Source organism: Myotis daubentonii, chromosome 3 (genome assembly GCF_963259705.1).
Source record: "Myotis daubentonii chromosome 3, mMyoDau2.1, whole genome shotgun sequence".
NCBI classification, from domain to species: domain Eukaryota; kingdom Metazoa; phylum Chordata; class Mammalia; order Chiroptera; family Vespertilionidae; genus Myotis; species Myotis daubentonii.
The window spans coordinates 29,002,072-29,228,503 of record NC_081842.1 but is presented as its reverse complement, the minus strand read 5'-3'; the positions used below and the strand labels follow the sequence as shown (position 1 = coordinate 29,228,503).

The following is a 226,432-nucleotide window of genomic DNA, read 5'->3' as shown; positions in this document are numbered from 1 at the left end:
ACTTCTTTTCCCAGTTCTGGGACCCTGGGCTGGGGGTCTGGTGTGGGGCTGGGACCCCTTGCTCCTCCCAGGCCACCTTCATACAAATGATCTCCCTCCCAATTAAAAAAGTGGCACACGTGGGTGCCAGACCAGCCTGTTCTGCGCCTCCACACCTCCCACTAGTCTCAGTGTGCTTTCTTCTTTACTGCTTTAGTTGTAGGACTTCCATTCAGCCTGTTCTGGATGATGGTTGTTCTGTATTTTAGTTGTAATTATGATGTGGTTGTGGGAGGTGGCGAGTACAGGCATTTACCTATGCTGCCATCTTGGTTCTCCTGTCCCTGTTTTTTGTTTTTGTTCCCCCCCCCACCCCCCAGATAATTTACCACTAAAAAGAAGGAGGAAAAGAAAGGAGGTGAATAGTGTAATTATGCATTGCTGTTCTTTCTGCTGCCTGCACAATTATCAACTACAGTATTCCCCTGGCTAATCAGAATTTCCTTATAATTTAGAAAAGGATGATGCCTACAATTCTATCACTAACTAATAAAAGGCAGCTAGATTTTTTTTAAAATTTTATTTTTACTTTGCTGCTTAAGAGAGAAAACCATACATAACAGATACTTCCCAGGTAACAGGAAAGCACAAAGGAACAACAATCCTTACCTGTTTGTTCCTTTACCTCCTATTTTTGTTCAAAAATACAAAGAGCACAGACATAGGAAAATGACTTCAGGTGTAGCTTTTCCATGATTCGTGGTCAGAATCCTGATCTGTGCTGATCCCCGCCCCCCCCCCATCTCGATCTCCTTTCTTCCATCATAAGCACAAAACATAGAAAACACCCCGACATGCAAAGTCCATTCTTGATTGGACACCCCACTTAGCTGGCTCTCAGGAACCTGGGTCTCAGAAGTCTAAAACTTCATTAATTGCTTAAACCTGGCATATTCTCTAGTATTTTCTAACAAGACAAATGTTATCATCTTCCTAATTGTATCTGTTAGGAAGTATTAGGTAGTATTAGGAAGTATTATTTCTTCAACATAAGAAATCTAGGAAAAGGCAGTTGCTGATGTTGGTTAAACAGCTCAGGCATTGACTTTTCTGAGATTTTTTTGCAGTCTTTCATTTACCAGGCATGATGTCCACATTCAGGGCAGAATGAAGAAAAAGGGAGCTCCTTTCCTATTTTACCGTATAAAACAAAAGCCTTCCCAGGACCCACGGCAGTCTTGTACCTAGGGTTTCATTAGCCAGAATTGTGTCATTGTGTCATGTGGCCATTTCTGTCTGTAAGGGAGTCTGAGGGAAAAAAAGCAGGCTGTCTTGCCTGGGGTTGGACAAGGTGTTCTTCATGAAATGAGTGTTTCATTAGCAAGGAAGAGGCAGAGAAGAGATGAGGGTAGGAAACTCAAACTGTTAGCAAGTTGGCTAGAAGAAAAAGATTAACAGTTGATCCAGACACCTTTGCAAGCCTCAGAAATACGTGGCATTTGACCTTTTATAGAATCACTCTTGAAACATTAACTCCAAGAATTATAAGGAAGTTGTGTATATGGACCTAAGGAAAATGAGAGGACTCTAATGGTTCAAGCTCCTGTACTTTCCTGTCACAAATGATTATGGAGAAATGGATAACTAATATTATGAGATGCAGGCTGCCCTGGAGAGTAGGCATGGTCATGGGCATCTGGGTGGGAGGAGGGGTGCTGTGTCTCCAGGTGTAAAAGCTGAAATGATGCCAGAGCCAATGGTTTCCCTGAGGGAGGTTGTCCTGCCCAGATGACAACCACTGGGCATCAATGATCTTCCATAAATGCATATCTCATCCTGTTACATCCTCTGCTTAAACATTTCCATGCTTCCTGTGCTCTCAGCAGGCACGCCTGGCTCCTCCACATGACTGTCATGGTCTACCAGTGGTCAGCAAACTGCGACTCACAAGCCACATGCGGCTCTTTGGCCACTGGAGTGTGGCTCTTCCACCAAATACCGACTTCTGCGCATGGGCCACGAAGTTTCAATCGCACTGTACGTGCGCGCCCACATGTGGTATTTTGTGGAGGAGCCACACTCAAGGGGCCAAAGAGCCGCATGTGGCTCGCGAGCCGCAGTTTGCTGACCACTGGTCTAGACTAGCTTACTTCTGCAGCTGGACTCCTGCCCCATCTCCCCACCCTCCTTCGCTATGCTACATGAGCCCTCCAGACTAAACTACTATCCCCAGAAATCCCCCATGAACTCGGTCCCCTGCAGACCTTTGACATACTGTGTCCTCTGTTTAAACCCTCTTGTTCCTGTTCTATCTGGCAAGTACCTAATCATCACTTGGGTGCCATCAGAGCTTTGGTTTCTTTCAATCTTCTTTCCTCATTTCCAGCTTTGGGTTAGGAGGTCCTGTATGTGCTTCCTTGAATCCATCTCATCACTGCTCTTACAGCACTGAATGGCAATCCTCTCTTATTTATCTCACCCAACTAGATCGTAAGCTCCATGAGAGTAGGGACCAGTCTGCCTTTGCCACTTTATATCACTGGTGCATAACACTATGCTTGGCCTGTAGTATCTATCAATCAATGTATGGGGAAATGAATGAACAGGTGAATAAACAAATATATATTTACACTATATTCCTTTGAGATAATTCACTTGCTATAAAACAAGTACCAAAATCCCCATGCAGGTAGAGTAGGTAGCATAGAGCTCAGCATGTGGCAGGCGTACAGATGCTTGACTGATAGATCCATTAGTTGATCATATGATGATTTCATTCATCATCATTAATAAGTATTGACCATGTCCACATTCATGTTCTGGGTACTACACGTGGATGACCACAATAGCAGTATCTGGGACATCGCATCATTTCTTTTGCTGTGGAGCTCACAGCATTCTTATACTTTCCCCTCCCCTCTTTTTAAAATGAAGTACTGGAAGGGACTTGAAAGATCATGTGATTTAAATTTTTTAGATGAGGATTCTGAAATCAGAGAAGTTGAATAACTTCCTCCAAGGTCAAGCAGCTGGTGGCGGTTGTAGATTTGTGTCATTATCCCCTTTGTTGGAGACCTGACTCACTTCCCTAAATTTAGCATCCCACTTGGTAAATTTGTGAGCCAGACCATCACCACCACTCTATTTTCCCAGCAGGTGGAGGGGCTCTTTTCCCTGAGCTGACTGCCCCCTCTCCACACACGCACATCTGTAGTGGACATGAACACAGTAATCAGCATCCTGCCATCTGTGTACTCCCCACCTCATTTCAGACTGCATTTTAAAAGCTTGCCTTGAAAGGACCTCGTGGGGTTTTTTGTTGTTGTTTTTTTACTTTTTCAGACATTGGCACGAATTAATCTTGAGAATTACAGAACCAAAATATGTTGAGTAAATTAAGACCCATTTTCTCTGACAGCATTTGGTCTAGGCAATGATTGCAGCAGCTCCATCTGCATTTGCAAGATGCCTTCTCTATGAGTGCACTTAACAAGTTGATTTAGGAGCGTACTTCTGATATTAACGTCACTATTGCGGCTCCTGCCACGGAGAAATGGAGGCCCTTGGTCTCGAGGCCTTTCATCAGAGCGCCAGTTCAGGAGCCCTGTGTTCTGTGAGAGATGTTTATTGTGGCATTGCCTCTCTCGGGATCACAGCTTTCAGTCTTTTGGAGTACATTTGTCTCACAACTTTGATTTTTACAAGTTTTTGAATTTCTTTTTATTGCCTTTTATTTTTAAAAATGTCTTCACTTTCCTAGATAGATTTCCTTAGAGTAAAGAAAGGTGACATGGAAGCATTTTTCACAGGAGTGCAAATTTTTCTAATTGTGTGTGTGTGTGTGTGTAAGTACAGGATTGGCCCAAGGGAAGACGTATGAAACACATAAAAATATATATATTTGAGCCCTAACCGGTTTGGCTCAGTGGATAGAGCGTCGGCCTGCGGACTGAAGGGTCCCAGGTTCTATTCCAGTCAAGGGCATGTACCTTGGTTGCAGGCACATCCCCAGTGGGGGGTGTGCAGGAGGCGGATGTTTCTCTCTCATTAATGTTTTTAACTCTCTATCCCTCTCCCTTCCTCTCTGTAAAAAAAAAAAATCCATAAAATATATTAAATATATATATATATATATATATTTATATATATATATATATATATATATATATTTTTTTTTTTTTGACTGGCTGGCATGGATCAGTGGTTGGGCGTTGACCTATGAATGAGGAGGTCATGGTTCGATTCCCGGTCAGAGGCACATGCTTGAGTTGTGGGCTTGATCCCCAGAATGGGGTGTGTGGGAGGAAGCCAATTAATGATTCCCTCTCATCATTAATGTTTCTCTCTCTCTCTCCCTCTCCCTTCCTCTCTGAAATCAATAAAAGTATATTTTAAAAAATTTGATACCAATCTATTTCTTGTTCTGTGATCTCTTTTTTATTTATTAAAACATTTATTCAATAAATATTTATTTGTTGCCTATGATATGCCAAGCACTGAGCTAGGTGTTTGATAATAATAAACATATTAATAACGAACATTTCTATACATGAATTGTCTTTCCTGTATATCTATATAACCAACAATATTAGTTTCCAAGGGCTACCATAACAAAGTACCACAAAGTGAGTGGCTTAAACAAAAATGTATTACCTCAAGTTCTGGAGGCTGGAGATCCTAGGGAAGGATTTGTTTCAGGTCTCACTCATAGCTGTTGGTAGTTCCTTGGTTTGTGGCTGCATAACTCCCATCTTCACATGGTGTTTTGTCTGTGTGTATGCATTTATCTACAAATTTCCCCTTTTCATAAGGACATAGTCATACTGATAAGGGACCCACCTTGCTCCAGTATAACCTTATTTAATTTAACTAATTAATACCTCTAGAATGACCCTGTTCCAAATAAGGCCATATTCTGTGGTACCAGAGGTTAGGACTTCAACATAGAACTGTTGGGGACAATTCAAGCTGGAATACCAAGTCCAATGTCACCTCTTCCAAAGCCATCTCTGCTCCATCCACCACACACCCGAGCTCTAGTTAAGCAATCTCTTCTTTAACTAAACCCACATAGTATTTTATCTATAACATATTTTACCTATATAATTCATTTTTTCAAGTTTTATCCCTTTTTTGTTAAGACCCATGACTGATAATCATTGGTATCAACAGGGTGATGACTACACATGATAAGTCACAGAAAATTTTTATAATATGAATGAATAAACCAATCATCAGATATTTACATAGCCCTTTCTAGTTAGGAAATGTTTTCATATACATGATCTCATTTGAGCCTCAAAGCAAGTATTTGACGTGGGCATGTAGGAATTATCTCCATGTATGATTGGTGAAGCCCAAAGCAGGTATATGTCCAGAGCTATGTAGACATGGTGGAGATTGCATCTAAATCCATGTCTCCTAATTCTGACCTTTTGAGCTCTTGTCTCATTGAATTTTTTCTCTTTCGGAAATATTTTCATCTCCAAATTACCTCTGCCTTCCAATTAGTGATCAGTACTCATCCAGAACACTGTGACTACCCACTCTCCTCCCCGGCTCATTAGGCAACTTATCTGAAAAGCTACACTCTTACACATCTCTTCTCTCCCTCTCTCTGTCTTTCTATATGTATATGTATCTGTATCTGTATATGTATATGTATATATATATAATCTTTCCTTGAGGCTACCCATTCAGAGAGTCCATATTGAATTAAAATTTCATACTTCCCTTCTAGAATAGAATTTTTAATGCTGTATGAACAAAACAACTGATGCTGAGGATTTTGGCACTCAGACTAAGAGATTCATTTTATAATTGATAGTAATGACACTGTTTTGGATGTGGGAAAGAGCTGTTTCTGATGCCATTAAAACTAGATTCAGACTGACCAGTTCCTCTTAGGGAAGACTTCTGCGGTCTACCATTAGCTTGGACTCATTCTAAGGCAGGAAATATTTTTTCAAAGTATTAAAAACCACACATACACACATATTGTATTCATAACTAACCTTGAGAATATTAATGTGGAGTGGATTTTGATATTAACATGCCATAGAAGCAATGAAAATTAGTATACAATCCTGGCTTCAATATGAAGTGTCATGATGTGGCTAATGTTGCCTCATTCTGTTTCACAGTTACAGTATTGCAATCCCTGTGTGAGCTCCTACCTTACCGCCTGCCTGAGTTGCAGGGATTTGCTTTTCTCCGACTGTGTACTAATATTAATGCTGACTCGTGTGCATAATGTTCTTATGATTTACAGACAGCTTTCACTATGTTATCTCGTTTTACCTTTAGAACCATTCTATGAGATCAACACTATTACTATCTTCATTTTGAGAAATGAGTCAGTTTGCCCAGGATGATAGGTTGAAAGTGAGACATCCAAGATTTGAGCCTGGTATTCTGACTCCAAATTCTGAACTCCTTTGACTTTATTACCTGAGCAATGCTTTATTTTTTCTTTACTTTTGTCACATCTCACCTCCCAAACTGGGTTAGAATTTACTAACCCAGATTATTCTGTACAGGGTTTTATACTATGGAATATATAGAAGAACCTGAGTTTTTTTTTTATGTGTGTGTGTGCGTGTATTTTTTGTTGTTGTTAATCCTCGCCTGAGGATATTTTTCCATTGATTTTTAGGGAGAGTGAAAGAGAGAGGGAAAGACAGAGAGAAACATCGATGTGAGAGAAACACATCGATTGGTTGCCTCCTGCATGAGCCCTGACCAGGGTCTGGATTGGGGAGGAGCCTGCAATAGAGGTACCTGCCCTTGATGGGAATCGAACCCGGGACCCTTTGTTCCACAGGCTGATGCTCTATCCACTGAGCCAAATCGGTTAGGGCAAGAATCTAAATTTTGAATTCCAGCTTTGCTACTTCTTTGCTGGGTGATATTGGACAAATTATGTAGTCTGTTTAAGCCTCAGTTTCTTTATTTATAAAATGGTGGTCCTGATAGTGCCCAGATTATAAGATTTCAAAGATAATTAAAATGACAAAAAATTGGTGTAAAGTCTTAGCAGAAACCATAGCATGACATTACAATTTATGAGTTGTGTGAAGTTGGGTGAGATACTTAATCTTGTTTAGTTCCATCCTCACTATTAAAAAAGGGGGACAATATTAAGTATCTTGCAGGTATATCATGAGGTTTAATAAAATAACATTTATGGGAGTGCCTAATACAGTGTTTGGCATATACTCGGAACTCAATAATTGTTAATTTCCAACCTACCTGCTTTCTTTCTCTCTTCAAAGAGGAAATCAATAAATGTTTACTGGATTTTCAGTGACTCCTTTCATGCAATGATTTTATGACTATTTTTTTTAGTGGTTCTGTACATGGATGCAAGTATTCAATATCAAGGTGACTTTGACAAACTGTTTTAAAGCTCCAAGTAGAATAAAACGCAGTGTTCTCTCAGAGAGGCAACATAAAGGAATCTGATAACCAGTTCACAGTAATTGCCCAGAAAGTGGCTCCCTAGTGAAAGCCTGGCTGAGAACAAGCAAGTCCAAGTGTGACCTTGAACATGGACATTGGATTCAAAGAGAAGGATTTGTTAAAGCAAAGAGGGGCTCAAAAGTTTTTAACTATTGGAAAGACCCACCAGAATTTGCATTAAAAGATTGAACTTGAGATATTTTTCAAGCACCAATTCTCAATATTCATTTCAGAGGATCCTATGTGTCTATTGATAAATCCACAGCGGTCTTTTCCAAATGGGTTAGAAATACTTAAGTCAATAATTGGGATTTTCTCAATTTTATATTCCACTTCCATATATTTGTAAACTTGGCCATCATTCCTTGCTTAGACTAAAACTTAAAGTAAATAATAAGTCATGCATTGCAGAATTACACATTTAGTTATTGTAGGATATCATTTTATGAATTTTCAGTGTTCAAATACTTGAATAATCTGAGAAATACTGTTATAATTATAGTTTTTTACTTTGGACATTGTTCAGAAGATAGAAAAATGCAAATATTGTGTAGTCTAAGATTTAACAGGGGACCTGCTTTCTCAAATGATAGGATTAATTTAAAACCAACGTTTACTGTTTTATGGGACAGAGAGCTGTGTTTCATTCATCTTTGTTTTTCTGGTGCTAGAGTAGTGCCTGGCACAGAGTAGGTCCTCAACACATTTTCATCTTACATAGAAATTATATGTATAAAAGCAAGAAATGCTTGGTTTCAAGAGTGCTTGAATCGTGTACTAAGAGTGTCTTGAAGATGCACTCTCAAATTTTGTTTTCCTCATTTTTTTTTTTTAATCATGGAATTCTGACTCTGTTTCTGACTCAATGTCACCTATTCCCAGGACCCTGCCCTGCAAACTCAAAGCTATAGGTGAATTTCACTTTCCACCCGTCTTATTTTACAAATGAGTTCACGTTGCTATACATTCTGTAGTTTTATGCAAAGCTCTGTGTTGGGCAATGTAAGGCTATCAGCGTCAGTGAGGTATTGTCCTTGTTCTTAGGGAGTTAATGTAGTCAGAGAGAGCGATACCCAGGGAACTAATTATATTTCAAGGCAGAAAGAAAAAGTGCTGTGGTTAAAGTACAAACAAAATGCTGTGGTTGCAGAGGGGAAGGAGTAATTAATTCAAACTGGGAGGAGATCAGGAACAAGGAAGGAAAGAAACTAATATTTATTGAGGGCTTAGAAGCTGCCAAAGGCAGGGCTGCTGCTTTCTTTCCCTCAGGCTCTGGGAGGAGGTTGTGTTGCGGCCCTGGTCAGTGTGGTTCAGTGGTAGAACATCCATTGGTCCATGCACCGAAGGGTCTCAGGTTCGATTCCCTGTTAAGGACATGTACCTGGGTTGCAGGTTTGATCCCTAGCTCCAGTTGGGATGCATGCAGGAGGCAACCAATTGATGTTTCTCTCTCACATCAATGTTGGTCTCTCTCCCCTCCCCCCATCCCTCTCTTCTCCTCTCTCTAAAAATCAAGTGAGGATTAACAACAACAATAAGGGCCTGGGGAGGGGAGGTTTGGCCACTGACCCATGTTGGGAAGGTTAATGTTCCAGAAAAAAGGAGACCATGGGAAGTGACCCTTCTACTGGTCTGCAGGGACATGGACTGGGACAAGAAGCAGCCTCAACTTGAGATGGTTCGGTGGGAAATGGGGTTGATACGAGGAAGCTGGTTTCAGTTAAAGTGAGGAGGTGTTTGGGAGAATTCTAGGCACAGATGAAGAATGTTAGTAAGAATAAGCTAAAGCAGTGGTTCTCAACCTTGGCTGCACATTAGAATCACCTGGGAATCTTTTTAAAATCCTGATTTCTGGGCCTCATCCTCCGGAAATTCTGTTTCTTTGTCATGGGGTGGGGCCACAACATTAGTAACAAAGAAACGGAATTTCCAGAGGATGAGGCCCAGAAATCAGGATTTAAAAATGATTCCCAGGTGATTCTAATGTCCAGCCAAGGTTGAGAACCACTGTAATAAAGGAAAGACGAGGCCCACATTTATGTCGATGAGTATAAATTACTGAGGAAAAACAGAGCAGGGCTTTGGGGGCGGAGGGGGGAGTTGTGATGAGGACAAATGTGGGAGTGTCTATTCAATGGGGAGAGTGCGTCAGTCCTAAGGTTCCAAAGGAAGCAAAGGAGAGTGGATGGGTCAGTTTGCTTTGTTTTCTTGGGTGCTTAGCTCTCCAGTGTGCTAGCGAGTGTTGGCCTGTCCCTAAAAGAGATGGGAGCAAGTGTTGGTTTGTTTGTTAGTGTTCTTTCCAACTGAGAGTATAGATTGTCTCCATCACTACACCATTCCCCAAAGAGCCCAGCATTGGAGTGGGCACGTGCAGATATTCACAAAATCATACTTGCTTTATGACAAGCAGGAAGATACATTTCAGCAGAGCCAAGAGGCTAGTTATGGATTTTACAGGGTTGTGGGCATTTAACCTGAAAATGAACCACACAGTTACAAAGTAGTTTAAAGTTATTTATGGCTTTACAATCAAGAACTATTTTCTGATGCCATGATTTTACAGAAAGAAAATGGTGTCAATTGATTAACTTCTACAGTAATTTGTTAGCTGCTCATTCTATTTTCCTGTTTTGACTAATGACAACATTTAGAGTTGCATCTTTATGAAGGCGAAGTAGCTCAGGCAGTTTGACTGTCTTAGAATAATAGTTCAGTTGGTTGGGTGTTGTCCCATGCATTGAAAGGTTGCTAGATAGATTCCCAGTCAAGGCACATACCCAGGTTGCGGGCTACTGAGGACATGTAGGAACTAGTCAATCAATGTTTCACTCTCACATCAATGTTTCTCTCTCCTTCTACCTTATTCTCTCTCTAAAAATCAATAAAAAATATTTTTAAAAAAGAATAATTAGAGAATGTTGCACCATCAACCAGTGGGAAACCTACTTCTCCTGCAGCTTCCCATATTAGTGTCTCTTACTGAGCAAAGCCCACCTCTCCAGAATGCTATGATAAAACATTTTGCAGCCCTAACTGGTTTGGCTCAGTGGATAGAACATCGGCCTGTGGATTACAAGGTCCCAGGTTCGATTCTGGTCAAGGGCATGTACCTTGGTTGCGGGCACACCCCCAGTGGGAGGTGTGTAGGAGGCAGCTGATGGATGTTTCTCTCTCATTGATGTTTCTAACTCTCTATCCCTCTCCCTTCCTCTCTGTAAAAAATCAATAAAATATATTAAAAAAAACATTTTGCAAACAGTTATGGGACATAATAGGCTGATCTAAACTATTATTAATTTACAAGTTAGGATGGTATAAGACAAATTTCGTCCTTATGTGAGATGGCTTAGGGGAATTTATAATATTAGGGCTTAAAAGTGGTTTCCTAACTTACATGAAGGGCTAAACCAAAACAGGGAACTTTGTGGTAGATATGTCCCTTTTGCCTTTCTGTGCCCGTGATACACATTTATAATCTATAACGCTATTCTTCCCTGAGAGCCTAGATATGATTTCAAAATCCATCTCAATACAACACTTTAAATAACAAGTGGTTGGGATTAGCCTGAAAGATGAACTTCACAGTTAATCATCCCTAAAAAGCTATAAACCCCTCTGGGCAGGTCTCAGGTCCAATTTAGGACTTGACATAGAGTAGGTTTTTAATAAATGATTTTTGGAATAAATGATAGACAGAAAAACAGATGAATTAAAAATGCACAAATAAAATCTCATTTATTTTTCTAAAACTGGTATAGGAATGTATGTAGGATGCTTCCTTCTCTGCCTTGTAGGAAATGTATTGCATGTCACCATTAGCCTTGTGAACACCAGCTCATAGGATGACAGAGTGGAAAGGACCTGGAGAATGTTTAGTGACAACTTTTCAGAGATGAAAAGAAGGTGCAGAGAGGGCATCATCTATAGTTCAGGCTCTGGAAGAGGGAGCCACGCAGGCCGCTGTATTCCACACCTTACTAACCCTGTGGCCTTTGGCATTTGCTTTGTCCCTTCATCTACAAAGTGGGGATTGTGTCTTATCTGCCGGTAGGGTTGTTGTGAAGCTTAAGCAAGGTAAGGAATACAAAGTGCTTACTATAGTGCCTGGCACATGGTAAATACTTTTAAAAATGTCAACATGTCCCTCCCTCTCCCACTCTTTTTCATTAATAGAAGCTGAACCAGTGATGGTACTATAAGTCGTTTTATCATAAGGTTTATCATATTATGTTTTGCTATGTTTTTTTAATCATGTTTTCAGTGAATTGAAAATTATTTCAACCCACCCTCATTTTACATACGTAGAAACTAAAGCAAAGAGAATACAAGGAATAGGATTCTTATGAAATAAGAAAAAAAAATTTCCTAAGTGCAAAACATACAATTCCTGAATGTCACACTCTTTTCTTCATCTAATCATATCGTTTCATAATATATGACCTGCTTCATAGAAAATATATTTATAAAAGATGTCTTTAAATAAAACAGTGATAAAATTTAATGAAAAATGAGTGGACTGAATTTTCCTTTTAAAAAAACTCAGCATTTTCATTGTATATTTGAACTTTCAGGTCAGTTATTAGTTGGGGGTTGGGGGAAGCAGAAAAGGGAAAGTTGTAGTTGGCTCTCTGTTGGTTGCCAGGAAACATACAAAAGCAGCAGGGACAGAGGAAACAACTGGGCATTGCTGGGAAGGGTGGCCTGCAGAGGGGACCTGGCAGCTGCCCCATCTAATGTCTCCAGACAAGAAAAGGGAGTTTAAAACCACAACATGTTAATAGACGCAAGGTTAGCCAACAAGGCTTTGGGAAGTTGCCTTGCTAATGCATGTGAAATGAGGATTAGAAGCTGCGCTCTGGGTCCGTTGCTATAAACATTGGAGGAAGACGCTTTATCCATTTTTAACCAAGTCAGATCCAACCAAATATAAGGAGGGGGTGTTTTAAAACCACTGGACTGTGGACTTGGAAAATAAGCTGTGGAATTCAGGAAGAGTGGGGTTGAGGGTTTCATTCTCCACCTCTCAGCTTAAACATCCTGCCTCCTTATTATAAGCCTTGAAATGTATGTTTATTTGAAATCCTATTGCTAAGTTGGCTTTTTGTTTTGTTTTGTTTTGTTTTGTTTTGTTTTGTTTTCCGAAGACACCTTTGGAAGAAAAAATAATAAAGGTATAGAAATAGTTGGAAGCTGTTGAAAGAGGTGAAGCCATTATGAGCTCCCAGAGTGCTGCACTTGAGTTGAACAAGGGGTCAGAGCCTGGGCGAGGGAGGACAGAAGGTGAAGACCACAGCACAGCTTGGCTTGAAAACCAGCTCAGTGTGGGCGACTTTGTCAAAATCCAGAGGGCCTTTGAGGTAAGCGTTCATCTCATTTACTGGAGACTTGGACTTGCTCATGAAGGAGACGAGGATGAAAAGGGAGATTTTTTTTAGACTTAGTGGGGTGATCACATCATAAGGTATAAAATGTCGCATTGCTAATTGTATACCTGAAACTAATATAACCAATTTAAGATTATACACCAACAGTACTTAAATAAAATAATAAAAAAGAAAAACACATAAAAGCATTATTCTTAAAAGCAAAACAAACAACAAAACAGGGAATTTTTAAAGAATTGGTCAGGCTTGGATTTAACACCAGCGTAAGTTTATCCCTCCATTCTTCCAACCAAATTATATTATTTAGTATGAAATTGCTTCTGTTGAAAACCATTACAGTGAAGGAAGGAAAATTCATTCTTAGACAAAATTCTTCTTAGAGATCAATGAAAAGTATGGTTATGAGTGGGGAAAGCCAAGTCTCTAAGGTGACTCCCAGCAATAACTCTTCTTTCCAGGGAAGTAGGGCTCTGGAAATGCAAATATCTGCCTCTAGTTTGAAAAAATTCTCCCTGCCACCCCCCCTGAGTGGCACAGCTCCTTTTCAAAGCTGATTTTGCTACTTCATTGTCTGGAGATCCCAAGTGAGGGACCAGTCTCCCACTTTTTTTCTAAATATTGGAGCAGTGCCAAGAAAAACAAAATTGCAAGTTTTCTTTTTAATTGTACATCTCTATATATATAGCCTAAGTGACTATTCTGTTCGACTGTTTGACCCTTTGATCAGTAGCTATGATTTGCACAGACCACCGGGGGCAGACGCTCAACGCACAGGCATGGAAACATGGAACAGACTGATGAATCTCAGAGGGAAGTGGGGAGGGTGGAGGGCAGGAAGAGATTAACGAAAGATCTTATATGCATACTAGAGGCCCAGTGCATGGATTCGTGCACCGGTGGGGTCCCTTGGCCTGGCCTGCGGGGACCAGGCTGAAACTGGCAGTTCGACATCCCCTGAGCGGCCCAAGATTGCAAGAGGGCTCAGGACAGGCTGAGAGACCCCTCTGGGCCTCTAGTATAAAATAAACCTTAAGAATTTTAATTATAAACGCATAATTTATTTCTTAGTTAATTAGTTGGGAATTCTGTGGCTATGCACCATAAAGAGAATGCTCATCGTAATGATTTTTAGTTTCTCATCTGGGCAGGAAGAAGTGCTCTTCTGTGCTGTGGAACTTAGATAGGCATGAGCCCCCATCTATTCTACTTCATTATGTTTGCTAAAAGTATGATCTCAGGGATTCGGAAGGTCCTCCAGGGGTGCTTGGAAGTGTCCATATTAATTTGAAATAGATACACCATATTTTGGAATATTACCTTGAAATTAACAAAGTATGATGAAATCTAACAACTATATTATCCTGTAACTGGCACAAATTTTAATCTTTAGCTATCAAAAAAAAGTAGTAGCTAACCACTGAAAAACTACTATACTGTGTTTTGTATAACTAATTAGATTTTACCTGTGTTGATAAATTCCTGTCCCAATAGCATCTATCATTTTTTTACAATAGAATCTATCATATTTAGTAGCAAAGACCTGCTTTGCCCTACACTTTGCTCATTCTAATCTTTATGTATTTGTTGTTCATCCAACCCCATTTGTCTGAAAGATTTCAGGGCTGCTCATGTCCGATGCCCCAGATAAATTTTCCATATTTTGATAGATGTAGCAAACATTTTGACAGGGCATTCAGAAAAACATATCAGCAGATTATGATAGCTTTGACTTTGCAATGAATAGAAATGTGGCAGTTTTATTCTGGTGCTAAGAACACAAACAATTTGAATGCTTAGGTTTATTAGGAGAGTCAACATTATAATATTGATATGTTAGAGAGTGAAACTGCTTCAGAAGGTTGGGGGAAGGGGTAGGCCAGGGGTCCTCAAACTTTTTAAACAGGGGGCCAGTTCACTGTCCCTCAGACCATTGGAGGGCCGGACTATAGTTAAAAAAACAACAACTATGAACAAATTCCTATGCACACTGCACATATCTTATTTTGAAGTAAAAAAACAAAACGGGAACAAATTTGCATGTGGCCCGCGGGCTGTAGTTTGAGGACCCCTGGGGTAGGCATTCTTTTCAAATTACTGATTGATTATCTGGAATAAACCCATGTGAAACTGGTCAATTCAACCTCAAGATTTTTTCTTTTCTCTTCTTTTCTTTATAACTTTAAATGCTTTAAAGTCCAGACCACTAATTTTGAAATTACCAGTTGGGAAAGCACATATTACTGATGGGAGAAGAAATTGTAGTCCAGAGCTTGCATGAATATAGAGAATCTAATGACAGTTTTTAAAAAAGAAATTGAGCTTTGCAGGTGTATTATCAAGAAAAACAACTAGGCCTGTCCATTTTTTAACAGACCCAATGCACACAGAATGGAGGAATTCAGTGGCACATGTGCAAGTAGGACTACAAGTTAGGCCCTGGAGCCAACATGATTTTCAAACACAGCATGGACACCTAGGAAGAATGATACCCTAGGCTATTTCCAGGAAGCTCAGCCCATCGTTCATGAACATTGGGCCCACAGGTACGGACAGAGCTGCAAAAGGAAACATTGCCCTCGGCAGCTGTCCTGCAGCACAGAACTCTAAAGGCAGTGATCTGTAGCCCAATCACTAAAGATACAATCTGAGCCCCCAGGGATGTTCAGGGAGGGTGCTCAGAACAAACTTGTCTTGTGGGTGAGTGGAATCTAAACACAATACACTTGTGCTAACTTCACCTCAAAGGACCGGAGAAGTTCAGTAGGCAATTGTGCTTGTCTGAGAATTGTGCTTGAGGTGCAATCTATCTATATATATATATAAAGCCAACAACTGTAATGGCCATAATAACCATAAGGACCGATTGCTATGACGCCCACTGTGGCCAGCGAACCCCCCCAATCAGGGTGCGGGCCAGCCGGCCAATCTCGCAGCCCCTCCTCCCTGCCCGAATTCCCCTGATCGGACTTTACCACCCAGATCAAGAACGGGGCAACTGGCCAAAATCCCCACCCTAGCCCCCAACCCCTGCCAGCCCCACCCCTCATCAGCCAGCCTCCCCACAATAGGCCCACAGCCCCTCCCCCCACTGGCCCACCCCTGATCACATCCCTCACCCCAATAGTGGGCGGGAATGGACAGCCAACATCCTGCAGCCCCTCCCGCCCCCCCACCCCCCGTCGGCCACACCCCCGATGGGTCTCCACCACCCTGATCAGCCCACAGCACCTGCCTCTGGCCAGCCTCACCCCTGATTGCCACCCCACTTCAACAGGAAGTGGGACCCCCGCCAACTTCCTGCAGCCCCTCCCCCGGCTGTCCCCACCCCTTAGGGGCCCCCACCACCAAGATTGGCCCCAAGCCCCTCTCCCCAGCTGACCCCACCCCAGATTTCCCCCCATCCCGATCAAGGGCAGGGCTGACTGGCTAACCACCCAGGCTCCTCCCCATGACCAGCCCCTCCCCCAACCAGCCCCCCAACCCCAATTGGGGGTGGTGCCCTCCATCCAATTGCCCGCAGCCCATTCCCCCAGCCAGCCCCGCCCTGACCAGACCCCAATCAGGGCAGGCTGGCCGGCCAACCTCCCATCTTCCTCCTCCTGACAGGCCCAGCCCTGACCTGACCCAACTGGGGCCGGGTTGGCCGGACCCCACCCATGCACAAATTGGTGCATTGGGCCTCTAGTAAAAAAAATAAATCCACAGAATGTATGATATTCTCATGCTTGGTTGTCTTTTTTTTATTATTTATTTTTTGTCCAAAATTTTACATATGTCTGCTTTTTCCCTGCTTGACCTCTCCCCCCGCCATTCCCATCCCGGGCAAGCCCCCATCTCTCCAGTGTCTGTGCCCATTGGTTATGCTAATATGCATGCATACAAGTCCTTTGGCTGCTCTCTAACCCCTGCCCCCCCCACCCCCTGCCATTTGTCACTGCATCTATTCGTATTCATCAAATTATGTTGATTATTATATCCCACATATGAGTGAGATCATGTGATATTTATCTTTCTCCGACTGGCTTATTTCACTTAGCATATTGCTCTCCAGCTCCACCCATGCTGTTGCAAATGGTAAAAGTTCTTTCTTTTTTATTCCATTGCGGTGTAGTATTCCATTGTGTAGATGTACCGAAGTTTTTAATCTACTCATCTGCTGAAGGGCACTTAGGTTGTTTTCAAATTTAGCTATTGTAAATTGTGCTGCTATGAACATAGGAGTGCATATATCCTTTCTGATTGGTGTTTCTGGTTTTGGGGGATATAGTCCTAGAAGTGGCATTACTGGGTCAAACAGGAGTTCCATTTTTAACTTTTTGAGGAAACTCCATACTGTTTTCCAGAGTGGCTGCACCAGTCTGCATTCCCACCAGCAGTGCACAAGGGTTCCTTTTTCTCCATATCCTTGCCAGCACTTGTTTGTTGATTTGTTGATGATAGCCATTCTGACAGGTATGAGATGGTATCTCATGGTTGTTTTGATTTGCATCTCTTATATGATTAGTTACTTTGAGCATGTTTTCATATGTCTCTCAACCTTTTGTATGTCCTCTTTCAAAAAGTGTCTATTTAGGTCCTTAGCCCACTTTTTGGTTGGATCTTCCTTTTGTTAAGTTGTATGAGTTCCCTGTAAATTTTGGAGATTAAACCCTTATCTGAAATATCATTGGCAAATATGTTCTCCCATGCAGTGGCTTTCTTATTGTTTTGTTGATGGTTTCTTTTGCTGTGCAGAAGCTTTTCATTTTGATGTAATCCTATTTGTTTATTTTCTCCTTAGTCTCCATTGCCCTAGGAGCTGTGTCTATAAAGATATTGCTACAACATATGTCTTCTATTTTGCTGCCTATGGAGTCTTGTAGGATTTTTATGGTTTCCCGTCTTACATTTAAGTCCTTTAGCCATTTTGAGTTTGTTTTTGTGTATGGTGTAAGTTGGTGATCTACTTTTATTTTTTTGCATGTATCTGACCAAATTTCCCAACACCTTTTATTGAAGAGACTGTCTTGACTCCATTGTATGCTCTTGCCTCCTTTGTCAAATATTAATTGAGTATAATGGCTTGGGTCGATTTCTGGGTTCTCTGTTCTGTTCCATTGGTCTTATATGTCTGTTCTTGTGCCAGTACCAGGCAGTTTGGAGAACCGTGGCTTGGTAATATAGCTTGATATCTGGTATTGTGATCCCTCCAACTTTGTTCTTCTTTCTCAGGATTGCTGTGGCTATTCAGGGTCTTTTTTTATTCCAGATAAATTCTTGGAGAGTTTGTTCTAGATCTTTGAAGTATGCCGTTGGTATTTTAATGGGTTTGCATTGAATCTGTAGATTGCTTTGGGTAGTATGGACATTTTAGTGATGTTGATTCTACCAATCCATGAACATGGTATGTTCTTCCATTTGTTTATATCTTCCTCTATCTCTTTTTTCAATGTCCTGTAGTTTTCTGAGTACAGGTCTGTTACCTCCTTAGTTAGGTTTATTCCTAGGTATCTTATTTTTTTTTTGGTGCAATGGTAAATGGGATTGGTTTTTTTTTTTTTTTTCATTTCTCTTTCTGTGAATTCATTATTGGTGTATAAAAAAGCCATAGATTTTTGGGTGTTAATTTTGTATCCTGCTACATTGCTGAATTTATTTATTAGGTCTAGTAGTTTTTTTGATGGAGTCTTTGGGGTTTTGTATAAGAGTATCATGTCATCTGTGAATAAGGACAATTTTACTTCTTCTTTTCCAATTTGGCTGCCTTTTATTTCTTCTTCTTGTCTGGTCGCTGTGGCTAGCACTTCCAGTACTATATCAAACTGTAGTGGCAAATGTGGGCATCTCTGTCTTGTTCCCGTTCTCAGGGGAAATGAGTTTAGTTTTTGCTCATTGAGTATGACGTTGGCTGTGGGTTTGTCATATAAGGCTTTTATTATGTTGAGGTATGATCCCCCTATTCCCACTTTGCTGAGAGTTTTTATCAAGAAAGAGTGTTGGATTTTGTCAAACGCTTTTTCTGCATCAATTGATATGATTATGTGATTTTTGTCTCTCAATTTGTTTGCTTGGATGTCTTTATAAAATTCTAATGATGGCTATAGACAGATTCTACAGCCACAATTCTGACACTAGACTCCTTTATCCTTTTTTTTTCTGTTTGCTCATGTGGTCTGAAGAATTGTCAGACATTAGACAATGTCCATCTCCTTAACTGACAGTGGGGATGCTTAATTGAAAAATGGGAAATCGGGTCTTTCAATTGTGGAGCAAATATTTCACGCATATTTCCAAATGAAATATTACATGCCATATAAATCTTGGCAGTAACATTTAGAAATAAATTAAGTAATGCTTATTGCAAGATGGTACAAATGAGTTACAATCACTTATTGTTTGAATTCCAGTTTTGCCACTTATAATGTGACTCTGCAAATCACTTAACCTTTTTGAGCCCGTTTCCTTTATTTCTGACATGGGGATAATAGGATTGTTGTGAGGACTAAGTGAGATACTGTCTGGAGAGGAGTTGAAAGAATAAGTGCTCAATTAATAGCTACTACAAGTTCAGTGAGTAGAGGTTGAACCACATGGTTTCTAATGTCTTGGTTTTTTTTTTTTTTAAAAAAATATGTGTTTATTAATTTTAGAGAGAGGAAGGGAGATGGAGAGAAGGATAGAAACATCAATTATGAGAAAGAATCATTGATTGGCTGCCTCCTGCATGCTCCCTATTGGGGATTGAGCCTACAATCTGGGCATGTGCCCTGACCGGGAATCGAACCATGACCTCCTGGTTCATGGGTCGAAGCTCAACTAATGATCTGCAATGGCTGCGTTCTAATGTCTTGATTCATATATTTCCTAAAGGCAGTTACACTTCTAATAATGCTCACAATGATGTTTTTATATTCCTTTTAGTTGTGGTAGGAAGTGGGGGTAATAAACTTTGCAAAGACATAAGTTCACACGGAAGAGTACAAAAGCATCATTTTCCATCTCCTACTTTATATTTTATTAACATTCAAATTATATTAATTGTTGTCTTAATCCTCTTCTTTAGAACAAAAATGTTACCTGGGTAGAAGTACTAGAAAAATTACGTGTGAATTTCATTTTCTTTCAAGTGATGGTGTCCAAAAAGCCATATGTCAGCTTAAAGGGAGGGAATCTTGTAGTATTCACAGAATAATAAAATGGCTGTTACTCAAACTTTCCTATAGCACCTATAATGCTTAGAGAAATGGCGTGGTCTCTGGATATTCATATTATTTTGATGTGAACCATATTTTACATTTTCGTAGATACTTCAAAAGCCAGCTATTGTGTAAGGAAGAATGGCTGTGGCTTGCTGATTTTATAGGAATGCTGAGAAGCAGAAATTATGGGTCAAGGGAAATGGGGTGCTGGAAAAGTCTCATTGAGAACCTTACATATATTGAGTTTCTTCCCAGAGTATAGCTCTGAAGGTATTTGAGTAATTGTGTGTGTGTTGTTGTTGTTTTTTTGTAACTCCTCACTGTTGACCTCTACATGGTAGGGCATTCTGATCTTTGGTCCTAGATGTCCTGCTGCCTATTTGGCCTGGGACTGTAGTTTTCCCATTTTGCTAGACTCACTGGATTGGGTCCTGACCTGCCTCTGTCAACAACAACAACCCTGGACTGTATCATCTGCTGGAGCATCTGTTCTGGCTCAGGTGATGGGCCCAAAGCCAAGGGCTGGTCCTATGCTGTCTACTCCATGCTGCCATTTGACCAAGTCCTGCTAAATCTTTAGATTTAAATAGCTAGAAACAAAATCTCCTAAATGACCTATAAAAGGTGGTGGGCTGTTATACTCAAAGTAGAAAGGGCCAAAAAGCTGGTAATTCTGGGTGGAAAAGGCCTAGTAAAACCCTGATCAGGAAGTCCCCAGAGATGTTCAGGGAGGGTGCTCAGAACAAACTTGTCTTGGGGGTGAGTGGCATCTAAACACAATACACTTGTGCTAACTTCACCTCAAAGGACCCGAGAAGTTTAGTAGGCCATTGTGCTTGTCTGAGAATTGTGCTTGAGGTGTAATAAAATGAATAAATCCACAGACTGTATGATATCCTCATGCTTGGTTGTCTTTTTATAGAATTCTAAAGATGGCTGCAGACAGGTTCTACAGCAGGGCCTATCAGCAATGCTTCTTTGTTCCAACAGATCATTGCCGAGGTTCTGACACCCTGCCAGGCAGGCAAGGCTCTAAGGGGATCAAGAAAATCAGATTTGTCCTAGCTAGTTTGGCGCAGTGGATAGAGCATTGACTTGTGGACTGAAGGGTCCCAGGTTCGATTCCAGTCAAGGGGACATATCTTGGTTGCAGACTCCATCCCTAGCCCTGGTCTGGGCGCTTGCGGGAGCAACCAATTGATGTGTCTCTCTCATATCGATGTTTTTCTCTCTGTGTGTCTCCCCCTCCCTTCCTGCTCTCTAAAAAATCAATGAAAAATATCCTTGGGTGGGGATTAACAAGAAAAGAAAATGAAATTTAGTCCTTTTCTATCCCTCCATTATTTGTCCTTTTTTCTAAACTCTCAGAATTCCTCCCAATTCATTAAGTAACAGTTTTCTCTTATCTTCTCATTGTCCATTGTATCTTTGCTATCAAGTTACCCAAATGGACAGGGCTTCCTGGGTGTGTCTCATGTACTACAAGTATTCTCATCTCTTGCTTCTTTCCTTTCTACCCCAGGAATCAAACACATAAACAAAATCACCCATTCTTGTTTTATTCCCTTTGCTTAAAACCTTTAGATTTTGCTCCTCTCTGATAAAATATAAGACAGTCCAGAACAATTTCAAAAAATTAAATAAAACTTACAGGTAAAGACTGCTGCTTGCTTCGGCAGTGCGTTTACTAAAATTGGAACAATACAGGGAAGGTTAGCATGGCCCCTGCTCAAGGATGGCACACAAATTCGTAAGGCCTCCCCAACCCCGCCAAGAAAAACTCTGTGTATTATGTTATCCAACAAACTTCCAAATTAGGAAACCTTAATTTTTATAGAGTGTACAAACCAGATAAAACAGCTCAAACATGATAGAGGTTTCTTTCTCTATCATGTTTGAAAGTAGAAAGCGAGTATTTCTAATTGATGGGCAGCTCCAAGTAGACATTCAGGTACCCAGGCTCCTTTCAACCTCTACTTTCCACACTTGCCATGCATCAAGTTAGCATGGAGTAGGGGAACATGAAGCAGCACATGGGGGAGTTTTTATGGGCCAAACTCACACTCAATTGCAAGGGTGACTGGAAATTGTAGACAGGTGTTTGCCCAGAGAGCAGTTTCACCCACAACTCTTAGCATTTAATGATAGGAACATTTTCTTCTCCCCTAATAAACCAACATGCTTTATTTTGAAAATTAAGGAGAGTCATGTGCCTAATGGTGTTTTGTGTTCTGCCTTAGGTGCCAAGAAGTTAAAAGCTAAATTTAGTGTTCAACTGATAGAACTATTTTTAGCATAGATTTTTCTGGGACAATTATCTGTTATTTTCATTATATGACTCTTGTTCTTTTATCTTGGCTTTAATGGTCCTATTGCCTATGAGCCTTCTGTTATAACTGAACTAGAACTCTTTCTGGAAATCAGTGGAGGTAAAATGATGAATACAAATTTAATTTTTTTCAAGTATGGTAAGATTTTATAAAGCACTTCTGTAAGGATTTTGATGTTTGATCCTCTCACCAACCTGGAATGTAGTCAGAGCAGACATTTTTATTTCCCATTTACAATTAAGGAGAATGAAGCTCAAAACGTTTAATTGAATTACCCATGGGGCAGACAGAGCTAGGGCTCAGGGCGTAGATTGTCAGCTCTCCAGCCCATTGTACGGCATGGCTCCCACAAGACAACCTCTCTTTGGGATGTTGCTCTAAGAACTAGGATAAAGGCTTCTTAACAAAACAAGCATGCTACGTTACTAACTCACAGGCACCGTGTCTTGGTAACTTGGAATTAATGTGTATTCAGCAAATAATCAACAATTCCTACAATGAAATCAATGCAGAGAGAAAATGGAAGAATAGAAGGAAAAGATAAGAATAACCCATTGCTTTTTAAAAATTATATTTTCCTCTCTAAAGGCATTTCAATGAAGACTGTGAGAAGGCAAACAGGTAAAGCTTAATTTATAACTCTATTACATAGTGCACAGTGCATTCAGCAGCCTCGGTCAATTCATCACCTACTGAACACGGGCAGCGGGTCAGAGCATTTTTCGCCCCGATGCCCTTAGTGGAATCAAAAACCCTATTTTGATGGCAGCAGAAAATCAGTGAGGCTCGGCAGGTCCCTCTCCTCAGCATTAGGTAATAGCGTGAAGACAAATCCAATTCCACTGCAGCTGGCACGATTGGAAATGACAGAGGACTCTTTGGTGGTTTCACCTGACTTGTTAGAATTCATGGGTGAGGCTAGCCAACAATGTCATCACCAAAACACAGGAAGTGAAGTTGTGTGTCAACACGTGAAAATGTGGTTTTCTTGAACGCTGTGGTCTTTGTGCTGAATTTTGTGACAAGTTCTAACAGATTCATGCCTTTTCCAGTTTATCTGTATGCTTTTGGAACAGGTGCTTATAAAACTTAACGGGGATCAGAGAGGGTTATGAGGAGTGCTTTTTGTGAACAAATAATTTAACCTTGAGCTTTGGCCAGGACTGGAACAGGAAAGGAAACCACAAAACTTGTTATAAAGGTGAGAGAAGGAAAGCAAAGGTGCTTATGGCTATTCATTTGTGGTGCATCGATGTAGCCAGATCTATAGACCAAATACTACTTTTCCAAATTTACTGAGAATTAAAAGAAAAAAAGAAAGGAAATAATTGTCATTTGTACCATTTTGATGTCACATTTCTCACATATTGCCCAGTATAGCATACCCAATGATGACACAAGACCCCACCAACTCTGTTGCTAAAAATAGGAAGCCTCTTTATTTTCCTTTTAAATGAAGAGTTTGGTGTAGATTCTCTAAACGTTCCCCCAGCTCTAAAATGCATGAATTCAGGATACATTAAATTCTTTGACTCAATTTACGGTTTCTAACAAGAGGACAGCAGCCCAAGTGCCCATCAGTAGATGAGTGGACAAAAAGCTGTGGTACATTTATACAATGGAGTACTCTACAGCTGTTAAAAGAAGGGCATCATACCTATTGTGACAGCATGGATGGACCTGGAGATTATTGGGCTCAGTGAAATAAGCCAGTCAGAGAAATACAAGTACCATATGATCTCACTTATATGTAGAATCTGATGAACAAAATAAACTGATGAACAAAATAGAACCAGAGGCATGGATACATGGAACAGACTGAGCTGTCAGAGGGGAGGGAGGCAGGGGGGACTGGATGAAAGAAGGTGAAGGGATTAACTAAAGAACATAAAAGCATAACCCACAGACACAGAGAGCAGTGTGATAGAGGGAAAGGGAGGTGGAAGCTGGGTGGAGGTGGGCAAAGAGGGGGGCTGGGAATGAAAAGAGACTTTGCTTTGGACGATAGGTGCACAATGCACTATGCAGATAATGTTGTATTGAGTTGTACACTTGAAACCTGTATGGTGTTGTGAACCAATATCCCCCACAAAATTCAATTAAAATATTAAAAACAACAACAATTAAAATTGTTTTAAAAAACTGTGTATGTCTAACCTTCTGTAGTGATATTTCCAAATGAAGATCACTGAAGCTCAATTGTCTCTTGGCTGCACCATTCCTCTGGTCAGGCTCTTGCCCCCAAGTTCCTAGCTTCAACAAAACAGATGCTAGTAATAAACTCATTTAGGTCTAGAGCAGAGAACTGAAAATGTCCACAGGCAGAGAAAAATGATATGGACAATTACACATTTTGGTGATTAAGATTATCTTTATTTAAAGTGAAATATAGATTTATTGATTTTTGTTTTTCCTGCAGTTGCAACTCAATTCTAATTTACCAACTGATAGCAAATCTAGTTGTTGAAATTTTGGACTGGCAAAGTTTAGTTCCAAACTCCAAATTTAGTACAGAGATTTCAAGATCTATGCCTTTGTTAGCCACAAAATTTAAACTTCATTTATATTGGTGAGCTTTTGTATCACCAATATCATAATGTAAATGAAAATTAAAACCAACTAAAATCTATTCAAGCAAGCAAAAGGAGTAATATGAACTTGGCTGGTAAACTAATCTCTCCTGTTCTGTTGTTCAATCTCTCATGAATGTGCATTGGGAGGTGAAAATTGCAGGAGATGATATAAACTGCTGGCTCTGTTTTGGAATTACATATCTAATTTGCTCCAGAAGACATTCATGGGGTTTGACAGCAAACACTAATACATATTCATTATCAATATGCTTTGTAACCAAGGGAAGTTGAGGCAAGTGCGACAGAATGAAGCATGAGAAAGCAGCATGTTCATTTTAAATTTAATTACAGAGATGGAGGAAAGAATGCATGTTGATAACACATACTAATTCAGCTGTCACGAAACATTACCCCCAAACCACGCCAAATATTTGGCAGAAGAAATGTTATTTATGGTGAAGTGCTTGTTAAAACTAGCAGGTTCTGGGGAAAACAAGATTCTGAGATCCTATTAGAAACGATTTTTCATGTAGAGAAAAAGAAACATTGCCGAATTCTAATGATCTCAAGTAAATGCAGAAGAAAAAAGAAAAAAAAAAGAAGCTCTCTAACTAAGTAAAGATTTTTGAGCCACACAAGATTTCTATTTATGGAATATTTTTTGACATGGTTAAAGGTTAAATTCAGTTTGAAATGGGGAAAAACAATAACTAATGTGATTCTTGTGACCTTATTATAATCTTGGTGCTTTGACCCATGTGTCATTCATTATGACCAGCCCACCTGGCTTTCCCTCTTAAGTATAAGTATTTGAAGAGCATACACCTTGTCTGTCTTGTTCAAAGCTGGTGCTGTGAGCTCACAGTAGAGGTTGACATGAAGCGGGCACTTAATGTATATTTGTTTAATAAATAAATAAACCTACCCATGCTAGCCTGTGTGCTGTACATACTTAATACACATTTATTAATGAATGGAACAATAGATAGATATATAGATGGATAGATGGAAATATTTCTCTAAGTGTCTTACAACTCATTAGACATTACTTTTCAGGATCTGGAAGAAAATGCTAACCAATGGATAAGGGCAGTGATCCTTAGTCAGTGACATGCAAACACACTGTCAGGTTTGACAGAGGAGAAAATACCCAGATTTCTGATCAAATTGAATTATGCTCTCTCTGTAGTTTTTAACTGTGACCTATATTCTTGTCTTGGGCAAGTCCTTATTTGCCAAGTAGGAGAAAAGAAGAAAGTTTTCTTTCATCATTTCATTATAAAATATTACTATAGGAAAATGTTAAGGGGATAAAACATAAACAACATTTCTGAAAGTTGGCAGGTTTTTGAAAAAATTAAGTGTCTGCTTTGGGAATGTATTGCTCTGTTTTACTAGAAAGTATGTACATGTTTAGGCTCACTAGGCCTATTTTTTAGTAACCAATTGATGAGTTTTATGAAGAATGAGAAAACCACAACTTTGTTTGCACTCTCATATTTTTCTGAAGCAAGTGTAAATCTGTCCAACCATCTCCAGAGTGGGGCTTGGCAAGATACATAAAAAACTTTAAGAATGTAAATTCTATGACTCAGCAATTCTGTTTCTAGGAAATTTCTCTCAGGAAATAATTGGGCAACAGAGCAAAGATGTATGTGTAAGAATGTTTGTTGCTGGCTGCTTTACATAAAACAGCAAAGAATTGGGAACATTGAAAATAATAGGAGTTTGTAAATTGTAGGTCTTCTCTGTAGAATATTGTGCCACCATTAAAAATGATGATAAAGGCCCAGCCAGCCCTGACTCATTGGTTGAGCATTGACCTATGAACTAGGAGGTCGTGGTTTGATTCCCGCTGACGGCACATGCCTGGGCTGTAGGCTTGATTCCCATTGGGGGGCATACAGGAGGCAGCTAATCAATGATTTCTCTCTTATCATTGATGTTTCTATCGCTCTCCCCCTCTCCCTTTCTTGCTTATATCAATAAAGTATTTTTAAAAAATGATGATAAAGACCAGTATTTATTGTACAAGACATAGCTTCATGATGTGGCCTAAAGTGGAAAAGCAGCAAAGATATATATCATGATCTTATTTTGTAAATAACACACAGACATTTCTATTTTTTTTATATATATTTTATTGATTTTTTACAGAGAGGAAGGGAGAGGGATAGAGAGTTAGAAACATCGATGAGAGAGACACATCGATCAGCTGCCTCCTGCACACCTCCCACTGGGGATGTGCCTGCAACCAAGGTACATGCCCTTAACCGGAATCGAACCTGGGGCCTTTCAGTCTGCAGGCCGACGCTCTATCCACTGAGCCAAACCGGTTAGGGCAACATTTCTATTTTTATGGAGAAAAAAATTTGGAAGACTGATGGCATTATGGAGGATTTAGATTTGGGCTTATCTATTTCTTGGATTTTTCTATAGTAAAAACAGATTATTTCGTGCAAGATAAATAATTTAAGAAATGCACTGGCACATACACATTGCTAATTAAAAGCACATGATCTCTCCTTTAAGAAAAATAGGCTTGCCCTGACTGGTTTGGCTCAGTGGATAGAGCGTCAGCCTGGGGACTGAAAGGTCCCAGGTTCGATTCCAGTCAAGGGCATGTACCTTGGTTGCAGGCACATCCCCAGTGGGAGGTGTGCAGGAGGCAGCTGATTGATGTTTCTCTCTCATCGATGTTTCTAACTCTCTATCCCTCTCCCTTCCTCTCTGTAAAAAATCAATAAAATATATATTTAAAAAAAAAGAAAAATAAGCTGACAAGTTTCTTATAAAGGGTATATTCTTGAAGGTTTGCACTTAGGTTTCCTATAAGTTACAGTGAAATCCAAATTTTGCAAAGCTCAGAAGGGAATTTTACAGAGTTTTCTTCTTCTTTTTTTAAATAGATGGGCTGCTCACTAGAACTGACTATACTGAAGAAAAGCCTTTCTAGGCAGAAGGAAATGATTTTTTTGAGTATTCTTTGAAAGGGATACAGGGAGACAGGAAACTTTTCTAATGGTCTAAAGTTGTGCCTACTGAGAAAATCAACCAGACATTCTTGCAAGAAAAACTGGAGGGAATAACTGATTATTTTCTTACATAGCAAAATAAATTTACAAACATTATCTTAGGAAGGGCTGAATGAGAATATGCTTTCCAATGAATCTCACAGTTTTCACTTTTACCAGAAAATGAGTTCTAAGAGACAAAGCGTATTAAATTAGTACTTATTTAAGTAGATAACTTTATATGTATACAAAAATATATAACCAGTCCTGGCTGTAGTAGCTCAGTTGGATGGAGCATGGTCCTGGTTGCGGGCTCGATACTGAGTCAGGGGACATACCTTGGTGGGTATGATCTCTGGTTGGGTTATATACAGGAGGCAGCCGATGGATTCACCTCTCTCTCTCTCTCTCTCTCTCTCTCTCTCTCTCTCTCTCATTATATATTCAAAGATAGCTCAAAGATAAATTATTTTGCCACACACTATTGAATCTAATACAGGTTGAGAGTTTGTAGCAACTAAATCCTAGTATACACAAGCTCATTTTTAGATTGAAGGATTATTTTACCTTCCTTTCTATGGAGTAAGCTTTTGCCAAGAAGGTTAAGATAGAAATCTCCAACTCACCTAAAGTTCACAAACCAGCAGTACAAGTGGCTCAAGACAAAACAGAAACTACAATTTTTCCCAGTGATGAGATGTAGGTTTTATATGCATGAAATGGTCTACTGGTCTTGGTGTCTGGGAATAGGTAAACTTCACTTTCACTGGGCTCACTTAGGATAGTTTATACTTGTGCCTCGAGAAAGAGCAGTTGAAACAGAGTGCACACAGTTTCTGTTTCATGTTATGCTCAAATCTAGCATCTGCTATCAGGATGGCAATGGTTGTAGACATAGGGCTTCACAGAATCCTGTTGTAGAGTCTCCTACACATACTCTTCTGCCCCACTGAGAAGTCTCTTAGAACCAGCTAGTTAGCAGCTTGGCAACCCTGATAGATAGAATCAGTTTACTTTGTTTTTATTTTAAATTTTTATTTGTTAATTTTAGAGAGAGAAAGGAAGGAGAGAGAGAGAGAGAGAGAGAGAGAGAGAGAGAGAGAGAGAGAGAGCGATATTTATTGTTCTACTTATTTATGCATTCATTGGTTGGTTCTTGTATGTAACCTGACTGGGAATTGAGCCTACAGCCTTGGTGTATCAGGGCAATGCTCTAACCAACTAAGCTACCTGGCTAGGATGGATCAGTTTATTAAAATTAGTAATTCTGTACAACTCCAGAGGCCTTACACACACACACACACACACACAAATGAATGTAGCTTAAATCCTCAGAGAAGAGTCATTGCTCTCATGACTTTATAGTCTCAGTTTTTACTGTAAAACCTTTAACAGAGAATTAACCCTTCTTGAATATAAATGTGCTATACTCACAAAAAATTATCCCATATCATATACCGTACATACATTGAATTATCAACTAGCCCTCAGAGCTACTTATTATATCCCTATTTAGAGGTGCAATAACTGAGGCAGAGGCAACCATACAACCACACAATCTCATTACCACAGCTTGTGACATATATATATATATAAAATAGAACAGAATGAATGAAGTAATCCTAGTCCCAGAACATAAAAGGGAACCACTGACAAAATAACAACTTAATGCATTCGTGCTCTAAAGTTTGTATAAAAGATCGCATACTTTAATTGTATATTTAACTAATTTATTAAAGTGACATGGAATTGATAAACACAAACCACATACTTATTGATCAAGGCATAATGGTTCTTGTTTGTGTAGGCTTTTTTAGTAAAGGCAAATTCCTAAATTTTACTCAAAGCTATGCCAAAATCATGGTTTTATTTTCAAACTTCAAACAACAAAAGCTCATGAGTGAACAGTCAGTAACGGAATTGTCAGGTATATGCTAGAATTTACTTTTCTGTCAAATTTCTTCAAGTTGGGCATACTTATCAAATCTTCCCAGTGCATATTGGCATTATCAATGTGCAGAAAATTATTTTCATGATTTAACTCATTTTGGGGAAGAAAATTTGTTTTATTCTTTGTTTATGGTCTAGTTCCAATTTCATATTTCAGAATATAAAAAATATTGTTTTGATATTTGTCAGTCTGAACAGTTTCTTGTTCTTAGAAATAAAAATAAATTATTAGTTTATAGCAAGAAAATATTCTGAGTTTCAGCTTTAAAATGTTTTTTAATGGGATACTAACACAGACATGAAGTTGATTGATGTAATGTAATATAATTTAAAATAAAAGATCACCCTTGACTTAGTTTTCACAAACAGTTTACAGTTTTGTCTCGGAGTGTTTTTAGGGTCAGATTTCTTTCTCTACACTTAAAATCTGGGTCACTGAAAAATTTCCATGTATCTAAGCTTTTTAGACTAAAAATAATTTAAGAAAGATAAGATAATGGACTTCTGAGTAGTGCAAGGGGCTAGATACCAATTATTTCTCAGGAAGTTAATTTAATTAAAGGCCTAGATTAACTTCTGTTAAATACTTGATTGCATAGTCCTTGCTCACATATCTCAGTTAACCTTTTAGTATTATTATGTTATACTTCTTGAGGAATTTTAGGTTCACAACAAAATTAAGGGGAAAATATAGATGTTACCCCTATATCCCCAACCCAAAACATGCATAAACTCCCTCATTATCAGCATCTCCCTCCAGAGTAGTGCATTTGTTACAATTGATGAAGCTACCCAGACACATCGTATGTAATCACCCAAAGGCCAAAGTTTACATTCGGGTTCATTCTTGGTGTTGTATGTTCTATGAATTTGGACAAATGGATAAAGACAGGTACCATCATTATGATATTCAACGGAGTAGTTTCAATGCCTTGAAAATGCTCTGTGCTCTGCCAATTTTTTTTATTGTAGAAAGTTTTGCCTTTTCTAGAATGTCATGTAGTTGGAATCATACAGCATGTAACCTTTGCAGATTGGCTTCTTTCACTTAGCAATATGTATTTAAGTTCCCTCTGTATCTTTTCATGACTTGATAGTTCATTTCTTTTTAGCATGGAATAATACTCTATTTTATGGAAGTACCATCATTTATTTATCCACTCACCTTCTGAATGACATTTTGGTTGCTTCCAAGTATTGGCAGTTATAATTAAAGCTGTTGTAAACATCTATATGCTAATTTTTGTGTGGATGTAGGTTTTCAGCTCCCTTCGGTATACACTGAGTGGCCAGATTATTATGACCACCTGACGTTTGTAGGCAAATTAGCTATAATTTCGCGATGAAGTTGCTAGAGGGCCAGACCATTATAAATAGGGAAGCAGGTTGCTTACCACGACAGTAGTAAAAGTGATTTTTTTCTGAAGATATGGGTAAACAATGCGATTTAACAGCCTTTAACACCCATATATATATTGAGTGGCCAGATTATTATGACCACCCCATCAGTACTACGTTGGGCCACCTTTGGCCTTCAATACTGCGGTGATTCTTCTTGGCATTGACTCCATGAGATATTGAAAGGTGATACGAGGAACCTGACACCATGCCTGATGAATAGCACTGTCCAGCTCTGTGAGATTTGATGGTTGTGGAACCAGCTGCCTGATGGCTCTTTTAACTTCGTCCCACAAATGCTCAATTGGATTGAGATCTGGTGATTGTGGGGGCCACCTAAGCAAGGTAAAGTCTCTCTCATGTTCTTGAAACCACTCCTGCACAATACGAGCACCATGGCATGGCGCATTGTCTTGTTGGAAGAAGCCATCTCTATTGGGATATGCCATCAACATGATAGGATGAAATTGATCAGCAACGATACTTAGGTATGTTGTGCTATTCAGATGTTGTTCCACATGAATTAAAGGGCCCATATCATGCCAGGAAAACATGCCCCAAACGATAACACTGCCCCCACCAGCTTGAAGGGTTGTACTCAAGCATGTGGGGTGCATGCTTTCATGCTGTTTCCACCAAATTTTCACTCTGCCATCTGCATGATACAAATGGAAACGTGATTCATCGGACCACATGAATTTTTTCCAATGCTTGACTATCCAATCCTTGTGTTCCTGTGCGAATTGGAGACGTTTTATCTTGGTAACTGCAGGCCTTCAGCTTCCATATTCCATACGATGCAGTGTATGGCTAATTTGCCTACAAATGTCAGGTGGTCATAATAATCTGGCCTCTGCTGAGGAGATATATTAAGGTCTTTGGCCTGCTTTTTAATAGAGTTGTTTTTCTTATTGTTGAAATTTAAGAATTCTTCATATTTTGGATCAGTTCTTTATCAGATATATCTTTTGAAAATATTTTCTCTTAGTCTATGAGTGTCTTCTCATTCTCTTGACATTATATTTTATAGAGCAGAAGGTTTTTAATTTTAATGAAGTCCAGATTATAAATTATTTCTTTCATGATTCATGCTTCCTGTTATATTGCATCTAAAAAGTCATCACCACACTCACTGATCATCTAGGTTTGCTTCTATGTTCTCTTCCAGGAGTTTTATTGTTTTCTGTTTTATATTTAGGTTTGTGACTTATTTTGAATTAATTTTTGTAAAGGACATAAGGTCTTTGTCTAGATTCATTTTTTTTTATCATGTGGATGTTCAGTTATCCCAACAGCATTTGTTAAAAATATTATATTTTTGTCATTGTATTTTCTCCTTTGTCAAACATCAGTTTGTGACTGGATGGGGACTGGGCCAGAGCCAGTCTGGTTCAGGCTGGCCTATAGTGTGTGGGTTCTTGACTTCATGCAGGAAAGATTTCACCTCACAAGTCCAGGTGATTATGAGGATTTTTTAAAAATTCTTTATTGTTTAAAGTATTACATATGTCTTTTTCCCCCCATTGACCTCTCCCCAGCTGCTCCCACCCACCAGCACATACTCTCATCCCCTACTGTCTGTGTCCATTGGTTATGTTCATCATATGCATGCATACAAGTCCTTTGGTTGATCTCCTACCCACTCCCCCTCCCTGTCTTCCCTCTGAGGTTGGACGATCTGTTCGATGCTTGTATACTTTTAAAGCTAAGGACATGAAACAAAGGAAAGACTTAGGGTAGAAGAAGCAACAGGAGAGAACCTAGGTGGTGCTCTGCTTTGGCTCCCTGGAAACACTATAGGAAAGAAGTGATGCTGTTAGCTCACTGGGAAGTGGAGGTCACAGTGACAAAAGTGAGCCAAGGTGGGGCTGCTGTTAGCTGGAAAGTTAGAGCAAAAAGGGGCTTTGAAGACAGAGTCAGGGGGTAAGCCCAGGACAAGCTGTCATTGCCCATTGCTCTCCTAGTTCCAAGTCTCAGGAGACTCTTAGAATTAGGAGGAAGTAAAAAGTTCAGGCCAGGAAAGGCATATGGGCATGCTTTAAAGCAAGACCACACTGGGTCTTTGTCTTGAAAGTTTTTATCTTTTTTCTGTGGGTGAGAATCTTAGGGGAGGTTTTCAGTAGAATATTCATCAGCTTTCCAGGTATGTTTTTAACATGATAATAAAATAGGGGAGTTTGGGATTTTTCTTTGGTCCCCTTTACTGTTTTACTTTTATCTTTGATCTGTCTGGCTCTAAATAGGTTTTTTTATTTGTTACCCTTACTTTATCTGTCCTTGGTTTTAGCTAGCACAAGTGGCATTAATTGGGTCTCTGTTTTTTATCTCCCCAACCATGATGATTTAAGCTATGTATTCTCTGCTTAAGGAGAAGAGGTATAAACCATTTGTTCTCAAGTGTTCTTGGTTAGAGAAGATAAGGTCTTCTATTTGTCGATTCTTATGCCAATACCAGACTGTCTTGGTTACTATAACTTTATAGTAAGTCTAGAAGTTGAGCAGAGTCAGTCCTCCATCTTTGTTCTTGTCCTTCAATATTTTATTAGCTTGTCGGGGTCTTTTGCCTTTCCATATAAGCTTTAGAATCAGGTTTTTTATCCACAAAATAAGTTTCTGGGATTTTGATTGGGATTTCATGGAATCTTTGGATTATTTTGAATCTTCCTGTTCTTGAACAGGTATTCTCCATTTACTTAGTTCTTCTGGATTTCTTAATCAAAAGTTTGTAGTTTTTATCAGATATATCTTGTTCATATGTATTTTGTTAGATTTATACATGTTTTATTTTTGTGGATGGTAATGTAAATGGTATTATGGTTTTAATATCAAATTCCATTTGTTCATTGCTTGTTCATTCCATTTATTCAAAGCCATTGGCTTTTGTATATTAGTTTTATATCCTACAACCTTGCTGTAATCACTCAGTAGTTTCAGGAGTTTGTTGATTCTTTCAGAGATTCTACATAGATGACCATGGCATCCTCTTATTGTATTAAGTGAGCTTACAGTATGATGTTGAAGACCAATGATGAGAGTGGACATTCTTGCCTTGTACTCGATCTTAGTGAAAAAACTTAAAGTTTCTCACCATTATGCATATTGTATGCTTTTTGCAGATATTATTTATCAAGTTGAGGAATTTTTCTTTTATTCTTAGTTTACTGAGAATTTTTTATCATGAATGGGTATTGAATTTTGTCAAACACTTTTTATGCATCTATTGATATGTCTGTTAATCTTTATAACAATTTCTTGTGACTGATATTGCCATATTCATTTTATAGATGGGGAAATTAAGGTTCAGCAGTGATGTAGCCTCCCAATAGTTCCCCAATTTCTGATGGAGTCAGGATTAAATCTACAGTTGTTTGACCTGCTCTATAATAGGCTGCCTCCCAGAGCTAACTGTCAACCCTTACTTTTTGACTCTGAACTAATAGGAAAAGTAGATTCTCTCATCATGAGTCTCAATACACTAAACAACCTACCAATATTAAGCTATGCATTTTCTTGAAATATGGATGATTTTTATTATTCATGAATTCTGTATTTGTGAATTTGCCTACTTGCTAAAACTTATTTGTGATGTCAAAATCAATACTTAAGGCAATTTTATGAACATTCACAGACATATGAAGAATAGCAAAAAACTTCCAATGTACATACTCCAGGCTGAGGTCAAAGGAGACAATACCGTACTCTGCCTTCTTGTTTCGATTCTGTTACCATAAACAAGAATCCTATTTGTGGTGTATTTAGTGCCAAGTTTTTTGCATTTTGTGCTTTTTGTGGGTTATTTCACTCTTTATATAGCCCCTAAGAGCAGTGCTGAAGTGCTATCTAGTGTTTCTAAGTGCAAGAAGGCTGTGATGTGCCTTATGAAGAAAATACCTGTGCTAGATAAATTTCATTCAGTCATGAGTTATAGTGCTGTTGGCCATGAATTCAATGTTAGTGAATTAATAATATAGATTAAATAAGGTGTCTTTCAGCAGAAACACACATAAAACACAATTATGAATTGATCAGTTGATGAAAATACTGTGACCAGAGGCTCAAAGAAGCCTAACCATGTATTTCCCCTAGAATCAATGGTTGAATATCTGCTGATTTAGTGTTTGTAGAGACTTCATAAAACATAACTAACATGAATAACAAAAGTCAACTGTATATGTGTTTACTGTTTTTTGTGTGTATTTATAGAAGTGGACTACTTGCCTTGGATTAAAGTTCCACTGTTGTATCATTTTACTGGTTGTGCTAAGCTTTCTTCAGGGATTCACCCATTTTCTGTAAATTACTGAATTAATTTACTATGGATGTTATAACCAATTATCATGAGTTTAGTAGCTCAAAGTACACAACTCTATTCTCTCACAGTTCCAGAGGTCAGAAGTTTCAAAATGGGGCTAAAATCAAGGTGATGTCAGACTTGTCTTCCTTCTATAGGCTCTAGGGGAAAATCTGTTTCTTTGCCTTTTTCAACTTCTAGAAGCTTCCCACAGTCCCTAATACATAGCCCTGCATCACTCTGACCCCAGTTTCCATCATCATATCTAATCTCTGACTCTCCTGCCTCCCTCTTCCACTTACAGGGACACATGTTATTGAGGATGTCTGCTTATAGCACTATCAGTTATTTGCTCCTCTACCCCAAGTCACTTAAGTAGAAAGTACAAGACATTTTTCTTTGCATCTTGGAAGAATCACTGATTAGATCCACCTTGGGGGTGGGTGTAGCACAACACTCTGGTACTTAGGATGTTTTCACTGCTGTCTTCTTTTTACCCAATTTCTAGCCTCTAGAGCCAGGTCAAACCATCTGTATGTCTCGAGAAGAGTTTATGCAGAGGATGACAGAGATTGTTGGTTGGGGCACAAAGGAAGAATATGGGAAGCTCTTTGACAAAGTGGATGTGGCCCAAGATGGCTTCATTAACTGGGACAAGCTGACTTCATTTATGCTGTTAACACTTTATGAAAACGACGAACGAGCAAAGGCGACTGCGGTTCCCCAGTGGAAAGACCTTAAGTTCCTCCCAGTGAAACACAAGGACACCATTCAAAAAGTCATTTTCTTAAAGAATTCAAGTCGTTATCTGACCATCAGTGAGGAAGGTTTATTAGGAATCTGGGGAGAGAATTTAAAGCTGCAAGAAACATTCCCCATCACTTCAGTTGCCACCAAACTTAAACACCTGTGGGTGACAAGTCTGGTTTCTCTGGAAAATGTAAACAAGGTACAAAGTCTTTATACATGAATTTATTGCTTGTATAAGGGGACACATGATGGGACAGGGTTCCAGATCAATATCAAGTGTAACACCAGCAGCAACAGAGCATTACTCTTTTGTGCCTCTAACCTGACCTGGAGGGAATACAAGTAGAGCCAAGGGAGCTACTCTGTTTTCCAAGTTGTTCTCTTGTGTGCCTTTCAATGACACGGCTGATGATTCAGATGCTTGGCTTTGTCTCCACTGTGGTCATGCTGCATTATATGCAGAACTGAGAGGCTATACAATGCGTGGCACAGCTGAGTGCAATGACAGGAAACTGCTTGTCTCATTTTGATGATTTTGACCACTGTACTAATCAGTTTCTTAATTCTGATGTGTAGGGTTCACTCAGTCCAAATATCTTTCTATAACCATGCCTACGAGCAAGGTAACATACTGAAAGGAAAATCGGTTTGTGAGAGGATGCAGCTTAAAGAATTCATGTTCTTAGTATTTTATATTAAGTAGATGGTAAATTTCACTTTAAAAATTTTAAACTCACACACGAGCATGAATAATAGTATTAAGAACCAATATTCACCCTTAACCATTTTCCAATTCACATGCAATCTTGTTTCATCTATACCTCCCCTCTTTGAAATCCAAAACATTCAATCATTTAATTTGTGAATATTTGGTATTTTTAAAATGTGTCTCTTTTTAGTATAACCAAAACACCACTCTACATTTAATATAAATAGCAATAATTCATTAATATAATTACATATCCAGTCATGTACATATTTCCTTGTCTTATTGTTTTTAATAGTTTATTGTTTGACAGTTAGTTTGAACCAAGATCCAAATAAATTTCAAACATTGTGAATATTTGCTATGTCTCTTTTTTCTACACATTTTCTCCTCTGTGTGGTTTGGTATTACGATAATATTGGTTTTATAAAATGATTTCAGAAGTGTTTCCTCCACTTCTATTTTTTTGGGGGAAGAGATTTAGAAGGATTAGTGTTGATTCTTTAAATGTTTGTGGAATTTATTAGTGAAGCATCTGGGACTAGAATTTTTTTTGATTACTAATTTAGAATTTTATTGTGTGTCTGCTGAGTTTTTTATGCCTTTTGAGTTAGTTTAGGTAATTTTTGTATTTCTATGAATTTGTTCATTTAATTGAAGTTATTTGTTGCCATGTAATTGTTCATGGAATTTTCTTCTTCTTCTTTTTTTTTAACACTTACCCAAGGATATTTTTCCATTGATTTTTTTTCAGAGAGAGTGGTAGAGAGAAGGAAAGACAGAGAGAAATATTGATGTGGGAAAAACACATCGATTGGTTGCCTCCTTCATGCACCCTGACCAGGGCCTGGGCCAGGGAGGAGCTTGAAACCCAACCGAAGTATGTGCCCTTGACCAGAATCAAACCTGGGAACCTTCAGTCAGCAGGCTGACGCTCTATCCACTGAACCAAACTGGCTAGGGCCATGGTATCATCTTATAATCTTTTCTTATATTTCTATAAAGTTGATAGTAATATCCACTCTCTTATTTATGATTTTAACAATGTGTATCTTTTCTCTTTTATTTCTTTGATTAGTTTAGGTAAGCTTTGTCAATGTTATTGAAAAATTTGTTTGCTCTTTTAAAACTAGATTTTAAGATATTATCTGGCTTAAGAAGGCTTCTTACCAGGTTTTTATCAATTGAGTTTTGTGACAGTTTCTGCTTGCTTTGTAAAACATGGTTTGTAAAGTTTCTGTTATGACTGTGTGAATCTGTAGCTCTCTGTGTCTTTGTTTTTGTTTTGTAATTAGTCATCTTGTTCCCGTAGATAGAAGTTGGTGGGTATATGAAGTAAGAATAAAGAAAGAATGTTCAAATAACTTCAATGGCAAATATTTTTTCTTGGTTACTGTCCAAAGTTAGAATAAAACACATTTGTGCCACTGTGCCATACTTATGTAATGCTCTTAAGAATCCTTAGGGAATGATGTCTGATTTGGTGCTAAGATTTGCATGTCTGCTTTGCATATTGATTTCACTAAATCCATCAGACATGCTTTCTGACTTTCTACATTGTTTCTTTAGATAGCGGTGGCTTTTACAAGTAAAGAGATTTGTTTTTATGATCTGCTGTCCAAAGAACAATTTCCTTGTCAATACAAACTCCAAGGCCTGAAAGGAACACCAATTTGCATGGATTATTGGTATGACCCTCTTGATGCCAATAAATCAATTCTGTCTTTTGGGGACATAACTGGAAAGGTAAGTAAGGGAACAATAAGATTGAACACTATCTACTTAATTATCAAAAAGTAGCTACATATAGAAATAGAATGCAATGAGTGTGACCTTCTAATTGAACTGCATTATAGATTATAAGACCACACACGATGGACATGGAAAAAAATGGATTAGGTCATCACAATTTCTCTTCTTTTTTATTTTAAGTTTTTATTTATTGATTGGCGAGAGAGAGAGAGAGAGAGAGAGAGAGAGAGAGAGAGAGAGAGAGAGAGAGAAAGAGAGAGAGAAACATCTATCAGTTGCTTCCCGCCTATGCCCGGACCAGGGATTAAACCTGCAACCTGGGTCTGTATCCTGACTGAGAATGGAACCCGCCACCTTTTGATGTATCAGATGACACTCCAACCAACTGAGCCATACCAGCCAGGGCCTCTCTTCTTGCTTATAACAAACAATCTCCGTTGTGGGTTTTCTTGACTATTTCATATTTAGAAATTTTTTTCTTTTTTCATCATAGGATGCTTATAATCTTAAGAAACATATTTTTATTGATTTAAGAGAGGGAGAGAGAGATAGAAACATCAGTGATGAGAGAGAATCATTGATCGGCTGCCTCCTGCATGCCCCACACTGGGGATTGAGCTCACAACCTGGGCATGTGCCCCGACCAGGAATCAATGTCCAGCCATTGAGCAACACCAGCTGGTCTAGATGCTTATACTCTTTTTGATTCCAATATTAATAAACACTTAATATCAAATGACTAAAGTTATCTCTCATAACTCTTTCAAATTCTGTATTCTGATTTTTATTCATAAGGTTCCAGGCTTCTCAGTACCAGCCTCCTGGAAAGTGATCATTTCCTCTACATTTAACAAAGGATAGATGCATTAGAGAGGCAGCACAGACACCCAGACAGGGAAGCAATGATTTCTGACTTCCTATCAAATTCCACCCGATCTCTGTAAAATTAATTATCTACTGAACAACACTAGACTATGGCTGTGAACTCTTAAGTAGTCTAATTTGAACAATTTCCTTCTATAATTGTCAAAGATTTTTATTCTTACTGTTATTAATGATGAGTATATCATAAAAGTAAATGAACCGCCCTTGGTAATTGCCTTACTAACATTGTAGTTGTTCTGTCTTTTAATATAACTGCTTGCATCTTTTAAATAATATTGAAGAACTTCCTATTAACTCAATATCAATTTTTTAATGTTAAAGAATGTAGATTTTTCTTGCAACAATTTCTCTGCCCATGTTTGTTTCTCTTTCAATATTCTTCTCAAGGTTCAAGCCATTGTTTTCACGACAGCCTTGATTTCCCTGTTTGAGCGTCCCGCTAGTGCATGTGAAAATGAAGAAGCCACTGTGACCATTAACTGGGCAGAACTGCTTTCTGGATATCACAAATGTTGCTATACGTTAGAGCACAAACTTCATCGTGGAGAGTGGGTCAGGCAAGGTACTGCATTTCCGTAGTAATGAATGAAATGATCAGCTTCAACTTCTTCGTTTATATTCTTTGATGAAAATGTTTCACACAAAATGTTCAAGTTTAGACACCAGTAATTAGTTCTCTGGAGATTTTGTCCTGGACTCTTTGCTGTTCCTTGCCTACTAGCAGGACCCTTTCTTTCTTTTATTTCCTTCTAAATTATGCCTCATATAATTAATTCAGGTGAACTGTGCACTCAAAACATCTCAAGAGAAGGGAGAAAATTGCCACAGAATCCATTTAACTTCGACACCACTCTGATCCTAACTGGTCTCATCTAGTCGCTTCAAGATGCTTAATAAAAGGATTTAACAAATCCCCTCAAAACCACTCCTTTGTTTCCTTTATGCTCTCATGGGAAATATATTAGTTTGACTGCCTTCAAAATGGAAACTTCTTAATTACCTTTTCTACCTTTTTCTCTTTTTTGATATAGTGACTGAGTTTCTCTGATCTTAAGTGACATTTCTGTGTGTGATAGGATTAGGTATAAAACAGAAACTAGAGAAAGCCAGAACTTTCATAAACCTAGTCACCAATGAGTTTATTAGTTTCACAATATGCCTAATTTTTACGAAATTTGCATCTGATGGTCAAGATCCAGATGTGCGATGCCCACTCTAATATCTCCTTGGGTCCAGAAACTGAGGACTATGGTAATTTTCTCATTTCTAAATTTCTACACTAAATAATGCCCACGGAGAGGAATGGAAACTCACACTCTCATTGACTGCATTGTAGGTCTAGTTCTAATTTGCTTTGAAGAATAGAGTCAAAATGGACCCAGCCGATGGCTCTTATGGTAGTTTTACACTTTTTGGGTTTTAGGAGGTTAGTGATTCTTTAATGCATGACCCACAATAATAATATTTCATAAGAAAAAACTATTGATCATGCATTTTCCTTCAGTATAAATCATACCATGTCTTTGGTACCTTTTACCCATCCTTTAATTATGGCAGGATATTAATAGTGGAAAAAACAAAATATGTTATTTATTTATTTATTTTGGTCATCAACTATGTGTGACAGGCACACAATTGTGTGTTACATTTTCATAAAATGGAAACAAAAATCACAGTAGTAGAAACTGTAAGGGGCTATTGTAGCTGCTTCCAAACAGGCATGATATTTTAATACATAAACTAAAGACTAGATAGACTATGGTAATACAGTCATAGTTCTTAAAATCTCCTTGTGGTAGGTTTCTGGAAGTTTAGTGTATTATTTGAGCCCCAATGACCTTAAATTAATATGGATAATACAGAGAAGTAGCTAATAGAAATCTGTTTTTGAGAAGGTTGGGGATGTACCAAGCATGGTTTTAAAATTGAGATTTTTTTTTCTGAACATGAATAATTGTTTAAGTATCACTTTTATGCTCAGGGGAAGAATGTCAAGTTCTCACTCTAAACCCTGTCGCTCTTTCATTTAAACCTTTCAAAAAGCAACCCTGTTGGTGCAGTAAATTGCTCATGAGCATTTGTCTGTTAAGTTGAAGGACAGAGCTTTTCTCTTGGGCCATGTGAATTCATTGCTCATCTTGTTTACGATGTATGCTTTCTTATCTTTAGTTTTCTTATCTACTGACAAGAGAACATTGGAACTTAGTTTAGTATCAACAGTAGAGATTCCTGTTTAAAACATGAAGAATCCAACTTTAGAGTTTAGCCTCTAAATCACTGTAATTAGGAAATGGTTAAAGAAAAGTTTTATATGTGAAAAATAGTAGGGATCTTTGCTATCTAACCTGGATTATGTAATTTCATAGCTTTTGAATCAAAACTCATTGTAACTAAGTGGATATTCTTTAGAAGAATAACTGAGAAAACATATTTACTTTGGCCAGTTTATTTAAATTGTAGACTTCATGTGTCAATCAATCAACAATTATTTTTCTTTTATGTGCTTTAAAATTGCCTTAGGCATTGGAGACTGTAGAATTAAGAGTAATTATAGGCTTGACTCTCAAAAAACTTAATATATAAGGAGAAGGGAGGAAGCAGGAAGGAGTGAGAGGGGCTGGAGTCCAAAATAGGACAATGGGCTTCCTAGTGACTATGCTCCTTGGTCTGCAAGACTTACTCTCTCAGGAGCAAGTAAACATCGGCTGCTTTCATTTGATATTCTTTTTACCCCAGCAGCATGAATTGATATCCTCAGAACTCCTCAAGAACTATTTTTGCTGATTTTCTTCTCAGTGTGAGGACTAAATGTACAATTAAGAAAAGAAATACTTGAGCACGCAGGCTAATAATGTTTCACTGAAGCTAAGGATAGAATATCTATAAAACTGAAATGTCAAAGGAAAAACTCAGTTTCCGACATAAGAGTATTAGCTTAGTGCTTTACGATAAGGTTCCGACTTCTTATTTAACGCTTTGAGGTAGAAAATATTTTCATCTTGTTTGAGGGGTTCTGTGTCACATTTTAATGGAAAAATAATACATCCTGAAATGCTTGCAAAGTAGGTACAGATATTTCAGGCAATAGTGGCAAGATGTAAATGTCTTAAATCTCAGGGAATTTTCCTTTTTTTTTTTTTTTTTGGTCCCAAATAATTGCCTTCTCATGTAGACAGTATCATTGAAAACCACAGAATGGAGGTGCAGCTGTTGAAAGAGTGAGCATTCAACAGCCAACAATAAAAACTATGGATTCTTTATTACATTGAACTGTGTTTTGCCACCTTTGTCTGACCATGGCCAGGAGAAGATACAAAACAGTTTGAACTGATAGCGACATCACTAATTGCTGTGCTAATTAATGGCGCTGTGCCAGAGAATTTAGAATATGGATGCCAGGCTGTTTCCTCAGGGAGCCTTCATAATTGATAGGGACTAGGTTTGGAATCAGATTTAGTGTCTTGCTTGTGTGTTGTTCCACTTGGCTGTGTCTAAATCAGTCCTCTGGACAAAAAGATGGTGCACCACTGAGTTAGCTGGAACACCCACCTTTCCTGCCAGCCTCCTTGCTGCGTTCAAAGCAGTTGAAACCAGCTGCAAGCTGGTTGCCTAGGTTTGAATAAAAGAGGCTTCTCCCTGCAGCTTGTCCTGAGGCATGATGGAAGGGGAAGGTCCGTTTGTATCATGAACATGGATCTAATCAGCATTTTGTAAAATCATTAAATGAATTGCATTGTTTTAAAAATTGCTTACGAGTGATGAATTAGATGCACTTTGATTTTTAAAAGTGGAAGAGAGTTGTTTCTATCTTTCCTCTTTCAAATAGTAGTTGCTCAGAATATAGAGAGCCGCATGGTGGTCTCAAAGAATGGGACTCCAACTTCAAAATAAGAAATGCAACTGAAAACACACTCTCTCAAATAAGAAACATCAAAGGAAGTTCAAGGCAGGGTATTTTCCCAAGTCACATGACTCATAAAGTAAAAGTCCAGAGAATGATAAGAATTCCTAGTTAGACATGGCCCAGTTTTTACCCTGCTTCAGGTCTACCTGTTGGCAACTGACAGAGAGTGGTCTTGTTCTAGCTCACTCTAAGTGCACCTAATAGCATTACTTACTTAGTTTTTAGGTATAATTTTTCATTTTCAAATCACTTTCCTCACATTACCTAATTGCTATGATACAAGGGCATTTTGGCACATGTGAGGACTAGGATTAATGGTAGATTGCTTAATGTTTTCTAAATGGCAGAGAGCAGAAAAGTTGAAAGTTAGCATCTTAATGGACAGACATTATCAAGTTGTCTTTTTCTCCCTCAAAATATTATCTAACACAAATTTTTAGATAAAATGCATAACCTATTTTTCATGCATTTCTTTTATTTTGACCACATGCGCTTTTATCACTAAGTGCTATGTGGTATCATTTTGTGTGTTTTTAAGCCTTACATAACTATCACCCTGCTTGCATTCTCCTGCAATTTGTATTACTCCATGTTATGAGATAAATCTGTGTTGATTTAAATGGATTCCCCCCAGTATTTCTCAAGTTGTAGATTTTTCTACCCTTTATCTAGTCTCCTGTTGATGGACATGCAAGGAGCTTCCATTTTTTTTGCCACTACAAATCATGCTTCTAGAACATTCTTTACATGTTTCCTCATGCACATACATGGAGTCTTTTCAGCTCACATGCTTAGGGGTGGACTTGCTATGTTGTGGGTTTGAGTTCACGTACCTTTAATTGGCAGGGCTGCCACATATAGTTATGCACAACTTGGCCATCTGTTGCCAGATGGTTCTTCAAACTGGTGTATCAGTTTACACTCTCAACAGCAGGCATATGAGCTCCTGGTTGTCCACACCCTCACCAACCTTGGAATTGTTAGATGTTTACATTTTGCCCATCTGATGAGTGTGAAATACATTCATCAACTGTAGTTTTAATTTGCATTTTCCTGATTACTTGTGAGGATAAAACATCTGTCATAAGTTTATTGGCCATTTAGAATTTGTCTTCTGTGGATTACCTGGCATATTTTTCTATTGAATTGTTTTTCTTTTTCTTATTGATTTGTGCTTCTTTTTTGTCAGTTATGTGTGTTACAAATATCTTCTCTCAGTGTGAGGCATATTTTTCATTTTGTTTTATGGTGTTTTATTTATAAAAACGAGTTTTTAATTTTAGTGTCAAATTAATCAGTCTTTTTATAATTTGTGCTTCTTTTGGTGTATTGTCTTTTTTAAAAATCATTTTTTAATTTCTCAATTATAGTTAACATATAATATTATATTAGTTTCAGGTGCACACTCCAGTGATTAGACATTATATAACTTACTAAGTGATCATCCTGATAAATCTCGTACCCATCTGACACCATACATAGTTATTAGAATATCATTAACTACTAGAAGCCCAGCAGGAGAAATCATGTGGCTCCACCCACCCGCTTGCGCCCTGCTGTGCTTGCGCCCCGCCCACCTGTGCACAGTCCTGCCCACCCACACACGCCTTGCCACGCTTGTGGCCCCACCCACCTGTGTATGCCTCCTGTTGAGTTTGGTCATTGGTTGTTCTGCGTTACGGCGTGATGACCACAGGCCTTTTATGATATAGATACTGGTGACCTGGTGCACGGATTCGTGCACATTGAAAGGAAATTAATTAGAAGGTGGCCAGCAGGCGGGACTGGGTAAGACGAGCTGGACACACCCTGGAGCCAACCTTCCGTGGTCCCTCCCCAGTGTTTGCGGAGTGAGCAGGGGTCCCTCCAGCAGGTGGGGTCCCTCAGCCTGGCCTTAAGGGATCAGGCTGAAACTGGCTCTCCAACATCCCCCAAGAGGTCCTGGAGTGCGAGAGGGCATTTTGCAAAGTTGCTGTGGTACAGGGTGTGGAATGCAAATGCAAGTGTGCAGTAAACCAGATTCAGGGCCGACAGTACCCCAGCAACAACATAACCGACGGCCGAAAGTGGAATCGTGTAGCCCGCGAGGAATCAGGCTCCCTCCTCTCTTGTTTTGGGGTGTGTCACCTGAGAATCACTGCTGCCAAGTCACTGCAGCTTGGCAGCTCCTGCATTGAGCGTCTGTCCCCGGTGGTCACTGTGTGTCATAGTGACCGGTTGGACAGTAGGAGGAGCACTTAGCATATTAGCCTTTTATACACACACACACACACACTAATAGCCTGATGCATGAAATTCGTGCACTCAGGGTGAGGAGGGGTCCCCCAGCATGGCCTATGCCCTGTCACAATGTGGGAGCCCAGCAATCCACTGCCCCAAAAAGGTAGGCCCCGCCCACCCATGCAGGGCTTCTCGGTGGATTGCCTCAAAGAGGTAGCCAGGAGCCGGGGGAGGCCTGTGAACCCCTGAGCTGGGTCGCGGCAGAGGCCTGTGGATCTCTGTGTGCCTGAGGACCCCCGGCTGGGCCCGTGGTGGAGGGACCTCTCCGCACACCTGTGGACCCCCGGAATGCGAGCCTTATGCCTCCGGGCCAGTGCAGGGGGCGAGGACGCAGCCTGCTCAGTCCTTACATGACGGTATCCCGACCAATTTGCATATTATCTTATTGTTAGATAGATATATATTCCCTATGCTGTACTTCACATCCCTATGACTATTCTGTAACAACCAATTTGTACTTATTAAACCTTCACCTTTTCCACCCATCCTCTCACCCCCCCTTCCATCTTGCAACTATCAAAATGTTCTCTGTATCTATGAGTCTGTGTTATTTTTTTAGCAGAAATTAATTTTTCCCCTCTATCAATCCCCAAACTCACCAAGAATATTAAAAGCAAATAATTTATTTTTAATCAGCTCACCCCATTCCCTAGCCTGATATTTTAAAAAGATCATAACCTATCATTTCCTTTTCTATCTTAAGAAGGAGGAAAACATTTTTATCTATCAGATAATTTGATTTTAAGGAAATGGCTTTACTCTCACCTTTTACTCAGGCATTCTCAGGAGGTCTGGCATTCTACAATTTAATCAGAAACAAGTTCTCTCTTGCTTTAGAAATACAGTGTGAATTGTTGAGTCTCCAATATATAACACTACACACAGGCTCATAAATGTCACTTGGTTACCTGCAGATTCAAATCTTAAAGCTATACGTTGAATACCTGAGCAGAATGTACTTTTTTTTATATCCTCAAAGCTGAAGATGATACTTGGATATATTGTGGGAACATGTGACAAAGTAATTTTCTGGGTAGAAATAACTTATTTTGATTATACCATAGTGATATTAGGGAAGTTCAATGAATTTGAAGACATACTAGTGGTATTTGGTTTATACTTTAGATCTTATAATATTGCTTCACTGAGCCAAGTTACAATAACCCTAAGGATTTTTTCTAAACAAAGGGAATATTTTCAGTGAGGTTGCTTCCTAATGAGAACAATTGTCATCAGATTTTATACTGTTGGTACTTCTAGTAAAGTAGCAATAGTGGTGTTAGCAGGTGATCAGGGACCTCTATGCTCCTATAATTAATACTCCCCAGTGAGGCTCAAAGGTCGCATCTTCATAGGAACTGATCACTTCTGCATCCTCGTCTTCCTTCCTCCCTTCCTCCCTTCCTTCTTTGCTTCTTTTTTCTTTCTTTCTCCCGCTCTTTGTTCCCCTTCTTTTTCCTTTTTGTTTTTTAGAAGGAAAGACAGATCAGTGGTTCTCAACCTTCCTAATGCTGTGACCCTTTAATACCATTCCTCATGTTGTGGTGACCCCCAATTTCATTGTTACAAATTGAACATAATTAAAGCATAGTGATTAATCACAAAAACAATATGTAATTATATATGTGTTTTCCGATAGTCTTAGGCGACCCCTGTGAAAGGGCCATTCGACCCCCAAAGGGGTCGCGACCCACAGGTTGAGAACCGCTGCAATAGATGCAAGAAAAGGATAAAGAGAGAACAAAGAGGACATAAAAATACTGTTCCTAGGGGTAAATTACAAGATCAGGAAAGAGAAGACTCAATATAAAGTGGGGGCTTGGTCTGGGATTGAGGGTATGGGGGACATAAATGTAGTTGGTAATGAAAACCTCAGATCTTCATGCATGTGGCAGTGTGGCTTCGTGGGAAAGAATGATGCAGTAATGCAAAACAGAGGCCACAACCAAACAGGAGTGGGTTCAGTCTCATTTCTACCTCCAATTAGCTGCCTTCCCTTGGGCGAACTGGCTTTGGGCTGTCTATTTCCTCATCATAATCTATCTGCTGAAGATGATCGCAGGATGAAAGCACCTGGCATGATGCCTAGTACAGGGGAGACATACAATAAACGATCCTAATAATTATTACAAAGAATTTGTAGGCTGAGGGAGATTGCATAATGGGAGATGAGCAAGAAATAAACCATCCAGGCTCATTCCAGGCAGACTGGAGAAGTAGACCATTTTGGTCTTTAGTGGTGCTTCAGGCTTCATGACACACTTTTCGGTGAATTATTCTGTGTGCCTAGTGCTCAGTGAGGCAGCTCTGCTTTGGTTCCCCTTCCGAGAGTCTCCTTTGTACCACCCCAGTCCTTCTCTTTTCTTAGACATTGTGCTCAGGCATTGATTAGGAGAACCTAGCATCAAAGGCCAGTTAATCTCATTTAAGGGTGTAGAAGCTACAACATGAGGCTGAACATCAGTAATTGAAATTTTAAGAATCACTTGAGAAAGCCAGTGAAGTGTTTCAACAATCCACAATTACCTTGTAGCTGAAGGCTCATCACCTGAGGTCTTCAGATATACCATGGTAGGCTTTGTGAGTGAAGGTGGAGAGGTTCCTAAAATCCTGGTGTTTCATACGAAATGTTACGTGCATATCCATCTTTCTGGTGGAGAGGGTATATAACTTTCATCTGACTTCCAAAGGGACATTTGATCTAAATTTTAGGAGCTATGAAGTAATTCTCTGGAGTATAAAATAATGTCAATACTCTGTAGAATGTATTATGGTGTTTGCTACTTAACGTGTGGTGCTTAGCAAGCATTAGCAGTAACAACTGGGGGTTTGATAGAAATGCAGAATCTTAGGTTTACTGAATGACAAACTGCATTTTTATACCGATCTGATCCCCTGGTGACTCATATTGAAATTTCAGAAGCTCTGCTCCAGTGGTAGGAGATCATGCTCTGCATTCTGAATTTGTACGTTAGCTCTGCCAAACGTTATGTAACATTAAACGGCACCAAAGTCAGAGTCAGAATACTTGGGCTCCAGTGCAGAGTCTGACAACCATCCGTTGCTGACTGGCCAAATCATGGAACGCGCCTGGGTCGCTATTGCTTCATCTGTAAAATAAAGTAGATTAGTCCTGTTTCAGCTCTAAATTCTGGAGTTTACCTTGCTCCCCAACATGTGCTTTATCACCACTTCTCATCAATTGAAATGATATCTTCTTGTCAACACTCACCAAATGTCTTCTAAACCCCAAAGCCCACACTGCTTTGTTCTTTTTTGAACTTGTATTATACTTTCTGTACCACTCAATTGATCACTTTATTAGTTTTTTCTAGTTTTTGATTTACATCTTTTATCCCAAGCTTGGGGGCATCCAGACTGTGTACTTCTTCTCTTATTAACTTTGTCATAACACAGAACACATAGTGGATGCCAATAAACCTTTGAAGACTGGATGCCATATTTTGAGACACATTGAATACTCTCAATCTTATTAATTTATTTTTAAATTGGTCATGTTATGCCAGATATTTCATAGTGAGGCAAATATGAAGTATATTAAATTAAGCTATTCACATAATGTAATATAGGCTCTTAAATGAATAAATTCTAGTTTTATGAACTCAACAGAAGGTTAGAGGAAAAGAAATGTATTGAGTTATCCTGCCTCTCAAAATTTTCTTACCTTTAGTAATTAAATATATATGTATATATATATATGTATATATGTATATATATACATATATAATGTATATATGTGTATATATATATATAATGTATATATGTATATATATGCCATGTCTAGCATAACCAACAATACAAAACCAATACTGTGGTGCTCACTTGGAGAAATAAAAATTTAAAAATATCTTAAAATGACAGAGGGTATAAGACTCCTGTGTTAAAGACAAAAGGATATTATTGCTCACAGCATAGCAAGCAACATTGGCATCAGCATATTTGTGTCAGTTCCCCTTGCTAGCAAGTCCCACAGCAGCAAAGCATGGTCCCAGGTGAATACTTGCACATGCAGTGGGCTGTGTTACAGGAAAGACACCCCAAGCTTAGAGAAGCTGAATCATTTTTACTGAACTTGGTGCATGTCTGCCTTTTATTCCAGAGAAACACAATATTTTTCTTATTCTGGGTAGTAAGTTTGTGTACATTTTGCTGCAAAGAGAGACACCAAATCTACATTTCAAGGTTTTTTCCTAAGCAAATGTCTTTGAAAAGATGGTCTGGAACAAAGAGAGTCAGTGATTAGTTTCAAAAGAAGTGCAGTGCATTGAGAATTGTTTTCCAGCAGTCTCACTCTTGTATTTATATAATATAGAGATCAGGACTATTTCTAAGGGCCATTCTATTAAAACAACATTTTTCAAGCTGTGCAAAGTTACAACATCCTTCTTTGTCCTAAGGCAGGAATTTGATTTTGAGGTCAAATCAGAAATCCTTCAACTCTGGGCACAAATCATTGAGCAAAATGTATAAGCGAATGTCATGAGGGCAGCCATGGTTGGAAGTTGGGAAAAGATCTTTGCTTTTGGAGCCCGAGTCTGAAAGAATGGAAAGGTTCTCCTGAACAAAGAGTTCTCCCTTTCCTTGCTTGGGAAATAGGCTTTTGCTCCACATTTTCTGGCACTGGGTCACGAGGAAGGCAGGAATAGCCATTTTACCCAGGTCTCTAGCTGTGTTTGTGAGTCTTCGCAGGGAATTGAGCCCTGGCTGTCTCACTCTCAAACATTCTAGACCAGGCACAACTTAAATAAGCCATGGTTTGGGCATGAGCTGGAACTCTGAGAGAAGCAGATGGCTGTTAAGCTCCTGTTTGCCTGCCTCAGACCCAGGAGGAAGAACCCAGGGATTTGAGCAATTACTTACTCATCTTCGATCCCCAGAATTCCATATAATTAGAGTGATTAATATTTTTTCCTGGCATGTCTTCAAATTAAAATATTCAAGGTAGCCTTAGGTTGGGTAAAAAGTTTAAATGCAGACCATGTTGTAACTTTCCACTGTGAGTTCTTTAATGGGAGGTCGGTGGAGGGGTAATCTGAGTTTAATTTTTAACTATACATATTAAAATGGTTCTATTTTGTTCATGTCTTGTGAGAAATCAATTAAATATTATTTTCCTTTTTTTTTAATATCAGTTACTTACAATGCCTCTTTAGATGCCATCATTTCCAGCACAACCAACAGTACAAACACTGTGGTGCTGGCTTGGAGAGAAAAACCAAAAAAGCATCTTCAAATGACATCTTTCAACATTGCCCAGGGCATTCATGCTTTTGATTACCACTCTCGGCTCAATTTAATTGGTACGTAAAATAAATTATGATAACTACAGGGGCCTCATAGATAGTCTGGATGCCTATTTGTATGCGCGAAGCCTCTTCACCTAGTTGCTTTATTGCCAGAGAGACCAACTTGAGAAGCTTACATTTTATTGCCTGAGAATGTCTGATAATGATGCATTATAATGCACGGTGTACATGAGCTACACTGGGGTGAACATATGAGGAAGTGCCCAATTCTTTAATGAGTGTTTTTATTAGCACTGGTAGGGTAGTAAAGTGATACACAGAAAGAAGACAGTTTGTGCATTGTCTGCGATTCTACCATCATTCTAACACATCCAAAAGCTTAACCGCCCCCCCTGCCCCCAATACATGATTTTCCTTGCTACCCATTCCCCACCCACATACACATGAACTTCAAAATATAGAACATTTTCACCTTTCAGAATACAACCTCTAGTGGTTTTTGAAAATTTTCAGGTTATCCTAGCTGTAGTTTATTAAAGAAGAGTTTTTCTCTTGATATACAAGAACATAGTTTAGCTGTGGAAATAAGCTATAAAGCAGCGGTTCTCAACCTGTGGGTCGCGACCCCTTTGGGGGTCGAACGACCCTTTCACAGGGGTCGCCTAAGGCCATTGGAAAACACATATATAATTACATATTGTTTTGTTATTAATCACTATGCTTTAATTATGTTTAATTTGTAACAATGAAATTGGAGGTCACCACAACATGAGGAACTGTATTAAAGGGTCGTGGCATTAGGAAGGTTGAGAACCACTGCTATAATGGGTTTCAGGCATTAACTGTTTAAATATATAGACATTTGAAAGCTGATAATTTGGTATGTATGATATTAGATCAAACATTATTAAAAAAGTGAGGCACTATTGAAAAATTAATAGGGTAGTTATAGAGAATGACCATATGTGGTCTACAGAAGGGATCATTTTAACCCTCATTCAGTAACTAGCATTCATATGAAGAGTACTGATAAACTTCTGTTAATAGATACTAAGTATCAATTTAGGTACTGAGTCCCTACATTTCCAACAATAATAGCTGACAACTATAGTAAAAGATACTCAGAATATGAATTCAGGAATCTGCCAACATTAAACTTTCAAGGAGTATTGCTAATTTATTAGAGAATGCTGGGGAGGTTGGTGAATTGACTTTGGAATGACTCAAATATCAGGCATTTCATTGACTGATTGATTGCTTAGGTCAACCCCTTTCCACTGATCACTATTTTGTACCTGGCCAGTGCTGACAAAATGAGGGTGAATAAGCCAGCTCCAGCTGGCCCTCTCTGAGGGCACAACAAAGAATGATCTTCTGGTTTCTGCATAGACCCAAAGAAGCTCTGTGGTCCCTGCTCCTGACATGCTCCCTGAGTACAGCCAATTTATGTTTAAAAAAATACCGTATTCTCTCAATTAAACAAGTCAAAAATATATTTGTGCTTCTTGTTTGCTTGTAAATAATCATTTACACGGCAGTGAAAATAATTTATTTCTTTTTAGTTTTTTAAAAACCTTAAATTTAGATTCATTTAGAAGCTTTGAATATTGTTTAGTTCTTTCTTACTCCTGGGATAACTAATATCTATGTTCCTAAGCAGTGTTGGCTGGAGGGGGGAAATATAAGGACTAGAAAGCAGGATTTTGTCCCCACGTGGGTGGGTCACTGGCTGCTTCCTAGACGGTACTGTGTTGGCCTTTCACCTCATGAGTATCTCTCCCCCTGCTCCCTTGGTTTCAGCTATTTGTATGATAGAGCTCATGCCCCATGAGTCTGGGCTGTTGGGCAATGACAAGATTTTCCATCTTTTTGAGACTGGCACTTGTCTACAGATATAAGATACGTTCATTTCAAAAAGAAAATGTGGGCTATTAATGTTACTAAAAACATTTTTTCTTTCTGATTTTGATTAGCAACTGCTGGCATTGACAACAAAGTCTGCCTTTGGAACCCCTATGTGGCCTCTAAGCCAGTTGGTGTTCTCTGGGGTCACTCAGCCAGTGTAATAGCTGTCCAATTCTTTGCTGCAAGAAAACAACTTTTCAGCTTCTCCAAAGATAAAGTAAGTAACATTGTGCATTTATGTGATTCTGCTTCCCCAGTTCTACTCAAATCTATCATTGATACTCAATTACTTTAAGAGATGGTTTAGATTTTAAAATATACTGGCTAACTACTATGTCTTTGGAAATTTACATTTGCAAAATATACTGATGTTCACGTAACAATAGTCCTAGGTAGTGGGACAAAGTATTTCATAAAAATTTTAAAAAATTATATACTCATGAATTTAATTCATATTAGTGAGCTCTTAATAGGTCATATCTTGAGAGTTTCAAGAGTTTTCACTAATTCAATGGAAGAAAGACAGAAATGGGGACGAGGAAATGTTACTTTGGTGAGACACAGCTGATTAGCTGTTGTTGCTTCAGTATCGAAGACTCAATAAGTAAGAAATTAAAGTTAATCTGAAGAATGTCAAGTACATTAAGAACATTTAAATTAAGCATATCAGTTCATTTCTATTTGATATTGATGGGATATTTTAAATATGATGGAAAAAACACGGCACTGGAGCCAGATAGTCCCTGTTGAATTCTGACCACATTATTTACTACTTATCTCCCCTCAGGAAAACGTCTTAATCTCTAAGAATCCATCATTTGTTCCTCTGTAAAATTTCCACTTTACACAATGCGTGACTTCTAGATCTAGTGAACATGTATAGATTTCAAGACACCTGGTTGTGAAGCAATAGGTTTTGGGGGGCAGCTTCTGACACTCTTCCAGTGAATCTAACCTTTTTATTCTAAAGTGCTATATAAAAACCAGAAATTCATCTTCAGCTCCTAACCTCACCCGACCCATAAGTCCTGCCAAATGAACATATTTTACTGTGTTCCTGTCACATAAATCCTCTCCCTTTCCTTTAAGCTTCGCCAATCAACTGCTAATTCCTGCCACCATTCAAATCCCAAATCTCATCTTCCCTTGCTCTAAATACTACAAAGCTTTACTAACATAGCTCCCCACTTTAAGATGGGTCTGACTTCAATCTCCCCTCCATTAAGAACATTTCTACAACCCTCATCTTTTCCCTTGCTCTAACCATCAATTCTAAAATGCTCGCTCTGTTATATAAAGCCCTCCCCCAATCTGCTTCCTGCTTTCCTCTTCCGTTCATTTAAGGCTCCAGCCAGATCCACCTCCTGGCTGCTTTCACGGTGCTGCCTCATGGCTTTGCAGGATGCTCTTCCTTCTGCCTTCAGTCCCCTCTCCTCTATGACCAATAGGCACATTCCTAGCTGTCCTGGAAGTTTCAGACTTTGTGGAGTCCTTCATACACCCCTAGGTGTTTCCCTGCACTCCCGTTGCTCCTGTGTGTCCCTCATTGGCGTCTGTGTCATGTGGAACTGAAAGAGTTATTTGCTTCCTTAAGCAGGGTCAGGATCTTTTTCCCTTGTGTTCTATCACAGTGCTTGGCACCTTGTAGTGTTAGGTCCATGATCAGTTGTTGACAGCTTGAAGGGAAGACACATTACTGTGAATCGCAAGTACCAAAGAAACTCAGAGTGAAACCTTGTTTTGATGCCCTACTCAGATTTAGTTTTTATTTTTTTGAGATCGTTTAGCACTTTGCTCTAACTTTCATTATTGAATTTAAGACAAATTGTCTTGTATACTGAAGGTTGTATATGTACATATTGTATTCTAGAGGAAAAGATTACTTGGGGAGTTGATTTTCGTGTTTCCCAGGAACTTTCACACATTCGTACACATTAAACACATGTTAAATACATAATATATAAGATAGTGTAATTGTCAATTAACTGATAGAATTTGTGAAGTTAGGGGCTAAGTCTTCTTTTGGATTGTGCCATGCATATAGAGGTCCTCAATAATTCTTGAGTAAATAATAAATTTATTTATTAGTTAAATTAAAAATATCTATCAAACATAAATATAAATTAAATACCAGATATTTTATCATTACAGAGTTCTCTAAAAGGTTTGATAAATTTAAAGGCAAGGTAAAAAAAAAATGTCCTTAGAGTCAGAATTGATTGTGTACAGCTACTATCAATGTTAAGACTACCTGGCCTCTTTCAAAGCATTTTATCTTTCTATTTTTGCTTGGACTTCTAAAAGCATTACATTATAATTAAGCTTGTCATGCTGTCTTTCACATTAGTCTGAATCCATTTTCCTTTGATAAATGCATGATAATCACAGTCTTTATGTCTTCACAACAAACAACAGGGCTTTCTGCTCTCAGGGTAAGCCTCTGCTTTATTGCCATAAAATTATTTTGGGTATTTTATAGACTGGGGATAAGTTAGGGAACAGGGAAAATGAAAGGAAGCATCCTTTTTTAAAAAGAGCCTTTGAGTGAACCATGTTTTGGTCAATGAATTGCTAAATTAGAGGATTTTCAGAGCAAAGTAAGGTAGATCGAAATAATTTCCTCCCAAAATGATCTGAGACTAGTTCTCTTTTGGAAGACTGCTCTATTACCACTTTCCAGTGCTGAATAAGCAGTAAGTTTATCCCTATAGAACTTGGTAGCATACTAAATAATTGTCCAAGGGCATTTTTTTTTTTTTTTTTTGCGCATTCCAAACTGCCTCATAAAATGGCAGTCACGGAGGGCAAGGCCCTGCTGGAAGCCAGCAACTTGGTCATTTGATGAAGGAATCACCATGGGGAGTGAGAGGATTTTCAGCCCAGGGGTTGATATTCCAACCAGTGGACCTGATTAGGCTTTTCTGCTGTTCTTAACCCTTTTCTCCTGGGATACTAATCCTCACTTACCCACCAGAAGCAGATCACGCTGTAACTTAATCCTTTGTTTGAGGTTCTGATTTTGCCCAGGGCCTGGTGTGTCTGTATTGCAGTCCTAAGGTTGGGAAGGAAAATACAAAGTTAGACTTTTGTGTTGGTGCCTCCATCTCACCTGTTTGTCTTCCTTTTCCTTCTTTATCACACCCCCTCCCCCCATCTTCAACTTCCCTCTATTTACCCAGGAATAATCATTTTCATTTTGTCTTAATTATGTAAGTACATGAATGAATACCCTCCCATAAATATTACATATGAAGAACCATGTAATAAAAAAGAGTATATTCTTCCTGCTAACTTCCCTTTCAAATCAATTCCTCTCTCCCTAAATAGCTATTAACAGTCGATGTGTATATTCTCATATTGTGTTATTATGACTTAATATATTGTATTATTGTGTATGATACAGTTATCATATATTATTATATATATCATTCTATGTGTGTGTACAAATACAATTTTTTTTTTAGTTTTCTGGTAAATAGTATCACAGGAATCATATTTTTCTGCAACTTGCTTTGCTCTAAATAATCTCTCCTAGAGATCTTCCCATGTGAGTATACATAGATCGAATTTTTACCTGCTACATAGTAATTTATAGTATGGATGGCCATAACTTAATTGTTTAATCAACTATGTATAAAAAGACATTGTTTCTATTTTTTTTTACCTTTATAAACCAACTATCACACACACACACACACACACACACACACACACACACACACACCATTCATACCTCATAAGTAAATTTCTTTGTGATAAGTTTCTAGAAGTTATGCTATTGGGTCAACAGAAATGCACTTCTTAAAGAATTTTTATAAATATTGGTGATTTCAACTAAGAAATGTTGCACTAATTGGAATCCTCATTCGGGGTGTATAAAGATCCCAGTTTCCCTAAGCTCTTATCAATAGTCGATACCATTGATTTGTTCCTCTTTTTGTGAATCTGATGCTAAAACATTAGGGTAAATTTTTTTTCAAATATTTATTGGCCATTTGCATTTCTTGTGTTTTTTGTGTGTGCATTATCTGATCATGTCTTTTATCTTATTAGCTAGACTTTGTCTTTTTCTCATTGATTTATTGTCTGAAAAATATTTTGGTTATTCTTTATTTATAAGATGCAAATATGTCTTTCATGCTTATATCCTTTACCCTTGTTTATATCATTTTTCTCATTAAAATATTTTTAATTTTTATAAAATTGAGTCTTAAGAAATTATTTTCTTTATGGCTAAGGATTGTGTATCTAGCTTAGGAATGCCTTTCACACCTATTCCTATAAAAATTCTGTTTTATTTTCTACTAATACTTTTTATGCTGTAGAATTTTTTTGCACTTAACTTTGTTGTTTATTTTTGTGTGACGTTTTTGTTTTCTACAAATGGATATCCAAGATTATTTTTTAAATAATTTCTCTCTCATTGGTTTGGAATGCTATTAATTTCATCATTTGTAGTACTGTATATGCATGAATTTGTTTCCAGATGCTTTATTTGTTCCATCAGTTTACATGTCTTTTCCTACACTAACTTACTACTATTTAACTAGCATAGCTTTACTGTACATTTTGATACCTGGTAGTGCAACTCCTACTTTTTATGTTTTTCTTTTTTTAATTTTAACTATTGTCTGGCATTTTATTCTTCCAAATAAGTTTAGGATCAATATTTATGTTCCATAAAAACCATATTAGTATTTGAATTGAAATTTCATTGAATTTGATATTTTGACATCTTTAAAACATTGAGAAAGCACATCCTGTATTTACCCACTATTCATTCTTTTAACTGTTTTTCAGAAAAAAAGTTATGCACAAATTTGTTTCCTATTCTTTGCTTAGGTTTTCCCTTCCTATTTTAGAAAACACCCTTATATATATTCTTAACTTTATTTTTATTTATTTATTTTTAAAATATATTTTATTGATTTTTTACAGAGAGGAAGGGAGAGAGATAGAGAGCCAGAAACATCGATGAGAGAGAAACATCGATCAGCCGCCTCCTGCACATCTCCTACTGGGGATGTGCCTGCAACCCAGGTACATGCCCTTGACCGGAATCGAACCTAGGACCTTTCAGTCCGCAGGCTGACGCTCTATCCACTGAGCCAAACCGGTTTCGGCAATATTCTTAACTTTAAAAGGGGTGCTTCTAATGGGGGTGTCCCACTCTCATTATAACCCATACACTGAGTTTTTAATTTTATCATCGTTTTTTAAAAATAATTTCAAAACTGCTTGGCAATTGTGAATAGTCTTTCATTGTTCATTTTTTGGAATTTTGACTTTTAGCTCTTTAATTTCATAATATTATTTTACATCCTTATCTGATAATTTCAATGTCTGGAGTCCTTGGTGATTCAAAAGCTGAGAGTTGCTATTCTGGTGATTCTACGTCAGGGTGACTTCTTACCTTTTATATTTGGTTATCTTTTGTAAAAGAAAATATGTTTTTATTGATTTTTATAGAGAAAAAAGGGAGAGGGATAGAGAGATAGAAATATCAAAGAGAGAGAAACGTCATCAATTGGCTGCCTCTTGCACACTCCCTACTGGGGATCAAGCCTGTAACCTGGCCATGTGCCCTGACCAGGAGTGGACCTGGTGATCTTTTGGTTCATGGGTTGATGCTCAACCACTGAGCACACTGGCCGGGCTGCTTATCTTTTATTGTTACTTTGTTCTTTGCTGTTGCTAAACTATGGGCATTCTGAGGAACTAAATGGAAGATGCTTTGCTCAGAGGAGATTTATATTATTTTGAAAGTGGAAACGAGGAAAACTTGTCCTGAGGCGACTGCATTCTCCTTTTCCATCATCCAGTTTAATCGAGCAGTCTCTTGCCTCAGTGCCCCATCTTGCTGCTGGTCCAAGGCGTAGGTGCCTGGTTGTCGTCTCTGCTTTTGTGCCTACCGTTCACTGTCTCCATCTTGAGTTTGTTTCTTTTCATCTCTTTCTTCTTTTAGAACAGTGGAGCTTGTCCCCACTCCCTGAAGGCCCAGCAAGGCAGCAGTTATGTTTTATTCAGGGTTGTGTTTCTTTGAAGCAGGAAGGCCCCCTACGGAAACCTACTCTGCAGTCATACTCAAACCAGAGTTCCTTTGTTCTACCTGTTTTTTATTTATTTCCTTCGAAGCTGTGGTTAGTATAAATTTTAAGAACTTAAAAAAGAAACTTCAAGTGTTAAAATTTACTTTGTAAAATAAAAGAGGAACTGTGATCTTTGAAAAGCAAAGTTAGAAATCTTTTTAAAGACAAGCAAAAATTTTGTTCCCCCTCCCAGTATTGTGTGAATAATGAGAATGGAAAAAATCAATTTCATTGAAAATTTAAAATTCCCCCAATGAACTTTTATTCTAAGAAAGAGAGCACCTAAAATGAAATGTTGACATTAGTTAGATGTATTGCTAAATTTGAACTGGGAAATCAATGCGATTTCTGCAGAACAATACATAGTGTTAGAAAACATTTTGAGTTTTTCAATGTCAATGTCAGAATCCACAAACAAACACATCGTAAAAATCTGAGTCCTACAGCTGTATGTCTTTTCTCATTTTTGTTAAAAAGAATGAAAAAAGAGAGAGAAGAATAATGGTTACGGTAACAATTTAAAAATGAATAGCACAAGAGAAGATTTTAATTTGTGATTAATATTTTATTTGACTTCAGTATTGGAAAAATAGTGAAAATATTTTTTTAAAGGAAGATTTGTTATTTGACTTTAAGATAAAATGTTAGCTGAGGCATCTTGCCAGCATATATCATGTCAAACAAAATTGCCTTTAACTAGTTACTGATTATGCTTTTGTGGATTATCCAAAGGCTCAAATTCTAAATAAATGGACTTGTTAATACATAAAGGTGTATTCAGGAAAACCAATGCTCTCATTTCCTGTTATCCATTATCTGCACTTAGGCTATACATTTCTGTGGATTACCCCTGGAAACCTGAGCTGCTGCACTGTTGTTCTCAAAATCCCCTAGTGATATATATTCTCTCCTTTTTATTGTCATTTTATATCCATTTCCTGCAGAATGGCAGGAGTTAGTAGTAAATGTTTGATGATTCCATAGAGTCATCTGAGTCTGTCTTCTACTTTCCCCTCAGTCTTATATTATTACTAGAGGCCTGGTGCATGAAATCCGTGCACTGGGGTGGGGGGTGTCCCTCAGCCTGGCCTGTTCCCTCTCACAGTCCAGGACCCCTTACTCCTTATTGCCCACCTGCTGGCTGCTCCTTACCGCTCGGCTTGCTGCTCCTTAGCGCTCGGCTTGCTGCTCCTTAGAGCTGCTGCGGAGGTGGGAGAGGCTCTCGCCACTGCCGCTGTACTCGCCAGCAGTGAGCGCGGCTTCTGGCTGAGGACCACTCCTCCTTTGGGGCAGCTCCTGCGTTGAGCATCTGCCTCTAGTGGTCAGTGTGCATCATAGCTACCGGTCGTTCTGGTCATTCAGTTGAAATGGTCGCTTAGGCTTTTATTATATAGACTAGAGGCCCGATGCACGAAATTCGTGCAAGAGTAGGCCTTTCTTCCCCCGGGTGCCAATACCAGCTCCCCTTGGGCACCTGGGACCGGGCTTCCCTCGCAGCCCTGGCTTCATCTGGTAGGTCATCCGGAAGGATGTCCGGTCTAATTAGCATATTCCACTTTTATTATTATAGATAGTCTCATTAAGACTATGTGAGATGACTCTGCCCATCTCTGGCCGGGAGCAGGGAGGGGTTCTTCAGCAGAACAAGACTAAGAACACGGTGATGTCCGTTTCTTTAGTCCAGTTTTCCTGACATACCTCCTTGAGTTTGTTAGAATTATTATTATTTTTTAATCTTTAGATAATGGGCTGGGCAATTTCAGTACATTCTAGACTAAATTGGCAAAACTTCAGAGCTGTCAGGGACCATTTGGTAAATGGTGAGAGGTAACATCACATAGCCAAGTTGAGAAACCTGAGTAGTTTAAAACTAGGATCTGGGTGTCTAGAGTCTCAATAAACTGGTTTCTAGTTCTAGTTCATATAAGTAATACAATATTTGCTTTCATAATCCTGCATTATTAAACAGCTAATAGTTGAAAAAAGATAAAGATTAAATAGAAAAAATGTCATCATTCTTATGTGAATAGCTAAATTTTACCTTGATATAAAATCATAAGCTTAAATACTTATTCTTCCTAATATAAAATAGAGATGAAATAGAGAGACTTCAAATATGGCATTTTCAGGACTTCACTTAGTAAGTCTGGACAAACACCACAAGTTCTTAGTTATCATGCTATAACTAGAAATAGTATAGTTTAGTTGAAAATTTGTGAAAAATATTAAAAACACACACAATTATTTAATTGTAATTTTTAAACTTAGGTCTTTGTCAGTTTATTTATTTTTACTCCTAAGAATAAAGAAAACTTCCTTAGGATTTCTGGAATAGAAATTGACATTAAATATTGTCCTTTCTAAGCTATAGCCTCATTCTTTTCCAAAAGTCAACTTGAATGTAAAAGAAGAGATTCACAAACATTAACTAGATATTTAAGTGACATTTTGTCAAAGGACTGGATTAATAAAACTCCATTAATATAAGATTTTTTTCATGATTAAAAGGATATAGACTACTTAAGAAAGAAGGGAAGTACAGTTATCTGGTTTAAAGCCAAGCCACATAATATTACTGATTAAGCTGAGAGTAATATTTCTCATTCAAGGAGATTAGCATTGACCTGAAAACCAAGTAGAGAAGTTAAGGTATAATACAAAGGAAATACTTAGGAAATTAAAAAAGAAATACTAATGCCTGATCCCCATGCTCAGAGATTATAATTTAATTGGCCCGGGAAAAGGGCACATGCATAGGCAATTTCTAAAGCACCTTGGGTATTTCTAATGTCAAGATTAAGAACCACTGGTACTGAGTGTGGTTGAAAACTTATGGGGGGGGGCACATATCATGAGGTGATTTCTAGGAAAATGCTGGAACATTGTTATATACATTGATGGCAGCTTATCAATGCTGTTGCTTTGATTCTCAGCAGAGAGAAAAATTAAAGAATTAAAGACAAGGTGGTGTTGGTAGGATCATTCATTGAGGGAGTTCTCCAGTTAAAGGGAAATCAAAACAATGATATTTATTTTGAGAAAAACTAATGAATATACACAATCTGATAAAAATATCTCTAATAGCAAGAAGTAACTCACCATAGACTAGAGAGGTTATTGCTCATCTATTTAAGATTTTTATTTAATTTATATGACTAAATGTCAACAAAATATTAAAAGCCAATATAAATTACTTGAACAATACAGTGAAAATTATTCTGGGGGAACTACAGTGCATTAATACTGTTGAGTTATTGTTAATCTATACTCAACTATGCCTCAGATAATTATTCTGACATGAAGTTAATTTTTATATTTTAGAACAGGGTTCATACTAAATAAGACAGAATTTTGGACAATGAAGGCAAGACTATCATAAGTAATATGAGTGTTTGAGAATGACCTAGATATGTCTAGTCCTATGGCTTTAACATTCTAAAAATAGTTTATCAATTCTATTTATATTTAGGACACATTAAACTCTATTTGCAAGTCTTGCTTCTTGTAGAATCTATATTTCTGAGGATAAACATTTTCTGAAAAGCTACCAGAATATTTTAAATAAAAATAATTTAGTAATTTTTAAGAATCATAATGAGTTATTTAATAAAAAAATCCTGATAAGAAAACCCAACTTACTTTATACTTATACAGGGTGGGACAAAAGTAGGTTTACAGTTGAGAGTAATTAAAACATAAGAGTCTATTTTTGTATTATTACTTATTAATTATTGTATTATTTTCAATATGAACAATTATAAACCTACATTTTTGTCCTACCCTGTATATTCTCAGAGGAAGAAGAATTGGCAATGATGTTTAAGAATTGATTAGGTCTGTTTAAGTTTGTTATAAGTGTTGGTAGATGGAGGGGCTACTGTATACCTCAAGCATAATTATTTCTGAAAGATATGTGAAAAATTCTCATAAATATCATTGTAGAGTGTATGAGATCTGTAATTAGTTGAATAACCATGTAGAAGTGAGGCAAGTTCTTTTTTTTTATGGGAGTGCTATATTCTTGGACTTGTCCTAGACAAGTCCAAGAATATAGCTGTATAAAAATATAGTTATTAGGTGAGCTACAACCTTCAATAAATTTAAATATATTTATTGAACCTCTACTATGTCCCATGGGATATGTGAACAAATTAAGAAGAAATTATCAATATAATTGAATTATGATCCAAATTATATTGTCACATTGTAACTCTGAATCAAGACTAGGACAAATGCTATTTTTAGCTTAAGATACCAGATTTTTGAAGATAGGATGGTAGACATCTCATTTGATTATTTGTTCATCATAATAAAATCTAGCATTTTACTTGATTAGGATCTCAAGGTAAGTGAAATGCATGATGGAGTAGCTTAATCAGCTAATGAAAAAAATAGGCTGCTTTAGAGAAGTCATAGTAACTGTAAGGGTGGTGAGAGTCGCCTGCAATATTAACTCAATTCTGAGCACATTGCTTAAAACAAATTCTTGAGGATCTTAAGGTGTTCATCTTATGTATCTGTGAGTTAAGAGTTAGTTTAAAATCTATAGTGCATTAATTAATGTGTAAGTACATTTTTTAAATTATGATAACCAATAGGATTGAAGAATAAAATGTTTAGATTGAGAGAAATGGGAAGAGAAAGAGAGAAAAGGAATGTTAATAATGCCTCTTTTTTCAGAGTGAGAGTCATTAGATATGTGAGTGATGTGAATATGCTACCTATACATGCACACACATACACATACTGTCATTATTTGGTGTCATGGAGAAAACCAGACCCCCAAAAGATAAAGAAGGCTGTCTCAGAGGAGTGTTACTGAGGTTGAGAGGCCTGGGCCGGGAAAAAAGTCTGTCAGTGCCATTGGATTTTATACCATCGCCATATCCTACTATGGCTTTTAAAAGTAAAGAGAGTCTGGATGACCATCCTCCCCTGGAGAGAAAGTGGAAAAAAGACAAAGTGAGAGAATAGAGAGGCTACCAGGGTGGAGTGGCTGATAACATGATGGTTGAAGGAGCTGGGATCATTTAACCCAGATAAGAGGCAGAAGAAGAGGTTTATGCAGATGGGAGAAAAGAGGACAGGCTAGAATCAGGAGCTAGAAGAGGATGTCTTTGGTGAACATATTTAGTAATTACTGCAGAAATTTCTATCCTGTGATTCCTGGGATCTGTATGGGAGGTGTGTGTATCCATGTACTCACAAAGTGACATGGAAAGTTGTGTCCTTTCATGGGTATATGCATTTTAGGGGGAGGAGTCCAACTGTTATTTTCAACAGATTTTTTTAAAGGAGTTTACAATTTAAAATAGGTTAAGAACTACAAGACTGCCTTCTTTATGGAATAATAAACACTTATTTAAACAGAGACCATTTTATTTATTTATTTAAAAATATTTTTATTGATTTCAGAGAGGGAGTGGGAGATAGAGACATCAATGATGATAATCACTGATTGGCTGCCTCCTGCACACCCCACACTGGGGATCAAGCCCACAACCTGGGCATGTGCCATGACCTGGAATTGAACTGTGACCTCCTGGTTCATAGGTTGATGCTCAACCACAGCCATGCCAGTCAGGCCAGAGACCATTTTTAATAGATAGTAATCTTCCCATTGGATAAAAGTGTTATTTGGAAGAACCTTTTTCATTCTCAGGTTCTAATATTTACACAATGAAAAATGATAAAATAAATTATCATAATAAAAGCATAATGTGCAAATTGATCAAATGACCGAACAGCAGAATGACCATCTGGACGACCTCCCAGATAACCATGCTATGACTCGCACTAGTGCCAGACCAGCCAAGGCGGGTGCAATGCCATTCATCAGGGGGCCCTGCCATCACCCCATGATCGCCCCACAGAGGGAGGCCCAGGCCACCCTCTGCACAGCGATCGCCTCGACGAGAGAGGCCCAAGCCAGCCAAGTGATCACACCCCATGCCTGTTGCCTGCAGAGGGAGGCGACTTGGGGCAGGGGAGCGGGGGCAGCGCCACACAGATGGCAAGCAGTGGCAGCGGCGGGGGTGGGGCCAGCTGCCAACAGCCGGAAGAAGGAAAACCCCAATAGGCCCTGATTGCTGGCTAGGCCTAGGGACCCTACCCAAGGGGTCCTGGATTGGGAGAGGGCGCAGGCTGGGCTGAGGGACCCCTCCCATGCACAAATTTCCTGCACCAGGCCTCTAGTGTAATAATAAAAGAACAATTACTGAACACATTCCAAGCTGGTTGTGATGCTAAATGCTTGACATGGGCTCTCATTTATCCTCACAGCCTCAGATGAGGGAGGCCCATCAAAAACTCAGAGACAAAGACACTTGCTGGAGGTCACCCTATGTAAGGGACAGAGCCAAGATTAGAACCCAAGAGGTCTGGCCCTAGAGCTGGTCTGCTAGTCCCCTTTGGGTGGGTTTTTCATTGTCTTCATTTGGACTCAGTTTATGTCACTTGCTTGTATTTGTTCTCACCACAACTCACAGTGGCAACACTTGTACCTGCAAAGCTACTCTCTGTTTTTTATTTTTTCCTGTGTTAGTCTTGTTCTATCTGCACATTATCTTTGTGTTATGACTGTGCTTGAGTAAGAGTCTAATATTTATGGATTATTTGAACTTGATATTGAAAGGACCTGAAAGGAATTTTAGAGACAAGACTGGGAGTTTTAAGAATAAAAAAGGGTCCATGGAAGAGGAATGCATACATGGGGGCATTTTTGGGGGGAGACACAAAAATGCTTATCTTACTTGTACAGAGGATAAAGAAATGCCACAGGATAAGGGGGGAGGAAGACATACATTCACAGAGGATAAAAAAAAAGTCACAAGAAGAGGGAAACATTTTCATACGCAGTGGTTCTCAACCTTCCTAATGCCGCAGCCCTTTAATACAGTTCCTCATGTTGTGGTGACCCCCAATTTCATTGTTACAAACTGAACATAATTAAAGCATAGTGATTAATCACAAAAACAATATGTAATTATATATGTGTTTTCTGATGGTCTTAGGCGACCCCTGTGAAAGGGTCGTTCGACCCCCAAAGGGGTCACAACCCACAGGTTGAGAACCGCTGGTAGAGGAATGCTGCAAGATAAGGGGAGAGGGTGGGGGCACCATGTGGGCTTTGAGCTTTGAAACGGATACTATGTAGCAGAGTGACCAATGAGGGGTCCTAAATTGAGGAAGGGTCCAATTAGAAAGGGTCAGAGTCAGACAAAAATCTACAGCATATATAAACCAGAGACAAAGACACAAGACAGATTTTAGATTTTTGGATTTAGATTTTTTTCCATTAGAGAGAGAGCAGACTTTTTCATTTTGGGTGCCCCTTCCCAGGGGTCCCTTCTGGGGACATCCCTGCCCAGATGGAGTTTGTATATGCTTCCAATAAACTTCCACGTTTTTATTAAAGAAAGCTGTTAGTCCACGAATTTATCCTTCATCTTTTGTCAGACAAGGACTCATTAGAAGTCTGCAACCAGAACCCCACATTTCAATGTCATTTAAAAGAGAGAGAGAGAGAGAGAGAGAGAGAGAGAGAGAGAGAGAGAGAGAGAAGAAGAAGAAGAAGAAGAAGAAGAAGAAGAAGAAGAAGAAGAAGAAGAAGAAAGGAGAGAGAGAGAGAGAGAGAGAGAGAGAGAGAGAGAGAGAGAGAGATATTATTAATTTTCTATTGCTACTGTGACAAATCACCTCAAACTTGGCTTGAAACAATGCAAAATTATTTTCTGTTCTGTCAGTTAGAATTCCAGTATGGGTCTCATGGGGCTAAAATCAAGATGTTAGCAGGGTTGTCCTTCTTTCTGGAGGCCCGGGGGGAGAATGCTTCATTGCCATTTCCAGCTTCCTTGGCTGGGGGCTCCCCTCCCCCACCTTCAAAGCCAGCAGCAGTAGGTTGAGTCCTTATTACATTCCATCACTGGGATCTCCCTGTGATTATATTGGACTCACCCAAGTCATCGAGGATAAGCTCTCCATCTCAACGTCCTTGATTTATCATATCTGCGAAATCCCCTTTCCTGTGTTAGATAGCATCGTCACACATTCCAGGGATAAGATAAGGACATCCCTAAGGATCATTCTGAGGGACATCTCTGCCTACCACACTTACCTGCTAAATACCAGGCACCGTTCCAGGGACCAGGACAAAACACAACCCCTTCCCTAGAGGAGATGACTGCAGCTGATGGAGTATTTAGATGGATGAGGGAAGAACAACATGTGCTATGGCAGAAGTGTGATCAACCATAACACTCTGGAGAGAACAACCCCCCTGCGGTCAAGAATGAAGCAGAAAAAAAATGTGGCTCAAGAATTAGAATTGTTCTTGACTTTTTCCTATGACTTTATCACCTTCCATCCAGGTTTTGAGACTCTGGGATATTCAGCACCAGCTGTCCATCCAGAGGATAGCATGCTCTTTCCCCCAAAGCCAGGACTCCAGGTGCCTCTTCCACTTTGATGAAGCCCACGGACGACTTTTCATCTCATGTAATCACCGGCTGGCACTGTTGGCCATGGAACGGGAAGCCAGCAGGAGGGTGAAAAGCCACAAGAGCGCTGTCACTTGTGTTCTCTACCATTCAGGCTTGAGGCAGGTAAGGGTGCTGTTCTTTCACCCTCCCAAGGTAGCTCCATATCCAGAGGCTATTTCCTTAATTCCATCCAAGGTCACTGAGGACGGATATAGAAAAAACAAAAACAAAAAACGTGGCAAGGAATTTAATAGGCATGTGCTTTTCTGCAACACTGTGTGTTCAGGTGGATTTGAAGATGATTCCATTTTCAGCCAGTGACCACAGCAGCACTGACAGAATTATAAGGAGTGACGATATTCCACACAAACACAACATTACAGGATCGAACTTAGCTTTGTTACCTGCTGGCTTGGGCCCCGATGGCAAACGCAGGTAAACCCGGCTGGAGAATTTTCTTTTATGAACACCATCTTCCTGTATCCCCATGGAAAGCTCTGAAATATGCATGCAATGTAATTAGCAGGGATCCATTCTGCCGGCATATTTTACACCAGAGGCTCGCAGTGGCAGCCCGGAATGTATTCATAATAAAATGATTCAGTTAAATGCGGTGCCACTTGCTATGCAGCTTGAGTGTTGTTTGTCTCCCCACCACTTTAATGACGCTCTGCAGCCTTTGCTCATGGGAGTGCTACCTGCATGTCAATGACCAAGCCCGCTCCCCTGGGCAGAGCCTTCTCAGTGGGCAGGAGGGGCAAGCCTGGGGGTATTGGGGGGGAGCGGGCACCCATCTCCCGCCAGGATCACTTCAGGCCCTATTGTAACAGCACAGCAGGAGCCCAGTATCCAGCTTTGGGCCAATTAAACAAGAACTCCAGCTCACTCTTTCCTTCTGCAGAAGCCTCTGCAGTCAGGCAGACAGGAGCAGTTCAGATCTTGTGCAGGGGGCGGAAAGCTCTTTGTTAGTAATGAGCAGTGTGTCATGTCACTACTTCAAACATTGTTTCCTGGTTATTCTAGGAGATAAAAATCCCTTACGCGACAATCCATTTTGAATTCCATCTGGGGGAAATGTTCCCCCGTAAATGTTTTACTGAACTTTATGAAGGCAACCGGTTAATTCGGCTCCCCCGTGGCCGCTGAGCGATGTATCTGTTTCCAGGAGAACATTATGCTAATTGAGATCTGCAAAGTTAAACCGCGAGGCTTGTGCTTAGATGCTAAGATCCTGCATTGCCTGGCCATAAGATGAGCCATATTCCCTGAGGAATTCAGGAAATGGGACCCAAAGGAGTTCTGGAATTTTCTACTTGGGACAGGAGATAAAGCCACGATAACAAATAGATGCGAGTTTTGGGCAAGGATAGAATATGCGCATGTGGTATATGATGTAGGGAGAATGACTGTACAATTCCGTGTGCACACCTCTTTATTTTCACTGTTAATAGCATAAATAATTAAAAGCATTGATACATATATAAAGCACATAGAGCTGTGCACCACATACATAAGTGCTTTCTATTAGCTGCTAAGCTATAAAGAAACACTTTTGTGCTGTATTCCATTTTTTAATTATGAAAATGTATTGGCAGTCAAGAGAAAGAAAACAATATCACCCACAGTCCCATAAACCAGTGATATTTGTCACTTCAGAGTAATTAGACAAAGCAAATAAACAGTTTTGAAGAAATACCAGGAGCCAGGACTGAGGGAGACTATGTCAGAGAGGAAGGGAGAGAGAGAGAGAAACATCAATGATGAGAGAGAATCGTTGATTGGCTGCCTCCTGCACGCCCCCTACTGGGGATCGAGCTCCCAACCCAGGCATGTGCCTTTGACTGGAATGAACTCGGGACCCTTCAGTCCACAGGCGAAGGCTCTATCCACTGAGCCAAACCAGCTAGGGCAAGACTCCAGTCTTTAAGGGCAGGTCCAGGGTGTCTTCCTGGTGCTCATTGCTCGGTCGGTCCTCACGCAGGATTGTGGAATAAAAATGGGGAAGCAGCCAGGTGACCCCCACAAGGCAACAGTGGAGCTGAGGGTAATGAAGTAGAGGTAAGAGCTACCCATGGAAAGTGATCAGTTCCGCCCGGGGCTGGGGAGGTGACATTCAGCAGAGCCCTGAAAGCTAGAGTGGAATCTTTAAGCGGAGAAGGAAGTAGTTCCAGACAGAAACCGCAATGCCAGCACCTGCCAAGCGGCTTGAGCACTCAGTGCATTTACGCGGAGGGGTTCATGCTGGCGTGGCCAGTTGGGGAGCGCTTGGCAGATGTTGGCCTTGACGCAGTAAAGGGAGCTGAGAGCCAGGTGGTGAAGGTCATTCACCGGCCATTCCACAGTCTGGTCTTGGAGAAAATTATTGCTTAAACCTGGGGTTAAAACACTAATTCTCAGCGTGATCTCGGACCCCAGGGGACTCAGGACCTTTTAGGGAACCTGGGAAATCAAAACTATTTTAATCATAATTTTAACTTGTTTTTTGCTTTTTACTCTCATTGTGTCATTAGTGTATAGAGGAGTTTTCTAGAAGCTACGTGATGAGCGATGATATCATTGCTGTGATGTCCAAAGGAATGTGTGCTTCTTATTACTGTGTTTTAATAAATTCTTAGTGTAAATCTCTAATGTAAATTATCTATCTATTTGTCTATCATCATCTATCTACCTATTTCTTCCATATAAATAAAAGTTATTTGAATTCTTCAATAATTTTAAGAGTATAAAGGGACCTCAAGACCACAACTTTTGAGTCACTTTGGGTTAGAGAAATCAGAGTTCACATGTTGGGCAGATTACTTACCATGTCTAAGCTTCAGTTTATTCACTTTTGAAAATGTGTGTGTGGGGGGGGGGGCACGCGCGCTTGTGGGTCACAGACATAACAGTAGCAGCACGTATCTCTCCTGCATCCCTGTTTATGGCCTCCTTTCGGAAGCAGTTTCTTCCTCCCAGCAGCCAGCCCTACAAGCTCCCCCATACCTCGCAGGTGGAGCGTTGAAGCTTTATCACACCTCTTTTGCTTGTTAATGGCTCTGTATTCCTTCATCTTTATTTAACCAGGCATCATGTGAAAGCAGATGTTAAGAAGAGTTAGAAGATGGATTGGGCTTTGTCTCTACCCTGCTTATCTTCAGGAACATCCTTTGAGGGGAGGAAGTTGTCCTATGCATTCTCAGCCATTGCCATTCCTGCTCATAAACATTCAGGTATAGGGGTCCTCTCAGCTCCCTGAGTCTCCAGGGACAGCCCTGGCCACGCTTATCTCGCCCCTCTCAGAGCACTGGGCACATCTGGAGTTGTTTTCTAGTTAAACACTTAGCTCAACTCTCATTTTTTTTCTCCTCCTATGTTTTTGGTATAAGGGAAAGATCCTTGTCTTCCACTTCTGTATTTTCCAAGAATGGCTAACATTCTTCTGAGCACCGAATGGATGCTCAGTTGCTAAATTATTGCCATTTCTCATTCCAAGTTCAAAAGGAACCCATGCTTTTTTCAGTCCACTGACCCTTGATCTTTGGTTTTCTGGTTTTAAGCCTCTGTTGAGGACTTTCCGTTTGTCTGAAATTAATGGAAAACCTTTTTTTCTGTTGTCATTTCAGCACAGAGCTGACATGTTAGTGTTACTTAATTCTATTTGACTCCGGCGGAGACCTAACATAATCCCTCTATACAAGCAACTTGGCACATTTCTGTGACTTTTCTTTATCTTCCTGACTTTTGGCACCCTGGCATCCCTAATCTAAGGAAGGGATGGTGAGCCATGCAAAGCCTCTTACAGAGAGCCACGTGCTTTGTCGCACCCTGCGAAGATTGCCCTCACAGCTGGCGGCAGAACAAGTTGGGACAGCGTGAGGGAGTCCCTGGAATGTGCAATTTTAAAAGCATCAAAGTCACTCAGTATCCTGGAGGTAGTTCTAATACACTGTCTTTGCAGTGAGCTCTTAAATGAAGCTTTAAAAAAAACACCCAAGGATTTTAGGAACCTTTACAAATGTATTTGTAGCTATAAACAGCAATAGATAAAGTTTCAGAGTTATCACGGTGGCTCTCATCCTAATGATGTGGGCTAATGTGTTTCTGTAAAATAGGTAATGTTTCAGTTGGTTTTGCACCTAGGACACGCTTAGGGTCAGGCTAGACATTCAGGTGTCATCAAATTTTAACAGACAATACATTACATAGTTTCGTTTTTTAAAAAACATTACATGCTTATTATAAGATGTTGAAACAATGCAACAAAGCTCAAATAAGAAGCTAAATATCATCAGGTTCTAAATATCTCTCTGTGCATAGACTATTTTGCATAAATATTCTGTAACCTACTTTTTTATTTTATAATAGGTTGAAATGTATTTCCCTGTTCCCAAATGTAGCTCTAGTTCATCATTTGTAAAAGGCAGTACATATCCCACTGTAGATATGTATCATCATTTACTGATCCATTTGCCTTGATGAGAGTTTTGCTATTACGATTTTTTTTGTACATAACTATATTCACACTCACGACTTTATTTCTCTCAGGTAAAATCTTAGGAATGACTTTCTAGCTTAAAAGATATGCATACTATATAATTTGGTATACAAATTGCTTCCCATAATTTTACCATTTTATCCAGTCTCCAAGAGGAAACATATTAATCACATCCATGGTTACATAAAGAAACTTGTCAGACAATGCTGCTGGCTGCGTCCAGCAGGCCTCCTGAGACCCTGGGTGGGTTTCATAATCCAACACGGGAGGCTGGGTTTGGAAATTTGAAGGCCCGACCTTCTTTACCTCATCCAGACTGATACTGTTTCTTGAAGACAACTCTCACACTGTCACAAGAAACATCATTCCTGAAAAATGACCCTTGGGTGTTATTTTTTGGTACCAGTGCCTCTCCTGTCCTCTTTTCTATGCACCATTATTTTGGGGAATTGAGATTTTTGAGAATCTAAACAATTCAATTTGTAGTTCCCTTGGTAATTATAAAATGTGAGAAAAGGGAGGCTGACAAATGTAAGGGAAATTTATCTCCATCTTACAAGACATTAGTCCTCTGTGGTGCTTGTATTTAGGGCAAGATCGATGTGTTTCTCTTTTGAACAGAACTGGATGAACACTAATGGAAACTTTCTCTTTGCCTGCCTTCTAGCTGGGCTCCAAGTGACCTCCATTCTGTTAGCTTGGCTTTTCTTCACTAGCCGGCTTAAGGCTTTACTTGGTTTCATGTCAATCCTGAGCCTATGAGGCCTAATCACTAGCTGGAGACATGTGAAGTAAGTACCCTAGTCTTAAGGTTACACCAAACCATACACACACATGCACATACATACACACCCACGTTAATTTAAATGTGATTAGCTTGGAAGGAATAACACATTTCAGTGTTATAAAACTCATAAGAACAATAGGATATACCGTCAAAGTTTCCTCTCATCCCTGTTGTCTACCTACCCAGTTTCCCAGTTTCCCTTCTAGGAGGCAACCAGTTCTATGACTTCAATGAGGCCCCTGCAAGGGCTTTATATATATTGCCTCTGCCTGGTTGCTCAGTGGTTAGAGCAGCAGCCAGAGGACCAAAGGGTCTCTGGTTCGATTCCCAGTTAAGGGCATGTATCTTGATTGCAGGTTTGATCCCTGGCCCTGATCAGGATGCCTGAGGGAGGCAACCAATCATTGTGTTTCTCTCACATCGATGTTTCTAGCTCTCTCTCTCTCTCCCCCCCCCACCTCCTCCCTTTCTCTCTCACTAAAAATCTATCATCAGGTGAGGATTAAAATTTTTTTAAATATATATGTAATTATTAATTTTAAGAACATAGTATTTTAAATGCTGTTTACACAAATGGTAGCATATTATATGCACAGAAACATTGCCCTGTACATTGATTTTTCACCTAATGCTACAGCTTAAAGATCATTTCATCACATTACCTAGAGAGCATGCTCTTTCTTTTTCACAGCTCTATGCTACTCCATTACATGGGTCTACCAAACTTTTTATTAATCAGTTCTTATAGGCATTGATGGTAATTCTGACATTTTTCTATTTCAAGTAATGTAGTAGTTTTAACCTTGAGCATACAAATTTTAGCACAAGTGAGGGTATATCTGTGCGATCAATTCCTAGAACTGGTCAGAAACTATTTATGTCAGAAACCTTGATAGATATTGTTAAATGTTCACCAAAAAGCTGCATTAAATCTATCAGCAGGATAGAAGAGGACCCTGTCCTCAGCCTATCTCATCCTCACAGTCTCAGCTTTTTTAAAGACCTTATTTATTTTATTAAAGAGCACTTTTAGGTTCACAGCAAAATTGAGAAGGTACAGAAATGTCCCGATCCCTCTGTCCTCCCTCATGCACAGCCTCCCCTGTTATCCACATTCTCCACAATTGTTACAACTGATGAACTTGTATTGACCCATCCTTATCACCAAATGTAACCACAGTATACATCAGGGTTCACTCCTGGTGTTACACATTCTGTGAGTTTAGACACATGTATAATAACATATATCTACCATTATAACATCATATAGAGTCATTTCACTGCCCTAAAAATCTTCTATGCTCCACCTTGTCGTTCCACCCTCCTTCCCTAAACCCTGGCAACCGCTGAAATTTTTACTGTCTACATAGTTTTGCCTTTTTCAGAATGTCATGTAGTTGGAATCTTTTAAGTATGTAGCCTTTTAAGGTTGGCTTCCGTCACTCAATAATATGCATTAACATTTTCACTACACATTTTAATGGCTTGAAAGCTATTTTTGACACTGAATAATATTTCATTGTATGGATATACCACCGATTATTCACTCACCTGCAAGCATGGCAATTATGAATAAAGCTGCTAAACATCTGTGTGCAGGCTTTTGTGTGCACATAAGTTTTCAACTTTTGGGGTAAATATCAAGGAGCCCAATTGCTGAATTGAATGATAAGAGCGTGTTTAGTTTTGTAAAAAAAAAAAAAAATGCCCATTGCTTTTTAAAGTGGTTGCATCAATTTGCTTTCCCATCAGCAGTGAAGGAATGTTCTCGTTGCTCCACAGCCTCGTCAGCATTTGGTGTTGTCAGTGTTCCAGATTCTTGTCATTCTACGGTGTAGTATCACATTATTGTTTCACTATGCACCTCCCTGACCACATATGATGTGGAGCACCTTTTACGTTATTTGACAATTGTTTATCTTCTTTGGTGACATCTGTTAAGGTCTTTGGCCCATTTTTAAAATAGGTTCTTCATTTTCTCATTGTTGAATTTTGAGTTCTGTATAAATTTGGGATAACAGTACCTGAAGAATGTGTCTTTTAAGAATATTTACTTTAAGTCTGTGGCTCATCTTTTCATTCTCTGGACAGTGTGTATTGCAGAGCAGAGATTTTTAAATTGAATGAAATTCAGTTTATAAGTTATTTAATTCATAGACTATACCCTTGGTGTTTTATCTAAAAAGTCATTGCAAAACCAAAGGTCCCTTACATTTTCTCCTATATTATCTGCTTTGAGTTTTGTAGGGTTTGTTTTGTTTTGTTTTGTTTTGTATGTAGGTCTGTGATCCATTCTAAGTTAGAGTTCATGAAGGCGATACAGTCTTTCTAGATTCATTTTTTAACAAGTGGAGTTCCAGTAGTTTCAGCACCATTTATTGAAAAGACTGTCTGTTCTCCATCGTATTGCCTTTACTTCTTTGTCAAAGATCAGTTCATTATATCCATGTGGGTCTATTTTCGGTTTCTCTCTATTCTGTTCCAGTGATCTATTGTCTGTTCTTTTGCTGATACCACACTGCCTTGATTATTGCAGCTTTATAGTAAGTTATGAGGTTGGGCAGTGTCAGTCTTCTGATTTTGTTCTGATCCTGAAATATACTGTGTTGACTCATCTGGGTCTTTGGCTTCTCTGTATAAACTTGTTTAGAATCAGTGCTGTCTATTTTTACCCGTTAGAGCTCTTAGCATATTCATAATAGTTATTTTTAATTTCATGATCTGAGAATTCAAACATCCCTGCCCTGTCTGAATCTGATGTTTGCTCTGTATCCTCAGACTGTGTTTCTTGCCATTTAGTATGTTTTGTATTTTTTTCATAGTTGGGCATGATATAGTGAGTAAAAGCAACTTCTGTAAATAGGCCTTTAGCAATGTGGCGGTGAGGTGTGGGGGCTGTGAAGCCTCCTAGAATCCAATGACTAGGTCTCAGACCTTCAGTGAGCCTGTGCCTCTGGACTGTGACCTTCACACATGCTTCTCCATTGTCTCTCCTCCCCCTTGAATAGAACAGGAAGGTGAGAGGCAGCGAGACTTTGGTATTGGCCTTCCCCAGGTCAGTTAGCCTCTGATAAACCCTAGGTTATGGTCTGGTTAAATAGTTTCTCCTGAGGACAGACCTTGTTAAGATGAACGGAGTACTCTGACGTATTTCAAAATACTTTCGCCTGCCCCTGCCTGGATTATGAGGGGATTTTTTTTCTTCAATATTTAAGGGAGAACCCTGGTCAATGTCCTCAAAAGAAAACATAAAATTATGGGGTTCCCCTATGACTGGCTCCCGCTGGAACTTTTAACTCTCAGACTTGTCCACTTGGAGCCTGCAGCAATTTGTCAATGGCAGTTCCCATTTCCCTATCTTGGCATTGCTGCCCGAGAGTTTTCAGTTCATGAGTTTTGCTGTGGTAAGGGGTGACTTTATTTGCCTAGATCTTTCTGATTTTGGGGGCAGCGATTTGCCCTGTGACCTCATTTTTTATATTGATCTAAGAACAATTGTTGGTTTTTCAGTTTGCTCAGCTTTTTACTTGTTGTTGGGATGGAGTGAGAAATTTCAAACACGCAGAATCAGAACCTGGGAGTCCAATGTTGTCTCAGCTGTTTTATGAAGTAGTTTTTTTTTTTTCTTAGCTATTTCTTTACAATGTGAGAAGTGGTGGGATTTTAGAGACAGAGTGCCCAGTGCTTTACATTGAGCAAGTTATTTAATTTATCTAAGCAACTGTTTTGTTTTTTTTTAACCTAGAAAGTGGGAATTATAATACCTCCCTTATAGATGTTCTGTAAAGGATGAAAGGATATTGTGTATCAAGACACAAAGAGCAAAAGATAAATAATTACTAATCAAAAAAGGGGAAATGATATTTCTCTGACTTTGTCCCCTGGTGTCTGTGGGTGCCAGGTGACCTTGGCAATGTTTTGAATGCCTGTACAATGACCACAGGTGGGCGCATGCAGCCCCTGGCTCTTCCCCTCACACTGCCGAAGCCTTGCCAGCCTTGCTTGCCAGTCCTTGAACAAGCCAAGGACACTGCGCCTCAGGGCCTTTGCATTGCTGTTCCTTTTTCTTTCCTTTCCTCTTCATTCAGGTATCTTCATAGCTTCCTCCTTCACCTCAGCCATGTCTTTCCTCAAATGAGTCCTTCTAAGACCCCCTGATTTTGCACCAACTCCCAATGGTCTCTACCCACTCCTCAGTTATATGTTTTCATAATGCTTCATATGTGTGTGTGTGTGTGTGTGTGTGTGTGTAAATTTCTTTAATATTTTCTAATCTGGTTGCATCTCTCCCCCCTTCCCGCACTAGATAGGAGGGCAGAAATTTTTCACTGATATATTTCCAATGCCTCCATCCTGTGTCTCTCCTATTATAAGGTGTTCCATAAATTTAAGGAATGAATTACAAATTAATCTAAGAAGAGGTGATATCTAATAAATAAGATTTATAAATGGAGAATCACTGCCTTAAAATATTCAAATCCTTTGTCTGTATCAGTATTCAGAGATATTATCATTCTCCTCACCTCGCTACTTACTGAGATATAACTTCAGAGATTTGATGCAAAACAGAAATAAAGGATAAAACCTACTTTATATTATGGGACTATAGTAAACAGCACTGACTAAAAAAAAAGAAAGAAAGAAAAAAGCAATTAAATCAAATGTCCTGGTAGCCAGCAACATCCCCTGCTGTAATTTTTGATTCCTCTTGCTTAGACCTAGGACTTGGGATGCATCTGAAAAAAGAGCTAAAATGCTGACTGTTGTTGGAAAAGCAAGAAGACAATTAGGGGACGTGAGTACAATGTCACATCTCCTAGTATTGGCTGATTGGCTGTGACAGCCTCAATGAGAGAGATGAAAAGACCCCTACATTCCTAAACAGTTGTTAACTCAGGTACAGAAGGTGGCGCGTGCTCCCATCAGAACAACCATTTGCTCACGAGGCACAATGCCCTGCAGTGTAGTTATAGAAATAGGCCTACTTCTGCTCTGCAACCCCCAGGGTCTGGCCCGCATGGGCTGATGAGCAGCAGCCAGGAATAAAGTGAAAACTTAAAGAGATTTGATGTCATCAGAACGTGACATATGAACGTGGTGCCAATCCCTCTTCCTGGGCTTTCTGACCAATCAAAACAGCTTGCTAAAGATAAAGTGCCCTCCATCCTGCAGTCAAACCACTTCCTTCATCTGCCAAGTGATGTTAAATGCACTCGTCTCTCACTAAACTCTGCAAAGCCTTTTCACCTGCTTTGTTGTTCTTGTTTGCTGACATTGTCATAGACGGCAGATGTTGGTTATAGTGGTTGTATGTTGTGACATAGTCAGTCGTTGTTTTTCAATGCATTGTTTTTGAAAAGCCTGCTCCTTAAGACAGATTGCCATAAAATTAAATTTGACCGACTATATACTGTTCTCCTTATTGATTCAGATTTCATGAGGAATTGTTAAATGAGCACAAAAAAGTGCTGAAAACTGATGAATAGTATGTTGGAGTTCAGGCAGGTGGGCAAAAGAGGGAGGATGCAAAGCAGCAAAAAGCGATTTTAGTAATTCTTGATTGAATGTCTACATTAAATGAAAGAGGTGGGTGGATGATTAGATGCTTTGTAATGTGGCTGGAGCTAGTCTTAAACAAGTAAGTAAGTGTTTTCTCCGAATATGAACTTATTTTAGTTTGATCTTTTAATTTCTGCCAGGGAATGCCCAACTTTTAGGACAAAACTGTTAGTATGTAATAGGTGCTCAATAATTGCTTTTTAAATAGAAATAATAACATTCTTCACAACCTTTAACTTTTTCTTAAAATACCACTTTTCAAATTTTCTCATGGTTTTGTCTTCAATGAACACAATCCAAATTTCTAAGCAATTACAGTATGAGAAAAATTCAGAAGTAGTGTATAATTTGAAACCTTAATGCACATCTACAAATCAGGTTTCTAAAATTGTAATTGTCTATATTCCCTGTTATGGTTGGAAGAAAGCAAGATATTAAATATTTTGTTATTGATTTGGATATAAAAAGTGATATTCGCCCAAATTAAAGGTCAAATAAAGCTTTAATTGGAATAGTAGCACTAGCTAATTTTTATGCTTACTTATTGTATGACCTGTTCTGTGTTTTGTAAATAGCTTATTTATATCTCTTAAATACAGTTTGAGGTAGTTACTATGATTCTCTCTAGTTTATAGGTGATGAAGCTAGAGCTTAGAAAGATTGAGTAATGAGCCAACGTCAGACAACTGACATTCAACCTGAGGCACCCTGGCTCCAGACTCAGGGCTCTTAACCACTATGTACATTGCACAAACAAAAGCAAACAGAAACACAGTCAGTTACTTGGAATGATCCTGAAAGTGCTCGGTCACACTATTTCAAAGATCCAGGTCATTTGTCCTAGAAATTGCACTATCATTTCACAAAGGTAATTAAATATATAAACTACCTTTGACTTCACTAAGAGAAAATGTGTATCAAAATAGTATTGCTGCCCGGCCGGTGTTGCTCAATGGTTGAGCATCAACCTATGAACCAGGTGGTCATGGTTTGAATCGTGGACAGGCACATGCCTGGGTTGCAGGCTCGATCCCCTGTAGGGGGCATGCAGGAGGCAGCTGATCAATGATTCTCTCTCATCGTTGATGTTTTTATCTCTCTCTCCCCCTCTCCCTCTCTGGAGTCAATAAAAAAAATATTTTTGAAAGGTAGTATTACATCATTTGAGAAATTATCTGATTCCGAGTTGTAATTTCAGAAAAAAAGGCTATGAGAGATTATATGGTCATGATCATTTCCTTGCTGGGGTATAAATGTTGCTAATTGTGGCCTTTTTCCCCAGTTCCTCTTCTCCATTTATCTCCAGAACTGTCTTTGGTGAGCATATCTTACCTGGACTATTACAGCAGCCTCCTCTTTGTTCTCCACACTGTCGCCAAAGGTATCGTCACAAACCAACCAACAAAATATGCTGTATGACTCTCCTCCTTATTAAGAACAAAGAAATTGTTCCGTATTTTATTTTGAGTCATACAACCTAGCGACAGTCCAATGAAAGCTGTAGACTGTTTCTGAGTAAAACGAACTTTACACACATTATTCGTTATTCTCTGGCATAGCTTGTTAGGGATTTCAAATATCCTTCACCAGCCTGCTTCCTCACCCGTTATTCCATCATTTATCCTGTCACCTGTACTCTGGTTGCATGACATTTCCATTGTTTTTGTCATGCTTGGAATATTCTCCAAGTTCTCTTTTCTGCACATGCTCTTAGCTATCTGGAATGCAATGCTGGACTAGAGGAAGGCGTTGTGATGTGTCTGCCATGGGCAGCCTTCAAACCTCATTCTATATATAAGCTTGGGACTAGTATCTAGTTACTTAGAATGTCAATTTTATCCCTGGTAAATGAGGGTGATAACGATATTTATTTTTCAGGGTTTTTATAAAGATGAAATGAGATAGTGAATGTAAAGAATTTGGCACTCAATAAATACCTATCTTCAATCCGGATTGATCATCCTCACCTTTTATTCCCTACCTCCCACCCCAGTGAGTGGATTTTGGGTTCCTTTCTGTGGCCCACAGCACCCAGGATGATACCTCTGAACATGTAACATTACTTGACATTTTCTGTTTCTTGTCTATTTCTCCATCTAGACAAGTTGTTCTTAATCCAGATTGCACACTTAAGTAATGTGGGAAGCTCTATAAAAAATGCCCCTCCTTGCCCTGGGCCAGTGTTGGCGAACCTTTTGAGCTCGGCGTGTCAGCATTTTGAAAAACCCTAACTTAACTCTGGTGCCATGTCACATATAGAAATTTTTTGATATTTGCAACCATAGTTAAACAAAGACTTATATTTTTGATATTTATTTTATATATTTAAATGCCATTTAACAAAGAAAAATCAACCAAAAAAATGAGTGTCATAGGTTCGCCATCACTGCCCTAGGTGGTTTGGCTCAGTGGATAGAGCATTGGCTTGTGGACTGAAGGGTCCCAGGTTTGATTCCGGTGGATGTGTCTCTCTCACATTGATGTTTCTCTCTCTCTGTCTCTCCCTCTCCCTTTCACTCTCTAAAAATCAATGGAGAAATACAGAAAGTAAATAAATAAATAAATAAAAATGCCCCTCCTTGGTCCAATTAAATCAGAGTCTGTGGCATGGTATGCAGTCATGGTTTATAAAGTTCTGCAGGGGATTTTCATGGTCAACCTTAGACTACAGACCTCTTGAGGGCAGGGATTCATCAGTGAACCCACTTCTGTCATGGAGCTGCACACTGAACACCCACTCAGTGCGTGCCCTAGAATGAATGAATGCATGTGTGCATCATGGCCAGCTGCTATCCAGGCCTTATACAGTCGGAAAACTTTAGCCCATTTAATTATGAAAATGTAACACTCGAATTTAACATATTTTTAATAAATTTACATTTATACAATGGTAGTCAATACTTAAGCAGATAAAGACATGCTTTAAGTTTTCTCAGAGTAGATGTTGCTTCAGGCAACTTTTTATCTATACATTTGTATGGTTAGTGATTCTTTTTTTTTTTTTTTTTTTCATTCTTTGGGAACTGAAGTCCTGTTGGTGAGAAGGTTTTATAAATCTCTTAAACTAAAGGGTGCTTAAATGCTTAGAGCTGAAATTAGTGGTCTGCCTGCCACTATAAGATTTCACACTGTTGGGTTACTATATATAATTCTATCCTGACTAGCATTTATTTTGTTGCCTTTCTCTTGGGAGTGTAGATGCAGATTTATATTTAACCTTCCTATGTTCTTTCTTTTTAGTGACCTATCAGTAATAGTGTTTGGCTGTAAAAATATACACAGTACCTTGCGAAAGGAAGAAGAGAGGGACTAATAGCATTAAAAGCAATAGCTCTAGCAATTTGTTGGAATTAACTTTTCCCCATAATGGCAGTACTGCTTTCTTTTCTGAATGCCAAATGGAAACTGATATACAATAAAATGTGTCTTTTCATATAGTAAATAGTGTCAGATCACCATGACTACTAAAATCAACTGTCTCATTTAAATGCAAAAGATTTGTAAGTTTATTTTCAGGAGGATTCGATTTCAGAATGGATTCTAGACACTAAGCTGAATGGTGGGTAAGGGAAGTAGATTCCTATCTTTTCTCATAAAGAGAATCATGACCTTATTACCTCAGTTCTGGCCTAGAAATTAAAATGTTATCAGCTCAACAAAAAGAAAGAAAATACATTACAAAAATGTCTCTACCTGTTAGGGGATCCCAGTGCAGAAAATGCACAGGTTCGATAGTTTTATTGGAATAATAATGATAGATTCTGGGACTATATTTAATTTCTTTACAATGTTATTTTCTCTTAGGTAATCAGCTCTGATGTGGGGTCAACAGTTTGCTTCTGGATGATAGACACTGGGCAGAAAATCAAACAATTTACTGGTTGTCATGGAAATGCAGAAATCAGCACTATGGCCCTTGATGCAAATGAGACACGGCTTTTGACTGGCAGCACAGATGGAACTGTTAAGGTAGGAACAGTTCTTACCAGACAAGAGGGGGCCAGAATACTGTGAGAGGAAACACAGTTTTGACTATATTTATTTGTGCTTTTTTGGGCCTTGCAAGAAGAGAGATGAGACAAGGTAAGAAGAGCTAAAGAACCCAAGCCATCTAATAACAAAGCTGTTAGGAAAATAAAATTCTGTGGAAAAATGAATAAATGGTTTTTCTGAATAAATTATTTAGAATGAAAGCACAACTTGGCTTTCTTATTTCAGAAAGCTTTTTCCAGTGCTCTGGATAGAGGACTACGTTGGGGAATAAGAGGCCGGAATAATTTCCATGTGCTTCAGCTAATGTCTCTAGTTTCCTTTTCCTCGATTTATAAAATGAGAAATCAGGGCAAGCACGTAAACTTTTCAACATGGCATAGATGCAACGTTTCCAGAAAATTAATATGTTAGAATCACCCCATTTTGTAATTTTTATTTTTATGTGAAGGTGAGGTGGTGAAGAAAGGGGGAAGAGCAATCACAATCTTATTTATTATTTATCTTACACTCACACGATATTCTGCTTTGGGGCTTTTCTTTATCTTGCAACCATTATTAATTTCTTCCGGGAGAAAGATGATACTATTTTACTTTGCAGAAAATGATCAAATTTTTATGCCAAGTTAGATACAATCTGAAATCATGTCCATCAGTGAATCTTCCCTGCTTCCCCGGGCTCTGAGGGTAATGACAGTGTTTGATTGGAGATGACGTGTGACACTCCGAGGCCACAGAGGGTACTTTTCTGAATAAGCTTTAAGTGGCTTGCGAACTTTCATATCTGGAGTCATGAGAGTGTTAATTAGATGTACCTTCCATGATGGGATGTCTGATGCATTCAGGGTAAGGGACGCTATCTGGATATGTAGGTGTCATATCATGGAAGGTGGAGGCAAGTTCGAGGGAGGATTGCAGGCTGCTAATGGCCAGTGGGAAAGAGGTGCTATGGCATGTTACACTGAAAACCTCTGGGAATCAGCAGAATTTGATTAACCTCTAGGAAGGTTAATGGATGACCTATAGACTGGGAGATTGGGTTTAAGCAAAATAGACTCATTCATGGAAGGACTGACTGGTAAAAGGTGTGAGGGTAATGGAATAATCCCAATCCTAATAGTCAAGGTGGAATAACAAAAGAATAACTGAAAGTGGAGTATTAGGCAGAGGCTTATCAAAAGGAACAAGCAAGTGTCCCCACTACTAGTCGTGGGGAATGAGGCAGAACTGAAAAACAAGGGAAGTGGATTAGGTTCCCTTTACTCCCATCATGGGAAGTAACCATCCAGAGCAGGGCAGACTTATAAACGGTTGCTAAAATGGTCCCTTAGGGTTGCTAAAATGGTCCCAGCTAAGGGACGAGGTAGGTTCTGGGGGAGTCACATCCTTACAATACCTATGTGTGGTATTATTTTAGGTGGGCTTGATTAGGAGCCATGGGTAGAAGAAAACAGAGTGACATGGGTGAGAAGATGTCACTGGCTCAGCTCAAGCTTTGACATCTTAGAAGCTAATGTGAATTTACTAGTATAATCTCAGCTTTTGAAGGTACATTTATCTTTATCACAATAGCACAACAGAATTCTGAAATTTGGTAACCTCTACATAGGACACATAAATCAGGGTTGAGCTACAGTGGCTGTATTTATGAAGAAACAAGAATGAATGACATTTTCCAATCTCATTTATCATTCGGCATCTAAAACCAATACCTCTGTAATCAAAGATTTAAAAGTGTTGCCCTGTTTCTCAGGGTTTTGAAGTGTCTGTTTTTTAATTAATTAATGTTTTGAATAAATAAATCATGCATATAATAAAATTTAAAATATAAAATAGATACAAAGTAAAAAAAAAACGTTCACCCTTGTTTCCAGCTCCATACTGTGCCTGCTACTGTTTCCAGTTTCTTAGGCATGCTTCTATCCAGGGGTGGGCAAACTTTTTGACTCAAGGGCCACAATGGGTTCTTAAACTGGACCGGAGGGCCGGAACAAAAGCATGGATGGAGTGTTTGTGTGAACTAATATAAATTCAAAGTAAACATCATTACATAAAAGGGTACGGTCTTTTTTTTTCTTTCGTTTTATTTATTTCAAACGGGCCGGATCCGGCCCGCGGGCCGTAGTTTGCCCATGGCTGATCTAGACTCTGAGCACTACTTCTTTCTTAATGGCAGCTCACTGTCCATGCTGTTCTGTATTTTGTGTTTTCCTGCTTGGACATTGATTCATATGAATACCAGCAATAGTCATAATGTTAGCTAACATTTATTTCATGCTTACTATGAACCAGAAATTTTCCTAGCACTTCACACACACACACACACACACACACACACACACACACACACACACAATATAGTTGTTGCTTTTATTATCTCAGTTTTACAGCTGGGAAAACTGAAGCCCAAGAGATAAAGCGACTTGCTTAAGATTCCACAGCTCGTTTAGTTTTGGCTAAGCTTGGACACATGGAGGTGACTCATTCTTCTTAATGGCTCCATTGTATATCACTGTATAGATATTCCATATTCTGATACTCAGTCTCTTATTAGCTAACCAGTAAATGGATTCAAATCTTTAGTTTTTATAAACAATGTTTCAAGAATATTCTCCAAATTAAGCCATCTCACACATTTGAGTGTCTCTGTGTAATGCCTTTCTAAAAGTTGAATTTTTGAGTCAAAGTTTATATGCATTTTAAGTTTGACAGAATGCCAGCTTGGCTTTGTGCATGATGTACCAACAATGTCTCATAGCAAGGCATAGTTTTAACTGCTGGGGACCTAATGACATTCTCTCTTAAAGCACACCTATTGGGTCTCGGTCCTCACCAATGCCCGAGTCGGGTAATCTAGAATTGCCTGTGCCTCCATAGGTCTGAGTTCTAGCAACCGCTTTCAAAAAGATGTTTTGTGGGCAGATGATGGAAAACTTGGTACAATGATCACTGAGTTTCAGGCTCTGTAGTAGATGTTTAAAATTCCAGACACCCCTGAGGAGTAATGTTCCTGTGTCATAAATTAGGAATATTAGAGAGACATACTACTACTTAGAGTGAGAAGCAGGATTTCAACAAACTCCAAAATGGGGCTCTTCATGATTTTAACTTGCCACCCCCTTAAAAATACCCACTAATTTGTTAGCCTTTGAATCAAACATGTATAGACTAAACTGACAGTTTTACTCATAGAGTAATACATATAATGGCTAAATTTCAATAGTGAGGGGATTTTCTTGAATTATTCTGAGTGAATCAACCCTAGTCCAGAATGGAAACACAAACATTTAGAATAATCTTATTACACTGTGCTGTTTCACTCATTGAAGAAGACATTTTCTTGTCTCAAAGGTGATTTTAATTTTTCTCTTAAAGGTGTGGGATTTCAATGGATATTGTCACCATACATTAAATGTTGGAAAAGAGGGAGTTGTGGATATTTCACAGATCCTGGTTCTTAAGAAGACAATACTGGTTACAGGCTGGGACAGGTATGATATGCCTCACATAAAACTATAGGAAGAATGTTCTTATTGGAATCAAAATATAAAAGGAAAAAGAACATAGAAATCTTGACTGAATCTAAATCATTGACTTTCTGGTAACCTAGGTGAGTGAAATTGTTTGGAATTGCCTGAATGCTTAGTGACTATTCTAGTATAAGATCATGTAGCTTGAGCAAGTTTAAGAATTGTTATAGGGCTTTCTCCTGGCTTTGGGAACCTTCCTTTTCCTTTAACCATTCCAGGTAGGGACATAATACCACTTTCTGAGTATTAACTCCAAAAGTTTCCCAAATGTTATAGGCAATAAATTCTTAATGTGTAAATTACATTCTCTCAACTGTAAAAGGAGCTCATTCCTTCTTCTCATGTTGCTTATTTTAAATTGCAGCACAAGAGGGAAATAGTCCACTGAATTCTGTTAGTACCTCCTTCATCTTAGTGCAGAGAGGCCCTTTCACAGCCCACTTACTGTTCTCAAGGAGCTATTCTTCCATTTCATTACAAGGGAAATTACTTTTCTTTCCTTTTTTTTCCCGGAGAGAACTAAGGGATCATGAACAGAGTCTTTTCTATGGCATTGTATAAGCACTAGGAAAAATTAAAGTGCTATGTTTTGAAAATATATTGTCCATAAATTCAACATTTCACAAAATATTGCTCTAATAGGTAATTTTCCCAGCATTATTCACTATAGAATTATGATCTGAAGGGTTTGAAGCTAGGATTAAACAGATTTCATACCTAGAAAGCTAGCAGTATATACTTGGGGATTTTTATCAATCACATGAAAGGCTTTTCTTCTAATGCAAATGTGCATATGCAGACAAGCAGAGTGCCACACACAGCTCAGTTTCAGGGGAAGTTTGATTATAAGGAAGGAAATATAGACCAGATTATTCTACTTGATATTAAGAACTAATTCAATCATCCTCAACTTTGAAAGACAAGGCTTCTTCACATCCCTGGGAGCAATCATGAGCCATTAACAGCTCATAACCGTTCCAATAGACTATGGCCTAATGATCTCTATAATTAGGTTGTGGCAGTGAATAACATTTAATTCCCTAATATCATGGCAGGGTAGATGTGTAGGATACAGCTGACCCAATTTAAATTTGGGACAGAACAAAAAGAATTTTAAAAATTAATCAGTGTAATTTACAACTGTAGAGATAACATTTTCTTAATTATATTTTTAAGATATCCATAGTTAGAAATTAGCATCACATGTAAGTTTTTTTTTATTGCTTACAGGGAAAATTTTTAAAAGATGAGATGTGTAGAGTCATCTGAAAATGGTTTAAAGGAGCATCCAATTTTCTGGTCTATCTTTGTGGGTGATCATGTTCTATAATCTTGGGGAGGAAGCTTGGGGAAGCCTGGAATGAGAGGAGGAAACGTTATCACTCTTCCCATCTTTCTCCATTTATTCCATCTTCCACAAGGTGGTCAAGACTTGGATCCCTTAGTTGGAATTGAAAGCTAAAAAAAAATGTATTTCCAATGACTTCATGTCACTTTATATTGTTGGATTTAAAAAATATATTTTCTAAGTCAGAGGACTTATGTTAGAGGGGTTGCTGGAGGATCTTTGCAGGGTTCTTTTTGCCAGGATGCATTTGACAAAAGAAGCAAGAGTATTAGTCAACTATTTGGTAATAGCTTGGGAAGGATGGTCCATTATGCCAATTCCTTAATAATTTAGGGATTAGAGAAAAAATAACTAGAAGACTGACAGCTCATCAAGCTTTCTTTAAAACCCAGAGGAAACTGTTAAGCTGAAGCTTTAACTTCAGGCTCTATTGAAAAGAGCCGTGTTTGCTAATTTTGCCCAGGATGGAATCAGAATTCCACTTAGTTAGGGAGATAAAACTCATTTATTTTATCCATAGAGCTTTGTAGCACTCAGCACTTAACACACATTATCTAATTTAAACCTTGGCTTCACCTTGGAAGGTATGCGATATTTTATAGCTATCTCAAATCTCTGTCTTTAGCTCTTATCTCTCTAAACTCACTTTGCTGGGTGTGTATGACTGCAATCCAAAAATCAACATATTCTAAACTACATGCATTATTTATTCCCCTCTCCAAAACCTGTTAATAGCCAGAGACCTTGGTTTTCCCTTCTCACTCAACTTCACCACCAAGTAGTCACTAAGCCTTATCCATTTTATATTCTAAATATTTCTCAAACCTGTTCTCCTCACTACTACAACTGTATAATTCAGAGCGTCATTCCCACATATACGAATGTCACAGCCTTCCCATTTGTCCTTTCCTCTAGTAATGCCCCTCTTTTACCCCTTAAATAGATACTGAACATTTTAGCTACAATGATTTCTTTCTACACTGCATTCTGTCAATGTCACTTCCCTGTTTGACACTTTTCAGAGTGTCTACATAATTAATTGAAGTTCCCACCAGCTTGGACCTATTCTTAGTTTCATTCTCACTCATTCTCCTGTACATTCCAAACTCAAGGAGCAACCTACTGTCAGGATGTTCCCATACACATTCACTGTTTCACACCCCCTTGTCGTTATTCTCTCCCTTTCCCAGCATTTGTCATGTAGCTAATGTGCATTCTTAATTCTAGTCTTGTTCACATATCCTCCCCACCAGGATATCTCTTTACTCCCAGGATGGAAATATGCCTCCTTTTTGTCTTTGTGCTCTATAGCTTCCTGCACTTTATCTAACATAGGAATAGAATACATATCATTGAGCAACTAATAGATAGATAGATAGATAGATAGATAGATAGATAGATAGATAGATAGATGATAGATGATAGATAGATAGATGATAGACAGATAGATGATAGAGAGATAGAGAGAGATGATAGATAGATATAGTATGTATATTTATATAATGTCTGGTGCTTAATAGATGCTCAATGATATTAGTTATATAACAATTAATGTTTATTGATTTAAGGAATCTGATGATTAGCTAGATTAACTTATCATTAGTCACACTCTGAATAAAAGGCATGCAGGGTAGATATTAAAATCTATTCTCTCTTCACAATAAATCGAAAAGTTAAGTGTTACCAACTCTCTTCTATAAGAAAGGAAACGAAGCTTGAAGAAGTTGGGCAGCCTGGCCAAGCTTACAGAGCTAATAGGCAGCTAAGTTAGAATTCGACACCAAAGTCCATGCTCTTTACATTAGTTCTGAGTTACAGATGAAGTTGTTAAATCATGGGAAAGCAACTATATTCTTTTAAACAAGAAATTTGATTAAGTAGGTTGGTCATATCAATCAAAAGTAATGAATCATTTCTGTGCATTTGAAGAAGTGCATAAAAATGTATTATTAACAGCACCTTAAAGTTCTAGAGTAACATTATTTTCCCCCTTTCTTTCCCTCAATTATTTTTAAATTGCACCTAAATGAAAAGCATTGAGTTAGAAACTATGATGGACTGAATGTGAAGAGCATGATTCGTGCTCTCAGTGATATCACATCCTAATTGGGGAGTCAACATATACAAGGCAAGACATGGTAAATGCCTCTATAAAATTATCCTAAGAAAAACCTGAATTAGAGAGCCCATGTTAACTACTTAGAAATACTATAATTCTTATACAGAAAATATCTCTGTCAGAAAAAGGAAGCCCAAATTTAGAACTTCTAGAAATATGTTTCTTATCATTTTACGCAAAATATACTTTAGAGACATAGGGTCAATTATATACCTGGCCATATTTATTTTGATAAGATTAAGTGAATGAATGATCAATTATCTTTGCATTTATTTAAAGTAGACATGTAATGTGTATATTATGGTAAAATAAAATAAATATCATAACAGTTTAGTATTTTATTTTGCCTTAAAATTCTGATTCTATACTTGTCAACTCTCTATAAAAATAGACTCAGACTCTTAGTTTTTTCCACTTTATTTCTCTTTCTGTTAAAGGTGAGATCACTGTTTATGAAAATTTTTACCCCTTTTAAATACTTATTCCTATACAAACACTGAAAAAAAGAGAGAGAATCTGTTATATAACTTTAAATAATTCTGAAAGTATTATTTAAAAAAATATTTTTTATTGATTTCAGAGAGGAAGGGAAAGGGAGAGAGAGATAGAAACATCAATGATGAGAGAGAATCATTGATTGGCTACTTTCTGTGCGCCTCACACACACCCCCTCCCAGCCCCCCGCCACCCCACTAGGGATCAATCTCAACCAAACAACCCACCAGGAATTGAATTGTTGACCTCTTGGTTCCTGGGTCAATGCTCAACAGCTGAACCACACCCAGCTTGGCTAAAAATATTCTTGATAGCAGCATTTTTCACAGTTTTGTAAAAAACTAGGTGCTCAAAAATAGCTGTTGATGTAATTTGATTTCTAAATGTATTTTTAAATGAAATGAGATTAGGGATTTGAAGTTCCTCAACAAGAAAACTTACCTATCATGTGATATTAAATACTTAATGATTGCCTTAGTAAGAAACTATAATTCCATGTGATTCAACTGGTTTATATTATTAGGCTAAGAATCAGAATGAAAACTTCCAAAGTTGTGACTTATTCTGAACAACCCTGCTAGAGGTCAGGAGGAGGCAGGAATTCACAAATGACCCTCAAACCTAATTTTGAGATGGTTTTAGTGTTTACAATTTGACTTCACAAATTTTAGGGAAATAGATAAAAATGACCTGACATATAGTAAACTAGTTCTCTGCCTTTGAGATATCTCTTTTTAACCTAAAAGTCAGTAAATAGGCTCTTATAATTGGACTAACAACACATGAACAAGTAACCTCAAAGGGAACACATAGTTGATTGTGTTCTTTTGTTCTTTTCAAGAATTTTTACATGATAAGTTTTAGTAAAAGCTATTTTCCTAACTCATTCATCCTAAAAGGTTGTTTATTAAAACATTTTTTTAAGTATTTTTCTGCACTTGAAAGGAAAAACTAATTTTTTTCTCGCAGAATTGGTCATTGTATTTAAATTCTGAGTTAGAGTTATGGTCATCTTCACAAGATGGCACAATGATTCAGCAGCAGTGCTCTCAGGATTTCAGATATGAGTTGTGAAATGGAGCTAGTAAAATCCTTCAATGTCAGAAAGAACAATCTCAGACTCTGAAAATGGCCTTAAAATTAGCTCATTATGTACTTTAATTTTACTCTTGGCAAAAGTATAAACTTAAAAAAGTTATATTTGAAATGGACAAAGTAAGAAATACAGTGTGGATTCTGAAGGTATTTTAAGGATAACTGTCATTTCAGGTTGAGATTTTAAGGGAAAGGTGGCAGCTAATTAGTTTCTTGAGATTTTGACACACAAGGTCAAATATCAGAAGTGCTTCTTTTTGCACCATCTTATGAAAAGGATTTTGTGCCTTTGGGTGGTACTCCCTAACCACATCTAGTTAATATGGGTATCTTGGGGAAAAGATATTTGACATTGAATGTTAGCTGAGAGATAATAGAAGAGCTAGAAGATTAACCTCTTCCCTGTCACTCCCACCGCACATTCTCCATTCCCTGTCACTCCTATCTCACATTCTCCATTGAAGGTTAATCTCTTCAATCAAACCAACAGTTAAAGAGAGCATTAAAAGTATATACATATAGAGCTATAATGATATTAACTATAACTTCAGAACTGGAAATTACCTTATTTATATTATCACTAGTGTCCCAGTGCACAGATTCATGCACATTGAAAGGAAATTAATTAGAAGAAATATCTTAATATCGCTCTTCGCCCTTTCTCTATAATAGAAGTGTCAACCAAATTCACGATTGACGATGACAGATCAAAACACACGTGTGCAATTGGTGCCAGCGAGAGCTTTATATGTATCACACATGCCCAAGTTAACTTAGCCTTTTATATATATACTAGAGGCCCGGTGCACAAAAATTTGTGCACTCGGGGGGGGGGGTCCCTCAGCCCGGCCTATGCCCTCTTGCAGTCTGGGACCCCTCGGAGGATGTCTACCTGCTGGCTTAGTCCCGCTCCCTGGGGGATCGGGCCCAAGCTGGCAGTCAGACATACCTCTGGCAGCCTGGCAGCCCTCGGTGGATGTCCACTTGCCAGCGGGGAGCAGGCCTAAGCTGCAGTCGGACATCCTTAGTATTGCTGAGGAGGCGGGAGATGCTCCCACCACCACTGCTGTTCTGGCAGCAGTCAGCCTGTTTTGTGGCTGAGCAGAGCTCCCCTGTGGGAGCGTCTGCCCCCTGATGGTCAGTGTGTGTCATAGTGACCAGTCATTCCCAGTCGTTCTGCTCTTAGGGTCAGTTTGCATATTACCCTTTTATTATATAGGATAGAGGCCTGGTGCACGGGTGGGGGCTGGCTGGTTTGCCCTGAAGGGAGTCCCGGATCAGGGTGGTGGTCCTGCTGGGGTGCCTGGCCAGCCTGGGGGAGGGGCTGATGGGTGTTTGCAGGCTGGTCACACCCCTTTCAGGGTCGGGGTCCCCACTGGGGTGCCTGGCCAGTCTGGGTGAGGGGCTGAGGGCCGTTTTCAGGTGACGGGAGCTCCCAGCCTCTCCTTTTTTTTTTTATTTTTTTTATTCTGGGGTTTATTTACCTTCTATAATTGAAACTTTGTAGCCTTGAGAGGAGCTTAGAGCCGGCCAGGGCAAGCGGGAGGAAAGCCTCCTGCTCGCTCCAGCTCTGTGGCCACAGCCTGCTGAAAGCAGGTATCTGGGGTTTATTTACCTTCTATAATTGAAACTTTGTTGCTTTGGGTGGAGCTTAGATCTGCCACGGCAGGCGAGAAGCTTGGCTTCCTTCATCATTGGGGCAACCAAGCCTCCTGCTTGCTCCAGCTCTGTGGCTGCAAGCCGCCATCTTGGTTGGGTTAATTTGCATATAGTCGCTCTGATTGGCTGGTGGGCATGCCTTAAGGCATAGCGAAGGTATGGTCAATTGGCATGTTTGTCTTTTATTAGTATAGATATACTAGAGGCCCAGTGCAAAAAAATTTGTGCACTCGGGGGGGGGGGGGGTCCCTCAGCCCGGCCTGTGCCCTCTCGCAGTCTGGGACCCCTTGGGAGATAACGACCTGCTGGCTTAGGCCTTCTCCTGGGTGGCAGAGGGCAGGACCAATTCCTAGGTGCAGCCCCTGGTCAGGCTCAGAGCAGGGCCAATTGGGGAGTTGGGGCGCCGCCCGCTATCATGCATAGAGCAGGGTGATCGGGAGGTTGTGATGCCACCCTTAGTCACACTCAGGGTAGGGCCGATTAGGGGGTTGGGGCACCGTCCCCTGTCACACTCAAGGCAGGGTCGATGGGGAGGTTGCGGCGCCACCCCCTGTCATGCACAGAGCAGGGCCAATCAGGGGGTTAGGGCACTGCCCCCGTCACTCATAGAGCAGGGCCCATCAGGGGGGTTGGGGCTCTGTACCCTGTAACGCAGAGAGCAGGGCCCATCAGGGGGGTTGGGGCTCTGTACCCTGTCACGCACAGAGCAGGGCCAATCAGTGGGTTGGGACGCAGCCCTCTATCACCCACAGAGCAGGGCCGATCAGGGAGTTGGGGCGCCGCCACTCTCACACTCAGGGCAGGGCCGATGGGGAGGTTATGGCTCTAACCCGTCACACACAGAGCAGGGCTCGTGGGTTTGGGACACTGCACCCTGTCACACTCAGAGCAGGGCCGATCGGGGGGGGCGTGGGGGGTTGGGGCACTGCAGCCTGTCACACACAGAGCCGCAGAGTGATCAGGGGGTTGGGGAGCTCCCCCCTATCAGGCACAGAGCAGGGCTGATCAGGGGGTTGGGGCACCTTCCCCTGTCACGAACAGAGCAGGGTGGATAGGGAGGTTGTGGCCCCTCCCCCTTTCACACACAGAGCCGCAGGGCGATCAGGGGGTTAGGGTGCTGCCCCCTGTCACACTGATCCCGGTGCCAGGAGGCCTCGCAGCTCCACCGATCCTGGTGCTGGGAGGCATATTACCCTTTTACTATATATAATAGAGGCCTGGTGCATGGGTGGGTGCTGGCTGGTTTGCCCTGAAGGGTGTCCTGGATCAGGATGGAGGTCCCCACTGGGGTGCCTGGCCAGCCTGGCTGAGGGGATGATGGCTGTTTGCAGCTGGTCACACACCCCTCAGGGTGGGGGTCCCCACTGGGGTGCCTGGCCAGCCTGGGTGAGGGGATGAGGGCTGTTTTCAGGCTGGGGGTGCCTGAAGCTCCCAACCACTTCTTTTTCTCTTTTTTTTTATTCTGGGCCAGCTTTAGCTTTGAGGTTTGGCTCCAGCTCTTAGGCCTCCGCTGCTGAAAGTAGGTTTCTGGCCTTTGCTTACAATGTTGCAATCCTGCTGGCTGAAGCCCAGCGGAGGACTAATGCAGGTTTCTGGGGTTTTGTTTAGCTTCTACATTTGTAACTATGTTTCAAACTGCAAGCTCAGAGGCCTTCAGCGGCAGGCGGGGAACGTTGGAGTCCTCTGTCACTGAAGCAAACAAGCCTCATATTAGTTTCAAGCTGCCTGGCTGCCGGCCGCCGTCTTGGCTGGCAGTTAATTTGCATATCTCGCCGATTAGCCAATGGGAAGGGTAGCAGTCATATGCCAATTACCATGTTTCTCTTTTATTAGATAGGATATAAAATAAACTTGCTTACTTGGACCTGCTTTCTGATTTAGCTAAACTTTTTTCAACCCAGTGAAGCACCCCAACTTCTCTTTCAGGTAATTGTCAGCAGCACAGCAGTAAATATCAACACGAGGCAGATTATTATTGTGGATCACACAGGGAGAACAAAGGGTAAAATACTTAACTGCAGCAGTGTTTGACTATATTCTGCACTGTGAGAAAACCTGAAGTTGTTTTCAAGGTCCATTATTTCTTACTTCTTTCCAGTTGGGTCAAGTTTCTAAACTTTCTAAATCTTCATTTTCTGGCTCATGAAAAGAAAATAGTATTCTACCAAGTCTCCTATCTACCTACTCCAGGACTTCTGTGAGGATTAAATGAGATGAGGCACCAGAAAATGCTTCACAGACATTTAAAGTGTAAAATGTTTGCACCTGGCTATAAAACAGGTCAGGTTCCTGGGCTGAAGAAACTCCAAGGAAGCTAGTCGCTAGGGAGAGGAAGCTGGGTGTTGCTACATGACGTCATTACCAGGCACCCATAGCAACCATTTCCAGGTTGGGCTTGGCTGTGGGCTGCATTTTGCTCCATGGGGTCTTGGCAGCATTGGCTGTGATTTGGTTGGGTGTCGCTCCAGGGTGGTGGTGGGGACTGTGTCCCACTTTGGGGAAGCTGAGTGTTGGTTTGTTGGTGTGTCTACACCAGGTCCATAGTGCCATTTATTTGTAAATGGCCAGTGCGTGTCATGGCAGCTCCTGTGTTGAGTGTCTGCCTCCTGGTGGTTTATATTTATCTTGATAAACCTCATATTAAAATAGCATCAATATTGAATTACTAAAAAATAGAATTATTCATCCACTAATTCAGCAAATATTTATTAAGTGCCCATTATGTTCTAGGTACTGCTGATGAAGAAAGGAACAAGGTCTCTGCTCTCCTAGGGCTTATGTATGGCAGAATAAATGGGAAGAAACAGACAAATAAACATAGACCACAATATCATATACCGATAATGTAATAAAGAAAAATTATGTAGGTGAGGATGAGATACTCAAGGAGTCTTTAGGATCACCAGAGAAGATTTACTTGAGGAGGCAATAATTGAGCAGAAATTTTTCATTCAGTCACTTGACAAATATTTATTGAACACTCAATATACCTAGGTCACTGTGCTTGCTACTGTGGGGTTGCAGAATAAGACAAGCTCTCTGGCTTCTGAGAGCTTACAAACTAGCAGAGAAGTGAAAACTACATAATATTTATTAAAGTGAAACGTGAACAATGTAAGAGGTCAGAAGAGGAAGCTATTTCTTTCAACTCTAGTAATTAAGGAAGCCGACCAGAACAAGATAGGCCTTAGACAATGGGTGCATGGATAGTAGATATGGGTCTGTGTGTGAAAGGAAATCCATATAGGGATGGAAGAACACATCATGAGTGACACAGAGCAGTTAGAAGCATAAAGGGTGCCTAGAAAACAAGAAAGGTGCTTAGAGGAGAGCAATAAGAATATTGCTTGGATTAACCAAGGAGACGTAGCCCCTGTATACTCCTAACAGTTCAAAACAGCTCCTGCAAGCAAGAACTTTATTTGAAACCTTATATTTTATCTTTAAAATCCAGGGGAAACTTGCATTCTATTATATCAATTCACCTATCCTTATTTTGATGTCAAAAATATTTTCTCCAAAACTCTTTGAGTAAAATGAACACATAGAAAGGAATTCTGTATGTACCCTGTGGCTTCCAGTAGCCCTGTCAAATATTTGGTTGGACATTCGAATTTTATTTTAAAAAGCAAGGATAGTAGAATAGAGAGAAATTATTCTTAAAAATTGTATTGGACCCAAATATTATTGGGTTTTTAATAACAGGCCCACACATTTGAATTTCTTTTCAAGTAGAAAACTGAAAACTAGTAAATGTTTTTCAACAGAGCATGAGCTTTAACCTTGCTCATGCTGTCTCCCCACTCTGCGTAGACTGCCTTCCTCTTTCAAATCCTACCCATCTATTATGGTTCAGCTTCAATATGACCCCTCCACTCAGCCTTCTGCGATTTCTATACCTGGAATTCCATGGCAGTTTGATCAGTAATTTCTTGGCATTTACCACATTTCATTGCATTTTAGTCATTTATGTTCATGGCTCTATTTCCTGCAGAATAGAGACTTCTACAGAGGAAATAAGAAATGCTTATAGAATAAATGCATTTTAAGAGCTCCCTGAATGGAATCAGTCATCTAGTAGCAGGATGAAGAGTGTACCAGAGATGGGTAGACAAGAGGCAGTGAAAGTGATTAAGAGACTGTTACAATTGTTCAACCATGAGGTAGTGAGCACTGAACTAGGAAGTTGTCACTGGCTGTTACAAGTAAAAAGGAAGAGTAAATATATAACATCTCACAAAGGTAGAATCTGAGTATGTTACCTGACTGAGAAAGAGAAAGACATGCAAGAGGCTGAAATTATGGTCATAATGGGGAATTTAAGGAGGGCTGATGTGGAGGGTAGATGAAAATTTTGGATTTTTGATATGTTGCTAATGTGAGCACTATATGCAACTGCCAACTGGCAAGGGAGAACTATTCAACACTGGAAAAAGTTATAAATGTAGGGAGTTTTAAGAACCATTTATAAGCGAGATATGGGCTCATGGTGGTCTAGAAAATTCCTGAACAAGCTCTTTTGAGTAGAGAGATGGATTGAAAGAATGACAATAAGGAATGTCCATATTAAAAGAGGAGAGATAAAAGGAAGGGAAAATAGAGAATAGGGAGTGTAAGTCAGGGAGGCAAGAAGAGACGCAGGGCATACTAGAAACAAAAGAGTTTATAGGAGGAGAAAGCCACATGCATCAGAGAATAAGGAGTTACAATGACAGGACAATTGGGAGACCTTCAGAGCTGTAGGAATAGAAGGAAGATCTCTGGGAGATGAAGAGAATGAGAGTGAAGTCATCAAGCCTGTGGTTGCAGACACTCATTGAGCTGTGTGTGGCTTTAGAAGGAGGAAGAGGCTTAGCACAGGCTGGTAGCCAGAGACCAAATCAAGTGGGAACTGGGTAGTATTAATACCTTCACAATTTAGTTTTTGTGCTTCTCACTTCCCCATCAAGAACCAGGCATTTCATTCTCTGCTCATCCTAGCCTGTCCTCAAATTCACTGTCAAGACCTCAAGATACTGACCTTCTTAACATGATTATTTCTGTTCAAAACGTATCTGTCCTGTGTACCATTCCTTTGGAGTGACATTTTCCAAGTGTGTTCCCCAATTGGTAGTTCTTCATGACACTGTATGTGAAGGGACTCTGTGGTCAAGTAAGTCTGGGAAATGCCTCAGGGTATGTTAACAAGTCCTGGATACTCTAATGAAAAGAAATCTTGTCAGTTTTGTTCAAACTACCAAATACTATGTGATCACAGGCTCATCCCCTTTTTCATTGTCACAGTCACAAAACTCTTAGTGGCTCCATACAGGGAAACTTTGCAGTAGGGTTCTGGTGATGAATCATTAATCTGATAAGTGCATACATGTTTGGTATTAGTGATTGTGAAAGGATAATTAACCTTTTAATACTAAGTATTTATAATTTACCAGAGAATTTAATGAGAGTACCCAAGAGAAAATTTAATGTGGGAAGTTCAGTATCATGGATGTCATGTGGGGATTAAGTTTTGGATAGTGTAGTATTTTAGACCTCTCAAGTCACATTGCCCACGTTGACAATGGCTACTCAATATCTCTATTATTTTCAGATACCCAGCTAAGTTGTATATCCTTTTTACTAGGGCTCTAACCATGTTTCGACCTCAGAACTTCAATCAGTTTTCCATCCACCCGGAGGAATGGGAAGGAGGAATACAGCACCGGGATGATATCATTTGTGCTGCATTCTTACCTCCACAAACGCTTGCTACAGGTTAATTAAACCTTCACTTGACAATCAATGGTGAAAGTCTGGTTTCTTTTATCTCACTCACTTAAAAAAAAAAACAACAAAAAAAAACTTTTCCCAACTGCAAAGTGAATAGATTTTTTTCATTTAAAGCTAATCTTGGTCCTTATTTCTAGGGCACCTGAGCCTGGCTACCTGGCTTTAGATCAGCGGTGGGCAAACTACGGCCCGCGGGCCGGATCCGGCCCATTTGAAATGAATAAAACTAAAAAAAAAAAAAAAAAAAAAGACCGTACCCTTTTATGTAATGATGTTTACTTTGAATTTATATTAGTTCACACAAACACTCCATCCATGCTTTTGTTCCGGCCCTCCGGTCCAGTTTAAGAACCCATTGTGGCCCTCGAGTCAAAAAGTTTGCCCACCCCTGCTTTAGATCCTATTTTCACCACTTGCAACTCACAGTATTGGGAAAGTTATTTAAATCAGTTTTCTCTGTGCCACAGGGCTAACAATAGTGTATCTATATCTTATTTTATAGTGAAGATTGAATAAGATAATCTGTGTAAGGGCTTACCTCAGTGTTCGGCAAACAGTAAGCTCATCATTAAATGTTAGCTTTAAAAAAAAATTTAAAAAATTTATTTCAGAGAAGAAGGAAGAGGGAGAGGAGAGAGATAAAAACATCAATGATGAGAGATAATCATTGATTGGCTGCCTCCCACTCACCTCCTACTGGGGATTGAGCCTGCAACCTGGGCATGTGCCCTGACCAGGAATTGAACTGTGACCTCCTGGTTCATAGGTTGATGCTCAACAACTGAGCCACTCCAGCTGGACGTAAATGTGAGCTTTTATTTTTATTGTCCTTTTTCCAGGAGAAGCATTAGGGCTCCTGGATACAAATCACACTTCTGTGGTACTCAGATGTTTTATAATGCGAATGTATTAACCCTTTGGCACAATGTAGTCAAAGTGATATTGGTTAAAGACTGGCCTCATAAAATGTCGACAAATTTAAGTTCTTAAAAGGATCCATGGACAGACTTTGATGTGACATATTAAGGGGAAACAGTCATTGTTATATCATTTCTGGCCAAAGAAAACAATTTATAAAGGCAGATCGCACCATGAAATTAACAAGTCCATATTTTGACAGCCTACTCTTTTTCTCTTTTTTTAGAATCAAAAAATGTCATCAATTAAGAGGAATGAAAGTTTACAGGAAAACAGCCAGGATAGCTATGAAGTGTTGCAATATGAAGTTTACTGCTCTATCTGCACTTAAAGTTGCAGTGTTTTTTAGGACTTTCCTGATTACCTTCCAGCACAGCCAACACTGCTATTCAATTTGCTTTATAGCTGCTGGAAGTCCACCCCCGCAGGGAGTAGCTCATACTGCAGGATAATGGCAACAATCTGTAAGGCTGTAGAGCTGTTATTCTGAAGTGTCATAAAATACCACTGTAATTGGTGAATAGATGATGTCTTCATTCATTCTCATCCCATCAGTCCTATTTGCAAATGTTTGTTTAAGCCCTTTGAAAGTAGGACATTTCAAAAGCACAGGAGAAGATAGGTGCTCTGATGGACAGCTAATCTATGGAGATATATTATCGATGGTCAATTTATGAGTTGCACAGGGGCTCTCCCCAGGACAGGACAGGACTTAGTATGTATTACTCTCTTCTCTCTCCAAATCCCAAGAAAGGCACCATATGTACACCCCACTCAAACTCAGCCTTTCCCCTCTGCTCTTTACTGGATATTGACACTTTGCTCAGTGGGGAGCTGTCCTCATTGAGCTGCTGAGAGCAGAGACTTTGTCAGACTTAGCCCCTCATTTGTTGGGTTTTTCTCTGTTCTCTGCGATGAGCAGTAAGAAAAGACTTTCTGTAGGAAAAACTTTAGGATTGGAGAAAGTAATATGCAACAAATAATATAGCAGGGAGGGAATGAAAAGAAGACACACACATCAAAAAGGAGATATGGGAAACAAACCTAGAGAAACTTGATTTGGCTGCCCTCACTTCTTAAAAAAAGTATGATAATTATTAACACTTTTTGGTACTTATAATATGCTAGGCACTATTCTAGGTACTTCTCATTTTGCACATCAACCCTAAGAAATACAATTTTAACCCAATTTTTTAGATGAGGAAATTGTGGCATCATCGAATTAAATAACTCGCCCAAGGTTACACAGCTAGTAGGTGGCAGAATGAGGACTCAAACTCAAGGTGTCTAATTGCAAAGCCCTTATTCTATCAAATAAAAAGATAGAGTAATTTTTATCATATGTAATGCATACATATGTTTTAAAGATTGTAAGTTCTAAGTTTTAATAAAAATACTAATTGTATTATTCACTTGTCTCCAAAAATATATAGAGTACCTACTATGTGACAGATTCCATGTAAGATCTTATACTAATGACTTCTTCTCATTGCTGTTGCTCATATTCCTCTAACTTTCTGCCAATTTATGTTCTCCATGCTGGCTCATATAGGGAGTTATGATGGAGAAATTGTTCTGTGGAACAACAGCACAGGAAATGCTCACTATGTCCTTCATCCCGATTACCAGAGGCTGCTACAATCAAAATCAGGTGAGTGCAAGTTTGAAACTAAAATAATGTGGCTGAGACAGGCCACAGCAGGCCTGGTTGTTTATATATGTACTGTTGCAGCTTGTTCCTAAATTATAGATGATTGGCTATAAGCACAAGGGATTAGTGATATTGTTGTCTTGTCAAAGTGACTTTAAAAAATTCTTGAGATTTACTTGGCTTAGCAAATTCTCCTTGGCATGACATTTTTTCTCCATATACTATATCAGTGCTTCTGAATTACTGACAGCAGGGAGCAGACTCTCATTTCTATCTAGTTTAGTTGTTGCCAATAAACTTCACCAAATTGCCTTTGAGTGAACCTTGGGTACGACTTGGTAAGAAAATGGGAACTCATGTGCACTTGATTGGCTGTTCAGGCTCAGTCTAGAGCTTGTATTGAATATTATGCCACCTGGAAATCTTAAATTATTTCTTGTTTTAGAAACTTGTGGGAGTGTTAGATGGGAGTATATTGTATTTTATGGGAATTTAGCAGAGCACATGAATATTTTATACTTGAGCAAAATGTCCTGACAATTGCCTTTCACATTTTATTTTAGTTTTGTTAGATACTAAAGATTTTTCCTTAGACTAATTTATTTGAGTAATGAATATGTAATTTCTCATGGCCCAGCATGGTTCTCTTGACTCAATTGGATAAACTCACAAAGGCTGAATTGGACCTTAGGAAAAAACTGATTATTAGATATAGTTGTGTTTTTTTTTTTGTTGTTGTTGTTGTTTTTTTTTTTGTGTGTGTGTTTGTGTGTGTGTGTGTGTGTGTGTGTGTGTGTGTGTGTGTGTGTGTGTGTGTGAAAAGTTGAGGGACTGATTTGATCAGAGTAAAGAAACATAGTTAAGAGATTTAGGACTGACCAGCCTGCAGGCCCCAAATTCTGACCTGCTTTATGTACAAGGAGCTAAGTATTAGGGCTCATCTGAACCCTCCATGGAGAGGATGGAATTCTGCCTCTTCCTCTATATTGGCCTTCAGGGGAGAACCATCTTGGTCTCATGACAAACCTAACTGTGGCTACAATTAAAGCATAGAGGTAGAAAATAAGGGAAAGCAGATAGCATCAAGTTTCTAAAAGCCACAAGAGGCATTGCTATAGATTTCTTGCCTTAAAAATTTGAAGATACTTCTGTATAGATTTTTCATAACTGTGTGCAGACTATTCATACATCCTAAGATGAATATCCCTAGTTTTTATTAGTGTAGATTGGAGATAGTGTCATGAAATAATCAAAATCCCATTAGGAATGTCCTTTCCAAGGTAACTCACTAATAAATAATATTGCTAAAATGATTGTTTAAATATATTTAAATGGTTATTATGTCTCATCTTTATTAAATTATTTGCAAGGTTAATATTCATGATTAATAAGCTGCAAATGCTATGATAATAGAATCACATTTGTCTTGAATATATCAAGATCTCTAAGATGTGACTATAAAATGAAGTACTTATGAATTCGTATCAAGGAAAAACTCTAAGTGTGTATGGAATATGCAAACAAAAAGGCAATCAAACAGTCCTTCAAGTTGGGCTTGAGAAAGTGAATAGCAGAAGGCTGATGGGTATTGAGTGGAAACCTATTCTGAGACTTGATGGGGTCATCCGAGCCTGCGATGACTGGGCCTATTCTTGTTCATAAGCATTTGTTTGAAAAGCAGATGTTTCTGTTTATTAAGACACCTGGCTTTGCCTCTATCACACATATAGAGCCTCAAAAGCTCCTCAGTGCTGAAAGGAGCTGCTCCAGCCACCCCACAGCAGAGCAGGCTACCCTGGGAGCCAGCTCCTATGAGGCTGGCACCGAGTGCGATAACGCTGTGATGAGGCTTTGCTTCCTTGAAGCAAGAAAAAACGTTGCAGCGACAGGTAAACTGTATACTTATATTTTGACTGCAGAATGCTTTGATATATTGTAAAATGTTGGCAAAGGGTGCAATAAAGAGAATTCAATGTAATTGTATCTAAGCATTGTAGAGTTCGACTGTGTCTAGCTAACAGTCAGTACTGGGTCATGGGAGGCCTTGACCGCAAATGAGGTTAGGGTTCAGGAGGATGGGTCCAAGAATAGGAACTAGACTAGACGCCATCAGCAACATATACAGTATCGCATACACCAGAATCAGAGAGAGTGAGAAAAACTCAGGCAAGCTACATACTTTGGGCAACAATCAGAATTTGTGTTCCAGCCATGACATAAAGAGGTTTGGTAGGGCAGAGGGCACAGTAAGAAATACGTAATATCAGATGACCTACCATAGAATTGTACACTTGACACCTATACAATCTTATTAACCAATGCCAGCCCTATAAATTTAATTTCAAAAAATTAAAAAGAAGAAAAATGCTCCAAGTATGTGAGGTGAGCGTAGGTTTACATGCAGCAGAACGTGGGAGTCCAAGGCTGACAGCACTGGCATCTGGTTCAGATGGGCTGGGGGCAAATAGTGAGAAACTTCGAGATTGGAGGCAATAGCAAAATTTAAAATAACTGCCTACTTTTTGTCTTAATAATTGGGAAAGAAACTTACACTTTGGGTATCTTTACCAGCTGTAAATCAGGGTCCTGGTTAGAGCTTCTGCTGAGAGGCATGCCAACACTGGTGCTGCCACCTGATTTACTATAGTTATTTAATAGAATACAGATGAAATATACATTTTCTTAATTTCTCCTCCATGTTCAATGGCTATGTTATCTTAGTGCTAATTCAGCCTGTGTTTACACAAAATAAAAATCTTCTTTTGAGAATAATGCATATTTTTTACTTTTTCTCTAAAATATATATATATATATGTTAAAAGTGCTTTTTCTTAACATTAGGAATCTAGACATATATGTGTTATATGTTTAAAACAACATATCTGAACCATGTTTTCTTTAAATATATATTTCAGAGAGGAAGGGAGAGTGAGAGAGAAATACAAACATCCATGATGGGAGAATCATCCATTGGCTGCCTCCTGCACGCCCCACACTGGGCCGACAATCAAACCCTGACCAGGAATCAAACCATGACCTCTGGTTCACAGGCTAACCCTCAACCACTGAGCCACATTGCCTGGGCTGCACTATGTTTTCTCTATTCATTTTTTCATATTCAATTTATAAGTAGAAAATCTGCATGATTTTCATATAAAATTTTTCAACATTAAAATTGACAGTTATAATCCTATAAAGCTTTAGAAGCACTGGAATATTTAGAGTAGATTTTGAAACATATCCTAAAACTTTCTATTTTCTGGAACTCACTTATACTCACAATATGAACTATTATCCTGAAATTGCTCTCCAGACTAATTCTTCTTAATGTTATCAGTGTTCCTAAATTGTTTCCACTGAAGCAGCTACATGCTATTATTTCTACTTTAAGCAGATATGATTGTTAATCGGCAGTACATTGGTGAAGCAAATTGAAAGTCATCTACAGATTTATCAAATAATAATAGAAACTTTGCCACAGAAGAATAATTTAGATAAAGTGCTTCTACAAAGCATATGCAAATGGAAGATGAAAGGTTAGTTCTAGGCCTATGAACCAAAAACGTGTCTCATAAGAGCGTACAATAAATTCTTGATTAAAAATGTAAAAATAAGCTCATAAATAGGATTCTAAGCATGCTACTATACAGAGAAGTCAATGATCATGCTGCTATTGCTACATATATGCAGCCAGATCTCTGTATAAAGAGCTTTACTTCTTTGGTATTTGTGTCCAATACATTATTAAGAAAGTTGGGTTTTATGTAATCATATTATCATCAAGTTGCAATTAATGTCTTATAAGTTTATTTGAAGGAATAAATTAATTCTGTCTAAATTTTAAAAACCCAAATAATATCAAAATAATGAATGAAGGAAAGGAAACTAAATTTAATGGAGCATCTTATATATCTTATTTCATTTAATATTCAACATAACGCAGTGAGGTTATCATAGGGTTATCTCAATTTTATATTTGAGAGAATTAAAGTGCTGGGAATTGATCTCAGGGCTACCCACCTCTACAACATGCCGTGCTTTCACAGGGCAAGCCACTGAAGTTGTTTCTGTAATCATTGTCACAGCCTCCTAACTAGGTGATTCTTTTCCTGTCAGGAGGTGCTAACTTGGTGTCATGTGGAGGATCTGGGTATGTCAGACTCTGGGATACATTTAAGAAACAACTTCTGGCTGAATTTTTGGCTCATAGTGGAGTTGGATCTATTATTATGGCTACTGATAAACTGAATCGATACCTCGCCACAGGAGATCTTGATGGATGTTTGAAAATATGGAATATAGAGGTGATTTGAAAACAGTCTACATCCACTTTATTATTTTTGACTGCCTTTTGTTGCAGATAACTATGAATCCAGTCTTGTCTGTTTCCTAGATAAAAGAAGAACTATTCATTCTGAGTATTTCATTTATTTTTACAGCAATTATTTTTAATTTTAAAAACTTTTTTTAAATAACCATTGACAATCAATAGTATATTAGTTTTAGATGTATAGCATAGTGGTTAGACTGTTTATATAACTTACAAGGTGATCCCCCTGACAGTCTGAGTATTTTAAAGGAAACATTTACATGTATTGAGCAGAGACTTCTCTTAAATAATTTATAGAGAAAACCAGATTTTCCTTAGTATTAAAAATCTTCTCTTAAAATACACTCAAGTCAATCAACCAATTTAGAAAAGCAATATTGTCAGTAAGATACTGCAACATCATTTGAGCATAGATAATTTGGATATACCTTCTTTTAAGCAAGACTTTAAACATAATTTAAATGGAGTACTGGTCCTTCACCTAACATTATTGTCATCCTGAATTAATGTGGGGTTTTTGTGTCACCAATTACCTCCTCATTTTTCTAATAATATTATAAAGTTGCATAATATGTGACTACCTCTATGTGATGAAGTTCCCCTGTATCAAATAACTGACTTTACTTTTCATCGTTTTCTTTTCATCTTCCCACTCCCCCTCCTTCCTTTCTTTCAATTTTTCAAGTTAGTTAGATCAGGTAGAAACCTTCTTTTGAGTGTTAGTGTCATTTTTTTAACCTCTGTTATCATGAACTATTCTTTGGCATTTGGATCACAGATTATTATTCCCAAATGGACCTACTTTTCACTCCTGTATCAGACTTTTTAAAAAGGTATTATGTCACTGTGATAATTTCACATTTGGACTCTTTAGAATTCTGGCATTTCTTTTCATTCAGGAGTACTGTCTCAATTCTAGTAAGAGCAGAATCACACAGGCCCCAACTCTGATAAGGTCGTTCCAACCTCATGAAGACCAGATAACTTCCTTAGAGATGTGCGCGCCGGGTGGCAGTTCCCTGATTATCTCCTGCTCTGCAGACTGCAGCGTTTGTGTGACTGATGTCTGCGGCGCACCTGTCTACATCTTCGGTCAGGTAGAAATATTGCTTGTTTATTATTCTAGTATTTACTTGACATTTAGTATGAACTTGGGCTGATTTCCATTTGAATCTCATCAGCTGTTGATGTTCATTAGTCATGAAAGAACTGACTTCCATTCTGGAGCTGTAGCTCTAGGCATCTCTCGTCCTGTTTACCATTAACCATGGCAGTTCCATCAAGTGGAGGACACCAGAGACAGGGAAAGATGCTCTGTGCAGCTAAACGTATTCCAGGGTTTTTGAGAAAAAAAATTCTCCTCTAAAATAAGCGGATTCTTTCCATTTTGAAATTGAGTAAAAATACAATGTGGAGAATATTAGCATGTAATATGAAACAGATGACTCTGACTGTCAAGAAATAATCAAGCTAATAATCAAATAGAACATTTTAGAAAAAAAAACAAAAACCTTGCTCTTCATCATCTGGTTTACTCTTGTGAAAATAATAATAGCTAACATTTGTTGAGTTTTTCCTGTATTCCTGGGACACTGTTCTAGGTCTCAATATGAATAATCTAATGTAATCTTCACAATTGCCCAGCCATTATGGAAGAACTGTTATTAGTACTATTTTATAGGTGAGAAAACAAAGGTACAGAGCTCACAGAAGTGAATAAATAGTAGAGTTTTGCTTTTAACTCAAGCTGGCTTATATAAGAGTTCATGCTTTTAACCCTGTGCTCCCATGAAAGCAAGCTCTCATGTGTAGAGGGGAAAATACCAAAGTAGGGGAATGGATGAAAGGGACTATTCATCTTCTCACCTTTCAGTTCTTTATTCTGTTTGTTTTTATGGGACCTCTGCTCCTGTTCCTTTTGCGCTCTGGGGAACAAAGTCTTGGTTTGATCTGTTTCAACCAGGACTGTTCGAACATGGTGGTGTGAGGTTACAGAGATACTTTCATTTCTGTCTGGCTGGTTGGCTTGGTTCCATTCGGCCACCTCAGGTGTCATTCTCATGCCGTGAGAGTACAAAGCAGTTCTCTTTGTTTTGGAAGACAAAGTCTGTTGTTGCTCTATGTGTGAAGTCAGTTTGATGATGTCAACCTGTGTGGAAAGAATTCTGTACAACCTTTCAGGACGTGAAGGGTGAGGGTAAGTCAGAGATTAATCTGGGGAGGTGGACTCACGGTTGGCCGGGTACTCTGGATGTCTCAGTGTAATGCTCCAGAGTTGCACCGTCTCTCCGGCTCTGCAAATGAGGCAGGTGCTGGACTTTCTCAGGGAGAACAGCATCCGAGTGGGAATCAAATGACTGTGCGTAGGTGTGTAGTGAGTGAGACAGAGTGGGGCACGCTGGCATTCTGAACACACATGAGGTGGAAAGCTGTTTTGGGCAGTTGAGAAGTTAATGCAATGCCAACATTGCTGTACAGACAGGCCACATAGGTTCATATGAGATGAGGTGAGGTTAGAATGACAGGTAATCAAAGCATCATCAAGCGGTGACATCTGGAATATAGGCCTTCCAGATGGGGTTGAAGCAAGAATAAGACTGTTCTAAGTGTGGGTGCCGTAAACTGTGCCCACCAAACAAAGTCTGTACCTAAATTTTATTTTAATTAAGAAGTATGTGCTAGTAAACTGTTCATTTTTTATGCCTTGATATTTTTCCTTAGTTGTTTTGTAAAGTCTTTTGTATTTTGAAGAACATCAGCCCCCAAAACCCTGCATGAAAATTGTGTTTTGTTGTTTTCCTGCTGTTGAAGACAGAAAATGAGTCAGTGTAGTTTTAGAAAGTAAAGTCTGGCAAAGCAGGGACAGCTGTGTTTTCTAGTCCCTTCTGCTTGAGCTGTTAAAGATGTTGTTAAGATCTTTTAAAAAAATCAAACTGTCTTGAATAAGGGTGTTGGTAGTCCCTAATGCAGGAAAAGGGGAAGGAAGGGAGGGAGGACGGAAACAGAAAAATAGCAGATATTGGAGAATAGTAACAGTGAATGTCCTTCAAGTGTGTAAAAAAGAGACACCCTTTTAAGTAAGATAGGAGAGTTAGACCAAAACATGTAGATAAGGAGAGCCATTTAGTAAATATAACTAGGATCAGAACAATTTTTACTGAACAAACTTGATTTGGAAAGCATAGTGCCTTTTTGCCCTACATTTGAATGACACATTCGTCTTTTAGTTGAATCAATTCTGGGTTAGCAGTTATAAAACAGGAGGAAAGCATTAATATCTTTTAATTTCCCATGTTAAAACTTAATTTTCAAATCACATACAGTCTGATTAAAGTGTTTAAAATTTAATGCAATGTGATTCTACATATTTCATGAAAGAAGTGTTTTTAATCACTGTGAATCACTTTTACAACATAGTTATTGATCGGAGATTGCTTTTCAAGTTAGATTTGTAAAAGTAAGTGGTTTTGTATGTCTATTTATAGAGCTGGAGAAATGGGAGTGGAGATGATTTAACCATAGAGATACATTTATCCCAGGAAACTGTCAGGTGATTGTGGTATAAAAAGAAATTAGACACTGTGTGCAGTCCTTCAGTGCCTTTCCTTTAGCACTCACCATAGTTAGATTGGGTAGAATTATTTTATTGGCACGTCTCCTCCTCATCTGGGGGCCAGTGACTTTGTTCCTCTTCACCCAGTGTTTAAAATTTGATTTAGTTGCCCTCATTTAAAAATAAAAAGATTTCATATAAGATCCAGATTTCTTGCTTCTCTTGAAAAAGAACATGTCGTTTCCTGAGAGAAACTGTAAAATGGATTCTCTCTAATCCAGTAAGGCCGAATCTCATTTGCCGCTGGTCATCTTAGATGAGCCTCGGTTCATTCATTGTCATTATCCTCCTGGCCATTGTCAGCATTTCACTATGCATGCCCTTTTGACAAGGTTATCAGTTTGCAGGTCACTCAGACATCCTAGGGATGCCTGATGTCACTTTTCTATCACTCTGGCTATGTTCTCTGGTGCATTCCTGTGTATACAATGTGAACTGATAGAAGACAAGGAAATGGATTCTATATTTAAAATATAAAATAGGTTGTCATTGGTATTGTCATTTGGGTATATGGATACATATTGAGAATTATAGTCAAGATCTGTGAAAACTATTATATAATATAATAGAGGCCCAATGCACAAAATTCGTGCAAGAGTAGGCCTTCCTTCCCCCGGCTGCTGGCACTGGCTTCCCTCTGGCACCCAGACCCAGGCTTCCCTCACAGAGGAAAGCTTGCCTCAGCCCTTGCAGCCCCAGCTTCATCTGGAAGGTCCTTGGAAGGGCATCTGGTCTAATTAGCATATTGCACTTTTATTATTATAGACTAGAGGCCCGGTGCACAAAAATTTGTGCACTGGGGGGGGGGGGCCTCAGCCTGGCCAGTGCCCTCCCACAGTCTGGGACCCCTCGGGGGATGACCGTCTGCTGGCTGAGGCCTGCTCCCCAGGGGATTGGGCCTAAGCTGGCATTCAGACATCCCTCTGGCAGCCCGGCAGCCCTCGGGGGATGTCCATTTGCCAGCGGGGAGCAGACCTAAGCTGCAGTAGAACATCCTTAGTGCTGCTGAGGAGGCAGGAGAGGCTCCCACCACCACTGTTGTACTGGCAGCCATCAGCCTGGCTTGTGGCTGAGCAGAGCTCCTCCCATGTGAGAGCACCCTGACCACCAGAGGGCAGCTGCTGCATTGAGCATCTGCCCCCTGGTGGTTAGAGTGTGTCATAGTGACCAGTCATTCTCAGTCTTTCTGCTGTTAGGGTTAGTTTGCATATTGCCCTTTTACTATATAGGATAGAGGCCTGGTGAACGGGTGGGGGTCGGCTGGTTTGCCCTGAAGGGTGTCCCGGAAAAGGGTGGGGGTCCTGCTTGGGTGCCTGGCCAGCCTGAATGAGGGGCTGAGGGCTGTTTTCAGGCTGCCCTCACCCCCTTCAGGGTGGGGGTCCCCACTGGGGTGCCTGGCCAGCCTGGATGAGGGGCTGAGAGCTGTTTTCAGGCTGCCCTCACCCCCTTCAGGGTGGGGGTCCCCACTGGGGTGCCTGGCCAGTCTGGATGAGGGGCTGAGGGCTGTTTTCAGGCAGGCCAAGCCTTCAACTGAAGCTCCCAGTCTCTCCTTCTTTTCATTTCTTTTTTTTATTCTGGGATTTATTTATCTTCTGTAATTGAAACTTTGTTGCGGTTCCAGCTCTGAGGCTGGCTGGCTGAAAGCAGGTTTCTGTGGTCTGTTTAGCTTCTATAATTGAAACATAGTTGCATTTTGGAGCAGTTACTTTCAGGCTCAGAACCGGGTCACGGCAGGCGGGGAACCTTGGCTTCCTCCATTGTCAGGGCAACCAAGCCTCATGTTCACTTCAGCTGCGTGGCTGCCGGTCACCATCTTGGTTGGCAGTTAATTTGTATATCACCCTGATTAGCCAATGGGAAGTGTGTCAGAGGTACGGTTAATTACCATGTTTGTCTATTATTAGATAGGATATTTTGGGATGAGGGATGCTCATATTTTAAGAAATAAGATGAAAAGAAAGTAGCTGTATCAAAAATTAACTCTGATAACTATTCAACAAAAACTTTCTTTGTTTTTCTTTTTAGTAAATATTCATCTTACTATTCAGGATTTTAAAGAAAGAATGTCAATTTTTTGTACTTCATTATTATCTTTTCAGGGAATTTCTGTTTCTATGACTCACTTTCTACCTTTATTAAAGTTACATGTATGTGTCTTATCCTCCCGTATAAGACTATAAGTTTCTGGAGAACAGAAACCATGTCTTATTATTTTATTTATTTTATTATTTTTTTAATGCTTCTTAACCTTTCATTGGGTTTTCATTTCTTTTTTTCCCCACTGTTGTCTTATTCTTTTATTATGTGTGTCCCAAACTTTAATTCATAGTGTAGCATATGAATATTCAAGGAAAAAAATCATAAAAAAATAAATCTCTTTGTTTTTATAGGCAAAGCATTGGCAAATTGAAAGCTGTTTTTCTTTCCCTAAGAAGGATAATAATTTAATGGAGAGTGAGATTCAAGAAGAAAGTATAAGGGAAACTGCTTCACTTTCTAATGAGGAATCATGCTTAGACCCAGCAGAACATTCTCTACTTGATAAAAAAGACAAAGATGAGCCAACATACAAGTAAGTAATTTTAAGTGTTACCAAGATGTCAACTGGCGTCTAGATAAGACTTAGGTAAGGTTGGCCCAAACTCCTTGTGTACTCTGTGCAATGTCCAATGATGACCTTGAGATTTTTCTAAAATTTGGGGGATTGATAAGTTTGTATGTGGCACGGGGAGAATGTATGTCCTCAAAGTTATATGTGGTTCTGATTTCTTGCCTCCATTGAATTCTTGATTTCTATTCAGTGTCTTCTAGTCCTTTGCTTCTGCTCTATCAACAATCTCAATGTGGATACTTGCCTCTTTCCTGAAAAACAATGTGTGTGTGTATGCATGTATGCATCTGTCTCAGAATGTATGTCAGATTTTACTCCTGGTTTTGGTAACTTTCACAGAAGCTTATATGACAGAACTTGTAAGAGATCAACTTTGATTATTAGACATGACTCTCCTTTGAATGCTTTTAGCCTTTCCTTCATGCTGTTCAGCCTTTTCTTCTCTTTGCACCACTCTGCTAGATCCCATTATTACATTCCTCTTTCTCTCTCATGCCAGGCAGCTTCAGTTATTTCTTTTGTTTCCTATAGTCTTGCTAACCCATGCTCTTTTAATTTTACTGTTCACACCAAACAACTATTATTTTTTGAAAGGATGCTTTATTCATTGTATTTTCTTTAATATGGATTTTTTTTTTTACCATACACATAAAGGATTGTAGGACAATTGCACACAAAGTACAGAATTTCTACATACCCCACCTTACCCCACCCAGTGTCTAGCATTAATGTGGTCCATTTGTTAGAATTGATGAATCAATATTGATACTTTATTATTAATTTAAGTCCATAATTAAGGGGGTACCATTGTGGATTCTTTGAGGACCCCACTCAGAGACCTCAGCATTGCACATTTACAAATAAATGCATCTTTGACCAGTCTCCTGTGGCTCTACCCCTCCCCGCCCCCAGTTGGGGTTACCTTGAGAAATACACATCACAGTGTTTTCCTCTTGCAGTATACCTGCTTTGGCAGGCCTTCCCTCTCGCACAACTCCTCTAGGGTTAACTTCTGCTTGGCCAATAGAAAGCTCACTCATCCTTGCCACACCAACTGCTCCCTGGTTGTCTCCTCTAACCTTACTCACCTGGGTAGCTCCAGCAATAGCTTTTTGCCTGTAAACTTTTGCAGGCATTAATGAGCCTGTGTCCCTCTCGTGATTTCTGCAGACAGCACACATTAAACTCTTTGATCTGTGTGAATGCAGGCTAGAAATGAAGGGGAAGCTTCCCTTCACTCTCTGTGGAGTGGGCCTCAGTGAACACCAACGCCTCCTCTCCTCTCTTAGGTTATTGCATATTGGGTCTGTTTATATCCTAGAAAGGTGGTTGGCCTGGGTTTCACCAGTTTGGTTTTGAAGCTACTTCAGGAATATGGGGACAGGTTTTACTTCTTAATTAATTATTTTGCTTTCAGACCTTTTGGACCTCTGCTGACAGAGAAATAGAAGGGGGGAAAAAAGCCCCTTTAAAAGTTTCTGTTGCACTAAATTACATTTTGGTATTTGTTCTTCTATTTCCTTGAATTATAGTGTGCTGAAATGTCAAGTGGCATTTTACTTTCAAGCAGAATGATCTTTTCAATTGAGAAATATAGCTTGACCAATCCTGTTCACTAATAGAATTCTGGGAATGGAAAGACTTTCAATATGACAAAATGTCCCCACCCAGCTCTCCAACGCAATGTTATAGATCAGGAAATAAAGTTACCCAGGATCGCACAGATAGATCATTGTTTCTCTTCCTGTCACACCCCTAAAAGAATAAAGGCAATTGTTATAGATTCCTGTTTAAGAGTATTTCAGCCAATATATTAATTTTCCCTTCCTTGTGACAGACTGTTATTATTATTTTTTTAAATATACCTTTCCCTAGAATTAAAAGATAGCAACTTGAACTATTTACTTCTTTCTTGACTTCTATCTCATCTTATTACATTTACTATTGTTGCGTGACACTTTGTGTTATGAAAATTAGTGCTGATACATAGGTTTCTAAATTCACAGATTTGTCTTAAACCTAGAGCTTTGTATTCTGCCAGATTAGATAGGTGTACAGCAGAGTGATTTTTCTCATCTTGGATGTAAGTTTCTGTAGGCCTTGGGAGAAATTTCCAGCAGTAAGAAGCAAAGTTATCTCTATTGTACTATATCTTGTCAAATGACAATGCACCGAAAAATACCTGTGATCTTTGAAATGTATGCCTTTACCTAAGTTAGAAGACGGGATTGAAATGATTTTAAGACTTTGCAGTAATGAAATAGTATAGGATAATGTCATTTAAGAATTATTAAACAGATTGAGAGAAAAAGATAAAAAAATGTATCCTTAGAAGTGACTGTCAGGTCACTTCTTACCTCTCGCAGGAGGTTTGTGTGGAAAACATACAGGTGCAAAGTCATGGTCAGCTGTAAAATGTTTTTCATGGCCTCTGTCCAATATTGGAGAGATTACAGATTATTTTCTCCCTAAGAAAAGATTATTCTAAAGAATGTGCTGCCAAAACCTGTTTGGCTCAGTGGATAGAGCATCAGCCTGCGGACTGAAGGGTCCCGGGTTCGATTCCGGTCAAGGGCATGTATCTGGGTTGCGGGCACATCTCCAGTGGGAGATGTGCAGGAGGCGGCTGATAGATGTTTCTCTCTCATCGATGTTTCTGACTCTCTATCTCTCTCCCTTCCTCTCTGTGAAAAATCAATAAAATATATTTTTAAAAAAAAAGAATGTGCTGTTTTCCTAATCAGATTAAATCCAAGGAGAGAATCTTACCAGTTCTTGTCCATATGCAAAATTATGAAAAAAATATGTAAAGGAATTTAAAGAGATGAAAGGGGGAAAGCACTTTCTGTATATGTGTATGCAGGCAGGGGTATGTTTATTGGAGGAGTTAAACAGTAAGAAAGATGGAGAAGGAAAAAGAAAAAGCCAATAAAAAATGGGAGAAGCAGGCAAAATGAAGAAAACAATTTAAAAATTTAAAACTGTGTTCTCATTTTAACACCTAAGATTTTTTCCCCAGGATAAAAACCTTGGCATAGGTTTTCTTCTGGTTTATACATGCATACCAGTTTCCCAAAGTCTGAAGGTATTTTATAATATTATGTCTGAGAAGTAGGTAGGTGTTTAAATGTCATTTTCCATTTAAACCCTGGGGAAATGAAGATGAATATAGAATTTCAGAGAATAAGGAAGTCCTAATGCTAAGTTAACAATTGATACAAATAGATTTTGCCCTCTCTTAGGCTCTACAAAAATTACCATTAGAAAATGAAAAAAAAGAGGAAGAAATAAATTAAAGTATAAAATAGGCAGCAAAAACTATAGTGGACATGCATTTTTCTTACTTTATGGCAATATTTGGTTTCTGAATTCACACAAAATTAATCTAGAAAGTACACACAAAATAATTTAGAAAATATAACCTTAGGATATTTTTAATACAAAAATAATACATGTTCATTAGGGAAAATTTGCAAGTACAAATAAGCAAGGAGAAGAAGATAAAGAGAAATCACCTATAGCAAAGCCATTGCTAAGACTTAGGAATTTTCACTCTCCTGGCTTGTTCTGGGCATACTTATGCTAATAAATAAATGTGCAGTGTATAAAAATGATGATTTAGTATACATAATTTATAACCTGTGTTACCACTCAAAAATATACAGCAAGTTTATTCCTGTATTTTTAATATGAGTGTCCACAGACACCAATATTCATTAATGACTCCCTAGAATTGTATCATGTGGCTTTTAAACCATTCTCTTCTTTTCAAACATGTAGACTGTTTACACATTTTAACTGGGAAAACATTTCTTTAAATACCTTCATATGCAATTGTGAGAGCAATGAGCTGAATTCAACATTAGAATAAATTCTTTGAGGTGGAGTTGCTGAGTGAAAAGTGCTAAAGGCCCTTGGGTCATCTTGCTAAAATGCTGCCCCTCCACATGGGCTCTCTCTCCAGCGTATAGGAGAATGGCTGCCTTCTGAAGCAACACTGACTGTTGTCATTGTCTTAAAACTGTTGCCATGATCTTTCATTATTGTTTTAAATTGCATATTTTAATTGTTTGTAGAAGTGAACACTTTTTCACATGCGTGTTAACCTTCAATAATTCAATAGCGAAGTTGAGATAGTAGAAGTCTATGAAACTCACTCCTGTGACAGCCTTAAGAAAAGCATATCCCCAGCCTCCTCTTGAATAATTGCTATGGGATGTGCTCACCGTCTCACAGTCGCCATCTCTGTTATTGAATCACTCTTTATCATAGAACTAGAGGCCTGATGCGTGAAATTCATGCAAGGGGCTCAGCCCTCACAGCCACGGTGGCTTGCCTTGACCCTCACAGCCAGGGCTTCATCCGGAAGGTCATCTGGAAGGACATCTGGAAGGATGTCTGGTCTAATGAGCATATTACGCTTTTATTATTACAGAATGGCTCTGATGCGAAAGTCAAATCTGTCCATTTGTAAGGTCTCTTTCATTGATCTTCATTCTTATATTAGAACAATGAAGAGCGAGTCTTTTATGCCTGCTTTTACCTATCAATTTTCCTTTGGCTATCATTAAAAAGTTACTTATGGGTATAGGGTTAATTATAAGAAGCCAGGATTTAAAAACCAGATAGAAAATGAAACAGAAATTTCCATTTATTTCTCAGTAAGTTTATATAGGCAGAAGGCATAATTAAAATTAATGGTTTTTGGACATGTGAAATAATTATGATGTTCTAAATTCTATAGTACAGTGATGAGGGAACCGATATTTAATATTCTTTATATGCTATTGATTACGTAATTATTCTGCCAGTAGATCTTATGTGAGAAATTAAATTGGAAAATTTATGGCCAACTATAAGGGAAAAAATACACAAAGCAATAAAATCTAATTTTAAATCAGGTCTTATGTGACATAAAACACTTGGAGGACTGACAGTCTCCTTTCACCAACAATTTGTGGCAAGAACTATCATACATACATGCATGACAAATGAAAGCAAATGAAAGTCTACTCAATTTTTGAAATTTGTCTTAAAAATACTTGTACAGCAAATTATTATCTCTGTAAATGCTGTATGTCCTTATTTTTTTGTCTCATCATTCTGCTGGTTCCTAGGAGTCTTAGAACTGGCTGTAGGGAGTATTTGAATTCTCTGCTTTGAGTAGAAAAAAACTGTCTTTTTTTACTTAATGTGATAGTAGCCAATACTTATTAAACTCTTAGAATAATCCAGGCACTGTTCTAGGTCTTTATGTGTTTAGCTCATTTAATTGTCACTGTAATCCTTAGAGATAGCTACAATTATGATCCCTTCTTCACGACTAGGGAAGCAAGTACACGTAGGTTAAATGATTCGCCCAGTGTCAATCAGCCAGCAAGAGGTGAACCAGGGATCCTACAACAGGCATACTGGCTCCAGAGTCAGTACTCTTTGCCACCACTCCATACTGTATATCCAAAAAGGATCATGTTGAAAAGTTATTGGTTTCTTAGTCAAGTGATCAAATATTTTGCCAAGTACCTGCTATGTATAAGGCACTACTCTAGACATAATAGGGCACTGGGAGATTTGCCACACATCATTCTTCCCTTTACATCCAAGACTGAGGGATGGCTGATCATTTAGAGCCTTTCCTTCTCATAAAATTGATGGCAAGACTACCAGAGCCCGTAGTAGGCCCACTTTCTTGCACCACCACGTAAGTTTTGAACTCAAAACTCTTTATTGCGTTTTTTTGCTTTTTTTTGTCTTCATCCATTAGGAATATTGGACTTTTAGGAATATTCACCTCTTTCTAGTTTCCTATACACTTTCACAGTAACCATTCTCTCAAATGTCAGATGTCTTTGGAAAAGAAGCACTAGGCTGGCCTCTGAATATGAAGTTAAATCTATGGTCTGGTTGTTCACAGAACTGCTCTTCGCTTAGGAGCGTTGTCAATGCAGCTCCATTTCCTAGGCTGTCGTCTAAGTAGTGAAATCTGTTGCAGTTTCCAGGAGATTCGCTCGTACCCTCTGCCCACTTCTCCCCCTCTGTGGCATAAACTCTTTAGTAGAGATAGTCAAAGTCTTTTGTTTTATACAAAAGATGTTTGATTTGAATACCACTGGGTGAGAAAGCAAGTGGTCTAAAAGCAGGAAGCAGTTCAGGATGTTTGGGGGGAAATCAAGGCCTGGTATTAACTAGTCCAAAGATAAACCCCACTACTTCTAAGCCTGCCTCAATCTTTTGTACCTCAATTTATTTCAACAATACTTTTCTGGAAAAAAAATTCTCAACTTAATAACTCTAAGGCCTAACAGCACCATACTCTGTCCTTCTTGTATCTGACACCAACTTCTCACTGTTACAGATTCTCCTACCATCTTCAAATGACTCTAATGTACCGTTATTCATGGCTTCAAAACCCAGATAGTGGTTAAACGATATGTCCCTCTTCATAGGAGATCCATGTTGTGAGGGAGGCCATTCCAGTGTGATCTGGGGAAAAACTGCCACCTGACCTCCGTCTTTTGGAAGGCAAAGATTTCCTAAAGAAAAGGAAAATCTATAATTCCAAAAAGTTCATGTAGATACTACCCTAATCAAGGCAGTAGAGTTCCCCTCCTCATCCCCCTTTACGTGTGGGCTGTACTTAGAAATTTGCTTCCAGAGAGAAGTGTATAGAAAGGAAGGGAAAATATAACTTTTAAAAGAAAGTGCAGAAACTTGGCCAACACAACCTTGGCCAGGTGAGGAGATTAACATCCAAAGCAGTGAGTCAGGTTGACAGCGTGTCCCCTTGATAAGATGTGGTGAGAAAATGGATTCATCTCTGTTGACTTCCTCCCAACAACCCATAATTCCCATCCAACCATAAGAAAAACGTCAGGCAAATCCAAATTAAGGGACATTCTACAAAAGTCTGACAAGTATTCATCGAAACTTCCAAAGACATGAAAAACAAGGAAAGTCTGATAAACTGCCATAGTCCAGAATAAGCTAAGGAGTCAGACTTTTGGCAATGAAATGTGTAGTCATTAAGGTTGAGGTCCATGACAGTGAGTGTGAAATATGTTTGAGATCATTTCTCATTTTCTGACTGGAATTATATACAACTATATAATGATTTCACTCTATGTTTTATTGATAAAACTATTTTTATTGGATTCAAGCTAACCTAAAATTTTCTTATAGATTCATATGAGAATCCTCAAAAATGCTGAATTTTTCTGAGTTTTGTACATCATAAGTGAAGATACAGCCTGACATCAGATAAAAGAGTTTTTGACACATCTCACTGATTACCTTGCATAATTGGCACATTGTGTGTGTTTCTGTGAAATTTTCTTCTGCAGAGCTTTTTCTCTGACCTACCACTTGTTATGAGTACAGGAGCTTTTCTTTAGCCTCTCGGCCTCTCTAGCTCTTACCATTTTATATTATCACATGGCCAGCAGGCATTTTATTCAAAGATTTGGCTTGTTTGGTATAAACAAATGTCACTATTTAGGTCCACAGGATAGAGGGGTTTTTTGTTTGTTTGGTTTTTTTTGGTCAAAGTAACAGATATACAGTATTTATAGCCAGAGAGTGTCTGTTCATCCTTTGTGGTTAATTTTATTTCACCATGAATTATTCTCTTCCAGTGTCGGATCATCAGAAGTTATAAATTTAGCTACAAAATATAAGGAAAGAAATATATATAAGAAAAAAACGCATAACCTTTACAGCAGTGAAGTTCTACAAAAATCATCCAGTAAGTAATTACCACTGATATATATTTACAGTGTTATTATTTTACTGATTGATATGAATAACAAATAGCTACTGTGTGTGCCAGGAATATTGGTGTTCCTTAATAAACTTGAAAGGAAGGTCCTGAGACCCCCACTTAACGAAGGAGAAAGTGAGGCTCAGAGACATTCAGTGACTTGTCCAAGGCTGCACAATGTACAAGCGACGGGCATGTAAGATCTAAGCCAGAAACCACATGTAACCTGCCCACTATCGTTCCCCAAATAGCATTGGCACAGAATGCTAATTCTTTCCCCAAAGTGTTTAGAGATGAAAATGAATAGAAACAAATTTTGCTCTTAGGAAGCCCATAGCCACCCAGAATGATGCATTCATTTAGTTATTGGCTGACTAGAAACATAATTATAAAAAAGTAATTGAAACAACGGAATCATTATTATAATCAAGTGTGTTATTTAACTGTGTGGTGATTGCCAGAGGGAAAGGGGTTGGGGGATGTAGAAGGTAAAGGGGGGATAAATGGTGGTGGAAGGAGACTTGACTTGGAGTGATAAGCACACAATACAGTTCAGATGATGCATTGTAGAATTGTATACCTGAAACCTGTACAATTTTATTAACCATTCTCATCCCAATAAATCAATTAAGAAAAAAAAAGAAGCATAGGGAGAATCAGTCCTGAGGTTCCATCATGATGAGACTATTTCACATACTATGAATCTTTTTCCAAGTATGTCCACAGGGAAGCTGCGCTTTCAGAGAACAGATATTTTAATTTTAGAATTTGGGTTGAAATTTTTCTGTCAAAGGGTACATCCTTATTTGTTAATATCAATGCATATTTATAAACTGATCTACTCCATAGGATTTTTGTCAGGATTACAAGAGGTATTACATGTAAAGCACTTAGAAAAGTGCCTGACATATTATAGAAACTCAATGCAATTTTATTAGCAACTGGAGGCCCAATGCATGAAATTCATGCATGGGGGATGGGAGGAGTGTCCCTCAGCCCGGCCTGCACCCTCTCCAATCTGGGACCCCTTGGGGGATGTCTGACTGCTGGTTTAAACTGTCAGTCGGATGTCCCTCTCACAACTCGGGACCGCTGGCTCCTAACCATTTGCCTGCCTGCCTGATTGCCCCCAACTGCCCTCCTCTGCTGGCCTGATCACCCCCAACTGCCCTCCCTTGCCAGCCTGATCACCCCCTAACTGATTGCTCCCCTAACTGCTTGCTCCCCTGCTGGCCTGATTGCCCCTAACCGCTTCTGCCTCAGCCCCTGCCACCATGGCTTTGTCTGGAAGGAATCGGACGTCCAGAATATGTCTGGTCGACCCGGTCTAATTAGCATATTACCCTTTTATTAGTATAGATGTTACTATTGTTATTATTATACCTTGGAACACAACCTTTGGAGTGAAAGATACTTGAGCTTAAGCCCAAGGTCTATGTTTACCAGCTATGTAAATTCGGGCAAGTTATTAAAACATCTTGAGCCCCATCTCTATGTCCTTATCTGTCAGCAGGGCATAATGGCATTTTACAGGTTATGGAGATTTCTCCTTTGGTTTGACATAACACACTGCTTCTCAAACGTTGTTCTCTAGCCTAACGGCATCAACACCACCTGGAACTTAGAAATGTAAGTTCCCACCCCACCCTACTAAATAAGAAACAAAGTGGTGTATAGTCGTTAGCTTATGCTTTAACAATTCCTCCAAGTGAGTCTGAAGCCTGGCAAAGTTTGAGAACCACTGACAGCACAGTACCTGTCCCATAGCAGGTGCGGAGTCTATATCAGGTTACTTTTCCTAGATCCTGAGCCATCACAATGACCAAAGCGAAGTTCCCATCGTTGCAGAGTTAACCATCAAACATAAAATCACATCCTGAATTAAGGTTTGTAGGCTCCCAATCTATTGTCCATTTATCCTATGAAGCAAAGAGAAAATGTTTTCATCATCCAAGACTATGCTTTTACGGATGTGTGATCAAAAGAGGTTTCCTTTCCATCATCTCAATGTATGCATGATATATACAACAACGCAGCTCTGGTTTACATGTTAGGAAAATGAGAAAGTACCTGCAAATTCAAGCATTTAGAGATGTTGTTAAACTAAATGCTTAAAAAACAGATTTCCTGTCACAAAGACTACAATTTTCTTATAGAAAAAAGAGAAACTGAAGCTTTTCTAAAACTTCAGAATACTAATTTTCAAGGGAAAATAGCAAAAGAGTAGAAAATAAAAAATAAATGAATGGGGAGCTTTGGGTTGCTTTTGATTCCTTTGCATGAAAGGAGGATGGATTTATTGTGAACAGCTGTGCTTATAGGGTTTGCTGATGACTGCAGCTGAACCAGCTGAGTAACAGGAAGGTTAAATTAAAAAAAAATTAACTTGGAAATATGCTGGCTCCTTCTGAGGAATTAAATATTGGACTTTTATTTCTATCTTCCCCCCAACACCTGCTGTTGTGAAGGCGTATTTAGGTCATTAAGCATCGGAGTCCTGAAAGAGCTACCGGAAGTGAATAAACCGGCTTTCCTTCTGGACCCTGAGAAATACTTTAGGGAAGAGCCGGAGGAGGCGTGTCCCCAAACTCCAGAGCCCCCATCGCTCTCCGAGAGTAAGTCCACAGCCATTGTCCACTTCCGCATCCCTCCCTTTGAAACTCAATCGATTAGAAAAGTAAAGTAGAAATGAAAGCCTCACGTGTTTGCCTTCTGGGTTGCAGTGAAATGAGGTGTGGTTTGACTGGTAAGATTTATAGCTCAGCTGCTGATCAGTGCTCTCGGAAGGGACAGCCAACACGCTGGGATACATTAAAAGAATATTTTTATTTTGTCACTTTTCTCAAGTCAGAATGCCATGAAGATGTATTATGAATTGCTATGGATGGGAAGTCTTCCCGCCACATAATCTTAATTTTCAAACATACCCGAGAAAGAGACAATCATAAGGCTGCCTTAGAGCAGAGTCTCTGCCCCTCTGGTTTTGTTCCTTTCATGTAAAACACTACAAATAAAAGACTATTAATTTTTTAAATTTATCTTTATTGTTGAAAGTATTACAGATGTCCCCTTTTTTCCCATTGACCCCTTCTAGCCTGCCCCTACCCCCCACCCCAGGTCTTCCCCTCACTATTGTCTGTGCCCATCGGTTATGCATATATGCATATAAATTCTTTGGTTAATCTCTTCCCACCCATCTTCCCTCTGAGATTCTGTAGTCTTGTCCCATGTTTCTGTGCCCCTGGATCTATTTTGTTATCATCAGTTTATTTTGTTCTTCAGATTCCACATATGATCGAGACGTAGAGGGTATAATGCTAAGTGAAATAAGCCAGTCAGAGAAAGACAAGTATCACGTGATCTCACTCATATGTCGAATCCAAAGAACAAATAGAGGCTACTGAAAATGTATTGTCTTAGAGACTTCTAGCTGCAGTGTTAGGCTAAACTGATCAGACAAGAAAGCTGAACTTAGGAAATATAAGCGAATGCTCACTCAGATTCAGAAACAAGATGTGTAAAAGAATGCTCTGTTTTTCAGACTGTTATAGGCTTCTAAGACTTTGAAGAATAATATCTGTGCAAAAATGTTCCCCGTAAGGAGAGGCCCTGCGGGAGCGCAGACAGCACAACCTGATTCTCAGTGAGGCAGTCAGAAAGCATATGGACACCACAGGGAACTCATTTAAAATAATTAATGAAAAGTGCAAGTTTCAGCTCGTAACAATCAAAAGATCAGAACTACACTCCAAACATCCTGAGATCTGTGGTTTCTAAACTTTTCCAATTCTTGGAGATAGAGATCTGGCATCCTCCTTGAGAAATAATAACCCTGTAGGAGGGAGGTATTTCTTCATGTCTGCGCTTGAGGAAGTTCAGGCCTCTTGTCTTTGCTTGGTTCCCTATGGAAAGGGACAAAAGCTAGTTGACATTTTTTTTTAATATTTTTTATTGTCTAAAGTTTTACATATCTCCTTTTTTCACCAATTGACCCCTGATACCCAGCCATTCCCACCCCGGGCAAGCCCCCACTGCCCCAGTGTCTGTGTCCATTGGTTATACTAATATGCATTCATACAAGTCCTTTGGTTGTTCTCTAACCCCCCCGCCCCACAACCACCATTTGTCTCTAGATCGATCTATTCTTGTTTATCAGGTTATGTTGATCATTATATCCCACATATGAGTGAGATCATATGATATTTATCTTTCTCTGACTGGCTTATTTCGCTTAGCATAATGTTCTCCAGTTCTATACATGTTGTTGCAAATGTTAAATGTTCCTTCTTTTTTATAGCAGCGTAGTATTCCATTGTGTAGATGTACCACAGTTTTCTAATCCACTCATCTGCTGATGGGCACTTAGGTTGTTTCCAAATCTTAGCTATTGTAAATTGTGCTGCTGTGAACATAGGGGTGCATATATCTTTTCAGATTGGTGTTTCTGGTTTCTTGGGATATAGTCCTAAGAGTGGGATTACTGGGTCAAATGGGAGTTCCATTTTTAACTTTTTGAGGAAACAACATACTGTCTTCCACAGTGGCTGCACCAGTCTGCACTACCACCAGCAGTGTAGGAGGGTTCCTTTTTATCCACATCCTCACCAGCACTTGTTGTTTGTTGATTTGTTGATGATAGTCATTTTGACAGGTGTGAGATGTATCTCATTGTTTTGATTTGCATCTCTCAGATGATTAGTGACTTTGAGCATGTTTTCATATGTGACATTTATTTTTAATATTTTTTTTTATTTCAGAGAGGAAGGGAGAGGGAGAGAGAGATAGAAATGTCAATGATGAAAATCATTGATAGGCTGCTTCCTACAAGTCCCACCCTGGGGGTGGAGCCCACACCTGGGCATGTGCCTGACTGGGAATTGAACTGTGACCTCCTGGTTCATAGGTCAAAACTCAACCACTGAGCCAAGCCAGCTGGGCCATTTTTTTTTATTTTATTTCACTTGTAAGCAAGGTGCAGTTGTCATTCCTCATTGCCAGAGTTTCCAGTCTAATTATTATCACTTCCTATGCCTTTTCGCAGAGTTTCTTTTTCCTAAATTAATAATTATTTATTTGCTCTCATGAGGATCATCCATGGCTTCTGCTCGTTTCTTTTAAAAACATGAATCCATAAGCTTCAGGGATCGAAATAACCTTTAGTGCAACTGACAGGGCTTTCAAGGTATCATCCCATTTTTCTTCCCCAGGGTGATTCATCTTTAAGAATAAATATGGGGAGTAATTATCTCGTCCTCCTGAGTCACAGACAGAAGAGTATGGGGAACAGACAGTTAGAAAAGCTCCAGAGAGCCTAGACAAAGTGTACAGCAGTTGAGACATAGAATACGCCCATGGGAAGAAACCAGGATGGAACTGAGGCAAGAGAAATGGGTGATACAGTATTCAGAAGCTAGAAAGCAGGAACTGAGAGAGCTGGACAGTCAGTGCAGCAACACCTTTCCTCAGCCCTGGGAAAGCCTGTTTATGTGAGGAGCCTTGTGTATTCTCCTTCATCCACAGACAAAGTCTCCTAATGGGCAGGGAGAATGTGGAGAGGTGGGGTGGGTGGCTGGATGGAAATGCCTACAGTACCTAAAAGACACTAATACATTTTCAAAGAGATTTATTTTTTCTGAATTTTCCCATTTAAAAATTTCTTGTGATTTTTTTTTGGAAAAATAATCTTTTATTTGTTCCGTGTTAAACTTACAGTGAGGTTCCTGGTAGTTCTCAATTAGAAATAAATTATTTAGAGATTAGATTAGCAATGTCTTCTGTGTTTCAGGAGTGGCAGCTTAAGAATTAAAACAGAAATAGACATCATCTAGGTAACATTAGGGGGAATTTTCTTTTTAAACTTTTATTGTTGAATGTATTACATATGTCTCCTTTTTTCCTCCATTGACCCCTTCTAGAAGACCCCTGCACCAGACCTTCATCACACTATTGTCTGTGTCCATGGGTTATGCGTATGTGCATACAAGTCCTTTAGTTAAAAAATTTCTTGTAATTTCCACACAGTTTTGAAAAGGTGTGTTCTTTTTCTTTCGCTTGTTAAATTTTCTACAGCTTTTCTTTCTTTGCCTTTTCTGCAAGTGAAAATAGTTCATTTTTTTAAATCTAACATTTCATTTCACACACTTGAGGTAGAGACAGAATGCATGATATGTGACACCACAGATGAAGTTCTAAGTACCATGGAAGAAGCCAGATTAACTGGCTGGGGCATAGGAATGAATTCAGAATGGAGGTAACATCTGAGCTGGGACTTAGAAAGAGTAGAAGTTCAAAGGAGGAGAGGGGAGGAAATAAAGACAATATCAAGGAAATAATGTAAGTAGGGCAGAAGTCCAAATGACTGCAACTTGACTGCAATGGCTGACTTCTGATGGTGACACATTCACTGAGTTTGACACCCAACAGCACAGTTGAGTCTGGAATGTGTTGAGTTTGAGGTGCTGGTGTGTGATTTATCAATAAAGGTCTAGAGCAGTGGTTCTCAACCTTCTTAATGCCGTGACCCTTCCCTTTAATACAGTTCCTCATGTTGTGGTGACCCCCAATTTCATTGTTACAAATTGAACATAATTAAAGCATAGTGATTAATCACAAACACAATATGTAATTACATATGTGCTTTCCGATGGTCTTAGGCAACTCCTGTGAAAGGGACATTCGACCCTCAAAGGGATCGCGACCCACAGGTTGAGAACTGCTGGTCTAGAGGATGGAAGAAAATTATAACATGCTCTGTTAATCCTATATAATAAAAGCCTAGGTGGTGTCACGTGATGTTGTCACAACATGGCCACCACAAGATGGCTGGCAGGGGAGGGCAGTTGTGGGCGATCAGGCCAGCAGGGGAGGGAAGTTGGGGGCGAGCAGGCCACCAGAGGAGGGCAGTTGGGGGCCATCAGGCTGGAAGGGGAGGGCAGTTGGGGGCCATCAGGCTGGAAGGGGAGGGCAGTTGGGAGAGATCAGGCTGGCAGGCAGAAGTGATTAGGGGAAATCAGGCAAGCAGTCAGGGGAGCGTTTAGGAGCCAGCGGTCCTAAACGATCGGGCCTAAACCGGCAGTCAGAGATCTTCCAAGATGTCCCAGATTAGAGAGGGTGTAGGCTAGGTTTATGGACACCCTGCCCCATGCATGAATTTCATGCACCGGGCCTCTAGTCTGAGTGGCCAGATTATTATGACCACCTGATGTTTGTAGGCAAATTAGCTATAATTTTGCGCTGAAGTTGCTAGAGGGCCAGACCATTATAAATAGGGAAGCAGGTTGTTTACCATGACAGTTACCCAAGCACAGGAACACAAGGATTGGACAGTCGAGCACTGGAAAAGAGTCATGTGGTCCGATGAATCACATTTCCAGTTGCATCATGCAGATGACAGAGTGAGAATTTGGCAGAAACAGCATGAAAGCATGTACCCCACATGCATGAGTACAACCCTTCAAGCTGATTGCAGTGTTATGGTTTGGGGCATGTTTTTCTGGCATGATTTGGGCCCTTTAATTCATGTGGAACAATGTTGAATAGCACAACATACCTAAGTATCGTTGCTGATCAAGTTCATCCTATCATGTTGATGGCATATCCCAATCGAGATGGCTTCTCGCAACTAGACAATGCGCCATGCCACGGTGCTTGTATTGTGCAGGAGTGGTTTCAAGAACAGGAGAGAGACTTTACCTTGCTTAGGTGACCCCCACAATCACCAGATCTCAATCCAATTGAGCATTCTTGGGACGAAGTTAAAAGAGCCATCAGGCAACTGGTTCCACAACCATCAAATCTCACAGAACTGGACAGTGCTATTCATCAGGCATGGTGTCAGATTCCTCGCATCACTTTTCAACATCTTGTGGAGTCAATGCCAAGAAGAATCGCTGCAGTATTGAAGGCAAAAGGTGACCCAACGAAGTACCGATGGAGTGGTCATAATAATCTGGCCACTCAATGTATATAAAAGTCTAAGTGTCCATCTGTCCGACCAGTAGCTATGATGCACACTGACCACTAGGGGGCAGACACTCAACACAGGAGTTGCCATGAGACGCACTGGCCATTTACAAATAAATGGCATCACGGACCTGGCACCAACAAAGAAAAACTTGGCTTCCCCCAAGTGGGACAAGGCCCTGCTACCATACTAGGGCAACACCCCACCAAATTGCAGCCAACCCTGTCAAGACCCCATGGCGCAAAATGCGACCCACATCCTAGCCCAACCCAGACACAGTCCCTGTGGGCGCCAGGTAATGATGTCACATAGCAACGCCCAGCCTCCTCTTCCTAGCGACTAGCCTCCTTGCAGTTTCTTCAGCCCAGGAACACAACTTGCTTCATAGCCAGGTGCAAACATTTCACAGTTTAACCAAAGGTTTGTGAAGTGTTTTCACATGCCTCATCTCATTTGATCCTCACAAAAATTTTGGAGTAGGTAGATAGGAGACGTAGTAAAATCCTATTTTCTTTTCATTAGCCAGAAAACAGAGATTTAGATGTTTAGAAACTTGACCCAACTGAAAAGAAGTAAGAAATGGTGGCCCTTGAAAATGTCTTCATGTTTTCTCACTGTGCATAATATAGTCAAACACTGCTATAGTTAAATATTTTACCCTTTATTCTTCCTGCGTGATCTGTAATAATAATATGCTTCATGTCGATATTTACTGCTGTGTTGCTGACAATTACCTGATAGAGAAGTTCGGGTGCTATACTGAGCTGGAAAAAGTTTAGCTAAATCAGAAATCAGGTCTAATTAAGCAAGTTTATTCCTTATATATAAAAGGCTAATATGACTCATGCTTTTGCGATACATATAAAGCTCTTGCTGGCGCCAACAGCATATGTGTGTTTCAATCTGTCATTGTCAATTGCAAATTTGGTTGACACTTCTATTATAGAGAAAGGGCGAATAGCAATATTAAAATATTTCTTCTAATTAATTTCCTTTCAATGTGCACAAATCTGTGCACGGGGAAACTAGTAATATTATTAAGTTTTCAACTAGCTGATAGTGAAATAACATTTGCTTACATATTTATTTAACCTTTCCGAAGGTAGATATTGAATGACTTCTCTGTGCTAGTCCCTGTGCTGGATGTGGGAGACAGAGAGCTAACATGTAGAGGCCCAGCCTTCAAAAACCTTGAAGACTATTCTGAGAAATAGACAGATAAAAACAAATAATTATGTTTTGCAACAAGTGCTATGACAGAGATAAGCACCACATGGTAGAGCTAGAAATCACATTGAGATTCATAGATGGTTTTTCCAAGAAACCAGATTATACCTGAGTTGGATATTAAACGTTAAGTTGGTATTACTCAGGTAAGAAAAAAAAGGGGGGGGTGCCATTTCTAGCAAAGGAGTAGCATATGCAGGTGTAGGGTGGGATGAGTGACATGGTGTGCTAAGGGAGCTGGCTACACGTAGTTCCAAATAGCTGGGTTCTAAAAAGTGGCATGATGAGAACTGAGGCAAGATAGGTAATTGGGGCCCAGATCAAGAGCACTTAGTTCACTGTTTGCTAAGGACCTTAACATTTATTTTACCAGAAATGAGGAATATATTAAAATTTTTACATAAAATATTCTGAATTATCCATTTTATGACTTCTCTTAATTCTTCAGTTTTTATATCTCTTTATATTATTCCTTTAGTGATTACTCTACAGCAGTGGTTCTCAACCTGTGGGTCGCGACCCCTTTGGGGGTCAAATGACCCTTTCACAGGGGTCGCCTAAGACCATCCTGCATATCAGATATTCACATTATGATTCATAACAGTAGCAACATTACAGTTATGAAGTAGCAACGAAAATAATTTTATGGTTGGGTCACAACATGAGGAACTGTATTTGAAGGGCCAGAAGGTTGAGAACCACTGCTCTAGAGGTTACAATACTTTTTCTTGTGTTCTTTATTTCTTCTTGTGTACTAGGTTTCCATCTGAGATTTTTCTTTAAGTCTGAAGAATTTTCTGTAATTTTTCTTATAGAGTGGACCTGCTGATGAGTAATTTCCCCAGCTCTTTATGTGTCTTAAATGTGCATTTATTTTATTTTGACTTTGGAGTGTCCAGATTATTATGGGTTCTAAATTATTATGACCACATGCCGTGTCCAGATTATTATGACCACATGCCGTTTGTAAGCAAATTAGCTATAATTTTGCGCTGAGTTGCTAGAGGGCCAGATCATTATAAATAGGGAAGCAGGTTGTTTACCATGACAGTAGAAGTGATTTTTTTCTGATGATATTGGTAAACAATGCAATTTAAACAGCCTTTGAATGTGGGATATATATTATTATGAGTGGCCAGATTATTATGGCCTCCCCATCAGTACTTCGTTGGGCCACCTTTTGCCTTCAATACTGCAGCGATTCTTCTTGGCATTGACTCCACGAGATGTTGAAAGGTGATGTGAGGAATCTGACACCATGCCTGATGAATAGCACTGTCCAGTTCTGTGAGATTTGATGTTTGTGGAACCAGCTGCCTGATGGCTCTTTCAACTTCGTCCCAAGCATGCTCAATTGGATTGAGATCTGGTGATTGTGGGGGCCACCTAAGCAAGGTAAAGTCTCTCTCATGTTCTTGAAACCACTCCTGCACAATATGAGCACCATGGATGGCACATTGTCTTTTTGGAAGAAGCCATCTCCATTGGGATACACCATCAACATGATAGGATGAACTTGATCAGCAACGATACTTAGGTATGTTGTGCTATTCAGACCTTGTTCCACACAAATTAAAGAGCCCAAATCATGCCAGGAAAACATGCCCCAAACGATAACACTGCCCCCACCAGCTTGAAGGGTTGTACTCATGCATGTGGGGTGCATGCTTTCATGCTGTTTCTGCCAAATTCTCACTCTGCCATCTGCATGATGCACCTGGAAACGTGATTCATCGGACCACATGACTTTTTTCCAATGCTCGACTGTCCAATCCTTGTGTTTATGTGCGAATAGGAGACATTTTATCTTGGTAACTGCAAACAGCAATGGTGTTCGGAACAGGCCTTCAGCTTCCATATCCCATAGGATGCAGTGTATGGCTAATTTGCCTACAAATGTCAGGTGGTCATAATAATCTGACCCCTCATCATAATAAAGAGTGTCCCAAAATTTACGCAAGAAGTAATTTTGATAGAAAACACAGGCTTATAATAAAAAATTGTAAATATCTATTGATTCATAAAGTATATAGTATAGGGTTATGTATGGAATAGCATATCAGGTAAATGGCTTCCATGGCTTTGCTGGCACATATGCACTCTTTTGTTATTGCCTGAGCAGCCGCATTTTCAAAGGATGGTCTGATGATGCCTCCAGCCCAAAATCCACACGAAACAGTGACATATTGTGGATGCATTTATTTCTCAACAATCACTCGTGGATTTTCTGAACCCCAAATGCAACAATTTTGTCGATTAACCAAGCCATCAAGATGAAAATGAGCCTCATCGAAATTCAGCCACATTTATGCAAAAAGGTCATGGAAAATTTCAACAAAAGAGTGCGTATGTGTCAGCATAGCTGTGCTATTCCATACATTACCCTATACTATATACTTTATGAATCAATAAAAAAATTACAATTTTTAGTTATAAACCTGTGTTTTCTACCAAAATTACTTCTTGCGTGAATTTTGGGACACCCTTTATATATCCCACGTTCAAAGGCTGTTAAATCGCATTGTTTATCCATATCTTCAGAAAAAAATCACTTCTACTGTCGTAGTAAACAACCTGCTTCCCTATTATAATGGTCTGGCCCTCTAGCAACTTCAGCACGAAATTATAGCTAATTTGCCTATAAACGTCAGGTGGTCATAATAATCTGGACTCTCTGTATATATTCAGTTCTATAAAGGTATTTTAATCTCTTTTATGCATATAGATACTAATTCTCAGTTGAAATTACTCATGTTTTCATCCAATTTGTCTAAAATTTCTCTGTTTTTTTAAAACATATTTATAAGGGTAATTTTGAAGTCCCAGCCTGCTAACATCAATATTTACATGATCCTGTGTCTGCTTCTAATGCCTATTTTCCCTTCTTAGGTATCAGTCACACTTTCCTTCCTTTTTATAAGCCCTGTAATTTTTGTACAATTTTTATTATATGACATAAATTATGTGTAAAAAATCTATAGATACTTAAATTAATGTTATTTTCTCCTAGAGATAGTTTACCTTTTCCTCCTTTCAACAGAGAGCATGAGGAGCCAAACACATTAATCTAATTAGAGATTGAGCTTGGCTAGTGGTGGGTTGCCGCTTTAGTTATTATACTTGGTTTATTTCTGATGTCAAATCTCTTTTGTCCTAGGCCTCTCTCTTTAGTGGGCTATTTTCTCCCAAGTAGTGCAAAACTGCAAAAAACTTTGCTCTGCCTCTCTAGTCTAATCCGCCACCTCCCACACTGCCCCAGCTCTCAGAATGCATCCTGTGGGGAACACTGGCCACAGCTATGAAATTTCTCTAGATTCCAATACATCACACCAACCCACACAGTCATCAAAAGCTTTTCTAATTTTACTTTCCCTTAGAATAATCTCTCCTATTTCTCAGAAATGCCCAGACATGATAAGTCCCCAGGGAGAAGAAAACACTTGACAATCTCAGCTCATCTAAGAAGTGTTCTACCATCTCTAGAATTTTAATTTGATAATCGTTGCTTCCATGGCCCTCTGATAGCTTTAAAATTTTATTTCTGTAATTTACCATGGGTTTTTGTTGTTGTTTTCCAATCTGGTACAATGAAAAGAATGGCCTGCCTGTACCTATTAAATCCTATCCAGAAATGAAATTCCTGATGAAATGTTTAAAACAGGAAAGTGTCATGACCAGATTTGTATTTTAGAAAGTTTTTAAGAAACTGCGTAGTGGATACAGTGTAATGAGGCTAGATTGAAGGGAGCATATTGCAGTCGCGGGAACTTGTTGTTTCCAACCAGCTACCTGCTTTTGGGTGCTCCTTTTGTGTTCTCCTAGTTGTTTACATCTAGATAAATTACATAAGCTATTAAGTCCTAAGTTTCTCATCTGTTACATGGGGCTACTGATACTTGCTTCTTGGAGTCGTGTGGGTTAATTTTCGCACGATGACCCGCATTTACAGAGCATTCATTAAATAGTACCTGCTATTATTTTGAAGAAAAGGAGGCCCCAGAAAGGAAGTAACTAAGTTGAGAAATCTTAAGGAATAAGAATTGAAAGGATTTTGTGCCCTGATGAGATGTGAAGACATGTATCAGATTTCTATCTTGGGTAATTATGCCCCAAAAGAAACTCTTATTGAGAGAGAAAATGGTGGTTTTTTTTCTATTTTCTGGAGAAGAAAGGTGAAGAGGTGGTTTAGAGTTAATCTTGAGAATATGTTGAGATGGAGGGACCTATGGGACATCTTTCAAGAAAAAACTAACACTTTTCTAAGAAACTGACAAAAGCAGAAAGGAAAGACAAAGATTGGCAACTGAAGAGCAACTACAGTCAAGGCAGGTTTGTTTCAAAATTAATTTTATTTTGAAGTTCATTTTATTTCTGATTTTAGATATAATATATGGGCATTCTAGAAAATTGGCTAGTAAGAAGCAAAGAGAACTTTAAAGAATAAAGGAATAGCAGATGTAAAGATCTGAGACAGAGAGACCATGGAAGATGCCCACCCAGCAGGTGGAACTTGCTGGAAGCTGGCTTTCAGGGGAGCCAAGGAGGCCATGCACAGGGAGGTGCTGTATCTCAGAACTCACTGCAAAGCCATCCTGGGGGTACAGGGTTGGCTGAGCTCATGGAGGAGCCACGCTGGAGGTCCTCTGCTGGGCCCTTGGGTGTTCTAGAAAGTCATTCACTGGGTGGTGCCAGACAGGTGGCACTCTGCTGCAGAGCCACCTGAGAGGTTGTCAATGGAAGCGGGTGGCTCTGGGCTCTGGAGGAGCCATGTCAGCATTGCAGGAGTCTGGAGCTGGAGGAGCTTGGTCTTGGGAAAGTCATGCTGAGGGGCCTAGTGCTGGAGAAACCACTGCAGGGGTCTAGTGACAGGAGCAACCACTTAGAAGAGAAATCCGTTTCTCCTTCAGTGTTTCTCCAGTGCCCTCTAGTGACAGAGCTCAACATCAGACCAGCAGACAAAGCAAAGATACTTATAGGGCTCCAGGCCATTTTCACAGAGCAAGTAGTGAAGAGGGACTTTGGAGTTTAGGGCCAATACATTGTTTTCATCATCTTAACTAGTTCTTCATGCTCCCCCACTCTGGGTTCTTCACACCATTTTGTAACCTTTGAAATCACAGTCATTATTCCTACTAAGTTATAAAACGTTAATAGTTACAGTTGTCTTTTGGGAGAAATTCCATTTATAGAGGGAATAAAACTTGGAACACTCAAAGCAATAAAGGCATAAAAGCAACATTTGAAGCACAAGCCTGGCTTCAAATCAAGATGTTACCACTTGCTAGCTATATGACCTTGAACAGGTCAATCAAACTCTCTGTGCCTTAGTTTCTTCAACTAAAAATGGGCACCATATTAGTTACCATTCTCATAATGTTCCTATGAAATTACCCATGTGACAGTCTTGTTACAGGGCCCAACACCTAATAAGAGTTTGATGCATTTGCTTTATTGATAATATTTTTTTATTATTTCCTTAAACAGCTCTATAATGTTGGGATTTTTAATGCCCCTAGTGTTCTATACAAAGAGTCTGTGGCACTCTGTGACATAGATATGTGGACTGTTTGGCACAGGTTTAGAGAGTTTAAATAACTTACCTAGTTTCACAGAGCTAGTGACAGGTGGGTCCTAATAGAAAAGGGCCCATGCTATTAATATTTCTAAGTGCAGCTTTCCTTGTGCAAATAATGTCCAAATGATATTCCCGAGGAAGCCTACTCTTGGGCTGATTTCTAAAACCAGCCTTTACTATGGTATTATCTCTTTTTCTCACTTTTATTTTAAATTGTTCCTCTCATTTTCAACAGGATACTGCTGAATTTAAAAACTGTTACTACAAAAGAGAACTTTAAAAAAAAATCTCAATTATCAATATACCCCCCTCCACTCTGTCATTACAGAGTGTCCCTTATGTCTTTGCAGTGCATTTTGCATGCATATGCCAGCTCCATAATTATAGTGTGCAGAGTTATTTGGCAATTGTATGATGAGAGGCTCTTTGCCAGACCTACTTTCAATGTTCTAAGCTATCACTTTGGAACTAGGGACAGTTTTCAAACACTTCATAATCCCCAGGTGACTTTTTACTTTTACCTACTGGGCCTTTAATGTCCTTTTGTATTCTCTTCCCTTCCCTTTCAAGTTGAAACATCTTTCAGACTCTCTCTTTAGCTTCCAAGTTGTTCCCCGCAGACTCTCAAACAGCTTGAAACCCCTCTTTGATATGCCTGATTCAAAAACCTCCTTAGAAGTGTCTCTGGGTCAGACTTGGCCAATAAATTCACCTCCTTTCAGTGCATCTTTAAAACTTCCAGTGCAGAGAAAATGCTGCATTCCTGGTACCTCAGGTGAACTGTTTTGGTGTTGTTCTGTCAAAGACAAGATGAATGGAGCAATTAACACAGGTGATTTCAATTAGGCTATTGCAATGGAGAGACTACTCAGTAAAGAGGAGCATCTCAAAGGGAGGGCAATGTTATAGAGGCAGGTCAGTGACTCCAGGAGGAGTCTTATTCCACTTGTGAGGAAGGGTAGAGAGGGTCTTATCTCAGCACGGGAGAGAACAGAATGGTCCTTTGCTGTTATCTGTTTCCCAAACAAAAAGATGGTAGGAGGCCCTAGCCGGTTTGGCTCAGTGGATAGAGCATCAGCCTGTGGACTCAAGGGTCCCAGGTTCGATTCCGGTCAAGGGCATGTACCTTGGTTGTGGGCACATCCCCAGTGGGGAGTGTGCAGGAGGCAGCTGATCGATGTTTCTCTCTCATCAATGTTTCTAACTCTCTATCCCTCTCCCTTCTTCTCTGTAAAAAATCAATTAAAAAAAAAAGATGGTAGGAAGGTTTAGCTATCTCTGCTTTCCAGGAGCACAGGGATCAGGTCATGCTTGACTTTGGTCCCCCCACTTTGGTTCCCGATGAAGGAATATCACTCATAACTGAACAACTCAGAGGTGATCATAAACCTGGGTGGGGCAAAGCAAGATCTAGGAAGTCATCTCTCAGGGATTCTTGTTGGTGTCACTTCTGCAAAACCAAGGTGGTGGCAGCGGTCAATTGTCTTGGAGTCCTGGAGATCCTCAGAGGAAGGACAGCTGCAAGACAACAGAATCTGGATAGGGATTTGGGCCATCAGGTTTTATTTTATTTTTTACTTATTTATTTTTAATTTTTTTTATTGATTTAAGTATTACAAATAGTAGTACATATGTCTCCTTTTTTTCCCCATTGACCTTTCTCCGACCTCCCTTACCCCCACCCCCCTGCACATGCCCTCATCTGCCCCTCAGTGCATTGCATCCATTGGTTATATGCATGCAGACAAATTCTTCGGTTGATCTCTTACCTCCCCACCCCCCAACCTCCCCAGCTTTCCCACTGTAGTTTGACAGTCTGTTCAATGCTTCTCTGCCTCTGTATCTATTTTTGTTCATCAGTTTATAATGTTCTTTATTGGGCCGTCAGGTTTGAGATCTTAGTTTTAGTCAGATGTAAGACCTGGAAAGGTTAGTTTAGAGGATCGCAGTCAGATATTGAAGGAAAGTGGAAGAACTGAAAATGTAGGAAGGGCTGACAACTGCTGCAAGGTAAGCTCCAATCCAATTTGCAGGTATTTCTAAGAAGGGGAGGGAGTCCATTGAAACCCTCCCAGATGAGACAGTTAGACTCTACCACATGTTCACTGGTAACCTGCAGTTTACAAAGAGGTGGCAAGACAGTTCAAAAAAATGGTGAACTCTGTTAGAATCAGACCGCCTGACCATACATGGTTTTCCATTGAAACACAAAAGTTCTCTCTATAGTTCTTAAACTACAGGTGAAAATGTACATACAGTCCTGTTGTGAAATCTAGTATAATATATCTTTGCTTTAGAATAAAACCTTAAATCTAATACCAGTAAAGGCGAAGGAATCATTGATATTATAAAAACCTTCTTCCTTGAACAAATGGTTAAAACACAAGAAGAAAACATTTATAAACTTATGCCTTTTAAGTAAGAAATGATATATTGCTGTACATGATTTGTGCCAACACATTTTAAATAACTAGACAGTCAGAATGAGTACAAAAATCAGAGACATTTTGAAAGTAAAAATTCTTCTTACACTTTCATATGTGTGTTTACAGGATGGCACGAAATCATCTTGAAAATCACATACACCCACCAAACTTTGGGTCGTACAAAACATGTCATTAATATATGAAAAATGTCTTTTGAAAGGTTCAACAGATGGACCACATCATATTTCATCAGGGAAATTCAAAGTAAAATACCAATGAATTATTGCTGCACACCTGTTAGACCAGCCCAAGTGCTGAACTCCCACAATACTGAATGCTGATGAGGATGTGAAATGACAGGGACTCTCAGACCTGGCTGGTAGGAAATCATACAGGAAGTCAGTCTGTGGTTTCTTACAAACTAAACATACTCTTATCAGACAATCAGCAGTCATGCTCCTTCATATTTACCCAAAGGTGTTAAAAAGCCCTGCACATTGATGTTTATAGCAGCTTTATTCACAATTACCAAAAGCAACCAAGATGTCCTTCAGTAGGTAATGGAAAAATAAACTCTGGTCCATCCAGAAAATGGAATATTATTCAGCATTAAAAGAAGAGCTTCTAAGCTATGAAAAAACAGGGAGGAATCTTAACTGACCATTACTAAGTGAAAAAGAAAGTTAATATGAAAATGAACATTAAGTGTTATTTCAACTATCCGACATTTTGAAACTATAGTGACAATAAAACTATCAGTGGTTGCCCTAGCTGGTTTGGCTCAGTGGATAAAGCATCATTGGCCCAGGAATTGAAGGGTACCCATTCAATTCCAGTCAAGAGCCATATGAGAGGTAACCAATCGATGTGTCTCTCTTACATAGACCTTTTCTCTCTCTCTCTTTCCCCCTCCCTTCCACTCTCTCCAAAAACCAATGGAAGAATACTCTCAAGTGAGGATTAACAAAACAACAACAACAAAAGCAGTCAGTGGTTGTTAGGGGTTGAGAGAGAAGAGATGAGTAGGAGGTACACAGAAAACTGTTTGGAACATTGAAAGTACTCTGTGTAATAATAAGGAATGTAAAGCATTATCCTTATGTCCAAACCCCCCATATATATGCAGTCCTCAGGTAAACTAAGCACTTGGGATGATTATGATGTGTCAATATAAATAGATCCAACCTTGGTAAAAAAAAAAAATAAAAATAAACAAAAGACATTCTGGTGAGTGATGTTGATAATGGGGGAGGCTATTCATGTGTGGGAGCAGGATATTTATAAGAAATCTATGTACCTGCATTTCAATTTTGTTGTCAACCTAAAATAGCTGTTAAAAAATGTTGTTTTAGAAAAAGAAGAAAAAGTCTCTACAGGTCCCAAATAAAAATAATTTAAGAGTCATGTGGAGACTATTACAGCATTAGGATGAATCCTTGCCACTCTGTTGCTTTGTTACCCGGCTGTTGCTGGATGATGGCCGAAGTTGAATGACAGCTTGGCAATACTGATCTAGAGTCTAGACTTAGGAATGAGAACCTTGACACAAAATGTGGGCAGTGGCTAATAGCACAGGCATCGCCTGGAAGCATAGTAGAAATGCAGCCGATCTTTTGAATCACAACCTGCATTTTAACAAGATTTCTGGGTGATTTTTAATGCACATTAAAGTTTGAGAAGCACTTATTTGGAGGACTTAGAAGAGAATGGAGCATGTAAATTAGAAGGGAGGTTTTCAGAATAGTGTGCACCCATAGACTAACAGCAGCTGGCCATTGCAATGCAATTTTTACATAGTCACCCAGTCCCTTCTTTTGGCAAGGTGCCACCATTGTTCATCTGATTAGTGGCCAATCAGGGGGCAAGGGAAGAATCAGATGATGAAAGTTTAACTTCGATGCTTTAAAATCACTGAATTATTTCATTTTAGTGGAAATCTTTTAGTGACTTCATGACCACCACATCTTTTATTTTCATTACTTTAAAAACACCTTTTTGTTATCGTTATAAAAAATCTTGTCAGGCAGTCAACCAACACATGAAGTGATGAATGTATAACTATCAGACTTTCCCAGGTAGGAAATAGTGAATACAAAGGTTATCATTAGCACTAGGTTGAAGAGCAGGGGTTGTGGCAAGTGGACGGATATATAGATGTAGGACACAAGAACCACCCCTCTGTCACCATTAGCGAGCCAAGCCCTACAGTCTCTGGAATGCAAGAATTCCAAAGTGTGAGGACTGAGTCCACATCTTTGAATGCCTGGAAGTATCTTCATTCATTTCTTCAACAAATATGTTTGTTGAACACCTTCCATGTACCAGACACAATGCTGGGGGTAAGGGTATATGAGGCATAAAGGCACAGCAAGTCTTTGAAATCATTGAAGTTATCACCTGGAGAATAGAGGTAGATGATGAATAAGTAACTTTAAGGAGAAGATATGTTTGGATAGTGATACTAATACTTGTGGTTTCTAAACTAGCAACCATGGGGGAATGTAAGGATACTTTAGGATAAGTTGCATATTTAAATATTTCTTTACAAGGAGTATCCAACAGCCTCCAGTCAAAACCACAGGAAACTTGGCCACCCAGTTTATTTGTCTCCTTAAGAACAGTTTACCCTTTGCAGTTGTTCTGTTGCAAACAGTGTGTTTTATGGCAGGCACATCAGTTAGGATCCGGGAAGCAGAATCAGAGGACTATATATTGAAATTTATGACGTGGAATTGGCTTACGGGATTGTGCGGGCAGCTGATGAAGTTCAAAAGTAAGGGAAGATCATGGGCAAGCAGGGCACAGGCAGAAACTGTTGTCCAGTGGTGGAATTTCTTTTCCTCTCCTAGGGAAGTCTGCTTTGAGGTATTCCAACTGATCAAGTCTAGCTCACCAGGTTATCCAAGAGAATCTTTCCCCCCTCTCCCCCTATTATAGGAGAAAGTTTATTTAGAAAGTCACAGAAGTAGAAAAAAGTGAGCCAGTTGGTCTGCGTGGGCTCAGGAAACAAGTTTCAGAGTCAAAAGAAGCGCCGAAACTGGTTTGGCTCAGTGGATAGAGCATCGGCCTGCGGACTGAAAGGTCCTGGGTTCGATTCCGGCCAAGGGCATGTACCTGGGTTGCGGGCACATCCCCAGTGGGAGATGTGCAGGAGGCAGCTGATCGACATTTCTCTCTCATCGATGTTTCTGACTCTCTATCTCTCTCCATTCCTCTCTGTGAAAAATCAATAAAATATATTAAAAAAAAAAAAAAAGAAGGGACCTTGGAGTCTAGGAGAGAGAAAGGCAAAGGTAATGTGCCTGGGGAAAGAAGGAGGAAAGGTGCCTGGCATGCTCTAGAAAGAGTGTGTACTGGGTTCAGGATAATCTTTCTTATTTAAAGTACATTAATTAGGAACTTTTATTACATCACCAATATCCTTTCAGAGAAATATCTAGACAAATATTTAACTGTACAGCGGAGGACTTTAGCCTTGCCAAGTTAATACGTCAAGAAAACAAGTCATCAGAGCAAGGCTAAAGTCATCCTTTTATAATCTTAAGTTCAATAAGTGGTTAATGGATTCTTCCACATATAATAATACATGGCAGACTCACTCACATCATTATATGAAGGCATTTTGCCATTAACCTAGCAGATGTTGCTCTTCTGAATAGTGAGAGGAAATGATTATCATTATCCATTTAAAAGGTGTTAGGTTAATTTCTACACTGCTTTTGCCATGTAAAGGAGGTTGCCGATGACACCGATGAAGGTTATGTTGTTTTATGGGCCTCAAATACAAAGATTCTTGTAAGTGTTTGGGAAGTTGCTGGGAGTTTTAGAGTGTTCTGGGTGAAGAGCATAAGCCGGGATGCAAGCAGAAATCATTTCTAGGTGAGTATTTTAGGTACCTTTTGTAAAAGAGATCTCAGAAGAAAAGAACCCAAGCTCCAGTAATTCATGGAGATATTTTTCTCATTCTAAATAAATAGCCACTTTTATGAATAATTTTATATTTATAATTTTATATTCCTTTTCTTAAAGAAAGATCACAAAATTGTTAGCTTCAGACTCTGAAAACAGGGATCCACTCCTGCATATACATTTCTTAATCATCTGTCTTTTAGCTCAAAAAAAAGAAAGAAAGAAAGAAAGAAAGAAAGAAAGAAAGAAAGAAAGAAAGAAAGAAAGAAAGGAAGGAAGGAAGGAAGAAAGAAAGAGAAAGAAAGAAAAGAATTATACCAGCAGGATAATCTCTCTCAAGATCTTACAAGGGCTAATCAGTTAGTTATTGGTTTAATTGTCCTGAAAACTGATTAGTTACACTGAAAATGTTTCATCTAGTTTAGAGACAAACCTCAGTAAGACAGAGTTTATTTCAAAGACATTTTGGTTCCCATAGTGAATTTCAGCAGAGCTCTATGGCATTCAGAATACCTTATGATTCTGAGTTGCTAACCTGTAGTCAGATGGGACAAGATCAACTGCTAATGTACAGAAATCTACATTATCTCCTACTGTGGTATTAGACAAATGAAAAGTGTTTTCATTTGTAGTTTTGCTTATGAGGTAGTTCCAGATTTATTCATTTTGCTTAAAAGACACACACACACACACACACACACACACACACACACACACACAATCATTCACCAGTTCAAACACTAGAACATTTAAAAAATTATTCAGTGAAAAGTCTCCCTCCCTTCCACAATGCTGATCTGTCCAGTTCCCATTATCATCTATTTCTGGCAACCAGGATTATGAGTTTCTGTTTCCTTGGAGGGTTTCATATATATATATCTTTATTGTTGAAACATTACATAGGTCCTCCTTCCCCCCCCCCCCCATTAATCTCTTCCTGCACCTCTTCCCTTCTCCCTCCCCGCCCCCTCACCACCCCATTGTCTGTGTCCTTAAGCTTATATACATACAAGTTCATTGATTGATATCTTCCCACCCACCCACCCTCCCCTGCCTTCCCCTTGGGAGGTTTCTGTATGCACTTATGATTCTGGATTTTGAGCCTTGCTTTCTTTTGATTCACCTAGATATTTTCTCAACCCCTTTATTTAAACATTTCTGAATCACTTTATTTTAAATATGTTGGTTTTTGCTTTTGATCGAACTAAAGATCTTTTTTAAATCATGAAATTGATATGTTAGACATTTTGTTTTTTATTTTTCACACTAGAGGCCCGGTGCACAAAAATTTGTGCACTCGAGGGAGGCGGGGGTCCCTCAGCCCGGCCTGTGCCCTCTCGCAGTCTGGGACCCCTAGGGAGATAATGACCTGCTGGCTTAGGCCTGCTTCCGGGTGGCAGAGGGCAGGCCCAATCCCTAGGTGCAGCCCCTGGTCGGGCTCAGAGCAGGGCCGATTGGGGAGTTGGGGCGCTGCCCCCTGTCATGCACAGAGCAGGGCGGATTGGGAGGTTGCGATGCCACCCTTAGTCACGCTCAGGGTAGGGCCGATTGGGGGGTTGGGGAACCGCCCCCTGTCACACTTAAGGCAGGGTTGATGGGGAGGTTGTGGCACCACCCCAGGGCATGCACAGAGCAGGGCCCATCAGGGGGGTTGGGGCTCAGTACCCTGTCATGCACAGAGCAGGGCCAATCAGGGGGTTGGGGCACTACCCCCTGTCACTCACAGAGTAGGGCCGATAGGGGAGTTGGGGCACCGCCCCCTGTCACACTCAGGGCAGGGCAGATCAGGGGGTTGGGGCACCGCCACTGTAACACTCAGGGCAGGGCAGATGGGGAGGTTATGGCTCTACCCCATCACACACAGAGCAGGGCCCGTGGTGGGGAGGGGTGGTGGGGGCGCCGCACCCTGTCATACACAGAGCAGGGCTGTTCAGGGGGTTGAGGCGCTGCACCCTGTCACACACAGAGCCGCAGGGCGATCAGGGGGTTGGGGAGCTCCCCCCCTATCAGGCACAGAGCAGGGCTGATCAGGGGGTTGGGGCACCTTCCCCTGTCATGAACAGAGCAGGGTGGATAGGGAGGTTGTGGCCCCACCCCCTGTCACACACAGAGCCGCAGGGCGATCACGGGGTTTGGGCGCTGCCCCCTGTCACGCTGATCCCGGTGCCGGGAGGCCTCTCGGCTCCGCTGATCCCAGTGCTGGGAGGCATATTACCCTTTTACTATATAGGATAGAGGCCTAGTGCATGGGTGGGGCTGGCTGGTTTGCCCTGAAGGGTGTCCTGGATCAGGGTTGGGGTCCCCACTGGGGTGCCTGGCCAGCCTGGGTGAGGGGATGATTGCTGTTTGCAGCTGGTCACACACCCTTCAGGGTGGGGGTCCCCACTGGGGTGCCTGGCCAGTCTGGGTGAGGGGCTGAGGGCTGTTTTCAGGCCGACTGAAGCTTCCAACTGCTCCTTTTTTTCTTTTTATTCTGGGCCAGCTTTAGCTCTGTCTCCAGCTCTGAGGCCTCTGCTGCTGAAAGAAGGTATCTGGTTTGTTTGGGTTCTATAATCGAAACACTGTTTCAACTCCAGCTCTGAGATCCGGGCTGGCTGAAAGCAGGTTTTTGGGGTTTTGTTTAGCTTCTATATTTGATACAATGTTTCTTAAACTGCAAGCTCTGAGGCCGGCAAGGCAGGCAGGGAACATTGGAGTCCTCCGTCACTGAAGCAAGCAAGCCTCATGTTAGTTTCAAGCTGCCTGGCTGCCGGCCGCCATCTTGGCTGGCAGTTAATTTGCATATCTCGCTGATTATCCAGTGGGAAGGGTAGCGGTCCTACACCAATTATCATGTTTCTCTTTTATTAGATAGGATTCTTTTATGCTATTTTCTAGAGGCCCAGTGCACAAAATTTGTGCACAGGTTGGGGGGGGGGGGTGTCTCCTAGCCTGGCCTGCATCTTCTCACAGTTGGGGATCCCTGGGGGGATATCAGGCCTAAACCAACAGTTGGACATCCCTCTCGCAATCTGGGATGCTGCATGCACCAATGACCATAATTCTCATACAGATGAAAGGCATCTTGCTGTTGTATGGGCAGCTACATTTTTTTCCCCTGATTATAAAAAGTAGTACATAACATGATCCTTCTGAGGCAGTAGTACTATTTTCCCCATCTTATGGGTGGAAAAACTGAAGCAGAGAGAAGTTAAGTAATTGGCTTTGTCACACAGTTATAAGTGTCAGAATCAGGGCTAACCACAAAATGTGCAAGCCAGAGTCCATGCATGTCATCTCTGCATCATCCTGTTTTTTCACTGTTAGAGTAGCCTTGCCAGGTTTTACTTTTTAAATCTAAGAGACTCTTCCCAATATATAGGGTAGGGTCCCTAGGCCTGGCCAGCGATCAGCGCCATTTTTGGGGCAACCAGTGGTTGGGACGATCGGGGGCCCCCTGCTAGCACCTGCCTTGGCTGACGGCCTGGCACTGCCTGCTTGCCGGCCTTGCCCCCCTATCACCACTGCTGGTCGCCTCCCTCTAGGGGCAGGAGGGGCAGATGCTAAACGCAGGAGCTGCCCAGGGGCAGATCCTGCGTTTAGCATCTGCCCCCTGGTGGTCAGTGCACGTTATAGCAACCAGTCGTTCCTCTGGTAATTCCACTGTTAGGTCGATTTGCATATTATGGTTTTATTATATAGGATTGTTTATATATATTTTAAAGTTTTCATTGAATCTGTAATTTATTTCTTTGTTTTTATTTGGAGGGTTGTTATATATTTCTTCTAGTGGTACCTTTATAATCATAGGCTCATGTAATTCTTCTAGCTCTTTATTTTTCTAAGACAGTAACAATTAGATCCATGCTTAGTGACAATAAAATGAATGTTTCGCCATTACCCAATCCCTCTTCCTTTACACAGTTTATTCAAGAACATTATCTTTCTTTGTGCTGACTTTTATTTTAAATTTGCTTATGTTGTTATTTTGTTTATCATGAATAGAGCTTCTCCCTTACCCTACCAGTTTTTGTTAATTAAACAAAATGTGCATATACTTTCTATTTTATCATCTTAAACCCCACATTATTTGAGTCTCACTTCTACATTTAAATATATTCTGTGCTCAGCACCAAATCTTCTTCCAAATTTTTCTCAGTCATTTCTCAGTTTGTTTTGCTGTAATTTCCTATAAAATACTCTTAGGAGCAATAGTCTCTGAATTCTCTGCATGTTGAAACTATTTGTCATTTTCAGATTTAAAGCGCAGCTTGGATGCATGTTTATAATATCCATACCTCACATATTCTTTCCTTGATTTTTTTGTTGCTATTGCTCTACTATCTTCTGGTATTGATCATTGCCATGAAAATATCTAATGCAATATATATTTCTCTCCTTTTAAGTGACTTGATCATTTTTGTTTGGCTGCCAAATGATTTTGTCTTTATCTTTAAAGTCTAATAACTTTAGTAGACTATGACTTGGTTTTGACTAATCAGAATCTATTTTTCCTGGTACACAGTACAGTCAGCCCTTTGTATCGGTGGCTTTTGCATCTGCAGATTCAACCAACTACATATTGAAAATAATAGAAAAAGAAGGTTGTTGCCAACATGTACTATGTACTATGTAGTCAGGCCTATGATGCTTGAGTCTATATTGAACATGAGCAGACTTTTTTCCTTGTCATCATTCCCTGAACAATTTAGCATATCAACTAGTTGTATAGCATTTCATTGTAGTGGTATTATAAGCAATCTAGAGGCGATTTAAATATACAGGAGGATGTATGTAGGTTCTGTTCAAATACAATGCCATTTTACATAAAGGACTTGAGCACGGCTCCTGGATCCAGTCTCCGATGAGTAAAAGGATGACTGTATGTCCCCTCTATGTACATAAAGTAGATGCTTCTATGAGGAAAGTCTTATTACATGATAACTTTAAATATTTGTTCAGCTTTGGTTTTCTTTCTTAAGGACTCACCGACTTATGTGTTTGTTGGATCGATGTTTTTCAATATCTGCCATTTTCTTTTCTAATTTGTTCTCTTCAATTTTCATCTGGTATTTGTTTTTCTCATTTGTATATTTCACATTCCCCACTATGCCTGTTCTCACTTATGCCATTTTTTCCCTATAGTTTCTTGAGTCCTGACAGCTCCCATTTCACCACTTCCTGTTGAATCTTTGTTTCTTTCATTTCTGCTCCGTGACCTTCCTTTATAGAAGCAAGTGCTTTTTCAAGTTTTAAAATTTAACTTGTGACATCTGCTCAGTAACAATATTTATCTATCCAGTGGATCAGCCCATGTATTTGATGAGCTTTGCTGCTCTTTTCAAAATGTTTGGTTTTTAATTTTGCTTATAATACCTTTGTTTCCATGGTATGCTGATTATTTATTTATTTTTTTCATTTTCTCTTTTAATGAATTAGCTTAATGAGCTGGCTTTTCTTAAACTTGAAATTTGTAGGGGTCCCTGAGTGATACGTGCTTGTGATCTGTGATTAGTGTGGCCTTCGGGTCTTACAACCCACAGGGGCAGACTGTTTTTAGCAAAAATGGCTCATAGGTGTGATTCTTCTGTGTGAGCCATTTTTTGCTAAAAGCAGTCTGCTTTTGTATCCAGCCTTATTCACCTCTGTGCACATCTCAGCGGTTCTCAACCTGTGGGTTGCGACCCCTGAAAATACATCCTGCACATCAGATATTTACATGACGATTCATAACAGTAGCAAAATTACAGTTATGAAGTAGCAACGAAAATAATTTTATGGTTGGGGGTCACCACAACATGAGGAACTGTATTAAAGGGTCGCAGCATTAGGAAGGTTGAGAACCATACTATAAATGAAAGATAAAGCATTTGTACTGCAGGGTAAGCCCCTCACCTTTACTACGTTTTTGCTCGTACTTTCTGAGATGCTAATGTACTTACACGCTCCATTCTCATCACTCTTACCGTTTCTAACACTGCCCAATCTAGTAGGCTGCAGGTTACATCTATCTTTGGGTTTTGCAGAATGTGGGATTTATTTGCAGAGTTATTTTCCCTCGTTTTCCTGGTTGTTCTTGCATAATATTAAAGAGAAAAGGGGGAAATGTATTGAATTACATTGTTATGTTTGTATGGGAAGTACTGAGTTTTGGTCTTTTTTCAATTTAGATACATAAAAATGCTGCTATACTGTGAAGTTGCTCAGTGTTTACATAGTTTCTTTCAAATTCCTTGGCTTGGCATTTAAAGTATTCCTCAGTATAGCTCCAGCCTCATTCTACTTTCATCTCCTTCATATTTTTTATGCTTTTGCTAAATCGTATTGAATTATTTAGAGTTACCTGAATAGTCGTTCTCATTTCTCCATACTTTGATTCAATGTGTTCCCTCCAGTTGACATTTCCTTTCCACCTTGGTAACCCTTCCTCATCTCCATGGTTCTTATTATCACTTAATATCCTATCTGGACTTCAAGTTCCCCTGAGTTAGCATCTAATTCTTAAAGCTTTGCCTCTGGTTTCTGCATATTTTTATAATCTCTTTATATGCGTAACCACACTTTCCATAGCTTGAATCCTCTTAGAATTGTCTTCTACTATATACGTTAATTTGGTTATTTGAGTACTGTTCCTACTTTCTACCAGTTGGAAGAAAACCTATGGCTTTAGTTATGTTTGTTCCCCATTTACGCCTGAGCACAGAACATTGTGCATAATATACATTCAATAAACATTTGCTGAAATGATAAAGTTAAGAAAAGGCCAAAATTAGTTTTTTGAATGCATGGCACAATTTCCTCCTACTTCTCGCTGATGCACAATATTACCACTCATGGGGATAATTTGGCTTTTTTTTTTTCTGAAGCCACAGAAAAAAAGCATCTTATAAGAATATGATTGCAGATGTACTTGTTTAGTCATCCAGGCAGTCAAACTGTGTTTTGATTATTTTAATTGTTTTATTTTAATACAGAATAATTTGTCCCTGGCTTTTTATGAGTCCTTGATAGCTGTTAAGTATATTAAAAAAACAAAAATGGAGAACTATCTTCTGTAATCTTCTACTGTTAAATGGTGCATCTCTATCATGATATAAATATATTATAACCAATTCTGTTAAAATTTAACTTTTAAATTAAAAAAGGAATAGCAGAAGCTTAACAGAAAATTTCCCCATAAAACTCTAGGCTTTAGAAACATACAACTTTTTAAGTAAAGTGAAACTTGAATATTTACTCCCCACTATTTCATTTAATGGGCTCCTTTTCAAATATAATTTACATGTCATTTCTTCACCATTTTTTAGCTTTGAAAGCTGTATTTGTTGAGAAAAACCTGTTTCCCAAAGACTTTCTGGATCGTGAAAGAAGAGCCAAGCAATTATGTCAAGAAACAAGTAGTGAAGTGAATATAAAAAGAAATAAGAAACAATTATAACTGAAAGAAAAATAAATATTTCATTGACACATGAAATATGTGTATGAAATGCAGACAATAAATTTTTAAAATGCCATCTTTTTTACTTTATATTTCAACTTCAGAAAGTTTTGTTTTCAGACAATATTCTTACCCACTACTTTTCACTTTCTCTCTATTTTCAATAAAACAAAGATTGGACTCAGAGGGGATGGTATCAATTGGTATTACCTATTCTCAAGTGTTTTTATATAAAAAATGTACAATTTCAGAATAAAGCATTCTGGCCTTTGGTTGCTTCTATAGACAAATGTTTTGGTCATTTTTCTTTTCGAAAGCCTCATTGAAATTAAAGATGAAAAATATTGACACAGTTAATATCTATAAACTTAACTAAGAAAACTATGCCCACTTACTTACACTTTCTAGTTTTGTGTGTGTGTGTTTTAAATGATACTGATAATGAAATAAGACCTTGTCAGTAGCAGCTGTTCTATTAATTATTATTGATTTATATTCATTCTTATATGAAGCTATTGAGAAATTACTGCTTAAGTTCTACTTCTACTCTAAAACTGAGTAACATAGTACAAAGTGGTATAGCCTCAAGAAAAAAAGTGTTCTGAGGTTATATAAAGAACTCACTCTGTGTGGAAGGTCAAGTAGACAATATTTGGTTCTGAAACACAATGCCTTACCTTTTTGGTCCATTTTTCTTTATAAATAGCATCTTCCATCAGAAAAACAATATATTTTTTTAAATCCTTACCCAAGGATATGTTTCTACTGATTTCAGAGAGAGAAAGAAAGGGAAAGGGAGAGAGAGAGAGAGAGAGACATCAATGTGAGAGAGAAACATTGATTGGTTGCCTCCTTTATGTACCCCGACCTAGTAAATGCCCTGACCAGGAGTGGAACCCATGACCCTTCAGTGCATGGGACAATGCTTTTACCAACTGAACCACATGGCCAGGGCAGGCAACCAATATTCTTATGCTGCTTTATTTAGTCTGTCCTGTAAGGATAATTAATAAATTCTTTCACACATTACTATATATTTGTATTTTAAAGTGTCTTTCCAAAATATTTGAATTTTAAGAAGACTTTTGCAATAACACACAGAAATAAAGGAAATAACTAACAACATGTAGGGGCCTACTCTGTCCAGTAACTGCAAAAATTTATTGTGTTTAAACCCCACAATAACTATATGAAATATATCTATTTTAAGGTTAATATCTGAGAGTTGTATTCATTAAAAGAGTGCCCAATTATTGATGGTGAGTTGGGATTGTAGCCCAAATCCATTTTACTGTAGAGACCATAGTTTTTGACCTTCACCATTCTGTTTACTTACCTCTCATTACTTATAAAGTCATGAAATTAACTCTAACAGAATTTCCAACATCAGTGGAGCAAGTTTTAATTTGGTGGAGAGGATGGCAGAGGAAAGGTTTTTAGAAGACAGTTGTCTATTCCATCTCTAATTAATTGCATCCTGAGTCAGGCATTGTGACTTTTGTGTAAGTTGCTTTCCTTCTCATTAAGCGACAGTCACATATGAGGGAAATATAGGAGCATAATACATGTGAAAGAATTGTGACGAATGTCTTCAGAGTGCTTAAGGCCATAGAAAGCATATTAAGAGGAACAAGAAATGGGAGGTCTAGTTTAAGAAAGAGTATTCATGGGAGATACAAGCTATCCTCGAAGATTTCAAAGCTGTAGTACACAGAAAAAGTAGAACTAATGAGCATAATTCTAAGAAGGCAGATTCTAGAATTGCTTCCTAATACCTGTTAAAACCTGAAAAATTTCCCCATTCTCTTCCCATTGACACTTCCCATCTTGGTGCAGAGTAGCTGGCAGCAGGCACACTGGATGGCTGTAAAAGGAAGGAGAAGCTTAGAGAAGACCCACCGGATAATATGCTTACTGGAGCCAAGAGTGTGGAAGGGGTCAAAGGAAGGGGGGGTGGGGGATGAAGGGTGTGAGGGCAGAGGGGGTGAATGGAGGAGATGACCAGCATGGTTGGAAGAGTAGTTACATTGAGCAAAGGAGAACTGAATAAATAAATGAATAAAATTAGTAAATATATTGAGGATAATGAGCGCTAGATATCACACTGTTGTAGAAAGTAATTGCAAAACATGAAAGGAGGAAAACTAGAAAGAACTCTGAGATTTTGAATCGGGATTAGAGGTTTCAGATATCAGTGTGAATTCATGGTTTTAGACAGATAGATAAACAATAAAATGGAATATTTAGGAGTGATAGAAAGTTATGTTTGTAGCTTGGTCAAATGGTTAAAAATATAAATTATAATGTGTATATGTACATATTTATACACATACACTCAACACACCGCATATATGTATCCACATACAAACATATTATAAAGATAGGTGGATGGGTAGATAAAAATTAGTTATATAGATAGAGTACACATGTGGTGAAATGTCAACTGGGGAAACTGAGAGAGAAGCGTGGGAGATAGTAGTTCTTTGTATTGTATCAGCACTTTTCTGTTAACTTAAAAGTATTTCAATGTAAATTATTTTTTGAAAATGAAAATGTTGCCTTGGGGCAGAGGATTCTTTGAGATGTTCAGAAAGAGGCTGAATAACACACACAGGCATATTGCAGAGAATTCTTCCACTGGTTGGGAGATTTGATCAGACAATTCATCATTTCAAACTTTGAGCATATGATTTATGAGTCATATATTGCTGACAATATAGTGGAGTGAAGATTGAGCCACATTTCCAGAAATTTAAAGGAATATTGAGATGTTAAGGACATGTAATACGGGTACCAAATAGTTTGCAAAGACTCATTTCCCCATCCATCCATCCATCCATCCATCCATCCATCCATCCATCCATCCATCCAATTGTTGAAGGCATATGCAAGGGACTGTTTTAGATGCCAGGTATACACAAATAAATAGAACCATCTTCTCCTGCCATCATCTTTCTGAAGTGAAAGCACATAAAATGTCATGGTCTATTAAACAATGGTTGAATGAGCCCCTTAGTTTTTCTAGAATAATTTAGAAATTATTTTACTAGACATATTTTACTTTCTCTACCCCTAGAGAATACTTTGGTTGAAGTTATTAGTCTGAAATTGTGTGGTTGATATAGATAGATCTCTCTATAGCCGATTGCATGTGCAAAGCACCAAGCTGTGTGTATCTCTAAACCCTAATTTGGTGTTTTTTGTATAAAAAGAATGAAGAGGAGCTATCTCACAAGTATATTTAATGAGAAAAGAGTTTTGAAAAGTATGAAAGTATCTTTTAATGTTACTGTTTCTAATACTTAAGAACAAAACATACGCAAAAAGAAAAAGCAACGACAACATTTAATTATGTCTTACTCTTTTACAGCTTACAGCATTTAGCTATGTTAAGCTGGTAGCAGGGTCTCACTTATCAAATGTTAAAAGAACTGAAGACTTTATATGCTATTTCTGAAATTAACATTTAGGTTTAATTATTTAAGACTCATTTTTCTACAGTGAAAAGAACTTGTCACATTAAAATAGGATGTGCCAACCCTGGCTCGGGTGGCTCAATTGGGTGGAGCACCCGCCTGAAGGGCTGCAGGTTAGATTCTCTGTCGGGCACAGGATTCCCCAATCAGGACACATATGGTGGGGAGGCAACCTTTCAATGTCTCTCTCTCTCTCTCTCTCTCTCTCTCTCTCTCTCTCTCTCTCTCTCTCATTGCCTTCCTCTTTCTAAAATCAATAAAAAGAGTTCTTTAAAAAATGATGTCCCATACTTTTCAGTAGGCTATTTTGTTTGTTATATAAAGATTTACACTAAATATAATTTAACCTGTTATCTTTTCAGAACATTTCCCTCTTATCACACAAAATATACATAGAGCAAACTGGCAGAGGGGAAAAATACCTGAAATTAATCAATGAAAAAATTAACTTTTAAGTCCTTTATTTATTAATCAAAACACTTGATTGTGTGTTTTTTTAAAGTTTGGAATTAAATACATGTTTACTTTAAAAAACTACAAAATGCTACTAAATGCTAATTAGAAGGATAATGAGATTGAACCTGTAACCCCTTCCTATTATTTTTCCCCCAATGTTCTAGGTGCAAAATTGAGTTACAGAAGAAACAGATTTATAAAAATATTTAAAGGTTTGCAGTAATATTTTAAGGACAATTGTGGTATCTTTATTGTCTTATTAAAAAAGCTTAAACTAGGGAGGAGAAATTCGTGGCGGCTGCTTTTTACTCCCTAAAAGAAAGGAAAATGGACAGTCTGCTTGAACTGCTCTAACATAAGGTCCTTACAGAACAACTTCATTAAATGATCTTACTAAGACTGAGTGTCTGTCTCTGTCATTGGAAGGAGAAATAATGGCCTGTTCCTGGGCAAGTCACATTATGACCTGAACACAGTAGACACAGTAATTTGGTAACCAAGTGTACTTGTGATGGATGTTTGCTGGTGTCACTGCACGGGTAGAAAAGCACTGATTGAATGATAGTCTTAGACATTCGGATTTATTATTTATGAATTGCAGAGTAGAACAGAAGAATGATTGTGTTCTTATGTTGCATAACTGTGATTTTGGAAAACAACCTCTAACAGTGTTATATTAAAAGCTGCAAATGAGCTTGCTTATATCAGAGTAAGTGATATTAGAGCAACCCAACATTTAGAAAACATTCAGAGATGCTTAGATGGGCAATTAAACATTTTAGTAAATTAAATACTATGACTGACATCGGTCATCAGGCTTCTCAAGCCTGATATTAAGCTATAGCCCTAGGACACTGAAAGATGCTAATGGGATCCTTGAAAAAGCTTTTTTTACAAAAAATCCTTTAAAGGCATATACACTCATTTTACTTATTTTTCATAGCTTTATCAGAAGTAATATTACATTTAGTAATCAATAGTAAATATTTGTTTAATGGTAACTGAAACAAATTTTCCACTCCTCTTCTCAGAGGCCACTTATTTAATATCTGATTGCCATTGACGTTATTGATTTGAACTAGAACAATGAGATCAAAACCTATTCAATTACGCATCCACTTTTTATTAATGAACTGTTTGTAGAAAAAATCATGTAAAATGTTAAGAGCACATACTGGTAAATATAACACCAATGTTAACTATCAAATTACTTATGTTTAATAGTAATATCTTGATGTAATTTGGTAAATCTATAATCTTAATCTGGTCTTTTTGTTCAACATAAAGATTATATTTCTTTAATATTCAAATTTTTCCCTAAGGATTCAAATGGGCCTTCTATCCATAGGAAATTCCTCTATTGTATAATTTGATGAATTGTTGAGAGCTCTAAATGCAGCAGTAATTTGTCTCTCTGAATTCTGGACTTGATTCAGCTTTATTCTTTTTGTCATAGGTATTCGGAAATATTTATGATAGAATACATTGGTATTCTGATGTAGGATTCGTATGAGAAGCAAAAAGAGCTAATTACTAGCAAATTTACAGGCACTGGCACATTCTTCCAAATTCTGCTTCTACTTATTATAACAGAAGTGAAATAATCATATAAACTTCATGATCTTTTAAAATTCTAGTATTGCTTTCTCTCTTAGTTCTTGCATATTTTATCATTGATCATTAACCTGATCATATCAGACCTTTCATTCAAATGTGGTGAACACCTGCTTTGGTTTTAGAGGAATTAATCTAGGAACATTCAAGATAAATAGAGTTGGCCTTGACCAGTCAGGTGTCCCATGTACTAGTGTTTCGCAGCAGACATAACATAACCGTGAACGATCAGAAGCAAATTTTGAGTAAGTACCTTAAAATTAAATAGCTCTTGAATGAAGTATATATACAATAATATTAATTGTGAGTGTTTAATAGGATAAGACTAATATTTCAATTCACTTTAGTAGATATTATTTAAGTTTGTCAAGTTAATGCATTACTTTTATTCTCCTTAAAATATGTCACTATAAATTTGAATATTGCATTCTTATAGGACTATTCGTCAGTTTGTTTAGTTCGTTAGTACTTTGTGATTTCTAATGAGATACGATCCAAAAGCCACTGAGGTAAGTCAATTTTTAAAATCAGCATTTTGTGTGAGCTTATAATTTACTAAGTACCTAGAAATTTTCTATGAGAAATTGATGCTCAAAGAATGTATATTTTAGTTATTAAGATTATTAATAACAATGAAAGGATAACTTCCTGATTTAACTATAAAGGTAAAAATACATCCTTCATAATAGTGTTTATCATTCTAAAACAAATCAAGAACATAAAGATGTGCCTAATGGATTACCACTTGGTGACTTAAAAGTACTGATAACATTGTGACTACATATCTACAAACTAATATTTTGGACAGAAATCTTCTGAGATAGTGAATATATTAGAAAGTGATATGCAGAAATTTACTTTCTGTTAGCTTTTACTATTGTTGCACTACTACTAACAACCTTAGGTACCAATCTAATCCTTGATAAAGTATTTGCTTGATGGGATATATATATGTATATTTTTAGTTTAACAAAACATTATTTTCTAACAATTCTTTGGATTGAACTTAGAGCTCTTTTTTCTTTGCAAATTCTATACCTAAGCATGTAAAGTTTACCTATATAAATTAGAAAATAATTTGAAATATCTGGATAATGACTCTGCAGCTTAGCTTTGGAGAATATTTGACTATTGGTAATCTTTATATATAACAGTGATATTAATGATTATAATTTACTAAGTACCTAGAAATTTTCTATGAGAAATTGATGCTCAAAGAATGTATATTTTAGTTATTAAGATTATTAATAACAATGAAAGGATAACTTCCTGATTTAACTATAAAGGTAAAAATACATCCTTCATAATAGTGTTTATCATTCTAAAACAAATCAAGAACATAAAGATGTGCCTAATAGATTACCACTTGGTGACTTTTAACTCACTTGTGGGTCATGGTGACCTCCCTGATGGTCTATAAAACACTCTAGAAATATAGTTCTTCAATTATTTAAGTTTAACAACACAGTATTCCAAAGGCTTTTATCTTTACCTCCAATAAAAATTACTTCCTAGTAATCTATTTGACTAGGAATTATTAAGGACTACTCAAATGTATTATTTGTAGGGAAAAAATAGTGTTAGTAAAATTTAAAAGACCTTCAGTGTCAGTTTCCCTCCAAGTCTCTGGCAAAATTGCAAGAACTCACTCTGCTCTAGATGTACTCAGGGTTGAATTTTCTGCAATTTTAGTGGAGAGCACTTTAATAAGGTGTCATTAGTGTTGTTGTGACTCGGTTATAGTTTTCAATTGCAGGTTTCTTACTTTGTTATTTGTCAAATTGTTCTTTGATTTTTTAAAAAATGTTGCTCTCTTTTTCTATTGATGTACCATTTATATTTGGTCATAATTTTGTTTATAGTTTTCAGAGTTTTCTTTTCTCCCTTTGGAAAATTACATGTGGGTTTTGGGGTATTTCGCTCTACAAATTTCATAACTTTTACTGTTGTAAAAAGTTAGCCAAATTATTTAATTGTTTAGAATACATTAACTTTTTAATATTATAGGTCTAAAACCACATGGGAGTGTGTTCATTTTTTTATTCCATTTCTGTTTTTGATCTATAGAGTAGTTTGGACAGAAGGTTCCCTTGATGTCAGAGTTACAAGTATTCTATGTAAAACCATGGGAATATATAGAAAAAGTGTATCATATATCCATTTAAAAATAGTACTACTATATTGATACTGCCCCAGAATCATAATTCTTCTTTTGATTTTAAGAAACTGCTATATATGTTGAACTGGTTCTTAAAGGAATATTAAAAAAACCATTAGCACATGGCCTATTCTTCTTAATAGATGATACTTAGTAAAACGCTTTTGGGGTAATTTGTCCTAATAAGACAGAAAATTCTAATAGGTAGGAAGTTTCTTTGAGTGTGAGATGATAAACTCTGGTTACTTTGAAAGCTAATAAGTTTTGAATTAATGCACAGAGGTCAAAATGTTTAAGATCGTGTGGATTCTCCTATTGACTTTTTCTGGAAGTCAAGCCTCAAAACCCTTGGCTCAGAGAAATACTGAATTTGCAGTGGATCTTTATCAAGCTGTTTGTTCATCTCAAAAGGACAACATTGTATTTTCCCCACTTGGAACAACTTTGATTCTTGGAATGGTACAACTGGGAGCAAAAGGAAAAGCATACCAGCAGATAAGACAAACTTTAAAAGTTCAGGAAACCTCAACTGGTAAGATTCTTGCATATGATTATTTGTACTAGATGAGATCTGGCCCAATTTATTTTTAAAATATTAGAGAGAAGTTCATGGTCATATAACTTTAACAAATAAAAAATGTTGCAAAAAGTATAAATTTATAATAAAATGGGCAATTATAATGTAAACAATACCCATTCATTAATAATTGTTTCCTAATAAAAACATTACAAAAATAATTTATTAAGAAATTAATTCTATACAGATATAAAATTGTGAGTACTAGTATATCTGATTATTTTATTCTGCCCTATTTTAGATAGCTTTAATTAGCTGAGAATAAGTTTTGTGTATATGTGTGTTTGTGTATATGCATATATGTACCCATACATGTATATCTATATATATAAAAGCCTAAGTGACCATTACGACCAGATGACTAGACGGTAGTTATGACATGCACTGACCACCAGGGGGCAGACACTCAATGCAGGAGCTGTACCCTGGTGGTCAGTGCGCTCCCACAGCCAACCTCCCACGGCCAGCCAATCTCCTGCAGCCGGCCAACCTCCTTCGGTCCCTCCCCCCAGCCAACCAGCCCAAATGGGCCCTGATTGGGACTGGGCAAGACATCTCTGGTCGGCCCTAATTGCCCCTGATCACTGATTAGGCTGAGGAACCCTATCCATGCACAAATTCATGCACTGGGCCTCTAGTGTACACATAAATACTATTCCATTATCGCTTACTATGTTGTGATCATTTTCTCATAGTGTGCAACTGCTTCAGAATATAATTTTTTATTGTTGCCTTTTATTGCCTCTTAAAGACATATCATTACTTACTCAACCCTTCTTCATTAGGTTGTTTCCAATACTTCTCCTATAAAAATGCTTCAATGAGCATCCTCACCCAGAAATCTTTGTGTTTATCTCTATCTCATTAGCTTTTTAAAATTAGTTTTCTAAGTAAAATTTAACCTTTGCACTTAAATGAGACCAAGAAAAAGCATTAATGTATACATTTTAAAAGTTTCTTTAGTTAATACTTTTTAAAGAAAAGTTGGGAAAAAAACACACACACACAAAAACACCTTTCAGAGGCCTTTGTACATGTGTGTGGTTGTTGTTTTGGAGTCTCCCAAAGGTTTATCTGCATTAGTGTACCTAACTTTTAGTGCTGGCACCCCATTTCCCTGGCTACCTTGTACTTTCAATTTCTGTAATAATTCTAATTTTAAACTTTTGAATCTCTGTCAGATAATATGTCATGAACATTAGAGGAAACACCCGGGTCTTTGATTTGGGACTTTATTCACCACAACTAATTTCAGTATATTGCCTTAGCACAGAACAGTTCTATTGAGGAATTTGTTTTTCTTCTTTACAAGGTTTCATTTGCATCATTTTAAACAAAGGAAAAAAGAAATTGGTGAGAGTCAAGTTAATTGCAATAGTTTCCCTTTGTGAATAATGTAAAAGGAAGCCACTACGTTTCAGATTTAGTCTTGGCTGTCTATATTAATTTCAGCAAATCCCACTACACAGTCCCAGAAACATTTGAATCACATGATACTGCTTTGGAAGGTTAATAGAACATTTATGAAGATATGTAAAGTTGATTCCGTGAGGAATTAGTAAATTAGAGCCTCCAAAAATCTAAATTATTTTAAATGGGTTTAATCTTACAGAGAAACACAGATGTTCTAACAACTCAGGATTGTGAATGTGATAATAATTATAGTAATAATGATGGCACTATCAAACACATATATGTATATATATTAGCTGTCACTGTTTTATATGCTTGATCTACATGGTCTCATTTAATTTTCACAATTATTTTGAGAGGTAGACATAACACTGATGGACACTAAGGCAAAGGAATGTTAAGTAACTTGCCCAGAACTAATTCTGGAAATGATTCAGGGAGGTTATAGATCATAAGAACAATAATAAAAATTCCTGTATTTTTTGGAAGAATATTAATGGACAATTAAGCATTAACATTTTAACACATATAATAAGATGTACCAAGCTTGTTTTCAGTTATGCTTTGTTAAGGGAGGGAAGGGGGCACTGATGGAAGAAAGCTGCAAAAAGAAAAGGAAGATCAGCCCCAAAGGGTAAAGGTTTGAAAAATAAAAAGGAGTAAAGAAAAAAGAGACAGAATTAAGGAGAAAGCAGTGAGAGTGCAAGAAGGTGGATAAAATGTTTATGGGGGCCCTAGCCGGTTTTGCTCAGTGGATAGAGCGTCAGCCTGTGAACTGAAAGGTCCTGGGTTTGATTCTGGTCAAGGGCACATGCCTCAGTTGTGGGCTTGACCCCAAGTAGGGGGCGTGCAGGAGGCAGCCGATCAGTGATTCTCATCACTGATGTTTCTGTCTCTCTTTCCCTCTCCTTTCCTCTCTGAAATCAATAATATATATAATGTCAATGGGGTCTGGAGAAAGAAGAACAAAATGGCACTAAGGACACGGGAAGAGTGTGACACGTAGGAAGGTAGTTCCTGGAACAGCCATATTGGAACCCAAGGCAGAAAGAAATATCACTAATAATGATCCTGTCTTTATTTACAGTTTTTATTATTTTGCTCATCATGAATTTATTTAAATCAATACTAATTTCTAAGCTATACATTACAATAAGGTATTATTTATCTTAATTATTGAGTTTGTTGGCATCTCCTTCAATTTTATTCTCAAGGAAAGTGTTTCATCCACTCATCTTAGCCCTGGCCCTGCCTTTCATTCCCAGTGGTTATCAAAAGATGCACTCTGTTGAATCAGTCTATAGTTCACTTTTTATGCTGCAATCTGTTTCACATGAACACCCCACTTATTCTACAGATGGGCATCCACTCCCACGGGGGCTCTCAGTGTCCTCGGTTCTCCTTTGCCCCATTGCCAAGACATCTGCCCAGAATTTACCTTCCCCATTTTACTGAACCACTGACAATGCTGCAGTTTTCTCTGCCTGTAATAATTTTGCTTACTAATCAAAGACTAATATGAAGGTGCTTCTTTATTACAAGAGCGTTATGGAACCAGACAGTAGGCATGAATTCCTGACTCAGCTCTGCAATCAAATGACCTTGGGACTTGGCACCTCTCAAGTTTCTATATCTCTCTGGATTTTAGATTCCTCACTAGAAAAATAGGACTTTGGATGAGATGATTTATATGGCCCTTTTGGCTAAAATAATCTACAATCCCATAACCCTCTTTGTTTTCATCTTTGGATCTGTCACATTGCATTCACAATTGGCCTTTGGGCCCTTCATAGCAAGAGAAGTAAACATGTACTAAAGTTTAGAACATTTTCTGGAGGTCTGGTACAATCAAACTAAAAGTCATATTCACCCTATGGCTTGTAGGTTTTCTGTGGCTCTATTTTAGAAATTAAACTTGTTTTCATAGCTTATTAGGAGCCATGAATATGTGTTCTTTTTTTCTATGCTGAAAGAGGTTATTAAACTGTAAATTAAGTCAAATTTGTACTGCAGATAACTTTATATTCTCCTCCAAACTTGTACTACTTGCTGACAGATTTTTATTGACTTCTGAGTCCAGTGATTTATCAAAGGGCAGCTGACTGTTTGTCACACAGTCTTGGACCTTAAGTACATGACATAAATCTAGTTGCTCTGACAAATGAGCTGGAAGTATTTTTTTCTTACTTTCTCCTCTCCCCCTGCCCCCCCCCCCCCCGCCCCATTCCTTTAAAGATGAAGAACAAGTTCCTGAAGACTGGTTTCAAATTTTGCCACTTTATTTTTTACCTTAATTCTTTTAGAGAAGCTCTCATGCCTTCACTCAGGAAGTCTTTTTTGTAGCCTCCTGGCTATTGAGACATTTTGCTTGGCTTCAAATAACAAGAAATGATTGCATCTGAAATCACTGCATAAGCAAGGAAAATAGATGAACTTTTTTCCCTTCTTTATGTAAGACATTCCAGGGTCGTAGAGAATTACCCAAATTCTTCAGATGAAGTTTTCATATCTAAAATCTTTCATGTCTGTGTTCATAAATGGGGAATTATAGTTTGAAATATAATGTAATATACTTTCCAGAGCCCCCTGTGTGGTGGTGTAGCCTGTACCTACACAAGAGAGGAGCAAAGAGAGGCAAGTAGGGACTGAAATGTAGCCTCCACTCAGCTGGACAAGATAAAAGGCCATGGGGTTATAGCCCTGCAGAAAAGGCATCTGTCCCTATTCACACAAAGATGCCCTATGGGCTGATAAGTGGTTTACATGCACACATACACACACACATGCAAACATACACACACAAACATACACACACATGCCTATGGTCCAGTAGACACTGAGAAGTTCCTTTCAGTAATAATTTTTAAATCTCTTTATCCAATGGGCATTCTTACAATGGCAAACTATCTATGTTGCTTCAATAGAAACGAATTATATATATCCAACTTTAACACTATAAAAATGGTATTTTCTGTATTTAACTGAAAATATAACAGAGGCCCTGAATAAGCCTTTGGTTTGAAATACAGTTCCCAGACTACATGATGGAGTTTCAGGATGAAGGCAGAAGGGAATGAAAAATATTGGGACCCTTTGGTAATGAATAGGAAGCCACTGAGCAAAAATCACAGAATACTCTCATAGGCACATACACCTTCCTGACAACACTGTGGTCAGGATGATCCAACGAAAAATAAATAATAAGCCACTGGTGAGTCTTAGCTGATTCTGATGGACTCATTTGGTTAGTAGTTATAGTTGGGATGGTTAAAGGTTTTTATTGTTCATGTAGAAAACCAAAGTATACAGATTCTTGAACCTGAAGATATAGGCAATTCTGATCATTATGCAACTCTAGAGATAATTATATGGGTTGCCTAGTAAATTTCAAATCTTGGACAGGTACAGTTGTTCATAAGGGAGTAATTCTTAAGCTGAAATAAAAGTAACATTGAAGAGAATTCTAATCACTGTCATACCCCCCATCAGCATCCATTAGCATTTTCCTTTTATAAATATCACATATCATGCAAAAAATGAAGTTCTAAATATAAATTTCCAACAACTAAAAATAAATTAAATTTAATTATAAAGCATTTCCTTCAGACTATTTAAATGTGTATTCTTGTTTTACACAAATTTTAATTTTACACAGACATTATGTTTTTTTACTATTAAGAGCTGATTTCTCTAGGAAAGGCATATTCTAGGAGAGAAATGCTTAAAATATTTATACTAAATTAGAAAGGATTATTAGTTATACCTAAGGGTGCATAAAAGTAGTTATATGAATCAGATTGCTTAGAAGCAAAGCTGAAAAGCTGTTGTTTTTATGTTTTCAATATGTCAGTATACATTGTAATTATTTTTTAGGAGAAGAATTTTCTGCACTGAAGTCATTTTTCTCTGCCATCTCAAAGAAAAAACAAGAATTTACATTTAATCTTGCCAATGCCCTCTACCTTCAAGAAGGATTCACTGTGAAAGAACAGTATCTCCATGGCAACGAGAAATTTTTTCAGAGTGCCATAAAACTGGTGGACTTTCAGAATGCAAAGGCTTGTGCAGAGACAATAAGTGCCTGGGTAGAAAGCAAAACAGATGGTAAAGTTTCCCATTTTCATAAAATCATTATTTGACATTGTATTCATGGGTTTTAATATCTTAAAGTAAACAAAGGTTGAATATTTTCCTACTAAACTAGCCAAGAGGGGTAAATCTCTTATTTCTCTTCCCTGCTATTCAAATTAATACTCAGTTGTAAAACCGAGAGAGAAATTGTGAGCTGCTTTGAAAAGTACACAGATACTTTTTTTTTTAAAAAAAAAGACACCTATTTGTGGAATTCTTAATGGAATAATTTTAATCATAATTTTTGTTAAAATATAGGTTTTTAAAGTATGACAACAGGAATGATATCTTTGGCCAGATATTAGATCTGTCAATCCTAAATGCTTCCACCCCCACATATACTGTAAATAACTAATACATCTTCATTGGATGTGTTAATGTTTAACAATAAATATTGGTAGTCCTATTATAAATATGGTAATCTTAATTTTAAATTAAACACAAATTTAAAAATTTAGCAAAATTTCCAAAGGGTCTACAACATGGCACAGTAGAAAGAACACAAGTTTAAAGTTATACATCTGAGTTCAAGTTTTAACAGGTTCTAAGCTATCTCTCATTTAAAATGAAGATGTTATTAAAATTTCAGTATTATTGTGTGTGTAGTGACAAGCATACATCTGGTCCTCAATGTACAACAGTCTGTTTCTTTGCTTATTTATTCTGCTATAAAAATTGTGATAGTGTAAGATGCTACTATATTCTTTACGGGAAGCCTCATTTAGGGAACTATAAGTTGAAAACATGAGAAGGGTGTGGTGAGCTGTGTCCACATCCCCAGGCAGCCCCATGGCACCCAATCATGCTTTGGTCTCATAAGTTTAAAATATTCATTTCTGTTTTTTGGACAGAAAATCATTCTGGCAGCTCCGTACTTGTCTCTTCCAATAGTCAGTGACTGTAGCTGCAAGAGTAGAAGATTGAGTGTACCATTACCTTAGTAATTCTGATTAACCTACTGGTGAATCTCGAAATAAACTTTGAAAATACCAGTAGCCATGTGGGAAGGGATACTGAGTTTTTGCTCTTTCTGTCTGCAAAGCAAATTACAGAAATAATCTTTCTAAAGAGAGTTCATTACTAGGTCAGTTCAAATTTGCCTAAGACGATCTGTATCTCATGTTTCCCAGTGAAATCCTGTTTTTAGCTATTTCTAAGTACAATATTTAATAGTGCTCCTCTTTATCTTCAAAATTGCTATGTTTAGGTAAGAAGCACCCTGTTCACAAGTGATCTGCAAAATAAATATTTGTTTTAATTTGATTAAAGCATTTCCACTAAGTTTTTGCATATTTCTTCCTGCCTCTTCTTCCACTCCCTTTACAGGAAAAATTAAAGGCATGTTTTCAGGGGAGGAATTTGGCCCTCTGACTCGGCTTATCCTGGTGAATGCTATTTATTTCAAGGGGGATTGGAAACAAAAATTCAAAAAAGAGGGCACAGAGCTGATGAATTTCACTAAGAAAGATGGTGCAACAGTCAAAATTCCAATGATGAAGGCTCTTTTGAGAACAAAATACGGTAATATGGGGAATCACCCTCTAGCAGCGGTTCTCAACCTGTGGGTCGCGAACAATGAAAATACATCCTGCATATCAGATATTTACATTCCGATTCATTACAGTAGCAAAATTATAGTTATGAAGTAGCAACGAAAATAATTTTATGGTTGGGAATCACCACAACATGAGGAACTGTATTAAAAGGTCGTGGCATTAGGAAGATTGAGAACCACTGAAAGCATGGCTTTGGGAATTGCCAAGTATATTTCATATTTTATTTTCTCTATTGCAGGTTATTTTTCTGAATCCTCCATGAAGTACCAGGTTTTGGAATTACCTTATAAAGGTGATGAGTTCAGTTTAATCATTATACTTCCTGCAGAAGAGGTGAGCATAGAAGACATGGAAAAACAAATTACTGCCGATCTAATCTTGAAATGGTTTTCTGAGATGCAAGAAGAGGAAGTGGAAATAAGCCTTCCTAGGTTGGTAATATTTTATTATTCTGGTTCTTATGTTTTCACTTATGGAGGAATTTGAATTCAGTCAGTCAGCTCAGCGATAATAAATGCTTGGAAAGACTATAGACAGAAGTGAAAAGGAAGATGCAAGTGGAAGTATTACTCCATGTTATGGATATAAAGTTAGGTCTGCACATTGCCAGCATTGCTTTGTCATGAGGAGGACTGAGTTTAAGTGCCCCATTATTCTCTCAAAGGGATGAAGAAATGTAACTCTTCAAACTAGAATGCTAGGATTAAAAGCAATTATTATTCTTTTATTATACAAAGTTATTTTTTCTCATTTTTTCCATGATTAGAATTTAAAATATTTATCTTCTATTATGTTTAAGAAAAATAAACACTTAGGATACTATATAAATAAAAGACATGCTAAATCACCTTTGACAGACAATGCTCTAACAGTCATTGAGTTATACCCAGACTCCTAGGTCAGTTTTACATAGTCAGTACAAAATGGAAATTGCAAAGGCATGCTCAGTAAGCAATAATCCTATATAATAAATGCATAGTATACAAACTCTCCCTTCGACCATCTGGGAGTTCAACCAGGGGGAAGGGCCAGCTGGGGGAAGGGAGGGAGTACCCAGCTGGCAGCCAGCAGCTGTTAGGGACCCTTCCAGTGCATGAATTTTATGCACTGGGCCTCTAGTGTCTCAATATTATACTTCTAGGAGACAGGAGAGATTTCAGAGATAAGATGTGTCCAAATAAATTAATTTATACTCTTAATTTTTAAAGAAACAGATGTCTAATAGACTATAACCTGTCCTTTTTTTCTAACTAGGGGCCCAGTGCACGAATTCATGCACCTTGAAAGGAACTGTGGGCAGCGAGGCTGCGGTGGGCACAGGGGCAGGTCTCTGCCCATCCCTTCTGTCCCCACCTGGCCCCTCTCACCAAAGCCCTGGGTCCCCTGTCTACTGGCAGCCCCGCTCCTGTCGCCATTGCTTCCACGTGCTGATGGTGCCAGCCCCCCACTGATTGCACAGAGCAATTGGGGCTGGCGCCGTCAGTGGGTGGGAGCAGTGGCTGCTGCCCCAATCACCCCTCAGGAGCATGGGGAGGTGGAGAGGCCCTCAGGGGCGATTGGGGCCAGCAGCCGCTGCTTGCACCTGCTGACAGTGCCAAGCATTCGGGGCTGGTGCCGGGTGCCGGCAGCAGGTGTAAGTGGTGGCTCTGGCACTGGCAGCAGATGCAAGCGGAGCCAGTGCCGGCAGCAGGTGTGAGTGCTGGGCAGGACGGCGCTGCACTGGAGCAAAGAATTTTCAGTAACCAGCAGAGGCTTGTCCCGATGACAGTGACCAGCACCCCACCTTGGTCTGGAGCCCCTGCTCACCTGCTTTACCATCCCATTGTGGCCGACGCCCACCATGTTCTGTGCTCTGCCGCCTGAAGCCGATGCTCGCCATGTTCCACACGTGCCCCCTGGTGGTCAGTGCACTTCATAGCGACTGGTTGTTCAGTTATTCGGTTGTTTGGTGGTTGTTCTGCCGTTAGGTCTATTTGCATATTAGGGAGATATATATATATATATATGTAATTTTTTTTTCTTCAGACTCATCAAAGCTTGCATGGTCTGTGTGCCCTTCTTCCTGCCACTTGGTCTCTTAAACCTCTTGGCTTTCTCTTCTTTTCCACTTAATCAAGATCCACCTAGTTATTTCAACCATTCTCTCACCAACCATTTTTATTGTTTTTGTCCTCAGGTCTTTATCGCTCTCAATTCTCTCCCCAACCAGTCTCAATCTTGAATCCACTAAAAAACCACTGCTGCTGCTCAGCTACTGATTTTGTTTAGCAAAACCCAGAAAGCAGTCACTTCTGGCCTCACCAAGGCTGGGACTTGGGACTCCACATTTATAAGACTTTTCTAACACCCACACCACATCAAAATTTTACCATTATTCTATCTACATGCACTACTTTATGTGATTTCTCTTACAAGAAACATATGTCTCAACTTCCTGTTTTTTAAAGAAAGCAGATCATCATACAAACTCACCACTCTACCCTTTACCTCAAAATGTGTCTGTCTTTGCTAATCATCTCTCCTTCTACCTTTTATAATGTCCTGGAGTAAGACATAGCCTATTTTCTCATCCTAACTCTGGGCTCTTGATTCAAATATTATTAACCATTCTGCTTTTCTTGAAAATATTTTTTTAACCTTTGTGGCACTATTCTATTTATTTTTCTCTCTCTGTAAAAGTTTCCTGCTCCCTATCTTCCCCCTTTTTCTTTCTGCTCTCAAAGAATGTGTATCTGAGTTTTATTTTCAATGTTTTTCTCTCTTTTTTATTTGTCCTTTATTATCATGTCTTTTAAATCTGAATTTCTCTCTCCAACCTCTGTTCTGATTCCCTACACAGGCTCAGTAAATACTTTTGAGTAGACTGACAATTTTATATTTTATTACTTAGTGCTGTGGTTCTTTTATATCTGAATGGATGCATTATGGTTTCAAACTAATGAAGATTTAGGTAAAACTGAAACAATTTAATCAGATATGTTTGCTTGAGCTCTTGTAACAAATTACCACAAACAAGATGGCTTAAAACAACAGAAACTTATTCTCTCACAGTTCTGGAGATTAGAGGGCCAACATCAAGGTGTTTACTGGGCCATGCTCTCTCTGAAATTCTGTACAATCCTTCCTTGCTTCTCAGCTTCTGGTGGTGACTCATCATCTTTGCTGTTGTTCTGCTTATAGATGCCTGTCATCACGTGGTCATCCCTCTTCCTGTGGCATTCTCCTTTCTTATAAAGACTCCAATCATAATAGACTAAGGGCCTGCTCTATTCCAGTCTGATATAACCTAACTAATTGCATCTGCAATGGCCCTATTTCCAAACGAGGTCACATTATAAGGTGCCAGGGATTAGAGAGTCAACATATAAAGAGGGGACACAGTTCAGCCCATAACACCAGCTATAATAAATACTGTTATTCTAAGTCAAAATAAAGCCTCTTTGGTAGCAAAATTTAGTAAATGCTAAAGAGAGAAAAGTTAATCTATAAATACTTGTATATAAGTAATAGTAGGAAGGAGCATGTGAGTGACTAGTTACTGTTTAAGAAACACTTCTTTCCTTTTTTGATGATACTAGTTAAGAATCAAGAGCAACAAGATGTAGTCTAAAAGGTACTAGGGTATTTTCTAGTGTTTATTATGAGTAACACACCAGATATCTAATTTTGGACATTATTCTGCAATTGGATAGCAGCTAAAATAATCATCTTTCTTTGTCTGAATATAATATAAGATCCTATAAACATTAATAGTCAAATTTCCTCAGGTTGAAGAGTCTAACATACATTTGAGTTATGTCAGATTCTTCTCTGTATGTGTTTTTATGATTATGTGTATGGGCAAAAGTGATCATTTAATACATGCATGTAAGGTAAATAAACAAGTAACTTTCATCTACATAGCAGTTTAACTTTGTAAAATATTTAGCATTTATATTTTAACTAGGGGCCCAGTGCATGAATTCGTGCACCTTGAAAGGAACTGTGGGCTGTGAGGCTGCGGTGGACACAGGGGTGGGTCTCAGCCCATCCTCTGCACCCCCACCTTGCCCCTCCTTCAACAGGCCCTGGTCCCCAGTCTGCTGGCAGCCCCGCTCCCACCACCACCACTGCTTCCATGCACTGACAGTGCTGGCTCTGCTTGCACCCGCTGATGGCGTGGAGCAATTGGGGCTGGCACCATCAGCCAGTGCAAGCAGTGGCTGCTGCCCCGATCGATAGCCCCTCAGGAGTAGGGGGAGGTGGAGAAGCCCTCAGGGGCACTCGGGGCCTGCAGCCACCACTTGCACACATTGACAGCACTGACCAAGCTGGACCAGCGCCAGGTGCCTTCAGCAGGTGCGAGCAGCAGCTCCAGTGCCAGCAGCGGGTGGGAATGGTGCCAGCACGGGCAGCAGGTATGAGTGCCAGGTGGGACCGCAGCACATGGGAACAAAGAATTTTCAGTAACCACTAGAGGCTTGCCCAGATGATAGCGACTGGTGACCCGCCATGGTCTGGTGCCCCCGCTCACCTGCTCCACCATCCTGCCACTGCCAGTGCCTGCCATGTTCTGTGCTCTGCCGCCTGCTGCCAATGCCCACCATGTTCCACAAGCACCCCCCGGTAGTCAGCGCATGTCATAGCGAATGGTTGTTCGGTTGTTCAGTTGTTTGGTTGTTCTGCTGTTAGGTCTATTTGCATATTAGCCTTTTATTATATAGGATACTTAATGCTGTGGTTCTATATTCTGACTTGGTTATATCTTGTATTTCAGAGATAAACTTAGTCATTCAAAAAATAAATTGATTGACATTTGACTAAGTGTTAGGAGATGGGATAAGTTCCCATGCTTGTTGGCTCACAGCCTTACAGTCTTATTATTCTGCTACTTGTTAGAAAATTTATCTCCTGTCCAGAAGCACAGATTAATTGGGACAGCACTCTAGACATGGAACTAGGACAGATGCCAAGATGTTGCCTATCCATAAGATGATAGATGGAGTCATGAAGGATTTGCATGAGAAATTTACTAACAATATGCAGCAATGCACAGCAAATTCTAAAAGAAATGGTATAATCAATAAGCACCAGGAGGTTTATTAAAAAGGAGGGAGAAGAGGGGAGAAGAAGCACTAGAAACTGGAATTGTAAACAAAAACTTCATGACAGAGGAAGAACTTGAGCTGGGCTTTAGAAGAATCAAGATGGGTAAGCCCTGCATGTAATGAGGAGTTACTGAAAATTTCCAAGTAGGATAATGGAGTATTAAGGCAGTGTTTTAGAGGGATAGTTTTGTTCATGCTGAATAGCTTGTCTGAACTCTTTCCCAACTCTCTACCACCCCTACCCCTACCTCCATTTTTCTGGATCGCTACTATGTGTCCTTAAAACAAAGTTTGAGTTTTCGAAAGCTTTTCTGATCTCTTCATGCAAGATCCCACAGCATCTTCCTTTCTCCCTGGTGGGAAAAGTTCTCCCTGTTCCTTGTGTTCATTTCTGCATAGCAGTTATATTTGTTTGTCTTCCTCACTGGACTGTAGACTTCTTGAGGTCAGGAGCTATGAATAGTTTCTTTCTGTGACCCCAGCACAAAGCATACATTTGAAAAATAGTAGCTGTTCAATGAACGCATGTTGCTTTAATCTGAATAGTAGTTATGTTCAGGATATGGCAAAGAGGTAGGGACTGAAGCCCAAAAGATCAGTAAAAAAACCTATTGCAATGATTTGGGAACTGAGTAGTGAATGTTTAAAGGGGGCATCTTCACTGGGAATAGTAAGGAATTGGTGGAGAAGAAAGACACTGGAGTGTGTGACTAACTAGATATGGGTAAGAATGTGTTGAGTTTCCAAGCTTGACTTACTAGGAAAATGAGAGGATTGTGACTTCTTGCTCTTTTGTAGCAGTCTTTAACTGGACACCATGGACTTCTGGAGTGCACTGGGACTTTAGAGAGTCCTTAAGGACCTTGAAATTATTAGCAAGTATATGTATATACAGTTATGTATGTATTTCCTTGGGAGAATTTTCATAGTTGTCATTTTGGAAGTCCAGTTATTTAAACTTGTTAAATACTATATATAGTTCTATTCAAAAGTATACTAATAACTAAACAATAGTAATACTATTTCTGAGAGGTATTTTTTAAAAAAATATTTACTGATGTGGCATCTCACAATATCTTTTCTCAACTTTTGAAACCAGTTCATGGAAAATAGAACATAATATTGAAGATCAAGAGTTTTGAAACCTTCTAACTATATAAATTTAATTACCTTACCTAATATTTTTTATTATTAAAAGTGATAATGATAATATATGCTTTTTAAGGTTGATGTTAAGATTATCTATAATAATAAAAGCATACTATGCTAGGATGAGGATACATTTGTAATATCTTAACTAATAATAAAAATAATAATAATAAAAAAACAAAAAAGCATACTATGCTAATTAGACCGGACAGCCAAACGACCTTCCAGATGAAGCTGGGGCTGCTAGGCATGTAATTCGTGCCAAGGCCCTTGCACTAATTACATGCCTTGAGCCTCTAGTATAAGATAATGTGTAAAAAAAATGTTAGTACTCATTATTAACTCTTATTGTTTTTATTGTTATTCTCACTCAATTTTAACTTTTATAGAGCATCTATTGCAGTGTCAACACTGTTCAAAATGCTTCTCCTTTTACCATATCTCATTCATTCCCCACAATAAATTGGATAGAGATCTATTTTGATATTCAGGTTATAGATAAGGGACACCCCTTGCCTGTGGGTACATAGCTAACAAATAGCAGAGCCGAAATTGCAAGAGTCAGAAAACAAGTGTAATGCGAGGCAGCCATGAGGGAGAGCACAGAACAGAGCAAATGATCACTGGTAGAATGAGCAACAAGATAAAAGATGTGGAGCAGCAGTGCAAGGAGACTTTTGAAAAGAGAGCATTCTTACCATAGGACATGAAGTATCATATTCTTGCTGAGCTAGAAATCAGTCCCAGGCGTGGCCAGCTGTGGATCTGTAAGATGGTGAATGTGAATTGTGTGTGGGTGAGAGAAAGTGAACTCAGGGAAAATGAGGCTGGATATGAGAATAGAGATGTCATGACCAGCTGCAGTAGTGATTACAAAATGTTCATTTACTTTAATCTATTGGACATGGAAACAAATTGGAGGTCCAAGCTTACATTAAACTTTGTCCAGATAAGTTTTATATGTAATGGAACGTATTTTTAATTTAACCCTGAGACTAATAGAGTTTTTCACACACACACACACACACACACACACACACACACACACACACACACACCCTTCAAGGTAATTGATTAGAGAGGGACCAGAAACTGCTATGTACTGACACAATAGTCCAGGTTCACCATTGTCAAGGATTGTACTAAATTTTTATCCTTGTGTGCAGCTTTAAATTTTGGGTTGCTTGCTTCTAAGACTGAACATTCCAAGGATGAATCAAGTCCACTATCTCAAAGCTGGGCTTCCAAAAAATAAGGCTAGGGATGGTAAAGGAGACCCAACCAAGGCTTTTTTTCATTAAACAAGAGTCCTGGGTATAAAGCTTTGTACGAAAAGGAAAGCACAATACCAATCCACAGTAGGGCCTGTAGACAGGAGTGAATCCATCTCAAAACAGAAATTCTCACGTGCTTTTTCTCTTTTCTGCAGCTTTTACCTGGGTAAGACCCCTTTAAGCACAATGATTGCATTTGGCCATCAATTTATGTCTTGTAAGCAAACAGATATTGCTTATGTATGCTAAAACATTCATTTCATGATTATTTAGTTTTTTATTGTCTATCCAATCTTTTGCCATTCTTTTACTTTAGCTGTATTCTTCTGACAAGTTTAGAGGAAGATCAAGGAAAAGGGAAAATGAAACCACATGCACAGTTAACTACATATATACTAATATATATATATATATATATATATATATATATATATATATATTATGATTTTGAATTATATATATTTTTAGAAGGCAATGAGAGTTATGACATTAGCTTTGACTTGGAATGGACCTGAGTTTGAATCTTACCTCTGTCTCCTCTCCTGACCTTGAACCTGAAAATCAATCTTCTCAAACCTTCACTTTTTTATATGTTAACTAGGGGCCCGGTGCACGAAATTCGTGCACTGGGGGTGTGTGTGTGGGGGGGGGGAGTGTCCCTCAGCCCAGCCTGCCCCCTCTCACATACTGGGAGCCCTCAGGCGTTGACCCCCAGACCCCTCCGATTGCCTGATCAGCCCCTTGCCCAGGCCTGACGCCTCCGCCAGAGGTGTCAGGCTTGGACAGGGGACCCCCATCTCCCCCCGATCACTGGCTCTGGCCCCCGCCCAGGCCTGAGGCCTCTGGCCCAGGAATCATGCCTGGGCAGGGGACCCCCATCTCCCTCTGATCACTTGTTCTACCCCCCGCCCAAGCCTGACGCCTCTGACCCAGGCTTCAGGCCTGGGCAAGGGGACCATCATATCCCCCCAATCCCCAGCTCCACCCCCCGCCCAGGCCTGATGCCTCGGCCAGAGGAGTTGACCCTCATCACCCTCCGATCACCAATCACCGGATCGGCCCCTTGGCCAGGCCTGAGGCCTCCGGCAGAGGTGTCAGGCCTGGGCAGGGGACCCCCAGCTCCCCGCATTGCAGGCTCCGCCCCTGCCCAGGCCTAACGCCTCTGGCTGAGGCATCCGGCCCGGGCAGCGGGGACCCGCAGCTGCAGCGGCCCCGCGATTGTGGGCTCCGCTTTAGGCCCAGGCAAGGGACCCCTAGCTCCCGGGACTGCCAGCTTCGACTGTGCCCAGCTCCCATCGCTGGCTCCACCCCTACTTCCTGCTATCACTGGCCAGGGCGGAAAAGGCGCCTGATTCTCCGATCATGGCTGGGGGGCAGGGCAAAGGCGGCCCTGGGGCCGCCTTTGCCCTGCCCCCCAGCTCTTAGCTCCCCCCTGGGTTTCTGATCACTGTCAGTGGCAGGGGGCTTCTTCCTGCTTTCCCTTTCGCCTCCCTGCATTGTGCCTACATATGCAAATTAACCGCCATCTTGTTGGCAGTTAACTGCCAATCTTAGTTGGCAGTTAACTGCCAATCATAGTTGGCAGTTAACTGCCAATCATAGTTGGCAGTTAATTTGCATATAGCCCTGATTAGCCAATGAAAAGGGTATCGTCGTACGCCAATTACCATTTTTCTCTTTTATTAGTGAAGATAGGAATAATAATGGGAATAATAATGCTAACTTCCTGGGGTTTATGTGAAGATTAAAAACTATAAACTATATTAATGGAAGTGCTACTTTACATATGGCTATTCATGGCTCTAATAATTATGGATAATTAGAAATTGGTTGTAGATTAAATGGTTAAGTGGGTTTCTATTGCTGTAGGTTTCATTGGACTATATTATGAGCAGGACTGTTCCTTAAATGACTGTGGTGATAATTAGGCATTATTGGAACTTGTAATATGTCTTGCAGTACTAGTGTTATTATAAAAAAAAAAAACCAGTCAATTTGTAGGTGGAACATTTATTCTCTGCCTTTTAGAAGCCCATGCTCCATTCAGTTTAAAAATAGAGTGTGATAATGAAGCAAAGCAAAACAAACAAACCCTCAAAACCATTATCCTGCTTATTATCTTTCCTAGTTGGAAGTTCAGAGAAAGAAGCTGAAAACGGTATAAAAGAAGCTATGTTCATTATCAGTAGGTTTGAACGCGCCTGTTGTGCCCATTGCCAGTGAGCTAGGGTTTGGTATGAGTTAACATCTTCCAAAAGTGCACAATATTTTACCAGAAATAATTTAGGTCTAATACATTTCTGCCACAGCATATTCATTGTTTTGAAAATTTATAATTAGGAAGCTTGTTCGTTCAGTATTTGGCAATTAAAACAATGATCTAATTAGACTGACTGCTCAAGTTAATTTCTAGCCCCAGATGTGGCCTACCTGTTAGCTAAGCAAGAATCCTGTGCTTGGGCAGTTGTGTCTGTATCCAAACCTGAGAACACGGGGAAATGCTCATCAGGGCCGAACAATGCTCAGACAGAACAACATGGGCAGGAGTTGTCTGGGAATTTGGCTGATGTAGGAATATTCAAAGCTCCCTGTTTGAGGACTTCACACTCTTTTCTTTCATAAACAAATTTTCCAACCTGGTTTTCAAATGCAAATTGATGCTTTGAGCATCTATAATGTCAGTGAGTATTAGTTATTTATTATTATTATTATTATTATTATTATTATTATCATTATTATTATTATTAGTAGTAGTAGTAGTAGTAGTAGTAGTATTACTAGTGGCCCAGTGCACGGACTCATGCACATCGAAAGGAAAATAATTAGAAGAAATATTTTAATATTTCTATCTGCCTTTTCTCCCTCAGCACCTGGGAGCTGGGCGGTGGCCCTGCTCTCAGCCACTGCTGCTGGTTGCCCTCTGCAGGATGATCTGGCCCCACTTGGCTCCCGCTTGCTCGCGCCTTGGCCTGGCACCACCCACTCACCTGTTCTACCATCCTGCCATGGTCCCACTCTCGTCGGGGCCCATGGAGGCCAGCAGTGCCTCCACTGCCGCCTGCTGCCAGCACAGCGTTGCCAATTCCCATCATGTTCTGTGTGGCCCCCTGGTGGTCAGTGCATGTCATAGCGAGCGGTCGAACTCCCAGTTTTTGGTTGAGGGGAAAATTTGCATACTAGGCTTTTATTATATAGGATTATTATTATTAAAATGCCAACGTGAGGTTCAGTGATTGCTGTTGACTTGGAATCATGTCTCTGTGCTTAAAAGAGTCTTTGAGATTCTCTGTGTCAGGTCCCTCTTTACATCAGCTTGGAGAGGTGAGCTGAATCTGGAGTCCTAACTTATGGCCCTGCTTTGGAAGCAAGGCAGGGAAGTTAGAACAGGGAACAAAAGCCTCAAGCTCCAGCCCTCCCCTTCTCCCTCTTATCTGGAACATCACAGACAGGACCTTCACAGACCACCTGTTTCCCTGCTTCCTTCTCCCCAATCTCCTCTCATTGGGAGGACCAAAAAGAAATTGCTGGAGAGGAGAGACCAGTGTGATTCCCGCTGGCAACCAGCTTCAGAAGCAGAGGACCACCCAGGCCCACGTTTAATAAAGACCTTCTGCCCAGACCCATTGGTGCTCTTCATTCCCCGAGGTCGCCCACCCTCACTTCTCGAGTGTGATCTGTCGCTTTAATAAACTTCCTGTGCTTTGCTGAATCTTCCTATCATGCTGGTCAATTCCTTCTCATTCCCTGATAAGGACCTGAGTGGGTTGAGGCCTCTCTTGGCCTCCCAGGGTGCCGCCAGGAATCAGCAGTAGTGGGCATTTTTGTTTTTCTCCTATAATTTTTATCTTTTATTTCATTTGGAAGATATTTTGTTCCCTTTCAATGTTTTACACCACTTACTGGGCCTATTGAAAAGATATTAGGTGAGTTCACAACAGAAGGAAGTCACCTCAATTATGACAATGGATGGGGAGGAGGAAAATAGGTGACTAAGGCCTTGCTGCACCTCAGTAGCCAGCAATTTCCTCCAAGGATTGTCGACTCCTGTCCTCCTCTCATCACATCGTGGCCATCTGCCAGGAAGAGTCTTGGATGGTGGGAAAAACACCTGAGTGTAGATGGTTGCTGGAGGGGAACCTTCAAACTTGTAGGGAATGAGCTAAGCTATTGAAAACTTAAAATGCTCACCATGTTGAGTTGGGTAATTGTTACTCAAAAAGTAGGGTGTTCTCTTCCTCCTTCCCACCAACCATTTATCTGGAAAAGAAGTTATTAGTAACCCAGAATGGCTGAGTGGAGCAGGGGAAATATGGTGGAAATGTGAAGAAATGTAACTGGGGTAATGCAAACAGAAGATTTCACAATATAATTTCTTCTAAGTCAACCACTTTATAGATGAAAAAAAAATGGAAGTAGCAAATGCAGACAGTGTTTCTTTCTTTCTTTTTTTAAACAGATTTAAAGTGGAACAAAAATTGGACTTCAAAGAAGCTTTGTATTCTTTGAACGTAACAGAAATATTTAGTGGTGGCTGTGACCTTTCTGGAATAACAGGTAATATGATAAATAATTTGACAGCATGTTAAATGTTTTCTTAGTAATCATGTTAACTGACTGCTTTTAAAAGGGAAAGAGCGCCGGGTCCCAGGAAATAAACACATACACGATGAATAAATGCCATCATCGTGTTGAGCTGTCTGTAAACACTCTATTTTGCATTTAAGTACTTTTCCTTAATGAAAGCCAGAAAGCATGTTAGAATGTTAGATAAGCCTTCCAACCATGCTTGTAATGAAACTATGTAGGTAAAGTATTATACGGGCTTTTATTTCGGCCCTATTTGGATTTTCTTATTTGAACAATGGGAATTACAACTTTGAGTCTCTCATCTGAGCAGAGCTAATAAAACTCTTACAACCCAATTTACAAATGTTAATTCGGTAATATCAGAGCCCATGAAACAGGCATTCACAACATGCTTGATGATGAACACAATCTAGAAATTGTAATGCTACAGCTTGTACATTTAGCTTGGGACTGACAACACAACTGGGGAGATGGAGTTCTTATGCTAACTTGCACCTGGGAAATTGTGCAGGGTTAAGATGTTCAAATTGCACAACAAAGCCCAAGATAGTCTTTTAATTTTTTTCATCCTAACAATACCCATTAGTTCAAACACACACACACACACACACACACACACACACACACGCACACGATGAGGAGAACCAATTAGTCCCAAGTTACTTACCCTCTTTCAAATTTAGTCTTCTATTTTAGAAAAAGGGTGCTGATAATAGAAGCCTATCTATCTGATGGGCTTTTGTATCATGGCATGGAAATTTTGTGTATTCCTATATAAATCTCTGGGCTTTGAAGAAGTATTCATTAATTTATTTGCTCATCAATTACGTGGGTAAATAAACAGAATGAGCTTTCCTGACACAGGGATTGGGTGGGGTACGCAGGCAACATAGAAGTTCACTGTCACCTTCACACATGATTTAGCTACTTGTTCTCACACTGACAGAAAGATCTAACTTCTTTGACAATCTCCTCGGCATCAGAAATAAGACAGTCAACATTAAATACTGCAACAGGATGCCATCTGAGTGTGCCTTGGAACACAGCCGCCTCATCAGCCTGAAATAAAACAAGCCATTTCCCCAGCACCTCTTCTTCTTAAACTTTTTCTCGCCTGCGGAAGCTTACTCGCTGTCCCCCAGACATTTCAAACAGCTACTCACTCCTCAAATTCCCAGCAATTTGTGAATTCTACAAAATCTCTTTTTACTGGCAGATTTGGCAAGAAAATAACTCCAAAATGTTTCATAAAAGAATTTATGCAAGAGAACACCTCGAACAGAGAATAAATGCCCAAAATTTTCAGCTCTTTCTCTCCTGAGTTACCTATTTGATTTGTTTTAACTATATTGGTTCTGTCTTATGCCTGAAATAGACCAACCAGAGCCAAGGATGGCACTATTCCTGGTCATTAGGAAAAGAGTGATTTCCATGCTATCCCTACCTTTCATTTGTGCAATAAGCAATCACTAAAGGCCACTGAGACCCAGCCCAGCACCAGTGCTATGGGATAGTTACACAGAAGAGGCACTACCTGTGCTCATGGAGTTCACAAATTTTAGAGGAAATGTGTTCAGAGAGTTACTTTGGAAATTTTGAGATGAAGATTTGACTTTTAACTGTTATTTCTTTTTTATGTCATCTTTAGAAACATAGAAGTTACTCCATAAATGCTAAATAAAAAATACAAGTGGGACAAGTGGCACCGTAATATTTACTTGCACATCTTCTAGCAAAGAAGGTTTTTTATTTTTTTTAATTTGATACAGACACGTGGAATTTTTATAGAAAACTAAGGGATAGCATTATTATGAAGATGTAGAAAACATTGAGTTTATGGAGTCCAGATTTCTTGTTCTGGCCTTTTACCTCTCAGGTCTTGTTTGTTTCCCAAAACTGGGTCCTCTCTGTGGTAAGACAGAATACACAAAACCAAGTTTCTTAGTCTAAGAGGCAGAGAGTCACTTGGTCTTGTGACATTGTGAAAACGGGTGAAATTCTCTACTCCTCCCACACCTACTTTTTTTTTCTGTTACCCCCCCTTTTTAAATTTTCTTTATTGATTAAGGTATTACATATGTGTCCTTAGCTCCCTCTTACTATCCCCCCTCATGCCCTCACCCCCCTGATGTCTGTGTCCATTGGTTCCAGTGGTTCTCAACCTTCTGGCCCTTTAAATACAGTTCCTCATGTTGTGACCCAACCATAAAATTATTTTTGTTGCTACTTCATAACTATAATGTTGCTACTGTTTTTTTTTTTTTTATTGCTTAAAGTATTACAAAGGGTATTACATATGTATCCATTTTATCCCCCCGCCCTAGACAGTCCCCTAGCCTCCCCTATCACGTTGCTACTGTTATGAATCATAATGTAAATATCTGATGTGCAGGATGGTCTTAGGCGACCCCTGTGAAAGGGTCGTTCGACCCCCAAAGGGATCGCGACCCACAGGTTGAGAACCACTGGTTAGGCTTATATGCCTGCATACAAGTCTTTTGGTTGATCTCTCCCCCTGACTCCCACCCTCCCCTACCTTCCCTCTGAGGTTTGACAGTCTGATTGATACTTCTCTGTCTTTGGATCTGTTTTTGTTCATCCGTTTGGGCTTTGTTCTTGGTATGGACCCCTAGGTCCTCTGCTCTGTGTTCTCTTGTGACTCCTGTTGTATTCCAGGCAATCATGGAGAAAAAAAGGTGCCTTTCCCGCGAGCTTAAAGCGCATTCTCCTGCTTTTCAGTTAATCTACCCAGTGAGGCGGATGCCCCCTTTCCTCCATCTTTAGACAGTGTGAGGGAAGACTGCTATTAGGAAATGACATTTTAGCCGAAACTTGAATGACATGAGAGCTAATAGGGAAAGGTTTGGGAAGGAGTTGTGAGCAGAGGGAGAGCTAGGACTTTGTTCCTTCACTTTGTAGCTGGAGCTACCAAATAAGGACAGGAGTGTAGAGGAGGATAAAAAGTAGTCAGGGCCCAGATACAATCACCGTAAGTGATTTGGAGTTTACTTTTAGTGAAATGTAAATGTCCCATTGAGGACTTCTATCTTGCCTGGGGCGATTTACTCTCCAGTAAGCTTGCAGAGCTCGCCCCCCTTTGCTAAGGTATCTCTTCATGAACCCTTTCATATTTGGTGGTTTTGGTGGAGTCCACCTGCATCACATCAGCTTTCTCCCTCAGGGACACCAAGCTCCTTTCCTCCTTCCTTTTAAAGTTTCCAGGCCCTTTTCCTCCTCTTGTCACCCTTGAATGTAGCTGTCTCTCTGCTGAAGGTTGTAGGAGCAGGGTGGCGGATGGCTTCTGAAACTCATGATTTCTCTTCCTCCTTCTCAAGGAGACCATCCTCACTGTGCCAGGAACACTTCACACACACGTCAGTTCCACAAAGAGAGAAGAGGGCCAGCTCTCTCAGCTCGTATCCGCATCAGAACAAAACATTGTGTGACACCATCTTACACTGAAAAATCTGACAGGTTTTGAAGCATAGCTCTGAAGTGATATTATGACAGATTCCACAGAAGCGCTTTAGACTTTCATAGTCTCCCCGGTGTAAAAGAAAAGTAAATTTTGTTTTAAACTTAGATCAAAACTGATACAGAATTTAAAAGACAAGTGGCTTTGAGGTTGAAAACACAGGGTGGGATTAATTCGAATCTGTAAAGCTCCTTTCATCTTGTCTATAGACCATGCTGTCCATTCAATATTTCACTTAATGGGATATCTGATTTGAGGAGTACACCCTTCTGTCTTTACCTTTTATATCTTGGCCACGCTTGGTCTCTCTGTATCTGTCTCTATATCATTTCTGCAAAAACTAAACCTAAACCACCTTTTTCTCTAGCAAATTAATTAACTTGGAAAGAGTTTTCTTATTTCCTTTTTCTTTGTTCACTTGAAAATGTAATTAACTTAAACCCAATAAGCAATGGCTCTGAATTTTAACACTTAAATATGCTTTCATTTTTCGCAACAGATTCATCTGAACTGTATGTTTCTCAAGTCGTGCAACAAGTTTTCTTGGAGATAAATGAAGATGGCAGTGAAGCCGCAGCGTCTACTGGTAGGACAATGGGCTTCACAACAAGCTGGGAGGAAAGATTGGGGCGGGGGGGGGGGGGGGTGTCAATGAGCATTGGGGGCTGGCATTTTTTGCAGTACTTTGATCTCATTTTTCACTCCTGCTGTGTAGTACTCCATAGGACACAAAAAGAAATTGATTATATAAGGTGTTTATGCATTTCTGCCATAGCTTAATGCAAATGGAAGGGAAGAGATTCGATTGGGAGTTGAGGCCCATCTACTGATATGTGCTTATTTGTAAATTGGATTACCTGTCAATTAGCAGATAGGATATGCAGAGAAACTTTAGGTTCAAATATAAAATCGTTATTGTTCAGGAATGCTCACTCATATAATTGTATTAATTTTATTCTTCCATCCCACCAAGTTAGTCTTTTGTCACTGATTCTTGTCATTATCTCCATACAGTGGTTCTTGAACTTAGTTGCACAGTGGAATCACCTGGAAAGCTTTTAAAAATCCCGTGTCCAGTCCAAAATAATTGAATCTTTGTGTCTGGTGACAAGATCCAGGCTCCAGCATTTTCTTAAGTTTCCCCGATTGTTTCCAATGTGCTTCCAGGTTTGAGAACTAGTGTCTGCAGTGGCTGGCAGCCTATATTTGCTACTGCAAGTAGTGCATAGACCAGCAGCATCAGCATCACTCAGGAACTAGTTGGACATGTAGAGCCTCAGGCCTACCCGGTTGGCATGGCTCAGTGGTTGAGCATCGACCTATGAACCAGGAGGTCACAGTTTGATTCCCGGTCAGGGCACATACCCAGGCTTGATCCCCGGTGGAGGGCATGATTCTCTCTCATCATTAATATTTCTATCTCTTTTCCTCTCTCCCTTTATTTTTGAAATCAATACAATATATATATATATTTTTTTTAAAAAAGAACCTCAAGCCCAAGTTCAGACCTACTGAATCAGAAAAATGCAAGGTCTTCAGGTGATTTGTGTGCACATTACAGTTTGAAAAGCACTCCTCTGTGGTATATTTCTTTGAACAAATGGAAGTTTGAATAGTAACTATGATGTATGTAAGAGATACTTAAAAATAATGAAAAAAACCTTAAATCCAATTAGAAATGAAAAAAGCAACTTTAACAAGTCCCTCATATGTCTATTTTAATTTTTTTGACTATTTGGGTTCTAACCAATATATAAAAGATATGTATTATTTAAACTGCCACATTGACAAATTTTTACAAGTTTATATATATCCTTCCGTATACTAGAGGCCCTGTACATGAAAATTCGTGCACTGGGAGGTCCCTCAGCCCGGCCTGTGCCTTCTCACAGTCCAGGAGTCCTCAGGGGATGTCCTACTGACAGCTTAGGCCTGCTCCCTCTCTGGGCGGCAACTGGGCCAGCCAATTAGGGGACGGCACCACCCCCATCACCCCACCGCTGCCGCCCAGCCTCCCTCTGCAGGAGGTGACCAGATGGGCCCATCAGGGGATGGTGCCGGCCCCTCCCATCACCCCTTCACCACACCCCCATAGCCGTTCCCTCCCTCTGCCTGCTGGCATGCACCTTGGCTAGCCTGGCACCACCTGCTCACCGGCCCCGCCCCCTGCCAACTGGTCATTCCGCCATTTGGTTGATTTGCATGTCTATAATAATAAAAGGGTAATATGTTAATTAGACCAGACATCTTCTGGACTTCATTCTGGACGTCCTTCCTGACAAAGCTGGGGCCGGAGGGAAGTCAGCTGGGTCCTGGGTGCCTGCAGGCGGCCGGAGGAGGGAAGCCGGGGCCCGGGTGCCTGAGGGAAGCCGGTGCTGGCAGCTGGGGGAAGGAAGGCCTACTCTTGCATGAATTTTCATGCATTTGGGCCTCTAGTAGGATAATAAAAGCCTAATATGCTAAGTGTCTGGTCATTTGGTTGTCCGTTCAACCAATCAAAGCATAATATGCTAATGCTATGCTAAGGCCACTCAACTGCTTGCTATGATGTGCACTGACCACCAGGGGCAGACAGTCAACTGGTCGACCAGTCACTATGACATGTACTGACCACCAGGGGGCAGATGCTCCGAAGTGTAGGTTAGCTTGCTGCTGGGGTCTGGCCGATTTGGACTGAGTAAGCTGGGCCAGACACATGCCCTGGAGCCCTCCCATGGTCCCTCTCCAGCTGGCCAACCTCCCATGTCCCTCCCTGGCCCTGATTGTGTACCAGTGAGGTCCCTTGGCCTCATATGCATCCTCTCGCAATCTGGGACCCCTCAGGGGATGTTGGAGAGTCAGTTTTGGCCCAATCCTGCAGGCCAAGGACCCCACTGGTGCACAAATTTGTGCACTTGGCCTTTAGTATTCATACAGATATAGATATAGATATAGATATAGATATAGATATAGATATAGATATAGATAGATATATATGAATTTCTTAAATAATTTGTAATGTAGTATTAACAGGTTTTGACATCTGGGTGTGACATACTGCACTCTCACTTTGTCATCTCCTGCAGGATTTTGTATTACTGTATTCAAGGAACTTACATTGGAGGGGATATAATATTTCACTTCTTGGAAAAATCAAAAGTTTGCATTGGTATGAAATTACTCTCCGTGTAGACACATTTTGCAGCTGCTTTTACATAGAACCAAAAGAGTTATTATAGATCATTACCTAACCCTTTCATTATATTGGTGAAAAACAGGCCCAACAATGGGAAGTGGCTTGCCTGAGGTCAGACTATCAATTTACAGCAGAGTTTGAACTGAATCAATTTCCTAACTTCATGCTCAGAACGCTCTCTGCTATTGTCCACTGGCTCTCACTTTAAGTCTAAAGTTCTCTAAGAGACTGTAGCAATCACTTGGGGATCAGCAGTAACCCGAATGTGTTTTACCTCAGAACAGTCATCAGGAGTATGTTAACTTCCAGGCATCTGCTCAGAGGTTGCTTAAGAACAAAAAAGCTTGAGTATTGACCCATGAGAATGGAAGTTATACTGACTGTGCTTTTCTGATTATCTCTTTAAATTCAGACATGGGCCTGTATTCCTTGGTAATTTGGGCAACTGAGCCCTGATCATCCAGATAGGGCAGGACTATGAATTTCATGTTGCTAAGTTTATGTTTTATTGTGAAGGGGATCAAAATATGCCACCCCAAAACATGCTACTTTGGCAGAAATGTTATTTTGAACTGAAGGCAATTGAGAAACAAGGGATACCAAAAAAGCTCTCTGCATGCTCTAATCTGCCTGAGAGCAGGCCACAAATTGCACCTTTATCATAGGAGAAGGAAATTGGCAATAAAATAAGTCTACATAACAAGCCTTACTGAATAACCATTATCTACCATTAATTTCCTCCATATATTTATCTTTTCACAATTTACCACCCCTAGAAGTCCAAACCTTTTTTTCTTTGTCTATTCACTTCCCCACAATTTACCACCCTTTGTAAGTATGGTAGCACTCAAGCCTAGCCACTTTTTTGAGTATTTATTTCTTTTCTGTAACATTCCTATGTGGATAAAAAAAATAAACTATGTCTTCTGTTACTCTGTTTTTGTCAGTTTAATTTTCACATCCCAAACAAAGAGTGAAGAGGAACATTTTGGGTTGTCTTTTTTTTGTACAATTGTTTTTCAATTCTAAAGACATGGTATATATTTTTAAAATGATATTTTCATAGGTGTAAAAAATTATACAAAGTCTTTGTATTATTAGTAAAGGAAACATCTGAATTGAGTGTAGACATATTTAGTCTATAATGAAAAAATTCAATCACTCAAATTCACCCATTCTAAACATTGACAAATGATACAATAGAACAGCATGGTATAAATTATCATAGTAAATAATTGTTAAGGCAGCAAATCTCTGCTTCTAATCTCATAATAAAACCCCCCTACACACGACAGCACAAATCCTCCTAGCTCACAGAATAATTTTGGGAAGGTAAGTTAAAAAAAAATTAAACTCAGATGTGATTACACAAGCCTGAAGAATAGAAATAAAGTGCAAACATATCTGCACAGGAATTAGACTTGAAACCTTATAAGAATAAATCATATAATGTAAATAAAAACCGAGCAGAAAATTACCATTTAAAGATGAAATATTTCAACTGCTTTCACTAAATTGAATCTAGTATCTGGATTTCTTCTTCGTTGAGCATAAATGTGAAGTTAGAATTAGTCCCTGAATGATCCAATATTTATTCTTCTGCTCTTTGGCTTTTAAATTTATTTCAAACTTCTCTGCGTTTAGAAAATGGTAATTTTTCCACATGTTAACTCCTCAAACAAGATAACCTTTCCTGTCTACTAGAACATAAAGTATTATGGATATATTTTCTTTACTGCTTTTTAAAAGTTTCTTTACTGATCTTTTAATGTGAGCATCTAAATAACTGTTGTCTCTGTTTTGTAGGAGTACAAATCCCTGTGATCATGAGCCTGGCTCCAAACCAATTTATAGCAAATCATCCATTTCTGTTTATTATGAAGAATATCCCAACAGGTACCTTTTTGAGAATTTCCTGGGGGAACTACTTAGGTTAAATGGACGTATTCCTAGATGCCAATTGTAATCTACATACCTGAACCACTCATTCTTTCAAATGGATATCTGTTGAGCACCTGTTTTTTACCAGACATTCTATTTTATGAGATGTCAAGGGCTTAAAAATAGGGCAATGGTAATAATAACTGCCAACATAGCTGTTATATGTGCTAACCATTTCAAATATCTATTTCTAAATCTCTCATCATTCCAATAGGTTATATATTTAACTAATAAAGACATAGTAGCTTGAACAGAGGTTATGTAATTTGTCTAAGTGGCAGAGAGGGACTAGGACCTGTTTGTCTTGGAAATCAACTCTCTACGATGTTCAAATAGTAGAAATCAGGAGTTGCAGAGTTGTGAAAAGTTTCAGAGGTAGATTACAAAAAAATAAGTGAGACTAGGTATAGGTTCTGAGTGGGTGGGAGGGGTCAAACATAATTCCAAATCTCTAATTTGGTCCTTTGGTAGATAATGCAGTTAGGTGAAAAAGGTAGAGGTGATAGTAGAGGATTGGATTGGTATTTGACACAATGTCAACATATGAACATGCAGATTGTCTGGGTAGATGTTTCTCTACTTTCTCTTGAAAAGGCGAGGTCAAGAGTATGATACAGTGAGGGAATTTTCTTTACATTTATTGATAGTTGGGACTCCAGTCCATGTGAAGGTTATAAACCAGAAAAGAGCAGAAATCATTGTTTATTCATTCCTGTATCCAGCCCAGTATTTGGCAGAGTGCCCTGCACACAATATCAGTGTCCCTAGAGATTGAGAGTATGAATTTGGGTATCAGACCTGGGTTCAAGTCCCAGCTCAGTTAACTAATAGTTGTAACACAATCACTTATACTTTCTAGGTCCTATTTTTCTTATCTGCTATACTAGAGGCCCCATGCAAGAATTTGTGCATGGGTGGGGTCCGGTCGACTGGCCCCAGATTGGGGTGGGGTGGGGTGGGATGGGGCCAATCAGGGGCAGGGCTGGTCAGGTGGAGGGGCTTCAGGAGGTTGGGGGGGGACCGATTGGGGCCCCCATCAGGCCGGTTGGCCGCCGCAGCATGTCATAACAACTGGTCATTCTGGTCACTGCGGTTGTTCCACTGTTCCAATCGCTTGGCTTTTATATATATAGATGAACATAATATTAGTACTCATCTCATAATGTTAAATAAGAGGACATATGAAGCCTATAGCACTGTGCCTGGCACATAAGTATAAAGTATGAACAAATTAATAAATATAATTGAGTGAATAACCGAATAAAGAGAGGAAAAGGAAAAATATTTCTCTGTATAAATTGCTTTACATGGACAGGAAACATTTAATTTCAGAATCTAAATCTGCTAGATTAACTAAATCTGTTAGGGATTCTGATGTTATTGGTCCTTTAAAGGATATGCCAGTCTCTTCTTTTAAAAAAAATTGTTTTTTATTGATTTCAGAGAGGAAGGGGGAGAGAGAGAGAGAGAGAGATAGAAACATCAATAATGAGAGAGAATCATTGATTGGGTTTAATCCCCAGTAGGGGATTACCTGGGCATGTGCCCTGACCAGGAATCGAGCTGTGACCTCCTGGTTCATAGGTTGATGATCAACCATTGAGTCGTGCCAGCTGGGCTCAGTCTCTTATTTTTAGACTCCATGAAACTAATGTTGAGTGACGCTTCTGAAGGCTTTACCTTGGGAACAGTGGGACAGTTTTAGATTTGCTGAAACTGCATGAGCACAACTGCAATTCCAGTAGTAGACGTGTCAGTGTTCAAAGATATTCCGAGTATGTCATTTGATCCATACACCTTTGACCTTTGGGTAACTCTAATTTCTTACAATTAGTATACAATTATTGAGTATGGAGAACAGAATGAAATGAAGCTACATTGAGCATCGATGAACAAGGAAATAATGGCATTTAGAATAGTGATGTTCACCCTCTATTTTCTACGCTGATAAGCTATGAAATAGCCATCAGCTAAACGTCAGTGAGATTCAAAACCCAAAATAAAGTACTTTTTTATTTATTTGTGATAGGGCTTCACACTATCAGACCTTATGACAATTTCTACTGTTTTATGATCTTAATTGTAATGAAACTTTCTAAACTGGGGTTCCTCCCTTAAAGTATTATTTAAAATAAATGGCGACTCATTTATTGGGGCTGTAAATTGTTGCCATGTAAAATGTAGAATGGGCTATTATTTTAAGACAGTGCACATTCAGAGATTTATTTATTTTTCTCTCACAAGTGAACTAAAAAATTATTTAGATTAACAAAACTGACGATTTTGCATAACATAGTAGATTACTAGTGCTCTAACACAAAATATATTCATTTAACCATTTCAGAAGTATGAGGATGAATGATTTTAGACTTAGTACAACCAAATTTTATTTAGATTTAAACATTGTTTTGAGTCAAACAGTCCTCTTGTGCAAAATCCATACATTATTTGTATCTTTCTATCCGGTTAGTTTTATATTTTAGTAGTCTTTCAAAGCTCTTACTAAGCTGAACATCCAGGGAAATAAAGAATTTTTTTTTTTATTCTTTTAGGCTGAGAGGCTGAGGATATAGGACCGTTTTAGAGACTTTCAGAAAGGAATTGTGAAACATGCTATATGAAATGTGTCATTTCTGAGAAAGTAGTGAATTATGATTTTGAATCTGACAGTATTACACTGGTTAGAATTCTTTCAGATCTTGAGTTGAAGGGAGAAAAAGACTGCATGGTATTTATGAAGAATTCTTTTATTTTATGCCATTAGCATTGTTTATGCTATTGTATTTTAATATCAGGAGGCACAAGTTGTTTCTGTCTTATGTAGATGTTGTATAAATATGATAATCAAAATTGGGACACCTCTTTAAGAATGGGCATGAAGAGAAAAATGGAAACAATGATTTCTGCTTCATCCTGTCTCTAAATGCATAGCTATTATGTCAAAAGAGATTCCATTAATCTTTCTGATTTAGTAGTGAGTAGATGGGTGACTGCCTGAAAACTTAATTCCAAATGTGGTTCTCCTTGCTCAAAGAAACAGATTGAAAAGGCTGAGATAAGGAGCTTCTTACACTTCTGAGTGTTTAAAATTTTAAACAATATCTTCAGTTATGAATTTCTAAAAAAATTACTTTAAAATTTCCTGAAGAATTAATCTGGATATGCTATAGAATCATAAAGATACAAGAGTCACTGATGATTCCTATTGCGACAAAATATCCTGGGAAAAGTTAATTATGCATCCCTATCTACCTGAAAAATAGAAGTATTAGTTTTCTTTTTTATTGCAGAACTATTTTGAGATTTTTTTAATTACTAATGATTATAATTTACGAAGGTGTTGTTAATTATAATTACTCATAAAAAGAAGAAAATGTCTGCTGGAGATTTTGTCTATTTTCATGTTTTGGGTTCTCCTAAGGGTGTCAGTGTTTGGACTGAACAGTAAGGAGTGAAAAGGGGCTCTCTCACTATTATTCAAAGACATTTAAATGTACTTTCAATCAGCTTTAAATTTATGTAAGACTTATTTTATCACTTTTGAAATTATCCTTTATTACATATGACTGTAAGGAACGTAAAGCAACAATCGACATGGATCCATTCACACCATTTGCCTTACCCTAGTAGAAAAGAAAGGTGAATGGATTTTGGCACATCATTTGTTTCAGTTTTGTCCTCCAGTTTTTAGTTCTTTTTCACTTGCAAACACAGGATGGCTGGAAATAGGTGTTTGCATTTATGCTGGATACTATGTCACCTCCATGAGGTTTTGAAAGCACTAGAGATATAAAAATATTGTCTTTAGCAGTGAGCTGTGATTCAGAGCTGAAGATCTGAGAAGCTGTACTTTTAAACCTAAGGGCTTATGTTACATGCACAAGAAGATAAGTGCTAATGCCTCAAATTTAAAACTCTACCATGCTCATCACTATTTTATTATGCTGTGTTTGCCTGACTGAGTGTCTATATTTAGAAGAACACCGTTCGGTCATTTCATTTTTGCTTTCCTGTATGAAAAACAGGATTCATGTATTTTTCATGTCAAGCTGTCATGGGTGTTAATTTACTTTATAAATTTCCATAAAATTATTAATGATGATATAATTATGTGTTTTAGACAAAGGAGAGGGCTTTGCTGTTAGACATTGCTTATCTTATAGAGAACAAAGGCTACATGATTTGTTAAAATATTAAGAAAAACTTGTTTTTACCAATATTTTTTTCTCCAGAAATTTTTAAAGTTTTTTTTTTTTTTTTCCTTTCCTAGGTTCATTTTTGTTTATGGGACGAGTGACAAATCCTGACACTCAAAATGTGAAGGGAAGGGATTTAGATTCACTGTGAATGAAATGCACAGAGATTAAGGTGGTTACTAGAAAAGAGAATTGATTGTCAAAATATCATCATCTTGCAAATATATTCTGTATATCTTTTTCTGTTTTAAACTGTGCCTGTGTTCATCTGTATTAATATAGACATATATTAATGAATAAATGAAATTAGCAGTATATAAAGATTTATTCAATGTTTCTATTCTTTTTGTATGTTTTATATAGTCTATTTGAATCAAAAGCAGTGAACTTGCATTAATATTACTATTTATATGTAGTACAATCCTATCTAAGATATTTTAGATATCAAGTTTCTGTCATAGATATCAACGTCTCTATATTGCTTAAAGATAGTTGACTCCCAGGTATAACAAACAGTACTACCCAGATCATGGGGAAGTAAGGTTCAGATAGAGTGGGTGTTGTGTGCGCCTCTCTAGGGTGCTACTTAAAATGCAGAGATCCGCTATCTATGATAGCAGATTGAGTTTTTTGCTAATCTTATTCTGTGTGTTGCATGTAATATTTACATTGTTTTAATACCTTTTAGGACATATCAGATTTTTTTTATTCTGACTTATGCTTTAAATATGTCTAGAAAGTAGAAATGAGAACTTTTATAAAGCTTTCATGTACATGAAAGTGGCAGTTAAATTAGTGTGATTCAGGAGGCTGGCCTTCCAAGATTTTACAACACTTAGCTAAGAAAGTGTTAGAGTGTCATCTATAGATTGTCATCTATAAAGATGAAATGCAGAATCCTTCCTCTGAATACCTTGAACTATCAGATAGAAATATCTAAAATAATACAACATTCCAATGACTTGATGTAACATGTTTCACAGTTTTTCCATTTGCATGTTAATGATGTCAAGTGCCTTTTTGCAATTCTTGGCAGAGATCTTAATGATAATGGCTACCCATTGTTGAGCCCTAATGATATATCAGGCACTAAAGTAAACACTTTACATTATGTTAACTGTACTAAAAATCTGATGAGATACTATTACCCATCTTTCTGATGAAGAAACTGAGACTCTAAGATGTTATATAAATCAGTCAAGATTATATAGCAAATAGACATGGTGGTCATTACCATATTTCAAAGTTTGAACCCAAGACTATCTGAGCTACAAGCCTGTGACCATAATCACTGAGTTATAATTCCTTCTACTAAAATCCTTCAGTGTATTACAGGTCCCCTCTGAAACGTTGTGCTGTCTAGTCCTCTAAGTCTAGGTGTTCATCTACAGCGAAACCTAGAGCAATATTCAAGATATTATGAAGACCATTTTAGAACTGTGATTGCTTAAAACCATAACATTAAAAGCCATGTTCATTTTCCTAGACTGTCAACTTGAGCTTACTTAGGTATAACACTGTAAATGCTAATCTATATGTTAATGATATAGCATAAATTTGTTCCTTACCAGGGAACTGGTTTAAAAATATGCTTCCTTCATTCAGGGAGAAGAGGATAATCAGCTCAGTTAAGAGTATAGTAGTTTTATTCAGGCCTGGTCCAGACTCCTGTTTTCCTGGGGTTGCCTGCATTCTTAGGATCGTCTTCCACGTTACAAGTCAGTCTGCTCTGGGGCTTCATTCCTTCCTTCCACACATTATGACTGTGTTCCAGGCACTGTTCTAGACACGGGGATAAACCAGTGAACAAAACTGACATGGTCTTTGCCCTCAAGGGGCTGACGTTTTACTGGTGGCAGAAAGACAGTAAACCAGTGAACAAACAGAAAAACAGGTTAATTTCAAATGGTGAAAAGCAATGACTAATGTAACAGGATGAGGAAATAAGAGGGGTTTTAGAAACTAAGATAATGTAGTAAAATGACTGCCCAAGTTTCACTTTACGTACGTGTTTTTATAATGTGTTCCTAATGTATTTGGAGATTTTTTTTCAATAAGATCTGCTGACTACCTCCCTCAAGTTTCCTCCTACAGAGCCTGGCTTTGTACTGTAGGGTAGTTTGGCTGCTCTTTTTCTTCGCTGATTTTATACTCTATGTCTGGTAGGTGTTACTTGCCTTAAAAAAGGAGAAAGTTTAAGATGCCTTGGGAGAGAATGTAGCCTTCTTGTGTGGGTTCAAGCTGAAAATTTCCATTTCTATTATTTAGAAATATAGTGGCCAAAGCATTTCCAAGTTTAAAACTTTTTTGTTGTTGTTGTTAAACTTTACCTGAGGATATTTTTCCATTGACTTATAGAGAGAGTGGAAGGGAGGAGGAGAAACAGAGAGAAACATTGATGTGATAGAGACACATCGATTGGTTGTCTCCTGCACATGTTCCAACCAGAGCTGGGGACTGAGCCTGCAACCAAGGTACATGCCCTTGCCCAGAATCAAACCTGAGACTCTTCAGTCCGTGAGTGGACACTCTATCCACTGAGCCAAACCAGCTAGGGCCCAAATTAAAACTTTTAATCTCCACCTTCAGCTGCAATTAACTCAATAGCTATAATAGCTCCATATCACAAAGTTTAGAAGTATCTAACATATATTTATAAAATATATATTATGAAATAAAATAATATGAAGTAATTTTTCTTTGCCAAACTATATAAAACATTTAAGATTCACAACAGTACATAATTTTGTGGGATAAAGATATTGTCAAACTAAAACCCCTTGTAGAAGTCTACTACAGCACATAAATTTTTTTTCCCCCTCCTGAGGCAAAATGGCCATTAAAGTAGGACATAGGACCTGAGAGGTCAAAGGACTTCGTCGAAGAACAATTACTTTTTAGAGGAAAATTTTAGAGAATTCTCCCAAATCCTCCTATCTAATAAAAGAGAAACATGGTAATTGGCATACGACCGCTACCCTTCCCATTGGCTAATCAGCGAGATATGCAAATTAACTGCCAGCCAAGATGGTGGCTGGCAGCCAGGCAGCTTGAAACTAACATGAGGCTTGCTTGCTTCAGTGACGGAGGACTCCAACATTCCCCGCCTGCCTTGCCGGCCTCTGAGCCTGCAGTTTAAGAAACATTGTAACGAATATAGAAGCTAAACAAAACCCCAGAAACCTGCTTTCAGCGAGCCCGGGATCTCAGAGGTGGAGTTATACATTGTTTCGATTGTAGAACCTAAACAAACCAGATACCTGCTTTCAGCAGCAGAGGCCTAAGAGCTGGAGCCTCAGAGCTAAAGCTGGCCCAGAATAAAAAAAAAACAAAAAGAAAAAGAAAAAAAGGAGCGGTTGGGAGCTTCCGTCACCCGCCAGCCTGAAAACAGCCCTCAGCCCCTCACCCAGACTGGCCAGGCACCCCAGTGGGGACCCCCACCCTAAAGGGTGTGTGACCAGCTGCAAACAGCCATCATCCCCTCACCCAGGCTGGCCAGGCACCCCAGTGGGGACCTCCACCCTGAAGGGTGTGTGACCAGCTGCAAACGGCCCTCAGCCCCTTACCCAGGCTGGGCAGGCATCCCAATGGGGACCCCCACCCTGATCCAGGACACCCTTCAGGGCAAACCAGCTGGCCCCCACCCGTGCACCAGGCCTCTATCCTATATAGTAAAAGGGTAATATGCCTCCCAGCACCGGGATCAGCGGAGCCGCGAGACCTCCCGGCACCGGGATCAGCGTGACAGGGGGCAGCGCCCAAACCCCCTGATTGCCCTGCGGCTCTGTCTGTGACAGGGGGTGGGGCCACAACCTCCCTATCGGCCCTGCTCTGTGCCTGATACGGGGGAGCTCCCCAATCATCTGATCGCCCTGCGGCTCTGTGTGACAGGGGGCGGTGCCCCAACCCCCCAATCGGCCCTACCCTGAGCATGACTGAGGGTGGCATTGCAACCTCACAATCCGCCCTGCTCTGTGCACAACAGGGGGTGGCGCCTCAACTCCCCAATCGGCCTTGCTCTGAGCCCGAACAGGGGCTGCATCTAGGGATTGGGCCTGCCCTCTGCCACCCGGGAGCAGGCCTTAGCCATCAGGTCATTATCTCCCGAGGCGTCCCAGACTGCAAGAGGGCACAGGCCTGGCTGAGGGACCACCCTCTCCCCCCCCCCCCCCCTAGTGCACAAATTTTTGTGCACCTGGCCTCTAGTTAGATAATAAAGATCCAGACACCTTAACAGATACAGAGAAAGATTTAGGCAGATTTTATTAGAGGGTAGTGCTTCAGATGTCTGGGAATAAGATGTTTTCCCACAGTGTGGCCTCAGACCATTGAGACATGCTGTGGTCCTGAGACTGACTCCATGCAGAGTGGAAAAGTGGGCCAGCAGTAATCTGTTTGTAAGAATTTCCTTTTTTTTTTTTCTGACTTCCCCCTCCTTTTTTGTTTTCTTTTCTGGCCTCTTATGTGATCATCTCTAAATCTGAAGCCTGAAATCCAAGAGGTCAAACATCTAGTTTCTTTCTCTTTTGATACTTCAAGTCACCACCCTGATGGTATATAAAGAAAGTAAAGGATGAGATATTTTTCACTGTCGAACATTATCTTTTGGGCTTGTCCCTCAATTCTCTGGGGCTCCAGTTTCCTCATTGTATAGTGAAGGGTTGGACAAATCTTTTTTAGAGTCTTTATTCCAAACCTTGAACTTCTCAATAAAAACATGTCTTTGGAATATCATTTGAATCATTGTTGTCTATAAGCAGCATTTGTTTGTTTGTTTGTTGTATGTATGCTTTCACAAAACAAAAGAAAACCCAGGATATACCTCTCACTAGGGTCTTGGCCCATTGCATACATAATCCTTAACTATTTTTAGTTGTCTCTTTATAATTTGATATTAACATTTTAAAAACAGAACGCATATAAAACAATTTTACTGTTATGACAGAGACCTCTATCTAGTGAAGATCTTTGGTTTCCACAGGGTAGAGCTGTTGCTGGGCAGTGGCGACCTGGTCAGGGCTTCATTCCAACCACTGTTGCATTATCTCCTTCTCACTAATAGAATGTGAGTGGCAACAAGTGTGCCACTTGTGAGCTCAAATAAAAAGAAGCAAGTGTCCCTCTCTAAGTGCTCTCTTCCTCTGTGCCAGGTAGATGCCAATGCTCAAGGTGACCCTGGAAGTCCTAGATGAGAGGAGGACAGAGCCACTGGGCTCCTTTATCACCATGCATCACAGACCCTCTCTGCTGCCTGGGTCAAAGCCAACCATGATTACCTACTGGCTTTGGAGAGTGATGGGAGCAAGAGATATATTTTTATTGGAATTTGAGGGATTTGTTAGTGACAAGAGTGAGTGTTAATTTGGTACCTTTAACAGGGTACTTCTATAACAGAACCCAAAGTATGTGGCATAATTAAAGGTGGACAGCAATAACAACAACAATAATAGCAACAGCACAGTTATAGCAGGCTGGAAGCCAGGTGCTGGGGCTGACCAGCAGCCCCTGAATGATGGATGAACAGATTTCACTGTTATGGAGAGGGCTAAGGGACGGCCTGGCTGAAGAAGCCAGGCAGCCTCGATTGCCTACCTCTTTAGGCTTTTATTGGAATTTTTATCTTTAGACACAATCAGTAGGGTGAGTAATCTTGAGAGGATACATGTGTTTACATTGTCCTCTAGGCAAGGGCATCCAGGGATTAAGCATAAGGATTCCAGGAAACACCTGGGGGGTCTGCATATGCACAGGCTTGTTTGGAAAGGTCAAGGAATAATTAGGGGCGCCACATTCGACACTCCCCTAAGTCTCCCCTAAGTCGGAATTCTGGTAAACAGGGTAGGAGGCCTTCCACACACTTCCCTTTTATCAGAATGTCCTCCTTACAAGCTTCCCAACCAAGTCTGTTGTGCTCCCCAACAGCCAGGAGAGCCTGTTAAACTGTAAAAATATTTGGTAAACTTGCTGCCATGACAATTTGGAAAGTAGACCATGTGCATACTGACCCCGCAGATGACATTTCACATCTTGCTTGAACTTGTTAGACTACTGGACCTGCTCTCACCAGGTGGAATACAAATAGAAATGTTATGTGTTACTCCTGGCTACAGTGGTTAGGAAGAAAGTTTGCCTAACTTTCTTTCTCTGTTGTTCACTCTGTTGGCTGTGCATCAACATTAGGGGTGACCATGGAAGCCTTTGAGGTATCTGGAAGATGGCAGAGGCTCCATCAACCTGGGTCCCCAGCCTGCCCCCTCTCACAGTCCAGGAGCCCTCAGGGGATGTCCCACTGACAGCTTAGGCTCGCTCTCCCCAGGGAGCAGGACTAAGCCACAGTCTGGCCTCCCTCTGCAGGAGGTGACTGAGCAGATCAGGGGAAAGTGTCACCCTCATCACCCTGCTGCTGCTGCCACTGCTGGCCGCCACAGCCACCAAGGTGTTTTCATCAACACGGGCTCCAGTACTTTCACCACAAAAAAATGACAAGTTTCTTTAGGCATTTTCAAGATGTCTCTTTCATAGGATATGACATTTCTTTCTTTCTTTCTTTCTTTCTTTCTTTCTTTCTTTCTTTCTTTCTTTCTTTCTTTCTTTCTTTCTTTCTTTCTTTCTTTCTTTCTTTCTTTCTTTCTTTCTTTCTTTCTTCTTTTCCTCACCTGAAGATATTTTTCCATTGACTTTTAGAGAGCATGGAAGAGAGAGGGAAAGACAGAGAGAAACATCAATGTGAGAGGGACACTTTGATTGGTTGCCTCCTGCATGAGCCCTGACCTGGGCCCTGTCGAGGGAGGAACCTGCAACCTAGGTACATCCCCTTGATCAGAATTGAACCCGGACCGTGCAGTCCGAAGGCTGAGGCTCTATCCACTGAGCCAAACTGGTGAGGGCAGGATATGACATTTCTTAGCCCCTTCAGTAGCAGACCTTCATGTTTTCCTCCAGAAGTGAAGTGGAAAAGCCCTAGATCACCTTCTTGGATTCTTATTACCCAAGTTACCAAGAACACTGCAAGTGGTGTACAGGAAGCTTAGCCAATGAGCGGTCAGAAAAGGCGTTTCCTCTGCAGCTCACGTGAAGAGGCGGGACTGCTGGCATGTGGGGGCGCTGGCAGGCCCCCCTGTGTCTGCTCCATACCTTCTCAGGCCGCCGCCGCATCTGGGCTTCCCTCGCCTCGCACGCAGTCCCCTCCCGACCACCCGCGCGCACAGCCTCCTCCTGAGCGGTCATGACATTATGGGGTCCCAGACAATTTGAATATTACTTCTTTATATATATATATATATATATATATATATATATATATATATATATATATATATATATATATATATAGATTGTTTCACTGTATCTTGACCTTGCCATAACTCCTTGAAAGAACGCAACAGGGAAAAACATAGATACATATTTCCCCCAGTGCCTTGTGCAATGATTCACTACAATCCAGGCAGCCTCCCTCTTAAGTTGATTTCTTTACCCTTAATATCACCTTGAAGGATTGTGCAAGTGCATAATGTAGGAAAGAACAAGGAGATAACTTTAGATATCTTTGCAAATATTGATTTTGGCATGGAACTAATCATCTAAGAACAGATGTAATATAATTAACTGAGTCTTATTCTGGTGCATTTTCAAAAGATGGTAAGAGAAAATTTCATTTGATTAAATTATCTAGAGATTATTGAAGAAAGATAATTTGGAAGCTGGAATGTTTGGACTTTCTTAAATATACCAACCAGAGCTTACATTCATCTTCTTTTAGAGATTTGTGAAATAGAAATTTTTAGGGTTAAAATAGGCAGGTTTAGGGAATTTTTAAAATCAAAATGAGGTCCATGGGAGAAACACAGGGCTACAGAGCTACAAAGGTTACATTTCCATAAGACAAGGGAGTTGGGAGTAGCAAAAGGTCTATATTTACAAAATAAAGAAGGAGGAAGAAAGCCCAGAGGGAATAGGAGAACAATGAGGGAGGAGAGCTTCTTGTGTCCCATATGAGGTTCAACTTTGAGCTCAGGAGTTGCTATAGTGACCAAATCAGAAGGGGATGGTGGCCAATCAGAGGGGATATCAAGGTGCACAGATCTGCAGCCTTTATAAACTATAGGGAAAAAGAAACTCAGTGGGACTCTTTCCCCCTCCCCACATGAGAGTCTGTACTTGTTCTTCAATAAATTTCCATCTTTGCTATCCCATCTTCTGTCTGTGGTTTCATTTTTCAGCTGCTGGACAAAGAATCTGGGGAAGCCATCCTGCCCAGGGGAACACCGCCTGTTCCAGTCCAAAAATCCCGTATCTTTGTAGAATACTGTACTTTGATTCTGACTAGTATATTTAATTCATTATACACTTATTATACCAATAGGTTAAGATGAAAAATATATCAAAACTAAAAAATGCTCTAATAGCTCATTTTTATCTGTGAGCACATTCAAAGGAAAACAAAGTAATGTTAATCATCTAAGACATTTAAGTAAAGTCAGTTATAATCTATTCATTCTATCTACATCAAGCATGTCAAACTCATGGCCTGCAGGTTGCATGCAGCCCATAATGAATATTTTTGTGGCCTAGCCAATATAACGGTATGTAAGAAATGTTTTAATAAAAATTTTGTAACTTAATTTTTACAATGTCCTGTTATACATAACTAGAGGCCCAGTGCACGAGATTTGTGCACTTGGGGGTCCCTCAGCCTGGCCTGCGCCCTCTCGCAGTCTGTGAATCCTCTGGTGATGTTCGACTGACAGCTTAGGTCTGTTCCCCGCAGGCCTAAGCTGTCAGTCAGACATCCTTAGTGCTGCCATGGAGGCAGGAGAGTCTCTCGCCACTGCCACTGTGCTTACCATGACTTCTGGCTGAGCTGTGCTCTCCCTGTGGGAGTGTGCTGACCACCAGGAGGCAGCTCCTGCATTGAGCATCTGCCCCCCAGTGGTCAGTGCGCATCATAGAGAATAGCCGTTCTGCTATTCGGTCAATTTGCATATTAGCCTTTTACTATATAAGATTATTAATAACGAACTACGATGTTCGCTAATGACTGATTACTATAATTGTGTTGCACTCATTTCCCTTACACACCTTATGCTCAGGTGCACCATTTCTCTCCACTGATACCAACAGCGAATATTTTAGCAGCCGATTGCCACATCATTAGTCTTGGACTGACTTGTTTGGTGTGCACAACAGGAAATATTTCGCTTTCAGAAAATAAGAAAAATCGGTTTATTTGCTTATTAATTTGTGCAGTTATTCAGTGTCTAGTAAGTTAATGTTCAAGAAAAAATATTAATTTTTATTAAAATGTTCTATTATTTTATGCTAATGATTACACATTTATTTCAGCCCTTTGTATTCAGCCTGTCTCTATCGAAATAAACCTACGTTTCTATGAAAATTGAAGCTTTTGTTTTTATGCAGCCCACATAAACTTAAACCTTGTTTATTTGGCCCATGTAAGCATTGAGTTTGACATGCTTGATCTATGTGATGATAAAAAGTTAACAACATAGTCCTCTAATTGGACTGATATGCAAGCTTTTTCACATCCAACTTAAATTTCCCCAAAGTATTTTATAGTCTGTTCTCTGTACCTATGAGTCTGTTTCAATTTTGTTTGTTCATTTATTTTGTTCTTTAGATTCCACATATAAGTAAAATCATATGGTATTTTTCTTTGTCTGACTGGCTTATTTCACTAGCATAATACCCTCTAGCTCCATCCATGTTATCACAAATAGTAAGATTTCATTGTGTGTTTTTTTTAATGCTTGAGTAATATTCCATTGTATTCCATTGTATATGTACTATAAACTTTTTATCCACTTGTCTACTGATGGGCACTTGGGTTGCTTCTATATCTTGGTTATTATAAACTCGAGGCCCAGTGCATGAAATTCATACACTCAGGGGGTGGGGGGCAGGGTCCGTCAGTCCAGCCTGTGCCCTCTCACAGTCCGGGAACCCTTGGGGGATGTCCGACTGATGGCTTAGGCTTGGGTCCCCGTGGAGCGGGTCTAAGCCATCAGTCAGACATCCTTAGCACTGTTGCAGAGGTGGAAGAGGCTCCTGCCACCACTGCTGCTCTTGCCAGCCATGATCCTGGCTTCTGGATGAGCAGCACTTCCCCTGTGGGAGAGCACTGACCACCAGGGGGCAGTTCCTGTGTTGAGTGGAATTGGGCCGAAACTGGCTCTCCAACATCCCCTAAGAGGTCCTTGATTGCAAGAGGGCACAGGCCAGGCCAAGGTACCCCACTAGTGCACAATTGGGGCTGGGGAGCGATGTGGGAGGTTGGCCAGACGGGGAGGGACCACGAAGGGGCTCCAGGGCATGTTGGGCCCATCTCACTCAGTTCCAATTGGCTGGACCCCAGCAGCAAGGTAACCTACTGGTTGGAGTGTCTGCCCCCTGGTGGTCAATGCACATCATAGTGACTGGTCGACCAGTCGACTATCTGCCCCCTTCCTCCTGCAAGCCACCCAACAGGGACTGAGCCCACAACCCGGACATGTGCCCTGACCAGTGCACATCATAGGGAGCAGTTGAACGGCCTTAGCATATCATTAGCATATTATGCTTTGATTGGTTGAATGGATTACCAGACGAATGGACAAGGAGCACATTAGGCTTTTATTATATACTAAAGGCCCGGTGCACAAAAATTAGTGCACTCGGGCGGGAGGGGAGCGTTCCTCAGCCCGGCCTGTGCCCTCTCGCAGTCTGGGACCCTTCGGGAGATAACGACCTGCTGGCTTAAGCCTGCTCCCAGGTGGCAGAGGGCAGGCCCAATCCCTAGGTGCAGCCCCTGGTTGGGCTCAGAGCAGGGCCGATTGGGGAGTTGGGGCGCTGCCCCCTGTCATGCACAGAGCAGGGCGGATTGGGGGGTTGCGATGCCACCTTCAGTCACACTCAGGGTAAGGCTGATTGGGGTGTTGGGGCACCGCCCCCTGTCACACTCAAGGCAGAGTCAATGGGGAGATTGTGGAGCCATCCCCTGTCACGCACAGAGCAGGGCCAATCAGGGGGTTGGGGCGCCATCCCCTGTCACGCACAAAGCAGGGCCGATCAGGGGGTTGGGGAACTCTCCCCCGTCACACACAGAGCCGGGCCCATCAGGGGGTTGGGGAGCTCCCCCATGTCACGCACAGAGCAGGGCCCATCAAGGGGTTGGGGAGCTCCCCCCTGTCACTCACAGAGTAGGGCCAATCAGGGGGTTGGGGCGCCATCCCCTGTCACGCACAAAGCAGGGCCGATCAGGGGGTTGGGGAACTCTCCCCCGTCACACACAGAGCCGGGCCCATCAGGGGGTTGGGGAGCTCCCCCATGTCACGCACAGAGCAGGGCCAATCAAGGGGTTGGGGAGCTCCCCCCTGTCACTCACAGAGTAGGGCCAATAGGGGAGTTGGCACACCGCCCCCTGTCACACACAGAGCAGGGCGGATCAGGGGGTTGGGGCGTTGCCCTCTATCACCCACAGAGCAGGGCCGATCAGGGGGTTGGGGCGCCTTCCCCTGTCATGAACAGAGCAGGGCCGATAAGGAGGTTGTGGCCCTGCCCCCTGTCACACACAGAGCCGCAGGGCAATCAGGGGGTTTGGGCGCTGCCCCCTGTCACACTGATCCCGGTGCCGGGAGGCCTCTCGGCTCCGCTGATCCCAGTGCTGGGAGGCATATTACCCTTTTACTATATAGAATAGAGGCCTGGTGCATGGGTGGGGGCCAGCTGGTTTGCCCTGAAGGGTGTCCTGGATCAGGGTGGGGGTCCCCACTGGGGTGCCTGGCCAGCCTGGATGAGGGGATGATGGCTGTTTGCAGCTGGTCATACACCTTTCAGGGTGGGGGTCCCCATTGGGGTGCCTGGCCAGTCTGGGTGAGGGGCTGAGGGCTGTTTTCAGGCTGGAACTGAAGCTCCCAACTGCTCCTTTTTTTCTTTTTTCTTTTTTTTTATTCTGGGCCAGCTTTAGCTCTGAGGCTCCAGCTCTTAGGCCTCCGCTCCTGAAAGCAGGTATCTGGTTTGTTTCGGTTCTTGAAACTCTGTATCAACTCCAGCTCTGAGATCCCAGCAGGCTGAAAGCTGGTTTCTAGGGTTTTGTTTAGCGTCTATATTGTTACAATGTTTGAAACTGCAGGCTCAGAGGCCTGCAGCGGCGGGCGAGGAACGTTGGAGTCCTCCGTCACTGAAGCAAGCAAGCCTCATGTTAGTTTCAAGCTGCCTGGCTGCAGGCCGCCACCTTGGCTGACAGTTAATTTGCATATTGCCCTGATTAGCCAATGGGAAGGGTAGCGGTCGTACGCCAATTACCATGTTTCTCTTTTATTAGTGTAGATAATAATGCTGCAATGAACATAGGGGTGCATATATTCTTTTGAATTAGTGTTCGGAGTTTCTTTTTTTTATCATATGGGTTTATTCCAATAATGCCAGCAGTATGGGAGAGCAGCAAGTCATCCACAAAAATCTGCTCTGCCTCTCCCCATAAACCAGCTGCTTATATAGGGTAGAACAAAGACTACATGGAGAAGTAGGGATTACAGGAATGGGGAAGTAGGCACTGTGTATTGGGGTGGGGACTCCATTGTTTTGGCAACAATGTTAATCTTTCCATGATAATAGGCAGTTCTTGGATGAGAATGGGCCACATTCCAAGGTTGACTCCTAGAGAGGGAAGGGAGTATGAGGGGTGTGTGTGTGTGTTGGGGGGGGGAGGGGAGGGGGGACTCCCAGCCAGATTAAATATAAATTTCTTTAGATTTATTCCCAGAAGTGGAATCACTGGGTCATAAAACAGTTTCATTTTTAATTTTTTTGAGGACCTTCCATACTGTTTTCCACAGTGACTACACCCATCTGCATTCCTACCAACAATGAACAAGGGCTCCCTTTTCTCACCATCCTTGCCAGCACTTGTTGATTTATTGATGATAGCCATTCTGATAGGTGTGAAGTGATATCTCATTGTGGTTTTAACTTGCATTTTGATGATGACTAGTGACATTAAGGGGGGATTGGTTGACTGGGTGAAAACGTGAAAGGATTAAGAAGTACAAATTGGTAGTTACAAAATAAACATGTGGATGTAAAGTACAGCATAGGGAATATAGTCAATAATATTGTAATAACTATGTACGGTGCCAGGTGGGTACTTGAAATATTGGGGGAGCACTGCCGGGGTCCAACCCCAGCGGGTCCAGGGGTCCCCAAAGGTGTGGACGGAGTCGGCGAAGAAGGAATGACACGGAGACAGCGTTCAGTTGATCAGCAGCCTAGCCAGGATCTCCAGCCAAGTTCTGGTCTCGATCTCCAGAGAGGGTCTGCTTCAGATCTCCAGCCAGGTTCAGTCCGGGTTCTCCAGCCAGGTTCTAGTCAGGCTCTCCTGTCAGGTTCAGTGTCCAGGTTCCAGTCAGGTTCTCCTGCCAATCTCTGTAGTCAGGTTCAGTCCAGGATCCCTTGCCATGTTCTCCCGCTAGGCTCTGTCTCTAGGCTCTGAGGCCAGTCCCTCTCCAGGATCCTCTGGCATGCTCTCTCCAGCGAAGTTCTTCTGTCTCTAGTTCTGTGTTCTAAATTCTGTCTTCTGATTTCTGTCTCCTGAGTTCTGAGTCTTTCTGTCTTGTTACAACTGTATTTATACCAGTTGATTCAATCCTATCAATCTCTATTACAAAGGTTAGGGCGTTTCTTATCTCCATTCCAGGGAGAAAAGATTATGTAGTTTAAGCATGATTGTTCGTAGTTAAAGGGATTAATTACCCGCCTGGCACTTAGTTGAGGGGTTTTATTCCCTCCCTAACTTCAGGGGAAAATCCCTACCTGGGGAAAACAACCTTTCTCAGAGACCTTGGTTAAAACACATAGTGCCAAGAAGGTGAGCAAACATATTAAGAACAGTATGCCATATATGCCAGGTCCCTTGAAACAGCAAGGATGGACCGGCTCCCGGCAGAGCACTTTATAAATTAAATGATTATCTAACCAATATGCTGTGCACCAGAAACTAATACAAAATGATATTGAATGCAAACTGTAATTAAAAAATAAAATAGAATAATATATTATAAAATTAAAATAAGAATGTAATCTATCCTTCAGAAGTTATATTGGCATATGATGTCCCAAATATGTGAATTTGGTCAATTCAGTTAAAAACCACAAGAAGATTTTTTACATTTAATTTTTTATTTTTGATTCCATGAAAATCAATTTACTTTTGATTTCTAACAGGTTAATGTGATTTTATAATTTATAGCAGCACTTCTTAAGTGCCTGAGACACTATGAGGTCAAACTGTTTTCATAATATTATTATGAGGTTAATTGCCCATTTACCCTCAGTCTCTCATGAGCGCACAGAGAGGCTACAATCTGTGTGAGATTGCAACAGATTGAATGCAAGATATGTAACTATTGCTGTTTTCTATTAAATAAGATATAAAAGAGGTATGAAAAATATAAAGATATGCTATTGTACTCTGTGACATTTTTGTGTTTGTTTTATTTTTCCAGTTAAACTCAATGTACCCTCAGCCATAACAACTTCTTTTATTTATTTATTTATTTATTTATTTATTTATTTATTTTATTGATGTCAGAGAAGAAGGGAGAGGGAGAGAGATAGAAACATCAATGATGAGAGAGAATCATTGATTGGCTGCCTCCTGCATGCCACCCACCCGGGACTGAGCCCACACCCCGGGCATGTGCCCTGACCAGGAATCAAACCTGTGACCTGTCAGTCCGCAGGCCGATGCTCTACCCACTGAGCAATACCAGCCTAGGCTACTTTGTGACTTTTTAAAATTGGGGAAATAGTTTTCTAAAATAAAGATATGTTACTTATGTTAAATTTAATAAGTTTTTGTTGCCATCTACACTAATAAAAGAGAAAAATGGTAATTGGCGTACGAGCTACCCTTTTCATTGGCTAATCAGGGCTATATGCAAATTAACTGCCAACTAAGATTGGCAGTTAACTGCCAACAAGATGGCGGTTAATTTGCCTATGTAGGCACAATGCAGGGAGGCGAAAGGGAAAGCAGGAAGAAGCCCCCTGCCACTGACAGTGATCAGAAACCCAGGGGGGAGCTAAGAGCTGGGGGGCAGGGCAAAGGCGGCCCTGGGGCCCCCCAGCCATGATTGGAGAATCAGGCGCCTTTTCCGCCCTGGCCAGTGATAGCAGGAAGTAGGGGTGGAGCCAGCGATGGGAGCTGGGCACGGTCGAAGCTGGCAGTCCCAGGAGCTAGGGGTCCCTTGCCTGGGCCTAAAGCGAAGCCCACGATCGTGGGGCCGCTGCAGCTGTGGGTCCCCGCTGCCCGGGCCGGATGCCTCAGCCAGAGGCATCCTGCAGGGGCAGGGGCGGAGCCCGCGCAATTGCCACGCCCCCAGCTGCAACTGCAGGTCCCCGCTGCCCGGGCCGGACGCCTAGGCCAGAGGCGTCAGGCCTGGGCAAGGGGCCGATCCTGCGATTGGAGGGTGATGGGGGTCAACACCTGAGGGCTCCCAGTATGTGAGAGAGGGCAGGCTGGGCTGAGGGACACTACCCCCCCTCCCCACACCCAGTGCACGAATTTCGTGCACCGGGCCCCTAGTATTAAAATGAATTCATATAAATATGTTTTACTTACTTAATTTTACTTTCTAATATGACAAATATACAGCACTTCAGTATGCCCAATGACTTGTAAGTGTAAAAAGATATCTTTTTTTTTAATATATTTTATTGATTTTTTACAGAGAAGAAGGGAGAGGGATAGAGAGTTAGAAACATCGATGAAAGAGAAACATGGATCAGCTGCCTCCTGCACACCCCCTACTGGAGATGTGCCCGCAACCAAGGTACATGCCCTTGACTGGAATCGAACCTGGGACTCTTCAGTCCACAGGACAATGCTCTAGCCACTGAGCAAAACTGGTCAGGGCTAAAAAGATATTTTGAGACCAAGAAGTTTGTGAACCCCTAGAGTATATTCATAGGCCACACTGACATGCGACCGTCAAACATTACACACACAGACACAAATCTAAATGAGTAAAGGAACGGAGCATAGAAGCAGGAGTCTGGGAAACTTGGACTTCATTACATTATGGAATAGGTACATCACTGTCATAGATATATGCACAATGTTGACAGACAACTATTTCAAGTATTACAGTGCTCCCCACCCCTCTCAATATTTTTCTCACACCAGAAAAGGAAAGAGGATAGCTATAAAATCCTTTGCATTACTGCAAGACAGATGGACTATAGGGTGTGACTATAGAGCAGAATATAGCCACAGGAAGGACCACAGAGAGTTAATGCAAATTTAAAAAAAGTACATTATCTCTATCATCTCTATCTCTATCTCTATCTCTATCTCTATCCCTATCCCTATCTCTATCTATCTCTATCTCTATCTTTATCTCTATCTCTAGCTCTATTTCTAGCTCTATATCTATATTATCTATCTGCATATTTGCACATATGCATGTGTGTGTATTCCCCCTTGGAGGAATATAAAATCATACAAATTATTTTGTAGAGAACATGCATTAGAAGAAATGCAAGACTCATTTTTATTTTTTCAGTGTTTGTAGAGATCTTTACAGGGTAAATGAGAAATTTAAGTAATATTTTGTCAAGGCTATTTGGCTACAGAAACCCTCATGCTGAAACAGGAAATATGATTTATTTAATGATGCAGGGATATTTTCATTACCAAGAAAGAAACTGCAATCCAGTGTCAGGGCAGCCAGAACCTAGAAGCAACCAACATCAAGTCTTCAAGATGTTATTAAATCATGATCCTTCTATTTGGAACACTATGGTTTTTCATCTTTGCTTCTTTCTGGAATCCTATAAATTTATTTGTCTCTATAGATTGGTGTTTTTGCTGCTTCATAGAAATGGTTAAATATGACCCATCTAAGTTTCCATGTTTACTAGTAAAAGCCAAACCATTATCAGAGGTTAGCTAGCATGATTGAACTACAATTTCAAATGCTTAAATACTCTGATTGGCTCAATTTGGGTTGTGTCTAGCTTAGAGATATTCAGGAGTTGACAATCATCTATCTATATATATAAAAGCCTGAGCAACCGACCAACTAAACAACAGAATGACCAAATGACCAGTTGACCGGACACTATGATGTGCACAGACCATGAGGAGGCAGATGCTCAATGCAGGAGCTTCCCCTTGGTGGTCAGTGCACTCCCACAGACAACCTCCCGTGACCCCTCCCCACCCCTGGCCAGCCAACCTCCTGCAGCCCCTCCCCCGGCTGGCTAGCCCCAATGACCCCAATCAGGGCCACTGGCCACCCCCCCCCATGGCCCCTCCCTCCAGCTGGCCAACCTCCCACAGCCCCTTCCCCCAGCCAACCTCCTGCAGCCCTGATTGGGCCTGATCACTGGCCAGGCCAAGGGACCCCACCCATGCTTGAATTTGTGCACTGGGACTCTAGCTAAGGTATAAGCTAGTTCTCAGATAAATGCCTTGTGAGTTGGACAAACACTGCCTTTCACTAAAAATGAGATATGCAAATACACCCAACAGAGTTCTACTAGTACTTATCTCTAGGTAATTTAGTTATCTTACCCAGTGGCTTAGCCAATTGTGATTACAGTACTTACTGGTAATCACTGAAGCTTTAGTAATTGGTGTAAACACTCCCTCTCTATATCATTGTAGGTAACTGTTTTGGTATAAATCGCCTGGACAATTCTCTATGAGGCTTGAGTCTCCTTAAGCAATTGTTATATCACAATGACATTTCTTTCTTTGGGTACCAGACTCTCACCTTAATAAATATAAGCCTGTGTATTAATGGGGTTGATGCAACCTGCGAAGGTAACTATGGATATGAGTAGGTCTGCAATGAAAGCATATAGTTGACTTTTAGCATTGGGATCAATTCTTAAAGCCTTCTGTCCAGAACGTTCTTTGTCAGAATGCCTCTTCATTCTTGGTCATGTTAAAACTACAATGATTGTACTCATCAAATGAAAAGCCTAATGCTATCCTTTCCTTTCAACCTGAGTCAATTGAATATGCGCCATCTGGTCTGACATGCAGCAATGGGCCTTTCCTGGAACAGCCAGAAAATGGACCTAAAAGAATGTGGCCCTCCCCTTCAATCCTGCCTGGATTACTGAGAAAATGTAACACCGAACGCTCCTCTTCGGCCAGGCACTGCATCTCTCATTCCTCTATCAGCCGTGGGCAAACTACGGCCCACGGGCCGGATCCGGCCCGTTTGAAATGAATAAAACTAAAAAAAAAAAAGACTGTACCCTTTTATGTAATGATGTTTACTTTGAATTTATATTAGTTCACACAAACACTCCATCCATGCTTTTGTTCCGGCCCTCTGGTCCAGTTTAAGAACCCATTGTGGCCCTCGAGTCAAAAAGTTTGCCCACCCCTGCGTCTAGTTCATGGGAGAAGTTTGAAGTGACAGCCAAACTTGCCTTTATTTTACCAATACTGTCTCACTTGTGTCTCTATGTAAGTACCCATTTAATTAAAGGGGGGAAAATAGCCCAAACTGGATGGAGCGTCGGCCTGCAGACTGAAGGGTCCCAGGTTTGAATCCGGTCAGGGGCATGTACCTTGGTTGTGGGCACATCCCCAGTGGTGGGTGTGCAGGAGGCAGCTGGTCGATGTTTCTCTCTCATCGATGTTTCTCTCCATCCCTCTCCTTTCCTCTCTGTAAAAAAATCAATAAAATATATTAAAAAAAGGGGGAGGAAATAATTTCAATAGCTTCACGCTCGGGACCAGAAAGTTGGATTTTAATTAGACTAATTTAGTAACTAGGGCAATATGACATATGCTACCGTGATAGTGCTTTTTTTAAACATTCATTTGAAATCTCCATTTTCAAATCTTATCATGGCTATACACAGAAATAATTTCAGCCTAGTCTTTAACAGATTCTAGGGACCCATTTGATGATATCAAACTCCATGCTATCATATAGCATCGCTCACAATTGATGCCTCAAAAGTATGCTTTCCCCAAGGTTGGAATCAGGTTGTAGTATCAGGAAATAGGACCAGAACCCAAATCCAAAAGCTCCTGGCTGCACAAATTCAGTATCACCCTTAGACCCAGGCATGGGTCCCGTGTTATGGAACTTCTCTTACTGTGCCGTCTGTTCAAGGAGCTAAAAGTTTGCAAAACCAAGGGGTGTGTCCATCTGGAGCTTGGGCATCTCTCTTCCAGACCATGTTTTAGATACCTGAATCCTAGAACTCACTTCTTAAAGAGCTCCAAGCCACCTCCCAAGATCTGTAGTTCATTCCTAGTCTGATCTCTCTCTAAAAAGTACTGCATAGCCAGAGGGCCCACTCCAATATTAAAAAAAAAAAAAAAAAAAAAGGCTAAAGGATTTGTATTCACAGGGGCATAGATGGAGGTACAAGTTGGGGTGGGTATGCAACCAAGGCCTTCCCAGAATGGAAGAGAGGGGCAGAGATGGGAGAGAAAGAACTGGGTTACTTCCTTCAGGGGGCAAGGACCTGGCTTTCCTTATGCTGTTGTTTTGTTACAAAAAAAAACAAAACAAAAACAAAACAAAACAAAAAAATCACCAACAAATTCAAGAATTCTAAGTTTAAACTTGGTTTTGGTTATCAGGAAGGTTTATTTACAGAAGTAGGAAAATAGACATACTTTCTTTAATTTTTTGGCTTAATTTATAACTATTAAACACTTAGACATATGGTATGTGGCTTCCATTTGTACTCTTTTAGGTAGCCACAAATGTGAGAGGTCAGCATGCCTAGATTCTTAGAAGTTTCCAAAAAAAAAAAATGCACATGCTTCATTATCATGTGACTTTTGCCCTAAATCTAAAGTATTTATTTTATAGGAAGACTCAGAGAATAGCTGACTAAATCTACCTATTCTAGGACTCCTGCATCTAAGAACTATTCTGGGATGATAGACATTTTCTCTACACTTGGCTATGATTTCTTTTAGTGAAGAGGAACCGAAAACGACCAGAAAGGTATTATTTGTATTTCTTGGGCAGATATTAGGTTAAGAAAGTATAGATTGAGTACTTGATTCCATGATTCATTTTGCTGTAATGATCGAGCCCAGAACAAACATCATTTTCAAGGGTTGTTATATGGATACCTAGAGTTGACAAACCAAATAGACAACGGAAGCTGAGATCATTGTGTGTAGAACAGCCTGAGGAATGCTCTTAAGCATTGCCTTTGAGTGGATAATGCTTAATGAGGTTAGTGCCTGCCCAGGTGTGCCCTCACATACACAAACACAGCTTTTGGTGATGCTCCGGGAGAGCCAGGATTGCTATTACACAGCATACAAGTAGCAGCATTAATGTTAAAGATTCAAATGTCTTAGTATAGCTCATCTGGTAAGTTAGTCCTGCAGTATTTTTCTTATTAAGCCTGTAGTTTTATCTCACCATCCATGCAGTTTTATGACACCTAAGATTAAAGCACAGTTCAGATGTCAATACAGTTAGCAATGCCAATAGTATTCACCACTGATTGGATGAACTGCCACATTTTCTGACAGGTCAACATGTCGAGGCATTAGCCATATGGTCTGTTTCAGGCTTGACATTATATCCAGCCATCAGCAACATTAGTGCTCAGAAAGCCTAACCTTTGCAGGGCTCACCCTGTGAATAAACAGGTGAGGTGGCTGCCTTTGGGGCATGATTTTAGAGGCTGCAAACCCTTCCTATTGCCAATATTTTTAAACATCTACTCTGCACTTCTCCTTGTACTAAAACCTGTGCTAAAGGCTAGAGCTAGAAAGACATCAGTGCTGTGAGAGTAGCAGGCATGGTTGACTTGCCAAGACGTGGAGAATTCTTTCAGTAGAGGTGCTCCTTGTCATTAAGTAACTAGGTCTGTATGCTGCCTGTGTTAAAATGCAAACATGGGAGATAAAACTTCCTGGTCTATTAACCTCTGTATTAGTTAGGTAAAGGTAAGCTGCTATAAAAAAAAAAGTAGGTCCCAAATGCAAAGGCTTTAAAAGAGCTCTCAGTTTCTAGGCAATGATTTCATGAGCACGATCAAAGCTGAATTGCAGACATGCTCACCTCTGGCTCAAGGCAAGGGGAAAAGAACAGATGTCCAGGGCAAACAATTTTTATCTTAAACCAATGAGGTAGAGTCGGCAAACTCATTAGGCAACAGAGCCAAATATCAACAGTACAACGATTGAAATTTCTTTTGAGAGCCAAATTTTTTAAACTTAAACTATGTAGGTAGGTACATTGTTATTAACTTAATTAGGGTACTCCTAAGGCTTAGAAAGAGCCACACTCAAGGGGCCAAAGAGCCGCATGTGGCTCGCAAGCCGCAGTTTGCCGACCTGGTAGACATTGCACTTACCGCTTCCACTCGTACTTCCTTGGTGATGACTAAGTCACAACTCAGGGACAGCTGCAGCGGAGTTTGGAAAACATACTATCCAGCCAGGTGGCCACACATCCGCTTTGAATTCTGCTGTTATGAGAATAGGAGTGTGGATTATGATAGACAACCAGCAGTCTCCACCACAAATCATTCAAAGCATTAGCATTTTCTGCATCACCCACTCAATAAATTAGTGGTTGCTTTAGTAAAAACCTTGAAGTTATAGGGCATACAACAGCAATATTTTTAATGAGGAGAGAGTGAACAGCACTTTGGAGGCTAGTTGGACCTGACTGTGAGTTGGGTGTAGAGACTCTAGTTGTCTAAGATAAGCTTGGAGGAGAAGATGGCAGTCAAAACTCAATGTGGAGGCACTCTGAGGGATCACCTGGGGGCACGGTGAAGTGTTACATTGAGGAGGTAGTCGGATTAGATCAAGATCTTTCCAGGGCTGTCTGCAAGCACATCAGTAATTATAATTTCATATATTTAGGTTTTGCACACCATATTACACCTATATTTGCCTCTCTGTAACAGTCATAGAGGTATAAATAGTACTCATTAATATCAGCAAAAAATCATTTTAAATTAATGTAGTTATGAGAGGTTTCACACTTTTTTTCTTTCTGGTATCCGTATTTGGATTATTTTAGAGAACTTTAAAATATATACTAAAGGTCTTAAGCCTCTATTTATATTTATTCATTTAAGATTTTTAAAATGCTTGAGGCTTCTGGGATTCTGTAGTTATGTGATGATTTGGCGCCACCCAGCAGACCAAGCAAACATTGACTGTGTGGCCACTTGGAAAACCTAGGGCTGAGAGTGGAGCCAGCTGGCTGCTGGCTGGAAGGCATTCCTAGCAGCGGACTGAGTGGAGCTTCCAATACCAGAACAGCCTGTCCTTACTGTTGGGAGAGTAAGCAGGCCGGCCATTTGGGAACTCCTACTAAGATCAGAAAGCTGATCTTTCGAGTTAGATTATTATTTTGCAAGTGCCGACTCCCACACACAAACTTTAAAAATTTCTATCTTACACAATTCCCATTCCTCACCTACTTTCTAGAAATAAACTAAGGTTTGACTTTTTATTGCCACTAGTCGCATTCTTTCCACTCCCTTCACCTTATTCCAGAGATCACTGTAGAGAACCGAGTTTGTTAATTTGCAGTGAAATCTGAATTGTAAGATATTTTCCTATGTGACATTTGAATCAGAGATTATCCTAAGGCGAAATATCTTATTTATGGGACTAAAACTTAGATTTTCTAACATTTACATCTTTTCTACACACCCTACCAATATCATGAGATCCCTAGAGACTATCTCCATTGTATAAATAGCTAAGAAAGGTATGTTAAAGCTTTTCACCATTTGTTGTGAAAAATATAAATATGCCTTTATCCGAATTGCCTTGAAGTGTTTTTCACATTCTTCTTTATAAATGCACAGTTTTTCTAGAAACTTCCCACGTACAGTGCTGCTCATAAAAAGATGTTGTTAAGGGCTAATTATCTCTGAAGGTGTCACTTAGATTGAAAATCTACATAACATTAAAGAAAGGATGATAATCTCACCAGTGGGGAAGAATTTATTGGTCACTTAAGTTGAAGAAAATGCCTCCTGCATCTTGCTTATGACTTTTAGTAGACTTTTTAATTATTGGTGACACCAACTCACCAGGGATGCCTTCTGTGATCACTAACTTTAGGTCACTAGTGGCTATTCAGTATGAAGGTCAAACTCCTGTTAATTCTTGTATCTGGATCATGAGTGGTGTAATGTTTTTCCTTGTTTATGAGTTCTATTTTTGCCTCTTCACAGGTTTTGTAATTTACGACTACATCCTGGAAATTATAGATAGAAAAAAAGCTAGAATTGAAGAATATTACTTGTGTTTCCTCCTGGAATTTCAAGTTCTCTGCTCATCTGTTTAGAGTGGGGAGGTCATTATTCATATTTCAGCCAAGGGTTCATTTGACTGGGACTGAGCTGATGCTCATCCCTGGTCAGCCTATCCCCCAACACACAGATTCCTAAGGTAGGGCATTTCTTTGTTCTCATCAGGATTTGATTTGGAATCTTATATTACCCCTTGGATTTTACAAGGGGTATACAGAGAATGTAGGAGATGGGACAGATGGAATGATTTCTTTCTGCTTATCAGTCCTGCTTTTACTTCAATTTTTTCCAACAGACTTAGAGTAGGGTGGAGAGGATGCTGTGCTGAGCAAATTATCGTTATGCTTGATTGTCTTTCGGACTCCAACACATCTCACAATCCTCACCATCACTCAGTTGGCTTTGTCCCCACCCAGCTGTAAAGTTCTGGGTCATGAGCAGTCTACTTGCAAGCGGGCTGTCCAGGACTCACTGCTCCCTTATGCAGGGCTGGAAACCAGTTCATCAGGCATTTTTCCTACCCATTATTTTTTGATCATCCCATATATAATATTATCTTTATATTATTCAGATGTTTGTGGTGTTCCCAAAATAGACAGATCTGGGGTCTCTGTCTCCTGAAGGGAAGCAGAAAGTGCCTAGAGAACTTTTAAACATTTTTGAGGCTCTGTTCAAAGGTTACGTAGAAGTCTTTATTAAATTTCTCATTTGGAAGTAATTATGTTGTGGCCCCTGTGTGCAATTCTACAATATCAGTCACATTTTATTCATCAGATGCATAGTGTAGATCCTGCCTCACAATAGATATATAATAGATGTTTATTGAATGTGTCATATGTTCTCTTGCCTCCCTGACCTTTCATATGCTCCCTCCCCCACCCCAACTGCAAGAAATTCTCTTTCTTTTTTTTTTTTTCCGGGGAAACTCCAGCTTATACTTTAATTTCCAGTATAAAGTAAATCTTCTTTTTTGTCAGACTTTTAAAGCATTTACCAGATTGTATAGAAATCTTAATTATGTCCTGACCTCCAGCACCAGTGTACAAGCTCTGGAAAATAAGAGAAGATAAGGATCTTGGTGTGGTTGAAAGAACACTGGCTTCAGTTTGAGAGGGAATGGGGTTTAAGTGAATTGGCTTTGTACATAATGGTTTTGAAATTTTTAACGAATTTAGTAACTTTATTGAAATTGCATATGTATAATGCCTGACACGTATTTTGCCACCATAAATGGCAGTTATTATTGTTGTGTGGTATTAATGAAATATTTGTTATTGCAAAGTAGTTATTGAACCAGTGAGCTTATGAGTGAGTGAATGAATGACCAATAGCTAGAGTTTTTACTTGGATTATCTTTGTCAACTACTTTTTCTCGTATCTGAGATTTGATCATTCTCATCATTTTAGCAATGGCTCTTAATTAACTGCTCCTGTACAAGGTTTTTAATGAAGTCAAGTTGACCTGTGATAATACCCTGTCAATAAAGAACAATTTGTTTCTGGTGTCTCACATGTCCTCAGATTTTGCTAAAAGGTTGCAAATATCATATATCTAAAGCTAAACTTTCTTTTATGTATTTTATGTTATCACAATTCTTTAAACAAAAAAAGGAAGAAGGATTAGTAGTAAATACCAACTAGTAGTGATAATAGTTGCTCATTAAATGTTTTTCTTTATTGAATAAGGAATTACATATGTGTCCTTATCCTCTCATTGACACCCCCTTCCTCCCCCCGCCCCCGCTCATGCCCTCACCTCCCCTAGTGTCTGTGTCCATTGGTTAGGCTTATACATATGCATGCAAGTCCTTTGGCTGATCTCTCCCCCTCCCCCCACCCCTCCCCTGCCTTCTCTATGAGGTTTGACAGTCTGATTGATGCTTCTTTGTCTCTGTCTTTGTTTTTGTTCATCAGATTATGTTGTTCATTATAATCCACAAATGAGTGAGATCATGTGATATTTATCTTTCTCTGACTGACTTATTTCGCTTAGCATAATGTTCTCTAGTTCCATCCATGCTGTTGCAAATGGTTAAAGTTCCTTCTTTTTTATAGTGGCGTAGTATTCCATTGTGTAGATGTACCAAAGTTTTCTAATGCACTCATCTGCTGATGGGCACTTAGGCTGTTTCCAAATCTTAGTTATTGTAAATTGTGCTGCCATGAACATAGGGGTGCATATATCCTTTCTGATTGGTGTTTCTGGTTTCTTGGGATATGTTCCTAGAAGTGGAATCACTGGGTCAAATGAGAGTTCCATTTTTAGTTTTTTGAGGAAACTCCATACTGTCTTCCACAGTGGCTGCACCAGTCTGCATTCCCACCAGCAGTGCATGAGGGTTCCTTTTTCTCCACATCCTAGCCAGCACTTGTCTTTTGTTGATTTGTTGATGGTAGCCATTCTGACAGGTGTGAGATAATACCTCATTGTCATTTTGATTTGCATCTCTCAGATGATTAGTGACTTTGAGCATGTTTTTATATGTCTCTTGGCCTTCTGTATGTCCTTTTCAAAAAGTATCTATTTAGGTCCTTTGCCCATTCTTTGATTGGATTGTTTATCTTCCTTTTGTTAAGTTGTATGAGTTCCTTGTAAATGTCAGGGATTAAACCCTTATTGAAGATAACATTGGCAAATATGTTCTCCTATGCAGTGGGCTTTCTTGTTGTTTTGTTGATGGTTTCTTTTGATGTGCAGAAGCTTTTTATTTTGATGTAGTCCCATTTGTTTATTTTCTCTTTAGTTTCCATTACCCTAGGAGCTGTATTGGTGAAGATATCACTTCGGCATATGTCTGAGATTTTGCTGCCTGTGGATTCCTTTAAGATTTGTATGGTTTCGCATCTTATGTTTAAGTCTTTTATCCATTTTGAGTTTACTTTATTTTGTGTATTATGTAAGTTGGTAGTCTAGTTTCATTTTTTTGCATGTATCTGTCCAATTTTCCAGGATACAAAATTAATGCCCAGAAATCTATGGCATTTTTATACACCAAGAGTGAACTTACAGAAAGAGAGGTTAAAAAAAAAACAATCCATTTACCATTGCACCAAAAACAATTAAGATACCTGGGAATAAATTTAACTAAGGATGTAAAAGACCTGTACTCAGAAGACTACAGGACACTGAAAAAAGAGATAGAGGAAGACATAAAAAAATGGAAGAACATACCGTGTTCATGGATTGGTAGAATCAATATCATTAAAATGTCCATACTACCCAAAGCAATCTAGATTCAATACACTCCCCATTAAAAATACCAACAGCATATTTCACATACCTAGAATGAACTCTCCAAAAATTTATCTGGAATAAAAAAAGACCCTGAATAGCTGCAGCAATCCTGAGAAAGAAGAACAAAGTAGGAGGGATCTCAATACCAGATATCAAGCTATATTACAAAGCCACTGTTCTCAAAACTGCCTGGTACTGGCACAAGAACAGACATATAGACCAATGGAATAGGATAGAGAGTCCAGAAATCAACGTAAACCACTATGCTCAATTAATATTTGACAAAGGAGGCAAAAGTATACAAAGGAGTCAAGACAGTCTGTTCAATAGATGGTGCTCATTAAATTTTCATACAATTGATGCATACATATTACATAATGAATTCACTAAGTATTTATAATACAACATACACATCACAATTAATACCTTGTACATTTTAAAGTTCATAAAAAATCCAGACTGCATATTTTCTGAACAACTGAATATTTTTATGTTTCCCATAGTAAAAGCAGAACATTGACTATGTCATCTGGTCTGTCATAAAATCTTATTCCGTTTCATGTTTGTTGTAAACCAACAATAGTATATCTGACATTTCAAGATAAAAGAAATTTGCATTTCACAGTTATAGTCACCATCCCTTTTTTGCTATGATAAAATATTGAAAAGGGAGAGAAAAACACAACCCAGTAAGACATCCTGACACATCTACGCATTTCTGAAACATAAACAAAATGAAGAATTCGAGAGCCCACAAATCAATTTTTCTATTGTAGAGATTCATTATCTGCTATCTTGCTTGACTGAATAGCTTTATGACTGACGAAGAATAAGAGCTCATCCATTCCCCCCTTCTGATAGCACATCAGAGAAACATCGCACAGGGTGAAACGGGCACACTACCAACTGCGTGGATTTTTCTTCTGTACCTCAGGATGCTACCAGCCCAGATATGCTTCTTTTTTCTTCCCAACCCCTCTGCTTGATTTTCCTTGCCTGCAATTTGCAATTTGCTGAACTTAAACTCATTCTCATTTTACATGCAAACACAACCTTTCAACCCCTTTTCCTTTTTTTTTTTTTTGCCAGTGATTTTGAGTTTAATATTTCGAAAACCACACAAGATTTTTTTCTCCCTCAGAGGCTGCTGATTCAGCAGGGCATTTTTCCTTTTGAAAGGCAAAGCCATTTCCAGGGCAAGTTCTCCTAAAGATGATTTGTTTTTTCTTAGCCTTAGAAGTTTTGTCATCCTCTGCATTTCTCTCAGCCTAAGAGGCTCCCTTCTGCCTTCTTTGTTTATTTATTGTCTGCTGTGCTAACAATAGTTTTTCTGGAATCAGGGGTATTTCTTACCTTCTGACTTCTTGCTGGTCAACACAACTCTCTACTTTGACATAGTACACTTGGAAATGAAATATTAATATATGAAAGTAGGCAGTGTTTCAAGGAAGAAGACAGAGCAAGGAAATACATGTCTGATCATTTTCCTATGTCAGGGAAAATAAAAGTATGTGTGTGTGTGCATGGCATGTATGCATATGTTTGAATGGGATAGGAAGTCATTTATTTTCCAAAGAGCATCATGGGCCATTTATACAGTGTGTGTATGAGGTGACTTGTATATCTTTGCAAACCTAGGGTGGTGTTTTTCCTTTCCTTCAAAGAAAACAGCAATTCAATTGGTGACAGGAAAAACAAACTAAAAAAAATGCAAAGGAATTGGAACCAGGGAAGATAAGATGTAGAAGGAGTTTGTAGAAAGAAGCCAGATTTCTGCCACTGAGAATCCCTGCACTTAACTAATACCTCATCAGTTCTGCAGGTGAGTAGTTGAGTTCTACATGTTTATAAATGAGACACTCGAGGATTTAATGATTAGGAAAGGGGGAAAAAAGGTAAGCAGTGTCATGTATCGTATGATACTAGAGCACAATGCCTTTCTCCCTGGCGTTTCCTCTCCAATAACAATAACCAGATCTGACGTTGTAGTGATGTTTTATTTAATTTAAGTTTTGTGAAAAGCAGAGACAGGTTGTTTAAATCCCCTGAAGTAATTTCGCTATATCTCAGCCTTCATCACCCTTTACTCTTAGGGGAAAAAAAAGGGCAAGAAACATTGCTAATGTATTTTTTTTCCAATGAAAATGTTCATTGACAAAACCTTAAAGACTTTAGTGTATCATCATTATTGTGTTTATTTTGAAAAGACTGTGTCATTTGAGCACTCTCATAATTCATAAACCATAAATATTTATAGCATGCCCGGGCATTCATGACTAGTTTCAACAAAACAAAGCAAGAAAAGAAAAGGAGCTTCTTCTTCTTAAAAATATGTCAAATATGGGCATAAAATATAACAAAAATTCTAGGTTTGTGAACCCTAATTTTACCCCCTAAGTTGGCATTGTGTAGGAGTCCATTTGGATAGGTTAAACACAAGACAATAGGCCTGAAATGGAGATGCTCCTGCCACCGCCGCTGCACTTGCCAGCCATGAGCACGGCTTCTGGCTGAGCGGCGCTCCCCCGTGGGCGTGCACTGACCACCAGGGGGCAGCGCACCCCCCACACACCCACACACTGGGAATCAAGCCTGCAACCTGGGCCAGTGCCCTTAGTAGGAATCAAACCAGTGACCTCTTGATCCATAGTTTGACACTCAACCATGCAGGTCAGGGTAGATCAAGGCTTCTTAAACTGTGTGATGAAGTTCCTTTTTAAAATTGTGTGTGATGAAGTTCCTTTATTTTTTCTTGCTCTGTGGGGGACTGACATTTTTTGTTCTATGCTCTATACAATGAGACAAGTCCATTAATCATGGGGCCTGGATGTTGCTGCAATGTCAGATTGTTCAGAAAGTTTCTGGTTCCTTACTTTCAGTATCTGTACTTCTATCTTCCACTACTGGTAACAGACAGTTTGCAAACTCACACTGTCCTCAAAGCACACTTTGAATTAACAGGCTGGTGGGAGTCCTAAATAATCAGAATCTTGTGAGATAGCTTTTAGGGACTGGAATCCTATATAATAAAACCCTAATATGCAAATAGACTGAACGGTGGAACTACTGGTTGCTATGATGTGCACTGACCACCAGGGGGCAGATGTTCAATGCAGGAGCTTCCCCCTGGTGCTCAGTGTGCTCCCACAGGGGGAGCACCACTCAGCCAGAACCCGGGCTCACAGCTGGCGAGTGCAGCAGCGGTGGCGGGAGCCTTTCCCGCCTCAGCAGCAGTCGGACATCCCCTGAGAGGTGGGGGAGCAGGCTTAAGCCGGCATTTGGACATCCCCTGAGGGGTCCCAGACTGCAGCGTGAGGCTGCAGGCTGGCCTGAGGGACCCCCCCTACCAGTGCATGAATGTCGTGCACCAGGCCTTTTTAATAAGTCCCCAGATGGTATTTATGCACTGGGAAGTTTGGGAACTATTGCCTTCAGGTAAACCTGAATATTGTCCTTGCTCTCAATCATAAGTCTATGGAACCTCATATCAACTATAGTGCTTTTTAGAGCAAAAGAATTTGTAAGAGAGAATTTTCTCAAAAGCCAAGTACATGGTCTGTGCCCTCACAATACTTTAACTTTCCCTCTAATAGTCACTATCCAGGCCCTGCATTCATCTTTCATCGTCTGAAGACCTCTATTCTCTCTGTCCATTAGATACATTTTCTCTTTTATTTCCCTCTCTTGGATTTCAAAGCATTGCATCAGTTGAATTACCTCTCTCACTTCTGTGTTTCTTTCACTTATTTCCACCCCCCACCTCACTAATTCTGACCATTAGCCTTGCCCTAAGTTCAACCTTATCTCTCTTATATTTTGATGCATTCTCCCTCACAGATCTTTATCCATTTTGATGACTTCTCTTTCTCACTTCTATATTAACAATTCCAGCTTTTTCCCCCATTTTAATCCATGTTCTTTCCACTACTACACTCTGCCTATAAGATTACCGTCCTTAAAACTATTTTCTTCCTATCATTTCTATCTTTGACACTGTTAAGAGCCTTCTGCCTTGGCCTTGAAATTGGCCACACGAGCTACATTCTTACAGTTCTGTTACATGCCATTAAGGCATACTTGAAACTTAATGTTGTCCCCTGGAGTTGTGTACGACAGGAGTCTTGGTTCTCTCAATCACCCAGGCTTACTAGTACAGCCATGCAGACAGACTTTGTTTCCATAGTTATTCATTTATACATTTGACCATGGTGTGGGTCCACTTATTTGTGCATTTTTCCCCATAAATATTGTAAATATATATTTTCTTCCTTATTATTTTCTTATTAAGTTTTTCTTTTATCTAGTTTACTTTATTGTAAGAATACAGAATATCCTATATAATAAAAGGGTAATATGCAAATTGACCCTAATAGCAGAACGACTGGGAATGACTGGTCACTATGACACACACTGACCACCAGGGGGCAGACGCTCAATGCAGGAGCTGCCCCCTGGGGAGCTCTGCTCAGACACAAGCCTGGCTGCCAGGTGGTGGCGGGAGCCTCTCCCGCTTCCTCAACAGCACTAAGGAGGTCCGACTGCAGCTTAGGTCTTCTCCTTGCTGACAAGTGGACATTCCCCGAGGGCTCCTGGGCTGCCAGAGGGATGTCTGACTGCCAGCTTAGGCACAATCCCCCTGGGAGCGGGCCTAAGCCAGCAGGTGATCATCCCCTGAGGGGTCCCAGACTGAGAGAGGGCACAGGCTGGGCTGAGGGCCCCCCCTCCCCCAGTGCACAAATTTTTGTGCACTAGGCCTCTAATCTATAATAATAAAAGGGTAATATGCTAATTAGACTGGACAAAGCCAGGGCCAGAGGGAAGCCAGCCCGGGTCTCAGGTGCCAGAGGGAAGCCGGTGCTGGCAGCCGGGGAAAGGAAGGCCTACTCTTGCACAAATTTTGTGCATTGGGCCTCTAGTAATACAAGTAAATACAAATGATGAATTAATTGACTATTTATAATGCTGTAGGTAAGGCTTCTGGTCAAAAGTAGGCTCTTAGTAGTTAAGGTTTTGGGGAGTCAATAGTTATACATACACTTTCCACTGTGTGTGTGTGGAGGGGGTCGATGCACCCAACCCCCACATGTTCAAGGGTCAACTATATACTCAGCAATAGAACGCACTGAGGAGCAGCCAACATAGAGCCAGAGAAACACATCCCATGATTCTATGTAACCACCTGGAGCACAAGGAACGTATCTTTCACGACTGTGTCGGAATTGAAATTACCCTGAGAATAGAGAGTGCGCTCAGCATTGATTTAATTTATCATTAGTGAGGGTTTTGACAGATTATCAACCCTCAATTTGTATGCAGTTTACAGCCAGTGGTGTTTTGGATCGTGACTTGGAAGTGAGAGTGCATCATTAGAAACAAGGTTATTGTGGTTGTCAAGACACTTCGCAGTTTACAGAGTATTTTTATTGTGTGTTCTCTTGTGAAGCTCATCACAACCTGATAACGTTGGCCTAGTTTTGACATTATACTAATGGAAAACTTATGGATGTTAAGAACCTGCCAATTTTTTCTTAGCTACTCTATGTACATTAATATTCAAAATCAGATCTTGGGATTCTTTATGATCTTTCTATGGTACCGGCTGCTTTTCTAACACTGGCAGCTCTGCCTCCTCTTATTGTACACCCAAGTTAAAAAGTAAATAAATAAAAGTTCATGACCTTATTCCTGTATAAAAACACCAGTACAGTATTGCAGGTAAAACCAGCTAGTACCAAAATTGATAACTATTACATACAAAACATGAGACCAAAAGTGAAATATTCTTCCACTTAAGGAAGAAATTTAGTAATTCTTAATGAGCCAAATAAAATATCCATCTAGTCCAATCTAGAAATCTTTCTACCTCATCATTGTCCCACCACAGTCTTGAACTCCATTCTTCTAAGTGGCTTAAGTAACTGGTACAATCCTCTTTTGAGAGGATTGAGACATGAGTCTTAGGGAGTAAATAAGAACATTTTGCCGAAACCGGTTTGGCTCAGTGGATAGAGCGTCGGCCTGCGGACTGAAAGGTCCCAGGTTCGATTCCGGTCAAGGGCATGTACCTGGGTTGCAGGCATATCCCCAGTAGGAGATGTGCAGGAGGCAGCTGATTGATGTTTCTCTCTCATTGATGTTTCTAACTCTCTATCTCTCTCCCTTCCTCTCTGTAAAAAATCAATAAAATATATTTTTTAAAAAAAGAACATTTTATGCCTCCCTTCAAAGGATGAATGAATTGGGATTAGAGGGATAATTGAACCAGAGGCTAGTTTTAATCTGCCTCTATTTCCTTCTGCGTTTCAAGACTGAGAACTAGCTGATGGCAAGGTCCCCGTCTTCTTTGCCCTTTGCTCAGGTTGGTGCTTCCATAAATGATCCTTGAACCACTGCACATGCTTGTAAAATGTACAGATTCTTGGGGCCTATCTCAGATTGAGAAAATCAGATTTTCTAGGATAGAGCCTTAGATATTTATGGACACTCAAGTCAGAAATTCTGCCAGAGACAGATGACCTGATTGTGTATGCAGGTACAAACCTTTTCCTGGGAAGCTAGTTCCCCAAGTATATGTCAACCTTTTGGCAGCTTTCTGTACCGCCTTTTAGAATGAATCAACATTAATGAATACTTGCTTATTTTGGGCACGCAGCATTTTGTCTCACAGGAATTGAAATATCAGATGCTTACCTCTCTTTTTGATGGCAGCGAAAATTTAAATTGGAGAGATAAAAGGACAGTACAGCATTTTTCCCACATCAATTGTTATTTTCTATTTAGTCTTATTAATGTTCATATTTTTTGAATAATAAGCAGCTATATTCTTTGACAGGATTATTAAATATGAAATTGTGTTCATGCGCACGTGGCTTGTACCTGATGAATCAGAAAAGAAAATAATGTCTAAGCCAAAATCTCCAGTTTAAGGTAGGAATAAAATATTCAAATAGCATATGTTGTTTAGCCATAAGCTATATAAAGCCTGGGAAAATGTTAAAGAGAGAAAGTTGAGAAACATTTTGAAATGTTAAGTTATAGTACAACTCCACCCAATGGATTTCTTTTGAATTTCACTTGTGCTGAGAAACACTAAGATGCCATCTGAATTTATATTTGATCATGAATATGTGAAAATTAAAAGATTAGTGATGTGGATAGAGAAAGGGCTGGTAGAAAATATATCCATATATATACATTTTTTATATATGTGGGAAACTTTCTACTTTAAAAATATATTCCATATTTTCATCTATCTGTCTATGTAAACTTAGTAAATAATGTCAATAAAATTTATTTTTTAAATGTTAAGAAACATCTGACAAAGTGCTGATGGCAGTTTTTGAGACCATCTACATGATAAAAAGGTTACGCTTCTTCTTAGCTCTTGTGTCATGTATTTAATTGGTTGGGACTTATAATCCAATAGTTCAATAAAAACAGAAGTGAGATTATTAGATTTTACTTCCACCTTTTCCATTAACTTGGTTTGCTACTATAGGCGAATAATTTAATATCTCTACTTCAGTTTCCTCTTCAGTGAAATGAGGACAATCACATTAGCTTTTTCTTAAACGTTAGCATCAAGAATTAATTGAGGCAAGGACTGGAAAGAATCACAAGCACATGAAGAAAATGTTCATTAATATTCTGCAAGATAACATCATTACTTTATTTCTTGGAACACTAGTAACCTAATATTTTTTTGAAAACTATACCCATATAAGTAATGCTAAAAAATCAATGAGATGCTAATAAAACCAATAAAAATGAATACAATAAGTGACAATGTAGATTAGTTTAGTTGAGCATAAGAAATAATTAAATATGCTTCATGAATGGCAAAGTAAGGCTTAAGCTGCTAAAAAATTCAAATATAGTGGCTTAAATAAGATAGAAGTTAATTCTTTCTTTAATATAAAAGAGATGGGCATCCAGACTCATAGGAGACTGTATCACTCACATTCCATTGGTGCGAATTTGGTCACATAGTCACACCTAGCATTTAGAGAGGCTGGGAAATATAATTCTTTTATATATGTATATATATTAGAGGCCCAGTGCACAAAAATTTGTGCACTCAGGGGTAGGGGGTCCCTCAGCCCGGCCTGTGCCCTCTCGCAGTCTGGAACCCCTCGGGGGTTACCACTTGCTGGCTTAGGCCTGCTCCCTGGGGGATTGGGCCTAAGATGGCAATCAGACATCCCTCTGGCAGCCCAGCAGTCCTCAGGGGATGCCCACTTGCCAGCAGGGAGCAGACCTAAGCTGTAGTCGGACATCCTTAGCGCTGCTGAGGAGGCAGGAGAGGCTCCCACCACCACTGCTGTACTGGCAGCCATCAGCCTGGCTTGTGGCTGAGCAGAGCTCCCCACTGTGAGAGCACACTGACCACCAGAGGGCAGCTCCTGCATTGAGCATCTGCCCCCCGGTGATCAGTGTGTGTCATAGTGACCAGTCATTCCCAGTCTTTCTGCTGTTAGGCTCAGTTTGCATATGACCCTTTTATTATATAGGATAGAGGCCTGGTGCACGGGTGGGGGCCAGCTGGTTTGCCCTGAAGTGTGATCCGGATCAGGGTGGGGGTCCCACTTGGGTGCCTGGCCAGCCTGGATGATGGGCTGATGGCTGTTTGCAGCTGATCACACCCCCTTCAGGGTGGGGGTCCCCACTGGGGCGCCTAGCCAGTCTGGGTGAGGTGCTGAGGGCCATTTTCAGGATGGTGGGCGACTGAAGCTCCCAGCCTCTTTTTTTTTTTTTTTTATTCTGGGATTTATTTATCTTCTATAGCTGTCACTGGAGCTGAGAGCCGGCTCCAGGTCTGAGGCCATTGCTGGATGAAAGCAGGTATCTGGGTTTGTTTAGCTTCTATAATTGAAACTCTGTTGCCATCACTGGCGCTCTAAGCTCTGAGCCCGCTTGCAGCTGAAAGCAGGTTTCTGGGTTTGTTTAGCCTCTATAATTGCAACATTGTTGCATCCAGAGCTCAGAGCTGGGCTGCGGCAGGCAGGGAACTTTGGCTTCCTCCATCACTGGAGCAAGCAAGCCTCATGTTTGCTTCAGCTGTGTGGCTGCCGGCCTCCATCTTGGTTGGCAGTTAATTTGCATATCTTGCTGATTAGCCAATGGGAAGGGTAGCGAAGTTACGGTTAATTACCATGTTTCTCTATTATTAGATAGGAGATATATATATATATATATATATATATATATTAGAGGCCTGGTGCATGAAATTCATGTACTCGGTGGGGGGGTCCCCTAGCCTGGCCTGTACACTGTCACAGTGTGGCAGTGTGGGAGCCCCGTGATCCATCGCCCCAAGGAGGTAGGCCCCACCACCCTTCCAGGGCTCCTCAATGGATTGCCCCAAATGGGAGTTGGGAGTCCCACCTCCATGCCACATGGATCTGGGAGGCAGGATCCCCAGGACCCCCAGGCAGGCCTCGCCATGTGGAGCCAGGACACCCAGACAGGCCTCCCCATGCATAGCCGGGGGACCCCTAAGCAGGCCTCGCCAGACCCCCAGGCAGGCCTCACTTCATGGAGCCGGGAGACCCGCCTCCTCCTGTCTCCATGCGTGGAACTGGGAGGATGCGGGACTTCCAGGCAGGCTCTGTGCCACACCTGCAGTATCAAGCCCAGCCCCACCCACCTGCATGTGCCCACTGTGCCTGCAGCCATCTTGTGATGGTGTGAGGGCATCACGGCATCATGGCGTGATGACCACTTAGGCTTTTATTAGTAAGGGTATATATTGATTTCCAAGATTAAGGGAGAGGGAGAGAGATATAGAAACATCCATGATGAGAGGGAACACTGATAGGCTGCCTCCTGCACATGCCCTACTGGGAAGTGAGCCTGCAACCTGGGCATGTACCCTGACCAGGAATTGAAGTATGACCTCCTGGCTAATAGGTCGATTCTCAACCACTGAGCCACAGCTGCTGGGCAGAAATGTAATTCTTAAGTGGCTTACTGTATTACCAGGGAAAAGGGAGAAAAGGCTTTTGTTTCAGGCTAACTAGCATTCTGTGAGTTAGTTATTCTCAGCTTAGTTTCTCAAAATAGTTTGTAAAATCATTGTATCATCATGGAGAAATCATAGCCTACATTTACTCCCTAGTTGATCTCATTTCATACCATTGCTTTAAATTCCATCCATATATTGAATATTCCTAAATTTATATTTTCAGCTTTGATCCCTGCTGGAAATATACCAGAATGGCATAGTGAACAGTTTACTCACCCATCCACTTGGTTGTATAGCATCTCAAATGTATCGTGTCAAATGACTCAATGGCACCAACATTCACCCTAAATCTAGAAACCATGTTTGATTTCTCCCCTTTACATGAAGCCAATTCTTGACATCCCCATTTTGTCTTTCTTCCATCTGTAATAGAAACACTAAGTTTTATATGAGCACCTAGCATCCCAACTACAGACTATATTTCCAGCCTCCATTGCAGTCAGGTGAGGTCACATGACTACGTCCTGTTTATGTTGCCATCCTGTTCTTGTATTATGTCTATTTTATCTATTAAAGCCCTTAGTATATTAGTCATAGTTGTTTTAAATTACCAAGCTGATAATTCCATCCCTGCCATATTGAAATCTGATAACCTGGATGATGTGAACAATTTCTTGAACGACACAATCTGCCAAAACACACAAGAAGAAATAGACTATCTAAATAGGCCTATGTATATTAAGTATATTGAATTAATAATTAATAACCTTCCAAAAAAAAAAAAGCACCAGGCCCACAGGGTGAATTCCACCAAAAACTTAAGGAAGAAACTATACAAATTATCTACAATTTCTTTCAGAAGATAGAAGCAGAGGGAATACTTCCTAATTAATTCTGTTAGGCCACATTGCCTTAATATCAAAACCAGACAAAAACATTATAAGAAAACTATAGACCAACATCTCTCCTCTACCTAGATGCAAATATCTTATTGTCAGCCCCATAAATGATAGGGAACATCCTTCATTCCTCAGCCTTTCATCGAATCAATTCCACATCCACTGATGAATTTTTCAACATAAACATTGGATCTTTTTACTTTCCATTAATCTTGCTTCCTCTATCTTTGCCTAGGCCACTAGTACCTACCACATTATATCAATATCCTCGTAATTAGTCTCCTCTTTGCCAGAGTTGTAGTTCTTTTCTTCCCAGTTTCTCACTTCTGAGCATCTTTCATGTTTCGGTAATGCTGGGCATTTTTAGATTTTCTAAACTTGCCATATTCTAACTCACTATGGGGGAGTTTGCATATGCTCTTTTTTTCCCAATGCAGAACACTCCCTGATTTCACCCACCCCCAAACCAGCCTGGAGCTCCTACTCAACCATCAGGGCCAACTCTAGAGAGGGCATCGCTTATGCTGAGAAGCCTTTCTTAGGCCTCAACTGTTGGGTTGAGTTAGTGTTCTTCGTCTGTGCTCCTTCTGTATCATTCTCACATCGTTTCGGCAATTATTGTTCTGAATTCCTGTCTGCATCTCCAAATCTAGACTGTTTTTTTCCAGGGATTACAGAATACAAAACTGTTTTGTTTGTGGTTGTAGCCATTATCTATCCAAGTATCTGGGACATAGTAGGTCCTCAGTAAGTGTTTGGTGAATGTCCACACCCTCATGAAAGCTAGCTACATTAGATGCATTTGGTTTTCTGAAGTAATGTAAAGGTGTAGCATGTTAACTCTCAGTAGGCATAACGATGGTAAATATAGTTTGTTCTGTAATGGAGAGAGTTGTGACAGCTCTTTTCAGATGTTTTGGGAGCAACTTTTGCAGAGGTAAGGCTGTTATTATGAAATGCTGCACAAAATCTGGTGAAGAAATCTG

At 39.6% G+C, this 226,432-nt stretch overlaps 2 protein-coding genes and 1 non-coding gene across 4 annotated transcripts; all 3 read left to right on the top strand.

Annotated features, from left to right (window-relative positions):
• Positions 1–12,601: 12,601 nt before the first annotated feature.
• On the top strand, positions 12,602–147,785 carry WDR49 (WD repeat domain 49; the record flags this gene model as incomplete). Its single annotated transcript, XM_059686146.1, has 19 exons — positions 12,602–12,797; positions 36,067–36,507; positions 38,584–38,760; positions 40,039–40,213; positions 50,989–51,156; positions 53,076–53,224; positions 67,466–67,699; positions 82,201–82,365; positions 85,762–85,877; positions 98,256–98,386; positions 100,872–100,970; positions 102,113–102,120; positions 102,703–102,859; positions 105,087–105,274; positions 106,200–106,397; positions 111,304–111,485; positions 119,156–119,265; positions 121,749–121,895; positions 147,667–147,785. Coding segments are annotated over exons 1-19 (3,108 nt in total), but the record flags the coding sequence as incomplete, so codon positions are not given.
• Positions 21,668–21,772, top strand: LOC132232085 (U6 spliceosomal RNA). Its single transcript, XR_009452245.1, has one exon. It is a non-coding gene; the product is annotated as a U6 spliceosomal RNA (small nuclear RNA).
• A 5,688-nt stretch (positions 147,786–153,473) lies between the features above and the next one.
• On the top strand, positions 153,474–188,389 carry SERPINI2 (serpin family I member 2). 2 transcript variants are annotated; one of them, XM_059685971.1, is made up of 9 exons: positions 153,474–153,588; positions 155,782–156,033; positions 161,365–161,595; positions 162,949–163,143; positions 163,417–163,609; positions 175,145–175,242; positions 179,250–179,336; positions 183,732–183,821; positions 188,137–188,389. In XM_059685971.1, the coding sequence occupies exons 2-9, from the start codon at positions 155,790–155,792 to the stop codon at positions 188,211–188,213; spliced, it is 1,215 nt and encodes a 404-aa protein (XP_059541954.1). In that variant the 5' UTR covers positions 153,474–153,588; positions 155,782–155,789; the 3' UTR covers positions 188,214–188,389. The 2 variants fall into 2 exon arrangements, with proteins under 2 accessions (XP_059541954.1, XP_059541955.1); XM_059685972.1 differs by lacking the exon at positions 153,474–153,588 and adding an exon at positions 153,619–153,646.
• The last annotated feature ends 38,043 nt before the right edge of the window (positions 188,390–226,432 follow it).

Excerpts from the sequence above, each read along its gene's own strand:
- SERPINI2 (XM_059685971.1), top strand. The coding sequence starts at position 155,790 with ATGTTTAAGATCGTGTGGATTCTCCTATTGACTTTTTCTGGAAGTCAA. Across the intron at positions 156,034-161,364 it reads AGTTCAGGAAACCTCAACTG|GAGAAGAATTTTCTGCACTG; the intron begins GTAAGATTCTTG and ends ATTATTTTTTAG. Across the intron at positions 163,144-163,416 it reads TCTTTTGAGAACAAAATACG|GTTATTTTTCTGAATCCTCC; the intron begins GTAATATGGGGA and ends TCTCTATTGCAG.